This window comes from Grampus griseus (assembly GCF_964374135.1).
Source record: "Grampus griseus genome assembly, chromosome: 10".
NCBI classification, from domain to species: Eukaryota; Metazoa; Chordata; class Mammalia; order Artiodactyla; family Delphinidae; genus Grampus; species Grampus griseus.
In genome coordinates, this window is record NC_139004.1 from 1 (window position 1) to 263111 (window position 263111).

Below are 263111 nucleotides of genomic sequence, written 5' to 3' on the forward strand. Positions count from 1 at the left end.
CACGTACGCTCACCCTAAACCGTTGTCGTACCCTCACCCGGACCCTAAACCGTCCCCGTCCCCTAACCCTAACCCTAGCCTGAACCCTATCCCTTACCCAAAGCCTTACCCTCACCCGTCCCCTAATCCTAACCCGTACGCTAACACTAACCCGTGCCCTCACACGTACGCTCACCCTAAACCGTTGTCGTACCCTCACCCGAAACCTAAAACGTCCCCGTCCCCTAACCCTAGCCCGAACCCTAACCCTAACCCTTACCCGAAGCCTTACCCTCACCCATCCCCTAATCCTAACCCGTACGCTAACACTAACCCGTGCCCTCACACGTACGCTCACCCTAAACCGTTGTCGTACCCTCACCCGGACCCTAAACAGTCCCCGTCCCCTAACCCTAACCCTAGCCCGAACACTAACCCTAACACTTACCCGAAGCCTTACCCTCACCCGTCCCCTAATCCTAACCCGTACGCTAACACTAACCCGTGCCCTCACACGGACGCTCACCCTAAACCGTTGTCGTACCCTCACCTGGACCCTAAACCGTCCCCGTCCCCTAACCCTAGCCCTAGCCCGAACCCTAACCCTAACACTTCCCCGAAGCCTGACCCTCACCCGTCCCCTAATCCTAACCCGTACGCTGACACTAAGCTGTGCCCTCACACGTACGCTCCCCCTAAAGATTTGTCGTACCCTCACCTGGACTCTAAACCGTCCCCGTCCCCTAACCCTAACCCTAGTCCGAACCCGAACCCTAACCCTTCCCGGAAGCCTGACCCTCACCCGTCCCCTAATCCTAACCCGTACGCTGACAGTAACCCGCGCCCTCACACGTACGCTCCTCCTAAAGCGCTGTCGTACCCTCACCTGGATCCTAAAGCATCCCCGTCCCCTAACCCTAGCCCGAACCCTAACCCTAACCCTTCCCCGAAGCCTGACCCTCACCCGTCCCCTAATCCTAACCCGTACGCTGACACTAACCCGCGCCCTCACACGAACGATCCCCCTAAAGCGTTGTCGTACCCTCACCTGGACCCTAAACCATCCCCGTCCCCTAACCCTAACCCTAGCCCGAACCCGAACCCTAACCCTTCCCCGAAGCCTGACCCTCACCCGTCCCCTAATCCTAACCCGTACGCTGACACTAACCCGCGCCCTCACACGTACGCTCCCGCTAAAGCGTTGTCGTACCCTCACCTGGTCCCTAAACCGTCCCCGTCCCCTAACACTAACCCTAGCCCGAACCCGAACCCTAACCCTTCCCCGAAGCCTGACCCTCACCCGTCCCCTAATCCTAACCCTTTCGCTGACACTAACCCACGCCCTAACACGTACGCTCCCCCTAAAGCGTTGTCGTACCCTCACCTGGACCCTAAACCGTCCCCGTCCCCTAACCCTAACCCTAGCCCCAACCGTAACCCTAACCCTTCCCCGAAGCCTGACACTCACCCGTCCCCTAATCCTAGCCCGTACGCTGACACTAACCCGCGCCCTCACACGTACGCTCCCCCTAGAGCGTTGTCGTACCCTCACCTGGACCCTAAACCGTCCCCGTCCCCTATTCCTAACAATAGCCCGAATCCTAACCAAGCCCTTCCCCGAAGCCTGACCCTCACCCGTCCCCTAATCCTAACCCGTACGCTGACACTAACCCGCGCCCTCACACGTACGCTCCCCCTAAAGCGCTGTCGTACCCTCACCTGGACCCTAAACCGTCCCCGTCCCCTAACCCTAACCCTAGCCCGAACCCGAACCCTAACCCTTCCCCGAAGCCTGACCCTCACCCGTCCCCTAATCCTAACCCGTACGCTGACACTAAACCGCGCCCTCACACGTACGCTCCCCCTAGAGCGTTGTGGTACCCTTACCTGGACCCTAAACCGTCTCCGTCCCCTAACCCTAACCCTAGCCCGAACCCGAACCCTAACCCTTCCCCGAAGCCGGACCCTCACCCGTCCCCTAATCCTAACCCGTACGCTGACACTAACTCGCGCCCTCACACGTAAGCTCCCCCTAAAGCGTTGTAGTACCCTCACCTGGACCCTAAACCGTCCCCGTCCCCTAACCCTAACCCTAGCCCGAACCCGAACCCTAACACTTCCCCGAAGCCTGACCCTCCCCCGTCCCCTAATCCTAACCCGTACGCTGACACTAACCCGCGCCCTCACACGTACGCTCCCCCTAAAGCGTTGTAGTACCCTCACCTGGACCCTAAACTGGCCCCGTCCCCTAACCCTAGCCCTAGCCCGATCCCTAACCCTAACACTTCCCCGAAGCCTGACCCTCACCCGTCCCATAATCCTAACCCGTACGCTGACACTAAGCCGCGCCCTCACACGTACGCTCCCCCTAAAGAGTTGTCGTACCCTCACCTGGACTCTAAACCGTCCCCGTCCCCTAACCCTAACCCTAGTCCGAACCCGAACCCTAACCCTTCCCCGAAGACTGACCCTCACCCGTCCCCTAATCCTAACCCGTACGCTGACACTAACCCGCGCCCTCACACGTACGCTCCCCCTAAAGCGTTGTCGTACCCTCACCTGGACCCTAAACCGTCCCCGTCCCCTAACCCTAACCCTAGCCCGAACCCGAACCCTAACCCTTCCCCGAAGCCTGACCCTCACCCGTCCCCTAATCCTAAGCCGTACGCTGACACTAACCCGCGCCCTCACACGTACGCTCCCCCTAAAGCGTTGTCGTACCCTCACCCGTAACCTAAACTGTCCCCGTCCCCTAACCCTAACCCTAGCCCAATCCCTAACCCTAACCCTTACCCGAAGCCTTACTCTCACCCGTCCCGTAATCCTAAGCCGTACGCTAACACTAACCCATGCCCTCACACGTACGTTCACCCTAAACCGTTGTCGTACCCTCACCCGGACCCTAAACCGTCCCCGTCCCGTAAACCCAACCCTAGCCCGAACCCTAAACCTAACCCTTACCTGACGCCTTACCCTCACCCGTCCCCTAATCCTAACCCCTATGCTAACACTAACCCGTGCCCTCACACGTACGCTCACCCTAAACGGTTGTCGTACCCTCACCCGGACCCTAAACGGTCCCCGTCCCCTAACCCTAACCCTAGCCCGAACCCTAACCCTAACCCTTACCCGAAGCCTTACCCTCACCCGTCCCCTAATCCTAACCCGTACGCTAACACTAAACCGTGACCTCACACGTACGCTCACCCTAAACAGTTGTCGTACCCTCACCCGGACCCTAAACCGTCCCCGTCCCCTAACCCTAACCTTAGCCCGAACCCTAACCCTTACCCTTACCCGAAGCCTTACCCTCACCCGTCCCCTAATCCTAAGGCGTACGATAACACTAACCCGTGCCCTCACACGTACGCTCACCCTAAACCGTTGTCGTACCCTCACCCGGACCCTAAACCGTCCCCGTCCCCTAACCCTAACCCTAGCCTGAACCCTATCCCTTACCCAAAGCCTTACCCTCACCCGTCCCCTAATCCTAACACGTACGCTAACACTAACCCGTGCCCTCACACGTACGCTCACCCTAAACCGTTGTCGTACCCTCACCCGGACCCTAAACCGTCCCCGTCCCCTAACCCTAACCCTAGCCCGAACCCTAACCCTAACACTTACCCGAAGCCTTACCCTCACCCGTCCCCTAATCCTAACCCGTACGCTAACACTAACCCGTGCCCTCACACGTATGCTCACCCTAAAACGTTGTAGTACCCTCACCCGGACCCTAAACCGTCCCCGTCCCCTAACTCTAAACCTAGCCCGAACCCTAACCCTTACCCTTCCCCGAAGCCTTACCCTCACCCGTCCCCTTATCCTAAGCCGTACGCTAACACTAACCCGTGCCCTCACACGTACGCTCACCCTAAACTGTTGTCGTACCCTCACCCGGACCCTAAACCATCCCCGTCCCCTAACCCTAACCCTAGCCCGAACCCTAACCCTTGCCTGAAGCCTTACCCTCACTCATCCCCTAATCCTAACCCGTACGCTAACACTAACCCGTGCCCTCACACGTACGCTCACCCTAAACCGTTGTCGTACCCTCACCCGGACCCTAAACCGTCCCCGTCCCCTAACCGTAACCCTAGCCTGAACCCTAACCCTTACCCGAAGCCTGACCCTCCCCCGTCCCCTAATCCTAACCCGTACGCTGACACTAACCCGCGCCCTCACACGTACGCTCCCCCTATAGCGTTGTCGTACCCTCACCTGGACCCTAAACCGTCCCCGTCCCCTAACCCTAACCCTAGCCCGAACACTAACCCTAACACTTCCCCGAAGCCTGACCCTCACCCGTCACCTAATCCTAACCCGTACGCTGACACTAACACGCGCCCTCACACGTACGCTCCCCCTAAAGCGTTGTCGTACCCTCACCTGGACCCTAAACCGTCCCCGTCCCCTAACCCTAGCCCTAGCCCGAACCCTAACCCTAACACTTCCCCGAAGCCTGACCCTCACCCGTCCCCTAATCCTAAGCCGTACGCTGACACTAAGCCGCGCCCTCACACGTACGCTCCCCCTAAAGATTTGTCGTACCCTCACCTGGACTCTAAACCGTCCCCGTCCCCTAACCCTAACCCTAGTCCGAACCCGAACCCTAACCCTTCCCCGAAGCCTGACCCTCACCCGTCCCCTAATCCTAACCCGTTCGCTGACACTAACCCACGCCCTAACACGTACGCTCCCCCTAAAGCGTTGTCGTACCCTCACCTGGACCCTAAACGGTCCCCGTCCCCTAACCCTAACCCTAGCCCCAACCGTAACCCTAACCCTTCCCCGAAGCCTGACCCTCACCCGTCCCCTAATCCTAACCCGTACGCTGACACTAACCCGCGCCCTCACACTTACACTCCTCCTAAAGCGTTGTCGTACCCTCAGCTGAACCCTAAACCGTTCCCGTCCCCTAACCCTAACCCTAGCCCGAACCCGAACCCTAACCCTTCCCAGAAGCCTGACCCTCACCCGTCCCCTAATCCTAACCCGTACGCTGACACTAACCCGCGCCCTCACACGTACGCTCCCCCTAAAGCGTTGTCGTACCCTCACCTGGACCCTAAACCGTCCCCGTCCCCTAACCCTAGCCCGAACCCGAACCCTAGCCCTTCCCCGAAGCCTGACACTCACCCGTCCCATAATCCTAACACGTACGCTGACACTAACCCGCGCCCTCACACGTACGCTCCCCCTAAAGCGTTGTCGTACCCTCACCTGGACCCTAAACCGTCCCCGTCCCCTAACCCTAACCCTAGCCCGAACCCGAACCCTAACCCTTCCCCGAAGCCTGACCCTCACCCGTCCCCTAATACTAACCCGTACGCTGAGACTAACCCGCGCCCTCACACGTACGCTCCCCCTTAAGCGTTGTCGTACCCTCACCTGGACCCTAAACCGTCCCCGTCCCCTAACCCTAACCCTAGCCCGAACCAGAACCTTAACCCTTCCCGGAAGCCTGACCCTCACCCGTCCCCTAATCCTAAGCCGTACGCTGACACTAACCCGCGCCCTCACACGTACGCTCCCCCTAAAGCGTTGTCGTACCCTCACCTGGACCCTAAACCGTCCCCGTCCCCTAACCCTAACCCTAGCCCGAACCCGAAGCCTAACCCTTCCCCGAAGCCTGACCCTCACCCGTCCCCTAATCCTAACCCGTACGCTGACACTAACACGTGCCCTCACACGTACGCTCCCCCTAATGCGTTGTCGTACCCTCAGCTGAACCCTAAACCGTCCCCGTCCCCTAACCCTAACCCTAGCCCGAACCCGAACCCTAACCCTTCCCAGAAGCCTGACCCTCACCCGTCCCCTAATCCTAACCCGTACGCTAACACTAACCCGCGCCCTCACACGTACGCTCCCCCTAAAGCGTTGTCCTACCCTCACCTGGACCCTAAACCATCCCCGTCCCCTAACCCTAGCCCGAACCCTAACCCTAACCCTTCCCCGAAGCCTGACCCTCACCCGTCCCCTAATCCTAACCCGTACGCTGACACTAACCCGCGCCCTCACACGAACGATCCCCCTAAAGCGTTGTCGTACACTCACCTGGACCCTAAACCATCCCCGTCCCCTAACCCTAACCCTAGCCCGAACCCGAACCCTAACCCTTCCCCGAAGCCTGACCCTCACCCGTCCCCTAATCCTAACCCGTACGCTGACACTAACCCGCGCCCTCACACGTACGCTCCCGCTAAAGCGTTGTCGTACCCTCACCTGGACCCTAAACCGTCCCCGTCCCCTAACACTAACCCTAGCCCGAACCCGTACCCTAACCCTTCCCCGAAGCCTGACCCTCACCCGTCCCCGAATCCTAACCCGTTCGCTGACACTAACCCACGCCCTAACACGTACGCTCCCCCTAAAGCGTTGTCGTACCCTCACCTGGACCCTAAACCGTCCCCGTCCCCTAACCCTAACCCTAGCCCCAACCGTAACCCTAACACTTCCCCGAAGCCTGACCCTCACCCGTCCCCTAATCCTAGCCCGTACGCTGACACTAACCCGCGCCCTCACACGTACGCTCCCCCTAAAGCGTTGTCGTACCCTCACCTGGACCCTAAACGGTCCCCGCCCCCTAACCCTAACCCTAGCCCGAACCCGAACCCTAACCCTTCCCCGAAGCCTGACCCTCACCCGTCCCCTAATCCTAACCCGTACGCTGACACTAACCCGCGCCCTCACACGTACGCTCCCCCTAAAGCGTTGTCGTACCCTCACCTGGACCCTAAACCGTCCCCGTCCCCTAACCCTAACCCTAGCCCGAACCCTAACCCTAACCCTTCCCCGAAGCCTGACCCTCACCCGTCCCCTAATCCTAAGCCGTACGCTGACACTAACCCGCGCCCTCACACGTACGCTCCCCCTAAAGCGTTGTCGTACCCTCACCTGGACCCTAAACCGTCCCCGTCCCCTAACCCTAACCCTAGCCCGAACCCGAACCCTAACACTTCCCCGAAGCCTGACCCTCCCCCGTCCCCTAATCCTAACCCGTACGCTGACACTAACCCGCGCCCTCACACGTACGCTCCCCCTAGAGCGTTGTCGTACCCTCACCTGGACCCTAAACCGTCCCCGTCCCCTAATCCTAACCCTAGCCCGAATCCTAACCCAGCCCTTCCCCGAAGCCTGACCCTCACCCGTCCCCTAATCCTAACCCGTACGCTGACACTAACCCGCGCCCTCACACGTACGCTCCCCCTAAAGCGCTGTCGTACCCTCACCTGGACCCTAAACCATCCCCGTCCCCTAACCCTAGCCCGAACCCGAACCCTAACCCTTCCCCGAAGCCTGACCCTCACCCGTCCCCTAATCCTAACCCGTACGCTGACACTAACTCGCGCCCTCACACGTAAGCTCCCCCTAAAGCGTTGTAGTACCCTCACCTGGACCCTAAACCGTCCCCGTCCCCTAACCTTAACCCTAGCCCGAACCCGAACCTTAACCCATCCCCGAAGCCTGACCCTCATCCGTCCCCTAATCCTAACCCGTTCGCTGACACTAACCCGCGCCCTCACACGTACGCTCCCGCTAAAGCGTTGTCGTACCCTCAACTGGACCCTAAACCGTCCCCGTCCCCTAACTCTAACCCTAGCCCGAACCCTAACCCTAACCCTTCCCCGAAGCCTGACCCTCACACGTCCCCTAATCCTAAGCCGTACGCTGACACTAACCCGCGCCCTCACACGTTCGCTCCCCCTAAAGCGTTGTCGTACCCTCACCTGGACCCTAAACCGTCCCCGTCCCCTAACCCTAACCCTAGCCCGAACCCGAACCCTAACCCTTCCCCGAAGCCTGACCCTCACCCGTCCCCTAATCCTAACCCGTACGCTGACACTAAACCGCGCCCTCACACGTACGCTCCCCCTAGAGCGTTGTCGTACCCTCACCTGGACCCTAAACCGTCTCCGTCGCCTAACCCTAACCCTAGCCCGAACCCGAACCCTAACACTTCCCCGAAGCCTGACCCTCACCCGTCCCCTAATCCTAACCCGTACGCTGACACTAACTCGCGACCTCACACGTAAGCTCCCCCTAAAGCGTTGTAGTACCCTCACCTGGACCCTAAACCGTCCCCGTCCCCTAACCCTAACCCTAGCCCGAACCCGAACCCTAACACTTCCCCGAAGCCTGACCCTCCCCCGTCCCCTAATCCTAACCCGTACGCTGACACTAACCCGCGCCCTCACACGTACCCTCCCCCTAAAGCGTTGTCGTACCCTCACCTGGACCCTAAACCGTCCCCGTCCCCTAACCCTAACCCTAGCCCGAACCCTAACCCTAACCCTTCCCTGAAGCCTGACCCTCACCCGTCCCCTAATCCTAACCCGTACGCTGACACTAACCCGCGCCCTCACACGTACGCTCCCCCTAAAGCGTTGTAGTACCCTCACCTGGACCCTAAACTGGCCCCGTCCCCTAACCCTAGCCCTAGCCCGAACCCTAACCCTAACACTTCCCCGAAGCCTGACCCTCACCCGTCCCATAATCCTAACCCGTACGCTGACACTAAGCCGCGCCCTCACACGTACGCTCCCCCTAAAGAGTTGTCGTACCCTCACCTGGACTCTAAACCGTCCCCGTCCCCTAACCCTAACCCTAGTCCGAACACGAACCCTAACCCTTCCCCGAAGACTGACCCTCACCCGTCCCCTAATCCTAACCCGTACGCTGACACTAACCCGCGCCCTCACACGTACGCTCCCCCTAGAGCGTTGTCGTACCCTCACCTGGACCCTAAACCGTCCCCGTCCCCTAACCCTAACCCTAGCCCGAATCCTAACCCTAACCCTTCCCCGAAGCCTGACCCTCACCCGTCCCCTAATCCTAAACCGTACGCTGACACTAACCCGCGCCCTCACACGTACGCTCCCCCTAAAGCGTTGTCGTACCCTCACCTGGACCCTAAACCGTCCCCGTCCCCTAACCCTAACCCTAGCCCGAACCCGAACCCTAACACTTCCCCGAAGCCTGACCCTCACCCGTCCCCTAATCCTAAGCCGTACGCTGACACTAACCCGCGCCCTCACACGTACGCTCCCCCTAAAGCGTTGTCGTACCCTCACCCGTACCCTAAACGGTCCCCGTCCCCTAACCCTAACCCTAGCCCAATCCCTAACCCTAACCCTTACCCGAAGCCTTACTCTCACCCGTCCCGTAATCCTAAGCCGTACGCTAACACTAACCCATGCCCTCACACGTACGTTCACCCTAAACCGTTGTCGTACCCTCACCCGGACCCTAAACCGTCCCCGTCCCGTAAACCCAACCCTAGCCCGAACCCTAAACCTAACCCTTACCCGAAGCCTTACCCTCACCCGTACCCTAATCCTAACCCGTACGCTAACACTAACCCGTGCCCTCACACGTACGCTCACCCTAAACCGTTGTCGTACCCTCACCCGGACGCTAAACCGTCCCCGTCCCCTAACCCTAACCCTATCCCGAACCCTAACCTTAACCTTTACCCGAAGCCTTACCCTCACACGTCCCCTAATCCTAAGCCGTACGCTAACACTAAACCGTGACCTCACACGTACGCTCACCCTAAACAGTTGTCGTACCCTCACCCGGACCCTAAACTGTCCCCGTCCCCGTCCCCTAACCCTAGCCCGAACCCTAACCCTAACCCTTACCTGAAGCTTTACCCTCCCCCGTCCCCTAATCCTAACCCGTACGCTAACACTAACCCGTGCCCTCACACGTACGCTCAACCTAAACCGTTGTCATACCCTTACCCGGACGCTAAACCGTCCCCGTCCCCTAACCCTAACCCTAGCCCGAATCCTAACCCTTACCCTTACCCGAAGGCTTACCCTCACCCGTCCCCTAATCCTAAGGCGTACGATAACACTAACCCGTGCCCTCACACGTACGCTCACCCTAAACCGTTGTCGTACCCTCAACCGGACCCTAAACCGTCCCCGTCCACTAACCATAACCCGAGCCCGAACCCTAACCCTAACCCTTACCCGAAGCCTTACCCTCACCCGTCCCCTAATCCTAACCCGTACGCTAACACTAACCCGTGCCCTCACACGTACGCTCACCCTAAACCGTTGTCGTACCCTCACCCGGACCCTAAACCGTCCCCGTCCCGTAAACCCAACCCTAGCCCGAACCCTAAACCTAACCCTTACCCGAAGCCTTAACCTCACCCATCCCCTAATCCTAACCCGTACGCTAACACTAACCGTGCCCTCACACGTACGCTCACCCTAAACCGTTGTCGTACCCTCACCCGGACCCTAAACCGTCCCCGTCCCCTACCCTAACCCTAGCCCGAACCCTAACCCTAACCCTTACCCGTAGCCTTACCCTCACCCGTCCCCTAATCCTAACCTGTACGCTAACACTAACCCGTGCCCTCACACATACGCTCACCCTAAACCATTGTCATACACTCACCCGGACCCTAAACCGTCCCCGTCCCCTAACCCTAACCTTAGCCCGAACCCTAACCCTTACCCTTACCCGAAGCCTTACCCTCACCCGTCCCCTAATCCTAAGGCGTACGATAACACTAACCCGTGCCCTCACACGTACGCTCACCCTAAACCGTTGTCGTACCCTCACCCGGACCCTAAACTCTTCCCGTCCCCTAACCCTAACCCTAGCCCGAACCCTAAGCCTAACCCTTACCCGAAGCCTTACTCTCACCCGTCCCCTAATCCTAACCCGTACGCTAACACTAACCCGTGCCCTCACACGTACGTTCACCCTAAACCGTGGTCGTACCCTCACCCGGACCCTAAACCGTCCCCGTCCCGTAAACCCAACCCTAGCCCGAACCCTAAACCTAACCCTTACCCGAAGCCTTACCCTCACCCGTCCCCTAATCCTAACCCGTACGCTAACACTAACCCGTGCCCTCACACGTACGCTCACCCTAAACCGTTGTCGTACCCTCACCCAGACGCTAAACCGTCCCCGTCCCCTTACCCTAACCCTACCCCGATCCCTAACCCTAACCCTTACCCGAAGCCTTGCCCTCACCCGTCCCCTAATCCTAACCCGTACGCTAACACTAACCAGTGCCCTCTCACGTATGCTCACCCTAAACCGTTGTCGTACTCTCACCCGGACCCTAAACCGTCCCCGTCCCCTAACCGTAAACCTAGCCCGAACCCTAACCCTTACCATTCCCCGAAGCCTTACCCTCACCCGTCCCCTAATCCTAACCCGTACGCTAACACTAACCCGTGCCCTCACACGTACGCTCACCCTAAACCGTTGTCGTACCCTCACCCGGACCCTAAACGGTCCCCGTCCCCTAACCCTAACCCTAGCCCGAACCCTAACCCTAACCCTTACCCGAAGCCTTACCCTCACACGTCCCCTAATCCTAACCCGTACGCTAACACTAACCCGTGCCCTCACACGTACGCTCACCCTAAACCGTTGTCGTACCCTCACCAGGAAGCTAAACCGTCCCCGTCCCCTAACCCTAACCCTAGCCCGAACGCTAACCATAACACTTACCCGAAACCTTACCCTCACCCGTCCCCTAATCCTAACCCGTACGCTAACACTAACCCGTTCCCTCACACGTATGCTCACCCTACACCGTTGTCGTACCCTCACCCGGACCCTAAACCGTCCCCGTCCCCTAACCCTAAACCTAGCCCGAACCCTAACCCTTCCCCTTCCCCGAAGCCTTACCCTCACCCGTCCCCTTATCCTAAGCCGTACGCTAACACTAACCCGTGCCCTCACACGTACGCTCACCCTAAACCGTTGTCGTACCCTCACCCGGACCCTAAACCGTCCCCGTCCCCTAACCCTAACCCTAGCCTGAACCCTATCCCTTACCCAAAGCCTTACCCTCAGCCGTCCCCTAATCCTAACACGTACGCTAACACTAACCCGTGCCCTCACACGTACGCTCACCCTAAACCGTTGTCGTACCCTCACCCGAAACCTAAACCGCCCCGTCCCCTAACCCTAGCCCGAACCCTAACCCTAACCCTTACCCGAAGCCTTACCCTCACCCATCCCCTAATCCTAACCCGTACGCTAACACTAACCCGTGCCCTCACACGTACGCTCACCCTAAACCGTTGTCGTACCCTCACCCAGAAGCTAAACCGTCCCCGTCCCCTAACCCTAACCCTAGCCCGAACCCTAAACCTTACCCTTACCCGAAGCCTTACCCTCACCCGTCCCCTAATCCTAAGCCGTACGATAACACTAACCCGTGCCCTCACACGTAAGCTCACCCTAAACCGTGTCGTACCCTCACCCGGACCCTAAACCGTGTCCGTCCCCTAACCCTAACCCTAGCCCGATACCTAACCCTTACCCTTACCCGAAGCCTTACCCTCACCCTTCCCCTAATCCTAAGCAGTACGATAACACTAACCCGTGCCCTCACACGTAAGCTCACCCTAAACCGTGTCGTACCCTCACCCGGACCCTAAACCGTGCCCGTCCCCTAACCCTAACCCTAGCCCGATCCCTAACCCTAACCCTTACCCGAAGCCTTACCCTCACCCGTCCCCTAATCCTAAGCCGTACGCTAACACTAACCCGTGCCCTCACACGTACGCTCACCCTAAACCGTTGTCGTACCCTCACCCGGACCCTAAACCGTCCCCGTCCCCTAACCCTAACCCGAACCCTAACCCTAACCCTTACCCGAAGCCTTACCCTCACCAGTCCCCTAATCCTAACCCGTACGCTAACACTAACCCGTGCCCTCACACGTACGCTCACCCTAAACCGTTGTCGTACCCTCACCAGGAAGCTAAACCGTCCCCGTCCCGTAAACCCAACCCTAGCCCGAACCCTAAACCTAACCCTTACCTGACGCCTTACCCTCACCCGTCCCCTAATCCTAACCCCTATGCTAACACTAACCCGTGCCCTCACACGTACGCTCACCCTAAACTGTTGTCGTACCCTCACCCGGACCCTAAACGGTCCCCGTCCCCTAACCCTAACCCTAGCCCGAACCCTAACCCTAACCCTTACCCGAAGCCTTACCCTCACCCGTCCCCTAATCCTAAGGCGTACGATAACACTAACCCGTGCCCTCACACGTACGCTCACCCTAAACCGTTGTCGTACCCTCACCCGGACCCTAAACCGTCCCCGTCCCCTAACCCTAACCCTAGCCTGAACCCTATCCCTTACCCAAAGCCTTACCCTCACCCGTCCCCTAATCCTAACACGTACGCTAACACTAACCCGTGCCCTCACACGTACGCTCACCCTAAACCGTTGTCGTACCCTCACCCGGACGCTAAACCGTCCCCGTCCCCTAACCCTAACCCTATCCCGAACCCTAACCTTAACCTTTACCCGAAGCCTTACCCTCACCCGTCCCCTAATCCTAAGCCGTACGCTAACACTAAACCGTGACCTCACACGTACGCTCACCCTAAACAGTTGTCGTACCCTCACCCGGACCCTAAACCGTCCCCGTCCCCTACCCTAACCCTAGCCCGAACCCTAACCCTAACCCTTACCCGTAGCCTTACCCTCACCCGTCCCCTAATCCTAACCTGTACGCTAACACTAACCCGTGCCCTCACACATACGCTCACCCTAAACCATTGTCATACCCTCACCCGGACCCTAAACCGTCCCCGTCCCCTAACCCTAACCTTAGCCCGAACCCTAACCCTTACCCTTACCCAAAGCCTTACCCTCACCCGTCCCCTAATCCTAAGGCGTACGATAACACTAACCCGTGCCCTCACACGTACGCTCACCCTAAACCGTTCTCGTACCCTCACCCGGACCCTAAACTCTTCCCGTCCCCTAACCCTAACCCTAGCCCGAACCCTAAGCCTAACCCTTACCCGAAGCCTTACTCTCACCCGTCCCCTAATCCTAACCCGTACGCTAACACTAACCCGTGCCCTCACACGTACGTTCACCCTAAACCGTGGTCGTACCCTCACCCGGACCCTAAACCGTCCCCGTCCCGTAAACCCAACCCTAGCCCGAACCCTAAACCTAACCCTTACCCGAAGCCTTACCCTCACCCGTCCCCTAATCCTAACCCGTACGCTAACACTAACCCGTGCCCTCACACGTACGCTAACCCTAAACCGTTGTCGTACCCTCACCCAGATGCTAAACCGTCCCCGTCCCCTTACCCTAACCCTACCCCGATCCCTAACCCTAACCCTTACCCGAAGCCTTGCCCTCACCCGTCCCCTAATCCTAACCCGTACGCTAACACTAACCAGTGCCCTCACATGTATGCTCACCCTAAACCGTTGTCGTACTCTCACCCGGACCCTAAACCGTCCCCGTCCCCTAACCGTAAACCTAGCCCGAACCCTAACCCTTCCCCTTCCCCGAAGCCTTACCCTCACCCGTCCCCTTATCCTAAGCCGTACGCTAACACTAACCCGTGCCCTCACACGTACGCTCACCCTAAACCGTTGTCGTACCCTCACCCGGACCCTAAACCGTCCCCGTCCCCTAACCCTAACCCTAGCCTGAACCCTATCCCTTACCCAAAGCCTTACCCTCACCCGTCCCCTAATCCTAACACGTACGCTAACACTAACCCGTGCCCTCACACGTACGCTCACCCTAAACCGTTGTCGTACCCTCACCCGAAACCTAAACCGTCCCCGTCCCCTAACCCTAGCCCGAACCCTAACCCTAAACCTTACCCGAAGCCTTACCCTCACCCATCCCCTAATCCTAACCCGTACGCTAACACTAACCCATGCCTTCACACGTACGCTCACCCTAAACCGTTGTCGTACCCTCACCCGGACCTAAACCGTCCCCGTCCCCTAACCCTAACCCTAGCCCGAACCCTAACCCTAACACTTACCCGAAGCCTTACCCTCACCCGTCCCCTAATCCTAACCCGTACGCTAACAGTAACCCGTGCCCTCACACGTATGCTCACCCTAAAACGTTGTAGTACCCTCACCCGGACCCTAAACCGTCCCCGTCCCCTAACTCTAAACCTAGCCCGAACACTAACCCTTACCCTTCCCCGAAGCCTTACCCTCACCCGTCCCCTTATCCTAAGCCGTACGCTAACACTAACCCGTGCCCTCACACGTACGCTCACCCTAAACTGTTGTCGTACCCTCACCCGGACCCTAAACCATCCCCGTCCCCTAACCCTAACCCTAGCCCGAACCCTAAACCTTGCCTGAAGCCTTACCCTCACTCATCCCCTAATCCTAACCCGTACGCTAACACTAACCCGTGCCCTCACACGTACGCTCACCCTAAACCGTTGTCGTACCCTCACCCGGACCCTAAACCGTCCCCGTCCCCTAACCGTAACCCTAGCCTGAACCCTAACCCTTACCCGAAGCCTTACCCTCACCCGTCCCCTAATCCTAACCCGTACGCTAACACTAACCCGTGCCCTCAAACGTACGCTCACCGTAAACCGTTGTACCCTCACCCGGACCCTAAACCGTCCCCATCCCCTAACCCTAACCCTAGCCCGAACCCTAACCCTAACCCTTACCCGAAGCCTTACCCTCACCCGTCCCCTAATCCTAACCCGTACGCTAACACTAACCCGTGCCCTCACACGTACGCTCACCCTAAACCGTTGTCGTACCCTCACCCGGAAGCTAAACCGTCCCCGTCCCCTAACCCTAACCCTAGCCCGAACCCTAACCCTTACCCTTACCCGAAGCCTTACCCTCACCCGTCCCCTAATCCTAAGCCGTACGATAACACTAACCCGTGCCCTCACACGTAAGCTCACCCTAAACCGTGTTGTACCCTCACCCGGACCCTAAACCGTGCCCGTCCCCTAAACCTAACCCTAGCCCGATACCTAACCCTTACCCTTACCCGAAGCCTTACCCTCACCCGTCCCCTAATCCTAAGCCGTACGATAACACTAACCCGTGCCCTCACACGTAAGCTCACCCGAAACCGTGTCGTACCCTCACCCGGACCCTAAACCGTGCCCGTCCCCTAACCCTAACCCTAGCCCGATCCCTAACCCTAACCCTTACCCGAAGCCTTACCCTCACCCGTTCCCTAATCCTAAGCCGTACGCTAACACTAACCCGTGCCCTCACACGTACGCTCACCCTAAACCGTTGTCGTGCCCTCACCCGGACCCTAAACCGTCCCCGTCCCCTAACCCTAACCCGAACCCTAACCCTAACCCTTACCCGAAGCCTTACCCTCACCCGTCCCCTAATCCTAAACCGTACGCTAACACTAACCCGTGCCCTCACACGTACGCTCACCCTAAACCGTTGTCGTACCCTCACCAGGAAGCTAAACCGTCCCCGTCCCCTAACCCTAACCCTAGCCCGAACCCTAACCCTTACCCTTACCCGAAGCCTTACCCTCACCCGTCCCCTAATCCTAAGCCGTACGATAACACTAACCCGTGCCCTCACACGTACGCTCACCCTAAACCGTGTCGTACCCTCACCCGGACCCTAAACCGTGCCCGTTCCCTAACCCTAAACCTAGCCCGATCCCTAACCCTAACACTTACCCGAAGCCTTACCCTCACCCGTCCCCTAATCGTAAGCCGTACGCTAACACTAACCCGTGCCCTCACACGTACGCTCACCCTAAACCGTTGTCGTACCCTCACCCGGACGCTAAACCGTCCCCGTCCCCTAACCCTAACCCTATCCCGAACCCTAACCTTAACCTTTACCCGAAGCCTTACCCTCACCCGTCCCCTAATCCTAAGCCGTACGCTAACACTAAACCGTGACCTCACACGTACGCTCACCCTAAACAGTTGTCGTACCCTCACCCGGACCCTAAACCGTCCCCGTCCCCTACCCTAACCCTAGCCCGAACCCTAACCCTAACCCTTACCCGTAGCCTTACCCTCACCCGTCCCCTAATCCTAACCTGTACGCTAACACTAACCCGTGCCCTCACACATACGCTCACCCTAAACCATTGTCATACCCTCACCCGGACCCTAAACCGTCCCCGTCCCCTAACCCTAACCTTAGCCCGAACCCTAACCCTTACCCTTACCCAAAGCCTTACCCTCACCCGTCCCCTAATCCTAAGGCGTACGATAACACTAACCCGTGCCCTCACACGTACGCTCACCCTAAACCGTTCTCGTACCCTCACCCGGACCCTAAACTCTTCCCGTCCCCTAACCCTAACCCTAGCCCGAACCCTAAGCCTAACCCTTACCCGAAGCCTTACTCTCACCCGTCCCCTAATCCTAACCCGTACGCTAACACTAACCCGTGCCCTCACACGTACGTTCACCCTAAACCGTGGTCGTACCCTCACCCGGACCCTAAACCGTCCCCGTCCCGTAAACCCAACCCTAGCCCGAACCCTAAACCTAACCCTTACCCGAAGCCTTACCCTCACCCGTCCCCTAATCCTAACCCGTACGCTAACACTAACCCGTGCCCTCACACGTACGCTAACCCTAAACCGTTGTCGTACCCTCACCCAGATGCTAAACCGTCCCCGTCCCCTTACCCTAACCCTACCCCGATCCCTAACCCTAACCCTTACCCGAAGCCTTGCCCTCACCCGTCCCCTAATCCTAACCCGTACGCTAACACTAACCAGTGCCCTCACATGTATGCTCACCCTAAACCGTTGTCGTACTCTCACCCGGACCCTAAACCGTCCCCGTCCCCTAACCGTAAACCTAGCCCGAACCCTAACCCTTCCCCTTCCCCGAAGCCTTACCCTCACCCGTCCCCTTATCCTAAGCCGTACGCTAACACTAACCCGTGCCCTCACACGTACGCTCACCCTAAACCGTTGTCGTACCCTCACCCGGACCCTAAACCGTCCCCGTCCCCTAACCCTAACCCTAGCCTGAACCCTATCCCTTACCCAAAGCCTTACCCTCACCCGTCCCCTAATCCTAACACGTACGCTAACACTAACCCGTGCCCTCACACGTACGCTCACCCTAAACCGTTGTCGTACCCTCACCCGAAACCTAAACCGTCCCCGTCCCCTAACCCTAGCCCGAACCCTAACCCTAAACCTTACCCGAAGCCTTACCCTCACCCATCCCCTAATCCTAACCCGTACGCTAACACTAACCCATGCCTTCACACGTACGCTCACCCTAAACCGTTGTCGTACCCTCACCCGGACCTAAACCGTCCCCGTCCCCTAACCCTAACCCTAGCCCGAACCCTAACCCTAACACTTACCCGAAGCCTTACCCTCACCCGTCCCCTAATCCTAACCCGTACGCTAACAGTAACCCGTGCCCTCACACGTATGCTCACCCTAAAACGTTGTAGTACCCTCACCCGGACCCTAAACCGTCCCCGTCCCCTAACTCTAAACCTAGCCCGAACACTAACCCTTACCCTTCCCCGAAGCCTTACCCTCACCCGTCCCCTTATCCTAAGCCGTACGCTAACACTAACCCGTGCCCTCACACGTACGCTCACCCTAAACTGTTGTCGTACCCTCACCCGGACCCTAAACCATCCCCGTCCCCTAACCCTAACCCTAGCCCGAACCCTAAACCTTGCCTGAAGCCTTACCCTCACTCATCCCCTAATCCTAACCCGTACGCTAACACTAACCCGTGCCCTCACACGTACGCTCACCCTAAACCGTTGTCGTACCCTCACCCGGACCCTAAACCGTCCCCGTCCCCTAACCGTAACCCTAGCCTGAACCCTAACCCTTACCCGAAGCCTTACCCTCACCCGTCCCCTAATCCTAACCCGTACGCTAACACTAACCCGTGCCCTCAAACGTACGCTCACCGTAAACCGTTGTACCCTCACCCGGACCCTAAACCGTCCCCATCCCCTAACCCTAACCCTAGCCCGAAACCTAACCCTAACCCTTACCCGAAGCCTTACCCTCACCCGTCCCCTAATCCTAACCCGTACGCTAACACTAACCCGTGCCCTCACACGTACGCTCACCCTAAACCGTTGTCGTACCCTCACCCGGAAGCTAAACCGTCCCCGTCCCCTAACCCTAACCCTAGCCCGAACCCTAACCCTTACCCTTACCCGAAGCCTTACCCTCACCCGTCCCCTAATCCTAAGCCGTACGATAACACTAACCCGTGCCCTCACACGTAAGCTCACCCTAAACCGTGTTGTACCCTCACCCGGACCCTAAACCGTGCCCGTCCCCTAAACCTAACCCTAGCCCGATACCTAACCCTTACCCTTACCCGAAGCCTTACCCTCACCCGTCCCCTAATCCTAAGCCGTACGATAACACTAACCCGTGCCCTCACACGTAAGCTCACCCTAAACCGTGTCGTACCCTCACCCGGACCCTAAACCGTGCCCGTCCCCTAACCCTAACCCTAGCCCGATCCCTAACCCTAACCCTTACCCGAAGCCTTACCCTCACCCGTTCCCTAATCCTAAGCCGTACGCTAACACTAACCCGTGCCCTCACACATACGCTCACCCTAAACCGTTGTCGTGCCCTCACCCGGACCCTAAACCGTCCCCGTCCCCTAACCCTAACCCGAACCCTAACCCTAACCCTTACCCGAAGCCTTACCCTCACCCGTCCCCTAATCCTAAACCGTACGCTAACACTAACCCGTGCCCTCACACGTACGCTCACCCTAAACCGTTGTCGTACCCTCACCAGGAAGCTAAACCGTCCCCGTCCCCTAACCCTAACCCTAGCCCGAACCCTAACCCTTACCCTTACCCGAAGCCTTACCCTCACCCGTCCCCTAATCCTAAGCCGTACGATAACACTAACCCGTGCCCTCACACGTACGCTCACCCTAAACCGTGTCGTACCCTCACCCGGACCCTAAACCGTGCCCGTTCCCTAACCCTAACCCTAGCCCGATCCCTAACCCTAACACTTACCCGAAGCCTTACCCTCACCCGTCCCCTAATCCTAACCCGTACGCTAACACTAACCCGTGCCCTCACACGTACGCTCACCCTAAACCGTTGTCATACCCTCACCCGGAAGCTAAACCGTCCCCGTCCCCTAACCCTAACCCTAGCCCGAACCCTAACCCTTACCCTTACCCGAAGCCTTACCCTCACCCGTCCCCTAATCCTAAGCCGTACGATAACACTAACCCGTGCCCTCACACGTTAGCTCACCCTAAACCGTGTCGTACCCTCACCCGGACCCTAAACCGTGCCCGTCCCCTAACCCTAACCCTAGCCCGATACCTAACCCTTACCCTTACCCGAAGCCTTACCCTCACCCGTCCCCTAATCCTAAGCCGTACGATAACACTAACCCGTGCCCTCACATGTAAGCTCACCCTAAACCGTGTCGTACCCTCACCCGGACCCTAATCCGTGCCCGTCCCCTAACCCTAACCCTAGCCCGATCCCTAACCCTAACCCTTACCCGAAGCCTTACCCTCACCCGTTCCCTAATCCTAAGCCGTACGCTAACACTAACCCGTGCCCTCACACGTACGCTCACCCTAAACCGTTGTCGTACCCTCACCCGGACCCTAAACCGTCCCCGTCCCCTAACCCTAACCCGAACCCTAACCCTAACCCTTACCCGAAGCCTTACCCTCACCCGTCCCCTAATCCTAACCCGTACGCTAACACTAACCCGTGCTCTCACACGTACGCTCACCCTAAACCGTTGTCGTACCCTCACCAGGAAGCTAAACCGTCCCCGTCCCCTAACCCTAACCCTAGCCCGAACCCTAACCCTTACCGTTACCCGAAGCCTTACCCTCACCCGTCCCCTAATCCTAAGCCGTACGATAACACTAACCCGTGCCCTCACACGTACGCTCACCCTAAACCGTGTCGTACCCTCACCCGGACCCTAAACCGTGCCCGTTCCCTAACCCTAAACCTAGCCCGATCCCTAACCCTAACACTTACCCGAAGCCTTACCCTCACCCGTCCCCTAATCGTAAGCCGTACGCTAACACTAACCCGTGCCCTCACACGTACGCTCACCCTAAACCGTTGTCGTACCCTCACCCGGACCCTAAACAGTCCCCGTCCCCTAACCCTAACCCTAGCCCGAACCATAACCCTAAACCTTACCCGAAGCCTTACCGTCACCCGTCCCCTAATCCTAACCCGTACGCTAACACTAACCCGTGCCCTCACACGTACGCTCACCCTAAACCGTTGTCGTACCCTGACCCAGACCCTAAACCGTCCCCGTCCCCTAACCCTAACCCTAGCCCGAACGCTAACCATAACACTTACCCGAAACCTTACCCTCACCCGTCCCCTAATCCTAACCCTTACGCCAACACTAACCCGTTCCCTCACACGTATGCTCACCCTACACCGTTGTCATACCCTCACCCGGACCCTAAACCGTCCCCGTCCCCTAACCCTAAACCTAGCCCGAACCCTAACCCTTCCCCTTCCCCGAAGCCTTACCCTCACCCGTCCCCTTATCCTAAGCCGTACGCTAACACTAACCCGTGCCCTCACACGTACGCTCACCCTAAACCGTTGTCGTACCCTCACCCGGACCCTAAACCGTCCCCGTCCCCTAACCCTAACCCTAGCCTGAACCCTATCCCTTACCCAAAGCCTTACCCTCACCCGTCCCCTAATCCTAACCCGTACGCTAACACTAACCCGTGCCCTCACACGTACACTCACCCTAAACCGTTGTCGTACCCTCACCCGAAACCTAAACCGTCCCCGTCCCCTAACCCTAGCCCGAACCCTAACCCTAACCCTTACCCGAAGCCTTACCCTCACCCATCCCCTAATCCTAACCCGTACGCTAACACTAACCCGTGCCCTCACACGTACGCTCACCCTAAACCGTTGTCGTACCCTCACCCGGACCCTAAACCGTCCCCGTCCCCTAACCCTAACCCTAGCCCGAACACTAACCCTAACACTTACCCGAAGCCTTACCCTCACCCGTCCCCTAATCCTAACCCGTACGCTAACACTAACCCGTGCCCTCACACGTATGCTCACCCTAAAACGTTGTAGTACCCTCACCCGGACCCTAAACCGTCCCCGTCCCCTAACTCTAAACCTAGCCCGAACCCTAACCCTTACCCTTCCCCGTAGCCTTACCCTCACCCGTCCCCTTATCCTAAGCCGTACGCTAACACTAACCCGTGCCCTCACACGTACGCTCACCCTAAACTGTTGTCGTACCCTCACCCGGACCCTAAACCATCCCCGTCCCCTAACCCTAACCCTAGCCCGAACCCTAACCCTTACCTGAAGCCTTACCCTCACCCGTCCCCTAATCCTAACCCGTACGCTAACACTAACCCGTGCCCTCACACGTACGCTCACCCTAAACCATTGTCGTACCCTCACGCGGACCCTAAACCGTCCCCGTCCCCTAATCGTAACCCTAGCCTGAACCCTAACCCTTACCCGAAGCCTTACCCTCACCCGTCCCCTAATCCTAACCCGTACGCTAACACTAACCCGTGCCCTCACACGTACGCTCACCCTAAACCGTTGTCGTACCCTCACCCGGAAGCTAAACCGTCCCCGTCCCCTAACCCTAACCCTAGCCCGAACCCTAACCCTTACCCTTACCTGAAGCCTTACCCTCACCCGTCCCCTAATCCTAAGCCGTACGATAACACTAACCCGTGCCCTCACACGAAAGCTCACCCTAAACCGTGTCGTACCCTCACCCGGACCCTAAACTGTGCCCGTCCCCTAACCCTAACCCTAGCCCGATACCTAACCCTTACCCTTACCCGAAGCCTTACCCTCACCCGTCCCCTAATCCTAAGCCGTACGATAACACTAACCCGTGCCCTCACACGTAAGCTCACCCTAAACCGTGTCGTACCCTCACCCGGACCCTAAACCGTGCCCGTCCCCTAACCCTAACCCTAGCCCGAACCCTAACCCTAACCCTTACCCGAAGCCTTACCCTCACCCGTCCCCTAATCCTAAGCCGTACGCTAACTCTAACCCGTGCCCTCACACGTATGCTCACCCTAAACCGTTGTCGTACCCTCACCCGGACCCTAAAGCGTCCCCGTCCCCTAACCGCAACCCTAGCCCGAACCCTAACCCTAACCCTTACCCGAAGCCTTACCCTCACCCGTCCCCTACTCCTAAGCCGCACGTTAACACTAACCCGTGCCCTCACACGTATGCTCACCCTAAACCGTTGTCGTACCCTCACCCGGAGCCTAAACCGTCCCCGTCCCCTAACCCTAACCCTAGCCCGAACCCTAACCCTAACCCGAAGCCTTACCCTCACCCGTCCCCTACTCCTAAGCCGTACGCTAACACTAATCCGTGCCCTCACACGTACGCTCACCCTAAATCGTTGTCGTACCCTCACCCGGACCCTAAACTGTCCCCGTCCCCTAACCCTAACCCGAACCCTAACCGTAACCCTTACCCGAAGCCTTACCCTCACCCGTCCCCTAATCCTAACCCGTACGCTAACACTAACCCGTGCCCTCACACGTACGCTCACCCTAAACCGTTGTCGTACCCTCAACCGGACCCTAAACCGTCCCCGTCCCCTAACCCTAACCCTAACCCTCTAACCCTAACCCTAATCCTAACCCTAACCCTAACCCTCTAACCCTAACCCTTACCCTAACCGTACCCTAACCCTAACCCTAACCCTAAACCATCCCCATCCCCTAAACCTAAACCTAACCCTAACACTTACCCGAAGCCTTACCCTAACCCGTCCCCTAATCCTAACCCGTTTGCTAAACTAACCCGTGCCCTCACACCTACGCTCACCCTAAACCGTTGTCGTACCCTAGCCTGTACCCTAAACCATCCCCGTCCCCTAATCCTAACCCTAACCCTAAACCTAACCCTAACCCTTACCCGAAGCCTTACCCTAACCCGTCCCCTAATCCTAACCCATATGCTAACACTAACCCATGCCCTCACAGGTACGCTCACCCTGATCCGTTTTCGTACCCTAACCTGTACCGTAAACCGTCCCCGTCCCCTAATCCTAACCCTAACCCTTACCCGAAGCCTTACCCTAACCCGTCCCCTAATCCTAACCCATACGCTAACACTAACCCATGCCCTCACAGGTACGCTCACCCTGAACCGTTTTCGTACCCTAACCTGTACCGTAAACCGTCCCCGTCCCCTAACCCTAAACCTAACCCTTACCCGAAGACTTACCGTAACCCGTCCCCTAATCCTATGTGGGAGGATCCCACATGCCACAGAGCGGCTGCACCCGTGAGCCGTTGCCGCTGAGCCTGCACATCCGGAGCCTGTACTCCGCAGCGGGAGAGGCCACAACAGTGAGAGGCCTGTGTCCCGCAAAAAAAAAAAAAAAAAAAAAAAAAAAAAAAAAAAAAAAAAATTAAATACAAAGAAAGCATGTTAAAAGCAGCAAGGGAAAAACAGCAAATAACACACAAGGGAATCCCCATAAGGTTAACAGCTGATCTTTCAGCAGAAACTCTGCAAGCCAGAAGGGACAGGCAGGACATGTTTAAAGTGATGAAGGAGAAAAACCTACAACCAAAATTACTCTACCCAGCAAGGATCTCATTCAGATTTGATGGAGAAATTAAAACCTTTACAGACCAGCAAAAGCTGAGAGAGTTCAGCACCACAAAACCAGCTTTACAAGAAATGCTAAAGGATCTTTTCTAGGCAAGAAACACAAGAGAAGGAAAAGACCTATAATAACAAACCCAAAACAATTAAGAAAATGGGAAGAGGAACATACATATCGATAATTACCTTAAATGTAAATGGATTAAATGCTCCCACCAAAAGACACAGACTGGCTGAATGGATACAAAAACAAGACCCATATATATGCTGTCTACAAGAGACCCACTTCAGACCTAGAGACACATACAGACTGAAAGTGAGGGGATGGAAAAAGATATTCCATACAAATGGAAACCAAAAGAAAGCTGGAGTAGCAATTCTCATACCAGACAAAATAGACTTTAAAATAAAGACTATTAGAATAGACAAACAAGGACACTACAAACAAGGACACAAGGATAATGGTCAAGGCATTGATCCAAGAAGATATTATAACAACTATAAATATTTATGCACCCAACATAGGAGCACCTCAGTACATACGGCAAATACTAACAGCCATAAAAGGGGAAATCGACAGTAACACGTTCATAGTAGGGGACTTTAACACCCCACTTTCACCAATGGACAGATCATCCAAAATGAAAATAAATAAGGAAACACAAGCTTTAAATGATACATTAAACAAGATGGACTTAATTGATATTTATAGGACATTCCATCCATAAACAACAGAATACATATTTTTCTCAAGTGCTCATGGAACATTCTCCAGGATAGATCATATCTTGGGTCACAAGTCAAGCCTTGGTAAATTTAAGAAAATTGAAATTGTACCAAGTATCTTTTCCGACCACAATGCTCTGAGACTAGACATCAGTTACAGGAAAAGATCTGTAAAAAGTACAAACACATGGAGGCTAAATAATACACTACTTAGTAACACAGTGATCACTGAAGAAATCAAAGAGGAAATTAAAAATACCTAGAAACAAATGACAATGGAGACACAATGACCCCAAACCTATGGGATGCAGCAAAAGCAGTTCTAACAGGGAAGTTTATAGCAATACAGTCCTACCTTAAGAAACAGGAAACACCTCAAATAAACAAACTAACCTTGCACCCAGAGCAATTAGAGAAAGAAGAACAAACAACCCCCAAAGTTAGCAAAAGGAAAGAAATCATAAAGATCAGATCAGAAATAAATTAAAAAGAAATGAAGGAAATGATAGCAAAGATCAATAAAACTAAAAGCTGGTTCTTTGAGAAGATAAACAAAATTGATAAACCATTAGCCAGACTCATCAAGATAAAAAGGGAGAAGACTCAAATCAATAGAATTAGAAATGAAAAAGGAGAAGTAACAACTGACACTGCAGAAATACAAAAGATCATGAGAGATTACTACAAGCAACTCTATACCAATAATATGGACAATCTGGAAGAAATGGACAAATTCTTAGAAATGCACAACCTGCCAAGACTGAATCAGGAAGAAATAGAAAATATGAACAGACCAATCACAAGCACTGAAATTGAAACTGTGATTAAAAATCTTCCAACAGACAAAAGCCCAGGACCAGATGGCTTCACAGGTGAATTCTATCAAACATTTAGAGAAGAGCTGACACCTATCCTTCTCAAACTCTTCCAAAATATAGCAGAGGGAGGAACACTCCCAAACACATTCTACAAGGCCACCATCACCGTGATACCAAAACCAGTCAAGGATGTCACAAAGAAAGAAAACTACAGGCCAATATCACTGATGAACATAGATGCAAAAATCCTCAACAAAATCCTAGCAAACAGAATCCAACAGCACATTAAAAGGATCATACACCATGATCAAGTGGGGTTTATTCCAGGAATGCAAGGATTCTTCAATATACGCAAATCAATCAATGTAATACACCATATTAACAAATTGAAGGAGAAAAACCATATGGTCATCTCAATAGATGCAGACAAAGCTTTCGACAAAATTCAACACCCATTTATGATAAAACCCCTCCAAAAAGTAGGCATAGAAGGAACTTTCCTCAACATAATAAAGGCCATATATGGCAAACCCACAGCCAACATCGTCCTCAATGGTGAAAAACTGAAAGCATTTCCACTAAGATCAGGAACAAGACAAGGTTGCCCACTCTCACCACTCTTATTCAACATAGTTTTGGAAGTTTTAGGCACAGCAATGAGAGAAGAAAAGGAAATAAAAGGAATCCAAATCGGAAAAGAAGAAGTAAAGCTGTCACTGTTTGCAGATGACATGATACTATACATAGAGAATCCTAAAGATGCTACCAGAAAACTACTAGAGCTAATCAATGAATTTGGTAAAGTAGCAGGAGACAATATTAATGCACAGAAATCTCTGGCATTCCTATACACTAATGATGAAAAATCTGAAAGTGAAATCAAGAAAACACTCCCATTTACCACTGCAACAAAAAGAATAAAATATCTAGGAATAGACCTACCTAAGGAGACAAAAGACCTGTATGCAGAAAATTATAAGACACTGATGAAAGAAATTAAGGATGATACAAAGAGATGGAGAGATATACCATGTTCTTGGATTGGAAGAATCAACATTGTGAAAATGACTCTACTACCCAAATCAATCTACAGATTCAATGCAATCCCTATCAAACTACCACTGGCATTTTTCACAGAACTAGAACAAAAAATTTCACAATTTGTATGGAAACACAAACGACCCCGAATAACAAAAGCAATCTTGAGAATGAAAAACGGAGCTGGAGGAATCAGGCTCCCTGACTTCAGACTATACTACAAAGCTACAGTAATCGAGACAGTATGGTACTGGCACAAAAACAGAAATATAGATCAATGGAACAAGATAGAAAGCCCAGAGATAAACCCACACACATATGGTCACCTTATCTTTGATAAAGGGGGCAGGAATGTACAGTGGAGAAAGGACAGCCTCTTCAATAAGTGGTACTGAGAAAATTGGACAGGTACATTTAAAAGTATAAGTTTAGATCACTCCCTAACACCATACACAAAAATAAGCTCAAAATGGATTAAAGACCTACATGTAAGGCCAGAAACGATCAAACTCTTAGAGGAAAACATAGGCAGAACACTCTATGACATAAATCACAGCAAGATCCTTTTTGACCCACCTCATAGAGAAATGGAATTAAAAACAAAAATAAACAAATGGGACCTAATGAAACTTCAAAGCTTTTGCACAGCAAAGGAAACCATAAACAAGACAAAAAGACAACCCTCAGAATGGGAGAAAATATCTGCAAATGAAGCAACTGACAAAGGATTAATCTCCAAAATTTACAAGCAGCTCATGCAGCTCAATAACAAAAAACCAAACAACCCAATCCAAAAATGGGCAGAAGACCTAAATAGACATTTCTCCAAAGAAGATATACAGAGTGCCAACAAACACATGAAAGAATGCTCAACATCATTAATCATTAGAGAAATGCAAATCAAAACTACAATGAGATATCATCTCACACCAGTCAGAATGGCCATCATCAAGAAATCTAGAAATAATAAATGCTGGAGAGGGTGTGGAGAAAAGGGAACACTCTTGCACTGCTGGTGGGAATGTGAATTGGTACAGCCACTATGGAGAACAGTATGGAGGTTCCTTAAAAAACTACAAATAGAACTACCATATGACCCAGCAATCCCACTACTGGGTATATACCCTGAGAAAACCATAATTCAAAAAGACTCATGTACCAAAATGTTCATTGCAGCTCTATTTACAATAGCCAGGAGATGGAAACAACCTAAGTGTCCATTATCAGATGTATGGGTAAAGAAGATGTGGCACATATATACAATGGAATATTACTCAGCCATAAAAAGAAACGAAACTGAGCTATTTGTAATGAGGTGGATGGACCTAGAGTCTGTCATACAGAGTGAAGTAAGTCAGAAAGAGAAAGACAAATACCGTATGCTAACACATATATATGGAATTTAAGAAAAAAAAAGAAATGTCATGAAGAACCTAGGGGTAAGACAGGAATAAAGACACAGACCTACTAGAGAATGGACTTGAGGATATGGGGAGGGGGAAGGGTAAGCTGTGACAAAGCGAGAGAGAGGCATGGACATATATACACTACCAAACGTAAGGTAGATAGCTAGTGGGAAGCAGCCGCATAGCACAGGGAGATCAGCTCGGTGGTTTGTGACCGCCTGGAGGGGTGGGATAGGGAGGGTGGGAGAGAGGGAGACGCAAGAGGGAAGAGATATGTGAACATATGTATATGTATAACTGATTCACTTTGTTATAAAGCAGAAACTAACACACCATTGTAAAGCAATTATACTCCAATAAAGATGTAAAAAAAAAAAAAAGAAAGCAAGGACTGGAACAGATATCTGTACCCCATATTCATAGCAACATTATTCACAATAGCCAAAAGGTGGAGGCAACACAACACATCCTTCAACAGATGAATGGATAAGTACAGTGTAGTATATAAACAATGGAATATGATTCAACCTTTAAAACTAAGGTAATTCTCACACATGCTACAATGTGGATGAACCTTGAAGTCATTATGCTAAGTGAAACCAGCCAGACACAAAAGGACAAACGTTCTATGATTCCACTAGTATGAGGTATGCAGATAAGTCAAATTCAAAGACAAAGTAGAATAAGGTTGCCAGGGGTTGAGGGGAGTTAGTGTTTAATGGCTACAGATTCACATGGGGAAAATACAGTTCTGGAGATGGATGGTGAGGATATTTTTACAACAATGTGAATGTACTTAAGGCCACAGAACTATATACTTACAAATGGTTGAAATGGGGCTTTCCTCGTGCCACAGTGGTTAAGAATCTGCCTGCCAATTGCAGGACACACGGGTTCAAGCACTGGTCCTGGAACATCCTGCATGCCGCAGAGCAACTAAGCTCGTGAGCCACAGCTACTGAGCCCTCGTGCCACAACTACTGAAACCCGTGCGCCTAGAGCCCGTGCTCCGTAACAACAGAAGCCACCGCAATGAGGAGCCTGCACACGGCAATGAAGAGTAGCCCCCGCTGGCCGCAACTAGAGAAAGCCTGCGTGCAGCAGCAAAGACCCGACACAGCCAAAAAATAGAAAATAAAATAAAATAATTTTTTAAAAAGGTTTTAAAAAATGGTTTAAATGGCAAATGTTATGTGTTTTTAATCACAATGGAAAAAATGAATGAAATAATGTTCAATGTTACAATGCGGATAAACACTGAAAACATCCCAAGTGAAAGAAGCCATACAGAAAACCACCCAGATCATGCTCATCTTGTACACTTTCAATCCAGCAAGGTTTTTAACGTGAAGAAAAGCCCCAGTGATGGTTCCAAGAAGAGAAAACTGGATTCGAATAGAAAATTACATTTCCACAAAGCTGGGGCAGCTGGTGAAAGTTGAAGCGGGTCTGTGGATAGGATTATAATGTGGAAACCTTAATTATTCCTCACTTTGGGGTTATGTGCTGGTTCCCTGGGAGAGTGGCCCTCCCACTCTCACAGGGTAAAAACAAACTGGAGTATTTTTTGAAGGTGGAAAACTTTATACTGCTATTTAAAGTTTTTTATACACTTGAAATTTACTAGAAAATAAAGTACTTATCAAAACAACAACATCATACCACGCCAGAAATACAGACATCAAACGCTGTTATAGAGGCCGAGCCCTACCCAGATCCAGTTCACCCACAGTGGGGACTCTAATCACCCTTGTAGGAGTCCACATACTACAAGAGGCACCATGGGAAGACTGTATTCGGAGCCACTATGTCTTGGGTGCTGTGGATGACCTGGATGTAGATGAAACAGTGGGATTTCTGAATTCTAGTTTTCCACATTCAACCACCAAAAAACTGTTACAACTAACAAATGAATTCAGTAAAGCTGCAGGATACAAAAAAAAAATCAATGCACAAAAATCATTTGTGATTCCATACACTGATAATGAACCATCATAAAAAGAATTTTAAAAAAAATCCCGGGCTTCCCTGGTGGCGCAGTGGTTGAGAGTCCGCCTGCTGATGCAGGGGACGCGGGTTCGTGCCCCGGTCCGGGAAAATCCCACATACCGCGGAGCGGCTGGGCCCGTGAGCCATGGCCGCTGAGCCTGCGCGTCTGGAGCCTGTGCTCCGCAACGGGAGAGGCCACAACAGTGAGAGGCCCGCATACCGCAAAAAAAAAAAAGAATACTGTGAAAATATGCATTCTAAGGTGGGACTTCCCTGGCCGTCCAGGGGTTGGGACTCTGCGCTCCCACTGCAGGGGGCGGAGGTTCGATCCCTGGTTGGGGAACTAAGATCCCGCATCCTGCATGCTACATGGTGTGGCCCCCAATTTTTTTTAATTTAAAAAGAATATACATTCTAGCCAAATTAATGTACACATTCAATGCAGTCGTTACCAAAAGTCCAATGACATGTTCCATAGAAACAGAACAAACAATCTTAAGATGTGTGTGGAACCACAAAGGACCCAGAAGAGCCAAAGCGACCCTGAGGAAGGAGAACGGGCTGGAGGCATCTCCCTCCCTGATTTCACACTACATTACGAAGCTACAGTCCCCCAAAAGTGTGGAATTGGCACAAAAACGGGCACACAGACCAGAGGAACAGAGCAGAGAACCCAGGAATCAACCTACAGGCATGTGGTCAGTTAATTCACAAGAAAGGAGCCAAGAACATACACCAGGGAAAGGACAGTCCCGTCAATAAACGGTGCTGGGAAAACCAGACGCCACACGCCAAAGACCAACACTGCACTCTGTCTACACCACACACAGAAGGGGCCAAAAACCCAGTTTTCCACATCAAGCCCTTCCTCTCCTGGGTCCTCTGAAGACAGACACCCTCAGCGGTCAGCCACGCACAGGAACCTTCTGCCCATTTTTCCTCACCTTCTCCCTCAGCGGCATCACCTCCCAGCAGGTCCTGAGGAGACCAGGCTCCTGTCAGCATGAACTGGACCCCCCAGTGTCCCAAGCTGAAGCCCCAGTGGGTCCTGAGGAGACTTGGCTTCTGTTAGTGTGGACTCGACCCCAGCTTGTCCCGAAGCCCGGCCATCAGTGTGGACTCAGCCCCACGTGTTCCAGAAGCCAAAGTCTCAGCAGGTCCTGAGGAGACAGGGCTCCTCTCCGCATAAACATGAACAGCATGATCCGAACAGACATTCCTCCAAAAATGATATACAGATAGTAAAAGTCATACAGAAACAAGCTCTGCATCATATACCATTAGGGAACTACAAATTAAAATCATGAGCTATCACAGCACACCTATTAGGACTGCTAAGCTCCAAAACTATGACAATACCAATTGCTAGAGGGTGAGGAGCAAAAGGAACTCTCCCTCATAGCTGGGGGGATGCATGTGCAGCCACTTTGTAAGACAATTTGGCAGATTTTCCAAAGCTAAACAAGTCTCACGTTGGGATCCAACAATCATACTTCTATATTTAGGCAACTACTTTGAAAATCTATGTCCAAATGCAAACAAGGATGCAATTATGCACAGCAGCACTTCCATAATGGCTAAAAACTTGAAGAAATCAGGATATCCTTCAAAAGATGAATGCATAAGCAAAATGGGGTACATCCATGTCAAGGCGAGTAGAATATGCCACCCCAAAATATGTCTCTCTGGCATAAGGATTATTGGTCTGCTTTAAAAAACAAAACAAAACAAAACAAAACGGCTTCCCTGGTGGCTCAGTTGTTAAGCGTCCGCCTGCTGATTCAGGGGACACAGGTTCGAGCCCTGGTCCGGGAAGGTCCCACATGCCTCAGAGCAACTAAGCCTGTGAGCCACAACTACTGAGCCTGCGCTCTAGAGCCCACGAGACACAACTACTGAGCCCGTGTGCCACAACTACTGAAGCCCGCACGCCTAGAGCTTGTGCTCCGCGACAAGAAAAGCCACCACAATGAGAAGCCCGCGCACCGCAATGAAGAGTAGCCCCTGCTCGCCATAACCAGAGAAAAGCCTGCACGCAGCAGCGAAGACCCAATGCAGCCAAAAATAAAATAAATTTTAAAACAAATCTCAGAAAACTGAGATTGCCGTTTTATGAAGGACATTTACAACAGAGAAATCTCCATTTATAAGGGTATGTCCCTCTTTGCACCAAAAATAGAAGGATAATTAAATCTTAAGTATCTCTTTTCAATGGGGAAGTCCTGACTTAAATGTGCAAACAGTCATACCCTTGTTTACTGTGCTTTGCATGATAACCTGCCATAACTGGCCTCCCCCCGCTTCCCCAGCATCTTTTTTCTGTTTTTAGCTGAAGACGGTATTTAAGGGGATGGTTTTGGTCATTTCAGGGAGTGACTCAGTTTTCCGTGGTATCCCCCCTGTATTCAGAAGGTATACATGTTATTAAACTTCTGCTTTTCTCCTGGTAATCTGTCTTTTATTACAGGGGCAGGGGGCGTCTCAACCAAAAACCTAGAAAAGTAGGGGGAAAATTGTTTTTCCTCCCATACACGTGCAGTGGAATACTACTCAGCAGAAAGGAATGCACCACCAACCTATGGAAAGACATGGATAAATCTTCAGTATATACTGCTAAGTGAAAGAATCCGGTCTGCGGAGGCTGCACACAGTATGACCCCATTGATGACATCCCGGGAAAGGCAAAGCTACGTAGATGATAAGCAGATCATGGGGTGGGGGTTTGAAGTAGTCCATGTGATACTCTAGGGTGGATACCTGTCACTATGCATTTGTCTAAGCCCACAGATGTGCATAGCCCAGGGGGCCAATCATAATCTATTCAAATTTAGTTATTTAGGATGTAGGCGTGTTGCAGGATGGAATACATAATGTGACAGAGTCTAAATGTATTAGAAATATATGGAAACAACTCACTGTAGGGGATGGGATAAAAGCTGCTGACCTAAGTCACCTTTGGAAATGAATGGAATCTGCAGACTAAAGGCAAAATGGACCGTATATAAACAGTGGGCTTTATTCTACGAAGTTCTTTCCAGGGTGTAGTAGCCAACAATTCTGAAACCTCTGCACATGTAACCTGGAAAGGAGCAATGCACAGATAAATGGCAGATGGTGGGAGCCAGGGAGCCAGCCACAGCCTTGCTGTGGGAGTGGGAGGTTACAGATAAGCAAGGGGAGAGCCTCTGCCCTCGTAATCCTGGATCTGGGCTTCCTGGGAGGATGTGGACTGACCGGGGGAAACACACAGACCTTCATGCTGGGAAGACCCTGCAGACACAGGAATTTCACACCCCATCTTTCCACCCATACCTTCTGGAAACATTCAGCCCTCCATTATCAGTCAATTGCAGCGTTTAAGACATTCTCACCCCCAGGCAGATAAAGGAGCATGAGGGTCTTGCTTACCCCTAAGCTGTCCCAGAATCCAGGCCCTGGGGGTGGAGCCAGGTTGGGGGTTCCTGGGCCTCTGACCAGCAGGTGAGAGGAGGGAGGAACACTGGTTCTGAGGACAGAGGTTCCCCCAAGTCTGTGAGCCCAGGAGCCCCAATGGGATTCATTCCCAGTGCGGACTTGGGTGGGGCCTGCAGTGGTTCTCTGTTCTCCCTGGGCCCTTTGATGAAGCCATGGCAGCACTGGGCCCAGACGTCTCCTGTTGGTGTCTCAAACTCTGACACAGCGGTTTTACAAAGGAACAGGAGAATGGAGCTGAGCCCCTGACGGCCACTCCTTTCTGTCTGAGTTGCTTCCACCAGGACCGCAGTCACCTGCACATAGTCTGCTGTGACCTACCTGCCCCCACTGGCCTTTTCTCTCCCTCCCTGCGATGATTCCCGTGACATTTCCAGCCTGGATCCCTCTCCCAGGCCAGACGTCTCTGTCCAGCCACTGCATCCCCATCTCACCTTGGGGGCTAACAGGCCCCTCAGAGGACTGGGCCCACAGCTCCCCACACCCAGGAGCAGCCCCACCTTCCCAGGTTGTCGAGCCCAGGCACCGGGTGTAACCGAGCAGGACCCTACGGGGCCTTCCCAGGACAGACCCCTCCCCGACATCCTCTGCTGTAGGTCCTCTCTGAAGTACCTGGATAACAGTGTCTGACGCACGCTTCCTCCACTGCCAAGTGGAAGAAATTAACTACTTGATGATCATGAACAGGTAGCCCCGGAGCTTCTGGCGCCTAAGAATTTATAATGTTTACCGCCTGTTACCTCACCATCAACCAGAGAATTGTGCACCAGCTGATCACATACCCTGCGACTCCCCTCCTTCACCCGGCCTTTAAAATTGCTTTGCTGAAATCCTTCAGGGTGTTTGGGGTTTTAGAGCACAAGCCACCTGGCCTCCTTGTATTGGCACTTGTACAATTAAGGCTCGACCTTCCTTCACCGCACCCGGTGTTAGTAGACTGGCTTTACTGCACTCGGGCAAGCGAACCCAAGTTTTGTTCAGTAACACTGGCGTCTCCCAGGCTCCCACCCTCCTTGTGCCCCAGTGACTGTCATCTGCTCCTCCAGTCTTGTTGCAGCAAAAGTAGAAATGAAGTTTTCCTTCCCCTGAGAACAAGGAAAACAAAGGGAACAGTGAACAGACTAGAGTAGAAACATAACCTGGCCTGAAAGAGTTCATCACTCCTTGTTTCACTTTGTCACTCATTTGTAGTAACTAGATTTGTACTTTACAAGACTAACCTCACTCCATGACACTATGTAATTTACCTTCGGCATCCATCACCCCTGACTCTGTGTGAGTTACATCCCCTGCCTCTCACTCCCTAACCTTATCATGTTCAGCACTTACATTCTACACGCCCCTCCTAACAAATCACCCCCTATAGCTTTTGCATTTCAGAAACGAGGTCACCGCCGATAAACCAGAGGCAAACGGACGCAATTACCAGACTGCTGGACCCCAATTACCAGGCGGCCTGATGCCAGCTATGACTGTTTTGAAATAATGCAAAGGAAAGGAGGAATGCAAGACGTTCACTACTTTTATCCTTATCCTATACCCCGACTGCGAGAGCCCCACATATAAAATCTTCCCTGATTCTCAAGGAGCGGGCGGGTGCCCAGTTCTTGAGTCGCTAGCCGGCTGTGTCTTCCCTGCTGCCTGACAGAAAAATAAAGCCATCTCTCTCTTCCTCCAAAACCCGTCTCTGTATTTCTGTTCGGCCTTGGTGCACAGGGAAGCCGAGATTTCGACAACAGTCTGTGGCCAGTTCCCACACTAATTCCCCTCTATGCCCACAGCCCTGGCCCAAGCCCGATCTTGTGCCTGGTTCCCCCATCAGGCCTGACAAAGCTCCCTGCCCGCACGGTGCGTCTCACATCCCACCCCAACCTGGTCTTTCTGAAGCATAAACGAGACTGACTCTCTCCCGCCTGTAATCCCCCAAATGTTTCCCCACTTTCGCTAGGGTATCTGGCGGGAGAGACATCTGCCAAGGCCCTGAGAGTCCCCGGCATCCCCACTAGGCTGCTGGCTCCTGAGTTCCCTGACAATGAGCACCTCAGCAGGCCGGGTGACACGGCAGGAAACCCCAGAACTGCTCACCTCAGGACTGGGCCGGCACTGCCACAGCCTGATCAGAGACAGCAGAGAAGGGTTCCCCGGCTGGGACGCAAACTGCACGAGTGGCCTCTCCTTGAGCCATTACATCAGCTCGTGTGACTTGAGGGAAGGAAGGACTGAGGCACACCTGGTTCCTAAGGAGGATGGTATAGGCTCAGTCACATCCCCCCAAATTCACATGCTGAATTCCTAACCCCCAGGACCCCAGGATGTGGCTGTATTTGGAGATGGGATTTTTAAAGAGGTGATCAAGGTAAAAATGAGGTCTGTAGGGTGGATCCTAATCCAATAAGATTGATGTCCTACAAGAAGAGATTAGGACACAGATAGGCACAGGGGGAGACCGTGTGAGGACCTGGGGAGAAGACGGCTGTCTAAGCACCAAGGAGAGAGGCCTCAGGAGAAGCCAGCGTGCACACGCCTTGATCTCAGCATCCAGGACTGGGAGACAGGTCTGTTATTCAAGCTGCCCTGTCTGTGCTATTTGTTACGGCGGTCCTGAGTAGACTCACACGCAGGGTTAACTCAGGGCTCAGACTGGACAAAGCCCACTCTCCATCCCCCTGTACGTGGGTTACAGGAAGCCCAGGAACTGAGGAGGGGGTCCCTGAGGGGAGGCACAAGATAGAAGATGCTAGGCATTAACATGGCTGCATTCATGTTAAACGTGCCTGAAGTCCAATCCCACGAGATGGTTTTGTCCTGTATGTACATCGGCACCTTCAGTCTGAACTGCAGATCTTTGGCTTCACCAGCTCCACTGAGAGCATTAGCTTCCCTGCTGTGGACCGTCTCCTATAGGATTTCCAGAACCACAAAGCATCGAAGCTGCACAGGACCCAGTGTCTGTGCGCTACCGCCCAGGTGACCGTCACAACAGGGCCGTGCAGCTGCCCATCAGAACCCATTTCCCTTTTTCCTGTTCACAGCTACCCTGCACCTCCCAGCCTTCCCACCCCTTCCAGCGGGGGCGTAGTGTCTCGTGTTACCAAGGGAAATGGGTGGAGGTGGTGAGGGCCTTGGCCAGCCTGCATCCTAGGACGGAGGGCATGATGCCCCCCTGGTCACCGCACCCTGCTGGTTGGAGCCCTCACCTGGAAGCAGGGAGGAGAAGCAAGGGGGACAGAGCCTGGGCCCTGACACCCACCTGCCCTGGACTCTCACAAGAAGGGGACAGACACATCTTGAGCTCCAGCCCAGTTTTGGGAGACACTTTGTTCCAGCAACAAACTTTGCCTTAAAAGCCAAGGTGCTTTACAGACCCCTCCCCAGCTGTCACAGAAAGTCAGGCTTCATCTCATCACACTTTTCTCAAACCCCAGCTCACGGTGAGACCACCTCTCAGGTGATGGTGCTTCAGAGCAGCCCCTTTAAAAGATCCCTGGAGTTCAGCTCTCCCAGCCCTGCCTTCAGTTTAAGGGAGAAATTTCCTTGACAAACCTGCTCAGTTTCCTTGACAACCAAGCTTCGCAATCTCCCAAGCTCTTCTCCTTCACACATTCCTATTCCAGGCTGGATGAGCCTAAAGAGACAATGCTGTCATCACGTGCCAGAGAGTGACTCCTCCAAGCCCGTAGTTATTGGTCACATGATGCTACTGATGATGAAATCCCAGGAGAGCCAGCTTTGCAATATAACCATTTCTGGACTCGGCACTGGGTCCCTTTCCACGGACAGAGTGGAGTGGCTGTTTCCATGGACCTCATGGTAGAAGAGCTCACCTAATGCAGCCAGGACTTCATCCCTTCCAGGTGATTCCAGAGTGATTCCTTCCAGAGTGATTCCTTCCAGAGTGATTCCTCACTCTGCCCAGACCCCACCCACATGGCTGCTGTCTGTGCCAGTCTATATGGGACCTTGGTAATCTCCTAAAATGAGGGTTATTTTATACACAGGCAATGGGTTGAATGCGGGCCCCAAAAGATGTGCCCCCCCGCCCAGAACACGTGAACAGGACCATATCTGGGAAAAGGGTCTTTCTATATGTAGTTAAGGATCTCGAGGTGAGGTCATCTTGGGTTAGGGTGGCCCTCAATCCAATTGAGAGAGTCCTTATGAGAGACAAAACAGGAGAGACTCAGACACAGAGGAGAAGCCACGTGAAGACAGAGGCAGAGACGGGAGGGATGCAGCCACAAGCCTGGGGACGCCTGGAGACCCCAGAAGCTGGAAAAGGCAGGAAGAACCCTATCCTGGAGCCTCTGGAGGGACTTCGGTCCTACAACACCTTGATCTCAGATGTCTGGTCTCCAGGACTGGGGGAGGATGAATTCCTGTTGTCTTAAGCCACCCAACCCAGCTTGTGGTCATTTGTTACAGAAGACACAGAACAGTCACACCGACCCTGCTCTGTAGGATCCTGGATTGCGGGTCTCATTAAAGGCCAACAGAGGCTGGATTGCAGAACCCTTAGAGTCAGCATTGGGCCCAAGAAATCCTAAAGCAGTGGCTGGACACCAGAACGTTGAGGGGTCAGTTGGAAGCCCATCCCTAAGGGTGCCGGCTGCAAACGGCCTCCCCAGGTGTTTACGCCTGTACCTGTTGGGATAAGTATTTCCAAGCTGACTCAGGAGCTTTGATGACACGGTTCATGTTGCTAATTAAGAACCCACTAGTTACACAGATGGGCCCTTGCTCCAGTGGTAAACAATTCTGAAGTTGGTCAGAGGTGGGGTCTTTCTCACGGGCAGCCAGCAGCCCCCCGCAAGGAGTGTCCTCATTGGAAAGCTGGGGGACCGTGGGGAGGCATCTCTGAATAAACAAACGTGAGCTGAGCCCCAGGCCAACTGCTGCTGAACTTTTCCAACCCTTCCCAGGTAAAACACCTGAATGTGTGCAAGGACCTTACAGGTTGCAGGAAAGGGCTCGGAGCCACATCCCAGTCACAGCACACAGGCACCTGCAGTTGGTGCCTGCAGGCCAGGCGGGATGGTCATGGCCCCGGGCGCTCTTCTGGAAGCTTTCCACTTCCCTACATGAGCTACCCCTCCTGTCCCGCCCCCCACTGCTTTTATCCTTCCTCACCTCTGCCTGAGAAGAACTTCCAGCGGCAGGTATGGGCAACAGATCCTCTTCCTTAGTATGTGGAAGCCTGGCAACTCCTGCAGAAGGTCCAGCAGAGCCCCACTCAGATGAGGCCACCCACAAGGCCACGGCCCCTCACGCTCTCCCACCATCCCAGCTCTGCGGCTGCTGGTGGGGCAGAGAATATGGCGTCAGGCACAGCTGCAGGGGCTCTTGCTGCCTGGAGGGGCTATTAATATAGCCCTCAACCCAGGCACACCTGGGGAGGGCTGGCCGGCCGGTTCAGGCTGCCCACGTCAGCCAATCCTCACCCCTCAGGGGCTCACAGTTGCAGAAATGGGCCTTGCTGCACCGGCCAGGTCCAAGGACAGGTGTGGGATCCTGAGGGTCAGGGTGGACATTGGGTTGCAGCTCTGGCTTGTTTCCTAATTATTTTATCTGGCCCATGAGTGAGAGGCAACTTCAAGGAGACCCCTCTCCTCATGAGAGGAACCCAGGAGTCAGGGAGAGGAGGGGTGGTGGGTGGAGACAGAGGCACAGTTCCCCAGCTGCAGTGGAAGCCTCTGGAAGACTCGGTGGAGAGGGTCTGCACAGAGTGACGCCCAGGGTCACAGACCTGTCGGAGCTGCTGTTTGTTAGTTCAGGTCCTGCTCTGAGGTGCTCAGGGTCAGCTCTGACCAACAGGCGGGCTGGGGGTGCTCTGCAATGAGGGCTATGTGCAGGGTTGCTGGGTGCCGAGCCCTGCTGGGTGCCTGCCCAGGTGAGCTCTGTATCCTGGGAGGAACCTGCCCATGAGAGCCCTGTGGGCTGCTGGGTGTTTGTCCAAGTGAACCCTTTATCCTGGGAGGAGCCTGATCACAAGAGCCCCTTGCGCTGGGAGGGGCATGTGAATGGGCGTCCTTTCTGTGCAGCCAGCACAGAGTAACTTAGCAACGCCCCTGTGGGCAGCCCTGGGATGAGGTGAGAACCACGAGACGCTGCGGGGCCCCCTGAACCCCAAGCTGGGCTCATCAGAGAGATGAGGTCAGTAGGCGGGTGCTGACCTCTGTGCTGTGTGAGGGAGGCCCCATGGATACTTCTTGTTTCTTCCACCTGACACCAAAGAGGCCTCCCCAGGACAGAGTGGACAGCTTGCCTGGGGCAGGTGGGAGCTCCTGATGACCCTGCAGGGGACATGGGAGGGAAGGACCAGGAGGGGAATGGACGCCCAGGCAGAGCCATGGGGCTCGGAGCCCGAGGGGGCCTTTCTGGGTCTGAGCTGGGAGTGGACGGGCAGGAGGTGAATCTGAGCCAGGGAAGCTGCCCTGGTGACGTGAGGCTGAAACCGCTTCAGAGTGACGAGCCTCCCAGGTGACCCCCAAAACGAGATTGAGATGAATCCCATTAAAGGAAGGTTTTGTAACATGAATCTCGCTGAAGGGAGGGTTTGCAAAGTAAATCCCGCTAAGAGGAGGCTCTGTGAGCTGGTCCCGGGAGGGGGGTGAAGGGAACAAGTGTGGAACCTGCTGGAGCAGGCAGTCCCCCTGGGCGGGCAGCGGGTGCAGACCCCGTTCCGTGGTCCCACAGCTGTGCTTCCGGCTGGATTACTTGGCTTCTCGGAGCCTCAGCTTCCTAGTCTGCTCGTGGGGTGATGGCAGCACGGATGGACTAGTAATTTGCTCAGAACAGGGTAGAAAGAGGTCTTGTGGAAATCTCGCAGAACACCATCTGCAGGTGAATCACGGATCTGTCTTTAGGGTCAGGAGAGCAAATCCAAGCATATTTCCAGCAGAACCTGGGATGGTCTCGGTCTGGTGGATCCTCCTGTTTTCTGAATCATGGAGAGGGAAGACTCTAGTGGACACTGACAGGTCCATCCCACACCTGAAAGCGTCTAGACCTCAAGACCCAGAAGCCCCCAGGCCCTGTGTCTGGGCCTCTGAGAGGCGGGAGGGACAGGCCGGCCTCCTCACCTGCCCCCTTCCTGCCAGAATACGTGGGGCCCAGGCCAACATCAGGGAGAAACAGGGATGGCAGGGGCGCATCCCATGCGGGAAGACGACACGTGGCAGCTTGTATATGTGACGTCCACACCAGTGGCGTGGGTTGGTGGGACGTGGACACTGTGAGGTACAGGTGGTGGGTCTGAGCGAGCAGGGGGTCCCCGTGGAGGGGGTGCATTGAGCTTTGCCTATGCCAGTCCTTGGACTCCACTGGCCTTCCCTCTCCTGGTCACCAGGCAGGAGGAGCTGAGCAGGGTTGGTGTAGTGACCATTCTCACCCTGTCGGTGCTTCAAGCTCTAGGTCGGGGAGCCTGTGGAGTGGGAGTCCAGCAGTACCCACCAGAGAGGCCTGGAGAGGATGGGCAGGAAGCACTGGTGTGGTTATCACCTGTGTGGAAGCTTAGGAGCCAGTGTCCGGCGGGAGCTCTTGCCCTGCACGTGGGTTTCATGTCCACAGCTCAGATCAGCTTCCAGTGGCTCAGTTTGTTTGCTAGACACAAAGCAAAGTCCTAATATCTAGTATGTCCACTGCCCATGAAAAAGTACGTCTGATCTGGTGCCAGGTGCTGCCTCTGGGCCCCTTCTGACTGGACGCCTGGCAGCCAGTGTCACCGTGTCATGATGCTGTGTCAGGTGGTATTGGGCATTGGGGGGTCCAGGCCCATGAAGGGCCACACTGTCCACGGAGCCGGTGTTGTGGCTGTAGGTGTGCCCTCCAGTCACTCGTGGGCAGAGACCACCGTCCCCGTATGGACGAGGAGACTGAGACAGGTGCTTGGGCTGACACCTGCGCTGGGGCCTGTGGCTGGCATGGAGAATGGTCAGCAGGGGGCGTGAGGTCAAGGAAGGCTCTCTGTGTGTTTACACGGAAGATGTGAACGTCAGTGCAGATGCAGAGCTGCCTGCAGACACTGCTACGAAAACCCCTGAATTCTTTCTTGAGAACATCAGGGGGTGGGCCTTCAGGCTACAGAGCCAACAGTGCCTTCTGCTTGCTCTTGTGGAGGAGTGGCAGCATAGGCAGGGGACCAGCCCACAAAAACCCAAAACAGCTCCCGGAACAGCTCCCGGAATGGCAAGGAGAAGAGGTTCTTCCATCTACTAGACGTGGAGGGAAGGGTTGGGGTCGGCAGGGCCACCCTCACCTTCGGGGACTTGCTGGGAGGCTCACAGGGCTCAGCACACACTAGTGTGCTCACAGCTGAGATGTGTCACGGTGCACAGTAGGGATGAACTGGGGCATCCGTGTGCCGGCTTCCTCCCGCCTGCTTCTTCCCACGAGGTTCACAAGAGTGCCTCTTCCCCCAGCCACAAAGGGTAAAACCGTGACATTTCCCCCCAGGGAAGCTCATTAGAGACTTGGCCCACAGCTGGGGCTGGTCACATGGTGGTGTCTGCCCTCACCCTCCAAAATGCCAGTGCCCAGGAGGGGAGCTGGTGTTCAGCATGAACCACATGGTTTGTGCAAACAGCGTAGACGCAGAGGGCTGCCCCTAATCAGAGCGAGGGTTTGGATCAGGGCAGGGAGCTGCTCACCAGAGGGCAGGGAGTTGCTCACCAGCTGTATTAGCTTCCTATTACATAACAAATAACCACAAACAAAGGCTGAGGACAGCAGAAACCTGGAGACCCAGTCCTGGAGACCAGACGTCTGAGATCAAGATGTCCCAGAGCTGAGCTCCCACCAGAAGCTCCAGGGGAGGGTCCTTCCTGCCTCTTCTGGCTTCTGGGGGCTCCAGGTGTCCCTGGGCTTGTGGACGCATCTCTCCAGTCCCTCCCTCCGTCTTCACGAGGCTTCTCCTCTGTGTCTCCTCTCCTATCTCTTAAGGACAAGGTCACTGGATTTAGGGCCACCCTCATCCAGGATGACCTCATCTCGAGATCCTTAATTATATCTGCAAAACTCATATTTCCAAATACGGTCCCATTCCCAGGTTCCAGGGGTCAGGACATGGACATAACTTTTGGGGGGCCCCCGTTCAACCAACTACTGCAGCCCAGTTCCCAGACACCAGCTAAGGGCCATCCTTGCTGACTGACCTTCCTCAGGACAGCAGTCAGGCTAGAGACATTGTCTTTCTGCATGGAGGTGTCTTTTGTTTCAACTCAGTGGGTGTTGGGAGGGGATGCTGCTGGCTGACTTCCCTGTCTTTCCTAGGACCATGACGAGGTGTTCTCCCTGGGGGTGTGGGGGCATCATCAGGGCTCCCTGTACAGCCTCTACACTGACTGCCTGAAAGGCCAGGTCATCATCAGGCCGGGTGAGAAAGTCTCTGATGATGGAGAACACAGCTGCCCTTGCCTGGTGAGCCAGGGCCTGATGTCCACCTTGTGGTCAGTCATGCCTCCCTACATCCTAGGACAGGGTCACACATGTGTATACAGCAGGATGCACAGCAGTGCATGCAGCAGGCCTGATGCCTACTTCTGCCCTGAAGGTAAGGGATTAGTGATGGTGGAACCTCCCTGCACGACATGGGGCTGACCCCGGGAAGGATGTTGAGGTGAAGCATTTTGGGAGCATCTGGAAGGAGCCTTCACCTGTCAGCACAGGTGGATTAAGGACACCACCTGAGGATGAGCAGGTGGGGGAGCCCAGGGAGGGTCCTGGGTCAGCCCTGAGGCCAGACAAGGGGTGTGGAGCTGGGGGTGATGTTGGTGAAGAGGAGGGGCCCAGTTCCGCCACCTCAGGTCCAGCCTGACCCTGGCCCAGAAGAGAAGGGAAGCCAAGTCCCCACTGCTGAAAACACCAGTGTAATTGTAAGATATTCACCCTCATCTTCACTGCGGGGAGAAACCCACAAACTTAATTGAAAAGAGTGTTGGTGTTGAGGTGGGAAAGTGTGGGCACTTGGAGCCTAGAAAGGAGGGTTTCCTGTGGTGAACAAGGCCACAGGGAGACGGGCACAGACAGGGATGGACGTGGTTAGGGGCTGGGCATGGGATGGGGGGCAGGGATGGACAGGTGCGTGGACAGCCAGTGTCCAGCACTGGAGCATGAGGTCCCATTCTGAGGTCTTGGGAAGTCCATGCATCTTCCTGGGGGCCTCTTGGGGGTGACAAATGCTGACGGTCAACACTAACATCATGGAAATATTTCTTTCATATAATTATATGCAGAAAATTTTACAGAAAGATACATACGGTATGAACATATTTGTTTTAAAAACCTCAACTACCAGAAATAGATTTGTATAAATACCTATATGTACATTGATGTGAATGCAAAGAATGGACTGAAAACATGGGCCTGGTTACATCTGAGCAGGGAAGTTGGTTTAGATGTGGTCAAAAGAGATCTTCACATCAATCAAGTTTTTTTTTTATTGTTTAAATGTTTTATCCCAGCATTGTTCATTATTTCTGCAACTGTAGAAATCAATAGAGTTTTTAAAAAAAATCTAAAACAGCAAGAAAATTGTGAAGCACGAAGTCTATGGGTTGTCCATGACAGAAACCCATGCAGCCAGGGCCCCTAGGCATGTCTATTCTAAACCGCACGTGAGGGGACTTCCCCGATGGCACATTGGTTAAGAATCCGCCTGCCGATGCAGGGGCCATGGGCTCGAGCCCTGGTCCGGGAAGATTCCACGTGCCGCGGAGCAGCTAAGCCCGTGCACCACAACTACTGAGCCTGCGCTCTAGAGCCCGCGAGCCAGAACTACTGAGCCCACATGCTGCAACTACGAAGCCCACGCACCTAGAGCCCGTGCTCCACAACAAGAGAAGCAACCTCAATGAGAAGCCCGTGCACCGCAACGAAGAGTAGCCCCCGCTCGCCACAACTAGAGAAAGCCCGCGCAGCAACAAAGACCTGAGGCAGCGAAAACACACAAAAATGTGTTATTAAACTGCATGTGACCCACGGGATCACAGCTGTGGATGCTGGAAAGGGCCTTAGAGATATGACCGGCTTCCTCAGCTCAGTAAAGGCATCTTTTAGAATAAATCACAAGATAGGGGTCTGTGGTAGGGAATAGGGAGTGTAGATTACAGAAACAAGGGTTCTCCAGAACCAGTGGAAATTCCGGTTCATTCATTTTTTTTTTCCAGTTCATTCTTAATTTTACTTTCATCTCAAAATGGCCTTGCCGCATTAAATATTTTAATAAAATCTAATGCAATATTGGGAAACCCTTCCAAATGCTCTTTATTCCCAAGTGATGGTTGGGCCTCTTCTCTTCCATCTCATAATACACCCTCTTTCCCCATACTCCTGAATTGTTCTCCCCCCTGGTCACCAAGAACCTTGCAGCCGTTCTAGCGACTACTTAGTCAGACTTCTAATTTCTACAGACTTCAGACTTTTAGGGACAATAAGAGCTTACTCCAAACTTCTTCTTTCCATAATTTAAAAAACAAAAAAGCAAACAAATGAAACACAACCTTCTCTGGACCCTAGTTTTTATTCTCCCTCCAGCCCCTTCCATCCTTTTACTTTACCGTGCTGTCTTTACCTTTCTTTTTAGACCAAGACCCTGAGGGGGAAATTCCTTACATCTCCATCACCCAATCACTTTTTTTTCTGGGCAGACTGCTGAACTTGGGGGATTTACTGCACCCAGGTTATACTCAGCCACAAATGACAATGGAACCCACCCAGGATGGCACAGGTCCAAGGCACTGGGCCATAGGCAATGGTTTCAGTCCCTGTTAGGGTAGCTCTCTAATCAGATGTGCTATTGACTAGGCAGAATCTGTTGATGAAGACAAGGTTTCACACATTGGTTGAGTGGGCCAAGTCCCAGCCAGCAGTTCAGTGTCCAGCACCTTGATTCCACGCTCCAGCTTTTATGCATTCACTGTACCACCCTCAGCCTGTTGTTTTGGATCCTTGCCCTGCCGTTTTTCTTTGAGCCCTTCAGCTGTCTCATATGCTTCTTCCTCCAATTCGCCCTCATGGCCCAGAGGGATCAGAGTGGAACTAGGGCTGTGGCACGCCATTCTCTCTTTCATTCCTGCAGATCCTGCTGGCACATTGGTTTGCATTGGTCAGTTCTCTCCAACAGCAAAGCCAATGACATTTGCATTAAAACATTTAAATATTCTGATTTACTTGCTGTTGGTCATACATTCCTTACTTCTCCTTCATCTCTGGTCTTTCCGTCCTATTACCCCTTTTTTCTAACAGTTTCTTAAATGACAATGTTCCTCATTTCTGTCCTATTTCTCTCCTTGTTTTTCTCCTCTTTTCTCCCTTCCTTTTCCCTGTCTTTTTCTTCCCTTTCCTTCTGTTTTCAGTCTTTGCACCTCCTCTTCATGGCCTCGTCCTCCCTTGAGGATGTACTCTTGAACTCATCTCCAGACCTCTCTCCCAGTCATTGCCTCCTGGACATCCCCACATCTGTGTCCCACAGGCGCGTTGGCTTCGTCCAAGACAGACTGTATAATTCTCCCTCTAAATTTACTTATCCTTCCTGCCTCCCCAAAAAGTATTCATCCCAGCTCTATACTTTTGCATCATCCTTGTTTCTTCCTCTATTCTTACTCAATCTGATCATGCCAATCCCATCTGCTCACAGGCTAAAATCTTAACTCTTGGCATATCACACAAGGAATCCATGATCTGAAACTGCCAGCCTCTGTCCAGCCTCATCTCTGACTGTCTGCATTGCCTGCACACGTGCACCTACACACTGGAAAGTCTTTACGGCTCTGCGTTTGGTGCCTTTGCTCAAGCTGCCCTCTTTGAAGGAATCCTCTCCTCCCATTTGCCCACATGTCTTTCAAGATTCAGCTGAAGTCTCTGTGACACCCCCATTAAACTATTCTTCTTTTCACAGGTAGAATGTACAGCTTCCTTTTTATATTTCCTCTGTGCTCTGGGCACGCTTTTTTTTTACTGCAACAAAAAAGACGTTTATATGTCTTAATTGTTAAATGATAAGGCCCTTGGAGACAAATTCAGCACAGTATTAGTCACACAGCAGGCACTCGATGAATGTTTATTGCATGAATAAGTGAATGAATGAATGACAATAACTAACTAACTAAACTAGGGAATACTCCTGCTACAAAGGCAAAAATCAGTTTTTGTTTCTCAGTGGCCATCCAAAAACCCATAGTATCACTGCCTGGATGTGGGAGTGGACACTTGGGGGATATAAGAGAAAAGTCACGATTTTCATTGTATTGTCCCATCTTCAAGCGGGAAAATTTCTGAAAGAGTACCAAGTTGTTCAGTACTATGAATGTATTGGAAGTCCAGAAATGAGAAAGATGAGCATGTATGTCCATGGTCCCTTAGGATTTCATGTAGGCGCACAGAAAGGATGGGGGCGATCTAGACTAGAATGAGCAATATCTCTTTTAAAAAGAGGTGAGCAAGCAAAACAGCAAAACAACTGCTAACGTTCCTCAGTGTCTAAAAACTTCAACGATCTTCACAAATACTAGCAATATTTCTATGCAATTTTCAAATGCTGTTTCAGTTTTCAATTTCAAACATAATTTCACTGTAGCTCCACATACAACAGGCGCTAAATACAAGAAGGGCTCATTTATGCGGTGTTAGAAGCAGAATGAGGAGGACACAGATCTTCTTAGATCTAACAGTGAGGTCAGGAGAGCAACTCATTTCAGGGGATCAGGAGATCTAGGCACTCAGAACATAGGAGTTGGCAGAGGCCTTACTCATCATCTAGCCTACCTAACCCCCTATCCAATATCCTCTGTGATGTCATTCAGGCTCTGCCAGGACATGAACAATAATGGGGAGCAGATTATCTTCCACGGGAATAGATGGGGAAGCATTCCAGGTGAGGGAAAGAAAGGTATATCCAGAGAAATGCCAGGGTGGTAGCTACGGGCCTGTAGAAGGTAGCTTCTGTGAGAAGATGTGCTCACATCTGGACATGTTGAGTGTGAGAGGATATCAGTAAATTCATAGGCAGCTGGCCTGTGGATGGGCACCGTGCTACATCTGAGTATAAGTGACAGATTAGACCCCTGTAGGGAGAGATCCATATAGAAGCAGGAATTGGAGCCATGGGGCAAATGTTCTACAGAAGTTTATTTTTAAATCAACTTTTCAGTAAGAAAAAATCCAAAAGGTGCGCCAAAAGAAAGTACTTGGGTACTTGGACTAGTGTACTTGAAACAGTCTCCTGTTTTAAAGGTGAATGGGTCTGTAATTTATTTTTACTGTGTAGGTCAATATAAAAAATCTGCTTTGCAAGGGCATAAGGCCTCTTAGCATAAATAAAATACAAGAAAATATGAAATATATAATGTGATCGACTGGCTTAGAATGCAATCAAATTCATACACAGTACTGAGACACCTGGCTGAACTGTGTTTCAATTTCCACATTTCTTTCATTTCCTTTATGAAAGCTACACTAAGAAAAAAAAGCTCCCCTGAGTATTCTTATGATACCTTTGGTGAGTGAAACAGTAATCTCAGCAAAGTTCAGTCTTGGTATCAGAAAGGAAAATTTCAGGGTTTTGTTTTTTGTGTTTTTTTGGCGAGGGAAGACTAACTGTCATTCAACATCAAAGACACAATATTTACTAGACTTATTTTTATTGAGAAAATTGTCATTTATGGTTTAAGATATTATGCTATGATCTGCTGAAGTATCGTGTGGTTCTAGCATATTATGAATGAAATTCCAGACAAAGGTGGAATATTTACTAGGAAAAAGGTCAACATTTAACAGTCCCTGAGAATGTACATTGAATGTTGTACATCTATATAGACCTAAATTAAAAATGCAAAGGTGACGTAATAAATAATATGGGCTTTTCTACTAACAATTGATCAATTTTAAAGGATATTAAAGTTTATATATATGCTAGTCTGTTGAGGAAAATTGAGATTCAACATTGTCTTATAAAGATAATCTACTATGGTTACTTTATTTATTTATTTATTTTTAACATCTTTATTGGGGTATAATTGCTTTACAATGGTGTGCTAGTTTCTGCTTTATAACAAAGTGAATCAGTTATACATATACATATGTTCCCATTATCTCTTCCCTCTTGCGTCTCCCTCCCTCCCACCCTCCCTATCCGACCCCCCTAGGCGGTCACAGAGCACCGAGCCGATACCCCTGTGCCATGCGGCTGCTTCCCACTAGCTATCTACCTTACGTTTGTTAGTGTGTACATGTCCATGCCTCTCTCTCACCCCGTCACAGCTCGCCCTTCCGCCTCCCCGTATCCTCAAGTCCGTTCTCCAGTAGGTCTGCGTCTTTATTCCTGTCTTACCCCAGGTTCTTCGTGATACGGTTACTTTCTTATATTTATAAAATACTTTCGTTGGGAAGAAAGCCCTTAGTTACATTGATAGCCCCATGAGGGTCTATACAGTCCTTCAGCACTTAGGTCATCACATCAGATCAGCAAGGTGACAATGAACAGGCTAGTCACTGCAAAGTTAGGGGATTAGACCAAACCTCGGGGGCAAACAGATGGCAACCTGAAGTGGGCATCCTAGTTTTCTACAACAAAACCCTCTAACAAATACATTTCCTGTGATAAATATCCATGGTCTCAAGGTGGAACAATGAACAAAAACCCCAACCCCTTCAACATTATCTAAAAGATTTTGCCCTATCTAAACAAACCGATAAACGCATTTTGTAATGACAACGTACAAAATAAGTATAGATTTAACTTAAAATTTATTGTAAAGGATATGTAAATATTTGCTAGACTTATCTTTCTAAGCACAGGCTAATGGTTAGTTAAGTACTTGACAATCTCAAAGCAACTGCTCCCTCTAAGGTCCCTGTTATTGAAGTTTGAGGCATCAAACCTCGTCCTAATTTTTAACCAAGGCTGAATTCAAGATATCAGAACCTTATAATTTTCTAAATCCTCTTAATGATGTAGAGAGGTTTATTTGGACATGAACATTCCATCAGACAGTGCTTCAACTATTTAGCCTAATATCAGGTAACATTCTCCAACAATAGCAATATTAATAAGAGGGCGAGAGGACACTTTTGGAGGTAACATGTATGTAATGGCACAGACTGATGACAGCCACGGATGTATACTTATACCAAACTCATCAAGTTGTTTACATTAAATATGTACAGCTTTTTGTACGTCAATCATACCTCAATAAAGTGTTTTCTTAAAAAAAGAACTGTTAGAAGAGGAGTAGGCTGCTTGGAAGGTAATGAGGTTTGCTTCAGTGGAAGTGACAGATGGCCTTCCTCAAAGGCAGAGAAGAGGATGTCTATATCCCATCCAATTAAAACTTTAGAAAGTGCAGGCCATAGACGCTGGCGAGGGACCTTGGCCTTACTTCCAGATGCTGGTGACTCAGAAATCCTACCACTGCTCCCCTTCACCCCTGCAGGCCTTTTGTAATTGGGTACCATTGAAACTGCATTTAGGGAAAATTACAGTGTGTATCTCTTAGCCACTTAATTCATAGAATGGGCACAAGGCAGTAGCAATGTTGATCAAGACACGGATGTAGCACTGATTCCAGCCTGTCCTCCCAACTTAGGCCTTACCTACTCCTTCCTGGTGGCACAGGTATGCATAGAGAATCTATTGGTGACGGAGGAACCATCTCTCCTCACCAACCACCAGGTTTCCTTCTCAAAGTCAACTTCCTGCTTCCAGGAGAGGCTGCCTGAAGCTCACCTCCTCTGCACTCTCACCTGAAGAATCAGTTAAAGAGGATGGGGGGCTTCCCTGGTGGCGCAGTGGTTGAGAATCTGCCTGCCAATGCAGGGGACACGGGTCCGAGCCCTGGTCTGGAAAGATCCCACGTGCCGCGGAGCAACTAGGCTCGTGAGCCACAACTACTGAGCCTGCGCATCTGGAGCTTGTGCTCTGCAACAAGAGAGGCCGCGATAGTGAGAGGCCCGCGCACCGTGATGAAGAGTGGCCCCCGCTCGCCGCAACTAGAGAAAGCCACGCACAGAAACGAAGACCCAACACAGCAAAAATAAATAAATAAATAAATAAATAAGCTTTCATTTGAAAAAATTAAAAAAAAAAAAAAGAGGAGTGGGCAGCCAGGGACCCAGACTCCGGAGAGAGGGGGAGAGCAGCGCTCTCTGTTTTCTTCTTGTTCCTCCCCAGGTGGCCCACAGCTGGAGGGCCGGCTGGGCAAACAGGTTCTGGACAACCTTCGGTGTAGCTCGGAGCCTCCTTATTGGCAATTACAAAGCAGTGGAGAGAAAGGTGTTTCCAAGAACTGAAGCTAAGAGGAACTGGGCAAGGGTAACTGGGAAAGATTAAGCAGAGGAGGCTGCTTCATGTGCCCTCTGCGACCTCTTTCCCCCACGGTGGTTCTGCAGAGGCAGCAGCTGCTATAATTGAGTCTACGCCATCAAGCAAGGTGAATTAGGGAGAGTACCGGTAGGGAAAGTACCTCCAAATCTCCCACACACGTTCTGCCACCTACCCATCAATGCGAACCTCTTCTAGTATCTTTTCTCTTTTTAGAGCTGGTCTTCCTGCAGTGACCTCAGCCTCATTCCAGTCATACTATTATTGTCGCCATTTACAGATGAGAAACGTTTCTGCGTTCCATAACGTTAGGGTATGCATTTAGAATATGGTCTGTCCTTTGAGAAACTTACCGTTTCCTTAAGAATTTTGTGCCAGATGTCTTCCTTTATTCTTCCAGACCCATTCTCCACCCTGACTGGTGCAGTGGAAGACAGACCAGAGTGGCCACACAATGGCCCCGCCCTCTGATTTCCTGTTGGGGTCAGCCTGCGGGGATCCTGGGGGAGACCAGAAGTGAAGAGGGAAAGAGCTTCCCTTCAGGCCCAGCCGTGTTTGTGCAGCCGTCATTGCCCACCTCTCTTCCTGGGTTCTGGGCTCTCAGTATACTTAGAAGTGGTAAGTGCTTCCCTGTCACAAGGGCAGGAGTAAACTCCACTTTTCTTTCTGGTTTCCCTATTCCCTGTCCACACTTTTAAATAGGCTCCTTTATTAAACCCTCCTTATATATTGTAATTTAAAAATATCCTAATCACTTGTTTTCTGCTAGAACCCTAAAAAAAAACCAGTCTTACTCACATAAAGCAGACAACTATTTAAGAGAAAAAAAAATGTTGGTAAGAACTGTAGATTTCAGAGATGGAAAAACTGATGTGGAACCTTGCTGTAAGACCTCAACCGACCCCAAAGGCCACCATGCACGGACATGTCATTCACGATCCAGGGGAAGCACCTAAAGCCTCCCTAAAGCCTCCTAACTAGGACTTAAGCCCAATATTAAGGAGTCTCTTCTCTAGCTGTGTCACTGCCTCTACCCTTGATGTTTTCTTTTCGAATGAAACCCTTCTACATAGATGCAAGATAGCAGTTGAAGTTAGTGCTACAGTGTGATGCAGTGAACCAGATATTTTCTTCTCTGAGTAGAGGGTACCTGAAGTCTCTAGGAGTTCTTGTGTACCTGGGATGAAGATGCCAAATGGTATGGCAGGATGGGAGGCAGAGAAAGGCAAGTGCAGGTCTAGAAGGCAAACATGGGTGTGGAGTCTTCTCCAACCACTCCAATGTGTTCTCCTTACTGGGCTTAGTGCTTGACCTTGCTTTTCAAAAAGACAAGCTAAGGACAAAAGTGGAAACAAACTAAACGTCTAACCATTATGACCCAGCAGCACAGTGAGGTGTGCAGGGTCTTGTGAAAACTGTGTAGAACCATGGGAACTGTTTATGATACAGTGTTAAATGGATCAAGCAGAACCCTAACATATGCCATGGTTACAACTCTGAAAAGTGTATATGAACAGAGATTCTAGAAAGATAAAACCGAACAAAGAAAATAGGATTATGGGTACTATTTTTTGTCTTTTATGTCTTTGTTGGAAGAGGTAGTCCTCTGTGGGCCTCTTGCCCCCTTAAACACCTTTCTGGGAATGCCAGGGTACAAGGCCCTGACTGTCCCTTTAGCCATTTCTCAGCGTTGTTTGTATAGCTGGTAACCTTGAGAGATGTAACAATGTTCCCCAGACAAAGAGCAGGCTTGCTTACTACTTGCTATAAAAGCAGTGGATTCCCTAAACTGTGTTCCTCAGCTGTGATGCAAACCACTGTGCGTGTAGCATCTAGTCCAGCCCATTGTATCACCTGCATGGGAACCGAGGGCAAAGGGAACTGACTCAAGCTGCTTGCTGTGCTGTGAGTGATACAGTCCTTTGTCTCTGGCCCAGAAGTCTCAAGTCTTCTGCCAACATCCATGAAACAGTAGTAACGGGTTGATTTACACAGCTTATAAGGAGGGTAACATCCAATCTCAGACCAATAGTCTTTAATATTATCACAAAATCAATTTGTAATTATTTCTTTAATATTTCTCTTTCCCACCAAACTATGGATTTTAGGAGATAAGATTTGCGTCTGTCCTTTTCACAACTGTTTTCCCAATGCTGAAAGTTTGTAAAAGCTTCAACAAACATTTGTTGGCCGATGGTTTGAAGTAGCAGAGGTGTCTAAGAAGCAAGTTCTGAAAATGAATTCAAACCCAAATATGGGGTTTGAAGGTTGGAATGACATTTTGCAATCATATATCCCTATTGTTCAGCAACAATTAAAGCACCATGATTTACTGAGTAGCAGACGCCAGGCCCTCTTCTGGGTGAGTTTCCAAAGCTATCACATTTAAATGCTCACACCCTCCATTTTCCAGACACCACCTTGTGTATCGTCAACCCTAAAGGAAAGCCGACAGGAACAGCGAGCGAAGGCTGACCTTCCTGAGGAGCTACTGTGCACCACACACTCTTCTTGGCTCATTAGGTGTGCAAACTTGTGTACCATCGCATCTATTCTGTGAGCACATACCTTTATTGTCCCAGTTTTACAGTTGGAGAAATCGTGGGACAGAGTGGTAACTGACCCGCCCACAGTCAACCTGCTGCTGAATGGTCAAGCTGCAGGCCGAGCGCACAGTCACTGGGCTCATTTTCTCAGAGACAAGAGAGTGAAGCGAGTGGGTGTGAGTTCCTTTGTGGAGGTCAGCCAGCTGATAAGCCACAAGCAATGTTGGAGCTGAACCCAAATCCGAGACCCAGTATCATAACCAACCCCAAAGAGCTTCCTTGACCTCTTCCTATGGTCTGAGGGCCCTTACAGTCCAGCCGCTGCAGCCTTCTGGTGACTCTTGCCAACTCTGCCTGCCTGGTGGCTGCTAACGGATTTGCCTCCCTCTGGCCCATGGCCTCAGACAAACTTTAGACAGAATCCCTGGACGTGTCCACAGGGTCGGTTGTTGCAGCATGAAAGAGGTCAGAGTTCTCACACTGGTATTCCCGAATCTGAGGGCAAGATTTGGAGATGGGGGCTCTGAGCCCCTGCAGCTGTGTGATTCTGAGTCAGTCACACTCTCCTCAGAGCGTCCTCATCATCGACAGGCCTGGGTCAGGTGGACTCTGAAGTCCTTCACTCTGCTTCTCACACATCATCTGTTGCACCATTTCCTCACAGCGCACATTTGTGACTCCCTTTGGAGGGCCTGTGCTTTTTCCGTCCCCATCAGACCCACTAAGTGATGCTTCCTTACCCTCAGTTCCTTTCTGCTGCCCTTGACTACGCTAGGCCCCCCTGGCTTTCTCAGTAAGTTGCATATCAAAATTGTCCTACCCTATATTTTCTTCCCACAGGGCAGGAAAGTTTTGATATCTGTCCTTATACTTGCAAGGATACTTGCATTTGACCATATAAGTTGGAATTTTGGCTCTCCAGTTAATATTTCATTTCTTCCAGGAAATCTAATGCCTCGACTCTCTTAAACTATCTTTGTTGTAAAAGGCTTATATTCCCAAATATATTCATTCTTCCAGATCAGAAATAAGTCCGCTGATATACATGATATTGACCTTGGAAGTACCAATGCTTTATCTGTGTGTGGTGTTCAGGAGACTGAACGAATTCGCTAGCATGTCATCATTTATTAAGTGAATGAACATTGATTTATTGAACACTTACTTCCTATGTGCCAGGCACTGTGCCTAGGTGCCAAGAAGACGCAATGAACAAGGAAGGAAGGATATACTCAAGTGGTTTATTGTCTAGAGGGAAAGACAGACATGTACAAATTATTATATATTCCATGCCACAACACATCAACACACATGAGCAAGTGATAAACCATGTGGGGAGACCCAGGAAAGCTTTACAAAGGAGGTGACACCTGTTCTGAAAGCTTCATCTGAATTTCAGCCCACAGACCATGTTCAGTGACTACTTTTCCCCACAGCTCTGGGCAGGACTTGACACAAAGATAGGTCAGTTAATGTGGGTGAAGCCGTAACAAGTTTCTCCATTACTTTTGAGTGGCCAAGGGTCCTCTAGAGGGAGCCAGATGACTGTGGGAAAGGAACAAGCTTTGCGACATCTCTTATTTTTTTTTTTTAAGATTTTTATATCACTTTTTCTGATTGAAGTATAATTGACTTAAAATATTTTATTAGCTTCAGGTATGCAACGTAGTGATTGATATTTTTATGCATTATGAAATTATCACCACTACAAGCCTATTTATCATCTGTTATCATACAAAGTTATTACAATATTATTGATTATATTCTCTATGCTGTACATTATATCCTTATGAGTTGTTTTTATTATAACTGGAAGTTTGTACCTATTAATCCCCTGTACCCATTTAGCACAGCTCCCCAGCAACCACTAGTTTGTTGTCTGTTCTCTGAGTCTGTTTCTGTTTTGTTTATTTAGTTTTTTTAGATTCCACATATAAGAAAAATCATACAATATTTGTCTTTCTCTGTCTGACTTATTTCACTTAGCGTATTACTGTCTAAGTCTTCCATCTATGTGTGTCCCCAATGGCAAGATTTCATTCTTTGTTATGGCTAAGTAATATTCCATGTTATATATACAAATATATATATATATATATTTATATATATAATACCTATATGCATCTCACGTCTTCTTTATCCACTCATCTATTAATGGACACTTGGGTGGCTTCCATATCTTGGCTGTTGTAAATAGTGCTGCCGAGAACATCAGGACCCATAACCTTTTTGAATTAGAGTTCGGGGTTTTTTTTCAGGTAAATACCCAGATGTGGAATTGCTGGATCATATGGTAGTTCTGTCTTTAATTTTGAGGAAACTCCGTATGTTTTTCCATAGTGGCTGCACCAATTTACAATCCCACCAATAGGGCCTGAGGGTTCCCTTTTCTCCACATCCTGGCCAACACTTGTTATTTGTTATCTTTTTGATAACAGCCTTTCTGACAGGTGCGAGATGCTATCTCATTGTACTTCTGACTTGCATTTCCCTGATGATTAGTGACGTTGAGCATCTTTTCATGTGCCCATTTGCCATCTGTATGTCCTCTTTGGAAAAATGTCTGTTCAGATTCTCTGCACACTTTTTAGTTGGATTTTTTTTTTTTTTTGATGCTGAGTTGTATCAGTTCTTTGTATATTTTGGATATTAACCCCTCATTTGATGTATCATTTGTAAATATCTTTTCCCATTCGGTAGGTTGTAAGGCACCCTCTTTGATGTTTGTCCAACTCCTCGTTTGCAAAACATTTTTGTTTTAATCAGAGTTGTCCCCAACTCCAAATCATTCTGTATGTATTGTCAGTTATCCTATAAATCTGGATGTTTCTTCCTGAGCAACTTTGTAGCTTCCCTTCTTAATGTAAGAAATGAAACTGGATTTCCCGGTGGCACAGTGGGGAAGACTCGGCGCTCCCAATGCAGGGGGCCCGGGTTCGATCCCTGGTCAGGGAACTACATCCCACATGCATGATGCAACTAAGAGTTTGCATGCCACAACTAAGGAGCACAGCAGCCCGCCTGCTGCAGCTAAGACCCAACGCAACCAAATAAATAAGTAAATAAATAAATATTTTTTTAAAAAGAAATGAAACTGGAGTCTGCTAATAGTACTTGAGTGTAGGTAACAATTCTAGATCTTTCCATAAAATTTAACACAAGGGTCCTCATGGGGAGGTTCCTTTCTTTCTCGTTTGAATGTTGATTCTCGCATTGGCTTGGCCATATCTCTGAAGGTGGTTTTTTGTTTTTATGTTTCTTTTGAAGAAAAAACAAGTCTTTGAGGCTTGTCTGTGAATTCTTGTTACTTCAGAACATAGCTCTTTTTTTCTGCTTTTTTTAAAGGAAAAAAGGCAGAAATTTATTCTCTCACAGCTCTAGAGGCCAGAAGTGTGAGATCAAGGCATCAGCAGGGCTGGCTCATTGGGAGCGCTCCTTGTGGCTGGCTGACAGTCGTCGGTATACCTGGTCCTTGCCTTCACCTTCACATGGATCCGCCTTGTGTGCCTGTCTGTCTCCAAATCTCCCTTTTTTAGGAGGACTGCAGTCATGTTGAACAAGGTCCAACCCTAGTGACTTCATTTTAACTGGGTAACCTCTGTAAAGATTCTGTCTCCAAATAAGTTTATATTTTGAGGTTCTGGACATTAAGACTTTAACACATGAATTTGAGGGGAACACAGTTCAACCCACAACAGTGCCCAAGCTAGAAATCTCAGACTTGGCTTTCAGTGTTCCCTCCCTTGCTCCCTAACCCCAATCTTTAGCCAAGTTTTGCTGTTTCTCTCCATGTCCACCCCTAGTCTGCACCTTCATATTCAGGTGACCTCTGCCCTCTGACTCATCTCCTCCAGCCAGTTCTCCCTTGCAAACCGCTGTGGTCCTAAAATCAACTGGTACCAGGTTTGTCACATTTTTTTGGTTTCTCAGGGACAGTGACTCTCTAGTATTAATTCATTTAATCCCCACACTAACAGCCCTTAAATGTGGATACTATTACTACTATTATCCACATTTAAGGGGTGTTAGTGTGTGGATTAAATGAATTAATACATGTATTATGCTTAGGTGCCAGGGACATAGTAAATATTCTACAAATGTCACCTACTATTATTGGGACTAAATCACAATTACTGCAGGACATGATTCCTAAGTCAAATTATTGCCTGAGGTAGCTCTGGGGGTGAAAGGATTACACAATTTTGTCTGTACTTTCTACCTTCTGAATTTTTAAGAAGTGGAGCGCCGTGGGGACATTCCCACTGACGAATGACTCCTTCACACAAGAGGGGCATGATTTCCCTAGAACGTTGTGCCTAGTCTTCCAGATCGGCTACCTCTCAGAGGGACACCTTGCACGTTTCAAAAAGTAACTTCCTTAACGCACATCTGCTTGGTTTTCCTTCCTCTCTCTCCTCTTTGTTTCCTTTTTTCATATTTAAACTTTTGAGCATATTAACAAGACCGAAAAATTTTCCCCAGTCCCTCTTTTAACTGCAACATGATTCAGCACACTTCTGATCATTCTTTTATTCTGGATATGTGGTTTTTCTTGACCTTTTTTAAGGACCTAGTTCTATGTACTTGTCCTATGTGACTTACCGTGATGCCAGAAATAGACTGTGATTAATTACACTGTTGCTTTTTTTTTTTTTCTGAAACCACAGTCACATTAATGGGTATTTGTCATTTGACATCTATGAGGTACATTTTGTGGTTATTAATCTGAAGCCAGGATTCAAGGGAAGTACAATTCTCTTAAGAAGTTTATTTGGATGTTGAAAGAGTGCGTTTAGGACCACAAAGCAGTTCAGAGATAAAACTGGGATTTGATTGCTAAAGAATTAATGCATTGAATTTCATGCAAGAACAAAATATCAGCAACGAGAAGGTGGCCCAGTTACTCTGTTGTGGTGGAATTAAGACGCGTATGTTACCAGAAATCACACTCTCCTTCCGTACTCTCTGGGGTAGATGCTTAGCTGAGGATTTCTGGGATGGCCCAGTTACTCTGTTGTGGTGGAATTAAGACGCGTATGTATCAGAAATCACACTCTCCTTCTGTACTCTCTGGGGTAGATGCTTAGCTGAGGCTTTCTGGGATGCAGTATCATGTGATGAGAAGAGTTGTGATGGGTAATGGCAGGTGACTGCTTTGTAGCACTGTTTTCTTCTAGAAGGGAGGTAGGGATCTTAATGGGAGAAAGAAACAAAAAGGACTAAAAGGTAATAGCTCCTAGAAAATATGAAGGTGGAACCAAGAACTAGAGGAATTAACGTTGTTAAGGGTTATAGTAGCTTGTGATGTCATTACATAATAAAATATAAGAAAAGTCATGATGTCTGTAAATACCTAATATCTGAAATAATTTAGCAAAACTAAAATAAATAGATGAGAACAATAAAGATGGAGGACTCCCACTATCTGATTCCAAGAATTCCTATAAAGCTACAGTAATTAAGATAGTGTGGTGTTGATCTAAAGATAGATAAGTAGATCAATGGATTAGAATAGAGAGTCCATCCAGAAATAGAACTATACAAATATAGTCAGTTGACAATTGACAAAGGTGCATAAACAGTTGATGGAGAAAGAAGAGTCTTTTCAGCACACAGTGTTGGGATAATTTACATCCATATACAAAAAGATGAGCCTCGACCCATATCTCATACCCAATGCCAAAGCTAACCCAGAATGGATCATAGACCTAGGAATAAAACATAAACTATAAAACTTCATGAAGAAGATATACCAACTTTCAACATTTTGGTATATGTCTTTGTAGTATTCTATTCATATAAAATCATATCAGACTGTATATACTATGTTTGTAACCAGTTTTTTGTCACTTAACATTATATAATTAACATTCTTCCATTTTACTAGAAGGCTCCTCTTGCCTCTTCATTGAAGGCCATCCTCTGGTTCTAGGACAGAGGAAAGCTATGAAGCAGGCAATTCGTTAAGAACTTGGGCTCCTACAGTGGAATCCAGAAACACACTTGGTGGCCCAGCTCATCCATCCTGTAGGGTGGCCTCAGAATGAAGAACACAAACCTTTTCCAGTGACAAAACTCAGAACTGTGCTGGAAAATCATGTACCACACAAAGAATCCTGAAATTAAAATACCTGAAAAGAGAGGTGTTCTCCATAAGTTACCTGCTGTAGCTGTGGGGGCACGCAGATGACTTGCTCAATGTCAGTAACTGACACTGAGAGTATTTGGCCTTTTTCCTCTGGGTCAACTGCTTGTGTTTTCCAGACCACAACACTCTGCAGTGTCTGTGTCTATGCCTGTTAAGATCTTAAAAAAATCCCAAGCCACATAAATTGTAATAAACCAAGACATTTTGAATTCTACCCTTTAAGTTTGTGATCACATGTAAAAATCATGTCCTGGGTGTGGGTTGGTTGATAGTGATGAATTCATTGTAGGAAATGGTCATATGACTTCCTTCTGGAGGAGAGGCCTCTGGGGGAGGGAGTGCTTTGGCCCAAGTCCAGGGGACACAGGTATATTTAGCCTCTTACAACCATGAGCTGCTGGGGTTGAGTCAGACCAGTTCTACTCCTCTGTGAGGTCCTCAGGCATCACTTGGTGTATAGAGTAGATTCTATTCTCTGTCTCAGTTTCTCCATGTGAATGTAAGACCCACTCCATAGGAGCAGAGGCTGGACCACATCTGTTTTTTTCACCTCTGTATTCCAAGCATCAAACAAAGTGCTGGCATCTGATGGGTAAGAAATTAAAACTGTGTAGGATGGATGGATAGATGGATGGGCAGATGGATGGATGAGTGGATGGATGAGTGGTTGGATGGGTGGATGGATGGGTAGATGGGTGGGTGGATGGGTGGATGGATAGATGGATGGATGGATAGATAGATGGATGGATGGAAGAATGGATGGATGGATGGAAGAATGGATGGATGGATGGATGAGTGGATGGATGAGTGGCTGGATGGGTGGCTGGCTGGATGGATGGGCAGATGGATGGATGAGTGTCTGGATGGGTGGATGGATGGATAGGATGACACGGTACTGATTTGTTGATCCTGTAGTTCAGTTTGAGTGCTTTATTGAAGTCATGTACCCGGGTGTCACACACCCCAAACATCAGCCTTCAGTTTAGGCAGTTTCCTCTCAGTCATGAGAGGAACAAGGTAATGAACACTCCTTTGATTTCTCTCTACTCCTTGTAAAACCCCTCAGGTTGCTCACTAAGTACATCAACAACAACGGAGATTTGGCACAATCCTTGCAGCCCCTCCCCTCCTGGCCAGGGACTTCCAGCATGGCAGGATTTGTCTTCCAAGCCACCTGCATTTGCTCATTAGGGCCACACATGTGTGTCCCTTCTGTCAGGTGTCCAGCACAGGCCAACCACATTCAGCCCTTTGGTAATGTGATTCAGCCCATCTGTGACGATGCTGTCACCCACTCACCTCAGGTGCCCAAGCAGGCACACTCCTCCCTTGTAGACTGTGGGTCTGTGCCATTCTGTAGCTGCCAGTTTGCTTCCTTTCTCACATAGAGAAAAATTGATAAAGGGTCCTAGGCGAAAGCAAAGAAAGTAAGCTTTGGGGTCATTTTACGACAGGCATAGTAACTTGAAGTCAGGCTCCTACTGGGCTTTTTAAAAGTTGAAACCCATACAGGACTCCCATTACAATCTTGGCATATCCCTTAGGGCTGCCCTTCAAGGAACCCACATTATCAGGAACTATCGGGCAACAATCTAGAGATACTTGCTTTTTGTTCACCTCGGTAGAAGTTTATTAAGGGCTGAATGTGGCAGGTACCATGAATTCTTGCTTAAAGAGAATTTACAACTTGGTTAGGATAAAAGGTGATATGATTCGAGAAGAAGGCAAAATACACTCAGAAGGTGAACTCTACACCCTCCTAGTCCAAGAGGGGAGGAGTATCTTTCTCTGCCTTCAGGTAGAGAGTCATAAAGCAACACCTAAAGTTAATCTATTAAAAAAGAGAAAGTTTAAAAATTTTTTAAATGGAGTGACATCACACAGACAACTTATATCCATTCAAATATAAGTTGGAAACTGTTAATAAAATGAATCGGAACCACCTCCTAAAAAAATAAATAAATAAAACCTTCAGGGATTTAGGTTTCAGTTTCAACTATCTGAAATTTAGTTGCAAATTTAGGGGTAAATAACAAAAGCTCTCTAAACAGAAAAACAGATGCAACAGGGTTTATGCACCCTACGTAAGCGAGCTCCACCTTCGTCCGGTTGAAAGAAGCATAACACTCCTGCTTACTAGACAAAAACTAGTTAACAGAAGATATTTCAAGCAGAAATAATGCTGCCAGAGATGGAGTCTCTGCATTTAAAAAAGAGACAGCTGAAAGTGAAGAATTATATAAACTATTTTGTAATGTCAGGCACAGGAACTCAAAAGGCAGAATAGTCTTAAGACATTTTACTATTCAAGCAACCAGGCTTACAATTTCATGGCTCCTCAAACAAAGTACAACACACTTCAAATGTTACCTGATTTTCTAATGTGATATTCTATATATAACAGTAAGCTAGATGTTGGGAACACTGAGTAATTTCTTTTAGATATGATGGTATAAATAAAAATTCTATTTTCAGATCAGCCCCTAAGAGTAAATGACCTCCATAATACAACTGCAATATTTATAAATTGCAGTAAACATAACAGAAAACAATTCTAGAGCCACTGTTTTGTTTTGCTTTTTTTTAAACACGTGAAAGCCATATGGTAATACTAAAATAAGCCCATAGTTTGCAACTCTCCCCAAACCACTGGTCTGGTCCAGAGCCCAGGCCCATTTGGTGGAGATTGAATCGCCCTTAGGACCAGTGCTTTTGCTTGATTTCCCACACAGACCACTGGAATCCAAAACAGGTAGAAATATGGATTGGGAATGTTTCATATGAAAGGATGCAGTGAGGGTTAGTACTTGCCTCAGTAAGGCCAGAAGAGAGCTGATTTGTCACCAGAACAGGTTAAGGACATTCTCCTCAATTTGCTGCATCTATTCTTTACGAAACCACTGAGGGCAGGGTCAGACCCCCTTGTATCCCCAGCACCTACTGAATGGCACATGGTAGACAGTAAATGTATTCTGAGCACATGAAACAATGAATGGAGGTAGATATCCTTTCCCAAAGAAAAGCAGCCACTGAAAGAGGAAGAGTCACCCTAGCCTAGGGATGGGGATCTAGGTCCCCACTGCCTACTCCCAGAATGTCCAAACTCAGGGGCTGGAGGCCAGAAAGCCAGGCACAGAGTGGCATCTGGAGCCACTGGGAACCCCAGCACCCCATGTAGCAGGAATTTCTAGGGAAGCAACAGCTAATAAGGAAGGGAGAGGAGAAGTATCCAGAATACTCAGTGTCAACTGGTGGTGGCATGAGAAAGAGAAAAGGTACCAGCAGCCAGAGGTGAACTCATTTAGGTAAGAGACCTGCTAAAATGAATGTTCCTACTAGAAAATCTCTCAAGCCATAGGAAAAACAATTAAACTGTGTTTAGTTCCCTCTGAGAAACAAAAGAATATTCAATGCACTTTAGAAAGAATGCCAAAAAATGCATTAAAATTTAAAAGAATTCATTATTTTTCATGAATTGAAAGAATGTTCCATTATTTGCAAAATGCACTGATGTGCTAGATAAATGAGAATTATTTCTCCCAGGCTGAAAGCTATTTTAACAGCTGATTAGAGTTCTGTTTTTTAAAAAAAGTGTGACTCAATAGGATAAATCTTCCAGTCCAGTCTAATGTTAGAATATGTCTATACATGGCTTTTGAATGTCTCGAGTTTCAGATTCATAAACAATGAAAATGATCTTCAGCTACACCCACCACAGGAAAACAGCTGTAATAACCAAAGGTAAAGGACTGTGTAATACATGGAACCAAAATGAATACAGCTGAAAGTAAGTTCTGCTTTTTAGATTTAGTTCATTGTTAAATAGCTTGTCAGACTAGCAGGAGAAAGTAGATAATTCAATAGCAAGGAAGACTGAAGTAGTATGTTTCAAAATGATCCATTAGTCATCCAGATAGATCATGCTATTCCCAATCCTTTGTTGGAATCCCATCTGAGCGTCATGGTTCTAGGAACTATAGGAATTCCAGTCACTGATTATTCCTCAACAGATCAAACACAGCAGAAAAATGGCAGACTGCAACAACAACAAAAAAAAAAATCAACAAAGGCTAAAATCCTTAACAGAAGAAGCTCCTAAAAGTCAATATGAAAAACAAAAACAACTCAATTTTTTTAAATGACAAAGGATATGAGTAGCCAATTCACATAAGAATTATAAATGGCTAATAAGTATTTTAAAAGATTTTCAAGCCCCTGAAGATCAGGAATACACATATCTGACAAGATAGCATTTCCGGGCTTCCCTGGTGGCGCAGTGGTTGAGAGCCTGCCTACCGATGCAGGGGACACGGGTTCGTGCCCCGGTCCGGGAGGGTCCCACATGCCACGGAGCGGCTGTGCCCGTGAGCCATGGCCACTGAGCCTGCGCGTCCAGAGCCTGTGCTCCGCAACGGGAGAGGACACAACAGTGAGAGGCCCGCGTACCGCAAAAAAAAAAAAAAAAAAAAGATAGCATTTCCAGTTATTAGGTGAGCAAAAATTAAAAAGATTGCTAATATCCACTTTTGTGGAGAACGTAGGGCATTGTTTTCTAAGCATGATCTGAGGACCGTCTGCATGAGAATCATTTGATGGGTTTATTAAAAGGCAAATCACCGAAACCTGGAAACAACCCAGATTTCCTTCGAGTGCTGAGCTGACAAACTGTGTCAGGGGACACTACTAGGGAACACTACTCAGCAATGAAAAGGAACGAGCTATCGATAGGCAACAACTTGGGTGAGTCTCAATGGCATTACTCCAAATGAAAGAAGACAGTCTCAAAAGGTTACATACTGTGTGATTCCAGACTCAAAAGGAAAAAAATTGATAGTGGCAGAGAAAAGACTAGTGCTCAGCAGGGGTTTGCAGTGGGGAGGCTGTGAGTACAGCTCCATAGCATGAGGGAGCTTGCTGGGGTGTTGGAACGCTTCTGTAACCCAGTTGTGCTGGTCACACAAATCTACTACCTGTGTACAATTCATAGAACTGTACATGCCACCTCCCCAAGACTCAAACTTAACTGTGTGGAAATTGAAAAAAAACTGACAAAAATATGTATGGAGCCCACCTCAGACCTAACGATCCAATCCCTGGGCAGGTGGGGTTGGGCCTGTGAGCTTTTCCTAACAAGCTCCCGGTGACTCTCACGGACAGCAAGTTTTGAGAGTCACCAGCCCTCATAGTTATTCATACGAGTGTGAATGTGTGCCACGTTCTAGAGGACAACTAGGGATATCTGTCACAATGTGGACTATGCACATGCCTTCACTCAGCAATCCATGCTTTAGGAATTTACTGCGTGGATACACTCACAAGAGTCTGCAAAAGCATGTACAGACATAGTTACTGCGGCTACACACTAGCGAAAATTGAGAACAACTTAGTCTTCCACCAACAGGAAATAGCAAGATAAATCATGCTACAGCCATATAGTGCATTAGTAAGCATGCAGTGGAGAAAGAGAATGCGCCTTTATTTCACGTACGTATTTACATTCTAATACATCTGGGAGGAATCCTCCAGACGTCAGTGAACACGCTGCAGCCCCAGGGAGGGGCTTTACCTGCACTCACCCTACCCACTGAAAAATGAGAATGAGTTGCCGCATATGAAGCTGGATGTGCAGTTCCTTCTGAAGAATCGGAAGGCCTGGCAGCTGGTGTGGCTCACACACTCTGCCCTTTCCCTCAGCACCGTTCTCCGTGTGTGTTATCAGGTACAGGAGACCTTGAGGTATGACGTACCTAATGAACCAAATTTTGTGTTTGCTTTTTTGTATGTGTCCCTGGGTGAATTGAAATTGATATGAAAGGTCTAACAGAAAGATACAAATTAAATCAAATTTAATGTTTTTATTATTATTCTGGGGCACCTTCTCTCTGATGAGGCTTTACACACGTGTCTAATTCTCACAACAGCCTTAGGGTGGATTTTGTTATTCCCCTATACAAATGAGGAAACCATGGGACAGGGAGGTTAAGTCACTTGCCCAAGGCTCCCTGCCCACCCATGTCTTTGTCCCCTTGGGCTCCGCCTACCTTTCCAAGTAGGTTCTGAATCGACAAACCAACCCATAAAAATAAAATTCAGCCAATATATAAGCATATTTCCATAATTTCACGTTCATTAAACAAATATTGATTGAATGTACACTCTGCAACAGAAACTATCAGTTCAAACATTATTTCAATTTGAAGTATTCGAGGTGAACAGCGTCCATTCTGTTTTCTGCGCCTCCCTGGCTACATCCCCGAGTGAGCTCTGGAAGAGTTCTTCTCCATGTCCATAGCCCTCATCCTTCTGATTGGACCACGATTCTGATGGTTAGTTCCCTTGCTTACCAGTTGTGGAGCCTTTTGGATATCACTCCTTCTTACGTGAATGTTTGCTTTGTAACTCTTCCCTGATATGCATCACATCTCCCTTCCTCCTTCATCTCTACTGCTAAGCTGTGTCTTGTTTTCAAAGCATATGTGACTCTTGAAGTTCCTTCTGTCTGAATTGACCTTCTTTACTACTCCCTTGATCTCTCTAACAGCCTCAAGCTTCTGGTCACAGCCTCTGAAAGCCTTCCCTGCCCAGCCACCTGGCACTCTTGGTGGTCACCTCTGCCATGGACTCCTCTGCAACTGCTGTGAGTTTCCTGAGGGTGGCCTTACCTCTGTGTATCTTCCACAGGGGGCACAATACCTGTCACCCACTGTGTGCCTAGCACATGCTGCTTGACCCAGCTGGAGACTGACCAGATGAACAGCACTTACAACGGACTGGCCATTGGGGAACACCTCTGATTTAGTTGTTGTCAGAGCCCAGACCCCGTGATGCCGTCTCTCACCAGGCAGTCGCAGGAGTGGCCAAACTTGAACCCGATGGGAGGAAGCGCAGTCCCGGAGAGGCTTTCACAGCTCCACCACCTCCTGGCTTCAACGGCCTGACTGTTAACACAGTTTGGGGCTTGCCCCAGAAGTTGTTTCAGACAGACCGGGTACTAGCCCCACCCCCACCCGAAAGCCCTAACACCCCGTCCAGTCACCACTCCAGGAAGAAGGGGCTAATAAACATTCAAGTCTAGAGTCAGAAGTTCAATGTTGATGTTGTGAGATTGTTGTTTTCATCCACAAAACATCTCTGTGTTCTGCAAAGCCCATGAAAACAAGCACCCGGAGGAAGCAGTGGTGTGGCCCTCACTGCCCACCTCTCCTCCTGCCACCTGCCCAGCATTGGTCATGTATCCCTCGTTGCCCTGAAGGAATTTTCTGAAATAGAACACCCTCTCATTGCCTCAAATTCAATGTGTCTAAACACAAAACTCGGTCTTCCCACTCGAAACGCACTCACTACTGCCTCCAGTCTCCAGTCTTCCTGGCTTGGACCTCTGGCATAATCTCTCACTCGTTGCCCCCTGAGCCTTCCTCTCTCCTGTGCGATTAGCCACTAGGTCATTGTACTGATGAGAGGCTACCTTCTCTGCAGCTCTTTTACATTTGTGTTTCTCTCTCATTTCCTCAGCCACCAGCAAGTCCAGACTCCCCTTTTCCTCCTATGTTTTCTGACCAGCAATGTCTACGGGCAAGGCAGGGCTCAGATGCCACCTCCAGGATTTTCCATTATTCTCTGAGCCTCTGGATTCACTATATTTCACTTCATGAGATGTCTCTAACCTGAGCTCCATCCTTCCCGCAGCTCCAGGACCTGGCATCTGGGTGCTCATGTGGAAGGGTTATCTGCTTCTAGAAAGGGAGGGAGGGAGGGATTATTCCACTAGAATACTCACTGATGTCCTTGTTTCATGTTTTGACCCCAGCTGAACCCAAGAGTTCTCAACTTTGTGGGGGTCTGATGTAAGCTATGGAATCCCTCCTCCAAAAGATGAATAAACCCACAAAATGATGGGTTTATTTAGGGACTCATAGGCCTCCTGAAGCCTATCCATAATCTCCAGGTTAGAAAGCCCTGCTTCATCCTTGCGCCCAACTGAGAATGTTACCGTCAAATTAATCTTCCCAAAGTATGTCAAGAATCTATATCAGAAAAGTGCTATCAAGCAGAGCAGAACCTCTGTGGCTTGGCCCTCGTGGCGCTTTACTAACTGGCTATGCTTCTGCCCATCCGTATGTATTTCCTACTCCCCAGGGTATAATCGGGCTGTTGATACCAGAGAGAAGTGTGTCATGCTCAGAAGTGACCAGCACTCTACAGCAGCTTTCTGAGCTGAACAGCCACCAGCAGTGCCACATACTGTCTTCTGGGACGGTGAGGCCACATTTGCTGTGCGGTCTGGCCAGAAGCCTATGGGCATATCTACACAAGGTCTCACCTCCACCCATCAACTTTCTTCCTCCCTCCAGCTCGTATGCTGTTCCCTTTACTCAACATGTGGTTCTTGGCTGGGACAGTTGTGCCCCAGGGCACACGTAGCAGTGCCTGGAGGCATTTTTGGTTGTCACAACTGCGGAATGGGAGCTGCTGGCATCTAAAGGGTAGAGGGCAGGGGTGCTGCTTCATACCCTACAGCGCACAGGACGACCCCACAGCACAGAACCTTCAGGCCCCAAACGTCGACAGATCTGAGGCTGAGAAGTCCTGGTCTCCAAGGATCTCTCCACCAACAGTCAATCCTGAAACTTCCTCAAGTCCCACCGCCTCACTGAAATTTCCCAGGTCCCTCAAGTCTACCAGGATCTTTCCTTCCTTAGACCCTAGCCTGCTTAGCATCTCCCCAACCTGCACAAATTAGCACTTGACACTTATATAAGTGTTGCCGAATCTTGCATTTGTTTCATCCCATATCCTCAATTAGGTTACAGGATCATTAAGGACAGTGATGTTTATTTTTCTATAGGTATGAGCATAAGGTAAATATGGAATAAATACTTGTTCACCCAAGTAGTTCCCTGAGCACAGAATGAAAAATAAACTTAAATTCTAAGCTTAATTAAGCCAGTGCTTAAATTTACTGGCTCCTCTGAAGGATGCCAGGGTATGGAAGCAAAGGAATCGTGTTTAAATATAAAAGGGAAGTTCTAGAATTTCCACAGAATTTAAACTCTTCTTATGCTGAGGAATATACCTGGAAATGGAAGTCAAGTATCAGCTAGAGTCACAACTGTCCTTTGAAATTTAAATAAAATTTGACTCAACCCTTCAACAATGGGGAAAATCAGCATTTTTCCTGCCCAGGAACTCTTTGGGAAGTTCTGTGTGCAGAAGTCCCTTCTTCTGCTGAGACGCCCTCACTCTTCACCCCCGTGGCTGCCTGGGCGCTCAGCTCCTGTTCCCATCTCCTGAAATCTCCCACAGAGGACATTTATGTGTGCAGAAGCCTTTAGGGATGGTTAGAGGGACAGGGTGGAAAATGAAATCGTAGAAAGCACTATTTTTTTTCAGACAGCCCTATTTTTGGAAGTCCCTCAGTAAACCCAGTCCAGGAGTTTCCCACAGACCCCCCTTTTGCTCCAAACTTCAGTCTCTTGCTGTGTTGCTCTGTGCCTTCTCTGCCTTCTTCCCTTTTCCGAAGACCCTCTGAACCACTTCTGCAAAGCAGCCAACAGTTCCTGCACCCCAAGCCGGCTAGGCTGGCCTTACCCTAAGCAAAGACAGTTATCTTCCTAAAAAACCCGCCCGCCTTCTGTTCCTTCCTCTGCACAGACGTAACCTTGAGTCCAGTGAACAGAAGCATCTGCAGAGAACGCAGAGCTCCGCAGGGAAGGGCAGGTGCGTGGGCTGCCCTGTGGAGCGGGGACATTGCTGGTATAGCTCTCACCACTTCGCTGTGTGTCACAGTGGTTTTCTTGCTATCCAGATCTTGGAGGGCTGGGGACACCTTTAAAGCCCCGTGTGCCAGCCGGTCACCAGGCTGGCTGGGCCCCTCAGAACCAGCCAGCACGCCTCTGGCCGCACCCTTCCACCAGGTAAACGCAGATAGAGGCCTCGCTCACAATAAAGAAACACAGGTAAACACGCCATTTGGGCTGGACTTGCTTTTGCTGATGCACAAAAAGTGCTATAAGGTCCTTGACTCTTATTTTGTAAGTGATACAAGCTCATTATAACCTCACTGGGAGACATGATCTCTGTGAATATTTTAGTGCATTTCCTGCTCTGAGAAGCGTCCTTAGGGAATAAGACAAACGACTGGGTCAGTTTTACCCAAGGAAAAGGCCCGTCTTATTTTACAGGGGCAGAAACCCCTTCTGACCTGCTCCTGGGAAGTGTCACATAGCACCCTTAAGTTAATATGGATATCCCCTGCGGAAACTCAGAGGCTTTCTTAGTTCTCTTGCCCCTTAGAATTACTTGAATTGTTCGATAAATATTTATTGAGTGCAAACTGTTGTTACCAGACACACGTCTAGGTGACGGGGATGCACTGGAGCAGACAGATCTCTACTCATGTGGCTCTTCCTCGTGGGAGGAGACAGAGGAGGTGGGCACTCCCCTCATTTCTCTGGGCCTCAGTCTCCTTCCTGAGCAAATAAGGGAGGTTGGACCAGAAATTAAACATCTTCAGAACTTGGGAAACTCATTTGACAATGCCTGTGTGTTTTAAGAGAGAAAATTTCTTCAAGGTTTCTTTTTTTTATCTTTTAAAATTATAATGAGCTCTGCATTTTATTTCCTGACGTGTCCAGGTGTTTTAAAACATGAAAACAATGCTTAAAATGATTTATCATGGAGTAAAAATTGTACTCTGGGAAAACATACCTTGATTATCCAATGACTGACACACCTACTCAGAAAGACACTCCACCTTGAGAAGCAGGACTCTTCCTACTCTGGTGGAACATGGGAGCACTTTCTACTGACATTTTCTGGACAGCCAGTGCAGAAAGCAAGACATCCAGAAGCATGGTGCTTGAGGTGGGCAGAAGAAACCACTGAGTGGGAACACATTTTCAGAAAAGGGAAGCTGAAGGCAAACTTCCCAGTTGTGCCACTGATGGGGCCTGAGGTCTGAGCCCTGTTGCTTCAGTTCTTGACAGATGAAATGACTTAATGCATGTTTTGAAGCTCCCAGACGCTTTCTATGACCTGACGTAATCCTCACAGTTACTCCGTGAGATGGAGAGCTTGGTCCCTTTTTTACAGATCTGAAAACACAATCAAAGAGGAAGGGCAACTTGCTTAAGGTCATGCAAGTAGGGGACTCAGACAATGCCCCCAATACCAAATTGGTCACTTCTTCCCTGTACTATATACACCCCGTCTCTGGACCTAAAATCCCTGTAAATTACTTAAAAGTGCAGACATGCTCCACTGGTCACAAAGTGGCTTTGTGCTTTGCTCACTATCAGGTACCAATGACATTAAGCAAGGTGCCTAATGGAAGCCCAAAGGCTGGCTGGGAATGAGCTGACTGGCTGACCACATCTTCCTTGCGCTAGTTTGCCCCCAGGTGAGGAGCCTGAACCCAGGTTCCACAGCGGTGGTGAAGGGCCTCCCTGCCTGTGTCTCCTAGGCACCCACATCTACCAGCAGGCTCTGGTAGCAGCCTGGCTAGTCTCAGTTGACCTGGCCCATTCACTGAGCCCTTTTCAGAGTAGCCATTATGTGTGAACTCTGCTGGGAGTCCTCTAGGAAGAAGAAAGACTTCTTAGAAGAACTTCTTTAGAAGCTGAGTTCTAAAGAAACCTCCAGTGTTCTTCATCAGGCGAGGACTGTTCTCTGCCTAAGAGATCAAGCGGCGGCTGCTGGGGCGGGGGAGGAGGGGAGGCGCATCGAGGGTCTCCAGCAGGGAGCTTTGGCGGGGTCTTCTCAGCGCTCTCTTCTTCCTGCCCTCCCCTAGGTGAAAGCAGCTTCGGTCTCCTACCCTGTAAAGTGAGAACAACAATAACCGACTTCAATGGTGTTTTCCTTCGAATTTTGAGAATTGAGCCTGACTGTCTTTAGCATTATTCTCCTCTACTCATGTGCCTAGTTTGAAATCTGAATCAACAGTTCTCAGAATAATTCAGGTTTGGGTGTGCGTGGAAGGGGGAGGGGTGGGGCCTGGTCAATGGTTTAGAACTTTGCGGAAAGGTTGGAGATGTCACACTGACTGTCAGCAGAGGTGTGTGAGAAGCTCAACCACAGAGCTGTCCTGGGAGGGCAGGGCTGGGTGAGGTGAGGCTCATCAGAGGTGGTGATGAGGAGAGACTTCAGGAACACAGGAAAAGAAGGAGAGCAGGAGGGAATTTCTTTTTGGCCTACAAGGGAACTTGTCTCTGAGGAAGGGGAAAGCACAAAATTGACCACTGAGTAAGCAGTTACATCGCATACCAATTTTCACATACTGGTGAGATCAGTAAAAAGAGAAAGGGAAGGAGACCACATATATCATGAAACTAAGCCATAAATAATGAAAGTACCAGTTACTCCCTAGGAGTATCTGTTTCTAACTGACTTTTTGTTAGATGGGGCAGGTATAAGCAAAAATAGCAAGACCAAAGCAGCAGTTATTTTCTGTGGATAATAAGTGAACATGAAAGGATATTTCCTACACTGATGTATGTGATGGGCCACGTGCCAGCTGAGGTCTCCCTATCCCTGAGAGATGTTTCATGGCTCCATCCCTTTATCCCACATTCTGTGGGAAGCCCACTGTCCCCTTTGGGACACAGGGACTCTCCTGGGCACTACTGGGTCCCCTTTCTGCACTCCCTGAGCTCACAATCTCCCTTGGCTCTCGGTTCCCACAACTGTCCTTGTCCCTCTCCTCTGCACAGATCCAACGTGGAACTTATTCCTTTTGTGTGAATCCCACACCCCCAAACCAAAGCCCATGATATTAGGTGTGTTGCAAAATGTTGCAGGTTCAGTGTGAGAGGGACTGTCAGTAGATGTGCACAGACACCAGGCTGCTGCTGTCTTCACCTTTCCCGCCAGCCTGTTTCCGGGACCCTTGCCCTCAGGCTAGCCTCCTCGCGGACATTCCTCTCCCCACTTCTCCACTCTCTTGCCTCTCAAACTGGCTCCCCATTCAGCCCCTCCCTCAGCCTGAATTCAGCCCTTCCCTTTGCTCAGCCTCAACTTAGGCCTTCCCTTTGCTCATGAAGAACTCAGTGACCCTGCGAAAATGAATGCTTTTATCCTTCAGTAACATGGAAGGATGTGCGGACCCTTTGAAGATTTCAGGTTTTCGTTTTCTTTCTCCTCCACCAGTGTCTCTAAATGCAGGGGAAAAGTATAGAGGTTTTCCCATGGGTGATATCCTTTGTGTCCCGTCTTCCTAGAATGCAGCGCATAGAAAACAAGCATGAGTTTTGAACAGCCAACATTTTTCCTGTTTCTTCAGTAAGTGAAAATGAGTACTACTGAATAATGCACTGTCATATTACTTGTCCCTAAAGTGACACTTGCTGCGCCATACTCACCTAAATGTGCTGTAGAGGCCTTTCCTCATTCTGCCTTCTCAACCCCAGACCCTATTTCCACAGTGCCTCTCCCCGCCCTCCACCGCAGGCAGCGGTCTCCTCCTCTCTCTTCCACATCACCAGAATCCCATCCTGCCAACTCCAAGATGAACACCTGACCTCCCGTGCTGGACCTGCTGTTTATTTTCTTAGTACTCTTTGTAATTATTTCACACAACTTTGTCTTCTCTCCTTAATTTTAAATGGACTACTTAAGGCTTCAAGAATTTCAAGCCTTGAGGTCATCTAAATACATACACCAGCAGTGATGTGTCCTTGGTTATATAGTCCCATCAGTCTAAGTGTCTGTCTCCTGCACAATGATAATGAAAATAGTACCTTCTTCAGAAGTGATGCTGTGAGGATGAAATGAGATTATGCTTCAAAGGGCTACGCACAGTGTTGCCACATGAGAATGTCAGCTTTTATTATGCTGCGGATAACGATCAAGACGGAAGGCGTGAGCAAGACGAAGAAGATGAAGATAATGTGACCAAGTCAGTGAAATAACTGATTGGTCAAGCAAGGGAGACACACCAGCCCAGGAAGTTACCCGAATTATTGTGGACCAGAAAGAAGCCAGGTTGCTAGCTTGACTCCGTAGCTCTTCAGCCTGTGATGGCATGTTTTGCAGACAATATGGTTCTTGGGAGATTGTTCTAGCTACCACAAACAGCACAGTGTGTCCCCTCTGCAAAGACCACTCTTGGCCAGTAGTAAGAATAGAAAGTGATGACAACGATCAGTCCGCTGGCCAGCTGGGATGGAAGGGGAATTCTTCCACAGATCATTGTAATTCCCCAAACTGAAAACTTGACCAAGTAGCCAGAAGGTTCACAAGGGGCCTCTGCTTGTCAACCCATGGCAGTCTGGTGGGTTTCAGGCAGGGTATCAGTATGAGCTTTCTGCAGCGCAGGCTGGCATGTTGCTTCTGTCCTGACTCAAGGACCTACTCATGACAGTCTGACTCACCAGCACCTCTTCCTGCAGCTTCTCTATACAAGACTCTCTCCCCCAAGGGCTAACGAATGATAAAACTCAGAACCAACAGTTATTAAACATGTACTAGGTGTCAAGAGCTGTGTTATTCTAGCAGCATAACAGCCTTATGAGGTGCCTACACCCCCTTTTTACGGAGGAGAAGACTGGGCTGTGATGTCTGGGTGAGTCTCCCCAGATTACAGTTTGTAGCGAAATGCAGACCTGAGCTCCTTGGCTCCAAAGTCCACATTCTTAACTGTTGGACAAAGAGACTGAGCACATCTCAGCCCATGTAATTTAGGGTTATGGTCAGTATCATAGTTAACAGGTTAAGTAAGTGCATATCTGGTATGATTTGAAAGGCAGTAAATGGCTATTTAAAACAAACAAGCAAAAGCAACAACTAAAATATCATCTGTATTTCCTGAAATTCTTATATTGCTCACCTCTTTAGATCAACACCCTAAGACTCTATCTACTAGGGAAAGAAATGTGATCTATTAAACAGACGCTATGTGTCAGGTAACTGCCAGGGATCCTGGGCGATTCTTGGGCACATTAAAGTTTGAGAACCTCGCCCTAGAGCATGTCTCCATTCTCTCCGCTTCACCCGTCTCCCCTTGTAGATGACTCAGAACTCTCTGTTCCTGAGCTCAACACCGCTCTTCTGGTAATCTGACAGTATCTGCACCCAGCTGTCCCTTTGGCACTCAGTGGCCTCAAAGTCAGACTTTTTTTTTTTAATAAATGTATTCATTCTATTTATTTCATTTTTGGCTGTGTTGGGTCTTCATTGCAAGTGGGCTTTCTCTAGTTGCGGCGAGCGGTGGCTATTCTTGGTTGCAGTGCACGGGCTTCTCATTGGGTGGCTTCTCTTGTTGTGGAGCACGGGCTCTAGGCACGTGAGCTTCAGTAGTTGTGGCTCGTGGGCTCTAGAGCGTGGGCTCAGTAGTTGTGGCTCACAGGCTTAGTTGCTCCGCGGCATGTGGGACCTTCCCGGACCAGGGCTCAAACCCGTGTCCCCTGCATTAGCAGGCGGATTCTTAACCACTGCGCCACCAGGGAAGGCCCAGACTTTTTAAAAAATCCTCTCTGACTTCTCCATTCTAGTCAGCGTTGACACCATTTCTTTACTACCCAGGCTGGAAAACTCAGTCTCCCTGGATTCTCCCTTTAACTTGAGAGAACCAACTGAGTCCTATAGATTCTGCCTTGTACGCTCCTTGGAACCTCCTTCCTCTGCTTCCCTCTCCTGTGGCTTTGTCCCTGTTCAGGAGCTGTTTGTTCTCCACCCCACCCACCACCACCAGGACTGGAGGAATGGCCTATGCTGAGAGCCGCTGCCCCAACTCCTGTCTCTCCCCACCACCGCCCCTGTGCACACCACCACAACTCGGACCACATCATTGCTGTCAAGGCTTCCCACCAGCAGATGCTGTCACTGAAGGTCATCCACAGGGCGGCTCTAACCTGCCTCGGTGCCGCTTCTCCAGCTCCCAGGCAAGCCCTGGCTCTTGCTGCCCGACCACAGCCCCTAAAGTTCTCTCCTTTGGAGTGCTCTTGCCGTCTCTCCACATAAACGCTCCGGAGTTTTTATTAAGACCCTTTCAAAGGCACACTTTCTCCAGGGCTTTTGCTGGTGGCTTCTGCCGCTCCGTCCTAGGAAAGAACTTGAGGACAGGACATGTGAGCCTCGATCCCGACCCAGTGCTTAGCAGCTGGGTGGTCACAGAGAAACCAGCCCTGCAGAATGGGATTGAAATGGATAGGTAGGTAAGATGTGGAATAATGGGAACCAGCCTATCTTAAGCACCAGAAAGACAGTGTTTGAATCTAAGCCCAGCCCATGTTTAGCCACGTGGCCATAGTCGAATTGCCTGGACTTTGATTCTTTATAATTTGATTTTCTCACCAGCAAAAATGAGAATAAGTATCTCTTTTAGAGAAGTTCTGTGAAGATGAGAATTAACAAATGCAAAGTGCTGCATACGTGACCCTCGACAACGGTGTTTTTATTGTTAGTATGCCTCCTGTCCAACAAGCGTTGCACACAGTTACTGTGATTATTGCTCTCAGCCCTTTGCAGCTCCCTGGAAGCCTTATCTTTCCTTGCCATGTTTTCTACTTATTTTAAGATTGCCTTTCCCTTGACTAAACTTGGAACTTCCTAGAAGAGAGACTGCTTCTTACTTATTTTTGTATCTGTCATAGAAGCTAGCAACATGCCTGGCACACAGAAGTAGCACAGGTATGTGGGATTTGGTTAAATCTGAGGAGAAAGGAGCCCCAGGTAGGCATGGAGGGTGGGAGGGGGTGTCCTTTGAGGCACAGCAGTGGGGACCTCAGGGACAGCTGGGGGCAGCCTGAAAACAGCAACAGCAGAGAGACCCAGGGCAGCCGGGGTCATGGGTTTTCAGAATCTGGCAACTTCACAGTCTGCCTCCTGGGGACGATAAGAGGCGTGTGCTGCTGTGCAGTGTGATGTTCATGAAGGAACAGAACCTTCAGTCACCCAAGCTTGGGTTCAAATTTGGGTTCTGCACTTAACTAGCTCCCTCAGGCTCCGTTCACTCCTCCATAAGGCCAAATAAGAATAAGATGATGAGCTCCAGAGGGTTTTAAGAAGACGGATTCTCGGCCAAGTGCCTTGAATAACAATTTTCATCTTTCAATGTGATGACTGAGAAATGTGAAGGAAAATGGCCAAAGGGCAGGATTAGCTTAATCGCTAATCCTGTAGAAACTCCACCACATTACACCATCTCTTTGGTTGTAGGAAACCCCCCTCTTGGTCCCTGCCCTCCCATGGGCGAGTAACACAAATGCCAACTACTGGAAGTGATGCTCTACATCATGTGTCATAACCACCTGCGTCCAGGGTGGGCACATTGGGGTGGAGGCACACCGGGTGAGGGAGTACAGGCACATGGGCTGTCATCCACGCTACTTAGAGCCCAAAAGGAGCTGAGAAGGCCAACAGTGGTCAGGTTATTGCCAACATCATGCTGAAGGAAGCTTCAAATCCTGGCTTGTCTGACTTCAAAACCAGGCTCTCTTCTTGAGGCCACGACATCTCAGAAATGAAGAAGACATAGTCCCAGTTCTCAGGAAGTTCACAGTCTAAGCCCAGATTTGGAGAAGAAATGAACTGATTGATTGATATGATCAGAAGGAAGAAACATCACACGCCCTTAACAACCAAAAATTAAAACTAAAAAAGCCCCAAACTCTTTACTGACCAACTTCCTCCTACACTCCCCTGCACTTTTATCTTCCCTTCTAAGCAGAGGACCAGGGCAAAGACCAGACAACAACCTCTCCTCTTGTCTGTTTTCTGACATCTGTACTTTTGGAGGGAGGTGCTGCTTCCTGAATTAACGTTCCAGAATCAGAGCAACTTGAGCCGTGAGATTTCTAAATCCCATCCCATGAAGCACCAAGTGTGTGTGGCGCTGTTTGGCGCAGAAATCTGACCCCTAAAGGAAAATGCCCTTTAGCAGCAGCATTCATGCTGAAGGGAGGCTGGGGCGCCTCACTGCCCTGAGGGACCGAAAAGGGGCAGGAAAGCTGGTCGAAGATTCCCCTGGGGGAGAGTGTTGACCTGAGAGAAGGTGACGACTTTTTTGAAGGCCCTTAAGCTCCTCGAGGGGTTACGTTCTGAGGGTTTACCTTGGAAGAGAAGAACAGGCTGGAAGAAATAGGGGAAATATATGCTTACGTGGAGGCATATAACAGACTATAGACCCAGAAGCAGCCTTGGAGATTTAGTCAGTCCAACCCTCTCATCTTACACACAACTTGACTAAGACCCAGAGAGGTGAAGGAGCATGCCTAAGGCCACACAGCCAGCTAATGGCAGGAACCAAAGTTTCTTAGCAGCAATTCAACACTCTTCCACCACGTCAAGCTGCAGAACAATACCTTACAGCCTTGGTGGGAAGTGGGGAGGCCAAAGCAGCTGTGCAAACCCCCAACCCTCCTCACAGGCTCTGAGTCCATCCTTTCCCAGCCTGGAGTAATAAACTGACGTGTCAACATCTTTGAGGAGACAATCCATATGCTGTTTGTTTTCCATGTCTTCCCAGCCCCACTTCCGTCCTGTCAAGCACCACACCTTGCAGGGAAAGTGAAGCAGGTGCTGAGGGCATGGGCCACTTGCTGGGCTCAGTATGGTGAGCTAACTGAGCAAATGTAAAATAAAAGAATAAATCAATGAATCGTCTATATTTTCTTTTTTACAACCTAAATCAATATCTTCCCTAATTAATAAAAAATGAGTGAGTTTTAAAAATATAGATACAAGAAAAAAGTATTTCACATCTGCTCACTCTTATATATAACTTTTTTCACATATTCAGACTGTATACATCCGAATATCCTTAAATATTATTTTATACATTTGTTCACATAAGCCCTGTACTTTAGTTATATTTATTCCTAAGTATTTTTCCCTGTTTAAAAAAATTTCAAACCCACAGAAAAGACAAAGGAACACCTAATCTACCTTTCACCCTAGATCTGTCAATTGTTAACCGTTTGTCATATTTGTATTCCCTATCTCTTTCTCTGACAAACCGTCTGAAAGTATGTTGCACAAATCAGATCACTTTACCCCTAAAAGCTTTTGCACGTACTATCTAAGAACAAGGACATTCTCCTACATAACCACAATAGCATTGTCGCAGCCAAGAAATGTAACATATAAAGACATATACGTTTTTTCGTGTGGTTTAATTTGGAGCAGCACGTGTTGAAGAAATCTGGAAAAATTTGATGCTACTTCTACCAGATTGACTTGAAGCAGCAAAGTCTCAATTTTGCATTAATGCCAGTCTGGGTTCTGCCATAACCTCCGCCACCTTGCCCACCCCCTGCAGATGTTGACCTTTTCACACCTTAGGCACAGGGACTCTAAAGAAATAGGTTCAGGGGAGGCTGCATCCTTTCTCATGCAGGGGCTGGCTTTTAGGCTTCTCAGCCAGAGTCATGAAATATCAGTATTAGACTAGCTTTAGAGGTGTCTGGGAATCTTGCTGATTTGAAAACATATATAGCTTATTTCCATTTCATGGAAGCCTCTTGTTTTCAGTCAGACGGAGCAGAGCATCGTGCAGATGTATTTTTCACTTTAATGTGATGCACTTACTTACTCTGCCTTCTGAGGTGACGTTTCTAATCGAGGGTGCTAGCAAGGCGCCCAAGTTCCTGTAAATGCTCCCACAGGCTCCAAGTAGCTGGCTGTGTGAAACTACAGCTGAGTGGCAAGGGAAGGCACAGTGACACAAAGAGAAGAGAAGTAACGAGTATTCCAAGAAGCACACCCAAAGGGTTAAATTTGAAAAGAGCCGCAGGAAACGTGAAACAAGGGCTGGTCTTCATGGAGAGACTAGAAACTTCTAAAAAAATTTAACAAAGTTGCCAAAGACACAAAGAAGCAACTTGCAACCTCTAGCAGGGCCCTTAGAACACTTCTAACTCTGAGCTTCCTTAAAATGGATAGCTATGGTGACTTTAAAATAAATAATATCCTGCCTTTGAGGGCGGAGATGCTCAATTAAGGGATTAAGGAACATTTGAGAGTGTACTGCTAGGTCGGCCACTAGCTTTTTGCTGCAACGAAGTCCTCAATTTCAGTTATTTAAACATGTAGAGTGGCATCTGGGGAGAGAATACACTTTCTGATAAGAAAGGAAACTTATTTTTTTTGAAACTGGTTAAAGATTGTCGAGTTTGTAATTCCCAGAGCTGAAAGAGCTATATTACTAAAGGAAGTGAAGACTCTGTGGTCCCATATTTGTAAGATGACTAACAATAACAAGAAAAAAATGAATGAATTCACATGCATATTAACAGATATGAAACTTCTACTTTGGCTTCTTTCCTAAAGATTGTTTTTATTTGTCCCAATATTTTCCTCAAAAGAAAAAAAATGTAAGTGGGTTGTGAAGATAGATAGTTGGCATCTGTTAGGGTGGAAACTATCGTAGCGTATTTTGTAATGGTCAGAACAGAAACATCAAACGACGCAAACAAGCTAAAAGCTTTGCATCAATGCCCATACTGCAGGTTCACTTTTTAAGCAGATAAGCAAAGTTTTAAGAACTTTGAAACATACTAGATCTGTTGAGGATGGCAATCTAAACCGTTGTGCTTTTCTAAAGAATAAAATGTACATTGGCCTCAGGAGGTGAACGTGTGCTTCTGAGATTCTCTTTCTGTAATGTGAAGAGTCAGTGTTCGTTTTCTTTTATCTGATGGTGGAAAATGTCATAATGATACATCCAGTTATATATTCTGCTGCCTCTTTTTCTTTCTTCTATTTGTCTGAGATCACACGTTTGACTTTCCATGTCCCTGCGTGGTCCAGGGAGTGGAAATTCCGAGAGGTCTTACGTGGGGAGTCCCCTTCCCTCCCGCCCCTCACACCCGAAGGCAGAGCAATGGAGGTATCTGAAGTCTGACAAGCTTGGCTCTAAAAAGGGACACTTTTTTTTTTTTTTTTTTTTTGCGGTACGCGAGCCTCCCACCGCTGTGGCCTCTCCCGCTGCGGAGCACAGGTTCCGGACGTGCAGCAGCCATGGCTCACGGGCCCAGCCGCTCCGCGGCATGTGGGACCCTCCCGGACCGGGGCACGAACCCGTGTCCCCTGCATCGGTAGGCGGACTCTCAACCACTGCGCCACCAGGGAAGCGCTAAAAAGGGACACTTTTTATCCCATGCATTTTCTTATAAATGTGAGAGTATCATTTATTTTGGGTGAAAGCCTGCACAAAAGTGGTTTAGTAAAAAGCACATTAGAATTAAGCTGCTTCCGCTTTCATGCTTATAGTTTCATTCCTAATTTATAGCTGTCAGAATTGAAGCTCCTGGGTTTTGCAACAATGACAGTAACAAAATCCTCTCCCACTTCTCTGTGTATTTGCTGATGAATTTGGGGAAGAGGGGTTTGGGTTTGACTGGTCCTCCCAGCCTGTGCTTTGCGCAGCCTCTCCACAGCCAAACACAACATCCAGTTACCAGAACAAACTTATGTCCCTACTTCAGACATAGACTCCCTTTGTTATTGTTCATTACAGCAGGTGACGATTCTCTTGGAAGTAATTTTAGAGGAAGTCTTCCAGCCCATATGGCCCTAGTTCAGCTTATGTGGCAATTCACTCGTGTAATCTTACATGGTTTTGTCAGTGTGGCCTGTCTCCACAGTAATGTTTTAGCTTCCTGGATCTCATTTCGTCTGTCTCTCCACTTGCAGTGTGGGAGAATGATGGCTTAACCACAGTCCAGGGTCCAGAAGGCTTGTGAAGCCCTCGTGCGCAGTCTAGCTGGGAGCGGCATGGCTGGGGAGGGGTGCTGAGCGCCAGACTCAAGGCTGCATGTCTCGTTTTCAGGAAGCAGATCTGCTTTCTTCCGCGTGCAACCAGCCTGATCACGTGGGGCGGGGCGACCACGTGTCAGGCCCAGAAGCGTGCGCTCATTGAAGCCCGACAACAACCCTGGGAGGTAGATCAGATGACCATCCCTTTCCAGAAGAGGAAGACCAGGCCCGCGAGGGCTCACAGTGATGGCGTAGCGTTGGAAACCTCTTTGCAGTACAGCATGGCAGGGGGTGGGGAAGTGGGCGCCCTCAGGAAGCCCTGCCAGTGCCATGGTTGAAAAGCTACCACCTGCCTTGGGCATCAGGCAAACAAAATACCTCATCCCTGCTTTGCGAGTTTTTATCTGAGTGGCTTCATCAAAGTTGCTTAACCCTGACCCTCATCTCTTTCATATGTAAAACAGGGGTCAGAAAATTTACCCCACATTTACCATGTGAAAGCAATTAACTGAGGGCCAGTTCTGCCATAGGTGCTCAGCACATGTCAGCTGTGTTCTGCTCACGCCTGCACCCTTCCACCCTCAATGCCCCAGTGACTTCACTCACCGTGCTGCCGCCTGCCTCACTGCCCGTCCTGCCAGCCCAGCCGGAGCTACACCAGCTGCCCTCCTGCTGGCAGAGCATGTCAGGGGTGAAAAAGAGTGTTTTCTAAGGGATGTGATGTGCAAATTTCCCAGGCACTGATTTCTCTTTTAGCTCTATTTACCCCAGTTGGAATTTAATAGCTCCTGAGTGGCGCTTATTCCCAGGGACTAGGTTGTCCTGAATAAGAACTGCGGGAGGCCTGGACAGGAAAGCATGATGTTTCGGAGCTCCACCTGTGACACCCTCTGGAAACATCTAAAGGGCTTGAGAGCGTGGCAGAAGAGCCATTCCTCCAAGAATTACTTGCAAACATTCTTCCAACTATGTGCTGGACAGTCTTTAAAATGAAAACTAATTCTTGCTTTACATATGCCCGTTTTGTGCCAGGCACTACATGAGGCTCTTCACCTACCTTACTGCTAATTTCTACACCAGCTCTATGAAGTAGGTATTACTATATCCATTATAGAGATGAAGAAACTAAGCAGAAGTAGAAATAGATTTAGAAAGTGACAGAAGCAAGCTTCAAGTCTGGGGCGCTCTGGATGCATGTAACCTTACCCTTCCCGCTCCATCTTTGGTTCTCACCTGCATTGGCTGCACCCCTGTTCCACCTCTCTGGCTTGGGCAGAAAACCAAACCCCCTAATCCCAACTCTGTAAATTCACCCCAATGATCTGAGCATTTATGCCTCACTACAAGGGATCACTCCTCCTTCTCTTCAAAGAGTAACTACCGCCTGGCCAGGCCGGAGTACCACTCTCTGCCCCCACCATCCTGGGCTCCAAGTCACCTTTGCCTTCTCTGCTCCACCTCTGTCCCTTGACCCTCCAGCCCCAGGTCTCTCGACTCCATTAGTGCACTGGCCCCCAAACCCCCTGTCCGGGCGGATGCAGCCTCAGGCCGGGAAGTAACTTCATGAAGGATGTGACTCACCTTGCAGAGCCCCCGAGACAGCATGTAACCTCCTTTAAGGGCACTGCTCTGACCCTGCATCTCCACTGGCCTCAGGCGAGAGGCAGCATTTCGTGCGCTTAGGGCTCAGGCTCTGCCCTCACAGGGGCCTGGGCGCGTAGCCAAGCCCCACGTGGCTGGGAAACCTGGGCTTTAATCAGCCATTACACTCTTTGTGAAATGGGAATAAAGTCTCCCAGCAGAGTCCTTAGGAGGATCAGATTAAAAAAAGAGAGAACCCTTATTTGACGTCCCTCCCATTACTGAAAGGCGAATAGGTGGCAGTTGTCGTCCATTTGTCTGCGTTCTTCTGGAGCGGCGCAGGCGGCCACGATGCCACGTCCGTCCGCGGCGGCCGTGGGGACAACAATTAGCTGTCTCTGGGGACACAGCTGGGACGATTGGGTTCTCCCGGTTTCTCTCAGATGTCTTCACTCCAGACCCCCAGCTCCCTTTCGACCAAAGGTAAGCATTTTTCTGAAGGAGCGGTCAGTCTGCAGACTTCGAGTGAAGAGAAGTCCTTTCGGACCCTGGGCTGGAGACCCCGGCACGGCACCCAACCCTCTGCAGCAGGGACCGGGTCTGCAGCACCTCCCACCTAGGAGTCACTCTGCTCACATGCGCAGTGACTTCTACCCCGGCTGGGCCAAACATCACAGGTGAAAGGCAAGGCCTCTCACAAGACTGCTCTCACTTCTGATGCCAACCACGAGCTCCAGGGTCCCCAGGCCACCTGCACCTCTGACCAACAAGCTATAAATTCAGAGGTTCCCACAAGCCCTCAGGCTTGATCATTCACTGGATGATTCACAGAAGTCAGGAAAATGGTACATGCATGATTATAGTTTCATTATAAAGGATACAAATCAGGACCAGACAAAGAACCTGGGGTCCTGAGTGCAAAGCTTCTGTGCCCTCCTCTCCCCGTGTCCTCAGGAAGTGTCACCCTCCAGGCACATCAATGTGTTCACCAAGCAGGAAGCTCCACTGAGCCTTGGGGTCACGAGTTTATTGGGGTTTCATTCCACAGGCATGATCGATAGAATCACTGGCCATGAGGTTGAGTCAATCTCCAGCCTCCTTCCCTCCCCAGAGGTTGGGCCGACCTCACGTGGCTCAAAGCCTTGATCTTCTAATGACATCATTCGTCTTCCCAGTATGGCCAGCCCCCATTCTGAAGTACCTAGGGCCCACCAGGAGTCACTTCATCAGCATAGACTATCAGGGCTTACCATGAACAGCAAAGTTACTCCAGTCACTGGGGAAATTCCAGCGATTTTGGGGGTCCCACCCAGGAACTTGGACAAAGGCCAGTTGGATTCTTTATTAGGCAGGGGTATGTGTATCTACTTGCATGAGCCTTCACACACATGCACATGTATGTGTCCTCTGTCATCCAGAGGATAAAACCGTATCTCCTTAACATGCCCCACAAAGTCCTTCATTATCTGGCCCCACTCCTCCTTCCCAGCTCTCCCTCCGGCTGCACAGAGCTCCTCACTCTTCCCGGGACACCAGCCCTTCCACTAATTCCCAGGTGCACGTCTCATCCTCGCTGCCTGACGTGAGGCTCCTTCATGGCCAGAGAAGGAGCCTCATGTCCATGGCCCTCCCCAGAGAAGCCCTCCCCAGGGAAGCTCTCCCCAGCTCCTTCCAGCAAGGCTGATTGTTCAGTCTTTGGTGTAGCCAAAGCTCTCTGATCATATTTCTGTAATCATAATTAACATGATTACTTTTCTATTTAATTTAATAGTTTTCCCCACTTGATTTTTAAGCCTGTGTATACATTAAATGGTGTTTTTGGCTACAAGTAATAGAAAAATCTGGCTTACATCACAAGGACTTTTCTAGTTTACTTAATAAGTCTAGAGATAGCTGAATCCAAAGTGTTTCAGCCACTCAGTGATGCTGTTGAGAACCGGGTTCTCTCTGTCCTTCTACTCTGCCTCCCCTGGAGAGCTGGGCTATCTGCCGAGTGTTCATCACCTAATGCGGAGAGATGGCAGCTGCCACAGTTGCAGGCATCATGTCTTCACAGTTGTCCTAAGCAGGAAGGGAGGGGAGGAACAAGGGACTTGCTCCTCCTGCACTTCTCTCCCTCAGGAAGTAAAATAGTTTTAAGTAGCCCCCAGCACACTTCCTCTTATATCTCATTGGTCAACACTGGGTCACAAGCTCTCTCCTAGACCAGACCCTGGCAAGGGGAATACATTGCTACAGTTTATTTGAGCTGTCATGTGTTCCCTAAGCACAAATGAGGTTGTTTTAGGAAGGAAGATGGTGGGAATGGCTGGGGAGGGGTGGTCCTTTGACTTGGAGTAGTTGTAGAATGTGTCCTTAGACAAGAGAAAGGCAGTCAAGGGTATGAGGAAAGGAAGGAAGGAAGCAAGGAAGGAAAAGGGAAACAAGCAAGCAGGCAACGGTAGGAAGGGGGAGAAAGGAAACAAGACAGAAATATTTAACCAAAACAAAACGAAAAAAGGCAAGGTTCTAGCTTGTAGAAATTTTTAAAACTCAATTTATATTACAACTAAACCATATTATCATCACTTACTATGGCTTAATAGTTTTCAAACTTTTTGAAGCAAACTAACTTCTATGTCAAATAAATAAAATCTTGGGTTTTTTATTTTTAAAATTTTTATCATTATTATTTTTTTTAATTCTATGGGTCAATATAAGATAAAGGTAACCTATTTTCCATCTGGAAGTGACTTGCACCACACACTTTTTGGCTTATTCCTGGTTTGCTCTTGGGAAAAAATGCTCCTTCCCTTTTTAGAGTGAAGATAAGCACTTTCTTTGGAGATTGACAGGGAGACAAAGCAGAATTAAATAATAAACTTCTGCAAATTTCAAATTTAGTTTTTCTCAAAGGACCAATTTCTCCCAGTCCCTCAACTTGTGGTGTCCTTGTTGAAGCCCTCCCTAGACTCTCAGGCAGTGCTGGTGGAACCTCAGCAGCCGTGCTCTGGATGAGCCCTCCTTCCATGATGCCTGCACTGGCAGAAGGGCAAGACAGAAGATGCACATTGGAAGTTGTGCCCCAGAAGCAAAGGACAAAGGTGCATGATTTCATCCCTCGTCACAAGGTCTAGAAGGAGAGAGGGGCTCAGCCAGGCGGTGGGTGCTGATGTGTGGACCGACTCTCACCTTCCTGCTGCCAGATGGGTCCAGATCAGTTTTAATGGTTTTGAAAAGAAACTCACCTGGTGTATGTGGTTTGGATTCATTCTTCAGGTGTACGTGCTCCCCAAGGTCAAATTGAAACCCTCGAACCAGTGCCTCTTAAGAGGCTGACCCTTGTAAGTTATGCAATGTGTGCTCAGACTCCCATCACCTGAGACAGGTGGATTCTCAGAGCCCAACAGGACCCACCTCCCAGCCAGCGACCCCCTGGAGTCCTGAGCTGACAAGAGAGACTTGTGTCCAGCACTGACTCAGAATGAAGGCATCTTGGACCCCAAAATAAACTCCCTTTACTCTAGACCCTGCCCCCTTAATCACATTTCCAGTACACAAAGATGATGTAAATCCTTCAAATTTATACCCAGATGAAATCATTATATCTAAATATATATATATATATATATATATATATATATATATATATATATATACACAGTATGTATGTCCACACATATGTTTTTAAGTGTGTGTGTGTATATATACGATTCCGAGTCTTGCTTTTTCACTTAATGATATGACTTGCAGAATTTTCCATATGATCATATTTAGACCTACCTCATCCTGTTTAATAGCTGCAAAATATTCCATGGTATGTATATGCTACAATTTATCTAGTCTTCTATTTAGGAAATAGGAGGTTTCCTCTCCTTCCCTCTTTTTTGTTTTTTTAGCCTTACAAATAATACTGCAATAAGCAGCCTTAGACATAGATATCGATAGATAGATAGATGATAGATAGAGATGATACCTATTTACTTAAAAACACATGTCCATGGGGTATATAGATTTGCCTGGAAAAGAATATATGACTTTTAAATTTTGACAGGAGGGCTTCCCTGGTGGCGCAGTGGTTGAGAGTCTGCCTGCCGATGCAGGGGACGCGGTTCGTGCCCCAGTCCGGGAAGATCCCACGTGCCACAGAGCGGCTGGGCCCGTGAGCCATGGCCGCTGAGCCTGCGCGTCCGGAGCCTGTGCTCCGCAACGGGAGAGGCCACGACAGTGAGAGGCCCGCGTACCGCAGGAAAAAAAAAAAAAAATTTTTGACAGGAATTGCCCACCAAAATTATTGCACAAATTTACCTTCCCACCAGCACTGCAGGAGACTTCCAGGTAAACCTCACCAGAACAGGACTTTATCAAATGTTATTTGGTGCCGTAGTTAAATAGACGGCCGTGCGCATTGCACTGTTACCTTGATTTGCATGCCTTTAATTATGAGCGTAACTGAGAAATCTCTTTGGTGGCTATTTACATCTTTACTGTCACGCACTGGATGTTGATATATTATTTTTCCATAGAATTATTCACTTTTCTTTTTTTTTTACTAATATAACAGAGCTCTTTGTACAGTAAGGAAAGAAGCCTGTGGTCCATCATGTTGCAAAATTTCCCCAGTATATTGTTTATCTTTTGGCTTTGTGTATTTTTTATGTAAAAGTTTAAAACAATTTTTGCAAGATTAATCAATATTTTTCTTTATTACTTCTGGCCTTCCTTTATCAAGATGATTTTTGAGATCAACCATCTTTTCTTAGAACTTACAGTTATAACTAATTTTAACGTATCACACAGCTTTTAAAAGATGACTGTTAATTCATAATCTCAGTGATTCCTGGGTGATGTTCCTGTGAAAGCTTTGGCACTTGTAAATGCACTTTTGTCCTACGTGACCTTTTCTCAAGGAAGACAAACTCATTAGCTGCTTGTCCTTCCCATCGTATTGGTGTGTGAGAAGATGAGTTTTGAGGACGCTGAATGCTGGTTAAACAATTATATGAACATTCATGGTAACAGCTGCCAGGTTTCCTGATTTTTTAACTGTGAAAGATTCCTGGGCTGTTAGAGCCCTAATTTAATCTACAATTTACCTTATTCAACGGTAGTGCCATTTATTTTTGTTTAATTAGAGTGATATTTCTTTTGATGAAATACTTTGAAAGAGTGGCCTTCGGGACACGCTGAGCACGTTCAGTACTTGTGTCTATGGTGGGGTTGGCTGGGAGGAGGAAGGAGGGGGATGGGGCTTGGGTAAGCCAGCAGTATTTTCCATTCAGATTCTTCTCTGATGCCCCGGGGCCGTGCTTCCCTTCCTTTTGGAGTATAACTTGTGGTTCTGGTGCCTTTAGGGAATGGGTCAAGTCATGCTAAAGGTTGCTGTGGTGGGAATGCATATCGCATATCAAATGGGAAATTGTTCTTCAATCACTCACACCAATGCTGCGTTATTTTTTTCATTTACTTTTCAGTAATTTCAATACTTATGTAATGAACATGTATTAATTTTACTTTTTAAAAGAACAATGGATGTGGGAAAAAATTAAATAACAATAATGTAGAAATTTAACTCTTGTTGGGTGAACAGAGAAGATTCCTGAGTTCATTCACTTTGAAACAAATGTGGGAGGGTGAGAATACACGAGCTGATAAGGGGCCCTAAAGATCAGCTGGCGATCAGATGTCCACGTGACAACAGAGGCAGAGACTGGAGTGATGCAGCTAGAAGCCGAGGGATGGCAAGGATGGCCAGCCACCACCAGGAGATGGGAGAGAAGGAGACACGGCCTTGCCAACACCTTGAGTTTGGACTTCTGGCTTCCAGAGTGTGAGACAATAAATTTCTGTTCCTTTAATCGACCCAGTTTGTGGTAATTTGCTATGGTAGCCCTGGAAGCTAATACAGATACTGAGGCTCATTAAGTAGAAAGTATGACCAAATCCACTCAGCCAGGATTCACACTGAGGTGTCCCTGATTCCAAAAAAGTGATGTTTTTTCTGTGCTCCACACTGCCCTTCTAAGGCCAAGTGAGTGGTGGAGGTGACCTCACGGTGCACCCCTCAACCCCACTGCGCTGGCAAAGACAGAGTGGAAAGAGGCGGGAGGATAAACCTCTCCCAGGGGTGTTACTTCTGCTCTGAGCTCGGCAATCATGCAAGCAGGTTTTCTCAAAGCAATAGCTACCACATAGAATAATCACAACTCCACAGTTCAGCTAAGGAATAGTTACCTTAGGGATACAAATCAAGTTAGAAAAGGCTTAATAATAATAGTAATAGTGGCAGGAGAATAGCTCAGGTGAAGGGCTTTGCAAACATCAGAGCATAAGTGACTTTCTTAAAGACACACAACAGAGAAGTGGGGTTCTGAGTTTTAACCCTATGAACTGACTCTACACCAAGTGCTGCCCTAGTAGAAAGTTGTCGTAAAGGACGAGCATGCAAGAGAGCTTTGAGGGTGTAATTAGGTCACTTCCGCTAGGGCTTCCAGACAAAAGTCTCACTAACAGCTCCTGGGGAAGATGCATTTGTCCTTTCAGACTCTTGGCCCAGGAATCTTTTTTTTTAATTTTTACTTTTTATTGGAGCATATTTGATTAACAGTGTTGTTAGTTTCAGGTGTGCAGCAAAGTGATTCAGTTATACATATATGTGTATCTATTCCTTTTCAAATTCTTTTCCCATTTCAGCTATTACAGAATACCAAGCAGAGTTCCCTGTGCTGTCGTTGTTGGTTATCTATTTTAAATATAGCAGCGTGTACATGTCAATCCCAAACTCCCCATCTGTCCCTCCCCCGACCCTTCCCCCCAGAAGAAACTGGATGTGGCAAATTGGAGGCTTGCCTGGGGGCCCCTAGCCTTCAGGGAGGAGGGAGGGTGGGACTGAGAGACACAAGGGAGGAAGGAGGCTCCTCTCCTCTCCCTCCCGGCCTCTCCACATGCATATTAAAAGTAGTCCATAAAATCTCTTCCTTTCAAAATATCTGGGTTTGTCGTTTTGTACCAATTACCCCAATCTTTTCTTTTCTCCTCCTCTTCCCTGTTCCTCTAAAGCTTAAAGTCACATAAACAGATGGCACTGGATGAAAGTAGTGCTGGGCGTGGGAGGGAGACGCCGTGGGCAGAGGGACCAGTGCCGACAGAGGGTGCTTGTGCGTGGAGGAGCTGCATCCTCACGGATTGTCCTGATGTAGCTTTTCAGTGTGTCAGGAGTTGTTCCCAAATCCCGTGTCAGAAATTCATCACATCTTATTAAAAGGACTATCTTATTCGTATACTCTCTTTTCTTTTCCCACAGTGAACACAGAGGAGCCTAAAGAGAATTTAAACTCAGGTTTAAATCAAAACTCGTATCAGTGAACATAAATATTTTCCCATTCAAAAAAGAAAAGGGAAAAAAAGGTTTTGGAAACTTCCTTGGTGACTTCATTTTCCTTCACTTGTTGTGCTCTCTCTTCTCTCTCTCAAGGCCTCTTTCCATTTTTTCAGACATCACAAAGCAGAAAAGAAACTTATCTGACATAGACTCATCCAGGACGAGGAGCCCACCACACACCGAAGGCTGTCAGGGTGAATGTGGTTAATCATTTCACAGAGAGAAACCTCTTTCTGGGGAGAGCAGAGAGAGAAGAGGTTGAATTTTTTGCTCACTTGGAATTGACAAAGTAAAATTGCAGAACTGGGGTCTGTAAGACCAAGAGGGACAGAGAAATAATGAAACAACAGCTGCTAGAACATCTCACCAGCCTGTGTCTTTCACAGCCCCGCTGCCCTCTCTTCATGCTCCTGGAAAGCCAGGTCTCTGGGGCATTTTATCTGGGATGCTGATAGGGGAAAAGTAGGGTTCTAGGAAGAACTATTAAAACAATCAGGAGTTTTGGATTTCTGACCTCAAACCTGTGTGGACAATAAATAGAACTTTCTATATCCAAAAACAATTTCTTCTTCCGTGTCCATTTTGCCTGTTGGGAGAAACTTGTTTTCAGGCAAGTCAGGCCCTCACCCCCTCCCACCCCCAGGATTGTCTTCAAATACAAAAGCAAAGCTCTCTTTCTACAGCCCTGTCCACCTCTGGAACACTCCGGTGTGCAGGCAGTCCCTCTACTGATGGCTGCTGGTGCCACACTGGGCACCCAGAGACCTAGAGAGCTTCCTTGGGCCATCTTCCCAGGTGCACCATTTCTATTTTTGCTTTCTTGGTAACTCCCTTTCATCCTCTCGACCCCCAGTAACACTGTTCCACAAGTCACCTAGGACTTCGGAGGAAAGTATTCTGTGACACAAAATGCAGTGAAAACTCTACACTAATGTTGTTTTTTGATCCTGTAAAGAGAAGGAAAACCCCTAAGTTGCTGCCAGCCTATCTGATTTTTTGTCTTCTTTCGTGTTACTTCAGGACTCCAAAACATCAACTAAAAATCAGAGTCTTGTCACAGAACAAAAGTAAAATGCCACTTTCCCCATGATGTGGATAAGCAAACACGTACACACCAGTTCTCAGGGCTGGGCATGCTGCGGCACCGGGCAAGTCTCATCCACTAATGGTAGAAATATAGACGGTGTACAGCCTCGCGGTGAGTAACCTGGCAGCAGGCGCCTAAACACCTTACGCATTTGGAACACGGACCAACTCTACTCGGAAAAATGTTAACTACATGTTAAAAGTGACTCATATACCCAAAAATGTGTGTGCACCATATTTATTAAAGTACTGCTTAAATAGTGAATAACTTGAAAACATTTAAAACTCCAAACATGGACTCACTATATATTTCAGGGGGTTTTCATGCAATGGAGAAAGTATACGGCCATTAAAACTTGTTGTAGCTGAATATTTAACCACATTAAAACCGTCACTGATGCATTAGAAAGCTCAGATTACGAAATAAGATTTATAGTATGTTTTTATAGAAACTTACATTTATATTATGTAACATGAATAGAACAAAGACCAAAAACCCCTAAAAGCTGAAATGTTATCATTAGTGTTCCTAGATTATGGGCAATTCAAATTTTTTTCTTTTTCTAAAATGCTCACGATGTATTTTCTATACCTGTATAGTTTATAATTAGAACTTTTTAAAAGAAATTCACTGGATGAACGAGACAATACTTTTTAATATTTTGTTCTTTCCATCAAAATGTTCTCTCCAGCATAAAGCCCAATAGAAGGCAGCACAGTGCTCAGTCCCTCATACTTCATACAAGCTTGAAGAAGAAACTTCACAGAAATGAAAACTACTGTGTTTCACACACCTGTTCTAAACTGGAGGCTAAAGATAACAGCTCCTGCTGAATTCAAAGCAAATTTACGAAAAACAAAAACAGTCTCCTCAAAAAACAAACAAAAAACCCCACCACCTACCACCTACTCTTTCAGTGAACACTAAATTCACTTTCTAGTTGATTGTCCAATTCCTCCCTATTATTTTTCCTGTAAAATGAGCCACTAAATTCATGATCACTCAAACCAGACAGCTCTTACTGATCATTAGCAACACTGAAGTCCAAGAATGTAGAAATTGCACAAACCTGAGACCAAATCTGCAAAGGACAACCGAGAGGATGATCTAACAAAAGGAATTGCATATATAAAGGAGTGGTATTTATAGTACCTATATATATATACTTTTTTCTTTAATATTCTTTATGATAATATATATATATACATAAAAGAAAAAAATTATAGTTGGAAAGTCTCTTAGTAAATAAAAGGGAGCTCTTACTATATATCACTACATTACTATTAATTAATTTTAACTTTTGAAAGAATGTACTTCCTGGAACTAAAAAACCACTGATGGTGAAAATGGAAACAACTGTTGAAATAATACATTTATTTGACTTGACTGTGTGCAGCCTCTTTGCTCTCTTCCCCTGCCACACTCCAGAACACCAGTATCTCCCAGAGAGGAGCTTCTACACAAGTCTGGTGCCCCAGTTCTTATGTCTGGTGCCCAACTTTTTGCAGCTGCCACGCAGAAGACACCCCTGATCACCTGGCTCTAGAGGCCAGGGGGGCTTAAGTTCCTGGGTTCCATTGAGACTGTCACAATTGGAGGGCCAGTATTTGGCAGACTACTGCTCCCAGGGCACTGCAAACACAGCAGGCTGAAACACACCTCAGTCTTTCTGAGAAGGAGGCCTATTTGCCTGTCCAGAAGCTTCAGCTTGAGGGGCAGGCTTCTGGCGTGCAGCACTTACAGGGGCCAAAAAGATGCTCCCAAGAAATGGAGGCTGGTGGAGGCAATCTTCATGCTTGGCCTCTGCCTTGCCCCAGCTCACCAGTATCTCACAGAAAGGAGTTTATACCCTTCTCCGGCACCTTGATTTTTGTGGTTACTGCCAGGGGACACCTCTACATCTCCTGGCTTTGATGACTAGCATGGCTTATGCTTACAGGTCCCTCAAGACTGTAACCAGCAGCAAAAGAATACTTAAATAACTACCACCCCCAGGGCACAGCAAGAGGCAACAGACCAAGGAGCTCAGTCTTTCTGGAAAGAGGCCTATTAGCTAATCATCATAGCTGCAGCTTGAGGGGCTTCTGATTAAGCACACATCTAAGGGCGGACTGTAAACCTTTCCTGATACCTCTGAGGGTGGGCACTGTGTTCATGCTATCCCTCTGTTGCATGTCAGAGAGCCAGCATTTCTTGAAGGGGAGCTCTTACACATGTCTGGTACCCCAGGTTTTATGTCTGGTACCCTGGCTTTTGCAGCTGCCATTCAGGAGACACTCCTTTGCCTGACTCTGGTGTCTGGGGGGCTTGCATTCTTGGCTCCCACAGGACTGTAACACCTAGAGGGAATGTTCTCAGAAGGCTACACCACCAGGGTTCTTATACATGTACAGGGCACTGCACAGAGGGCAAAATGAAACACACTCCCAAACTTTTTGTGAAAGAGGCCTACTTGCTTGTCTTGGAGTGTCAGCCTTAGAGGCAACCTTCAGGTTTGGTACATCTAGAGGTCTATGGATGTGCTCGCAGGGAACATAGTCTGGAGGATGCCATCTTTGTGCTCTCCCTCTGCCTCACTACAGCTCACCAGTATCACCCAGAAGTGAGTTTTTATGCTCATCTGGAGCCCCAGTTTTTGCAAACTGCTGCCCAGGGAACAACTCCAGATCAACTGGCTTTGGGGGCCAGCAAGGCTTACACATGTGGTCCCACAGGACTGTATATATTTGCATTATTTAAAAGCTGTTACCTGAGGGTCTGGCTTCCAATCAGCCTGAATCTAAGTGCTGACTGAGATCCTCCCCTTTGGGACACTGAGTGGTCTTGGCACACCTTCAACTACTAGGAGTTATTAAAAATAAAATAGGTTGCTTCAACAACCACAAAGGTTCGAGAGACATCCAAGGCCATGATTGAATGATAAGGTTCTCCTACACAAGGCCAACCCTTCAAGATTGGGAGAAGTGGCTGTTTTATCTAATGTGTAGAAACTAACACAGAGAGTCAAGCAAAATGAAGAAACAGAGGAATATATCCCAAATGAAAGAACAAGATAAAACCTTAGAAATACAGCTTAATGAAACAGACATAAACGATTTACTTGATAAAGAGTTCAAAGTAATGGTCATAAAAATGCTCACCAAACTTGGGAGAAGAATGGATGAACACAGTGAGAACTTCAACAAAGAGATAGAAAATATAAGAAAGTTCCAAATAGAAGTCACAGAACTGAAGAATACAATAACTACACGAAAAAAGACACCAGATGGATTCAACAACAGACTAGATGAAGCAGAAGAAAGGATCAGTGAACTCAAAGACAGGACAAAGGAACTCACCCAATCAAAGCAGCAAAAATAAAAAAGAATGGAAAAAATAAAAAAAGTGAAGAAAGCTTAAGAGACTTAAGGGACAACATCAAGCAGACTAACATTTGCATTGCAGAAGTACCAGAATGAGAAGAGGGAGAAAGGGGTAGAAAACTTCTTTAAAGAAATAATGGCTGAAAACTTTCCTAACATGGGGAAAGAAACAGAAATCCAGATCCAAGAAGCCCAGAGATTTCCGAAAAAGATGAACCCGAAGAGACCCACACCATTACACATTATAATTAAAATGTTGAGAACTGAGGCTCAAAGAAGTGAAGTTGTCCCTATCACAAGGTTAAGTAACCAGATAATATCAGAGCCAGGGCCAGAATCTAGGTCTTCTCATTTCTAGTAGAGAAGTCTTCACCTCCACCACATTCTCCTAGATCACATCTCAGAATAGTGACACAACTTCCACTCCCTAGAAATGTTTGCCCTCTACATTGTGTAGGCACTTGAGGTTCTTGACTAACTACTGCTGCCCAGAAAAGGAAGTGGAGTGACTCAGTGAGCAAGCCCGTTGCAGCTCAGGGTGTTGGAGTGCTGAGGAGACTCCGTGGGGATAACTTCTCTCTGTACCTTGAGTTATCACTATCATCATTTCAGCATCCAGTTCAGTGACTACACTCATTTCTTTGGACAATATTATGAACAATGGCTTATAACTGTTTATTATTTTAAAATCCATCTATTGATCTATCCTCGTTGATTTTACAATCCCATTTTTCCTATTTCTCTGTGCCCTTTGACCGGGAGTTTAAAAATAATATTAGAGACAGACAAGTTATTCTTATACTTGAACCAATTCCAAGAACAGTGTTTTCCAGAGCAGTGAATCAGGAGGGGTTGCTTTGGCCTGAGTAGAGGTAGAGGAGCATTATTACGGCCTCGGACTGGGTCTAGTGCAAGCATCTCCTCTGATTAAGCACAGGCATCCTCTGAGATGCAATTAAAGGCACTATTGCCTTGGTGGCTCCTTTACATATAAAAATTTTTTTAAATTATTTTACGGCTGTATTGATACAATGACAAAATCCAGGTTGGAGTCATCATTATATCCTCACTATTATTATATTTATTGTTTCTTCTGATTTTAAAAGAAATTAAAATTAATTATTTTTGAGGGTAGCATGGGCCCTGGGCCCCATGTCTCCCGTGCCTGTTGGAAGAGTGGGCCCTGATCAGACTTAGATGGGCTGAGGCAAATCCTGCTCCTGTTGCATACTCTTCGTGGTATCATGAGTTCCCCAAACCCCTGTTTCTTTTTCTCTAAAATGGGGATGATCATCAATCTTCTACCCAGGGCTGCTGTGAGGATAGAAGGAAATAATACATATAAAAGGAATATCCACCCCCATCTCTCCATCTCCTCCCTTTCCTGGGAGACTGATCTGCAGCATGTGTCCTGGATTTCTCCCTTCTGTAATAACAGACAAACCACTGGTCAGTGGCATAGCCATTAGCAGAATCTAGTTTTCTAGATATCAGCTCATTTTTCTCCCTCTGCTCTTGTCAACACGTTCAGAACATTGCTAAAACTTTCCCATGATGATGATTTCCAAATGATTTCATATCTCCCCATTTGTGCACAAACACAAGCTAACCTCATGTATAGAATAATTCACCTTGAGCATCTTTTTAAAAATTAGCTAAAAAACAGAGTTACTTCAACCACAGGAGACAGAGGAGGAATAACGTCCAATTAATGGTGAAAATATCATTCATTGATTCAAATTATTTGCTTTATCCTTTTACGTGTCAGGCACCAGAACAGTCTTATAAGCCAACACATTGGTATCTTCAGAACCAAAATTCACTGTGAAAATAGACAAAGCATTTTTTTACAGTTACTTTTGGTACCTCAAAATCTTTGAGACAAATGCTCTAAAGCGTCATGTGATAGGCAATCGTATGGCTTTTCCAATAAAGGAAGTGTGACAGTTTTTACTCATGTAGGATAATAGGCATTACAAAACTGGCAGTAATGACTCCAGAGTTTCTAGTATAATTACCAAACTCTGGTGCAGTGGTTCTAAACCATTAGTTCTTAAGGCACAGACTTCCAAATCAGAAAAATTTTGGTAGTATTTGTGAAGGGTATAAAAGATAAAGAATGAATTTAAAAAATGAGCACAGAATTATTTATAGTGGAGAAAAGTAAGGAAGTAAAAACACCCAACAGAAGGGATTAGTTAACAATCATGGCCTATCCATATGATGGCCTATCCTATCCATATGATGGAACGTTATAATATGGATTAAATTTTGGGGAATGGGATAGTGCTCATATCATGCAGAGAAAAAGCTGAATAAAAAACAATAGTGATAGTATGATGCTCTCTAAATGGCACACACACAAAAAATGGTGAAAATAACCAAGATTGATGCATTCTGTAGTATCCTGAGGCCTGCCTTCCTCAGCTATTCATTTGTCATGAACAGTTGTGAAAGATTCTGAAGTGGGGGAAAAAGTGGGGGAATATATGGTGCAAATGATTCTTTTTCATATAAATGCGATTTAATTGTGTCCCTATTGCAAAGCAATTGATCATTGCCCTATGGAAGAACAATTTTAAGACTATTTGTAAATTCATTTTATAGTTCCTTATTCCCTCCCTATATGGTTCTCAGAATTCTCCCTTGAACTGGTTGTAACATCTTACTGCTTCCCTTATTTAATTAATGAGTACAATAAAACCTTTGATACATGTTCATTTTATATTTGTATTAGAGTCTGATTTTACCTTTTTGTAAAATTTTTCTTTGACATATTTCATCACCAATGATGAGATAACTCTTCCCTCCTTTATACAACCTCATCACCATCTGACATGAACCAAAGCCTAAAACCAGGTCTTTAAATCATTGGCCCATGATGGGTCTAGATTATCTGACAGAAGGAAAAGATATCAAGTAAAACAGATGTTATAAGATGAACAACTTCACTATGAAAAGTCTGGAAACCCAATCTCTGGTTACTGGTTTGAGATCATCAGATATGCATACTCTCCTTTGATACATTTTAAATGTATGTGTTGTGCTAGGCTGAACTACAAGAAATTTCTATCTTACAGGTTAAAATTGTCAAATATCAGCATATTCAAACCATTCAATCTAATCTAATATATATATATATAATATATGTATATATACACATACATACAGCATAGATTTATACAGAGTAAAACCCTAAATGATAATGGAATTTTCTGGGCTAATTTAGGAATAAGCAGAGAACTGCACTTCTTTGTGTTTCTCTGTTTCTTTAAGCTCTTATTTGTGAAACTTTCTGTGAAATGTCAAGAGGAGAAGCAGTGCAGTATTGTAAGAAACTTATTAATCCAGGAATGAAAAGACTTTTAGTCTAACTCTTGCTCTAAACTGTACTCATTCCATTAGCAAACATCACCTTAGAAAACTCTTCTTTGTTGATGAAGGATCTTGCACTTTATCTGGAGTACCATTTTGACAATCTGTTTTTCCTGACGATCTGGAATGAACAGGAAGTAAAGTAGAGTTGGAGCTTGAAATTCTCTGTTTTACTTTTGGCTGGTAAGCGTCAAGTTTTGAAGAAAAGCAATTCTTGATATGAAATTGTTTTTCTGATTGACTTCTTTCTACCAAAGGGGAGAGCAGCAAACACAAAGCCTGACTGAGATTCCTTTAGCAGAGCTTCAGTGATTCTGAGTTTGACTCTCCTATATTTTCATTCTACAGAGCACATCCCTCCCACACAAACTCACACTCTCCCATATCCATCATGGTGAGTGTGCCACTCATGAAGATAATGGCTCAGGCATGCAGGAGTAGGACAATGCCCTGCCCATGACACCACATGTGCTCTTGGTGCCAGTTACGGCAAAGACTTGCGTTGAGTCATCTTCAAGTTCTCACCTTCTCCTCGGCAGTGCATGTGACCTTCAAGCACAGGTCTTAGAAAAATGACCAGGATGATGGAGAGACAAAAGAGAAAGGGTACACACTTTTTTATATAATAGCTTTATTGAGATATTATTCATATACCATAAAACTCAACCTTTTTAAGTATCAGATTCAGTGATTTTAATGCATTCAAAGCATTGTATAATCATAGCCACTAATTTAGAACATTTTTATCATCCCTCCCCCCAAAATCTCTCTTACTCATTAGTAGTCAACTCCCTATTTTCCTCTCCCCCAGCCCCTGGCAACCAGTAACCTACTTTCCACGTCTACGGGTTTGCCCATTCTACACATTTTATATAAAAGACTCATACCATACGTGGCCTTTTTTGTCTGTCCTCTTTCACTTACCATGTTTTCAAGGTTCATCCACGTTGTAGTATGTATGAGCACTTCATTCTTTTTATGGCTGAATGATATTTCATTGTATGAATCTATACCACATTTTGTTTACCAACTGATGGATATTTGAAACTTTTCTACTCTTTGGCTAGTATAAAAATGGTGCTACTGTGAACATTTATATACAAGTTTTTGTGTAGATGTATGTTTTCATTTCTCTTTTTTTTAATTGAAGTATAGTTGATTTACAACGTTGTGCCACCCTCTGCTGCACAGCAAAGTGACTCAGTTATACACATATAGACATTCTTTTTTTATATTCTTTTCCATTACGGTTTGTTACAGGATAATGAGTATAGTTCCCTGTGCTATACATTAGGACCTTGTTGTTTACCCATCATTTCTCTTGAGTATATATCTAGGAGTGGAATTTCTAGGTCGTATGAGAACTCTGTATTTAATATTGTGAAGAACTGCCAACTGTTCTCCAAAGTGGCTGCATCACTTTATATTCCTATAAATAAAACAAGAGTGTTCCAATTTCTCCACATCTTTGCCAACACTTGTTATTATTTGTCTCCTTGATTATAGTCATCCTAATGGGTGCAAAGTAGTATCTCATTGTGGCTCTGATTTTCGTTTCCCTAATGGCTAATGATTTTGAGCATCTTTTCATGTGCTTATTGGTCATTTATACATTTTGTTTGAAGAAATGTCTCTTCAGATCCTTTGCCTTTTTTTTTTTTTTTTTTCCTGCGGTACGCAGGCCTGTCACTGTTGTGGCCTCTCCCGTTGCAGAGCACAGGCTCCGGACATGCAGGCTCAGTGGCCATGGCTCACGGGCCCAGCCGCTCCATGGCATGTGGGATCCTCCCGGACTGGGGCACGAACCTCTGTCCCCTGCATCGGCAGGTGGACTCTCAACCACTGCGCCACCAGGGAAGCCCCTTTTGCCCCTTTTTTAAAAAAACAGGTTATTTTTCTCCTTATTATTAAGTTGTAAAAGTTCTATATTTATTATGAACACAAGTCCCACGTAAGACGTACGGTTTTGCAGATATTGTTTGCGTTTTATGAGTGGTCTGTTCACTTTCTTGATGGTGCCTTTTGCAGAACAAAAGTTTTAAAATTTGATCAAGTACAATTCATCTACTTTTTCTTTTGTCACTTGTGACTTGGTTTTGTATCTAGGAAGGCTTTGCCCTATTCAAGGGTATAAAGATGTACTCTTATAATTTCTCCCGAGTGTTATAGTTTTAGCTCTTACATTAAGGTTTATGACCCACAAAGAGTTAATATTTGTATATAAGGAAGGAGACCAACTTCATTCTTTGGTATGTGGATGACCAGTTCTCTCAACACTACTTGTTGAAAAGATTTCCCCATTAAATTGTCTTGGCGCCCTTGCCAAAAATCAATTGACCACAAATGTGAGGGTTTATTTATGGACTCTAAATTCTTTTCCATTGACCTATATATTTATCCTTATGCCAGTACCACACTGTCTTGCTTTCTGTTGTTTTGTAGGCTTTGAAATCGGAAGGACGACCCTCTTCTAACTTTGTTCTTACTTTACAAGATTGTTCTGGCTATTCTGTATCCCTTGATTTCCATATGCGTTTTCTGCCAAAAAAAAAAAAAAAAAAGCCAGCTGGGATTTTGATAGGATTTTGATTTGCATTGAATCTGTAGATCAATTTGGGGAGTATTTTCATCTTAACAATAAATATTAGGTATTCCAATCTATGAACATGGAATGTCTTTCCATTAATTTAGGTCTTCTTTAATTTTTTTGATGATGTTCTGTAGCTTTCACTATACAGGTCTTACATTTCCCGTGTTAAATTTATCCCTAAGCATTTTAATCTTTTTGAGACTATTGTAAATTGAACCATTTTCCTAATTTCATTTTCAGATTGTTCATTGCTAGTGTATAAACTCAATTATCTTCTGTACATTGATCTTGTACCCTGCAATCTGGATGAATTCGTTTATTAGTTCTACTATTTTATTTTGTGGCTTGCTTCAGATTTCTGTATATAAGATCGCGTCATCTGCGAATGAAGAGGGTTTTAATTCTCTCTTTACAGTCTGGATGTCTTCTTCTCATTCTTGTATAATTGCCCTGACTCAATCCTCCACTACAATGTTGAATAGAAGTGAAGAGAGTGGACATTCTTGTCCTGTTTCTGATTTTCGGGGAAAACTTTCAGTCTTTTACTATATAGTGTGATGTTAACTGTGAATTTTTTATAGAAACTCTTTATCACATTGAGAAAATTCCATTATATTCTTAGGTTTTTGGATGCTTTTATTATGAAAGGGTGTTGAATTTTGTAAAATTCTTTTTCTCCATCTATTGAGATGACCGTGTAGCTTTGTTAATTATTCATTATGGTGTATCACGTTGATTGCTTTTACAATGTCAAACCAACCTTAGATTCGTTGGCTAAATCTTATTTGAATTAATCCTCTTTATATGTTTCTGGACTCAGTTTGTTAGTATTTTGTTGAGGACTTTGTGTCTATATTTTTAAGGGATTATTGGTCTATAGTTTTTTTTTAAATTTTTATTGGAGTATAGTTGCTTTATGATATTGTGTCAGTTTATACTGTATAGCAACGTGAATCAGCTATATGTATACATATATCCCCTCTTTTTTGGATTTCCTTCTCATTTAGGTCACCACAGAGCACTGAGTAGAGGTCCCTGTGCTAAACAGTAGGTTTTCGTTAGTTATCTTACACATAGTAATGTATATCTGTCAATCCCAATCCCCCAGTTCATCCCATCCTCCCTCCCCCCTTGGTATCCATACTTTTGTTCTCTATGTCTGTGTCTCCATTTCTGCTTTGTAAATAAGATCGCCTATACCAATTTTTTCAGATTCCACATATAGACATTAATATATGATATCTGTTTTTCTCTTTCTGACTTCCTTAACTGTGTAACAGTCTCTAGGTCCATCCATGTCTCTATAAATGACCCAATTTCATTCCTTTTTATGGCTGAGTAACATTCCATTGTATATATGTACCACGTCTTCTTTATCCATTCCTCTGTTGATGGACATTTAGGTTGCTTCCATGTTCTGGCTATTTTAAATAGTGGTCTGTAGTTTTGTTTTCTTTTCTTGTGGTGTTTTCATCAGGTTTGGGTACCAGTGTAATGCTAGCTTCATGGAATAACTTGGAAAGTGTTCCTTCATGTTCTGTATTTTGAAAAAGTTTGTGATGAATTGAAGTTAGTTATGCTTTAAACATTTGGTAGAATTCATCAGTGAAGCCATGAGAGTCTGAGCTTTTATTTGTAGGAAGCTTTTTGAAGACTAATTCAATCTCTTTACTTGTTACATGTCTATTCAGATTTTCTGTCAGTTTTGGTAATTTGTTTCTGGTACACACATGTTAAAAGAAAAAACTTAATTTGAAACTTCTTTCCCTCCCTCTCATCTACCTTGTTAATTCATCTCCCTGACAGTCACTGTAGAAAAAAATGAGAAAGAAAAAAATACTATCTGTTTACATATTGCAGATTCCTTTAGATTTTGCTGCCCATGGTTTCTCTTCATATACATGGTCTCCTTCTAGCTACTGCTCCTTGTCTTGAAAACTACTCAACTACAGAGAAACATAAAAAGTCGGGGGGAGGGTGATGAGGTGGGGGAGAGACTGCCCCAGTAAGATTTAAGTCCATTTTGCTTGGCCACGTGGATGAAAAGTTAGGCACACCGAATTTCACTAATGCCCCCATGTGGGCATCATAAAGCTCTTACAGTGAGTAACTGTTAACACAGGTGTGATGATTCATAACTTCAGCAGAAATGAGAACATGAAATCCTATATTTCCTTCCTCCTTAGGATTGTTCAGAGGGAGAGAATACTGTTTCTTCTAGGAAAGGAAATTGCAAGTTTCTTTCCTTGCTTTCTGAATCAAATCTTAACATTTATTGATGGAGAACCACTTCCACAAAGAATGAGGTAAAAAAGATTACAATTCTCATATTAATTCCAAGGTGATTTAACAAAGAGGCATCAATACTGTTGTTATTAGAAGGAGATGAATTATTTTCCCCTCAATGTACTTTAAAAAACAAAAACTAAACACCACACCACCAACAAATACCCCTTCAACTTGTATTCAGACTGCAGTGAGAAAAATTACTTTAGCGAAGTTAGCATTTTCCTAGTATTGCCCCATCTTGGATTCGAGCTTTTAAATGATCATGGGCAGTGCCTTTTCTTCTGAGAGGTTTAACAGCCTTTTCTGCTGGCCATTCCCTCCAACTCTACCTGCACGGTAATATTTTATTTTATTTTATTTACCAAGAAGTAAATGTTACAGTCTTGGGGACTAGACTGCACAGAAATTATCTAGCAGTTGTGTCCACTGAAGGGTTTCACTGCACCTGAATTTGCCCTAAACACTCCCCACCACCGCACGGCTATTAGGTCACGAAAGGAAGACCAGCAGCTTCTCCATGACCTGGACCCTGGCTTATGGTTTTACAGTTAACTGTGTGCAACCCTGGAATAATCATTTACACTCAACTGTATAGTTTCTCTTACATTTTCTTAAAGCTGCTGTTCTTTACCTTTATAAAAATAATGCTGATTCAAATTGATTGCCAGTCTTTTCATTTACTTATAAACTTGTTATTTTGAAATAATTTCAGACTTGCAGAAAAGTTGCAGAACTAGCAGAAAGGACCCCCGTATTTCCTTCACCAGGTGTCCCCAGGTGGTAGTATTTTACCAGATTTCTTTTGCCTATGTTAATGTTTTTAAAACAGCAGTGATCTCAAGGGGGGATTATGGAATGTGTGTTCCCATTTCATCAGGGCCAGGCAATCAACTATCAATAAAATGTAAAACATTAACGAGGCAGCTTTGTTGCTATCAAAACTCATCTCCAACTTTCTTACTCAGTTTTTTTCTTGTTTTCCTTCTTAGTTTGTTTGCTTCTGGAGCCCTGTTTCAGAAAGTCTTAGAACATACTTTCTTGTCCATTTAATAAACATTGCAGGACCTGAAAAAGTCTGTCCTCAATTATTTCAAAACTGAAACTAAAGCAAGTTTTAGCATGTCAATCTGATATTGTAAGCTACACACAGGAAGCCCACGTTTGTCATAGAGTGTCTTAGTTCTGAATGGTAAGCGAGGCATTTTTTTTTTTTTTTTTTTTTGCGGTACGCGGGCCTCTCACTGTTGTGGCCTCTCCCGTTGCGGAGCACAGGCTCCGGACGCGCAGGCTCAGCGGCCATGGCTCACGGGCCCAGCCGCTCCGCGGCATGTGGGATCCTCCTGGACCGGGGCACGAACCCGCGTCCCCTGCATCGGCAGGCGGACTCTCAACCACTGCGCCACCAGGGAAGCCCTAGCAAGGCATTATTGCTTCTTATAAAGTAGTCTATAAAGTAAGGCTCACACTCATTTATCAGCATGTATAGCTGAACTCAGATATTAAACAAATTAAAGAGACCTTTATTTTCTACCTGACAGTGACAAAGTAAGTGTCACAACAGGTAGAATAATAACAAAACAAAAATATTTAATATGTCATAAGATGTTTATTTTCTAGTTTGAGAGAAACAAGGACATTATTTTGACGCTATAATTACTCTTTTCCACTTTTTTCTTGTCCATGGATCTTATCTGCACAGACTTAGATTATTCATAATCCTTGGTTCATGACACACCCACCATTGGTCCATATCTGGCTCTTTTATTAATTTACTTACTTATTTATTTTTAATAATATAAAAACACCCATGAACGCACTACCCATCATCACCAACACGCAAGCCAGTACTTTGGCAATAATTTGGTCCTAGTGCTCTGGCCCTCTCCCATTTTGTATCTGTGCTTCTCCCCACCCAGAATTTAGGACTGTAGCCACCATCCTAAATTCTTTGTTTATCATTCCCTTGCCTTTCTTTTTAATGTGAATTTTTTTCTTTGCTTCTCTTGATTAGCAGATCAACTTATTTTGTTTATTTTTAAGTCCTTCCCAGGTTTCACTCAGATATGCCTTTCACATAATTGTATTTGAGAGAATGTTTCTGTTCATCAGTGTTGGGGTAATCAATTCTTCATTTATTCTTATGACTGGCAAGGGCGGGGAAAAACCCCATCTCACTGGACAATAAAAACAAGAAGTTGTTCCGTGAGTTGTCTTAGTTACCTCATGCTGAGTCTTCTCATGACACGCCAGCTTTGGGGGGCTTCTCCTCCACTCATTGAATAGTACCTGTGGCTAGCCAAGTTCTGTGATGACTGACACTGTGAGTTTCCTTTTCAAGAGTTTTTCTATATGATGGCTGACTTATGAACCCACACTGAGGAAGTTTTAAGCAAGGGAGGCTGACTTTAGGGGCGTTTGGCTGTATTATCCATTGAGGTCAATGGAAGTTGGTTCCACAGGAAGGGAAAATTACAGAGTAGTACGAAGAGTACTGGCTTCAGAGCTTGGAGACATGAATTGTAGTTTCGGTTCTGCTGCAAACTAGCTGTGTGACCTTGGGCGAGTGGTTTTGACCTCTCTGGGCCCCAGCTTCCTCTTCTGTAGAATAAATACTTAAACCAAATAATTTCTAAGGGTCCTTTCAGAGGAGGAACCTGCAGAAAGAGTGGTTAAGTAGGCTGCTGAGGGTTCCAAGGCTCTTCCTTCACGCATTTAGTTGTAGAGTCAACATTCAATCCCTTGAGCTCCTACAATGTGCCAGGGATACAGGGATGAATAAAACACTTATGGCTCCTGGCCCAGGAACTCAGAGTCCTGCCACACTGGGAAGTATTGTAAAATGTATTTTTCAGTCTGACTTACTAAACGAAGATCTGCTTATGGACAGGACACCACGTTAAGACTCTTGAATGTAAGCAACAGAAGCACACTGGGCACTAACTTAAGCAAAAGGGGAGGTTTATTTTAAGAACACAGGGGTATGGAGTGTTTCATGAAATCATAAGCAGAAATACAACTGGGATTCAGTAAAAGACCAGAGACATTAGCTTGTTTGTAAGGGGCACCCAGGAAACCATCTCTCTCCATCTTTATCTCCAATTCTCCTGTCAGCTTTCTTCATTCTTCATTTTTTCAGTAGCTGTCACTTGGCAGAAAATAGCTTTGACAATTACACTGTTTTATATGGAGGGAGACATACTCTTTTCCTCTTGGTCTCAATTCCGAATTCCTAGGAAACAACTGGGATTGGCCCATTTCGCGTCAGCCACTCCACCCTCCCAATCCAATCTACTGTGGCCAAGTTGAGGTGGAGGTTAGGGAGGTTATGTCACACCAATATGGCCTCTAGCTTTTCCACTACAAGGATGGGGTGTGGGAGACATGCCTGGGAAAGGCACTCTGGCCTCCAACTCTGACAGAGGCCCATGATCAATACTGGCTCACTCATGTCTCCATTCTAGGCTCCAGCCCAGAACGGGCACTCAGTATATGCTTTTTTGGGGGGGAAAGGGTATAGTTGCTTTAAAATGTTGTGTTAGGTTCTGTTGTACAACGAAGTGAATCAGCTGTATGTATACATATATCCCCTCTCTCTTGGACCTCCCTCCTACCACCCCCCATCCCATCCATCTAGGTCACCACAGAGCATCAATAAATGCACAAATGAATACTATCAACTAAAAGTGAAATTTTAAGGAAAGACTCAGCAAGAGAACCCCATTTTGGGCTTTAAAATGACAGTAAAAGAATACTAGCCCAAAAGAACAAGTCATACATTTCTGAAATAGATGTTCCTAGAAGGCAGTGAAACTTGACACTAGACACAGTGCATATAGAATCATGTACTAATCCATGCGATGGAAAGAAAGGTCGATTATGACCCTTAGGATGAATGTGTATTTTCTTATAAGGCGTCAAACAAAAAGGAAGTGGTAATAGAATGATATCTTTTTTGGGATTTCAGTGACTTCGAGGTCTTTCTCAAAGCTCCTCACATTCCTTTAAAAATAGACACCAGAAAAGAATGGCCAAGGTAGACAGGGAAGCCCCTTTGCAGTTCACCTTCTAGTGGTCATGACCTTAAAGTCTAACGAAAGCTTCGAATGAAGACCTGTGGCACTTTAGAGCTGAAATGAGGCTAACACGACATCTCATTCTTTGCCCTGAATCTATAGAAGAGACTCAACTATTCACTGCCAGCTAGAGGCGGTGACCCAGCTTGGTGTTCTGGAGAGCCACAGTCTTTAGCTGTCACTAACGTTATGTGTGTACAATACTTAACATCTGTCCTGCCACTCAGACTGAAGAGGCGAACCAAGAGCAAAGGCATAGACTAGGACCGCTAACAATTGAGCTATTACTGACGCAGTAAAGCGAAGTCTGGCCCTCACCTGGATGCGCTCAGAGCTAAGCATTGTGTTTGCGCCCAGTTACTTGCTATGTATCACCTAATTTAGTGCTATTATGATGGTGTTTTGACCTGATTTGTGCCTGAGTATTCGCATCCTCCCGGGCCTGTCTAGCAAATGCTGTCAAAGCCGGGCCCGAGCCCTGCTGGCCCCTGTGTAGGTGCCCAAAGGAGGGTTACAGGTCAGCATTTATACAGTCAGCCAGCTGGGCAGCGTATGAACACGCTGTGGTAGGCGAGCTGTAATACTGTATGTTACGTTATATTTATTTTTTATAGATAGAAAGATATAGATATGTATGTATAGATATATATATTTACATAACATATTTATATAAATGTATATATTAAATATATAGATATACAGCTTGCGACAAGGGTATCTTTTCCCTAGATTTTATCTATTTTGTATCTCATGGGACTTTTTTAAGGGAAGGAATATTCGGCAATTTTATTATTAAAAATGTAAAGCTGATCACGTTAAGTTAATTTAAAGTTTTAACTTAGATCTAAAGTTCCTTGGGGAAAAAAGCTCATGAAAAATGTTTCAGCATCAGAATTCCACTTGTATCATTTAAGAACAATATACCCATTTACAAAGCCGACATGTTTCCTCTAAAGCACTGCAGGTGCTCTAGGAAAACATGCTTCCTGGAGAAGTGATTTCCTTTGAAAATGCATTTCATTTGACTGTGACTGTTATTGGTTGGCTAATGACGAGAAGCCTCCCATTGGTGAGGTAATTCTAAATCTGATGCTGTCACCATAGGGGAAAGAATTTCCCCTATGAGAAATTTCTAATTTCTTGCTAAGAGGAAGGAAGTCAGTGCCTGGGACAGATAATCACTTCCCTGAAAGAATAACATCTCTTGATAAGTTGAACTTTTTAAGCTTAAAAATTAATTTTTTAATGCTTAAAAATTGAAACTATTGCTATAATTGATAAAGTGGATACAAATTAAAGATTACATGTGTAAGGTAAGCATGGAAAATAATTTTTATGGAAATAGAATTTCTCGGATATTCCTCAGGTCAGAAGAAGGTGTGGACCAGGTCTTTTGAAAGCAACCCAGAAAATGTTCTATATCTCATACTGGTGGAGGTTAAAGGAATATCTACATATAAAAGGGCAACAATATTATGTGCTTTACTGTATGTAATTTATACCTCATTTAAAAAGGCCAGGCAAACTAGCAAGGCAGCTAGAGAGCAGTGCAGAGAGCTTCTCTCCACACTTGCTATCAGCTCTAACCATGCCCTTCTCTGCTCCTGGCTCTGAACCAGCCAGATACTCTACTCAGCTTTGACAAGTTGCCTGAGGGCGACGGAGAAGTGGTCTGCACTGCTCCGGCTTCCATTTTGTTGTTGGGGAGGAATGATCGTTACCCACTCCTGATTCGACTCCTCCCCCACCTGCTGGAATTTGGAAGGGGAGCCAGATGGTGTGCAGCCCCTTCTGCCTCTTTCCTCAGCATGAGATGCTCATGGGAAGCCCACGTTTGCCATGGCTCCTCCATGCTGCAAGTCCTGCAGAGACAGACCTGCCACGAGGGGAGGACTCTGACATTACCTGTGACTGGGTTGGGAAGCCCATGCTTGCCTGTAAATATAAGTTATTTCTTCATTAATATATCAACTCATCTACCTTATTTCTTAATTGGTTCAAACCTCAGGTGGGAATGAAATGCGACGATCGTTAGGTTCCCACAAAGACCCTAACAATTGCCTTCCAGGCAAGAATAGATAAAAAGCTCCCTGCTTCTCTGAAACTAAAACTGGCATACCTGATTTAAGCCTTGCTAAAGCCTTGTAGAATTATTATATAAGAGTATCAGCTGACTTTTATTTGTTAACTTTTAAATATCTTTCATTTTGAGGAAAATTAAATCTATTATTTTTGATGTTTGAGAATGAATTAATGACACACAGACACAGAAGCCAGATGTGGATCAACATATTGGCTTTGCTACTGGTGAGGTTAGATTAAAAATCTTGGCTTGCACCCAAGGCCCAAATGGTCTTCAAGTTACCACCCACCCACAGGCAAAACAGCTGTAAGCCTCCCCCAGCAAGGGCAGCACCTGGCTCCTTGGGCTCGCCCCAGGAGGGGACGAGGACAGGTGCATCCTGTGGCCAGGCTGTTTTAAAAAATGTTGAGAGAGAGAGACAGAGCACCAAGGGGAGGGAGGAGGGGGAGAAGAGAACTGTATGTTGACCCTGATCCGTAGTGGGTAGCATCAGTAGTTAGCCTTGCTGAAGAGTTAGAGAAGGGAAAAAGAAGAGAGGGAAAAGGTTCTTTCCAATACTTCTGAAAAGTTGGGTTGAGGCGGGAGCAGGTGGGGTCAGGGAGATGTCCCCCTGTGATGGATGACTCCAGTAGGTCCCCGAGAATGTTACTGTGAGCCAAAACTGAAACTAGGCTTTGCCTAACAGGCCTTTGCTTGTAATGCACCAAAACTTGAGAGCCCAGCAAAAGTTTTAAATATCATTTAAAAAAGACTGTGCATGCATTTAAATCCCACCTCCCCAACAAATACTCTGCCACCAGCACTATAGCCTCACTGAAAGAGGTCATGAGCCCAGATCAAGTCTCAGGCCAGCCTGGGAACCAGCAAAGATCACGGGACTAGAGACTCAATGTCCCTCTGTGGGCATAGGGAGTGTCCCTCTCTTCCTCTCCCCTTCCCTTTGCCTGCTGCATACCCTGATGCTTCTTTTGATTTGAGGAATTTTCCCTGCTGCTTGTCTCTAACATCCAAATTCGTAGTTAGGAAGCTGAAGGTAGAAGAGTTCCATTCCAATAAGTGTTGGAATTCTCTCAGCAGTGACCTATTGAGTACTTACTATGTGCTATTCTAGGTGCCAGATACACTACCAAACAAAATGGTTTATATTCTAGTGGAAGGAAGCAGCAGTGAACAAGTGATTAATTTTTGGAGATAATTTTGCTTGTGTGTGTTTGCCTTTTACATGCTTTCACATAAACCAGTACATTAATAAGACATATTTCAGTTACTTCAAAGACAGTCATTGAGACAGTTCTTTGAGGAGTGATTATTGTAAGAAGGCATGATGACAAATCACAGACACCAACACAGATACACAAAATTGATTTATTGACCATTCAGGCTGTGCAACAAACACTTTCATTTGAAAGCTTACTATATTGCAGGAAGTATATTAAAACCAAAACCTGATTCCTTTTTAATTGTGGACAATAAACCTTGAACTCACATCTCCGCTTTGTTTTAAACAGATATCCAAAAAGCAATAGTAAAAGCTTTTGGCCTTTTCTTTTTTCTTTCAAATAAAGACAAGTTTGAGAGGCAGATTTTCAAACTTATTCTTTAACCAAGTCACTTTATTGGTCTGTGCCCAGTGACAATTGTTTCTTGGAGCCCACATCCTCGGGCTGCCTATGCCTTTGCCCTTACTGGCTCTTTATAAACAACCATTTATTTATTTTGCAATCCAAAGAAAAGACACTTTTGTCAGATTGCAGCCTGTTGTCTGTATGTAGACTTATAGACTCAGCATGGGAGGAGCCTGAGACACCATGAAGTCCAATCTTGCCTGCAACATAGCTGAGAGATGGTCATCTATTTGGTGGCTACAGGGCCCCAGTGAGCACATGCACTTCTGAGAAGGAACAACTATTCAATTGTTGTCCAGATGTGATTGTTAGAAAGTTCCCTCATATATTGTGATACACCACATTAACAAATTGAAGAATAAAACCATATGATCATCTCAATAAATGCAGAAAAAGCATTTGACAAAATTCAACATCCATTTTTGATAAAAACTCTCCAGAAAGTGGGTATAGAGGGAACATACCTCAACATAATAAAGACCATGGATGACAAGCCCTTCACTAACATCATACTCAATGGTGAAAAGCTGAAAGCATTTCCTCTAAGATCACGAATAAGAAAAGTATGCCCAGTCTCACCACTTTTGTTCAACATAGTATTGGAAGTCCTAGACACAGCCATCAGACAAGAAAAACAAATAAAAGGCATCCAAATTGGAAAGGAAGAAGTAAAACTGTCACTGTTTGCAGATGACATGACACTACACATATAAAATCCTAAAGATACCATCAAACAGCTACTAAGGCTCATCAATGAATTCAATAAAGTTGCAGGATACAAAACTAATAAACAGAAATCTGTTGTATTTCTGTACACTAACAATGAACTATCAGAGAAATTAAGGAAACCATCCCATTTGTCATCACATCAAAAAGAATAAAATACCTAGGAATAAACCTATGTAAGGAAGTAAAAGACCTATACTCAGAAAACTATAGGACACTGATGAAAGAAATTGAAGACAACACAAACAGGTGGAAAGATATACCATGTTCATGGATTAGAAGAATTAATATTGTTAAAATGACCATACTATCCAAGGCAATCTACAGATTCAATGCAATACCCATGACATTTTTCACAAAACTAGAACAACTAATTTAAAAATTTGTATGGAAACACAAAAGACCCCAAATAGCCAAACCAATTTTAAGAAAAAAGAACAGAGATGGAGGAATTACACTCCTTGACTTCAGACTATACTACAAAGCTACAGTAATCAAAACAGTATGGTACTGGCACAAAAAAGACACATAGATCAATGGAACAGAATAGAGAGCCCAGAAATAAACCCACCCACTTATGGTCAATTAACCTATGACAAAGGAGGCAAGAATACACAATGGAGAAAAGACAGTCTCTTCAATACGTGGTACTGGGACAACTTGATAGCTACCTGTAAAAGAGTGAAATTAGAACATTATCTAACACCACATACAAAAATAAACTCAAAATGGAATAAAGACCTAAATGTTAGACTGGAAACCATAAAACTCTTAGAAGAAAACATAAGCAGAACAGTCTTTGACATAAATCATAGCAATATTTTCTTAGATCAGTCTCCCAAGGCAAAAGAAATAAAAGCAAAAATAAACAAATGGGACCTAATCAAATTTGAAAGCTTTTGCACAGCAAAGGAAACCATTGACAAAATGAAAAGACAACTTACTGAATGGGAGAAAAATTTGCAAATGGTATGGATAAGAGGTTAATATTCAAAATATATTAACAGCACATACAACTCAGCATCAAAAACGCAAACAACCCAGTCAGAAAGTGGGCAGAATACCTGAATAGACATTTTTCCAAAGAAGACATACAAATGCCAACAGGCACATGAAAAGATGCTCAACATCACTATGCATCAGTGAAATGCAAATCAAACCACAGTGAGATATCACCTCCCACCTGTCAGAATAACTATTATCAAAAAAGCAAGAAACGAGTGTTGCTAAAGATGTGGAGAAAAGGGTACCCTTGTGCACTGTTAGTGGGAATGTAAATTTGTCCAGCCACTATGCAAAACAGTATAGAGGTTCTTCAAAGAACTAAAAATAGAACGCCCATATAACCCATTAATTCAACTTCTGGGTATATATCCAAATAAATCAAAATAGCTTATTCAAAAAGATACATGTACCCCTATGTTCATTGCAACACTATTTACAATAGTCAAGATATGGAAGCAACCTGTGTCCATTGATAGATAAATGGATGAAGATGTGATGCGCGCGCACACACACACACACACACACACACACACACACACACAATGGAATATTACTCAGCCATAAAAAGGAATGAAATCTTGCCATTTGAGGCAACATGGATAGACCTGGAGGATACTATGCTAAGTGAAATAAGTCAGACAGGGAAAGGCAAACATCATGTGATTTCACTTATATGTGGAACCTAAAAAACAAAACAGGGGCTTCCCTGGTGCTGCAGTGGTTAAGAATCTGCCTGCCAATGGAGGGTTAAGGTTAGGGTTCAAGCCCTGGTCTGGGAAGATCCCACATACCACAGAGCAACTAAGCCCGTGCGCCACAACTACTGAGCCTGCACTCTACAGCCCGTGAGCCACAACTACTGAGCCCGTGTGCCTAGAGCCCATGCTCTGCAACAAGAGAAGCCACTGCAATAAGCAGCCCACACACCACAACAAAGAGCAGCCCCCACTCGCCACAACTAGAGAAAGCCTGCAGGCAGCAACAAAGACCCAACACAGCCAAAAATAAATAAAATAAATAAATTTTAAAAAATAAAAAAATAAACAAAACAAAACAGACTTATAGATACAGAGAACAAGCAGATGGTTGCCATAGGGGAGGGATATGTGGGGGACGATGAAAAAGATGAAAGGGATAAAGAGGTACAAACCTCCAGCTACAAAAAAAAAATAAGGCTTTCCATAAACTTTGTATAAAATAGATACATAATAAGGACCTCCTGTATAGCACTACAGGAGGGAACTCTACTCAATACTCTGTAATGACCTATATGGGAAAAGAATCTTAAAAAGAGTGGATATATGTGTATGTATAACTGATTCACCTTTCTATACAGTAGAAACAAACACAATATTGTAAATCAACTATACTCCAATAAAAAATTTAAAAAAATTTTTCCCAAAGGAAAAATAAAAAGTTACAGAGATGTAACATACAACATAGGATATAATATTGTAAAAACTTTGGTGACATGTGGTAATTAGATTATTGTAGTGATCATTTCATAATGTATAAAAATATTGAATCACTATGTTGCTATGTTGTACACCTGAAACTACTATAATGTTGTATGTTAATTGTAATTCAATAAATAAATCCAACAAATATAAAAATAAAGAATTAGATTTAATGATTAATTACAAGAACTTACAGAGTTTGGCAAAGCTGTTATACTCATGGTTACAATTTACTACAGCAAAGGATACAGATTAAAATCAAAAAGAAAAAGGCACATAGGGCAGAATGCAGGAGACCAGGCACAAGCTTCAAGGTGTCCCCTCCCACTGGAGTCTTTTTGATAACATTTAATTCTTCCAACAATGATGTGTGACAACATGCAGAAAGTGTTGCCAACCAGGTAAGCTCACCCAAGGCTTTATGTCAAGGGTTTTTATCCAGCGTCAGTCATGTAGACATGGCTGACTCTGTGGCTGAATTTGCTCTCCATTAAGGCCCAACCATAAATCAGGGTATCAGCATAAACTCTCTGGTGTGGCCTCAGGTACTCTTAACTGACAGGGCTTAGAGGCTATCTCCTGGGAGCCCAGCAGGAGCCTGACCTTCCTTTGGAAACTACAAGTCTGTATGACCCAGACCTGTTGAGTTAACCATTTACTGCACAGAAGGTAATCTTCTATTTCAAAACTTTTGCTTTGATCCATTTTAGTTAATTAAAACAAATCGTAAATTCAAAAGAAACAAAATGGTATACAATGAAAAGTATTCCTCTCACCTCTACTCAGCTTCCCTCCGAAAAACAACCTGTGTTCTCAAATTCTTGTATGTAATTCCAGTTATAATTTAGTTGCCTATGCATATATAAGCAAATATATGTTGTATGTTTGAAACCTCTACTACAAATAGCAGCTGAGAATTGTGAGTGGAAAAATGACACATTAACCACCAGGTGTTTTCTTTTTTTTTCTTTTGAGGCCACTGTTTCTTCTTCTCCTCCTTTCTTATTGTGGAAAATTTATACAACATGAAATTTATCATTTAAAATATTTTTAGGTGTACAATTCAGCGGTATTGATTACATTCACAATGTTCTGCCACCATTATCACTGTTTCCAAAACTTTTTCAATCACCCCCAAACAGAAACCTTGTACCCAGGAAGCTATAACTCCTCATTGCTTCCCCACCGCCACCCAGCCCTTGATAACCTCTTATTTCTATCTCTGTGTATTTGCCTATTCTAGATATTGCAAATAAGAGTAATCATGTGATATTTTTGTCCTTTAGTGTCTGGCTTATTGCATTTAGCATATTGTTTTCAAGGTTCATCTGTGTTGTAGCGTGAAGCAGAACTTCATTCCTTTATATGCCCAAATAATATTCTATTGAATGTATATACCACATTTTATGTATCCATTCATCTATTTGTGGATAATTGAATGGTTTCTACCTTTTGACTATTGTAAATAATGCTGCAGTAAACATTGGCACAAAGTATCTGTTTGAGTTCCTATTTTCAATTCTTTTGGGTATATACCTAGGACTGGAATTCCTGAGTAATGTGGTAATTCTACGTTTAACCTTTTGAGGAGCCACCAAACTGTTTTCCACAACGGCTGAACCATTTTAAATTACCATCAGCAATTTCTAATTCTAATTCTAATTTCTCCACATTCTTGCCAACACTTATAATTTTCTATTGTTTTAGTTATAGTCATCCTGGTAGGTGTAAAGTGGTATCATTTTGATTTTGATTTGCATTTCTCTAATCATTCAATGATGTTGAGAATCTTTTCATGTGCTTATTGGCTGGTTGTATATCTTCTTTGGAGAAATGTCTATTCAAGCCCTTTACCCATTTTATCTATTCTTCAATTTGTCTTTGTGTTGTTGAGTTGTAGGAGTTCTCTATATATTCTGGATATCAATCCCTTATCAAATATATGATTTGCAAATATTTTTCTCGCATTCTGTAGGGTGTCTTCCACTTTCTTGATAATCTCCTTTGATGTATAAATTTTAAAATTTTGATAGTCAATTTATCTATTTTTTTCTTTTGTTGACTGAGCTTTTGGTGTCTTATCTGAGTATTCATTAACAAATTCAAGGTTATGAACATTTATTCCTATGTTTTCTTCTAAGAGTTATATTATTTTAGCCCTATTATATTATATTATTATAATTATATAATATTATTATATATTATATTGTTATATAATTATATATAATATATACATATATAATAATTATATAATATTATTATTTTAATTATATAATATTATATTTAGGTCATGACCCATTTTGAGTTAATTTTTATATATGGTGTAAGGTAGGGGTCCAACTTCATTCTTTTGCATATGGAAATTCAATTGTCCTTGCACCATTTGTTGATGAGATGATTTCTTCCCCTATTGAATGGAGTTGGTACCCATGTCAAAAATCAAGTAGCCATAGATGTATGGGTTTATTTCCAGCCCCTTGATTCTATTCCATTTGTCTATATATCTATTCCTCTGCCAGTATCACATTGTTTTGACCAGTGTAGCTTTGCAGTCAATTCTGAAATCAGGAAGTGTGAGTTTTCCAACTTTGTTTTACTTTTTCAAGATTATTTGTCTATTTGGGGCCCCTTGTAATTCCCTATGATTCTGAGGATCAACTTTTCCATTTCTGCAGAAAAGGTTATTGGTATTTTGAAAAGGACTTCATTGAATCTGTAGATTGTTATGAGTAGTATTAACATATTAACAACATTAAATCTTCCAGCCCATAAGTATGGGATGCCTTTCCACTTATTTTTGTCTTCTTTAATTTCTTTAAGCAATATTTTATAGTTTTCAGTGTAAAATCTTTCCTGGTTAAATTTATTCCTAGGTATTTATTATTTTAGATGCTAATGTAAATAAAATTGACTTTTAAATGTCCTTTTTGATTGTTCACTGTTGGCGTACAGAAACACAACTGAATTTTTGTGTGTTGACCTTGCAACCTACAACTTCACTGCATTTGTTTTCTTGTGGATTCTTTAGGAGTCTGTATATATAGAATCATGTCCTCTGCAAATGCAGATAGTTTTCCTTCTTCCTTTCCAATCTGGATGCCTTTTGTTTCTTTTTATTGTCTAATTGCTCTAGCTAGAACATTCAGTACAATTTTGAATAGCAGGAGTGGAAATGGGCATGCTTGTCTTGTTTCTGATCTTAGGGGAAAGGTTTTAGTCTTTCACAATTGAGTAATATATTAACTGTGGGTTTTTAATAAATGACTTTTATCATGTTTAGGAAGTTTTCTTCTATTCCTAGTTTCTTAGTGATTTTTCAACCATGAAAGGGTGTTGAATTTTGTCAAATGCCTTTTCTGCATCAATCTAGATGATCATATGTTCCCCCTTCCTTCTTTTAATGTGATCAATCTATTACGTTGATTGCTTTTCTTATTTTGAAACACCTTTGCATTCCTGGCATAAATCCCACTTGGTCATGGTGTATTGTCCTTTTAATATGCCATTGCATTCCATTTGCTAATATTCTGTTGAGGATTTTTCCATCTATGTTCATAAAAGATATTGGTTTATAATTTTTCTTTCTTGTAATGTCTTCTGACTTTGACGTCAGGGTGATTCTGGTCTCATGGAATGAGTTAGGAAGTATTCTCTCCTTTTCTATATTTTGGGAAGAGTTGATAAAGGATTGATTGTTAGTTCTTCTTTAAGTGTTTTGTAGAATTCACAAGTGAAGCCATCTGGTCCTGGACATTTCATTGTTTGGAGATTTGGAGATTGCTGATTAAATCTATTTACTTATTACAGATCTGTTGAGATTTTCTATTTCTTCTTCAGTCAATTTGTCCATTTTATCTGGGTTATCTAATTTGTTGGTTACAATTGTTCAAAGTATCCCCTTATAATCTTGTTATTTCTATAAAATACATGTCCCCATTTTTATTTTTTTTAATTTTTTTACATCTTAATTGGAGTATAATTGCTTTACAATGGTGTGTTAGTTTCTGCTTTATAACAAAGTGAATCAGTTATACATATACATATGTTCCCATATCTCTTCCCTCTTGTGTCTCCCTCCCTCCCACCCTCCCTATCCCACGCCTCCAAGTGGTCACAAAGCACCGAGCTGATCTCCCTGTGCTATACGGCTGCTTCCCACTACCTGTCTACCTTACGTTTGGTAGTGTATATATGTCCATGACTCTCTCTCGCTTTGTCACAGCTTACCCTTCCCCCTCCCCATATCCTCAAGTCCATTCTCTAGTAGGTCTGTGTCTTTATTCCTGTCTTACCCCTAGGTTCCTCATGACATTTTTTTTTCTTAAATTCCATATATATGTGTTAGCATACAGTATTTGTCTTTCTCTTTCTGACTTACTTCACTCTGTATGACAGACTCTAGGTCCATCCACCTCATTACAAATAGCTCAATTTCGTTTCTTTTTATGGCTGAGTAATATTCCATTGTATATATGTGCCACATCTTCTTTATCCATTCATCCGATTATGGACAGTTAGGTTGCTTCCATCTCTGGGCTATTGTAAATAGAGCTGCAATGAACATTTTGGTACATGAGTCTTTTTGAATTATGGTTTTCTCAGGGTATATGCCCAGTAGTGGGATTGCTGGGTCATATGGTAGTTCTATTTGTAGTTTTTTAAGGAACCTCCATACTGTTCTCCACAGTGGCTGTATCAATTTACATTCCCACCAGCAGTGCAAGAGGGTTCCCTTTTCTCCACACCCTCTCCAGCATTTATTATTTCTAGATTTCTTGATGATGGCCATTCTGACTGGTGTGAGATGATATCTCATTGTAGTTTTGATTTGCATTTCTCTAATGATTAATGATGTTGAGCATTCTTTCATGTGTTTGTTGGCACTCTGTATATCTTCTTTGGAGAAATGTCTATTTAGGTCTTCTGCCCATTTTTGGATTGGGTTGTTTGTTTTTTTGTTATTGAGCTGCATGAGCTGCTTGTAAATTTTGGAGATTAATCCTTTGTCAGTTGCTTCATTTGCAAATATTTTCTCCCACTCTGAGGGTTGTCTTTTGGTCTTGTTTATGGTTTCCTTTGCTGTGCAAAAGCTTTGAAGTTTCATTAGGTCCCATTTGTTTATTTTTGTTTTTATTTCCACTTCTCTAGGAGGTGGGTCAAAAGGATCTTGCTGTGATTTATGTCATAGAGTGTTCTGCCTATGTTTTCCTCTAAGAGTTTGATCGTTTCTGGCCTTACATTTAGGTCTTTAATCCATTTTGAGCTTATTTTTGTGTATGGTGTTAGGGAGTGATCTAATCTCATACTTTTAAATGTACCTGTCCAGTTCTCCCAGCACCACTTATTGAAGAGGCTGTCCTTTCTCCACTGTACATTCCTGCCTCCTTTATCAAAGATAAGGTGACCATATGTGCATGGGTTTATCTCTGGGCTTTCTATCCTGCTCCATTGATCTTTCTGTTTTTGTGCCAGTACCATGCTGTCTTGATTACTGTAGCTTTGTAGTATAGTCTGAAGTCAGGGAGCCTGATTCCTCTGGCTCCGTTTTTCGTTCTCAAGATTGCTTTGGCTATTCGGGGTCTTTTATGTTTCCGTACAAATTGTGAAAGTTTTTGTTCTAGTTCTGTGAAAAATGTCAGTGGTAGTTTGATAGGGATTGCATTGAATCTGTAGATTGCTTTGGGTAGTAGAGTCATTTTCACAATGTTGATTCTTCCAATCCAAGAACATGGTATATCTCTCCATCTCTTTGTATCATCTTTAATTTCTTTCATCCGTGTCTTATAATTTTCTGCATACAGGTCTGTTGTCTCCTTAGGTAGGTTTATTCCTAGATATTTTATTCTTTTTATTGCAATGGTAAATGGGAGTGTTTTCTTGATTTCACTTTCAGATTTTTCATCATTAGTGTATAGGAATGGCAGAGATTTCTGTGCATTAATTTTGCATCCTGCTACTTAACCAAATTCATTGATTAGCCATAGTAGTTTTCTGGTAGCATCTTTAGGATTCTCTATGTATAGTATCATGTCATCTGCAAACAGTGACAGCTTTACTTCTTGTTTTCCGATTTGAATTCCTTTTATTTCCTTTTCTTCTCTGATTGCTGTGGCTAAAACTTCCAAAACTATGTTGAATAAGAGTGGTGAGAGTGGGCAACCTTGTCTTGTTCCTGATCTTAGTGGAAATGCTTTGAGTTTTTCACCATTGAGGATGATGTTGGCTGTGGGTTTGTCATATATGGCCTTTATTATGTTGAGGAAAGTTCCCTCTATGCCTACTTTCTGCAGGGTTTATATCATAAATAGGTGTTGAATTTTGTCAAAAGCTTTCTCTGCATCTATTGAGATGATCATATGGTTTTTCTCCTTCCCCACTTTTATTTTTTATTTTACTTCTTTGTGTTGTCTCTTTTTTCTTTGTCAGTATAGCTAAAAGCTTGTCAATTTTGTTATTTTTTCAAAAAAACAATTTTTGGTCTTGTTGACTTTCTATTTTTCTATTCTTTATTTCATTTATCTCCACTCTAATATTTATTATTTTCTTCCTTCTTTTAGTTTTGCAGAAGGATGTGTAGTTTTCCCTCTCTCTCTCTCTTTTTCATAGATCCTCCAGGTGTAAAGTTAGGTTATTGATTTAGAATCTTTTTTCTGTTTTAATGTAGATATTTACAGCTATAAGTTTCCCCTTGAGCATTGCTTTTGCTGCATCCCATGAGTTTTCATTTTTCTTCATCTCTAAGTATTTTCTAATTTCCCTTGTGGTTTCTTCTTTGAGCCATTTGTTGTTTAAGAGCATGTTGTTTAATTTCCACATATTTGTGACCAATTTTCCTTCTGCTTTTTGTTTCTAACTTATTCCACTGAGATTGGAGAAGATACTTTGTATTATTTCAATCTTTTAAAATTTACTGAGACAGTTTGTGCCCTAATATATGTTCTATCCTTGGGAATGTTCCATGTGTACTTAAAAAGAATGTGTATTCTGATGTTGTTGGGTGGGGTGTTCTGCATATCTCTGTTAGATGTAGGTTTATAGTGTTATTTGAGTCCTCTATTTCTTATTGATATTCTTTCTCTATGTCCTACCCATTATTGAAAATGATATATTGAAATCTTCAACTATTATTATAGAAATATTTTTCCCTTCAATTCTGTCACTGTTTGCTTCATATATTTTGACTCTGCTGTTTTATGCACATATATTTATAATTATTAGATATTTTTCGTGAATCTACCCCTATACTCGTGCCAACACAGTGCTATCAAACTTTCATCTCTGCCAATATGCTTGGTTTATTTGAACTTTTCTTATTATGAGTGCAATTGAGCATCTTTTTATGTGCTAAAAGTCATTTGTTTTTTCTTTTCTATAAACCCTCTGCTCATATTCTTAGCTCATTTTTCTGCTACTTAAATATTACTGACATACATATATATATACATATACATATATATGTGTATATATAAAATCACAATATATTGCAGTAATTAGTCCTTTGTTTCAATGTGATTTGTTAATATCCATTTACTCAGTGTATCATTTGTTCTTTGACTCTGCTTATGATGGCTTTTGCTATGCAGAAATGTTTGACTTTCGTGTATCTAAATTTATTAATATTTTCTGAGTTTAGTATAATAGTTAGTCAGGGATACTTCACTCAACGGTAGTGTAAAAAATTTTTTTTTCTTTAGCTTTTAGTTTCTTTAGTTGTTTTGTTTTGTTTTGTTTTGTACCTTCTGGTTTCATTTTTTTTCAAACTTATTATTAAATAAGTTCCTTTGGGAATGTATGCTGGTGCAAAGTGTAAGGTATGGATTCATACTTATTTATTTTTCCAGATGGCTTTCCAATTATCCCAGACTATGTATTGACAACAAGTTTTTATGTGACTTAGCTTTAACAATCTGCTGTTCTCCCTGATCAGGCAGATTTCTACTCACCACAGCATTACTTAAGAAAAGCCCACCTAAGAATGTAACTCTGTCCTATATTTTGCTACCAAATCTGTCCATGGTAGAAAAGGCATCTATGGATCCCTAAGGTAGATAATTTGTCACCAAGTCAATATTCCTGTTTGTTCTACTCTGACCTGTTCCGGTTTAGTAAATGGGCTTTCTGTAGTCAAGACTCCATCTGTACCCCATATCAGGACCATATCTTTATTTTGTACAGATTTGAGTGGGCCACTGCCTTGAAAACTTGTTTAGTACCCTTATTTCCTTCATGACTGAGAAATGGAGGCCTATTATAACTTGTAGTGAGAATACTCTAAGGCCAACCATTTATCAGATGATCTGTACCTCTGAATGTTGTTTCCTCAGACTTTCTATTGTGAAGCTCCATGGAGAAAGTATTTGCAAATCACACATCTGCTAAAAACAAACAAACAAACAAACACCTTGTTTCGTTCCTTTTTATGGCTAATATTCCACTGTATATATGTACCATATCTTCTTTATCCATTCATCTGTTGATGGACATTTAGGTTGCTTCCATGTCCTGGCTATTGTAAATAGTGCCGTGATAAACATTGGGGTGCACGGTCTTTTAGAATTATGGTTTTCTCAGGGTATATGCCCAGTGGTGGGATTGCTGGGTCATATGCTAGTTCTATTTTCCATTTTTTAAGGAACCTCCATACTGTTCTCCACAGTGGCTGTATCAATTTGCATTCCCACCAACAGTGCAAGTGGGTTCCCTTTGTTACAAAGTGAAGTAAGTCAGAAAGAGAAAAACAAATATTAATGCATATATGTGGAATCTAGAAAAATGGCACAGATGAACCTATTTGCAGGGCAGGAATAGAGACGCAGATTTAGAGAACAGACGTGTGGACAAGGGGTGTAGGAAGGGGAGGTGGGATAAATTGGGAGAGTGGGATTGACATATATACACTACCATGTGTAAAACAGACGGCTAGTGGGAACCTGCTGTATGGAGCAGGAACTCAGCTTGGTGCTCTGTGGTGATGTAGGTGGGCGGGATGGGGGGTGGCAGGTCCAAGAGGGAGGGGATATAGGTGTACATACAGCTGATTCACTTCGTTGTACAGCAGAAACTAACACAACATTGTAAAGCAACTATACCCCAATTAAGAAAAAAAAAAAAACACCTTGTATCTGGAATACATAAATAATTCTCAAAGCCCAATAATAAGACAATAAACTACCCTATCAAAATGTTCAATTTGTATAGACATTTTAACAAAGCAGATAAACATATAGAAAATAAGCACAGGAAAACATGTTCAGTATCATATGTCATTAAGGAATGAGATACCACTTCACATCTATTAGAATGTCTAAAATTACAGAGAGTGACCAAAGTAGGTGTTGGTAAAAATGTGGAACAACTGGACCTCTCATACACTTTTGGTGGGAATGTAAGTCAAACATATTCAAACGTACACCTACCATACAATATAGCCATGTTTATACAAAGATTATACATAAATATTTATGACAGCTTTATGTGTAATAGCCATAACCTGAAAACAATCTAAATGTCCACCAACAGGTGAATGGATAAACAACTTTGGTATATCCATACAGTTGAATAGTACTCAATAATAGAAAGGAAATCAATAATGACACATGCAACAATATGGATGAATCTCAAAATAACTGTGCAAAGTGAAGGCAGACAGACCAAAAAAGTGTACAAACTCATGATTCTATAAAATTCTAGAAGGTACTAACTAATCTTTAGTGACAGAAAGCAGGTCAGTGGTTGCCTGGGGATGGAAGGTATACAGAGAGGGGAATGAGAGAGAAATTACTAAAAGGTTCATGAAGAAACTTTTGGGGATGATGGATAAATTTATTTACTCACTTGATTGTGGCAATGGTTTCAGAGGCAAAACAACAAATTATACAGTTCAAACGTGTACAATTTATTGTATATCAATTACGCCTATGTCAATAAAGTTGTAAAAGATAGGTATATAAGCTGAGAATTGCTATTTGAGTCTGTATGCAATAAGCAAGTCACAGGAAGGTTTTGAGAGAAAGGTGATGCCCATAGTGCTATATGTAAAATTATAACTGAATTGATGAAACTGATATTTATGGAAACATTTTTTCAAATTATTACTCCCTAGAATGAGCTATGTGGTACTAGGTTAGAGTTAGAGACATCAGAATGAGCTCATGTTTAGGTTAACACAGACATAGATGGACAGATAAAGAAATTATAGATATTTGTGTATACATGGGTTAGTGTATGTATGTGTATATATATATATATATACACATATATATACCATATATGTCCTAACTCTGTCTACTAAGAGGGCATAGAAGCAGTGGGACCATAGTAGCAATGAGCATACTCAGATCTTCATTTCTAACAACACCATTCTCTGATAAAAGGAACAAGGGCTCTTTGGAGAAAAGGCTAAGTCTGTGGCAGGGAAAATACAAGGTGAGACTGGAGCATCTAGTAGTGCCAGCAGTAAAGGAAGTACTCAAGAAACAAAATGATTCAATCATGTCAAAGGGACACAAGAGCCAAGTTGAAAGAGCTCCGAATGGCAAAATTTGGAAAACTCTGAGCAACAAAATAAATAACATAGTATTGAACTATAAACATCCATGAGTCCATACTGATATAAGTAAGTGGTTGAATGAGTGAATAAATGAAGAAAGAAAGAAAGAAAGGGATCTTATATATAAAAGAATGACAAATAATTTATGTAGATACTTTGCCTTCCAAGAGGTATTGCTTAATCCTTCCTCCCTGCCCCAGACTCCTCTTGAGTATGGGCTCTGCTTGATGACTTGCTTCCAAGGAGAATAAGGACAAGGTAGGGGTAACTTTACAGTAAGGATACCTGGAAAACACTACTTCAGCCAGGTGGTCAAGGTTACCATCACTGGTAAGTCTCATTGATAACATGTAACCCTAATATGATCAGAATGGTACTTCACCTCTGTGGTCTTCCTTCCAAAAACCCATAACCATAGTCTAACCATGAGCAAACATCAGACAAACCCAAACTGAGGAACATTTCTACAAATATCTCACTAATACTCCTCAAAACTTTCAAGGTTATCAAAAACAAAAAAAGGGCTTCCCTGGTGGCGCAGTGGTTGAGAGTCCACCTGCCGATGCAGGGGACGCGGGTTCGTGCCCCGGTCCAGGAGGATCCCACATGCCGCGGAGCGGCTGGGCCCGTGAGCCATGGCCACTGAGCCTGCGCGTCCGGAGCCTGTGCTCCACAATGGGAGAGGCCACAACAGTGAGAGGCCTGCGTACCGAAAAAAAAAAAAAAAAAGCAGTGACTATAACAGAAAAGAAGCCATCTCACAGATATAGAGAACAAACTAGTGGTTACCAGAGGGGAGAGGGAAGAGGGGAGGGGCAATATAGGGTTAGGGGATTAAGAGGTACAAACTATTGGCATAAAATAAGCTACAAGGATATATTGTACAACACAGGGAATATAGTTATACATGGAGTATAACCTTTAAAAATTGTGAAACACTATGTTGTACACCTGTAACATATAATATTGTACATCAATTATACGTCAATAAAAATTAAATAGATAGAGAGATAAAAGACAATGGGGAAAGACAGAGCAAGTTTCTGCCCTTTCTTTGCAACTTTTCTATAAATCTAAACCTATTCTAAAATAAAATGTTTATTTTAAAAAGTATTATCCACCTTATTCTGATCTTTAGGCAGACTATTACAAACCAAACCAAACCAAACAAACAAAAACAAAGTAAAAACTATGGCCAAGATCAACTTTGTTCATCTCAAAGTGATATCTCATGAGAAAAGAAGAGAAAGTCCTCCTATTCCAAATCTAACACTTGGCTCTGGGTGTTACTGACTAAATTCCCAACGTTTTATAGCTGAAATCTGAGGTCTTAGTATTCCCAACCTGATAAATGAAGTTCCATAAAGGAAATCATTAGTGGGCTAACAGGGGTCTAGTGAACTTGTTGAAGGTCCGCAGAGAAGCAGATTATGTTGATGGCTTCTTCCAGTTGGGGAGAGAAGCCTTAGAAGAAAGGTGCTGGAAGGCTTTATCCAAGGACAGAGGGTGAGGGGATGATCTCCACTATCAGAAATAAAGGCTGAGAACACAAGTCTTTGAAGTTCCCTGTTGTCGTATTTTAAGTCTCCCTGAAATATCATGAATTTCCTGTATCCTCCAGCTGGGTTAGATCCCCTACTCGGCTTTCAAAACACATTAAATATCCCATTTTGGCACCTGTGATTATTTAGTTAGTATTTCTTTCCCTAGCCAGATGGTAAACTCCATGAAGGTCATGTCTCTGCCTGTATCCTTCCCCACTCCCCTCAACCCACTCTGACCTTGTGCCTTGAACTCAATAAATATTTTGTATTAGTTTCTGTCCTAATATTACCACAAACTTAATAACTTAAAACAACACAAATTAATTAGCTTACAGTTCTGTAGGTCAGAAATCTGACATGGTTCTCACTAGAAAAAAATCAATGTATTAGAAAGTCTACATTCCTTTCTGGAGGTTGTAGAGGAAATCCGTTTCCTCCTAATTTGGCTTGCTGGCAGAATCCAGTTGCTTGCAGTTGTAGGATGCAGGCTCACGTTTTCTTGCTGACTGTAATCTGAGAGCTATTCCTGGCTTCTAGAGGCCATGGGGTTCCTGGGCTCTTGTCCCCCCTCCTCCATCTTTAAAGAAATGGCACTTTTCACACTGCATCTTTCCAACTCACTCTTCTTTTGTCATCGTCCACTTTTAAGGGTTGAGCCAGGATAATCTCCCCATCTCAGGGTTCTTAACCTTAATCATATCTGCAAAGCCCGTTCTGCCATTTGAGGTAAGATATTCACAGACACCAGGGATTAGCCTGTGGACATGTCTGGGGGGAGAGCATTTTTCTGCCTACCACCACGTTTGTTGAATGAGTCAAATTATAGAGTGAAAAGTTTTGTTTTAATACACTACAGGAACTTCGTAAGTTTTGTAATTTCTTTACATTCATTATTTGTTGTTACCTCATTTCATTTTTTCTGTAGTGATTAGTTTTGTTATGATTGGCAGTGACACTGTAAAAAACAAAAGAAGAAAGTGTTCCACTTTAGAAAATCAAATCATAAAAGCACTTACTAAGCACTAAGATGTCCCAGGGACTCTGCTAAGTGCTTCAGATGCATTACATCCTTTGATTCTCACAAACCGTAGAAACTTAATACAGGTATTATGTCCTCATTTTGCAGATGAGGAAGCCAAGTTTAAAATATTTAATAAACCTCCCAAGTTTATACAGCTCATCACTAGTGGAGGAACTGGAATTCAAAACCAGTTCTGACGAAGTCCAGAGCAGAAGTAGCTACCCAAGGAGCAACTCTGCCTAGCAAGGAAGAGGGTAATACAGGAAACCCTAGCATTAGCCCTTAGCTGAGTTTCAGAGTTAAAAAATCCCAAGAGTTGGAAAGGATGGTGTCTAACTACCAACAGAAAGAAAAGAAAAATGAATTATTTGTGGCCTGAGCAAAGGAAAAAATAAGAACAAGTAGGACAAGGCTGAAACTAGGGGTGGATGAGAGGAGCTGATCTGAGTGCGGGAAGGGATCCAGGAACTGACTTCTGTCACTCTACTGAAATTGTATATGTATAAAATTTATTTGTGTCATCTTTAAATCTTCTCAGCATTTCCCCCAACAGCGTTATTGAGATACAATTTATTGCCATAATATTCACCCTTTTAAAGTGTAAAATTCAATGGATTTTAGTATATATATTCAGACAATTGTGCAACCATCATCACAATCTAATTTCAGAATATTTCTAATTACCTAAAAGAAACTCAGTACCCACCAGCCGTCAGTCCTCATTCCCGCTCCTCAACCTGAGGCAACCACTAAGTTATTTTTGGTCTGTATAGATTTGCCTATTCTGGACATTTCATGTGAATTGAATCATGCAATATTTATCCTTTTGTTTCTGGTTTCTTTCACTGTGCACAATGTCTTCAAGATTCATCCATGTTACAGCATATATCAGAATTTCATTTCATTTTAAAGCTAAATATCATTCGAGTGCATAATATACCACATTTTGTTTACCCATTCATCTGTTGGTGGACATTTGTGTTGTTTCCACCTTTTGGCTATTGGGAATAATGCTGCTATGAACATGGATGTACAAATATCTGTTCAAGTCCCTGATTTCAATCCCCTCGTGTACATACTCAGAAGTGGAATCCTGGATCATATGGTGATTCTGTGTTTAAATGTAATTACACAGAATGTAAAAGCGTCTGCACTATTTTACATTTTCACCGAAAGTGTTAAAGAGTTCCAGTTTCTCCACATTCCCACTAACACTTGTTGTTTTCTGTATTTTGGGGTTTTAAAATAATAGTCATCCTAGTGCTGTGACATGGTATCTCGTGATTTTGATGTGTATTTCCTTAATGATTAGTAATGTTGAACTTTATTGGCCATTTGTATATCTTCTTTGGAGAAATGTCTGTTCAAGACGTTTGCCCATTTTTGAATTGTGTTGTTTGTTTTTTATGGTTGTTGAGTTTTAGGCATTCTTTATATATTCTGGATAGTAATGCATTATCAGATATATGGTTTGCAAATATTTTCTCTCATTCTGTGGGTTGCCTTTTTACTGTATTGATAGTGTTTTATGCAAAGAGTTTTAAATTCTGATGGAATCCGATCTGTGTATTTTTTCTTTTGTTGCCTGTGATTTTGGTGTCATATCCAAGATATTCCAAATCTAATGTCATGAAATTTTGAGTTAATTTTGTATATGGTGTTGGGTAAGGGTCTAAATTCATTCTTTTGTATATGGATACCCAGTTTTCCCAGCACCATTTGTTGAAAATAACATCTTTTCCCTTGAATGGTTTGAGTATACTTGTCAAAAAACATTTGACCATATATTTGTGGGCTTATTTCTGAGCTCTCTGTCTCATCTATTGGTCTATGCATATGTCTTCATGCCAGTACCACACTGCTTTGACTTCTGTAAATTTGTATTGTGGTAAGTTTTTTTTTTTTTTTTTTTTTTTTTTTTTTGCGGTATGCGGGCCTCTCACTGCTGTGGCCTCTCCCGTTGCGGAGCACAGGCTCCAGACGCGCAGGCTCAGCGGCCATGGCTCACGGGGCCCAGTCGCTCCATGGCATGTGGGATCTTCCCAGACTGGGGCACGAACCCGTGTCCCCGGCATCAGCAGGCGGACCCTCAACCACTGCGCCACCTGTACAGGGAAGCCCTGTAGTAAGTTTTTAAATCAGGAAGTGTGAGTACTCCAAATTTGGTCTTTTCTTCTGGACTGTTGGGGCAATATAAAGTCCCTTTCAGATTCCATATGAATTTTAGTATGAATTTTTTATTTCTGCAAAAAATAATTGTTGATATTTTGGTAGGGATTGTATTGACTCTATAGACCCCTTTGGGGAGTAGTGACATCTTAAAAATATGACAATTGAACATGGGATGTAACTGTATTTATCTCTAATTTCTTTCAACAATGTTTTATAGTTTTCAGTACAAGTTTTTCACCTCCTTGGTTAACTCCTAAGTAGTTTATTATTTTCAATACTATTGTAAATGAAGTTTTTTTTCTTAATTTCCTTTTTGGGTTGTTTATTGTAAGTGTATAGAAAAGCAAATGGGTTTTGTGTGTTGATTTTGTATTCTGCAACTTGGCTGAAATTGCATATTAGTTCTAACAGTTTTTGCTTCTCTCTGTCTCTGTCTCTCTCTTTTGCTCTGTGTGTGTGTGTGTGTGTCTGTATGAAGTTTTGGGGGTTTTCTACATATAAAATTGTGCCATCTGTGAATAGATATGATTTTACTTTTTCCTTTCTAGTTTGAATATTTTTATTCATTTTCTTGCCTAATTGCTATGGTTATGTTATGGACTGAATGCTCCCCTGCCCCCACTGTCAAATTCATATGTTGAAGCCCTAATCCTCAAACTGCTGATATTTGGAAATGGATCCTTTGGGAGGTAACCTGGTCATGAGAGAGGAGTCCTCATGAATGAGATTCATACCCTTATTTTTTTAAAAAAAGAAAACACAAGAGAGATGATCTCTCTCTTTCAGCAAAGTGAGGGTACAGCAAGGGGGAGGCGATCAGCAAACCAAAAGTAGAGTTCTCACCAGGACCCATATTGCCTTTGATCTTAGCTTTCCCAGACTCCAGGACTGTGAGAAATAAATGTCTGTTGTTTAAGCCACCTGATTTGTGGCATTTTGTTACAGCAGCCCAAACTGACTAAAACAAGCTAGAACTTTCAATACTCTGTTGAATAGAAATGGCAAAAATTAACATTCTGGTCTTGTTTCTGATTTTAGAGGAAAAGCTCTCAGTCTTTCACCACTGAGTGTGATGTTAGCTGTGGGTTTTTCATATATAGCCTTTATTATGTTGAGTAGTTTTCTTCTATTTCTAGTTTGTTGAGTGTTTTTATCCATGAAAGGGCATTGGATTTTGTCAAATGCTTTTCCTGCATTAATTTAGATGATCATGTAATTTTTCCCTCTGCATTCTGTTAATAGGTGTATTTCACGATTGATTTTCGTATGTTGAAGCATCTTCACATTGCAGGAATAAATCCCACTTGGCCATGGTGTATAATCCTTTCAATATGCTCATGAATTCAGTTTGGGTATATTTTCTTGAAGGCTTTTGGATCAATAATTCATAAGGGACATTCATCTGTAGTTTTCTTTTCTTGTAGCGTTCTGTGGCTTTGGTATCAGGGCATTGCTAGCCTCTTAGAATAAGTTTAGAAGTATTCCCTTCTCTTGAATTTTTTGAGTTTGAGAAGGATTGCTGTTATTTCTTCTTTAAGTGTGTGGTAGAATGTACCAGTGATGCCATCTGCTCCTGGGCTCTTCTTTGTAGGGAGGTTTTTGATTACTGATTCAATCTCCTCACTAGTTACAGATCTATTCAGATTTTCTATTTCTTCATGATTCAGTCTTGGTGGGTTTTGTGTCTCTAGGATTTTGTCCATTTCATTTAGGTTATCCAATCTGTTGGTATATAGTTGTTTATGTGCCCTCTTATAATCTTTTGTATATCTGTAGATTTCGTAGTAATTTCCCCACTTTCATTTCTGACTTTAGTAATCTGAGTCTTTCTTTTTGCCTCAGTCCAGCTAGCTAAAGGTATGTCAATTTTGTTGATTTCTTTGAAGAACCAACTTCTGGCTTCATTGAATTTCTCCATTGTTTTTCTACCCTCTATTTTATTTATCTCTGTTCTAATCTTTATTATTTCCTTCCTTCTGCTAGCTTTGAGGTTAGTTTGTTCTTCTTTTTCTAGTTCCTTAAAGGATAAATTTAGATTGTTGATTTGATATCTTTCTTCTTTTTTAAAGTAAGCATTTACAGTTATAAATTTTCCTCTTTACAGTGCTTTCACTGCATCTTATCAATTTTGGTATGTTGTATTTTCATTTTTAATTCAATTCTAAGTATTTTCTAATTTCTTTTGTGATTTCTTCTTTGAACAAGAAAGAAGAAATCTTTCCTTGTTAAAGACTATACTTTTACATGATTACATATTTGTAAATTTTTTTAACATCTTTATTGGAGTATAATTGCTTTACAAGAGTGTGTTAGTTTCTGCTGTATAACAAAGTGAATCAGCTATACGTATACATATATCCCCATATCTCTTCCCTCTTGTGTCTCCCTCCCACCCTCCCTATCCCACCCCTCTAGGTGGACACAAAGCATCGAGCTGATCTCCCTGTGCTATGCGGTTGCTTCCCACTAGCTATCTATTTTACATTTTATAGTGTATATATGTCCATGCCACTCTCTCACTTCATCCCAGCTTACCCTTCCCCCTCCCCATGTCCTCAAGTCCATTCTCTACATCTGCACCTTTATTCCTGTCCTGCCCCTAGGTTCTTCAGAACCACTTTTTTTTTTAGATTCCATATATATGTGTTAGCATACAGTATTTGTTTTTCTCTTTCTGACTTACTTCACTCTGTATGACAGTCCCTAGGTCCATCACCTCACTACAAATAACAATTTTGTTTCTTTTTATGGCTGAGTAATATTCCATTGTATATATGTGCCACATCTTCTTTACCCATTCATCTGTTGATAGACAGAATTTTTTTTGTTTCCTTTCAGTTATTAATTTCTAACTTCAACTTGTGTTTAGAAAAGGTATTTTGTGTGATATCAATTTTTAAAAATCTATTGAGACTAGTTTTGTGGCCTAATGTATGGTCTATCCTACAGAATGCCATGTGCACTTGAGAAGAATGTGTATGCTGTTGTTGCTGGATGAAGTGTTCTGTGTATGTTTGTTAGATCTAGCTGGTTTGTTGTGTTGTTCAAGTCTTCTGTTTTCTTACTTACTTCTGTCTGGTTGTTCTATCCATTATTTTTTTTAAATAAATTTATTTATTTATTTATTGGTTGCATTGGGTCTTTGTTGCTACATGCAGGCTTCCTCTAGTTGCAGCGAGCAGGGGCTACTCTTCATTGCAGTGCACAGGCTTCTCATTGTGGTGGCTTCTCTTGTTGCAGAGCACAGACTCTAAAGGATGCGGGCTTCAGTAGTTGTTGCACACAGGCTCAGTACTTGTGGCTCACAGGTTCTAGAGAGCAGGCTCAGTAGTTGTGGTGCACAGGCTTAGTTGCTTCGTGGCATGTGGGATCTTCCTGGACCAGGGCTTGAACCTGTGTCCCCTGAATTTGGCAGGCAGATTCTTATCCACTGCACCACCAGGGAAGTCCCTGTTCTATTCATTATTGAAGGTGGGGTAATGAAATCTCCAACTATTATTGTAGAACTGTCTATATCTCCCTTAAATTCTGTCAGTTTTTGCTTCATATATATTTTGAGGGCCTGTTATTAGCTGTGTAAATATTTATAATGGTTATATAATCTTGCTGTACTGAAACTTATTAATATATAATGAGTTTTTTTATCTCTTACAGGCTTTTTAAAGTCTATTTTGTATGATATTAGTATAACCTCCCCAACTCTCTTGGTTATTATTTACATAGAATACCTTTTTCCATCTTTTCACCCTAAATCCTTTTGTGTCTTTGAATCTAAAGTGAATTCCTTGTAGGCAGCATATAGTTGGATTATTTTTAAAAATTCATTCTGCAAATCTCTGTCTTTTCATTTGAGAGTTTAATCCATTTACATTTAAACTACTGAGAAGGAGGGGCGTGCTTCTGTCATTTTGCTATTTGTTTTCTGTAGGGTTTATTGCTTCTTTGTCCTTCATTTCCTGCATTACTGTATTATTTTGTGTTTAATTGAAACATTTTCCTTCTCTTCTCATTTCCTTCTATGTACGTACTATAGCTATTTTCTTTGTGGTTACCATGGGGGTTATATTTAATATCTTAAAGTTATAACATTCTAATTTGAGGTTTACCAGTTTGAGTTTAATACCATACAAAATCTCTGCTCCTATACAGCTCTGTCCCCACCCTCTGTCAGTTACTGATGTCACAAATTACAAACTTGCACACTGTGTTTCCTAAAACAATGACTAGTAATTGTTTTTCTATGCATTTGTCTTTTAAAACTTGTAGAAAATAAAGAAGAGTTACAAACCAAAAATACAATAATACTAGTTTTTATAATGTCTATGTATTTACTTTTACTGGAAACATTTATTTCTTCAAATGGCTCTGAGTTCCTGTCTAGTATCCTTTTATTTCAACCTGAAGAATTTCCTTTAGCATTTCTTGCAAGAAGGTCAGATGCTAATGATTCCCCTCAGCTTTTGCTTATCTGAAAATTTCTTAATTTCTCCTTTATTTTTGAAGAAGAGTTTTGCTAAATGTAGAATTCTCAGTTGACAGTTTTCTTCTCTCAGCACTTTAATTATCTCAACCCAATGCCTTCTGGTCTCCAAGGCTTCTGGGTGTCATGTGTATGATGAATAACTTCTCTCTTCTACTTTCAAGATACTCTTTGTCTTTGTTTTTCAACAGTTTGAGTGTAACTTACCTCAGTGTGAATGTCTTTGAATTTATCCTGCTTGGAGTCCATTGAGCTTCTTGGATTTGAAGATTCATACCTTGCTTCAAATTTGGGAAGTTTTTAGTCGTTATTTCTTCAAATATCTCTCTGCACCTTTCTCTCTCTCCTCTTCTGGGACAATGCATATGTTCCTTTTCTTGATGATGTTCCACAGATCCCTTAGGCTCTATTCCTATTTCTTCAATCTTTTTCCTTTCTGTTCCTTAGACTTGATCATTTCGATTGTCCTTTCTTCAAGTCTATTGATTCTTTCTTCTGCCTGCTCAAATATGCTTTTGAATCCCTTTAGTGAGTTTTTCATTTCAGTTATACTTTTCAATTTCAGGATTTGTTTTTGTTCCTTTTATGCTTTCTGTGTCTTTATTGATATTTCTATTCTGTCCATACATTGTTTTCCTGATTTTGTCCATGTCTTCCTTTAGCTCTTTGAGCATCTTTAAGAAAGTTGCTTTAAAGACTTTGTCAAGTCTGGCATTTGGTCTTCCTCAGGAATCACTTCTATCCATATATTTTGTCTCTCTGCATGGGTCATACTTTCCTGTTACTTTGTATGCCTTATAATTTGTTGTTGTTATTGAAACCTGGACATTTGAATCTTATAATACGGTGACTCTGGAAATTAGACTCTCTCCATTCCCCAAGGTCTGCTGTTTTGTTTTGTTTTTTTCCCTATGAAGAAAGGCAGACAAACTTTTGAAATATTGGGAGCATCATATGCCATGCATTCTGACCTTTACATGTAACATTTTATTGCTGAAAACTATTTGTGAATGGAATGAGACCTTTCCCTTATGTTAAAAAATGTATAGTGTAATAAATCTTTGACATTTGCTAGATTATTTTGAGATCTTTTCCATTTCCCCAAGTTTGCAAATATCTTTCTGTCATAGCAGTTGAATTTCTTCTGAGGCCATCTCACAAAGAACAAAGCTTTTATCTATGTATGGTCATGAATAGAGTACAACACACCCTAAACGAAATTTGGATACTGATCAGTGGGTAAGCACACATATCAACTAAGTGACTTGGTACTACACATTATAAAGCAAAAATGATTCAAATTTGCCTCAGCAAAATTATACATGACCATATGTTAAAGACCTTTGACATCTCTCATGTTTAATCTTTAAATGCCGTGGTACAGATTTAGACCATAAGTAGCATTTATATTTTTCCTTTGTTCATTTTAGTTTTCTCTCTCTCTCCCTGCCTTCCTCCATCCTTCCCTCCATCCCTCTTTCTCTCTCTCATGGCAGAAAAAAGAAAATCTGAGCTGCTTATTTAGGACAGGTCTTGTCATTGTGCTTAATTTAAAAAGTCACCACAGCCTTAATAAAAATGATAGAATCCTTATATTCTGTACATAAAAACGACCACCAAGTACTTACCATGGGCAAGACACTGAGTTGTTTACATGTTTCTTTACCCTGCCCATGCAGTATAATCACCCAGGGAACTTTTTAAAACACAGATACCCAGGTCTAGGCTCAGACCTGCTGAACCAAAGGCAGGTAACCAGTGGATTCCTGGGCTCCTAGCTACACTAGCCACTTTCATACATGTCACTTAGTTCTCATAACTGTGCTAGGTGGTATCTTGTCACACACTATGCCTGAGATGACTGACTCACTTTAGCAACTTGCCCAGGGTTACATGGCTGTTGAGTGTAGCAAGATTTAAACTGAACTCTGTTTGATGCCATAGCCCATGTTCTTTCCACTGTGTGATAAGTTAACAAATGCTACAAAAATTTAATCTCTGTAGGTGTTTTTTTTTCTCTTTCCAGCGTTTCCCCTTGATATCCTTGGCTGTACTGTGTGTTTTATTTAAATGGAAAAATATATTAAGAATTTCCCTTTTGTAAGAACCTCTTTTATTTTTGTGGTTCCTATAATACCAGCTCCTCCTCCATTTCTCTAATTCTTTTTTGTTTGTTTTATTGAGATATAATTAACACATAACATTGTATTAGTTTTAGGTGTGCAACATAATAATCTGATATATGTATATATTGTGAAATGACATCACAATAAGCTTAGCTAACACATATCACCTCACATAGTTACAAATGTTTTCTTCTGTGATAAGAACTAATAAGATCGACTATCTTAGCAACTTTGAAATATACAGTATAGTATTATTAACTATAGTCACCATGCTGTTCATTATTATATCTGCAGAACTTATTTATCTCATAACTGAAAGTTTGTATCTTTTGACAACCCTCACCCACTTCTCCCACACCCACCCATTGCTTCTGGCAAATACCAATCTATTCTCATTTTCTCTGAGGTTTTTTTTTTTCCCCATATATAAGTGAGATCATACCGTATTTGTCTTTCTCTGCGTGACTTATTTCACTTAGCGTAATGCCCTCAAGTTCCATTCATGTTGTCACAAATGGCAGGATTTTTAATGGCTAAATAATATTCCATTATAGATATAGATCTATAAAATCACATTTTCTTTATTCATTGATCCATTAATGGACACTCAGATTGGTTCCCAGCCTAGGCTATTTTGAAAATGCTGCACTGAATATTGGGTGCAGCCATCTTTTTGAGATAGTGATATAGTGATTTCATTTCCTTCAGACATATACCAAGTAGTGGAATTGCTGGGTCATATGGTAGTCTTATTTTTAACTCTTTGAGGAACCTCCACACCATTTTCCACTGTGGTGTATCAGTTTACATTCCCACCGATGGTGAACAGGGATTCTTTTTCTTCACATCCTTGCCTGCATTTGTTATCTCTTATCTTTTTGATGACAGTCATACTAATATGTGTGAGATGATAAATCATTGTGGTTTTGATTTGCATTTATCTGATGATTAGTGATGTTAAGCATTTTTTCATGTACTTATTGGCCATCTGTATGTCTTCTTTGGAAAAATGTCTAGTTCTTTTGCCCACTTTGTAGTTCAGATTGTTTGTTTTTATGCTGTTGAGGTGTATGAGTTTTATATATTTGGATATTAACCCCTTATCAGATATATGATTTGCAAATATTTTATCCCATTCTGTATGTTACCTTTTTATTTAGGTGATGTTTTCCTTTGCTGTGCAGAAGCTTTTTAGTTTGATACAGTCGCATTTGTTTATTTTTGCTTTCATTGCCTTTGTTTTTGGTATCAAAACCAAAAATCTTTGTCAAGGTCTATGTCAAAGAGTTTACCCTCAATGTTTTCTCCTAGGAGTTGTATGGTTTCAGTTCTTATGTTCAAGTCTTTAATCCATTTTGAGCTGGTTTTTTGTGTGTATGGTATAAGATAAGGGTCCAGTTTCATTCTTTGGCATGTGGCTGTCCAGTTCTCCAAACACCACTTATTGAAGAGACCATCTTTTCCCCATTGTATATTCTTGACTCTTTCATCATAAATGAATTGACTATATGTGCGTGGGTTTCTTTTTTGGCTCTATATTCTGCTCCCTCGATCTATGTTTCTGTTTTTATGCCAAGTCTATACTATATTACAAAGCCATAGCTTTGTAATATAGTTTGAAATCAGGAAGTGTGATGCCTCCAGCTTTGTTCTTCTTTCTCAAGATGGCTTTGGCTATTTGGGGTCTTCTGTGGTTCTCTACAACTTCTAGAATTGTTTATTCTATTTCTTTAGGAAAAAAATGCCATTGAAATTTTGATAGGGATGACAATAAATCTGCAGATTGCTTTGAGTAGCACATGGACATTTTAACAATATTAATTCTTCCAACTTATGAGCACAGAATACCTTTCCATTTATTTGTGTCATCTTCAATTTCTTTTCTCCATGTCTTATAGTTTTCAGAATATAGGTCTTTCACCTTCCTGGTTAAATTTATTCCTACGTACTTAATTTTTTTTGATACAATTGTAAATGGCATTCTTCACTTCTCTTTCTGATAGTTCATTGCTAGTGTATAGAAATACAACTGACTTTTGTATATTGATTTTGTATCTTGCAACTTTACTTGTTTATTAGTTCTAACAGTGTTGGTAGAGTCTTTCAGGATTTTCTATGTATAATATTATGTCATCTGCAGATAGAGAGTTTTCCTTCTTTCTTTTTGATTTGGATGTCATTTATTTCTTTTTCTTCCTAGTTGCTCTGGCTAGGAATTCCAGTACTATGTTAAATAAAAGTGGCAAGAGGAGGCATCCTTGTCTTGTTCCTGAGCTTAGAGAAAAAGCTTTCAGCTTTTCATCATTGAGTATGATGTCAATAGAATCCTCCATATAGGTAAATAGTTTTGAGAGGGATAAACAGGCAACAGTAAAGGTTACCACTTCTGAAGTATTAGTGTAAAATCTCATTCATATGCTTCATATTTTTGGTAGAATCATCACTAGACATTTCTTGCATTAGCCCATTAACTTTAGTTCTCACCAAATAATATTTCAATGTTATTTGGAAAAACTTCTGCCACTACACTGTGTTGGCCATCATTATCACATAATAAAATCATGACCCAGTCATCTAGTCAGAATTTCAATTTTTAAGTTTCATCCATATTTACTTTTTTAGCGTTCACAGACATCACTTTGCTAAAGCTTCATCTAATAATTACCATTGCTCTAGAATAGTCTTCAATACACAGGGTTAGATGTCCAGGGTTAGGCCTTGTCTGCACTAAATGTCCCTGACTTCAGGGTCATAATTGATAAACCCAGGGGTGGGCATCTCACCTAACCTGGGCCAATCAAATTTTTTTCTCCCAGGGATTTAAAGTCTAGAAGTAAAAATGCAGATTTATATTAGGAGTTGTTGGAGGAGAGTCACATTATTGTATTATCTAGGGAAAAGCTTCACAAATCCCTCCTGCTCAGATCCTTGGAGACATGCTGGGAATTTCTCTTCTGACTATTGGTTGCTTTATTTTTCATTTGATTCTGTGAGATAACTCATTGTTCACTGCCTACTCAAGAACCCTCCCCTATTCTTCTTTGCTTAAAATCCCCAGATATTTCCCAAGATGGTCTCTCATGAGATGACTTATAATTGCTCTAAGACTTTCCAGACAATATAGTTCATCTTTGCCAGGTACTCTATTTTTTATACTTTCTTGCAACAAGTGTGGCCACATGACCCTGTTCTGATCAAAGATACACAAGAAAGTTTGAAGGAGAGATTCTGTAATAGCTCTCCCTCTGTTTTCTAACCTTGAAAGCAGACATAGTGCCTGGGACTGCAGCAACATCAGCAAGTCAAAACACTAAAGATGGTAGAGTAGAAAGATGAAAGAGGCCAGACCCTGATGGGCACCCAAACCTAATCTCACTGCCTCCAGACCCCATTCTATCACAGAAAAATAATTCCTATTGCTTTAACTCACTAGCAGTCAGGTTTTCTATTTGCAGCTTCAAAATTCTTAACTAATCTCTATGTACGGCAGGCAGAATACATCAAAGATGTCCATATCCTAATCCCCTGTGAATACACTGCCGCCCTACATGGCAAAATGCACTTTGCAGATGTGATTAAGGTTAGGAACCTTGAGACAGAGATATTATCCTGGCCCAGTCTAAACATCTGAATCCTTAAAAGTGAAGACAATGAAAAAGAGTGGTTCAGAGAAACGCAATGTGCAAAGGATTCAGGCTGCTAATGCTTTGAAGATGGAGAAAGCAATCTAGTGACCTCCAGAAGCTGGAAATGGCCCTCAACTTACAGCCAGCAAGAAAACATGGACATAGGTTTTACAACTGCAGGGACTGAATTCTGCCAGCAGACCAATGAGGAGGAACCAGATTCTCCTCTACAACCTCCAGAAAGGAAGGCAGCCTGCCAACACCTGGATTTTAGCCCAGTGAAACCCATGTCAGACCTCTAACCTGCAAAACTGTAAGCTAATAAATTTGTTTCATTTTAAGCCACCAAGTTTGTGGTAAATTGTTAAAGCAGCAAGAGAAAATTAATTAACATAATATTACCTCAGGAAATTCAATTTCTCTCCCCTAGAACTAGAAGAATTTTTGTAATTCAAGAATTCAGTTTTATAAAATTAAAACCGTATCTTCTCTGCATTAAAAGGAAACTATGCTTTCCCGAGACTCTCAGACATGTGCCTGGCTGTGCCCAGTATTATCATTTATTTGTTTTGGTTTAGTTTTTTTTGTTAGTCTATACTCTAAGAAGACATGGAAATTTCTATATTTCTCTCTGTTATTCTTCAGAATTATATCTGGAGTTGTGGTTCCTCTTTGTTGCTTCCTCCACCAACTTAGACAAACTCAGCCAAGCAGAGACAAATATTTAGATGTTCTTCTTTTAGCAGAATTAGAATCACAGTAGATGTCTAGAAATATAAGTGTGTGAAATAAAAAACAATAAGTTCTAATCTGTGATTCTATTAATCAGCTCAACGTATGGAAAAATTTTTAATATTATTAAAAATTAAAAACAATTCTATTATTTAAAAAATGGTTGTTAGAAATCCATGTGGGGTTGCTCTGTAATTATCTCTAATGAAATACAGTGTTGTAAGTAAGTGTGCACAGTACAGAAAGAATTCACATTGGAGTAGCAGTTAAGTGCTGGTGCCCTGAAGACACACACTTTCCACTTACTCAGCACATGATTATGGGGAGTTACCCTATTTTAACTTTAGTTTTTGGTCAGTTAAAACGGGAATCATAGAACCGTAAGCATTAATAATCCATACTAATGCTAAAAAATTATTTGTTGTGTATGTAAAATTCAAATTTAATTTTTTTTTTCTGATAACCCTACCCATACTTGAGCTGCCAAAGATATGCAGAATAATTTGACTCCATGGGAAGAGGGGAAGCCCAATCCTGGAGTCCCAGGCACACAGGACCCATCTGAGACTGCAGCTAGACCAGGACAACAAAGCATTCTCCCATTTCCCATCACAAAGATAGTGAGCGCCAAGGAACAAGCAACGGCCGTCTACCACTGGGAGGTGACATATTTACACAGAATTTTTTTTATTGTTTTTGTGAAATTCAGATTTAGCTCTAGCTTTACATGCTAAACCTGGTAACCCTAGTGTTGCAGTTCCCAGCCCTCTCCCAGTGGCAGGAGCCCTCCAAGGTACTGGTATGGGATCCTGGGCCAGGACTGTTTTATGTCCCTCCCCCAGAGATAGATCGTTTTTATTTTTAATCTTTCCTGAGACACAACACATGCTCCTTTGTGCATGTCCCTCTCCCAGGGACGTAGAGCTTTAGTCGCAAAGGGGAGACAGGCCTGGATGGGACTCGGATTTCCCTGCGCTGGCAGCACTCCCCTCGTCCACGTCTGCACCCCACAGGGGCTGCCTCCCACCTCCTACCCCCGGCCCCAGTCACACCGATAGGGATCTGATGAAAGTCTGTGGGGAAGAGGCTGTGAGTGGGCACAGACTCTCCTCATGTCACCTGGGGGCCTTTCACACTAGCTCGTACTTGGCCTCTAGCAATCTGTTACCAAAATTTTAGCTCTTACCTACTTGTATGGTGCCCGGTATCTTTTCCTGCTATCTTCTACCATGGGTGGGCAAGTGCTTGTATCCTCTCTATCCTTGAAAGGGCCTACGTTTCCTTGGACTTGGGGCTATTTAGTTTACCTGTGACCTCAGGTCTCTGATGGGTTCAAGAAAAGTTATAATTATATAGTTTATCTAGTCTTTACTTGTTAGAGTAGGAGCAACATTCCTTGTCTTCTGTATGTTTAGAATTCCTTGCCTTTCTATTTATGTCTTAAGTGAAATTTCAGTTAGGATATAACAAAGTACATAGTTTTTTTATTGCAATAAAGAAAATGCATGGTGCCTTATCTTTCTCATTATCCAAATATATATTAGGGGCATTTGTTTGGCCAACAGCATAACCAAACAGATGCTTTTGCAAGGGACTTTTAGGAGGACTGAGAGCCATTTCTCAAGGAGGCTGTCTCTCTTTTATACTACTTGGCACCTGAGGAATACCTGCTGACCATAATTAGGGTTGTCAGAACTACCAAGCCACTGAAGTTGAGGTGGATGATAAAATAAATTATTTCGAATTAAGATCTCATAAAACCATCTTTGGAGTCTCTTATTTAGAATACACAGGCACCTTTATTATCTTTACAAGTTTCGGCATTGCATAGTTTACTTCCTCATTATTTGTTGCCTATTAGAGCTAATTTGAAATGATACACTAGAAAGAGGCCTCCTGCGTGACATGTATAATTTGCTCTACCAGTGGGGTTTAAGAGTTGTTGCCTTTATCTGGCCCTTATTCCTATTATTATTTTCTATTGCTGACAACATAACTGGAATGTGATTTATGAGTAGCTTAGTCATCACGCTAGTGTTCAGTTGGAAAACTTGAGGCATACCATGTCCATATTTAATTCCATCCTCTTTGGGTCACTCTTTTGTTTCATTTTTGTAACTCCATCAGTTATTCCTGGAAGACTCTATTTTATTCATCTTTCACTATTACCTTCCTATCTCCCAATACCTATTTTAGTACTTTATGTAAAATTGGAACAATAATTGCTTATTTAAAAAATTACTGAAATAACACTCTTATAACTATGACCTAATCATGGTGGTATTTGCTTATCTCTCAGAACAAAGGTAGGAAAAATAGTCACTTTTTAGAGCAATCAAGATATTGTGATTTATGCTGTGAGATACAACACAATTTAAGTCATCATTGGGTTTTCTATATTTTCTGGAGTAATTTAGCTCTGTATTTTCTACCTGGATAACCCAGAGGTATCTGAAACTCGGCATGTCCAGACAATAATCATCGCTCTCCCACTAACCCTGTTCCTCCTCCTGTGCTCCCACCCTTGTGAATGGCGCTACCATCTATACAGTTACCAAAGCTAGAAACCTGGGGTAACCCTTTGCTCTTCCCCCTTTCCAATCTCCTGTATCCAATTAATCTTCAAGTCCTACGAATTCTCCCTCTTCCCTTTTCCCCAACCAGCCCTTCTCTCCATCCCCTCTGCCAATCTTTATTTAGGGCTCTCATTATTTTTCACCAGGCAATGGCCTTCTAAGTGATCTCCCCATCTTCAGTCTCACCTACTAAAATATGACATACTCCCAAAAGCCCTCAAGATGCTCATTCTAAAATCCAAATCCTGCAAAGGGTCCCCAACATCTCTGAGAGGGAGCCTAAACTTCCTGGCATGGCATATGAAGATGTCTTTAAACTGGCTCTGCCCCCCTTCCACTGATGTCTTGCCTCTCTCCACTTTGCATTCCATGTTGCCACCTTGGTAAACCACCTCAGGTCCCCAAAGGTGCCACAGTCTCTCTTGCCAACATGCCCCTGTGTCTGTAACATCCTCTTTCGGAATTGTCCTTTATTCAGGTTTCATCATCTGGCTGATGGCTATCAGGGATGCAACCTGGACTGGTGGCTTCTGAGCTAGGCAGGCTTGAGTATGGAAACTGGCTTAGCCATTTGCTCAACCTCTTTGAGCCTAATTCTCTTATCTGTAAAAAGGGGAAAATAATACCAACCTTCCTGGACTGCCAGGACGAACCAGAAATAATAAATAGAAAGGGTATGGTGGTAAAAACAACACCACACACAACTCATATTACGGTACAAGTAAGCTTCTAAGTACTTTATTCATATTAACTCATTTATTATTCCACACCCAGTTCAAGAGCCACCTCCTCCATGGAGCCCTTCTTTTCAAAACTTGATGAGATGTCTTTGCTGATCATTTTCTATTTGTCCCCCCGAATCCATTCTTACCCTTCTCTGTCCTGCAAGTGCCCTGGGAGAGTGTACATATGGAGCAAATCACTTGGGCTCCTTTGCCGGCCTCCAGGTAGGTTTATTTTTTAAGTGAGATAGAGAGCAGTTGGACAGAGAGGCTAGGGCATCTCTTCCCCATGGCTTCCCTACAAAGTCACGGTTCTGGCAGTGGCTGCTTCCTTCTCTGTATTAGTTTTCTAGAACTGCTGCCATAGCAAAGTACCACAGACTGGACAGACAACATCTCTTATTTCTTTTAACAGCAGAACATTATTGTCTCACAGTTCTGGAAGCTGTAAGTCCAAGACCAAGGTGTCAGCAGGGTTGGTTCCTCCTGAGGCCTCTCTCCTTGGTGTGTAGGCAGCGGTCTTCTCCCTGTGTCCTCATAAGATCTATCCCTCTGTGTGTGTCTGTGTCCTAATCGCCTCTTCCTTCTTAAGATAGGATGCTTATTTTTATAGAAAAGAAGAGCCAGCTAAGGCAGTTCTGAGTGCCCTCCTCTGAGTTCCAAAAAGCAAGTTTTACAAACTCAGCATATACCATATTCCATGGAAATCATTTATGTGTAAGTCCCTATTTCCAATGAACTTATAAATAAATGTGAGTTGAGTGTGGGGCAGCTTTGTTTTTATTTCTGTATCCTCAGCTTCTGGCACAATGCCTAGAACCTAGTAGGTTTTCAATAAATGTTGGTCGAATGAATAAAAATGTCACCTTAATGCTTGGAAATGGGGTTGCAGAAGGATGTCTAAGGCCGTGTTACCTGGGGAGCAGTAACTAGGCTGAGGGACAGTAGGCAGTGAGGGGGAGTTACGAGGAGAAAGAAGATGCTCAATTAAAGCATTTATGTACCCAAACCCTCCGCTTTGTGAAAATCTAACTGCTTTTAGGAAACTGTCCATTTTTCTTGAAATAAGTACTCTTTCAAGCATTGTGATCTCGTCAATTTAATACTATAAGGAAAATCTATTAGGCTCTCATGGTTACTCTGAGAGAGTTTCTAGGGAAAATATTCAAATTGAACCTAACACAACTATTGATTTGTTTTGGGGAAGATCAATATGCATTTTTCTTCAGGGAGAAATACTGACATTGACTTTTCTTTAGCCAGTACTTCCCTTCTGGAAAGTAGCAGCTGCTATAACTGTTAAGGAGAGACCAGTTCCTGCCACATAGAAGCAGCTGAAGACAGCCTGGCTCTGTCCAGCAATGGGAGACAACTGCTCCTTTTCAACATTTCACACCTGGAACTATTTGTAAATAAAGAGGAAGCTGCTTAAGTAAAAATTAAGTATTTTTTCTTATTTAAAGCTAATGTGTATTCCCCCAAAATACATCATAGATCTAGGGTAACCAGCTGTCCTGGATTGCCAAGGATTAAAGGGCTTCCTGGGACACAGGACTCCCAGTTCTAAAATGAGGGAAATCCTGGGCAAACTGGGACAAGATAGTAACACTCATGACAGATGCTTTATACTGAGTGAAGGGACCAAATTGTCCCCTCTTTTTTTTTTTTTTTTTTCTTTTTTTGCAGTACGCGGGCCTCTCACTGCTGTGGCCTCTCCCGTTGCGGAGCACAGGCTCCGGACGCGCAGGCTCAGTGGCCATGGCTCACGGGCCCAGCCGCTCCGCGGTGCGTGGGATCTTCCCGGACCGGGGCACAAACCCACGTCCCCTGCATCAGCAGGCGGACTCTCAACCACTGCGCCACCAGGGAAGCCCTGTCCCCTCTTTTTTATGTGATAACTAAACATTTTAGAAATAAGAAATTTCATAAAATTAAAAAGAACAGAAAGTGACGGATACAAACTAAAACCATATATTTTTTTAGGAAATAGGTAAAGAAGGCTAAGGGGTTATTATCTTGACTCAGTGAAACTTTACACTTAACAACCAGAAGGGAGCACGGTCTGTTTCAAGGTAGTTCTGCCTCTACCACATAGCAGACATTTTACCTCTGCAGCCCTGTCATAGCCAGATATGTAACTCTGGAGATCAGAATCAACACTTACACCGACTCTGAAGTCCTAGAGTTACTGTTACTCAAGGAAAAAAACCACACACATACCTTTATACCAAAAAGAAACTTCATACATGGCTTGAATAAAATAACCACAAAGCAGAGAGCTTCCTGCCCCGTTTGCTTGGTTGTTACGACTGCAACGAACATAGTGAGATTTTAAAAGCAAAGTTCCCCTTAAATTGTACATTTTTTTGTTATATTCAATATCTTGCAATAACCTATAATGAAAAATAATCTGAAAATGTGTAATATATATAACTGAATCACTTAGCTATACACATGAAACCAACACAACATTGTAAATGACTATACTTCAAAAAATTATACACATTTTTAGAAGCACTGCACTGAGGAAAGACGTCCACATACCACACTGTCTTATATATCAATTATCTCTCTCTCTAAGCAACCACTGCACTTGCCCTCGGGCTGCCTTACAAAACCTCGACAAGCAGGAGAGGAGACTGCTATTTAAAAGTCACAAAGTTTTCTATGTTTAGAGACAGATCTCACATCACCTTGAAGACAAACTGTGCCTTTGATAGGGTAAGCACCATCGTGGACCCTTTAATTACAAGAGACGTAAAGTAAGGACTCCCTTGTATTTTGAAGCAGAATGGGGAGAATCTGATGCCATTATAAAGCCAAATATAAATGTTTTTAGATTGAGACATTGCTCTAGTCTGTACAGTATGCAAGTTGTGTGTTGGTGAATCAGGGCGAGCATTGCCTCAGACCTTCCTGCCCTCTTTCAGGGGTTACTGGATGTATGAGAGGTGAAAGAGAAACACACCCTAACTTCCTGTGAACTGAATACACCTCGTGCTACCGTGGCTTGATCCTCCTTGCAGCAGTTGCTCCTGTGCTAGTGGCTGTCTATGCAGATCTGGAGTTGAAGCCCTGCATAGAAAGGACACACAGGTATGACAGAGATGGTAAAAAGTGCAGGCCAACAAGCACTGGAAAGGTGCCAGTCTTTGAACAGCAATACGCAGCTCTGAGTGAAATTGTCTTGTCTGGGTGGAGGCAGGTGGTCTCCTGCAGACCAAGAGATGGTCAGTGAGAAAACACAAACGCCCCGTCGTGTATAAGAAAGAAAATGATCCTGATCTATTGTTTAGCCTGAGTAGCACTTTATGTATAATGGTCTTTCTGTAATTCACAGGGTTTTAATGATGAATGACAAATCAAAATAATGATAAATATTAACAAATTGCCCAACAGAGTGTTGAACAATGACACCACTACGTCATATGAAATGGACTTCCCCTCTCACGACAAGTGAAATTTCTCTTGGGACATTCCATCCTCTGAGGAAACCCCCTTCTCCATCCAGCCCCCTACCCAGACACTTTTTAATGTCTTCAGATCTAGTTCAATTTCTGTTTCACATAAAAGGGGGAAAAAAAACAAACAAAACTAACCAACATGAAGCTCTTCAGTAGGAAAGAACTCTACAGTAACATTCCGCAGGTGCGGATCAGTCTCTCTAAGGGGAGCTGCCCCTGCCCAGCTGTTTCTCAGAGCTGGGGCTTCTCTTGCCATGTTCTCTCGTGTCTTCAGTTCAGGGCTGCCCCCAACCACCAAAGGCATTTGAAGAAGCAGAAGTACGCCTCCCAGAGGGCAGCTGGGCATGCAGGTGTGGTAAATGCAGACGGATCCTCTGGCCAGGGACACTCAGGGGCTATCCCACTCTCCACTAGATTGCAGGCCATGCAGTCACTTTGAATAGGGTTTTAGGAAGATCTGGAGACCGTGAAAACAGTCTGAATCACTTAGCTACACACATGAAACCAGCTAACATCACCTATTAGTGTACATTTGAGTGGTTATCAAGTGAGAGAAAGAGACGCACAGAGAAAGAAATCTCGTCCCTAAAAGATCTCACCCCTATGCGCCCACTGCACAAACAACACTGGCAGGGGCTGCATTTGCTCTCCAAGGGCTGCAGACATTTCTGACCATCATCAGGGAAGTACTTGGTGTGTCTCCTTGCACCCAGATGAGCTAGAATACAAAGTGAGGCCCAGGTTGTATCTTATGCCAGCCTTGTCACACACAGATGGAAAGGGCAATTATTCTACTGAACCTAAAATACATTCGTTGTTCAGATTTTGTCAGCTATTTTGGGCTGGGATCATCGACCATGAAAGGCTTCTGTTTTTTTCACCATGAAGGGTTTTAAAGGATCTGTTTGTTGTCTCAGGTAGACCTTCCTTAGTAGAGAGAGGGGGGTGCAGAGGTGGAGTCAAACCATTCCAGACAAGAAAAGGAACCATAGCCAACCTGCAAGATGATGTTCATAAGCCAGGACTGCTTTCCTCAAAGCTCAAAGAACAGCATGACGTCAAGGGCAGAATTACAGAACTGGGCTCTGCCAACCACAGCTATGGCTGCAAATCAAGAGGAAGGGCACAGCAACACATGCAAGCACTGTGTTCAATCTCCCTCCCTCTCTCTCTCTCTCTCTCTCCCCCCCCCGCCCCCCTCTCTCTCTCTCTCTCTCTCTCTCTCTCTCTCTCTGTCTTTCTGTCTCTCTCTCACCAGTATATACTGCATCAGTTTTAAAAACAAGGCACAGTAGGACTTTGGTCACTCCTAGATCACAGCCATCCCACATGGAAATTGCATTGCTCTAGAAAGGCAGGCTAAGTAGATACAGCATTGACAGAGTATCTGGCATATAAAGGGATGAATTATTTGTGAACCTTACATCTGGATAAATGCAACAATCTCCCAGTTGTGTTTTCTCTCCTTAATCAACAAACATCTGAAGGTTTCCCCACATAGTAGGGGCTATTTCAGGTGCTGGATACTAAGATTGATGACAACTTGTCCCTGCCCTCATGAAGCTTACAATTCTGGAAACTAGGTATACTGACAACACACAGGCATACGTGCTACAACCTGTAGGCTGACAGCAGTGTCACCTTCCTCCAGTCTTTAGGGACCCGGGCTCTGTCTTATTCCCCCTTTGCCTGATACTCTGCCTTACAATCTGCCTCACAGCTCCATTCCTCCACAACTGGGCAGGCCTTGCCCCTGCCAACCCAGCTGGGAGCTCTACATGTCAACGTAGTTGACTGATGCCCAACTACATGCCTGCTGGCGTCTCTCCACTTACCTCCTCCCAGACTCTCCACCACGTCTCTCTACCCTGCTTACCTACCTGGGTATTCGTTCCTCCTGCTGTTTTCCCCTGACGCCACACTCTCCAGTTGTCAGTGCTCTGAGATCCGCGGTCCCCAAACCTCTTAAGTGGAAGAAGGAAACCAAGTTCATGTTCAGGAGACTGCTTGGAGGCTGGAAATCAGTGGCCTTTCAAACGCTGAGGTCACTGAAGGGGCCATCCTTGTGCTCACACTGCTTGGCAAGGCCCCAAGCACTCAACTGGATACCCATTCTCCTTCTGGACAGTTCTGGAGAAGCAGAGAAAAATGTTTTGTGCTTTTGCTTCAGTAGTTATAGACTCTTTTTTTTTTTTTTTTTTTTTTTACTTATTTCCACAATTCATTAGGTTCTAGCTTTTTCTTTTAACTTTCAGTCATGTTTTGGCTAGATTAGCTCTTCACCTTAACCTCTTGTTCTTAAGTTGTTCTAATTTGACCGTGTGGCCTGAGGATTCTGCAGAGGGCTAACATCACCTATTAGTGTACATTTAAGTGGTTACCAAGTGAGAGAAAGAGAGAGGGCAAGAGGCACACAGAGAAAGAAATCTCGTCCCTAAAAGATCTCACCCCTATGCGCCCACTGCACAAACAACACTGGCAGGGGCTGCATTTGCTCTCCAAGGGCTGCAGACGTTTCTGACCATCATGACAGAGGGGTGCCACTGGCATCCAGTAGCAGAGGCCAGGGATACTGCTAAACATCGTACAATGCACAGGACAGCCCCACAAGAAAAAAAAAAAAAGATCTAGCCCCAAATGTCAGCAGTGCTGAGGCCGAGACACTCCAGATTGCAGTATGTTCAAAAGGCCAAGGAAGATTGCTTCACTACTTCCCACTTGGGCCAAGGTGGATCTCAATTCTCCGAATTATCAGCAACACCCGTAATGACCTGGCTGTGGCTCTAATGGCTGAACTTCTGCTTGTGGGCTTTTACACACTCCCACCTTAAAGTTCAAAGTTATTGCTCACTCAATACACCACTAACTGGTTATCCTTAACCACATGCGTATGGTCCCTGCTGGCCACGTGCCTGGTAACCATTCCGCGCTGTGCACACATGAAAGCTTTGTTTCTTTGGGAGTTGCTGCCAAAATGTGTGCTGTTGGCTGTGCTGAGACACAGGAAAACAGCAGGAAGAAAAGTAGAAGGAAAAATCTTACACGGAGTGAGATTCCACTAGGCTTATGATGCCTTAACAATTTTACGAATAAGAATGCAAGTGAATGGATTCTACTCTAAACGCGACTCTAAAGAGATTCTAAATAGATTCTACTCCAGCTTCCTCTAGGAGTCTTCTTCCCTCCCTTCTTTCCATTATCAGCAGCTATGAAGAATAAAAGAGGAAGACAGGAAGGAGCTTGGAAATGAGTATGTCACCTGTTCAGCATGAGAGCTGAACCTGAAAATCTCTGAGGTGGTGCTATGAAAATTAAAAGAGAAAACCAGGACATGTCAAAATGGATCAGACTTTCTCTTTTCCTTTTCTTTAGTCACAGAATTGCAACACATGACAATGATAATTTTGGGGTTATGATGCAGAGAGTTGGGGTTAGCTTCAAGGATAAGGTGGACGGGAGTGCAGGGAGATAGAGTCCCTTGTGGAAAACTTTCCCGACACACCCATGCACGCACAGACACACGTGCACACACACGCACAAAGACACAGACACACACACAAATACAGACACACAAACGCACACACCATAGCTGGTCCTGAGCTTAGGAGAGCTTGTTAAGCAGATGGTCTGAGCTAGAAAAATAAGTTTTTAAGAAATGAATAAGAGAAAGAAAATGTTCCAAATGGATGGCAGAAGAAAAACTGGGTGTGGCTCTGTCATTTATGGGCAGATACTAACTCAAGAATTGTTCATGTTTTCGAAAGTTCATCTGAACTGGAAGCAACGACAGCACAAGCAGAGGAGGGAAATAAAAGTCGTTCACTGATTGCTGGCTAGGACCTTTGAAAATTCACAGTCCAGTGCTCTATTTTAAGGAGGAAAAAAATGGTTCAGAAAAGCTGATCATCTTGCCCAATAGCACTCTGAGATTTAGGGACACAGGCTGGTCTTGGGATTCCCCAGGCAGCCCACTAACCATGCTGTGCTGTCTATAAGCAGGAAAGCAGTACAAGTAATGATGGTGAGGGGCAGAGGAGGTGGGCTGTCCAGGTGACTGGGAGGGGGAGGGAAAAGAGGAAGTGAAGGTGGTGGGGAAGGAACACCCCAGAAGCAAGGGATAGGAAGGGTCCTATCCTACCCACGGGGGACAATTTGGGTGCACACCAAGGGGGGCTTCCTACACGTGGGGCTCTGGTACCTGTTGTGGCCCAGAAGACATCAACAAGGAGGGAAATGACTAAGATGGAGTCTGCAAGTTCTTTTCAAAATGTCAGCCTTCCTTAGAGCCTCACTACTGTTTCCTCAGTCTTCTGGAATTTGTGAACTTATTCCACAAATATTTACTGAACACCTATTTTGTGCCAGGCCCTGTCCCTGGCCATGTGGCTGCAGCAGTGAATAAGACAGACAAGGTCCTTTTCCTCTGCAGGATGCTTTCCAGTGAGATAGATAGCAAATAAATAGGAGAATGTCCACTCATCTTAATTGCTATGAAGAAAACAATACAGGGTAATATGATGGTGACTGGAGAATCTCCTTTAGATCGGGTGGTCTGGAAAAGCCTCTTTGAGGAGGTGACATCTGGGCTGGGAGCTTGAAAGGAAGAGCCAGCTAGGGACTGAGACGGCTGGGTGGAGAGCACAGCCCACACAAAGGCTCAAGGCCATGGTCAAGAGATCAAGCGCCAAGGGTGGCACGTTCAAGGGACACACAGAAAGTCTGTGTGGCTGCGACTCGGGAAAGGAGGAGCAGATGAAATGAGGTCATCGGAGGTGAGCCCGGCCGTATCAGAATGAGGCATCCGTTCATTTAACAAATAATTATCAAGCACCCACGATGTGCAGGGCATTGCTGAGGGTATAAAAATGAAACGGCTAAACGCCTAGTTCAAGGATTCTGTCCGCCGGGAAGAAGTCAGTTTAGTAAGGGTGACAGAATACTTACACAATTCTGCTACAGGTTAGAAAGTGTTCCACTCCAGGCAGAACCACAACGCAGACATTACCGTGCTGCTTAGCAAGGAAAGGGGCTTTCCGGAAGCAATTGTATCAACATACCCATGCAACTACTAGAGCCAGTTTACAATCTGAAGGGGGCACACTGGCCGTCCAAAGTCACGGTATGACGTCTGACATCCGGACATCTGCTCCGCCAGGGTCGGGAGGTTAGGTCATCCCAGAGATGAGTCACCGAGCCCACCTTCTCCACCGGGTGAGCCTTCTCGCTCTTCGTGGGTGCGGCAGGGCCGTAGGAATCCCCCCGCCCGGACTAAATCGGTAGCACTCAGAAAACCCAGGCAGGGGAGCCTGCAAGACCAAGGCTTCGATTAGCACCTGATTCACCCAGGCAGTCAAGGCAGGGCGGCGACTGCCGGTAACAGGCCCCCAGTGGCCCCGGGGAAAGGCCTGCCGGAGTTTTGGTGACCCTGACCCCCGGGGAGCGACCCGTGACACGCCTCACTGGGTAGGGGCTGCGCCTGCGTGACCACCGGCCCCGCCCCGTCTCGGAACGCGCAGGGCGACGGCGGTCGGGGCGGGGGTGCGCGTGCGCCCTGGGCCCGGGCCCCCGAGTAGCCAGAATCCTGGAGGCCCCCGCTTCCAGGAGTCATGTCCCTGCACCCCGGTCCCCGGGAGACATAATCCCAGGGCCCCGGCCGGGCCCCTAGGAACCGCGTCCACAAGTCCCGGGGGCCGGCGTGGCAGGCGCCGGGCTCACTCCGGGAGGGGGCGGGCGCCGCGAGCCCCTTCCCGCAGGGGCGCCTGTGCCGCTGTCCGGCGGCCGGGGAGCCCGGGGGCCGCGGGGGACAGGAGCGCAGCGGACAGAGAGGCCTGGGCGCCGCCGGTCCGTGTTGCTGTTTACGCTGCGGGCGCGCAGTGCCCCCTGCCCGCCCTCCCGCTGCTCCCCCGCCCGCTCCAACATGCCCTCAGTGCGCCTGCCGCCGCGCCCCGGGCGCTAGACCGCGCGGCCGCCATGGGGAATGGGATGAACAAGGTAACGTGTCCCTCGTTCCTGCCCTCTGCCTCCACTCCTCAGCCTGCCTGCGCGGGGCTTTGCCGGCGAGGGGAGCCGTCCGCGCCCCGTCCGCGCCCCCGGGCCCCCGAGAGGCGGGGGCCGCCGCGTGCCTGCGTCTGCGAGGCCCCCGGGCCCCGCCGCTTCCGGCTTGTGGCTGAGAGCTAGCCGTGCCCTTTAGTGGCGCCGGCGCTTGTTCTGCCCCGACTTGGGCTGAGCTCGCAAGGATTGTGGTTTCTGCCTTTTCTCCCCTCCCCTTCACCCCCAGACTCGGCCCTTGAAGCCTCACCACCCACATCATTACTAAAGTGGAGTAGATAAGTGTCTTCTCTTCCGTAATTTCCTCTTCCCAGATTTTTTTTTTCCGTGTACGCAGATAACTTTTTCTTGTGGACAGAAAAGTTGACAGAGGCCTAAATCCTGAGGTGCTTTTAATTCCCTGGGGGGCGGGGGGGGCGGGTGGTGAGAGCACAGATTCAGAGCTGATTTATCCGGATCGCGTGGTTTCTGCGCAGGGCGACCTGTGCCTTCTAGAATAGAAAACCCGGCTTGCTCTGCTCTCCGGCGCCCCAGACCCTTCTTCCGAGGCCGTGGGATGGTCTGTGCCTTTCCTGCCGGTGGAGGGGACCAGATTCCAGCTCTTACAGTTGAGAGTTGCTTGGGGTGTATTCATGTCAAACGCAAGGTTAAGGAGCTTTTGATCTGGTACTTCTGGTTTAAAGAAAAGACTTACAAAACTTTTTTTTTTTAAAGCCCTCATCTTCTCGGGTCTTTGAAATGGTCCTGGATCAGAGATTAGTCTCTGGTCTGTTTCTCTTCCCCGGTGTATTCCACTCACCAGCGTCTCCGCGCACTTTCAGCTTCCCTGCTGGGTGGGTATAAAGCTGATTTGTCAGCCCTGGGGTTCTTTCAGCTGGAGTGTTAGCAGTCCAGGCAGGTAGGAAAGGTACCCACTTAACTCTTCACCTGCCACGTCAAGTTCACTGTCATGGAGACTCAGTTTATATAAAAGGGGATTGTGTGGTTTAGGCCTGCGTACCGGAGGTTTTTTGGTAACCAGAATGGTATTCCTTGTGAGGGCTTTTTTGGTGGGAAGGGTGGGTGGAAAGAGACTCTCTTCCTTGGCTAAGTACTCGCAGTATGTATGTCCCCATTAGCACTGGAATCCGTCAGCACCACACGCTTCTGCTTTTTTAATGCAAACAGAACAATAAAGGGGCTTCTGCGAGTTTGTGGGCTCTGTTTGCCTTCCCATTAGTTGTGGTCACACCTCAGCTTTACTTTGTTTTTTTCCTACAGTTATTTCCCCTTGAGGTGTTCACTCTCCACCTCTTTCAGCATTAATTTGTAATATTTTTCTATTATAACTCAAAGAACGTGTTTAGGCATACAAATCATTGCCTAAGTGTTCAAAATTAATTGCAGGCTTTTCAGCAAAAGCAGTCATATTCATAGCATGATTTTTACCTTTCAAAGAAAGCACTACATTTCTTGATGATGTTATTCTCATGACCATCTTATATTGTACATAGAGCCACTATCTCCAATGTAGAGACGGGGAAACATCCATACAGACAGATTTAGAGACACCATTAAATCAACGAATTGTTATTGTGTACTTACCATTAGCCAGGTGCTGTACTGGTTGAGGGGGCTAGGAGAGGTGCAATGGTAAAAAACACAGACAGAGGTCTTTCACAGAACCTTCAGTATAGACCAGCAGTTGACCGATAGAAATATAATGTGAGCTATATATGTAACTTAAATTTTTCTAGTAGCCACATTAAAAAAGTAAAAAGAAACTAATTTTAATAATATATTTAACTGAAATATGTTGAGAATATTGTTGTTTCAACATTTAACCATGATAAAGTTACTCTTAGAATGGTTTGTATATAGTTTTTTGGGCTAAGTCTTCAAAGTCTGGTGTGTATTTGATACTTAAATCACATCTCATTTGGGATTAGCCACATTTTAAGTACTCAAAGCCACTGTGGCTAATGGCTACTGTATTACACAACACGGGTTGTGTGAGTGTGTGAGTGTGTGTGTGTGTGTGTGTGTGTGAGAAAGAGAGAGAAAACAAACACAAGGTGGGGAGGAGTGAGGGCTCCAGAGGATGACAGGCAATTTCCTGAGAGTCGGGTAACTAGATGTGATGAGCACAACCTAGAAGCAGCATTCAGTCCAGGCCAAGGATCATGCTGGAGAACAGATGTTTAAGCTGAGATCTGAAGAATTGCTCTAGGTTGCAGGGTTATTTAGTGGCGAAGTAGATTGCTGGAAGCGAGAAATTAAAAGCCTTAATTAGAATTTGCTCATGTGTTAGTGTGTGACTTGGAACTAGGCTTCATTTTTTCTGTTAAAAATTTTAAAAAAGAATGGTTGATTTGCAGACCTAGTGGAATTAGTATAAGGTGCTAGCCGTAGAAATGCTTTTCTAAGAACATTTATAGATAAAAACGCAGTGCCTTTGGAACTGAAAACTTTATTTGCCGTGTGTGTGTGCCCTGAGATGCCTGGGACAAGATTTATTTCCAGTCTCACAAAAGTCGGTCATCCTTGGCAAAAGGAAACTTATGAACTAAACAATGCAGCAGTTTTTGAATACAGCAGTTTTTATTTCTATTCTTTGTCCTCGTGGAGGATCTCCTCATCAATACGCCCCCAGTCTCCTGTGTGGCAGAATATCGTGCCCATCTCAGTTAGGTGTACACAGCGTGCTACTTGGAGAGTGTTAGGGGAAGAAACATCTGTGTTCTGGCCAATTAAAGATGATGAGGAGGGCTTCCCTGGTGGCGCAGTGGTTGAGAGTCCGCCTGCCGATGCAGGGGACATGGGTTCGTGCCCTGGTCCTGGAGGATCCCACAGGCCGCGGAGCAGCTGGGCCCGTGAGCCATGGCCGCTGAGCCTGCGCGTCCGGAGCCTGTGCTCCACAACGGGAGAGGCCACAGCAGTGAGAGGCCCGCGTACCACAAAAAAAAATAAATAAAAGATGGTGAGGAAACAGAGAATACAGCAGTTGTAATCTTTTTTTTTTTTTTTTGAGCCTCATACAATGTGCCTGCAGTTTATAAAATCTAAGCCTCACTATAGCCCTAGGAGTCAGTCTGTCTTATCTTACTCTCTGTGCTGATTAGGAAATGGAGACTCAGAAAGTAGCATGTCTAAGGTCCTAATGCTAGGAAGTGGCCGAACTGGGTTTTGAACCCAGTTCCCACTGATGTTGACGATAGTGGAAGTCTTTCTTTGAACTAGAATACCAGTTCATTCCAAGTGACTTCCGAAGACACTGAGAAAAGCTCCCCGGAGTCCCAAATTAGTTGCAAAATAGGAAAAGCCTTCTCCTCTCGCCCTTCATGTTTGATATTGATATAAGGAGGAGAGGGTTAAGTCAGGCAACTACAACTATTTTTTCATTGTTTTTTGTGCAGTTTCCAAATAGATCCTCTAAAGTGACCAAAATTATAGTCACTGATGAACTTACGGTGTGCCAAGGCCTGTTTTGAGACTTCACCACATGGAGTAACTCATTGAATCCCCACCACAACTCCACGAAGCAGGTGCTGCCATTTTCATCCCTGCTTTACAGATGACCTGGCCAGAGTCACCCACTGGGTGGGTGGCAGAGCCTGGACTCAAAGCCAGGTGGCCTAGCTCTTGGCGTCAGCAGGTTGCCCCGCCTTGCTGCTGAAGGCCAGTCTAGCAAGTGTCTCTAGTAGGATTAGGTCAAACTAAACAGGCTGCTGCAAGCAAATGTGTTTCTGTGGAGCCTTTGAAAATTCCTAGTTGAGTCGAAGTTTTCTCAAAGGTCTGACCCCCAAATCTTTTGGGGGAGGTCCTATAAAGAAAAGTCCTCATTCTCATCTTATTAGTCTTAAGTACTATAATAGCCCATTAAAAACAATCTAATCTCTCTGGCCAAGCATTCTATTAGAGAAATGTGCATGTTTTTATCTTGAGCAACCTGAACTGATGATCTAAAAGTGGGCTGAAGCATTACCATTCTAGGGCAGGTTGTGAGGACCCAGCGTTGGTTCAGTTCATCCAGCACACAGCTGCCCAGTCTGGCGGCCTTTTCGTTCCTCACTGCCCTGTTTCCCCTGAAAGCATCCTACCTGGTGGAAACAGATGCTGCCCAGTATTCCATGGGCAACTTGCTCATGGCAGCGGGAGGCAAACACTTAGCTTGTTGCATCACTTTTCTTTGAGAAGACCACTGTTGTGAAGGAGGGGGCAGAGCTGTCAGAAAGCCTGATCTGTGGTGTCTCCCACTCTGCTCCTGCATGGGTGTGTTCTTGAACAAGCCACTCTGTTTCTGAGCATCAATGTCTTTATTGCCCTTGATCCATAGGGATGGTGGTTTGCTTAACTAGTCTCCTTATTTGGCTCTAAAATGAGTATAATGTTACTTCCCCCAATTACTACCCAGATTCTTGGGAGAAGCAAATGAGAATGTATTAGAAGACATTTTTGCAAACTGTGAAGTACAAATATGCACTGCTATTAGTGTTCTTGGATTTTTCCCATCAACGGTGACAGCGAAGACATCTGCTTTAGATATGGTTGACCCCTGTTTTAGGATGACTTCTCTTCTTAGGAAGACAAGGGAGTACAGTTGAGAAAGGAGTATAGTCCAAGGGCAAAGAGCAAGGAGAATATGTCCCCCTAGGCATAGCCCGTTCCTCAACCTCTGCACTGTTGACACTTGGGGCTGGATCGTTCTTTGATGTGGACCCCAGTGGGGGCTTCATGGCGTTGTGGTGAACAACATACCAGCCTCCACCCGCTAGATGCCAGTAGCACTCTCCCCTCATGGTGACAACCAGAAATTTCTCTGGGCACTGCCAGATGTCCTCTGGAGGGTAAAACTACAGTTGAGAGCCACTGGCCTGGGGTTCTCCATTCACAATCTCCCGAGCCCTGTGTGATATGGAACTGAATCGTTATCAGAAGGTGGAATAAGGCTGAAAAGGTTGGGAAGCATGGTTTTAGTTTGGGAAGGGGCTGGAAGGTCAGACGTCCTCGTGCTGTTAGATGCTGCTGTTTCCACAACGGAGCAGCCGATGTGGCTACCTTCATAGCTCATTCGTCTGTCCATTCACCAGTTCATCAAATTAGGTTATGGAATTCCTGCTATTGTCAAGGCACCATGCTAGATCCTGTAGTGGGAAATAGCGTGAAAGATGAGACCCTGCCACCCAAACCGGTCGCAGGCAGCCTACAGAGGAGTCCTGCAGGAGGGAGCACGCCGCAGGCGGCGTGGCTGTGGGCCTGGCGGATGCAGGGTTCCATGCTGGTGGTTTCTGTCTTCTGCACACCACCCCTTGTATGTTTTTTCTTCTCAACATTACAGTTTTATTTCATTTTAAAGAAATAGATGCTTAAGGCACTGTTCTAAGTGCACGCAAGAGTATTCTCAGATTCTTCCTTTCATAAATGCAAACTGTTAAGTTCATGGCCAAATGGCATTAAGAAAGTCTGTGACATTTAGACCTTCAGGGAATCCACCAAAGTCTTCCCCGTCGCCCCTGGCTTTGAAGCCCACAGAGTCCTTTCTAACCTAGGAAGAATTAAGATGCCCCGCCCTGTGGCCGTGTACTGCTACCTGATCAGGCATTTGATCTTACATCTGTTTGGGGGGTGCCCTCGGATTCCATGGCATCCTGAAGTACTAAGAAAAATGTTTAAAAAATAAACTTAAAATATTTCCTGTCTTAGAAGCAATGTTGTTTTGTGCCCAAGTGCTTTTTTGTGGCGAAGGATTTGATTTTGTCCATGTGTCTGTGGTCAGTGTTAGGACAGTGTGGCTGTGAAGGAGGCTGACCAAGAGGAGCTGTCAGCCATGGGCAGGCCGGGTTTCTGCGGGATAACCTTCGTTATCTCTCCCAGACAGTGTTCTAGTAGAAAACAAGGATCATTTTTGACCAGCAGAATGTCAGAGAGTGTTTCCCTTTGTGGTGTGTTTCATCACCTTTTATTCAGTGATTATCGCTTCATGTGCCCATCTCTGGGCCTGGCTTTTGGGACACAGCAGGGAACAAGACAGACACAACCCCTGCTTTAAGGTCAATCAAAAAAGTAAGGAAACAAATGAAAAAAATTTAGGTACTGATCAACGTGATAAAGAAAATAAAACAGGGTAATGTGACAGAGGGTGCCAGGGAGTTTGATGGTCAGGGAAGATCTCCCTGGGAGCTGTTACCTCATGTGAGACCTGAGTGACAAGCAGCCACCCAGGTGGATGATGGGGCATGAACATCCTCAGCACAGGGAAAGAACAGTGGTTTCCAAGGCCCAAGGATGGTTGGGACCAATTCTCTGCTTTTCTTTTAGAGCCGTAGAACATTCCCACGTTGCATTTACAGACGTTTTCCTTGATCTATCCTTACTTCTCACTGTGTGGTGATAACTTCACTCCCCCTGTGTTCTTGCTTCTGGCTTGGGTTCAGACTTTCCATGAATTCACTGGTCAGCCGCTTTGTCCCAGATGCACACTCTGCCCTTCCCTGGCCTCCCCCATGGGCCAAGAGGAGCCATGAGCCTGCTGGGAAAATATTTCATTTCATTTTCTCTTTCTCTGCACTTAGGGCTTTACCAGCAACAGTAATACCAGGGGAGTCAACCAGTCAGATTTTTTGAGTTTTAAGTTTGAACTGAGGCTGACTGGTATAGAAATTTAAATATTTACGGGCTTTTTTTTCTCCTTGAAAACAAAAATGTAATTTCTCTGCCTGGCAATGGCCAGTTCTCCAGCCTTCCTGGATCTTGTTTTGTAATTTTATATGGAAGGAACTACAGAAACTGGGATTGAGCAATTTGCTTTCTATTTCCAGCCCCTGAATCTGTAGCTTATTCTCCTAGTCTGGAAAATGGAGTTAAAAGTTTACTGGCGCAACTCTGTCCTCTCCTTATAATTAAACTATTTAAGTGCATGTAAAGTGTGCATCTTACATGATTTTTGGTAAGTTGCCTCCTTGATTTTGCTAAGTTCAGACCTCTGTCCTTGCCAGCGCTCTGCCCCGGGGTCTCTTCTGGCAGCCGCTCTCCTTTAACACCAGCCCCAGAGCCACTGGCCCTGAACAGAAAACTTCCCAGAGCAGAAAGGGGTAAAGCTTGATCTCTCAGGCCTCACTCATCGTGGTTTTCCATCTTTCTCTTCCTTGCTTGGCCCCCTCCCACCTGACTCACGTTGTCTACTTGTTCATTCGTTTGTTGAAGAAACATTTACTTAAGTATCTACCAGTCAATGGAGAACCACTCAAGTTTAGAGAAAACATATTCACAAATACGATGCAGGCAGCAGTTAGAGGTCATAAACTAGATGTCTATGGGCCATGCTTAGCCTACAGATGTTTTATTTATCACAGTATTTAAGGTTTTAAAAAAATACAGTTGACAGTATTTGAAAATTGGGCTGTTTCCCATAAAACCCAGATGTTGGAACTGGGGATCCTGGCCTGCATCTCTGCATCATCACCTTGGCCAGGCATGGGGCGGAGGCTAAAGACAGAGAAACCTCCATCCTTGAAGGTCTTTCTCGCTGAGGTGTCGAATTCTGATAGCTACTTGGAGCCCTAAGGAGATTTTAGTGTGTTGAAGGAGGCTTGAGGAATCCTTTGGAGGGACCAGTCCAGAGGTAGGGAGGACTCTAAGAGCTGTTGCAGTAGGTCAGGCAGGAGCTGAGCAAAGGCACTGCACCAGGGCCCAGAGGCGCAGACTAACTGGGGATCTGTGGAGGAGTGGAAGCTAGTGCTGACTGAGGCAGGCGTGGTGTCCAGAGGAGGGAGGCGTCTCCTGTTGGCTCCTGGAGTGCCAGCGGGGCTGCCCTTGTAGGTGGGTGGGGCTTTGCTAGTCTGTGACTTGCTTGAAGGTCTGTGCAGTTCATTTGCATTTGTGCGTTTTTCTGGGTTGAACGGCCAACATCAGGGTCCCTGGTTGTAAGCAACAGAATCCAAATGTGACTCCTTTAGGTAGAATAGGTCAGAAGGCTGGGAAGTCTGGAGAACCAGATTTAGGCTACCTGCCAGGAGCAGATCCTAGAACTGGTCTGGTGAGAGCATTTCTGCGGCTGCCCCAAGATGCTACTGCTGCTGCCAGTGGGTCCTGCGTGTTCCACCTGCCCTACTGCAAGAGAGGATGCTCTGAGTTGTCTCTGGCTTCGTCTGGAGGAGCCGTGGAGACGTGTTGCACTTATGTCCCATGTCCCTGCTGTAGCAGGAAGGCAAATGGGAGTGGGGATCTTATGTAGGAAGAGCTGGGCTCTGCTTCCCACTAAGACTCCAGAGTGGGGATGGGGATTCTCCAAACACAGGAAAGGGCTTCAGAGGCTAGGAAACCAATAAAATAACTGTCAATTACAGGGTTTATAATTTTCAAACATACCCATGGGATGAGGGACCCCAAAGAGTGAGCATCTCTTCCCTGTTTAGAGAGAGTATTGGGAGCAGAGCAGGTGATGTTCCAAGGTGGAACCAGGAGGGGATATTGGGAAAATAGGGGTTATCTGGCCTGACTGCAGATTGAAGAGAAGTGGGGAATCCTTTAGAGGTAGGAAGCCACGTTGAAATTCTCAGCTCATTTTCAGTTTTGGCCTTCATTTTCTTGGGAAAGGGTTTGCCAACAAACATTTTGACCTAGAAAATGACCCAATGAGAATATGGCTTTCAGAAATTAATTTGATGAGACAGAGAAGTTCAGTGGCTACTGCTGTAGCCTGTGAGGTTCTGCACTGGGACCCTTGGCCTCACAACCAAGGGACAAGGGCTGTGATGGGACTTGGTAACTCATTGAGAGCTACCAAGGGGAGGGGTAGCTGGGAGGGGGCTCCACGTTTTTCATTCTGGGTGACGGGGAGAAGGTGACACCGTGAGGGGACAGGCGGGATCAATAGTGGGGGTGGGAGGATAATGGGGTGCAGGGTCTGGAAGACGCCCTGGAGGTGAGTTCCAAAGGATGGATTCAAGGAACATACAATCAGTTCGAGAGCAGTAGAGCCCAGAGATGAGCTAACCTCATGCCCCTGTTTTATTTTATTTGAAAATAATATGAAATATATTCACTTATGTTTAGTAGAGAAGGTAGTAGAAGTACAAAGAAGAAAAGCAAAAATGGGCCATAATCTTTTCCCCAAATAACCCCACTTGACTTTCTGGAAAAACTAAATTGAAGTAATGCATGTGCACGATACGTGAAAGTGCCAACGGAAATCTAGAAGTGGTCTTTCCAGACCTCCCAGCCCCCAGTGTCCCCTGCCAGAGGTGAGCACGATAAGGAAAGCATTCCTTTATATTTATCATGATCTTTCCCAGATACAGTAGATAAAAATACTTCTCTCTAACAGCCACACACACCTAGCATCTCAGTGGCACTTAACTTAGAGCCTGAACACTGGCAGCGGCTGCCCCTCCTCTGCCCCTTCCATCTCGCCTCCTTCACGCTTGCTCCCAGGAGAGACGGGCCTTCCTTCTCAGGGCTGGCTGTCTCCACCGCCCCCTGCCTGTCCTGCCTCTCTCCCAGCCCGCTTCTTTTGGACATCAGGGCCCCTGAGTGTCATCGCCTCCTGAAGGTCCTCGGGGACCCCAGAGTGGTCAAGGCGCCTCTTCCCTCCCTAGGCAAGCAACTCAGCAAGGGAATTGGGACACCAGCAGGGCCATGTCTCTCGGTCACACTGTATCCCGAGTGCCCAGAGGGTACCCGTGTGTGACAGGAACTCAGGAAACCATTCAGCCACTCTGATGCATTCTGCAACTTTGGGGAAGCAAACGTGCTCCATGATTGTGTTCTGGTCCATTGTAACTGTCAGCTGTATGAATTGGGAGACTGCTGTGGTCAGTGTTAGGAAAGAAAAATAATTTTGACACATTGGAAATGGCAAGGATGATTCTATTCAAGACCATTACAAGTGGGAGATGGAGCTCCACTCCCACTGCAACCGGGGCAGGTGAGGGAGTGGGTGGAAATCACTGATGGAGCTTGATCAGAGCCAAGGGTGGAGGAAGAGGGGCTTGACTGATACCAAGAGCGGGTGGGCGCTTGACACCTGGCTCTGCAGGGTTCTTGGCTAAATCTGGCCAAGGACCAGCCAGGTGGAGAAGACTCGAAGTTCGGTCAGGGAGGAAGTCTGTGTCCCCATCAGTCAAAGGAGCTGGGTGATGATTTTGCCCTTGAGTATCTAATGAAGATAGGAGAGACCCTAGAGAAGCGCAGATGACACGTGAAAAAGCTCTGTGCAGGCAAGAGCTGCCAGAGAGCATCAGTTCGAGGCGTCTCCCAGGTGCACTTGCATTGTTCTTACGTTGTTTTAAAACAGGAATGGTGAACTGTTTACTCCACCCTTCCTCCCAGGAGAATCCCAAAGACTGATTATGTTTCAAGAAAGACCTGTCAAGTGTTTTAGTTCCTTGGCAGTTTTCCATTTCCTGGTTCCAGGGCTAACCCTGCCCGCCTCAGTGCCGTGACTCTCTCAGTCCCCTGGGGCACTCTCCAAGCCAGTTTTGCCTCCCCGGGTATTGAGTCAGCCAGAGTGACCACATGTCTCCATGACGACGATGTCACTTCTGGATTTTGCCTTTTGTCCTAGATTATTAATAGTACCTCTTTTCACTCTCACAAGTGTCCTATTTTGGTCGATTAGTTCTTTGGTCCCCCATGACAGACGCTGACCCTGGACCCAGTACTGCTGTGTCCCAGTAGATCCCCACAGTGACTTTTTCGCAGGCAGCTGGTTGTCAGGAAGATGCTTGAAGGAATCCAAGCACGTGAAGGACGTTACTACCTGCTGCTTTCAGCTTTCTTAGTGGAAGTGGAAAAAAACAACAGAGAGTGTGAAGCAGATGGGGCTGAGAGGTGTGTGTGGCAGTGGTGCTGATGAGGGTGTCGCCAGGGCACCAGGGGTTGCACTGAAGTGTCCCCAAGGCCAGTGTGCTGTATGCACTTGGAAATCATATACGTGGTGTAGCTTCCAAAGCAGTGTCCATATTTGGATTTCAGAGGTTCCATACAGAGTATTGGCAGGACAGGAATTGGCTTCGTGTTTTGCAAAGTGGGGGTGCTTTAAGGTGAGAATTACAGTCACCCGTTTCCGTCTCAGGTCTACTGAATCATTCTGTGTGGAGCCTGGGGCTGGGGGCTTCCCAGAAACCTGAAGTTTTAATAGATTCCGCTGGTTCTGGTGGATAGGCGGGCTTGAGAACCACTGCCTTAGAAGTAGACGTTTTGCAGCAAATGTGTGTTCTTATTAACGTGCCCGTTTAGACAGTTCTTTCATTCATTTAGCAACTCTTTATTGAATGGTAATCACGGGCCAAGCCCTGGGCTGGGAGCTGGGTGTGCAGCCCAGCAGAGGGGACAGGCCTCCACCTAGTAACGTCCATGACAGCATCACTGCAAGGGGAAGACGGTGGGTGCTGAAGCAGGGCTCAGGACAGGCCTCCCCAGGGCATGGGTCGGAGCTGGGGCCTGAAGGATAGGGAGAGCGGGAGTAGAGCTGCTGCCTGGCTGCGGAACAGCATGTGCGAAGCCTCAGACTGCAGAGGGTGGGTTTGCTGGAGCTGAGAGAGGAGTGGGAGAGGGGGAAGCGGGGGGCGGGCAGGCAGGACGGGTGGAGGGGATGCTGGCAGCGCTTGGTGTGGGGCTGGACTCAGAAAGCCGGCGAGCACTGGCGAGCCCTGGAGACAAGGATGCTTGTCGTCCATGCTGTCCACCTGGGAAGGTGCTGGGAGGTGGGTGTGGTGGGCACAGGCCTGGGCTGCGCTCCCACCTCCTGGAGGGCCCCGCCTCGTGCCAGATGCCGTCAACCGCGGGCCTGTAACACTCGCGTCTGGTCTGTGTCTCCCCCTAGATCCTGCCTGGCCTGTATATCGGCAGCTTCAAAGGTGAGTTCTCCTTTTTTATTATTGTGGTAAAATATGTAAACTGTTAAATAGGCCATTTTAACCTCTTTTGAAGCGTGCAGGTCAGTGGCATTAAGTCCATTCACACCGTCGTGCAGCCGTCACCACCATCCGTCCACAGAACTCCCATTTTCCCAACTGAATCTGTCTCCATTGGACACTAACTCCCCATCCCCCACCCCAGCCCCTGGAAACCACACCCCTCCTTTCTGTCTATGAATCTGATGGCTCTGGGGAGCTCGTGTGAGTGGAGTCATGCCGTATTAGTCCTTTTGTGACTGACTTATTTCACTGGGCATAACACGGTTGATTCACTTCTGTAGCCTGCGTCAGAATTTCCTTCCTGTTTAGGCTGAACAACGTTCCAGTGTGTGGATGGACCACACTGTGTTTGTCCATCACCTGTGGACGGACACTTGGACGCCCCTGCTAGTGGTGAGTTCACTGTTTTAAAGCTTACCTTTAGGCTCTCACGCATGATGGAGTCCAGGTGTAGACGTCAGATCATCCAGAGTCTGCTCTGGACGTGACCACCACTGTGCTCTGGTCCTTGTACCCCGACACCTTGGCCAATGGCTGGCAGAGTGGCGTGGAGCCCTGCAGATTCCACCTTGACCTCTGACTTTTTTAACTCTGCACGCTTGCTGGAGCTCTGTTATCAAAAGAGGATGGCTAAAAGGCACATTTAGCAGCCATGTAACTTGTTTGTCATCTTTATCACTCTTATTTTCTAGTTATTAATAAATTTTCAGAAACCCATTTTTTAAATCACCTGGGGAAAACAAGTGGCAGTTTCATCTCTAGCAGATTATTCTTATCCTGTGTTGACTTTTCTGCTCACACACGTCTCTGCAGCTTGTTGAATGTTTGTTGATATGCTGTCTGCTACTGACCTTTTATTTTTAGCTCGTTTGTCTCAAAATGCTCTGTAGATGCAAAGGTGAGTAGCAACCCACGGAGCAAAGTGCGTGCGGAGGGGAGGGGCTGGTCCCCACCTTGTGAGGCGTTTGAGTGTGTGTGATGGGGAGCCCGGTCTCCCTCACGCTGGAGATGGACTGTGCGTCATCCATGGACTTGGCCCAGGACGTGTGCAGAAACAAGCCTCCTGTTTTGGTGGCGAGGGCCCTCCTCACCACGCCTCGCTCCCCAGACAAACAAGAACACACTCCTGTCTGTTTTCTGGTTGCTTAAATCTGTAAGCTCAGGTTCACATCGATTGTTAAAACAGTCTCAATGACTTCTCTGCATGATGTTCATTTCTTTTTCCCCCTGGGCTCCGAGGGCAGCTAACCGGCCTCAAAGAGAATTCAGCACAGTGAGCTGACAGCTGCTAATTGCTGCTAGAACATGTTAAAAATAGTCCTGGAGTTCCTAAATTAGTAAGCTCTGTAGTTCTGAAAAAGCAGCAGTGCTTTGTGGCAGGTAGGGGAGTGGTGCTAGAATGCATGAACATCTTTATGGTTATTTAGTGAATTATTATTAACGCTTTCATGGGGAGAGGGGAATGTCTTTGTTTTTGAAAACAACAGAATTTAAGATAAATTCTTGGAAGTAGAATTGCTGGGTGAATATTTTTACAAATCAGAAATTGTAATAAATACCAACCAAATTCAATACTCCTGCCAACAGTTTCCATCACGCTCACAGATGGTGCCAGGCTGCTGCTTGCCAGACCTCGGTTTGAGCAGCAAAGGACTAAGTTCTCCAAAGATTTCGTGCTCGGGGAGAGCTTGTGCACGTGCATGTGGGCTAGCTGATGACCCCACGGCCGACCTTCCAGCTGCATTCACACCGTTACCACGGTGCCCATGGCTCTAGACAGCCATCCACCAATAACATGTAGTCCTGAAGAATAAATGTCATCATTCCAATAGTGTTGGCTGAGCACTCATGCACGTAAATGGGTGGACAGAGCCTGTGCTTATGGGAAAGAGTAATCCGAAGGTGGCGTATGCATGCGGACGGATGGCGCTGCAAGAGAGTAGAAAGGAGCGCAGAGCAGAAGGGGCACGAGCGTCCCCAGGAGTCACTTCTGTTTTCTCTGGGGCCCAACAGTCAGTTTTCTCATCTGTGGTATCAAGGGTGGTTGTATTCGAAAACAATTTTATCCCCACACCACCTTTTTTGTTGTTGTTTATCTTAACCTGTGTTACAAAAGCATATTTATGGGGTGATGAAAATACTCTAAAGTTAGATTGTGGTGATGGTTGAACAATTCTGAATATACTAAAACCCATTGCATTGTACGCTTTAAAAGGGTGAATTTTATGGTATGTGAATTATCTCCGTAACACTGTTTTTTAAAAAAGGAAAACACGTATATTTAAGCAGTCTTTAAAATTCAAGTCCTGGGTGGAGTCAGAATCGGGAAGAGCCTGGCCTGGAGTGCCTTGCGGGGAGACCCCGCCCAGCTGCTCCGAACGCCTCGCTGCCCCGCCTTGTCTGGGCGCCAGCAGCTCCAGCTTGACCTTGTTTCACCGCTTGTCTAAAATGCACGTACTGGTGGGGACTGGAAAACCACACGTCGGTGAACACGTGGGGTCTGCCTGCCTGTGGGACCCTAAATAATTTGAGTTCCCGCCGAATTCAAAACTCACTGAAGCCCCGGCTTGGCGTAGCTGGCGGAGGGTCTGCCGGGCCGCGTCCTCTGTGATGGACGTGGAGGCGCTTGGGGTTGCTGCGGCAGTTAAGAGAGTTTTAAAGTAAAACCGACGTTTCAAAATTACTTTTAAAGATCATTCTCTTGACTCTAAAAATGTTACATGCTGATTGCAAAATGTTTAGAATGGTGTTTCTTAGTTTCTGCTTAATCACCAAGGCTTATTAGAAATGCAGATTCCCAGCCCTGCCATAGACCTTGAACTAAGTTGGAGCCCAGGAGTCTGCCTTTCTAAAAACAACCCAGGTAATTCATAGGCATGTTAAACTTCTACAACCACCTGTGTTGAATACACACAAAAAAACTGTAAAGAAAAAAAAATTAAAACACTTGTAATTCCACCTCTTCAAGATTATCACCGTTTGGGCTAATTTCTTAGAGCAGTTTTCCCCCACTGTGTGTGTTTGTCTTTATGTGTTTTAACAAATTGAGTTTATATTGTATTTGTAGTTTGGTACCTGCGCCCCCTCTCCCCCGCTAATACCGTATCCTGAGCATTTTCCCATGTCATTAATATTCTCCGGAAACATCATGATTAAACATTTGATCTTCAGTCCATTTTACCCTCTACCATTTTCAGAGGCTTGCCCCAGGCCAGAACAGGGGCAGAGGGGAAGCGGGCCCGCTTGGCTCTTGCTGGGCCCTGTTTTGTAGATTAGCAGAGGTTCCAACTTTCTTCTACAGGTATGATCACTGGAAGGGAATGTAATTTTGGTGTCTCCTTAGTGTCATATGCAGATAATTTAATAGCCAACTTATAACTTATGGACTATTTTGTTTGGAATTTCCAGAAAATGTTCCATTTTTAGTTTTGCCATAAAGTGAATGTAGATGTTATAAACCACAGTCTTATCTGCATCTGGAGCCATTCCCTGGTGTTTGACATTAGGGTTGATAAGTCTGGCAGATTCCTATATCTTATATAGTAAGTTGCTTTTTTGTATTTAATTTTAACTTAGATTACTAATCATTAAGAGGTAGTTAAAAAATATTTGAAACATCTTTCCTATTACATGTTTCACGTAAAATACTAACCTAAGGGTCTACAACTTAACAAGTGTCAACTACAAAGTGACTCCCTCTAAACAGTAACACTCATGATTATAAAGTTTATTAATCTAAATATATTTCAAGTTTTATATGACTACTTTTTAACAGAAGATGTGCCAATCAGAAATAAACTTAGTTATCTGCAGAATACCTAAAAGCAATAATCCTAGATTGCCTAAGTCTAGATTATTCTGGTCTAGTCAGTTATGAATTTTTAAGAGAGAAACATGCAAGTCATTTTGTGTTCTTTTGCCGGCTAAACTTAAGGAGTACTTCACTTGCAGAAAACATTAAAATGTCCTCCTCTTTCTTCTGTGACAGATGCCAGAGATGCAGAGCAGTTGAGCAAGAACCAGGTGACACACATTCTGTCTGTGCACGACAGCGCCAGGCCAGCACTGGAGGTGAGAGAACTGAGGTGCACGCGTGTCTGCACTGTGCTCCTGGGTCCAGGGGGCACTGACGAAGCAGCCATGTTCTCTGCAGCACTGCTGTGCCCCTGTGTCACCGGCCGTGTTAATCTTGCACTCAGGCCACGTCTGTGCCTGGTCCGTGGCGTGGCGGGAGGACGCCTTCTCTTCCTGATCGTCCTTCTGTTACGCTGCTAGCTACTTGGCTCTCTTGGCTGAATGCCAGAGGACAAGCTGATGCTGCGTTTCCCTTTGGACCTTAAGGACATTTAAAACCTGTTTTAGTTCCTTTCAAAATTATCTCCCGTTTTAGAATCCAGAAGAATTCGGGCTGCTCATTTCCTGATTTTTTCGCTCAATTATTTGCTAGGAAATAAAGGCAATGGAGGGTAAATTGACCCTGGAGATTTTCCGGGGCTTCTCTGCGCAGACTGTCAGTGCAGAAGCTGTTGTTGTGTTTTAGGTTTTAGAGTAAACAGGGTGTGTCTGCCTTCACACTAATTCCAAAAGCATCTTCAATTTTACCCTAATGGACGGTTTGAGCTGTTGGCTGGGAGCAAAATATATTTCTGTTTATTAGCCTTGACAGAGCCCAAACTACCTCTTTGTAGAAAATAATGCGAGTGTGGTTGTGATGTGTTTTTCTATTTTAGGGTTGGGTATTGGAGAGGGAGGTGTGGCTTGTTCTGAAAGAAATAATCCTAGTTCAATCAGTTTACACTTAAATTCATATTATGCGAGAGTAGGTAATATATTTTTATTTCAAATTTATCTATTTTACTTGTCCATTACAGCTGCCAGATTTCAGTCAGTTTCAAATAAATGAGGATATAGAGTAATAAGTGATTCTACTGACATCACCATACAGAGGACGGTGGGATGTGAACAAACCTCTGTTCCTTTCTCCAGATTTTTGAGCTTGCACTTCCCTTTGTTGTTTTAGCTCATGGGTTTTGTTAAGGTGCTATAACTTGTGCTGCAGCGTGATTTTATTGGAAACAACAGCAACAAAACATCATTTTTCTGGAGCCTAACATTTCCCTAGAAAATAGCTACTCCATTTTTCATATATCAACAGTAGTTTATATTAAACATATAGCCAAGCTATGGCCTAGATGATAAGTTAAACGTAAACTGGTCATGGTTTACTTCCTCTTAAATCACAAGATGAGGCTTGAGGTTTCCTTTATTTTAATAAATTGCATAGATGTCCTCCCCACCCTCGCCCTCTAGGCTGCCTCGCACCCTTGTGCCCTGGTCGGCACAACACGTTGTCAGGTAGGAACACGGCCCCAGAATCCGTCCACACTGTGCCTTCCGTCAGATACCAGATCTTCAGGCTCACAGAACGTCCTCCTTGCGGGAGTTCTGTGAGCCTTGCTGCCCTGCCCGACACTGGAGGTGCTTCTCTGATGGACGAGATCAGGTTTGCTTATCCTCTGAACCCTGGGGTGATGTGGTCAGTGGAGGGAAACAGGTCCGAGCCTCCAGGTACCAGATCTACTGCCTTTTCCCCACGGGACTGCTCTTATTTGGCAACATCCTGTTTCAGCCTTTGGGTGCTTTTATTACCTCTCTTGATAGTGAGTACTTTCCTGTGATTTCATTTTATTAAGGGTTAGACCTTCGTTTTATAGCCTGACATACTTTAACGTTGCCCCTCTTACTTTATTCATTTTTAACTTCACAAGTAATTCATGAATATATTCTTAGTTTAAAAATTAAAACGATAAATTCTCTGATTGCACAGGTGGGGAAAACTGAGGCGTCAAAAGTTATCTGATCGGGCGTGCTTGCCTTGAGTGGTTGGGGTCGAGGACGCTCTCCAGGGCCCCAGAAGCTCCGGACCTTTGTGTAGCCCTCTGCCTGATGCATGAAGGCAGTTGTCTCTCTTAAGTTTCAAACTCAGGTCCAGAAGCCATAATTTCACCCAGCCTGAGATGAGTCAGGGAAGTTACTTGTTTGCAGTCGGTAGGGAATTAATGGATAGATTTTATGTTTCAGCAGCTCCATGTTTTGCTGGCCCTGATCCTTGGATGGAAGTAGGGCAGGAATGAGGTGAGAGGGCAGGTGGTTTCAGGGCCCTGATAAAGGGTGGAGGGATAAGAGATAGGAGAGAAGGGAGCTGGCACCTCGTGCCCTTTCTGAGATCTTCAAAGCCATGCATGTTTATAGAACAGGCCCTAACCTTCTCTGGGCAGCCCTGGGCTGGGCTGGGCTGGGCTGGGCTGGAAGTGGGGAGGTAGTTACTATCCAAAATAGAAAGGTTTCAGTCCTGTCACATCCATGCGGGGGTTCTGTGAGCCTTGCTGCCCTGCACGGCACCGTAGGTGCTTCTCTGGTGGATGAGATCAGGTTTGCTTATCCTCTGAACGCTGTGGCAAGGTGGTCAGTGGAGGGAAAGCGGTCCAGGGCTCCAATTACTATCTTCTCTCCCAGGCCAGAGATTTTCCCAGAATGTTTCACTGCCTTGGTCCTCTTCTAGCATGACTGATGCTTCTGACTTTGCTAGCAGTACTAGTAGATATTGGCACATCAGCTTTGGAAAGGTTGTACCATTAGTACCCCCACTGGCAGTATATCAAAATACCTATTTCCCCAAACCATCACCAGCACAGAGTTTTGCTCTTCTTTACTTTTAATTAGCAGTATTTTTGTTTTGTTTTATTTTCTGTGAATGCCTTCCTCACACCGTCGAGTCCCCTGTCCAGACAATTCTTCCATTTGAAGGCAGGGAGCGGATGGTTTACTCTTGAGCTCCTGCCGCAGGCAGGGCCCTGGGACGGGTGCTAGAGATAAAGTGATGCCAGTGTCTGCCATGGTGAAGCCCTCAGTGAAAAAACAAAATACACACGGTAACTCTTTTATACATGTTACTAATAATTACCATCAGGCTCAGGGCAGGAACCGCTCAGAGAACAAGGGTCCTCCTTTACCACGTCAGTCTGGAGGCATTTGCGGTGCTGGGCTTTTGGCTGGGCCTTTGGAGACAACTGGGGATTTAGAAAATTTGGTTGGTACCGGTCTGGCTGGTAGAGTACCAGGATATGCCTTCTGGTGGGGCCCTGAGTCCACGGAATCACATCGGTCCTGCTCACCCCCATGGATCCTGGGGACCCAGCCTGGAGGATAGCAGTGTCCTGGTTCCTTTGTAGCATAACCAGACCTGGCGGCCTGCCCCCGTCACCTGCTAGCAGATGGCGGAGCCAGGGCAGAAATCATTGCCATGCAGATGAATTTCAAGTAGGAATTAAGCCGAAGTCTGTAATCATGGCATCTAGGGGGGGAAGTCCCTGCCTCCGATTCCACACTGAGGACCGGGTGGGGCAGTGGCCTGCGTTTGCTGAAAGTGTTTCTTTATTTGTGGGCTGTGTTTTCAGTGCCTACTGGTTGCTCCAGATTTGAGGGATGGTGAAAACTCCTGTCACAAAGACAGTGCTTTTTCAGTCAGAAACCCCGTGTTGTTTGTAGGTGCTGAGGAAGTAATATTGAGCAATGAAAGGTTTCTCCCTTCCTCTGAAAAAAGAACCAGAAGTCTATCTTTCTGATGTAAAAATTTCAGAGTTTGTTTCATCTTTCATGTTGGGTATTTAACCAGAGCACCTGCAGGAAACAACTATTTTTCACTATTAACAAAAATGCTTTAAAAAGTATTCTCATTCCTTCTCTGGGCTAATAACAGAAACAATTTAATGTTTAAGTGATTTACATTTTAGGATTAAATAGAAAACAAATCATTTATATACATATATTCAAATCAGGGCGTTGCATGCATGATGCCACAAGGATTTTCTGAGCTTGAGTTCGGCTTGCGTATTCTTCCCATTTTAAGTTGTGACTTTCGTATTTTGAACCGTTTAAGCGTTTGTTTCTGTTTTCAAGAACAGGATGTTTTCATAGGCCAGCATTTACTCCTGGTGATTCTGTTTTATATTTCCTTTAACACAAAAGACATCTTCTTGAGTTATCCAGACTCAGGATTTAATTTTGTTAGTTTTCTGTGTAGTTGACCACTTCTCCTGGTTCTGCCACTTACTGTTATTTATGTGTCTGTACATATAGGTGTGGATCTCCAAGAGATGCCCAGTCTGCTTGGACAGTGGTGCTGAGAGCCTGAGGGGCTCCTGTAGGGACCTCGTTCCCCTGCTGCATTTCTGTCTGGTGACCCAGCCCGTTTCTCACCCTCAAAATTTTTGTTGGCTTCCTAAATGTAAAACAAGCCCAGTCCAAGGTGTGAAATGGCATTTGAAGTTTGAGAAACTGTGCTTCTGTGTCCACTTCTTTCTTCCACCCTTCTTTTGCCCACCCAAGTCCTACCCTCCCTCAGACCTTGGCCCAGCTCCTTTTCTGAGAAGGACACTCCCAGTGACCTCCAACCTCAGGAATTCTTCTCTTTTTCCTATAATACTTATAGTTTGCACTCTTTGTCGGGCCCTGAATTGTGAGTGCTCTGTGACAGACCCTGCAGGCCGTCAAATGGCCGTCTGACCTCCGTCTGATGGCCTAGCTCCTCAGCTGGCCTCAGGCCACTGCGGGCAGTGGATTTCTGCCGCGTTGGACTTCCTGGTCTCCCCAGCACTCGGCCTGGATCTGGTTCTGCAGATGCTGACACACTCAGAGCCGAGTGCATTTAAGCTCCACTCCCAAGTGAGAAGCCATGTCTTCGGTCGTTTGTGGCTGACTTCAGGGTGTGAAAGAAGAGCAGTGTCAAGAATGGTATATTGACCACCGGTGATCTGTGAGGCCAGAGGTCTGTTAATGCAGCGTCGCCTCACTGCCCTCCCCCCACTGTCAGGAAGCCTGGGCAGGCGCAGATGTTCTGCCATACACAGCTGGAGTGGCCTCCAGTTCAGAATTCCCTCTTGCTAAGTTCCTGCAACCACGTGACTCTTCTGTGACTCTCTGGCTGACCTCTCAGCGGTGCTTCATCTGCCTTTGGTCTGCGTTGGAAGCCTGGTCCTACAAGGAAAGCACAGTCTAAGACACGGACAGTGGACGACCAATTAAAAGAAGACTGGCCGCAGCCAGGGCAGCTCGAGGTTGGGAAGGTTGGCTGAGACATCCTCTCGGATCTCGGGAGCTTGTGGCCGGATCATGAAAGGCTGGGAGGACTTTCCAGGCACCGGGGCCGTGTTCTGACTCATCAGGGAGACCTTGGTTACCTTGTCCTCCTCTGGAGGCTTCGTAGGCAGACCCAGCTCTGCCTTTCTGCCTACCTGGTGACCATTTCAGCTCAGCTCTTAGGACTCTGAGGCCCCTCCTGTCCATGACCTTCAAGTCACAGGGGCTATTGGCCACATTTCCCCTGGCACGAGGAAGAGAATTGCTGAAAGCCACATGCCTTGTCCTGTACACACAGGTGTAGGCAGGGAGGTTCACTGCAGGTCTGTTTGTAATGCAAAAAATTGGAGCCAACCCACATAGCCGGCAGAAGGGTACCTGTCAGCGGTGATACACCTGTGTGAAAGAGACACTGCAGCAGTTCAAACAGAAGAGGAAGGCTTACATGTGTGCACTGGAAAAGGTTGATTGCTAAGCAAAAGAAGCAAGTTGTAGAATAATATACACAATATGATCCCCTTTGTGTAAAATTGCATATCAATAATGTATCCCTGTATGTACATAAATAAGTGTGTAAGTGTACAGATAGGAGCTTGCAAGGACCGTATCAGACTCCTGGGAATGGTAAAGAGCAGTAGGATAGGAGAAGAGGGTGGAGAGGGTGAGTTTCACTTTTTTCTCTATTTATTTTCCACAGTGGGAGTATCCTCATAGTATCATTTTGAAGGAAGAGAGGTAGGGAAGGAAGGTAAGCAGGTGGCCACACTTGGTGTCTGGAGTGGTGACAGGTAGATTGCACTTGGGTGTCCAGGCTTGGCTGGAATGGGTTCTGTGTTTGGTACCAATGTTTCCCATGGATTCACATGTGAACGTGTGGCCTCAGACACACTGCATGCTTGTCATCCTCCTGGGTCAGTGGATGCAAAGCATCTCGTTTAGTCATCTTAATCTTCAAAGGGAAAAGAAAGCCCATGACACACCTCTCAACTGTGCACATTTTATTTTCAATATCAGTTATGTTGTACTTCTACTTGAACGTTTCAGTTAAATGAGTTTATATCCTTTTTTAGGATTCACAGATCCCCTAGTGATACAGCTTGAAGCACTGGGCAGGGTTTCCTGGTCAGATTGGTCGGTGTGGATGAGTTCTGTTACTCTACTGGCATTACAGAAACCACCACACTATCATAATTGCTGATGAGGTCCAGGGCCTTTGAAAGCAAATCGTTGTTCGACCTGGGATCGTTCTCAGGCTGACAGTTGTTTCCATCTCTCCGGTGAAGTCTCTGAGTATCGGCGGCACCTCCTGGGCCAAAAGTTTGCAGCTTTCATGTGTTGAGGCAAATTTCTTTGAAGCCAACCCCAGACTTAAATAGAAATGACTCAAATAGAAATGATTATGGTAGGTATCGAAAACTGTCTAGTAATCGCTCTTTCTCGAATCCAGCCGTGTCTGAGTTCCCCGTGTGTGGGCCGTCAAGCGCGAAGAAGGCGGCTCCCCTGGCTGCTGGCCTTCTGTGACAAATGGAATTCTGAAGCCAGAATTCCAGCGCAGATGAGCCAGAGGGGCTGAAACTGCCGAGGCCTGCGTTGGTTCCAGGCAGGAAAGCAGTGCTTCTTGTCTGTGAGTGAAAGAGGTGTGTTAACTTCCCTTTGCCCAGCTCCCTGGAGCTCCTGGTGTGGGCGCGCTCTCTAGTTCTCACACTTACTGACCAGCCTCCACCACGTAACTGAAGACTTTTGCAAAACACTCTTCTTCCTAGACTTTTCCTCTCAGTCAGGTTCCAGTTTCTTGAGCATCTCCTGCTGAGCTTCCATCTCCTCTCTCTTCTGCAGACGCCCCTGTGCGATCACGTCCTGTGCATGGGCGCCAAGCGCTGCTTCTGGAGGGGACTCTCCTAGCTCAGACCCCTCCCAGAGTCCTCAACAGGGAGTATGCTAGTGGCAGGATCTGCCAGGATTTCCAAACCGAGGTCTCAGGAGAAGCATGTGACACGTGGCCTCTCCCCTCTGCTCCAGCTGGAATGGCAGTATGCACTGACACACTGCGGCAGGATTGCCCGTAAGTGCTGGATGGTAGTTGGTCTGTTTATACAACGTCCTCATGCCCACGGACTGGGGGTTGGGGAAGACTTTGTGAAGAGGAGTGTTGAGGCAGCCTTGCAGGACTGGTATGTCCGCTTCAGTGGGGAGGTGTGTCTCACGTAGGACCAGCCCTTCCGGGCTGGTCAGGAAGGGGGAAATAAGGACACGTGTGGATGTCGTCTGGTTGCAGAGTGGAGAGGGTGGTCAGCGTGGGGGGTGAGGGGGGTGCCACGTTCAGTTCTCCTTTTGGCTAAATTGGGAGTTACTCCTTCAGATTCAGCAAATGTTAATTGAGCACCTACCTTGTAGCAGGGATTGGGGATAAAATGCAAAGAGGAGTACGCTGTGGCCCCACACTAAGAAGAGACAGGCAAGAAATCCTTAAACGGTGCGGAGCTGCGAGTGCACGTCAGAGCTGAGGGGCCCGGGGCACCGTCCCCGCTGGGTCAGCCAGGCCTCGCCACAGAGCGGGCAGTGTGGACTGACCCTCCAGGATAGGGGGGTCTGCTGGGGAGCGGGGGATGGATGCTGGGTGAGGGCGTGTGTGCAGGGCGCCGGGTGTGCAGAGCACAGGGCTCAGCGGGGCAGGAGCGCCAGGAGCCAGGCTGGAGGGGCAGAGGCGCCGGGAAGATTAGGAAAGGTTTATTCGTCAAGCCGAGGAGTCTGAGCTTCGTCTTGTGAGAAGCAGAGGCTCAGCAAAGACTTAGGAACAAAGTCAGGTGACTCCTTCACATTCCCTTTCCAAGATTCTGACCAGGGGTTGGGATGGAGGGAGGGAGACAGATACCAAGGAAACTGCTGGGAAGCTCTCACGGTAATCCTGGTCAGAAACCGTGAGGCCTGAACTGGGACGCCAGGAAGCAGAGGAGTCACCTGCACAAAGAGACACAGCAAGGTTAGAAATCAAAGGATGGGAAACGGGTCTCCAGCAAACATGAACCAAAAGAAAGGTGGCATAGTAATAGTCTTATCAGACAAAATAGAATTCTTGTGGGCACCTTATAAAACCCTAAGCAGATTTGCCATTTTCAGGTGCTCCTGTAATTCATTGCCAGGTAGGCACTGCCAGTGGGCCCTGTGCCTGCCACACCTGCAAGGGAAGTGGCCCAACCTGACTCCAGGAGCTGGGGGTGAAGCAACAGTACCAGCTGGTGCCGTCGCCTTGCTGCAGCCGAGGCCCTGCCTTCCCCTCTCTGTGCTCTGACTCCTGGGATGTTGCGGGAGTTTGTGTGTGTGCCGGGGCAGAGACTGGCAGAGGCCCCGGGTCTGGAGTGAGAAATTGTTTCTCTCCTCTCAGCTATCACCACGAGAGGAGCACAGGTGTGGTTCCAACATCGGTGACTGAGCAGGGCGTCTGCAGCCGCTCTGCTCTCTCTGCTAAGGGAAAACCACTGAATCCGCGGTGAGGGCGGAGGCTGGCTGACGGAGAGGACACGGGTGCGTCTGCATTCGGGGTGGGATGCCCCTCCTCTTGAGGGCCAACTGTGGACAGGCTTGGTGGCTTCCCAGACTTTGTCCCAACTAAAGGAGCGTCATCCACAGAACTACTGCCAGAGCCAGAGAAAGGAGAGGCCACCCCGCGTTGTCCCAGTGGCTGCAGAGGGACGCCGCCGTGACTTGTGCGATCACCTGAGGCGTCTCAGACAACAGAGTGGAGCCTGGGCTTCGGCTTGAGCGTTCCAGGCCTGGAAACTCTTCCTAACCAGAGTAGTTCAGAGGTCGTTGCCGACTGTACTGGCCTTCAGAGTCCTCAGGGCCTAGCGATGGTGGAGCTGGTCCGACCTGAACTTACCTGTGTAACCAGACCAGCCCCACGGAATCCAAGTGGAAGACACTCCCAGATCCCCAGATCAACCCAAAGGGACTGAATTCAAACGACCTTGTAGAACACCCCGACTCACGGCGAAGAACGATCTTCCCAAGTGTTTGCCTTTCTCCCACGCCCCCTCCCGTGTTCCTGTAACCTGACACTTCCCCACTTTTCCGCTGGAACCCTCTCCTGCTGCCACCCCTGCACTTGCAGTGGCGTCAAGACCAGTGGTTTCAACCAGTTGTCTTGACGTCCTGCCCACCCCCATGAAGGACCTCTGGCCTCCCCACACAGTTCTCCCCTCTGTGCCCACTGCGAGAGGATGCAGCTGTCAAAATAAAAATGGCCCGTCGGCTTGCTTTCAGCGGCAGCGTCTGGGAGGGAGGGCGGGCTTGGTGAAGCGTTGCCCTTCAAGGAAGGCCTGGGGCACTGAGCAGAGCGGAGTCAGTCTTAGAGCAGAGCAGGGAAGGCGCCCCTCCCCTGTAGTGCTGGAGGTTGGACCCCCACACTGGTATGTCGGCGACCCGCGCGCCGGGGAGATCCAGTGCAACCTGACCGTCCACACGTACCTGCCTTGGAGAGCACGCCCTTCCTCACGCCCAGGAGAAGCAGGAGTCATGGACTCACGCGCTGGCCTTTACCGCATCCTACCTGTGCGTGTCCGTACCCTGACCCCACCCACGCAGGACTGGCTATCTCGCAGGGCAGTGCCCTGCTCTGGGTCAGTGTTTGCTTCATTCTCGAAACACCATTTCTGGGGTCTGACCCCACCTGGAGGATGTGACGTTAGGCCCGAGGGACCTTGAATGCTGCTTAGAAAAAGCTCCTCAAGTGCCGAGGATTGTGCCCCAGTGGAATCTGCGGCGTTGGCCACTCGCCTGTAGGGAGGTCTCGTCCCATTGGGAGGGAGGGAGTCTGGACTCATTTGCTTGGCAACCCGCAAGAGGGACCACAGACAACATTCCAAACGCTGAGCTCCTTGCGGAGGAGGGGCTGGGCACCCTCCTGCACAGAGGCGAGGCCAGCCGGCAGTGCTCCCACGCATGAGCCCGGCCCTCCAAACCCCCGGGCGACACCTCTGCAGCCTGGTCTGTGCTGGTGACAACACACGCCTTGTTTCTTTGTTAGCACCTCCAGCCGCTCAGTGCTTCACAGGTGGAATCAAATCTCCTTTTTTAGAAAAGTCCTGTGTTGGAGAGAAATTCCTCTGTGCCTCTCTCCAGAGTGAGGAAGAGAGCCAGGCACAAGTGATGGTTTAGAATCAGGCAATCCCAAGGCCTGAGCCCCCGAGGCCTGATCCTCATATCCCGTGTGTGGAAGAGGAATGCGACGTGTGATTTACCTAATGAGCTCCAGGTTGTCACGGTGACCTCGGAGGCGTCACTGTCCGACCAGGGCTCAGCACACCTTCTGTCAAGGGCCAGATGATGAATATGTTTGGCTCTAGGACCCTGAGGTTTCCAGGCAGCACTCTGCCGCCCCCTCCCACCCGTGTCCTGAGAGAAGCTGCAGGCCACACGCAGATGAAGAGGCGGGCTGTGTCCGGACACACACGGGCCTGTTTGTCACCTCTGGACTTGGTGGCCAGGTGGCAGGGAGTGTAGCTGGGGTGCACCTCAGGGACTGAGCCAGCGGTTTCCAGGGGCCTGTGTTGGGAATGAAACTTGGGGCCACTGAGTCCCCAGTTTAATGCACTCCTGGAAATTTCTGAGCATCTGGCCAGCCTCCCCCTTAGTAATAGTTTTTCATTGTTAGTGAGATGGGCCCAGCATCCTGCTGAGATTTAGAGCTCATAGGACCCTGCAAATGGAGACATCGCCCTTTAACACGGCTTGGCCTGCCTGCCTGCCCTGGGCGGTGCTTCCTGCCAACTCTAGGGACCTCTGGCCCCCCTGGACACGGGACTCTCAGGGCACATTGGAATTTAATATTCTAAAGGTGGATCTCCCTTCCTTCACTTAGTGACCATGTATTGATGATCTCTGGAGAGAGAGGTGCCTAGGGTGCTGCAAGAAAGATGAGTGAGATGGGACCCAGGCATTGAAGGAAACTGGGGTCTAAGGGAGATACCCTCAAGTCAATTACCGTCCTCTGTGCTGGGGCCCCGGCACCCTTGGGGTCTAAAGGAGAGACTGACCCTCAAATCAGTTACTGTCCTTTGTGCTGGGGCCCCGGCACCCTGTGCGGCCCATTGGGTGCTGGGTGGCAGTTAGAGAAATCGCTGGAGTCAGCCTGGGACGGGGGTGCTTTCTGAGGAAGTGCCCCCCAGGACTCCTGAGGGAGAGAAGGACCCACAGGAGCCTGGGGAGGGGGAAGCAGGAAAGTGCAGGATGCCTGGGGGTCTCAGGCAGCAGGTGCCTGGGCTTGGTGAGCTGGAGGAAGGGGGGTCGTAACAGAGCCACAGAGCTTGGGACGGGGTCGTTTTACTTTGCAGACGGGGTGTTTCACCAGCCGAGACACACGATCAGATAAAAATCCACCTTTGTGTCTTTTACAGGCAAACTTGGTCCACTGCTGATCACTCCTGAGGAGTGTTTCATTCACGGTGACTTTCAACGTGGTCGTGTAGCATTAACACCCGTTAGGTTACACCGTAGAATTGCTCGATTTGGAGAGATTTTGCCGAAACTGCCCTGTTTTCACGAGTCACATCGGGCGCACCAGCAGGTCCTCAGACAGAACCCAGGTCGCGGAAGAGGGTTAGGTGGTTAGGCTGGCGTGACCTCCCCATCGCCCGCCCTCGCAGCCTGAGGGACTCCAGCGGACTGTGCCCGTGTTAGCAAAAGGAGTTAGAGCAAAAATAAGCCTTTGGGTTCTCCACCTGTTGACCTGACGAGTCAAATGTATGTCGTTTTTTGACTAACCTGAAAGAAGCCAGCAGGTGCTGGAGGGTTCTCATTTGCATTTTTTCTCACAAAATCAAACTGAGGGCTAAATCTTGTCTCTCCACTCTGACCTTCCCACCCCTCCCCTCCCCACCAAGCACCACAGAGTTCTTGGAAGTTGTTATTTGTGGTGGTGTTTCCTAAATTTAGCTGATGCAGGAAGAATCAGTGGCAAGTGGGGACGTTAAGAAAATGCATCTTCGGTTTAGAACCTGGATTTAAGACCTGTATCATGTGGCACAGCTAAGGGGCCGCAGTTAGCTTCTGGGGTGATTTTCTACAGTAGTTTCTTTGAGATTTTTGCTGCGGTATAAACAACCAAACAAGAGAGATGGCGGAGCCTCACCCTCGGGACCTTCCCTGTCTGGTGTTTTGTGCTGATTTCCAGCTCTTAGTCCGCAGACGCACATCGGGTTTTCCAGATGTAACCTCTTTATGGATATAACTTTGTACTGTACTTTTTCCTTTTAAAATGTTATTGGCTGGGTGAAAATTCTTACATCAAGGAGAAATACTAATCAAAGTGTATGTGCCAGGAGCTGGGCTTGGCTTCCACGTACATGAGCGATTTGGGCATCTTCCTGGGCTTTCTCTGCACTGAGCCTCTGCCAGGAGGGGCCCTGGAAACAGACAGTGAGGCTGTCAAACCTGGTATGTTTGTCCAAAAGCAATTCCAAGTCAGCAGTTGCCATCTGTTGGGTATGTGACCTTTAAGAGTGTGGCCAGACTAACTTTTTCAGAGTTTACCTACCTTTAGGTTTATATAAAAGTGCAGAAGTTGTCAAATTCATAGTGACAGAAAGTAGAAGGCTCGCAGGGGCTGGGGAGGGAGCTAGTGTTTAATGGGGACCGAGTTTCCAGTTGGGAGGATGACAAGGTTCTGAAGATGGGCGGCAGGGATGTGAATGTGAATGCATTAATGCCTGTGAGCTGTGTACTTGTTAAAATGGTTAAAATGGTGAATTCTATGGTATGTGTGTTTTACCACACCAGAAAAGTGGAGAGAGCGATTGTCTCAAGTGAGAAAGACTTTTTAAAAAGTAGTATATAAGCTGTGGTCCTGCTTCTGATCAGGTGTGAGACAGTTCGAATTGAATTCTTTTTTTATTTAACACTGTATTTCCAGTCCTATTTATTTATTTATTTTTTATTTTTGGCTGCGTTGGGTCTTCATTGCTTTGCGCAGGCTTTCTGTAGTTGTGGTGAGCAGGGGCTACTCTTCGTTGCCGTGCACGGGCTTCTCATTGCAGTGGCTTCTCTTGTTGCGGAGAACAGGCTCTAGGTGCACGGGCTTCAGTGGTTGCAGCACATGGGCTCGGTAGTTGCAGCGCGTGGGCTCAGTAGTTGTGGCGCACAGGCTCTAGGGTGCGGGGGCTCAGCAGTTGTGGTGCACGGCCTTAGTTGCTCTGCGGCATGTGGGATCTTCCCAGAACAGGGCTCGAACCCATGTCCCCTGCATTGGCAGGTGGATTCTTAACCACTGCGCCACCAGGGAAGTCGCCACATTTAATTCTCTTTAATTTTATGTTTCTTTTCTGGACTCAGAGTTTTTTGGGAATGTGGTGAAACTAGCTTTTCATGGGGTCTTCAGCTTACTTTCTCAAGCCGTGCAGTACAGCCCCCAAACATGCTGGTCAAAGGAAAAACGCAGTCTCTTCAGGGGTCCTCCCATGCACACCCAAGTTGCTGCTGGCACTGAACGGGATAAATGAGAAACCAAGATTTCTGATTATGTCGTTTCTGCCTGGATTTCCCGACTCTGGCCCCTTAAGTGAGCCCCTGCTTCTCCTACTGATGTTTCCTCTTAGGTTGTAAATAGGCAGGAAAGAGTTATTTTCTGTAACTGGTCTCATTAGCGTCCTGGGAGAGAGAAGACAGCTCTGAAGGTCTTGGCCTTTCCTTTGAAAAGTAGAATGTCAACTAGGTTCTTCAGAAGACTCTTACTTACGATGTTTCAGAAAGAAAAGAACAGTGAATTTTAGAAATTGTACTTGAAACAAGCGAGAGTTTGATTCCTTCACTAGTCCTGAAATCAGAACCTTGGCCCTGCTTTTCAAGTACTTGCCTACGTATCGTTTTAAGTGTAATCTTTAGTTTCAGACCCAAAGAAAGGCAAAAACCTTACTCTTGGTGGTTACTATGCTTGTTGAAACAGAAAACTGAAAATTATTAGAACTTTTGAGAATACGGACTTAGAAAGCTTTAACCTTTTGTTCAAGAAGAGCCTCTGGAATTTCTCAACTTTCTTTTCAGTCGAGTGATGACTGCCGCTTCTTTGAAAACCTAACAAAAACAAAAACTTCATCCAAAAAGCGCCCCTTGGCAAATCCCACCTAACTCTTACTTCTTTTCTGTATTTTCCTAATTTTTTTCCCACGCTGTGTCCCATTAGTGTGACATTATGTCACACTCATCGATGTGTCACTTGGTGTTGTGAAGATTTAGTGTATGCGTTTTTTGCCTTTTTTCCTCCCTCTGGTTCCCATTTCATCAGTATTGGTGCCATTCTCAGGACGTGTGAGGCCATTCAGAAGGTCATGTAGTCCAAAGAAATTGGCTGCTCTTTCTTTGTCCCTCGTGGAAACCATGGCCGTCTTAACTGAGCTTCTTTTTGTACTTCAGTGGGCACTCCTGGGCCAGCTCTCTAAGGTGAGAGTCTGTAACTCGACATTTATTAGCTCCATAAAAGTTTAATGTCAATTAGCTTTCCAACAATCACTTCTTTGAAGATCATGGAAATACTGAATTTTTACTTATTTAGTAAGAATTTTGTTTCAAAGAAGGTAACTGATTTTAGGGGTTTTAAAAAATACCAGCGGCAAATACGAAGGCGGAGATACCCCAGCAAGCGCTGTAGTAAAAGGGAGACCATGGCTGCTGTTTTTATTGCTTATGAAGTTTTCAGATTGCTCTAGAATTTTGTCCTATAATAAGACGTTCTTTATTTTTTTGCTAAACTTTCGGTAACTTAGCTAAACATCTGTCTCTCTGAACTCCAGCACTACAGAAAGGTCCTTTGTTTAGGTCCAGGTAGATGAAAAATTGTGTTCCACATCATATTAAAACATTTGCTGAGCCCAGTTCTTTAATAATTTTAAGTCTGTCCGGCTTTCTCATTAGCGTTGCGGTCCTTCACGCTGCCAGCACTCTTGCTGCTTTCTGAATTAGTAATTAACTGAATTGTACACATGTGCAGGCATCTGAAGCCTTCTTTCAGGCACCTTATGTTCTGCAGTCTGTGGCCTCCAAGAAAGATACTTTTTGTGCTTTGTTAATGACTAAGCCAGGATAAGTAGACGTTCTTGGGTGGTGAGCAACTGAACCTTTTCGACAGTTTTGACTCCTTTCTTCACTGTATTTGCATAGTTTGTTCCCTTCTTATTGTAGATCACGGTGAGCTGCTTCTTAGCTGTGTCCCGCTGGAGCGTGTGTGTGCGCGTGCCCCCAGCATGGCGTGCCTCTTGTTTCTGTGGTCACCAGAATAAGGCCTGGGCACGTCACAATATTTTTCTCCCCTTGTACTATTCTTACGATGTGATCTTCATGTTAACTGATTTTCACCTCGTTCTTATCATCCAGCAGACGTTTAGTAAGTGCCTGTGGTGTGCCAGGCATCATTCCAGGGAAGGTTCTTACTGCCGTTATTGTGTCTTTGAGAGAACATGATCTTATATTGTATATTTTCAGCGTCCTTCCTTTGCAGTAGGGGATCCCCAAACTTGTGGCCAGGAGACCCTTTGTTCCTCCTTAAATGCGTCACAGATGGGAAGCCATCATTGCCACGTGCCCGTCCCAGCTAGTGAGGCTGAGGGGACCGACATGGCCGAAAGGTGCTTCCTCACCCTCGGCAGGCACGGAGTGGGGACACCCCTTGCCACCTTCTCCCGGCTTGCTCCTGCTGTGTGGGGCTGGCCTCTTTCCCTTCGTACGTCAGGCACCACAGAGGGGAACGAGACCCCGTCCAGAGACCCCTGAAGCAGCAGAGCACCCCCCCCGACACCATGCTGGCGTTGATGGCGGACGCTCTCTATAAGCTGAGAGCCACTTACCCTCCCCTCCTCTCTTCCTTCTCTCCTTTTTTTCTCTCCTCCCGACATATGGGCTGGGCCGGCTCTGGATTCTGCAGGATTAAGGGGCTGTCGGTCGGAAAGCGGCAGGTGCTTTCCTCCCACATTAGAGGGACCCGCCTCAGCATCGCTGACTAGCAGCTTGCTCAGACTGACAGTCGCGGGAGAAGGGAAAGTGGAACCCTGAGAACCCTTCCCGTCCCTCTGGAAGGGTTGGTCTGAAGGAACTTGGGGGAAGTGTGTGGGAGGGAAGCATTTCACAAGCTTCTGGGCCTGATCCAGCCGACTCTCACTTCAGAGTAAAAGGAAAAAAGTAAATGAGTCATTTCAATGGCGGATCACAAGATGATCAGTGTGTGTCTACACCAGCAAGCCTGTTGGCCTCCATAAGGGGAGGCGTGAAATGACTCTTTTTAACAGTGTCGTTTCCTTTTCCATTTTCTTTCCCTTCATATCAGGGCTGTCAAACCTCTCTGGGTTTGGAGCTGCTTAGAACTTCAGGCAGCCGCTTCACTGTTTCCAGCAGAGCACGATGCCCAGAGTCCAGGGGACGGGGACGGAAGGAGACAGTGAGGTGACGAAGCGAAGCTTGAGTGAGGGACAGCCTGCTGCTTCACGTTCTTCTCCCAGCAGCTAACCCGTGGCGTGTTAGCACGTTTGGCCACGTGTGGAGTGTTCCGCTGTGGTTAAGTAGCAGTAAAACTCGTCTTCTTGGAGATCCACGGGAGCCTTTGTTAGAAGATGTCGTGACTGACTCAAAACTGAAAAATATATATACATATACGTGTATGTGTGTGTGAAATAAGCAGGAGAAACGATTTTTCTGACCTCTCATAATGGTGGGGGACAGGAAGGGGAATTGTGTCACTCAGATCTCAGTTGCAGACAACAGATTCCACTCTGAGGCACGTCAGCAGAAAGGGGCTTGTTAAGAGAGAGCCGAGGGCTATGATCTCCTCCGAAGAGCTGGAGAGACAGGCTGCCAACTGCAGCTCGAGGAACAATCCCCAGTGCACAGCATACAACTGCCCACTGTGACCTGCTGCCACGTCCGCCCAGCACTTCCCGCCTCAGCCGCCACCTGCACCTGTTGAGCAGGTGCTCTTTACCCATCTGACACTTCCCGTGTCCTGTTTCCAAATCTGCCTCAAGTAGGTGTGTCAGATGATGCAACCAGGTCCCGAGTCTGCACCCTAACAGCAAAGGAGGTTGAGAAACATAGTTTCTATAGCTTCTGTGTTGGAAAGTGGGATCCACAACGTGGAGGAGGACCACATGTTCCTCACAAGACTGCACTAGCAAGTACAACACAGAAATTCCGAATGATACGAGTTGAGTGTAACATTTTAATGATCAGCTGCAAAAAAATTGCAAATAATTCTAGAAATAATAATTTTATGCCTTCAACTGCTAAGGGACATGTGGTTGTCTGTACCATGATTCCACATATTTCTCCTTCTTTGACTCTCTTAGGTTGGTTACTTTTCTAGTTTCTGAAAATGTGTTCCCCGTTAATTATCTATGACCTGGTGGCTAGATTCTGTTAGATTAGGCCATCAAGAGGGGAAGGTTTAAAAGTGGTTTATTTAAGTCTTCATGAAGCCATTTTCCTTCGCAAAGTTTGCTGAGATTTCTAGACTTTGTTTTTTTACTTGACGTTGAAGACCTTTCGAAATACACTTTAAATCCCTCCAAAGAAGAGGCAACCAGGCTTTTAATAAAACTCAAAGTTGGCATGATTTTTTATAGTATGAATTTACATAAACATTTTTATAGATTTTTGTAGTGAACAATGTGAATTTCATCTTTTTTCAAATTGGGTCATTCTTTTAAAAAGTATTAGTTCGGCGTGTAAACTTTTACTCTCCTGAAAAGCAAGCAAAATAAATCAAATCGTTTCGAGTGTGTGAAGCTCCTACCATTGCATCAGTGAAACTGTAACTCTCCTCGTCCTAAGACTGTCGTATAACATGTCGTCATGATAAGGTTTTTACTATCAGTGCTTCCTTTTTGGCCATTCAGGATCTTAAGTGAAATAGCTTTAAAGAGTAGAGTATTTGAACAAGCATCAGAGATGACAGTTTTGAAACTTGTAGACACTTCCTGGGAAGGACTCAGTCATCTCGCTTCTTTGATAAACCCTGTCTAACCTACAAACGAGAGCATGAATATTTGTGTGCATGGTCATAGAAAATGACCAGGAACTTAGCTAAGAGTTTTCCTCCAGTTCCTTGGCAATAGAAGATGAGTGAAAAACTTCTCCTTTTTACTTTTTATTTTTTGACCTGAGTAAATAGTTCCTTTAAATACTTTTCTCCACAGAGTATCATCTTTTTATCTTATTTTATTTTTTATCATTCCACAGGGGGTTAAATACCTGTGCATTCCAGCAGCGGATTCACCATCTCAAAACCTGTAAGTTTTTTTCTGTATTATTTGGACATATTAAAGATAAAGGACTTAAAGCCATCAGAGCAGAGGGACCTCGATGCACAGCTGCCGCCCGGCCGCGATGGGGGAGGGCCAGGAGGTCAGCGCTGCTGGTTTGCCGGTCCTTCCCCTGTGCAGCTCTGACAGTGGGGTGTGTATGAAGAGCCTAATTTTGTACAGGGTGCCTCAAACCAAACCTTTAGCGTGTTCACCCTTTCCCTGGAAGCTGTTACACTTTGTCCAACAGAAACATAATACGAGCCACAGACACAAGCCACACACATGATTTTAGATATTCTAGGGGCCACATTAAAAAGTAGAAAAGAGACAGGTGACAATAATTTTAATAATACGTTTTATTTAACCCAATATACTCAAAATACTATCAACTCAACATGTGCTCAGCATTTTAAAAATGAGATATTTTATATCCTTTCATTCATACAAAGTCTTCAAAACCTGGTGCGCTTTTTATACTTATATCACATTCCATTCGGACCAGCTCCGTCTCAAGTGCCTAGCAGCCTCACGTGGCCAGTGGCCACCTGAGGGACAGCATCCTTGGAAAGCTGGTCTGAGTTGAGAGACCACGTTTTTCTGGTTAGGAGAGTCCTGCCCTCTCTTCCCCACAGCTGAATACATCTCCGGTGCCGCTTTAGCTCTGTGTGTCCCTCCAAAGAGAGATTCATAGTCGCTCTCCTTTCCAGATTCCCCACAGTCATACGAGACCTGTGGGACAGGGGTTGCAGACCAACGAGGTTACAGCTGTGACACCACACTCCTCGGTGTCTGGAGGTGATGTGGACTAGATGAAAGTTCTCCTGAGCCTGGATTTGAACCAGGCAGGCTGAGAGCCACAGGAGTCGAGGACGTGGCTGTTCAGTACGTCCAGCAACCCAGCCTCTGCCTCAGACTCACCTTTGCTGCCTGTTCTAGGGCAGACACAACAACCCTTCCAGAATGACATGTTGCTGCATTTCATCAGGGAAGAGGCTGTGGTGTTGGAGAATTTGGGAGTCCATGGGCTTGTCAGGATTGAGAACCTTCATGGTTCTCAAGCTTTATCGCCTGCAAGGCCTACATATCAGAAGTACAGACCATACAACTTTACCACTCTGAAGGTTGTCCAATACTGAGTGTTAGCCAACCTTGGTTTTTCACTGCTGGAGAGCAGAGAAATCACAGGTTATGCAATAATTTTGTGAGGTCTACCTGTTTGGAAAAACGGGAGGCTATAGTCAGATGGACTGATGGGGGAAAGAGTAAAGGTGAGGGCAGGGGCAGGAGGTGTAGAGTCAGACCAGGAAGGGGCAGGGGAGGCTGGATGCAGGGCCAAAACCTCCTACCCAAAGCCTGTGTTTCCACAACAGCTCTCCGTGTTTCACAGAAAAGGTCAGTCTTTAAGATCGAGGATGGTGAGGAAAGATTTTATAGGGTCACCAGGGAAACTGTAGTAGCCTAGATCTGGAAGGAGAAGAAGTATCAGAGAGCCTCCTTGGTTACTAGTCGTGTCGAGAAACAGAAGTGGTTGGAGGGCATGGTGTATACGGAAGGAAGCGAGCCACTGCCTGTCTCTCGAGGCCACGGCAGTCTTCTGCCCATGTTTTGGTGGCTGTTTTTAGAATGGTTGCTCTGCTCTTATCTCAAACCGAAATTCTAACATACTGTTGAACTTGTCGTACCTGATTGGCATCCTGACCCTCCGGAAGAATCTGACTGCAGCAGCCCGTGGGTGTTCGTGGTCAGGGCAGATGGCCACTCTGCTCGAACCGCCCCAGGATGCTTCAGCTTCGGTGGAGGCAGGCACTGTGCTCCACGTCTGGGGCAAGGACCCTAGCTCACCAGGTGAAGACAGCGCTCAGCGGTCCTGCCCTGTGCAGACAAGTGAGCGGTAGACCCAGACTGCTTAGAGATCTCAGGTTCAAAAGCAGCTCCCTCTGCCACGGGCCAGTCATTCCAACGCCCCTGAACTTCAGTTCTCTCATCTGCAAACGCCTGCCTCCAGGATCTGTGGAGATGAGACCATGTGTGTGGAAGTGTTTGCTGTGACCTCTGAGCACTTTTGAAAATAAGTGTGTTTTTACTCCAAGTGCGTTGGTGCGTCCTGAGAGTTACAGGTGCTCAGGAGGTCCACTGCGGATGCTGGGAAGGTGTGATCCAGGGAAGGACGGGGACAGAGGGTGCAGCAGCCGCTCCCCCGACTTCCGACGTCTCCTGGGTCTGTTCAGATCTTCTGGCAAAACCAGACCGAGCCCAGTCAGCCTGGGGCCAGAGGACTAGCTCATAAGATTGAACTTGTTCTCTGCTGTCCCAAGTGTGTACAGATGTCTTGTTACGATGTGTGGTTTGCCTTCTCACCCTTTCCTGGAATCGGGCCAAGAGTGTGGTCCAGCAGGTGGGTGCTGCGGCGTCTGTGCTCGGGGCTGGTGACAGGTCGAGCTGGGCAGTGGCCGTTGCTGCCGTCGTGAGTGAAGCCCTGCAGCAGCCTGACCTCGGGTTCAGTTGGAAAAGGGGGTCCAGACCATAACTCAGGGAAAGACGGTTGTGCTCATAGGCACACGCGTGATTCTTTAGGGAAACTTTTGTTTTTGGTCCATTAGTAACAGCAAAGCTTATACACAGGTAGGGATTTAGGTGCATAAATGTGCCCGATTCTATAAGTGTTTCTTGCTTTAGTGAAGTTACATAGGGGTCGTGAAGTTAAGCTTGGAATTCGAGGGTACTTCGTATGTTAAGAGACAGCCTATGAAATAGTTTGAGTTTCTCTACCTGTTACAGATACTTCATTGGAAAGCACAGCCTGCCTTTTAACCGCGAGCATGCATTCATTGTACGGTGAGACGGTTAGCGCTGGCAGGCAGAGCTCTTGACTTCTCTGTATCACCCACGTCGCTTTGGGTAGCTTGTATTTATTACTCACCAAGTAGTAGGCGCGTGTGCAGGCTGACCGTGAACCTCCAGCTTCTGTATCATCAACCGACGTAGATGGTCAGGAGGCAAATCCTCTTACTGCTCTGGAAGCCCAGTTAGAACCAGAGGCCCTTCAGTCTCGCAGCTTTTACTTCCTGGTGCCTGAGAGTTCCTATATTTAAGGACAAAAATAAATTCTAGAAAACTGTATTGCTTATTTTTTTAACTTAAAGATTTTAAAAAGTATTTCCAACTTTGGATATAATTTAAGGTTTGATAGCCTAACTCTTTCCCCACAAATCCCTATACCAGCAGGAATTCTTCTTGCTAATTATGCTTAGTAAGAGGGTTGTGACCTTTGGAGACTACCTGCGTTCGGTCACCGCAGACGCGCCAGAAAGGTCAGTTTTCTGTCTCGGCCGTACTCCTCACAAGTTCCCCTCTGATCTTCCAGGAATTTGAAATGCAGAACCCTGACCGGAGACAGCAGTAACACATCAGAATTTTAGCTTGGTCCCCACTACCACCCTGCCTCACAAAGTCAGGACACATGAAAGTTCAGGTTCTCACAGTGGTGACAACCCCACAGAACCCAGGCTGGTGCGTTCTGCGTGCTTTGCAGAATTGGAGGCATCGTCGGGTTTACATCAAATGCACACCCCTTCTGCCAGTGGCAGACGTGCAGTGGTTGAGTGAGCTGAGGCTTTGGAAATGTTTGCTTTTGCTTTCTGTCTGTGCTTCCCTGGGCAAGTCACTTGAACCTCACTTGTCTCCCCTGTGAAATACCTGTCTCACACGATTTCTGTAGCATTAGGTGAGGTAGTGCAAGTGTGTAAAAAGACACTAAGTGTCTCCAAAGAATCAGATTCCATATTCTGCCTCTTCAAGAAAGGAGTGTTAACGTGTCTTGAGAGTGAATGGTTGGAGGTATCGCAGCTTATTGTATTCATTCCTAGTTTAGTATTTATCAGGTTGGTGTTTGGATTTAGACACCATAAGGGAAGGGTTATCTTTTCTGTCTTCTCTGTGGAGCTGCAGCATCGCATCTTCGCAGCAGAAACTTGGTGACAACAGTGGCTTGAGGGTCGAGCAGGGTCTCAGGTTCCTGGGGTTTTCGTGGAGAGAAGAGGCACCAGAAATGCAGAGAGCTTACGTTAAACCCTCCTTGCTTTATTCCACCTCCCGTCTTTTTGTGTGTGTTTTCTTTAGTTTAGTCTTCTGTACTTCCAGCTCTCTTTTTCTCTCATTTACATTTTTCTTTACTTTTATTATTAAAAAGCAGTTTTGCAAGATCAGAGCTAAGTGGGCCCTGATGTGCTCTGTCCTGCTTCCAGACAAAGATGCACAAACACGACTCCTGAGGACTCTGCAGTCGCAGAAATGAGAAATATGTGGAAAACGTGTATTGCGTTTTTCATGAGACTCTTCACTTATTCAACTTAAAAACCTATTTTTTAGTCTTAGACTATGTCGTCCTTGCTTTTTTGGGGTGGAACTGTTCTTTGTAAAATGATGTTGTAGTAGATGGTAGAGAGGGGCTGTTTTTTTGCTTGTTTTTAAAATGACCTTATTTGGCAAAATGAAAAGTACAGTACACATATTCCCCGCAATTTTTCTTTAAACGTTGACGGTGCAGGAAATGTAAACGTTGCGGCAGCCTTGACATAAATGTGCTGAAGGCTGTGTGCAGTCTGCCCCGGGTGGGGACGTTTCCTTCCCGCTCACCTCGGGTGCAGTGAGAGCTGCCCGGTCAGCGCAGGGCCTGGCGGGCCGCACTGACTCTGCCCAGGAGGAAGCAGCTCTCTGACCTGAGCGCACCCTCCAGAGCCTGCACCCAGAGAGGACACTCCACCCATAGGCTTTTTTTTAAAACATTCTTTTCTGAGGGAAAAAACCCCAAGGGTGCTGGCCTTTCCTGGTCTTTTTCTCCTTTGCTTTCCTGTATACATACCGCACACACGTGCACACACACGTGCACACACACGTTCATACTCTCATGAGGGGCAGGAGAGGTGGCCTGGATCTTGTGGCTGTGCTGTCAGCGCAGCCTGGTCTGGCACTGCTGGCTTTGGGGTGAGCCCAGCTGCCCCCCGAGGTGCTGGGCCAGACCTCCCACAAGCAGAGTCCCTCCTCGCAGGACAGGACCGCCTCAGACCTCCCAACAGTGGGGACCACAGCCTCCAGGTCTTGCCGTCTTGGAGTGAGAAGAGATTGTCCAGACGCAAAGAGTGAGCGTCGTGTGGTGCGGCTTGGCTAGGTTCATCCAGCATCCTTTCCCGAAGGTCAGGGACACCCAGCTGGTCCTGCTTTGGGCGTCTGGATGGAGAGGGCGGGCTGGGACGCACTGCCCAGTGGGGAGGGCCAGCACAGACTGGGGAGGAGGAAGAAGGGGACAGTGGCACAGCTGCCGGGCTGTGTACCAGCCCCACGGAAGGGCGTCTCTCGCCCGGCCCCCGTGCTCTCGGCGATTGTCGGCAGCTCCACGCTGGCAGCCACGCGCACGTGTCGGCACGCGTCCTTTTGGACGCGCCCAGGTGGCTGTCCTCCGGCAGAGCTTGACCGCGTGTCTTTGTGTGGAAGTAAAGGTACAGCACGAAGAGCAGGAACAGGGAACCGGCGTTCAGGGGAAGCCTGTGGCGGATGTGCTTCCCTCTGGCCTTCTGCTTTGATCCAGCGTTGAGCAACGTGCGGCCCGGAGCCCCGGGTATTTCCCACTGTGGAGGAGGGGGTGTGATGGCCGGGCCAGGGCTTATGTCACGAGCTTCCCTGGAAATAACCTACCCCTAGAGCACTGAGCGCACCTGCCTTCTGGCTTTCCTTGGAAGAGGCACTTCCAGGAGTGTCTGTCCGGCTTGGTCTCGTGTCCGGTCTTGCCCATGAGTCAGGTTTCGAGGTGGGGCTCCGAGCGGGCCCTCCGTGGGCATCATTAAGCTCCTGGGCCGGAGCCCTTGTCCCAACACAGCGATGGGCAGGAGCCATCGGTGGGTTTTTCCTGGACTTGACGCCTGATGCAGACAGAGCCGAAAGAGGAGAGGCTGGGGGGAGACGCTCCTCACAGCTCCCTTGTCGGGGGCCCCTCGCACGCGCGCTCTGGGCTCCGGCCACTTTAGACGTCTCCCTGCTGAGCACAGCCCGCCTCAGTCTCTCGTGCTGAGGTGAGGCAAACCTGGCCCTTGAGCCCAGCACCACACCTTATTTAGGGCCTGGGTTTCGTCCTGCGTGTCATTTTGGACATGCAGGCGTGAAAGGCGGACAGAAGAGGTTCCCACCCTGGGGTTTCAGTAAAGGGGCTCACTTGTCGTCTCTGTAAGGTGTCGGTGGCCTCCCCAGGGCCGACAGGTCCCGGGGACAAGCCACCCGCCTGGCGTAGCCTCCACAGTGTGTTCCGAGGCCGTCCGTGCTCCCCACGCGCTCAGGCCGTCGTCTCTCGTTTCCTGCTTCGCTCTTCCTTTGCTTGGAGGGTGTTCTTCCCACCTGTCTCATCTCAGACACAGCTCTCCTGGGCCAGAAAGAGCCCCACAGAGCACAGGCTAGAGCACGGGCTGCAGGCGTGGAGAGGCCTCTTGGGAACCCTTGGATACTGCAGTGTGGCCAGCCTAGGGTACGGAGGCCACTAGCCTGCAGTTGAGATGAGCCTGGGTCCTGGGCGAACTGCCTAGCCCTGGACCTGCAGTCAAACCTGCCCACCCTCTGGCGTGTCTGCGTGGGATACCACGAGGCAGAGGGTGGACGGGCCGCCTGTAGCCACTCCTCGGCCACATGAGTGGCTCAGTGTCTTTAAAACCGTTGCACTTGTTAATATCAGGTAGCCAGTGCTTGGCTGTAAATAGCAGAATATCTGATTGACAGTGTTTTAAGTTATAAAGACATTGATTTACTTCACTCCCTGCCCAAGAAGCCTGGGGTGGGTGCTCCAGGTCTGGGCAGCAGCTCCTGGAGCCCCCTTCCACCCCGGAGGCCTGCCACCTGTGGTCGCAGAGCGGCTGACGCAACTCTGGGCATGAGCCACTTCCCAGTCCCCTGGCAGGAAGCCTGGGGCAGAGATGCCCTTCCTTTTATCAGGAGGGGCCCCCAGCCCACAGCCTCCCCTTTACTTCTCTGTGGCCGGAACTGGAGGGAAGACGGGCCTCCGAGGGACTGGGAACTGCTGCCCCGACAGCCTCAGGGTGACAGAAGAGACCCCCTCAGCCCCAGCACTTCCCAATCATCAGAAGAGTTCACCGCCAGCTCCGCCTGCTGAGAGACAGGATGGGCGGCGCTCCCCGCCCTGGACCGTCACTCCTGCCTGTGCACGGGCAGCCTCGCCTCCAGGGCCACACCCTCCGCCCCTCCCTGCTCTGCTGCCTGGCCTTCCTGGCTTCTGCCTCACAGCCCTGCTCCGAGGAGGTCTCCTCGGATTTCAGGATCACAGCAGGAATCTTTCCTTGCCTGTTTTACAACAGGTCGGTTGGGGGAGTAGCGTCGCGGCACCCTGCTTACTTTGTACGTTTACACCTGGAGCGTTTGCCCCTGGGAAAGTCAGCAGAAGCACCCCTTGCCCTGCTCTATAGTCAGGTTTCAGGTGAGAGTCTAGAGTCTGCGGGTGGGAGCCTGGCCCCTCCACACATGGCGGCATCAGGCCTGCCACTAGAGTTTCCTCTGTGCCAGCTGCCCTAATCTAGCCGGGCACCGGCACTTAGGTTGCTGAGTTTCCTCTGCAGTCGATAGCTGGCTGAGTTGGTTTGTCCCACCACCTGAATTTCCCCATTCTTACTGGATTCATTCACCCTGACATGAGACAGCAGACCTAGTTTGTGTGGCTGAGAACCACATTTTATTCAGCTCTGAATCTCTTGCATCTTAGCAGAGTCCCTGCTAAATAATCAGTACTCAGTAGGTGTTGTGACTTTAGTCCATGGGCATCTTTAGGTGTTTTGCTGCATTATAAGCCATTCAAAGGCAGGAGACATCGAAAAGCACGTCCTCTGTAGTTCCCCTCAGAGTACGTGTACTTAACCCACCTACCCATCTAGAACATGCTGGTGCACACAGCTGGGCAGGAACCAGGGACAGGGGAAGGGGGTCCTATAAAAGCCGAGGGTCAGGAGAAAAGATCATGGTTTCATCTTCATGCAGGACCTCAGAGTTTGCAAAGCACATTGTTATATGTTTCTTCGTCCCAGCCTGTGACACATAGCTCCCACTTTCTAAGTGAGGTTAAGGGAAGCCAGGTGATATTCCCGAAGTCCCATATCCAGTGAGGCCGAGCGGGACTGGAGCAGCAGTTCCCCTTCCCCGGCCTGGAGGACGGGCAGACAGGACCTATCCACAGACGGTCAGAAGTGAACTGGCTTTAGGGCTCAGGGAGCCCACACTGGGTGGGCACCTCCCTCGCCTGGGTGGCTGGTAAGCAGGTCACGGTACTGCTGAGTGTTGAGGGACCCAAACCGACCATGGGGCTGGGCAGGACCCACCCCCCAACAAGTCAGTGGCAACTGTGTGTTTCAGGGATCCCTTGCAGAGAACTTCTGACAATTCCAGCGGATGGGCTGCCCTCCCGGACCTCAGCGGTGTGGGTCGGATTCAAAGCCGAGGCCGTTCTAGCCCTGGTCGGTGGCTGGGGTCTGAAGCTGTGAACTCAAGACCTTTACAATAAACCTCAGTGGAGTTTTCTTTTCATCATGTGTTGAGTAAAGTACAGAGATGTCACGTCTCTCCTTTTTCCTCACCCCAGGACAAGACATTTCAAAGAAAGTATTCAATTCATCCACGAGTGCCGCCTGCGAGGTGAGGGCTGCCTTGTTCACTGGTACGTGTGCCCCTGCCGGATGACCCCTGGCCTGTTCTGCTTACCTCCCCCAAACGCCCAGTGCACACCCCACCTGACCCCACCTGCTTGTTAGTCGTCCTTTGCTTTTGTGCAAAGAGAAACGTACATTTTTTCTTTCCTTTTCACTTAGGATTTTCATTTTCTCAGTTAGGTTTCTGCAGGGACTGTTGAGGTCACGACACAGAAACTCCTTTTCCAGCCTTCCTCCGAGATCCCGACAGAGTATGGGCTCTGCCCGGTGCCCATTCAAAGCACTGCTTCTTGCTGGAGAGTTTAGATTGCACGTGTGGGTGTCACACCAAAATGACCATTTCTTCTCAGTTTATAGATTGGAGCTTTTACGTGTTTGGGGCTTACACTTTGCTTTAAAAAGAACTGAATAGACTCCTAGAATTGAGCAGTTCCTATGCAGCTCTCCACCTGCATTCAGCTGCCGTCTGCGTGGTACACACACACATACACCTGTGCACACATCGTGCAGAGAAAGCTTCTCTGAGACACAGAACTCAAGCACGGTGCCCCGCACCTGGCACGTCGCAAGCACTCAGGGAATGTGGGCCCTCGTTTCATCGCTGCCCATTTTCATTTTACTTTTAAAAAGAGCAGGACATGTGATAAACACAAAGTGCAGGTTTTGTGACATTTGCTTCAAAACGCTTTGCGGCGCAGAGCCGTTTCAAGGGGCTCTGGAGTCCTGTGCCTGGTGAGAGCATCTGCCCGGGTGCAGCCCAAGAGTATGTATGTTTTTTAACGCTCTCTCAGTTTTTCTGATACGCAGGAAGAACCGCTACTTGAGAGTGGTTTTTTACTGTTATTATTATTTATATTTGAATATGTGCAGGCCTGATGTTCTAGGAATTTGTATCTCATACAGTTGTGTCAATCTGAAGATAGGCTTTTCTAAAAATGAGAAATTTGCTAAACTTCCCCATCTTAAACCGTTGCTGAGCACTCCAAGTCTGACGCAGCACAACCTCTCTGTGACTGCCGCAATTTGCATGTGCATTTAAAATCGGCCCCTTACTCAGCCTGTGAGAGAAAATTGACCGTTATGGCCTGCAGAGCGTGCCCACGCTGGCACTCTGCTTATGTATGTGAAGAGGATCACAAAATATTTGGTAAGGGCTTCTGTGTTTAATGAGTTTTTTAAGTTATAGACTTGGCCCTTATATCCCTAAGAAAACCGGACTCTAAAAACGTGAAGCTGTCTGAACGGCTGCAGATTATAACTGGGTTTGTTGCTCAGATCCTGGACCCCTCCAGTCCCTGGATGTCCTTTAGTTACTTTATCTGTCCAGGGAAACGGGGACTATCTGAAGAGGAGCTCAGGAGCAATAGGGAATCAGACAGTGAAGTGTCCGGAGACACAGCCAGTAGAAAACCAATAAAAAAATGAGGCTACACAGGTAAAGGATGCCTGAGATTCTAGTGTCACAAAGGAGAGAGAGCTGGTATGTTCTGCGTAGTTTCCTAGTAACGTGCTGGCTTGCTGTGCACTCGCACTCCAGGGCAGGCAGGCTTCCGCAGTGAGCCTTCAGAGTCCCCGACCCTCCCTTGCCTGTGTGGTTCTTGGCCCTGCAGCCTGGCCGGCGTCTCCAGGAGTGTGACTCTGGTGGTCGCATACATCATGACGGTCACCGACTTCGGCTGGGAAGATGCCCTGCGCACTGTGCGTGCGGGGAGGTCCTGTGCAAACCCCAACCTGGGCTTCCAGAGGCAGCTGCAGGAGTTTGAGGAACACCAGGTCTGTCAGGTGAGCGTGCTCAGGGGCTGGGAACACACCTCCGTCTTTCCGTGCCCGCCTAGACTTGTGGAGGCTGGAAAGGCCCCCAGAGGTCGGCTGGTCCGAGGACACCCCTTCAGCCCCTCTGCAGTATCACTGGCCACTCGTCCACCAGCCGCTGCGGTCATTTCCTTTTCCCACTGTCCTCGGGCCCCATGTTAGTTTCTGTTTCTCTGCCTTGGGGTCAAGTACCGTTTCCTTGGTCAGGCTTGCTTTCACGTTCTCAGGCCAGAACCTGGAAGAAGCAGTCATTTCTCTTGCTAGACACTGGCTGGCCAGCCTCAGAGCTGACTGCCCGATGCCCCTTGGCCCCCTGTTCATAGGGGCAAACCTACACCATCAGGTAACAGGTGGGAGTGTAGGGGATGAGCTGTGTGACGTCCTGGTTTGTTTCACTTCTCCAGTTCCGCCAGTGGCTGAAGGAGGAGTACGGAGAGAGCCCTTTGCGGGATGCAGAAGAAGCCAGAGGCATTCTGGGTAAATACAAAGAGCAGGGGCGCGCGGAGCCCCCGCCTGGCGCCAGGCGCTGGGGTGGCCTCCCGGCCTCACCTCCTCTGGCCTACGGCAGCTGCACCACGGAGACCTAGCTGAGCCCTTGGCGCCCCTGCCCGCGGACAGGAAGGGGTGTCCCGGTGGATCCAGGCCCCCCCCGAGACCCCAGCAGCCCCACTCCCAGCTTCTGCGCCGCAGGCTGGGGAGTGTGCACGCGCGCGCTCGTGTGTGTGTGTGTGTGTGTGTGTGTGTGTGTGTGTGTGTGTGAGCGTGAGTGCTGGATGTGCGCGCTGCGGGAGCTGCCGTGAAAGCCACACTGCCGGCGTCGGCCTCACTGCCTTTCCCCGTGCGAGGTCTGCTGGAAGGCACTTGGAGGTGGCCGTGGAGGGCCCCCTGCTGCAGCCGGCCCTGCCCAGGCCAGCCCTGCCTTTCCGCGCCCTACTCGGTGGTGCCTGCCTGAACCGCCTGCCCTTGGGTCGTGTGGGGAGCACCCTAGACGCCCGCCCTCGGCCCCCGTCCAGCTTCCCCTCCTCCCAGCCCCCCGCTGCTCTCACCCTGGGGGCCTCGTCACAAGGCTTGCATGCACCTTTGGGATTTGGGAAGAAAGAGCGTCGTTAGGCACTGTCACGGTTTGCGCTTAAAAATACATTTAAAATGCCTGAGCACTTATTAAGCACCTTTGTGTCTGCTGTGGTTTTGGGATTTGATCTCAGCTACCTCATGAAATGGTTTTTGAAAAAGTGTTTTTCATTATTCCAATCAACTCTGCCTCATGGGTGAAAGCGTTTGGTCACGATGGCTTTTGAAGCCAACGGGAAAAGGATCGTATCATTGGGCCACTCGAAGCTTCTGATGCGGGCTTTGGGGGTGCCTTGTGGTGGGTAAAGCCGAAGTCAGGCCAAGCCGGGGGCCAGGCTCCACGCTCGTGCGGGCCGCAGATGTGCAGCAGGAAAGGAAAGCGCAGCCGCGGAGCTCCTCACCTACAGCCACAGCAGTTTGCTCTAAAGTAATGTTCTCCTTAAACCAAAAAGAAATGTAAATATGTTAACAGAAGTATTTAGGAGTCAGCTTGAAGGCTTAAATGCGGGTACAATGTGAACGCCTAGATCTGTTCCTGTAACCTGGAATGTTGTCCTAATATCGGTCGCCAGTAACGTTCTTTCTCCACAGCCACCCCAGGGATTCTGAAGTACTGGGCCTCTCTCAGAAGACCGTAATGTACCTGAAATATTGCAAAGCCAGAGTTTAGGTGCTGCCCAGAAGAAAAGCAGTCAGAGTTCATTTTTCAGTGTCCAGAAGTAATTTGTGAACGCACCTGTTTTCATTTTAAACAATACGTATGCAGTTGTGTCATCATATGTTGGGAACTACGCGTCCTCTTTGACAAGGGAAGGATTTTTGCCTAATTCCCCTGCTGTGGCTCCTTCTTCGCCCGTAGCCCTGCTGCCCCCAGGCCATCTCAGGGCCCTGCTGCCCCACCCGGTGACCGTGTGGTGATCGCGGTTGCCACTCCTGAGGGCCCTGCTGGGCACACCTGCCCCTGGGGACTGTCTCCTGGCCTGTTTCGTCCTGGGGTCTCGCCTCCACCACACGTGCATGCATCTGAGGTGAAGGGCAGCTGCACACGCTGCGCCTGCCCTTAGCTGGGGTGTGGATCCCACTTGCTCCCACGGGCGCCACGAGGCACGTTCGGAGGCTGCCCCTGGCAGTGATGCTGCTTTATTTTAAGGCCACTGCCATCCTCCAGAAGGAGAGTAGTGACGGCAGGAGACGTGAACTACGTTCCCTGGGAGAGAAAGCGAGTCCCCTGCTTGAGCAGAGGGGAGTCCGGGGGGTGCGCAGGGCCATCTCCCAACTCCAGTCTCAGCTTCAACGTGAAGGGCAGTAGCTGGTGTGAAGAGCAGTTTAAGTTGATTTCCCAGCGTTCTCTCGTCTAACTCACTCGGGGGGGGAAGAAGGAAGTGTAACGTTTTACTTAAAGGAGAGGTCTGGCGGGACCACGGGAGCTGAGGCGCACGGGCTCAGTGGCTGAAGGAGGCTTGACCTGTGTGCTGCGTCTGCAGCGCCTGGACGCTCCTGGCAAGGGCTCGGGGCAGGACACTTTGTGCCAAAACGGCCCCTGATGGGTGTGGGGTGACGGGCACCACAATGCTTGTTCTGACTTAACAGGCCTACCTGGGTGAAGAACAGGTGATCCAGGTGGAGGTGCCAGGCCTCGAGGCCCCGAGGTGTCTCCACTGCCCACCTGTGAGGGCGCGCCGGGGGGCGCGAGGAAACAGCACGAGGGACGACGGCCCCAACCCTGTGGGCTCCCCTACCCCTCGTGGCACCCACGACAATCACCCAGTAATCGGTGCTCTGCGGGTCACGGACTATCACCTTGAAGCCGTATAAACCCACAGAGAAGGTATTATTTCATTCACTTGAGGCTCAGAGAGGCCAAGAAACACACCGAAAACTAAAAACGTTAGTGCTGCTTTGCCTGAACCCAGGTTTTGATCTCAAATCAGTGTGCGATGCGAGAGGGAGGGGCAGAGTGCCCTGGGCTTTGCACTTCGAGGTTTGTGAGGCTGTAATGCCAGGGCCCCTGGGAGAGCCAGCACCACTGCTGTGCGCACGGCTGTCCGAGCCAAAGCCAGCACCGCTGCCATGAGCACGGCTGTCCGAGCCAAAGCCAGCACCGCTGCCGTGTGCACGGCTGTCCGAGCCAAAGCCAGCACCGCTGCCGTGTGCACGGCTGTCCGAGCCAAAGCCTCTGCCCGCTCCCCCCAGTCTCTCTGGGGGTTTTGTTTGGGGCCATGGTGGGTGGTGGCCAAAAGCACACGGACGTTTCCGTTAGATGGTATTGACCGTGCTTAGATGTTAGAGGCAGAGGCCCCTTCTCCGAGACCAGAGCAGGTGTTCGGGTCACATGGACGTGGGGACGGTGAACCCCCCCGTCCCAAGGGCCTTGCCTTGTTAGAGGAGGGGGTCGTAGCCCTGGCAGTTTCTTTAGGCTGTCTTTTCTGTGATGTTCTTTGAACACAGGTCTGTCCAGCCTGGGTCTCAGGATCGTGGCCCATGGTGGAAGAGACCTGCACTGCCTCTCTTCATTCAGTCATTTGCCAGTTTGCTTGAGAAATGCTTATTCATCCCAGCTGACACTCTGGGACTCAGGCAGGGTGCACAGACCCACCCCTGATTCTCAGAAAGACTAGCTTGGTGGGGTTGGCAGTTAGGAAAACTGGCGGTTACAGAGCCGGCCATAAGCACTGGTATAGGTGCCCCTGATGCTGTGTGTGGGGAAGGCACAGAGAGGCCATTCCAGTTTGGGTGAGAGAGGTCGTGTCCCAGGACGGCATCTCGGAGGAGGTGGTACCTAATCGGGGCCTGAAGCATGAGTGCTGGAGTTGGCTGGCACAGTGGGTGCGGGGGAGTCCAGGCAGGGGCCTGGCATGCGCGCAGGAGAGGCCACAGTCTCTCTGGGTGACCAGAGCAGGCACAGGGGTGGGCGCCGATGAGAGGTGCAGACAAAGCTGCAGAAACAGGCAAAGGCCCAGGCTTTCGCTCTCTGCTTGGCACAGTAACTGGTTTCCTTCTCACACCAGCCCTGGAGCTGACCAAGCTCAGAGGGCGGGTGCCCTGCAGCTTCCCGCAGTCTGGTCCCCAGGCGTGGAGCCTTGCAAGCGCGTGGACGCCGTTTTGCAGGCACGGAGTGGGGCTTGCCGAACGTGCTGGGCAAGCAGGCACCGTGATGGTGCGGGGGAAGGGGGCCCACGCTGGGGGCCTGTCAGGAGGCAGCAATCACGGCCATCCAGGCGACAGTCGTGGCGCCCAGAGCGGGCCTTTGGTGCGGAGGCGAAGGGGCTTGAGGGAGCCTGGGGAGGGGGAGGCCATTGCTCCCAGGACCAGAGCCCGTGAGGGGCTTGCTTCCCTGGCGATGGCTCTTCCCACACCGAGGTGGGGTGTGGACTCTGGCACGTTGAGGGCAGACTGAAGGGGCCGCTGGCCAGAGGCGTCCACGGGGCTCACGCCCTGCTGGCACCCAGCTTCGCGCACCGGGGGCTCAAGTCTGTCCACAGACCCGGAACAGACTCCCAGGCACCATACTTGCGACAATTCATGTCCAATCCAAATGTCCAATTTATTAATTTATTGTGAAAGATAAAACATTAGCTTTATGAAGACTAATTTTATCCCCTAACTAGGCTGTCTTTCATTGTCAGATTTTTGGAAGCCAACGTGCTGTACACCTTAACTTACACAATGTTATATGTCAGTTATATCTCAATAAAGCGGGAAAAGAAAAGGAGTAAAGCACCTTGTAAGTTAGTCCTGAGGTATCTCCCTACGCTCCTGGAAGCGGGGCTGAGACCTGGGGGCGGGGTGTCCTGACAGGCGTGTCCAGAGAGGCGTGCTGTTGCCATCGCGCCCTGGAGCACTTCTGCAGCCTGCAGCCTCCTATGTCCCCGTCCACGTTCTCAGCAGCCACCCTGGTCTGCGCTCCCTCTGCCTGAGCTGGTTCTCTGACTTAACTCACGTCTCTCAGAGCAACTTTGTGAACCTTGGGCTTCCCCCTGGAGATAGGTTCCCCCGGGGGCTTTTTTATGTATGGGGTGCTGATTCTCTCCAGCTTCCGTCTCAGCAGGGGACCCCACTTCCAACTTCTGGGGCTGCTTCCTGTTGCTGGTGCATGAGACAGCCTGCAGATTCCAGGGACCGCTGTGCATGCGTGTGTGTGCACACAGCTGTGTTCTGTTGTTTTTAAATTTTATTTTAGAGGACTCCTTGGCCTTCAGGGGAGCCACGTGGGCAACGTCAAGGGGCATTGGGACCTTAGGCAGCAGAACCTGGGCGCCCAGGGAAAGTCAGAGCTGGTCACGACAGGCTGCCCTGCACACCAGCATCTAGTCTTGAAAATAGGGAACATGCTAAGACTCAGTACCCTGTGATCTCACATTAGGTGACCCCTCCCATCCTGACCCTGCGTTATTAATAATTTTATCGAGAATGTGCTTTCAACACGCTTGTATTTATAGATGTACTTAAGAAGAAATCACCAAGACTTCGGAGGGAAGTTCCTCTTCCCTTTCCTTTTTATTGCCCAGAGAAAGGGAGGGAAAAAGAAACCAAAAAAAAAACGGCCTTTGACTTGTTCCCGGAGGCTTGAGAACGTTCACCGTCCCTTCTGAGGGTTTACTGGGGTCTCACTGGGCCCCCAGCTAGGACACCCAGGCTGTCAGGTGCTTGAATCTGGTGACAGCAGCTGCATTTCACCGGGACACTTTGCTCTCTTGCTTCCCCCCAGCTGCAACAGTGGGACGTGATTATCGCAGCCAGTATCAGAATTCGCGTTCTCTTCTGCAGCCTGGGCTCCGCCACCTCGCCGCGAGGCCGCGGGGCCGCTCTGGGCTCACTGTCGGGGAAGCGTTGCCATCCGCGGCTGCAGGGTGTGTGAAGGGCTCTGGCGGCCTTGACTGAGCACAGGCCGCCGGTGTTCTGATCCCGGCGGTGTGCTGCGTCTGTGGGGAAGGGATCGGACCTGAGAACATCCTTTATACCAAGGCCTGTGTAGGAAAACTAGATGGGGCAGGGGGGCTGGTTCTGGGGGAGGACAATCCCTTCTAGTATCGATAGTTCGGGACAGTTTTTGGAAACAACGCTGACCACGCCAAGTGCGTTTTGTGAGCTCGACCCAGGGAGACACATCAGCTTATGGGGGTCGGGGCCTGGCCCCCCGGACACTCTCACGATGAGCACGTGTGTGATGGGACCTTGACGTGTGTGTCCCTCCGGCCACAGAGAGGGACAGAGTCCACTTGCCCCCAGACGTGGCCAGACCAGCACAGACTGGAACCGTGCTTTCTGGCGAGCGGCCCTGCCTGTCAGTCGGCTCTGGGTTTCCCCAAGGCACTGATGGGAGCCTTTTTGGGAAATAATAATCGAAAGGCCTCCATGTGCCCCAGAGAAATGTCACCTGCTTTGCAAAGGGTGTGCCCTTCACGGCAAGAGGCCACGGGCGCCCAGCTTCCTCAGAGGGCATCCAGAGAGGCCCGTCCCGGCTCTGCCGGACGTTCCATTCCCCTTGGTGTGTGTGAAGCACGCGGATGCCAACAGGAACAGCAGGACGGTGTGAGATCAGGTGTGTCTCAGGTGTGCTGCGCGGTGGGCCATTCCCGCGGCACGAGAGCCCCTCCTGAGTCATCCGCTGCTGGGAGCTCGGAGCTGCGGGTACCGATGCGCAGCTCGGGGCAGAGGTGGTGCTGGGCCGGGAGAGGGCAGCCGAGGCCTGGGCCCGTGGCCAGGTGGCCTGGTAGAAGTCCACTGCGACCCCAGTTCCCTGGAACACCTTGGGAGCCCCCGAGGAGGCAGCCCACTCCGTGGGGACTTCTTCTCAGACCCGCCTGAAAGAAACTCCCTGGGAGGGGTGAGCGGGCTTGGCCGGCACCCTGTTGGGTGGCGCAGAGGTGTAGCCAGAGCCCACCTTGCAGCCCCCGGGGTGGCCCCTTATGGTCTAGGCAGGCCCCTTTGGCCCCCCTCCCCCCATCTGGAGGACAGGACAGGCAGCCTCTGGACGGCCAGCAGTCACTGGGCACTTAGTGTGTGATGTTCCCGAAAGTGCATCCTCTCGACAATCTTGTCACATAGGTTTTACTTTTATCCCCAGTTTTGAGATGAAGAAACTCTAGAAATTCTAGAGAACTTGACTGTTGTCCAGTCTCGGGCCAGGAAGTGGCAGAGTGAGGCCTGGAGTCCGAGCAGCCTGACCCACTGCGCTAAGGTCGCCGCTTCCTTGTAAACGCCAGCACCGCTGGGGCAATGCCAGGGGGTGCGGGCATCCACGCTGGAGTTCTCTCCTGAGGTCGGGGCCTCGTGGGGAGACAGGAGGAACACAGGTGAGGCACGAGGGAAGCCTTTCTTCTTTCCACCACATCCCCTTGCGTGGGCGCTGTGTCCACCATACGTGCCTCCACCGGGCCTTCCTGATACTCCCAGGGTGGCGGGCAGAGTCCTGGGGTGTCGTGGCGCCCCAGGAGGCCCTTTTCAGGAACACGGAATTGGACCAGAGTGGGGTTGGTGCTGGGAGCCCAGCACCCGAAGCAGATGGTGTTCTGTCCTTGAGGTGCAGCGTTACACAAGTTGAGGGGCTCCGGGGTGGGGGGGTTGTGCAGGAAGCCCAGGGATTTGCTGTTATTCAGCTCAGATAACTCAGTGGAGACTCATCAAGGACAGAGGCAGGGGAAGCAACAGTGTGTTGAAGGAACGGGGGGCCTCCTTCTGACTTTGGGGCTGAGGGCAGGGCTGGGGGCAGGGAGGCAGGGCAGGTCTTCAAGAAGGACGGGAAAGCTGGGGGCAGAAGAAGTTTCCCATCCTGTGTCCTGTCCTGACTCCCCAGACCCAATGGGATGCTGGCTGGCAGGGTATTCTGCTCGCTGTGGGCCAGACTCCTTCCTACAGGCAGCCCTGGCCCTCAGCATGGGTGGGACGGAGAGTCCGTGATAGGAAGAGGAAGTACCACCGGCTTCCAGGAAGTATCAGTGTCAGCAGCTGATGCTAAAAGTGGGTCTGAGAGAGGAGCCTGGGTTCTCCTCCACGCTTTGTCCCAGAAGCATGCTGTCGGGGGCTTGGCCTGTGACTCACCGCTTTCATCTTTAAAACGCATCCTAGAAGCATCGATTCCTGCCAGTGTGCCCAGTGTGCCCCCCGATCTGTACTTTCCGTGGCCCATCTGGAGGAATGACACCCTCCAAGGGAAGGCCAGCAGGGTCGGGTGGCCTCTGACATCTGCTATGAACTGTGCCCCCCTGCGAAGGGCGGGGGAGGATGGACTGCGTGCCTCAGTCAGGCCTCAGTGCCCAGCTCACGCAGGCGCCCAGCAGCTCACGCAGGCGCCCAGCAGCTCGCGCAGGCCGCCATGGGGGAGGGGAGGAGCCAGGCTTGGCGGCCCTGCCTTCAAAGGCTTTTTAACTGAGTTGGGGAGAGGGGGCAGTCACTCCGGAATGTCCTGTGAGCAAATGCTGAGCTAGAAGCATAAATGCAGGCCAGGAGGCCCCTGCAGTGGAGGGTGCGCTGGCTGGGGCTGGAAAGGGAGGGGAGTCAAGGGCCTGCTGGGCGGAGGGCGAAGGAGGGGGGCGGCACGGCCAGGTGCACTTGGAAGCAGATGTGCAGGGCATCTGGGGGCCTGGCTATGACTGGCAGGCAGGATGGACTGGAGGCGGGGCAAGAGCTGTGAGGGAGGGCAGGCGTCAGCCCGATGGAAGTAGTGGCGGGCAGTGCTGGTTGGGGTTCCCCAGAGGCAGAGAGGGTCAGGCGCCAAAGGTGACTGGCGGGTAGCACCTGTAACGGGCGGGGGAGGAGGCTGGCGGGGCCGGGGGCTATCAGGCCGGGGGCGGTACGGCGGCCCCAGAGAGTGGCCCGAGCCTGGCGGCGCTCACCGTCCGCACAGGCTGGGGCGGCCCGGCCGCTCTCCGGGGTCCTCAGGTGCTGCAGTGCGACCCTGCAGAGGTACTTCTGCACAAGGGTTTCCCCGGCAGGGCCGCCGAAATGCTTCAGCCGCGCTCCAGACTCCAGAGCTGGAGCTTCCAGGCAGCATGGTCACCAGGCGCCCCTGGCGACCTGAAGTCCCCTCCCCGCCCCCAGGTGCGGCACCAGGACTTGGGGGATCCCTTCTGCCCCTCCTCACAGCCATCCCTCCAGGGGGGCAGCAGGGCCTCAGCGCTCCCAGGGCAGGAGATGTGGAGATGCACTGGCCACAGAGCATTCACTACAAATAACTTTTGGTAATAAACAACTGAACGTTGATCTGTCTACCCAGAGCCAGCAATCCTAAACCATTCCAGTGCGAAAATACTCCTCCCCCACAATTTCTTTGGTTGATCCAAGTCTAAATAACGGCTGTGTCTGCTGTCGAGTCTTAATAATATTACATCACCTTTAGATGTGGGTGTTTTTATTACGTCATCTTTAATTAACGATGTTTTCTACACGATGTGAATGTAGAGAACCCCAGTTAACAGGCAGCACTGGCACAGAGGGAATCAGCTAGGCTTAGCTTTGCCTTTTTCTTTTTCACTAAATTCAGAAAGACTTGGAATCCGAGCCCCATGGGGGCAGTTTGGTCTCCAGCCTGCAGAGTAGATTTGAAATAACCAAGGGCAGCCCCTGTGTAGCCACCTGAACATTTACTTGCCTTTACAATTTTGGGGCTGGAGAGATATTTGAAAGCTACCAGAATTGGTCCCAAAGACGCATAGACATGCTATTTATGGAATTTGATGTGAAATGGGTTTTCTATAAATCTCTCCCAATCTTATGCTTTTAAAACTTTTCCTAACTATTTGTATCGATATATCTGTTGCTTAACATGAAAGAAATTTTTCAAAATTAAAATAAAGCAAAAGCGGTCTGTGATCAATGATGAGTGAAGATAGATTGACAAATCTGACATAAAGAGAAGTTCGGTTCTCCTTATGTTTATTTGTTAACTTCTGCAACAAATTTGCAAAAGTTAAGGCTTTAAAACAAATTGTAATTATTCATTAATGTGACAGACCAACATATAGGTACATATGTATTTCCCCAATTTTCAAACTATGCTTTATTGCAATTGAAAAGTATTAGTCCATGACTTTTTTCTTCTTTTTACTGTGATATTTATTTTATTTTTGTTCTCATTTATTTACTGGAGCGATAAGTATAAAATTCAACAAGAACATTTTTAACAGCATGTGTTTATGTTCTGTCCCGTATTCTTTTTTGTTTAATTCCGTGACCATTACTGGCTGTCACACAGAGAACCCTGGTGTCATGTATGCTGTGTGGACCTGTGCTCACAAGCTCCCTAGCAAACACTGAGGCCCTGAAGCCCACCGGTTTTACTGCAGCCTATGTGCGTGGGTCTCCCGACCCCATTCCGCTTTGGTTTTTTCACACTTCCTAATACCCGAGACTTCACTAATCTGTTTCTATTTCACTCTCTGTAGAGGCACAAGTGAAAAGATAATGAAAATTCTCTGATTTTTCAAATGTTCATTTTTTCTGGTCCTTTTTTCAAAGATAATTGAAGATGATTATTGTTATTTGGGGGGACCCTCGGTGAGAAAGCTGCTCTATGTTTCCTGTGCAGTGTTCTCCTGTGGGTGTCCCTTCCATTAAGAGGCTCACATATGAGAATCCACACTTCACAAGACGTGGGCAGAGGCTGAAGCACCCCCCTCTCCCATCAATGTGTCTTTAAGTTGCCGTCTCTCCTAGTGCATTTCAGAGACTCAGATATATAATAATTCTACAAACATACAACTTATTAAGACTGTCTCCTCTATTGCAAAAATCACGATGTTCCTCTATTTGGTGAGGGACCTAATTTAAGTGTTTGTGAGATTTTGATGAATCCCAGTCATAAAGCATGCCCTTCTCCTGTGCCAAAAATCACCAAGTGCATTTCTTTCTTTTTTTTCTACTGAAGTTTAGTTGATTTACAATATTGTGTTAGCTTCAAGTGTACAGCAAAATGACTCAGTTTTACGTACTTTTTTCACATTCTTTTCCATTGTAAGTTATTACAAGATACTGAGTAGAGCTCCCTGTGCTGCACAGTAAATCCTTGTCGCTCACCAAATGCATTTCTAAGGTGGGAGTGCCAGCCTCGGCAGCGGGCCCTCAGCTCCCTGGGGGCGGGGCCTGGGGGCGGGGCCTGGCTCGCGGCAGGTGCCTGAGTCTCCTGGTCGTAGCTCCCTGAGTCTTGCTCCCATCAGGCTGTCCTGCCCCGAGCAGGGCGCCTCAGAGGCCCCAGCTCTGCCCTGCTCGCTCCCCAGACCCCAGGCTCCGGTCTGTGCTTCCCTCCTGGCCCCTCACGACTGCGCTGTGGGAGCCCCCCTTCTTCACTTTCTGGCTCGCGAGAGGGCAGGCTGAGCCGACCGACGGAGGACAGGAGCCCCTCTGCTCACCGGGTCCTGCCTACCCACCCACCCAGTTTTCAGAAACGCGCTCAGGACCTCGTTTGCCCTCATACAGTTAGCACCTTGGAAACTAGGAATCTGAGCCCACTGTGGACCAGGCAGGACCCGGTTCAGCCCACCTGGAGTTTTGTAACCTCCCCTGTGTGCTGACATCATTTGTTTCTGAGCCTTTCTTTAAAAAATAAATACATAAAAGTCAAATGTTCTGGGAAATGAATCTTAGCCTCTTAAACATTCTTTTTATCAAGGCCTCACCACTAGGACCCTAATCTTATTTTATTTTGCTTCTTAAGCTAAAAACAAAATTCCGCTGACATGTTTATTTCCTTTTTCTGTATTTAAGTCAATCAGTCAAAACTATTGGTGGCCCCGCTGTGCTCACAGCCCTGGGCCAGGTCCCCGCCCAGCCGAGCCCATGTGTCCCCCGCAGCGTGCAGCGGGCTCTGGTGCGGAGGAGAGGCCTGCTCCGGGGCCTCCTCTGCAGCTCCCTTCTGCAGACCCGACCAGAGCCCAGCCACACGTTTCTGGCTTCAGCTACCTTCCTGTGGCTTGGATTTTTAAACCCTTACATACTTCTTACAGTACCGTGGACCTTATTCTTGTTACCTTTCACTCCAATCCATGCACTTGCTATCTGATAGCCTTGTTCTGTTTCCTGGATTTCTTCATTCACTGCCTTTCTCACAATTTACATTCATTTCTCAGAAGAGTTTTGATGCTGATTGTTTGCTGTGAAACTAGCTCTGGACAAAGTTCACGGTACCAGTTGAAACGGTGGCTTAAAGCCACTTTTCTTCTCTCTAGAGAAGCACAACTTCTGGTCCTAGAATCACACACCTCTTTGGAAAAGACACGAGCTGACGTCGGGCGACCGGGCTGCTGCACCGTAAGCCAGCCTGCTGGCGGCAAGGCTCCCGTGCAGCCTCTCGATCGGATCTGAAGTGCTTTTGCTGCATTGCAGTGTCCAGACATGTCTGTGCTACTTTACCACTTCTTTTCTTCAGGTTTCTCTGGGAAAAGTCCAGACTCTCTAGGTTTTCTGTTCAATAGCTTCTTCCTCAGATTATGAAAATTTGTTTTCCCTCACAAAATGAAAGAAGTCTACAGTGCCATTCAGAAAATTACTTTTATTTTGTAAATCCTATAACGCTTCATAAAGTGTTTCCATATAGAGAGCACCTTCACGTACATTAATTCATTTTCCCAGCAAAGCTGTGGAATCACCAGCACCCACGGTCAGCTGCTCAGTAGCAGGACAGGACCTAGAACTCAGGTCTGACTCATATCCATTGCTCTTTGCTCTATACCACGTTGCAACCAATGAGCAACGAGCTCTCCATGTGAGCAAAACAAAGATAACCTGCCAAAATGATTTAGAAACAAAGGTTGAGGCAACGTTATCATGTGACATAGTTGGGTCCCAGTGGATTGATTTATGAATTAATAAAGTGGAATTGAATCGCAGAAGAGGCCACAGTTACCTGGTCCACGAGAGACCAGGTCATGTCTCCACATGATACATTTACACAGGGAAGTGTCTTTCCTCAAGGACTGTGGATCTGAAATCATCTTGAGGCTTGTAGACTTGAATTGGTTGTGTCTGAGATCCACTAAACAGGTCTAGACATGCCAGCGAGTGGCATCTCGGTTAGAAGGGGCAGCAGGTAGAGATGGTGTCTGTCTAGGAGGGACCTGCTGGAAGAACCAAGACAAAGGTGCAGAAAATAAGCCAGAGGCAGGGCGGAAGCTGCCCGGGAGAAGCAATGGGGCAGGTGGCCCAAGAACTGAGCAGACAGGAGGGAGGGACATTGGGCCAGGTTGGGATGGACTGTCCGGGAGCAGTGCCCTGCGGTCCTGGGGACCTGCCAGGCGGAGTGAGAGATGCTGCTGTCTACACTGCGCAGGTCGGCACCAAGTCACACGGTCTCACAAACACAACTCTGGACCAATGACAGCTGTTCCGTCTAACACCAAATCATCAGACATATCTTAACATACTTCTAAGACCAAAGAATCAGTCTCCTCTTGTCGAGAATTGTTTTGCCCCCAAACAAAACAAAAACAAACAAAACAAGACAAAACAAAAGCTCTCAAGTCCATGGAAAAGAATTAACTTTTTCAAAAGAAAACTTTGTGTAGGAAAGGAAACAATGGGGCAGTTGAAAAGTCGTTATAACAACCATTATAAAAAGGCAATGAGTAAATATTTTAACAGACGATGGTTAAGTATAGTGGTGAATACATCTCTGACTTCCTTAGCTAGAATAAACCCAGTTGGGTTGTTGAATCAGTAACCCCGCCCCCCCTCTTTGGTTTCTGTAAGTTTAAAACTCAAAGCTAAGAAAGCAGAGAACCATCATGCCCTCTGGAAGTAAAAGACAACTTCGTGTTTTGGAAAATAGCCTAACCTGCGCCGCTTAGGTAGTGAGGGCTTCTACCCCAGCCATATGCCTCTCGCTCCGATCCTGGCACTTGACAGCTGCCAAGATCTGGAAAGAAAACTTGCAAAATTACTTCTGAAGCTTATATTTATGTATTTTTCAGAAAGAGGTAAGCAACAAACCGTGACTGGATCTTCTCTAGCGATGTCACCTTTTTCTTATTCCCATGTCTTAGGAGATGCCTATTTTTAACGTGTCTGTTGCCTGGACCCTGTTCAGCGAAACGCCGCTGTAAAATTGTGCACATCGGGCTTCCCTGGTGGCGCAGTGGTTGAGAGTCCGCCTGCCGATGCAGGGGACACGGGTTCGTGCCCCGGTCTGGGAAGATCCCACATGTCGCGGAGCGGCTGCCCCGTGAGCCATGGCCATTGAGCCTGCGCGTCCGGAGCCTGCGCTCCGCAACGGGAGAGGCCACAACAGTGAGAGGCCCGCATACCGCAAAAAAAAAAAAAAAAAAAATTGTGCACATTTCACAGAATACGCGTGAGACAGACAATTTTCTAGGAAACCAGTGGGATGTAATTGGGTAGATCATCATCCTTCCTGCTCAGCCCACTTCGGAAGTTGGGCCTAATCAGAATTATTTATCGTTCAGTTATTTTTCCTGAAATGTTGGCAGGCGTCACCCACCTTCCTAGCTGCCATTTCCGTCAGGGCCAGTGTGAGCTCTCCCGTCCTCAGTTTACCGGGTCTTAAAATACAGAGTTTCTCAGAATTTCAGTGTTTTGTCTCGGGTCAGATGTAGAGTCATTAAAAGAGAAAAGTATCTTTTTGTGTGCGTGGCCTTTGGAGAAAATATAAATCGTTGAAATTATCTCTTCCAAGGCCGCACAGCTTCCAGCTAAAGGAGATAGGGGTGAATTTACTATCAACACCTTCCTTTACCCAAAACTTCGCCACAATGAGGTCTTGGGATAACTTACCCAACAGCCGCAATTTCTAACCCATTTCTCGATTTTCTTGGGTACATCAGAGCTGAAGATTCTAAAAATTTCAATACACACACTTAGGGCTGTATGTGTATTGGGTCAAGTAGGTATGTATAACTTGACCAGGGAAAGCTCTCCTGCCTGAGACAGGTTACCAACCCCTGGAAACGACTAGCCCTCCAGGGAAGAGAGGATATTTCCGTTCCCTAAGAAGGCATGTGCTGTCCCATTTACAATAAAAGAGACCCCAGAATTTCTTTGAATAGCAACAACAGCTGTTATTTAAGGCACACCAAAGGAGATAGACTTGGTTTTTTTTTTTACTGTGACAGAGGTTTGAGTCGGCCATGGGGGATTCTGGGGGCTTTCAAACCTTTTTCCCCTTTGCATTTTATGTCACGCTAGGCATGCTTCACCATGAACTATTTCACATGCTAACAGAAGACAGAGATGGTCTTGTAGGGCAGACCCCTGCTGATTGCCCGTCTTCTTCCTGGCCAGGTTGGACATGGGTGACCATGCATACACAATGTTTTCCATAGAAAGACACACACCAGCACTGACTACACAGCCCGTTGGATGGCATCAGGTGCTAACAGACGATGCAGCTGTTTGGCAAAAACACCTCAGGCTTGTTCTAACGGTCGCTCGGGCCAGGAGAAGGCGGGGCTCTGACCTCTGTTTGGGGAGACTGCTGTCCGGAGTCAAAGCAAGTCGCTGGGATCAGGGTGACCCCTGTTTTGATTCTTCCTTGGGCGATACGTTTACCCTCCTCCTATTGTTTTTTCATGTTTTTTTAAAAACAGCTTCATTGAGGTCAAATTTACATGCTATATGAAAATAGTACACATCTACAGTGTGCTATTCAGTGAGGTTAAGAACACCGACCCAGTTGTGCAGCTGTCACCATAACCAGATGCAGAGCAGTGTCATCACCCCTCCTCCCCACACTGACACCCGCCCACAGATGCACTCTCTTTCTCTGTAGAGTTGCCTCGCAGGCTGTTTCATATAAATGGGACCATACAGTGTGTGGTCTTTGGGTCTGGCGTCCTTCCTGGTATAAAGTTTTTGAGAGTCATCCACGGTGTACCTTGTGTTGGTGTTTCTTTCCTTTTGATTGAACAGCCTGGTTTTTTTTTAATTGGAGTTGAGGGTCTCCATGGGGCCTGCCTGTGTGACGTCCGGAGGCACCGTGACTGTCACACGTGGGTGGGGGCTGCTCCTGGCATCTGGTGGACGAAGGCCAGTGATGCTGCTAAACGCCCGCACGCGAATAATGACCTTTCCCAGAACGTCAGCGGTGCAGAGACTGAGAATCCCCGGTGGGCTCCACAAAATTCCCTCTTATCCTCAGGGTACATGTCTAAAGCCAAGTGCTGCCTGACGGGAGCCTTCCCTTTGATTGCACTGCATATCATTGAATTGGGATTCCGTTTGTCTAATTTATATGTATGTTTAAAATACAAACTCATTTGTGAAATGTAATTTTTTTACCATTTGGGAAAATTTTGGAATCTCCTAAAATATTATTCATTGGGTTGCACTGTCCACCAGAGAGAAAGGTGAGGAAAGAGAGTGTACAATTCTTGTTTCCTGGCTGAGATCTCAGCGTTGCTTGGTTTTGGAAACTTAGCGACAGAAAAGTAGCAAATGGTGTGGCTTGTACAGCTTTAAGTTCCAGGAACTGCAGGAATCGTTGGGAGGCTTATAATAGAGGAATTTAATAAAGGACATTAAGTTTGTTTAGCAACAAATTGCACTATAATTTTTGTGGCTTAGGGTCCAACGTTACGTACTCTGGTTATATTTTTCCACTTCAGCTCCAGAATTTTGACTCTACTATGTTATTCTTAACATTAATGAATAAAGTTTACAGGGGGCAGGGATTAAAAGAAACAGATCCAAAAATCAAAAACTAAACTAAAGAAGTTCTTATCACCCAGCATAAAACCCCTCTTGGGAAAAAGAAGAAATCAGTCAGAATTTAAATACTTTGTTTTATCTGAGACCAGGGACCTCGGACTGCTCGATTTTTCCTCTGGGGTTGTTGAGGTGCCAGGAGGCGGGATTCTGTCTTGGTTCTTTTGAGTTTTGTGTGATGATGAATAAGAAACACAGTTCTCTGGAGCTTAATAATGTAAGAGGAGACCCAAGTGCTGTGAGTCGGTAAACCATCCTGGGCAGGGTTACCTTTGGGAATTTAACAAATAAACAGTGCATTTCAACTGCCCTGGGTAACTTCTCACTCCGACCACTCTGGGGTCCCAGTGGGCAGCTCTGCCTCAGCCCTGGGGGAGGGGGTGCTGGGCAGGAGTGCTGGTTGGCAGGGGCCAGTAGAGCCGGGTCTCCTGCAGGCTCCCCTGCATCTGACCTCCTGCACCGCCTCTGTGTCTCATCAGCACCGCCTGCGAGAAATACACAGCGGCAGTAAAATGAGGGCAGAATGCAAATGTACATGCACACGCGTGCACACATATAACATACATGTATACAGATGGGCACCTGCATATGCAGTATACGCCTGTACAGTCCTACGTGCACACACAACACATATACACATACACACAACACGTGTGCACGGCACATATGCACACGCACATTCCTCAGAATGACCGTAAGCACTTTGTACACATTTGTTCATCGCTGCCAGATAGTTGTTTTGTGTCTGTGTTACAGTTGAGGATGCTTAGGCTCAGAGAGGTTGAGCAATTTGATCAGGGCCACACAGCTGATAAGCAGTAGAGTTTAGAAATTAGAACGGAGTTTTCTGTAAACCCAAATTCCAAAGGAAGAAGCAGTACAAAAGGAGATCTGGCCTTTAAAAAGCTGTAACCCAGGGACTTCCCTGGCGATCCAGTGATTACGAGTCCACCTTCCAATGCAGGGGATGTGGGTTCAATCCCAGGTCAGGGAACTAAGATCCCACATGCATGGGGCAACTAAGCCCACAGGCTCTGGAGCCTGCCCAACACAACCAGAGAGAAGCCCGCACGCTGCAATGAAATACCCTGCGTGCCGCAACTAAGACCTGAGGCAGCCAAATAAATAAATAAATATTAAAAAAAAAAAAAAAAGCTGTAGCCCCAACATAAAAATACCAGTGGTTGTGGCAGTGGGAGGAGATGAGTAGACAGTGCAAATACTGTGTATGATGTTATGATGTGGGTACATATCATTGTACACTTGTCCAACCCTGCAGAGCGCACAGCACTGCGAGTGACCCTGATACGAACCATGGGTGGTGCTGATGTCGTAATGGGTGACTGGGTGTCCATATAGGTTCAGCGATTGTAACACCTGCATCATCTGGTGGGGATGCTGATAGCAGGGGAGGCTCTGTGTGTGTGTGTCTCTGTGTGTATGTGTCTGTGTGTGTGTCTGTGTCTCTGTGTGTGTCTCTGTGTGTGTCTGTGTCTGTGTGTGTGTGTCTGTGTGTGTCTGTGTGTGTGTCTGTGTCTGTGTGTGTATGTGTGTCTGTGTGTGTGTGTCTCTGTGTGTGTCTCTGTGTGTGTCTGTGTGTGTGTCTGTGTGTGTGTGTGTGTGTGTCTCTGTGGGGGGGGAGGGGGGGTACATGGGAGATCTCTGTACCTTTCAATTTTGTTGTGAACCTAAAACTGCTCTAAATAAAGAAAATCTGTAAAAAAAAAAAAAAGCTATAACTCCACACTTGCGCTCCAGCTCAGTTGTTTCAACACCCTTTACAGAAGACTCAACTTGGTTGAACAAATGCCTGAATCTAAAACTCTGGAATATGATCAACCTTGGTCTGTCTGTGTCTCTCTTAAACGTAGCTTTTTTTCTGAAGATAAAAATGACATATGCTAATTACTGAAGTAGTATACATGTATATGAAATATTTTTTAAAAGTAAAAATTATCTCCACCTCTTCACCTAGAGATAAGCAATGTGAACACATCCACATAGCTCTCCTGCAGTCTCTCTAGGCAGATTAGATAGATAGATGACAGAGAAAGCGGGTAGAGTTTTATATAAGTGATACTAGAGTATAGACAGGTAATTAAAAGAAGGAGATCAAGGTGAAGGTCTTCCCACTCTCACTGAAAAACAAACTATCGTAGACATAAGCGTTTTGATGTTCGCTGGCGGAGGGGAAGTGTTCTGAGAATTTCCTTTGTGTTCATCTTGGCTCCATGATTGATTAACGGACGAAGCTCCCAGAACCTCAGAGAGAAGCAGGTGTTTGTCCTTTTTACCATCTCCCCTGTAAGAATGTGTCTGTTCTTCCATTATGGTGATACTCTGACCCCTGGGAAATGCTCACTGCCAGCACAAACCACAAATCTCTGAGTGCAGGAAATTCTCAGTTCAGCAGGAAACCGTTCCCCTTCGGAACTTGAGCCCCAAACCTGCGTTCCCGGGACCAAGCTGCTCTGTCCTGACCGCGGCCTCCTCCCCAGTACCTGCCTCCGCTTTTCAAGCCTCCCTTCTGTGACCTCCTTCTCCGTCTCAGGTCTTCTTTGAGGCCTTTGCTTCTGTAAATGAGAGGATTTCGATCGCTGCTGTTTTAGCTGACGACACTTCCATGTGCTGAGCCCCCGGTTTCCGGATTCACACACCATCTCCTCCGACAAAGAGCACGCGGCTCTCTAAGATTTTTAGCCCTCACGCTACTGCCCTTAGGAAGCAGGGGTACCTTTCATTGGTCCTGCCAGGAGAGACCCGTCTCCTGCTGGCTGCCTCACGGAGAGCAGGGGGTGGTACCAGCTCCCTCCTCCAGCCCCGTTTGCCGAGGGCTTTACTGCCCCACGTCATGTCACTCGGCGTCAGGTAGATCTGACCCTTCCGTTGGCAGACTGCTGGTCACATAGTTGGAAGTGGTGTCTCCAGGACCCAGACGAGCATGGCCTTGACCCCGCTGTGCGCTGGGTCCGAGGCAGAAATGCCCCCATGAGCTCTTGCCCTGCCCCAGGCCAGGGACGAGGCCCACAGGAGTGTGGAGAACTTGGGTCCTGACCACACAGGTGACCTGCAGGCAGGACCTCACAGGCAGCTTCAGGCGAGTTCTTGCCCTGCCCTTGCCCTTGGGGAGCTGTCGGGTAAGCCCCCCAGAGGCGTTGAAGAGAAAGTTCTGGATTAGGAACCGTGAATGGAGCAGGGCTGTCAGCCACCTGGGTTCCCAAGCTTTGCTGGCTTTTCTAAAAAAGAAATCCAAAATATACAAAGTACAATATAACGAACAGCCAGGTTTCCACTATAAGTATTGGTACTTAATAGTTTGTCATGTTTACTTTTCTGTAAAACGCTACAAATATAATTTCTAGAACCTTTATAAAAACAAGCAAAAAATAGCATATACTATTCACAGATGTACATATAAAGGCTAGAAATAGGTGGGGAGATAATGGGCCCAAATTGCTGTCGTGGTGCCTCTGGGGAGAGCCTGAGGCAGGACCGGGGCGGAAACTGCAAAGCCAGGAACATCCGTACAGAGCGGGTGACCTCCCCTGCCCCCCCAGGACAGAGAGATTCACTTGAAATCACAAGGTCTTCCGGAAGGTCCGCCTGGCCTTCGGTACAGGCCTTCAGCTCCCTGGGAGAGGCTGTGAGGCAACGGGCTGTGGAGGGCATGACGTGGCAGAGACTGGTGGCATGAACACGCCTCTCCCAAGAGCCTCCTGGGCGCTTCCCTCCCAGGATGCTTTGCTGTCCCTTGGGGTGCCACGCACCCTAAGGCATCCTTGCTTCTGCACAGCTGACCACTCAGGCTGGCCTGCTCCCTCTCGTGGGGGCCTGTCTCGGGGGGAAGACGCCGAGCTCCCTCTCCCCCAGGACTCGGCCCCTCCCCCCTGAGCCCTCCCTGCTTCCCCCAGGCACGTCCCTTGCTGCACCCACAGAACCTCGTCCTACAGAAGCCATTTCACATATCACTTATCACACTGTACTGTGCAGTGTGTGTGCACACGTGTGCATGTGTGTGTGTGGAGAGAGAGCTCCGTTAAGCCAGGGTAGTGTCTTAGCTCAGCACAAGCTTCTTACATGCCGTCTGGCATAGGTTATTGAACGAGTCATTCATTCAGTGAGTGTGGCGTTTGGGTGATTCTACACTTGAGCCAGTGTACTCAAGACTTTTACATGATCACTGGGATAGATCATTAGCTGATACTTTAGGGTAAAGCGTATGTCTGGTGTGAGGTTTGATGTTAATGACAGAAGGCGGAAATCCACCTATTAGCTTAACTGGACTGAGGTACAAACTACCACAGGCAGCTTCAACAAGCGTGTATTTCTCACAGTTCCAGAGGCTGTGACACCAGGATCAAGGTGTCGGCAGATCTGGTGCCTGGTGAGGCCCCCTTCCTGGTTCACGGACGGCTGTGTTCCTGCTGTGTCCTCCCGTGGCAGAAGGGGCGAGGGAGCCCTCTGGGGTCCCTTCTGAAGGGACACTGATCCCATTCATGAGGCTCCATCCTCAGGACCTGATCACCTCCCACCTCCTCACACCATCACCTTGGGGTTAGGGTTTCACACGTGAATTTCGTGGGGACACATTCAGTCTATAGCACCAACATTTCATATAGCCATTCTGAGAATCGCAAATGTTGGGGACTGAGTTCCTGTTAGATCCGTACTGCATGTCTTTAACCTGGAAACAGCTAACAAAGAGCTTGTTCTCAGAGTGAAGGAGGCTCTGGGTTGCTGTTTGCTTGCTCTTTATTACCGCCATCTTTCATTCACAGTTTCTTGCTAATAGTTCTTTTGGGGGCTGTCTGGTCAACACCAGAAGATGCTACCTGCAAATCCACCTAAGGGGCCCCGCAGTGCCCGGTGGCGGTCACCACTAGGGCCCTCCCTGTGGAGGGGCCACTGTCACTCTCTAGGCTAAGCGTGAGGTCGGCTCTTTTTTTTTTTTTTTTTTGCTGTACTCGGGCCTCTCACTGCTGCGGCCTCTCCCGTTGCGGAGCACAGGCTCCGGACGCGCAGGCTCAGCAGCCATGGCTCACGGGCCCAGCCACTCCGCGGCATGTGGGATCTCCCTGGACCAGGGCACGAACCCGCATCCCCTGCATCGGCAGGCGGACTCCCAACCACTGCACCACCAGGGAAGCCCTCGGCTCATTTTTTAAACTTTATATTAAAACAAATAGAAACAGAAGTTCTGATATATCCTTTTGGAGATGCTTTTGTGCTCTGCTGACTAAGGAGGCACTCACTTGGACCTGCGGTACCTCAGCCCCTAGAGTAGCGCGGGGCACGTGGCAGGTACACGACACAGGCTAGTTGAAGGAGAGAAGGAACTAGGACCAAAGTCACCTTCATGAATCAAAGACTGACGTGGTGGCAGGTGATACACGGTCAGGTGGAGCTAAGCCTCCGTGCCTGTCTTCTCGGGACTGGAGCTCGCTCTGGCCTGGGGGCCCTCAGGAGGCTCGCCAGACTTCCACGCATGCGCCCCATGGAGTCTGAGTGGGCAAACGATGCCTCGGGAAGTGCGGGGAGTAACAGCGGGGCCTGGGATGCGAACTCGGGGGTGTCCGTCTTTAGGCTCTGCCTTTTGTGCTGTCACCTCCCACAGTGAGTCGGGAGCCAGGCTGACACTGAACAGCTTGTGCGTCCCTGTGAGTTGACCCAGCTCCCGACGCTGCGAACCCGGGAGTCCGCCGGGCCCCGGGGCATCACGGGCAAACCAAGAGAGGGGTTTGGTCTCACTCGTGTCACTCAGACCTTCACTCAGACCTTATTTTCTAAAAGTTCGATGTCAGAGTGTCTCACAGCAATAAAGGTACCTGTCCAAGTGCCTCACTGTAGATGAGTTCAACAGCCACGCTCAGCGGCAGCGCCCCCCTTGCTCCTGGGGCCGCCCCCACAGCCCCCGGGGCGCCGCTCTCCTGTGGGCTCCTGCGTCCGGCACGTGTGGGCAAAGGAGCTTTTCGGGTCCGCGTGCGTGTGCGCGTTAGAGGCCGAGCTCCCTGAGGTCCTGTGACACACGTGTCCCTCTTTCCTGGCTGCTGGAACGGCACTCAGTTCTGTGGAGGTGACTTACACTCTCCTGGATTCTGTTTCCTTAGGAGCTACTTTTAGAAAAATGAGGACAGACGCTTGGTTCCTAGTTTCCGGCGCCCCAGGCTGGCGGAAGCTGGAGCTGTTCCAAGCCCGACGCCTGCGGCCCACTTGCCAGCGGCCGCTCCTGAGCGATGCGAGTCCGGGGTCGGTGGGGTGGCACCTCTGCTCGCTGCCCGGACGAGAAGGCCTGGCTCCGGGCCGAGGCTCCCCCGGAAGGTGGTGTTTGGCTGCAACTGTGACTGTGAACCGGAGACTCAGAAACCGGGGCGAGGTTCCAGCGAGGCCGCCCTGCAGTCTGTTCCGAACAAGGCGACCTTGCCGTGGGGTCCGGTTGTGAGCCTGAGACGTGTGGGGCTAGAAAACTGGGACGGGTTTGAAAAACAGAGGGAGGTGCCCGAGGCGCAGACAGCCCCGAAGGAGCCCCTATGGTCAAAACCGGCCTGTGAGCAGCCAAGTGGACAGTGGCGCCTAAGACATCAGTTACAAGAGTTGGATCCTAATCCACAGAACAAAGTAAGTATCCGTGAGTCCACGGTGATGTAAATAAGCAAATAAGTAGGTACACAAACGGCAGACGCGCAGCTCTTCCCTACAGAACTCAAGTTAACAAACGTGGAAGAAAGGAGGAGGGTACCAAATCACCGACAGGCAAACATGACAGTAAAAGTCGCTTCAGGAAGGATCCACTGACGGATACAAAAATCACTGGGCTAAGCTCTGACAACAAACAAGGATTGATGATCAACTAGAAAGAGAAAAAGAATCACTTTACAGTCTTTCCCATGGAGAACGTCTGCAGGCATCGTAACCAGGCGCGGAAAGTAACATCTCCAGGAAGAAGATGCAGCCCTGGTGTGACGCTCCGAGGAGGACCAAGTACCGTCTCCATGGGATTCCTGCCAAAATGCATCAACCCCACCAACCAATACTGGGAGAACATCAGACACACCCTCACTCCGAGGCTTTCTGCAAAGCTCACTGACTGGAACCATCAAGGGTCAAGGGTGTGAAAGACAAGAAAAGATTGAGAAACCGTAAAAAAAAAATCCAGTGCTCTGTCTGCTCTCCTAAAAAAACAAAGAGATGGGAAAAAAAAAAGAGATGAGGGTTGAGATGGAGAGCTGCCCGTAAGCCCTAGCCGGAGCTGGGCGTCGCCTGGAAGGCTTGAGAGTCCAGTGAAATGTGGCCCTGCGGTCTCTGCAGGGATGAAATGAAGTATGAGAGAAAGGCACCTGAATGTGGCCAACGTAGATGGACAGGTAGGATAGTGCAAACTCAAATTTCTTATTTTAAAAAAATTAGCTTCATTTGAAAAATTACCTGAATCTTGACTTCATGTTGGCTGCCAGAGAGCTTACTTCGTACAGAGCGCTAGTCTAAGTCCTGTGAAAAATAAAAGAAATAGAAAATGTGATACTTACCTTTAGAACTGGGGGGGGGGGGGGAAATAAGATACTACAAGAGAAATACACAAATCAAAGATTAAAATATGCCTCCAAGCACTAACCACACACTTCCCTCAACTTCAGTGTTAGCTACCAGTCTGATCTTTGCCTCTAAATTGCAATAGTTTGAGGACAGTTGTCAGTCTATCCATGGCTCCTCTCACAGCCTAGGGAGTGCCTTGCGTGCTGTAAAAGGCACTCAGAAATGTTTGCTGTGTGAATAAAATGTCTTACAAGTTTAAAAATGCTTATAACGAATGGATAAAGAAATGTCGTGTATACAGACATGGGATATTGTTTGGTCTTAAAACAAGGACATCCTGCCATTTGCGACAACACGGACAGAACTCGCTGGAGGACATTGTACTCAGTGAGGTAGGCAGACGCAGGGCAGATCCTTTGTGGCCTCACCTGTAACGTGGAATCTCAAATAGTCACACAGAAGAGGGGAGAAGAGTGGCTGCCAGGGGCTGGAGGAGGAGGGGAGAGGTAAGTAAGTGATGGTCGAACGGCACAGTTGCACATGTGCAGGACAGACACGTTCTGGAAGTCTGTGTACAGCCTGGCGCCTGCTGCTGAGAGCACTGACCTTATGTTAAGTGTTCTTACCCCAGAATAACAGCAACGATAGTAGTAGCAACAGTAGTAATAAAAGGGGATGTGGGAGGAGCCTGTGGGAGGTGATGGGCATGTTTCTGGCCTTGACGGTGGTGATGGTTTCACAGATTCTACTTATCCCCAAGCTCAAGTTACATACATTAAGTATGTACAGCTTTTTGCATGTCAAACATGCCTCAATAAAGCAGGTTAAAATTTAAATACGTAATTAATTAATTTTAAAAGCCATGCCCATAGGTATTACACATACTCTGATGTAGAACTTCTGCTAAGCAAAGGGACAGCCCATTAAAGGTGAGTGGGACAGATGGGACCAGCCCAGGAAGAGGAAGTCGAAGCTGTGGTTGAATGCTTGAATTCAGGCTGCGAGGAGAATGTTCTGGGATGGAGAGAGACCTACCTTTTTCTGCTGAAGACACAGCACTGAATCACGAGGAGCTGGTAGAGGTGAGAGGCAGCAGTGGGGTTTGCTTTTCTGGTTGAAGAGAGCAGAATAGGCCACTGGGCCCAAGGTGATGAGGGTAGCTGGTGTCAGGAAGATAAACATCTCTGAAGTATTTGGTCAGATAATCAGGGTTGGTTCCAGAGCGCTGGGAGGCCTGGAGATGCTGAAAAGCAGGAGATGAATTCGGTTCGACACCAACAGAATATGAGAGAGATGATTACAGAGCAGGAGGCTCCTGAAGACCAGACCCGAGCACGTCGCTGAGAAGGGGCTGGTGGGCCTCCGCAGAGGAGCTGAGAGCTCAGAAAAGGGGTGAGGCCATTGGATTTTTGCCAGAAGTGTGTCATTGGTGGTTTGTTAATAAAAGTAGTTCCTCCAAGGTAAGGACCAGAGAACCAGAGGTATTCAGCTGAAAATTTATTGAGGGCAGGAAGCATACTCTAATATATCTTTGTATTTTCCCAAAGCACCTCTCTTGCCCAGAGACCATCTTTGAACTTTGACAGTGGAGTTCTGCGTTTCCCTGCCAAGAGCTTCAAACCAAGCCAGACTTCAAGCAATCTAGAAAAAGACACCAGCGTGAAAATAGGAGTAACTTGAACCAAAGACGTTTGAGGAAGGAATTGTACAGCAAGAAAGAAGAGAATGCAAGCCTGGCACAGACTGAGGGCTGCAGAAACGTGCAGGTCAAGAGGTGGTATCATAGCGTTTGACATAAACCAACGTGGGCAATCAGCCTTAGTGTGTGTGGATTTTCTGTCCTTAGAACATGTTTTTATGGTTTTGGTTATACCATATTTTATCCCTAAAAAACTGTAAACTTCAGAAAGAACATGGAGGAAAGGACAGTTCATACGAGCAACGCGAGAGCTCCCGCCACGGGGTCCCTAACTCTGGCGTGTTCTCTGTTAAGGCCACACTGTGCGTGTGATGTTCACCCCACTCTTCTCCTTTAACTTCATATCATAAGCATTTTCCAAAAATTAACAAAAATTTTCAGAACTGTAATTTCCCAACTGTGTGGATGTACTAACGTGTATTTAATTGTTCCCAATAATTAGATATTTAACTTAATTCCAAGTGTTACAGTAACAAATGCTGAGGTGAGCATTTTGAACAAGGATGTCCAGCCACACTTGTCTCACGTGGTCTCGTCTAAATGGGTGTGAACTTGCTATCCCTTTGCAATGATCACTCACTCATGTATTCGTTCACGGAGCATCTAATGTGTGCGGACACAGCCCTGCCCTCACGGGCCACGCTTTGGAGAGCGGAGGTGACAGGCGTGGACGGTGAAAGGCAGCGGAGGCCGCCCTGCATGGAACCTGAAGGACTGTCCGATCCAGGGCTGCTCCTGAGCCGCAGTTTTCAGTGTTGGTCACTTTGGGCTCAGCTCAGAGGAGGCGGGTGGCCGAGGGGCCTCTGTGCCCAGCTCGTCTGATCCCAGGGGTTCATCCCTAAGTGTAATCACAACACCTGCCCCCTTCCCCGCCAGCTCTCCGTGGGCTACAAGGAGGCAGAGAAGGGAGCCCCGCATGGCAGCCGCAGACCAGACACCAGGTTGGGCCTCTGCGCTTGCCCCGAACCCTGACCCAAAGGGAAGCCTGGTGGAGACTTCTGACCTCCCCGCCGTCGTGGGAACGGTCATGGCCGTGGGAACCAGCCCCTGAGTGCACACGGCCCTGCTGCCCACTTCCAGGCGGGCTGAGCAGCTTCCTGGCTGAGTGTGCTTGGGGGAACCCTCCACAGAGTTGCTGTGCCCACAGGGCGCCCCCCGCCGTGTTTGCCCCTCTTCTCTCCGATCCTTTTCCCTCCTCCCCTTGCCGCGTCTGCGCTGAGCGGCCGGTGCGGCGTCTCCTTCCAGGGCCGGGGAGTCTTCAAGGAAGTCATCTTGGGCGGCTCCCACCAGGGACACCCCAAAGCCGTGCCAGTGAAGCGTCCTGGGAGGGAAGTGTGGCACCAAGGTCAGGGGAAGCCGAGTGCCTCCTGACCTCCCCCTGCCCCCAGCCTGAGCGTCCTGGGCGGGCAGAGAAGCTCACCGGCCAGCAACCGCAGGACCTCCCTTACCGCCAGGGCCCTCTCCGCCCACCGCCAGCCTGTGCCCCGCGGGCCACCCTCCGCAGCGGATTCCACTCCTCTCTACAGGCCCACCCGCCCAAACGTCCCTCTGACGGCCCGCGTCCGGCTCCCGGGTCAGACTTGCCACCCTCTGTCCTACACGTGGTCACCCTCTGTGCTGGTCCTCGGCGCACCCTGGCCCACCTGGCACCCATGCCGCCCTCGCTGGGACCTCCTGGTCCCCCAGGCCCACCAGCGCCGCACCTCCTGGCCCACCTCACCCCGCCGCAAAGCAGTCTTCCGGAAGCTCGAGCTGGGCTGTGTCACTTTCTGCTCTAAAACTGTCAGTGTGCCCCCCATGGCCCCCCTTTCTCCCAGCTGTGTTCAGAGTGAGTGGTGCTGGGACCCTGGAGCCAAACTCCCACCCTCTGATGGAAAGGCAGGCTCCGGGGCCCAGCGGCTGCGTCTGAACCCCTGCACTCACAGTGACGCTGAAGGGCCAGTGGCCCGTCCATGCAGTGCAGGTCCCTCGGCCGTTCGTGAGGCTCCCGTGGTCCTCCTGGGGAGCACCGAGCCCCCTCCCTGGCCTTTTACCCTGAGTCCTCCTCCCTCCGGAGCACCTTCCCCCATGGCTTCCCAGCCTCTAACGTCCTTCGCCTCTTCTGTGACATTGAAGCCTTCAAGGTTCAGGTCAAACACCATCTTCACGACGCTCTGAGTTCCCTCGTGGCCGCCCCCTTTCTGTCTGTCTGATCAGATTTTCTTCTGGGGGGGGAGGGCGGGACATATGCACAGCGGGAGGGGGCAGGGGAGGGCACAGCTGGGGGGACTCCAGGCAGGCCATCCTCCTGGCTTCCTAGGTGCCTGGTGCCAGGCCTCCCAGAATCTCAGAGGAAAACCTTTGCTGAGATTCAGGGTGTAATTCCAGCCGGAAACGGGTGCGAGGGAAATCAGGGTCCTTGCTTCCACTTTCGGGACTCTGCTTTCCAAAGCCCCACCTTCCTGGAACAGGGGGGCCTGCAGCAGAATCTTACTGAGGGAGCGTCTGCGCCAGGCTGGAGAGGGGTCTCGGGACGTCACAGGAGTGTTCATTACCACGTGGGGAGGCCAGCCCCTGACCCCATCTGGGACCCACAGGGCGGGCACGGGGGCCAGATCACGGGCAGGGCACCTGCTCATACTGAGACCTGGCCGCAAAGTGGGGGTCGCAGCCTGAGGCACAGCTGGGGCCCTGAGGTTCTGCTGCTGCAGGTTGAGACACCTGGACGACAGAACGGAAAGCTGGGGACGCACTGATGGACAGACGCCAGCGGGCTGGAGTCTCCTCACAGAGCACTGAAGCGCCCACATTACTGAGGCCTGCGCGTGATTTTCAGTGTTTCAGGAATAAGCTTTTTCCCTGAGCGTTATTCAGTAACGCTAACGCAGAAAAACAGCACCCACTAAATATATGCTCGCCACCTGGGTGCTTTAACCTGAGAATCAAAATAAACAGGAACTTTGCTGATGGAACCTGAACTTGATTTTCAAAAGGAAGAAATTTCGAAGGAATTGGGAAGTTTCGATGAACTTTTAAAAAGGAATATTGATTTTTAATTTATAAAGATGGAGGCAGAGAAGAATGGATTAGGACTTTTGTTATAGATGCTACAAAAAGACGTCAAGAAATAGCAAAAATTCACCCCCCAAAAAGATGGCATGTTAATTTATAAAATAAAAAGTTTATATAAGTCACAAATTACCAAAATGCAAAATTTTAAGGCTCCCAAAAGTTCTATGTAGGTCACCCAGGATGAGCACCCCCGAGTACCTGTAAGAATCCATTTACAACCTGTGACCATCAGGGATGCTAGCGACACTTAGTTCAAGATAAAAGCAAAGTGCATCTACCAAAGAAACGGAATCAGGGTATTCACAGTGCCGCTCCACTGAGGCCTTATCTCCCAAGTTGGTTCTTTTCTACATTTGACAGACGATACCAAATAAAAACAGAGAACTGAATTCAGTAAGCAGAAAGGAACACTCAAGTTCATGGGTTTATTCAAAATGCACTGCCTACTGGCTTTGAATGATGATTCTGCAAAGAGTTGAAAGAAAAAGCACAACGTTTAGAAGAGAAAGGGAATTTCTGAAGGGAGTTTCAAACCAGAAATGTCAGTGTAAACGAGGCGAAGGACACAGGCTCGTTCAGTAACCACTGAGAGCCTCCGGGGTGCTGGGGGCCCGGGAGGGGCTGCAGGGGTCAGACAGTTTCCAGCGCGCTGCGAGGCCACACATAAAGGGCCAGAGGGGCAGAAGGGGAGGACGGTCCCACAAGTTCAGCAGGGAGGACAGCTCGCCGCCTGCCAGAGACCTCAGCCATGTCCCGGCAGAGCCATCCCAGCCGCTCACGTCAGGGCTGTTACTGGTGCGGTCCGAGCCTCATGCAAATCAACCTACCACGACGTACGCCTTTCAACAAAGCCAAACGTCTGTCACTGTCCAGATTGTCCCCGTCACTCCCCAGGGGCCATGAGTACCTTGGCCACATGGACCTTTCAGAACTCTGAAGATTGGAGGCAGATCGGCCAGTCGGGTCACCAGGGCCTGACTCTGCGTGGGCACCTCCAGCCACCCCTCCTTACACTCCTGTGGCCTGTGGGCAAGTGCAAGCGGGGCAGGAACCCCGCTGATAGAGGAAGCACCTCGGCTCCATGTGAAGGAGGTGGCCGAGGGCAGGTGGCTTTGCTCCTCAGTTAGGGCCAGCTGAGCGAGGGAGGGGCACGTGGAGGTGTGGAGGTGCTGGTCCCGGGGGGCCTGGCAGGAAGGCCGGGTGAAAGGTCCGAGGCCAGGGGGCTGCGGGCATCCGCAAGGTGGGTGGCCTCAGTGACCAGCTTGTTCTGCTGACATCTGTGCCTCTAATTACCCCTCGATCACAAGTGTTCACCTCTCACATGGAATGATAGCACTCGCCTCACTTCCCCACTGACCAGGGAAACTACCCTTGACCACGTCACAGAGCCTGTCTGACGTGTCAGGCCGTTGCTGGGCGTGGGGAGGGGGGAGCGCCAGGGCACGTCCCTGAGCTCAGAAAGGGCAGACCACGTCTGGGGGCCGGGCTGGGCTTTCTAACCAGATGGGGCAGGCCCCGCTTCGCCCTCAGCGTCCCAGGGAAAGTGTCAGGTGCCATGCGCCCTCCTGGAGGAGACCCCACTTTCGCAGCGCCAGGCTTTGTTTCATTCAGAGCTCGGAAGCAGGAATTCCACGCCACATTTCCCAGGGTGTCCGCTTCCACAGCTGCGGGTGGCTTGGCAGGAGCATGTAGCTGAGCCCCTGAATCAGATCGCGTCTGACTTGGCCTGGTCGCCCTCTCGCACGTCTCCAACAGGGCTAGTCATCTGCATTCACGAATGAAGGCCCGACAACATTAGAAAGAAAAGGCGTTCAGAGGTTTTAAGCTAACCACGTGTGGAGAGTAGCTGAAAGAGAATCTTCTGAGGTGCTTAACATCCAGGTTAAAGTAAAGTTAGCGGCTCTTGCTAAAATCAGTTAATGTGTATGAAGCACCTAACGGCTGTGTGTCAGAGGCTGTCTAACATGCAAAGCACAGAGCAAAGGAGGAACCAATGATTTCCAGCCGAACATACCATCTGTGAATCTCCCCAGGCAGCAGAGGGACAATGCTCCTCCCTGGCCAGCCTCTCCCCTTCCCGGTGGATCGTGGCCCTGCTCGTGCCAACCGCCCCTCAGCTCCCACACCAGGCCTCGATTCCCCTGCCGGAAGCCGGGATCAGTGTGGGCTTTTCTGCTTTCACCTCAGGGACAGGTGCCACGCCCTCCACCAGACCGAGGGGGACTGGCCTGGTGCATCCCGTCAGCGGATTGCACAGATAAGGATGGAGGTCCAGAGGAGACGTGCACTGCGCCCCGCGGCAGAGCCCGACCCGCCTGACTGCCCTGGACTCTCTGAGCTGGCAGGAGTGCCCCCTCCTACGAAGGCTACTGCTCCCCTTATTTGGAAACGATGCAGAGGCCCCTCTTCTGCCAGACAACACGTGCCCACTCAGGCTCGGCCCCATTGCTCCTCCTGGCTGGCCGCTGGGGTCAGGCTGCCAGACAGCCTGGCGGGGGTGTGCGGGGCTGGACCAGCGGCACGCGGGGTGGTGCTCCTGGACCTGGGATGGTCCCCTGGCCGCTGCGGGGGACCTTCAGGGAAGACAGACAGGACTGAACACCCAGCACGGAGATGCCGGACACACGCAGGAAGGAGGAGAGAGCGACGGCCGCACCAAGGAGGGCAGGAAAGCCTCGGGCAGGGAGGGTGGTGGGAGAAGGGGCGGGACCTGCATACTCCACAGTCTCTGCAGCCACGCACGTGGCTCAGGGAGCCTGGAGAGGTGGAGGGGGGTGGTGGTTAGGAGCAGCAGTGCCGTCACTCGCAGAGACCCGTCAGGGAGGGGTGCCCCCGCGTCCCGTCTGGTCCCCCTCCAACCTGCTCCTCACACCCCATCTTTTGTGTGTGTGTGTGTGTGTGTGCGTGTGTGTGTGTGTGTGGTACACGGGCCTCTCACTGTTGTGGCCTCTCCCATTGCGGAGCACAGGCTCCGGACGCGCAGGCTCAGTGGCCATGGCTCACGGGCCCAGCCGCTCCGCGGCACGTGGGATCTTCCCGGACCGGGGCACGAACCCGCGTCCCCTGCATCGGCAGGCGGACTCTCAACCACTGCGCCACCAGTGAAGACCCTCACCCGCTATCTTTGATCCTGGAAACTCCAGTCACGTTAGCTCGAGCTCATCGCACATGCACCCGCGCCCCCTGCGCGCTGCCGCCCTCCTCTGACCACCCTCCACGCACCCTGGTCCGAGAGGCCGTCGCTCTCCCTGGGTTCCCGCTGGGCTCCTGCCTCAGCCAGGCCACACCAGGCCCTCCTTCCTTCCACCAGGGGTGCAGGAGTCACGGGGAGAGGAAAGCTCAGAGAACAGCACTGGCTCTTTCTGACCCCGTCTCTTTGACCTGTGGCCAGGAAGGTTCTGTACGCACGCGGCTTTGTTGGCCTGAGTTCTCAGAGCGGTGACGAGCAGGACAAATGACTCGCGTGAGCAAGACGCAGCCCTGCGTGGTTCCAAGCCCCTGAGGTTGGGGGACTGGGTACTGGGGCATAACCGGCTGTCACAAGCTGCCACCGACAGGACCCTCAGGTCTCAGAAGTGACACCTCTTATGCGACAAGTGACAGTGTGCCTCACAGCGTCCAGCTGGAAGGAGGGTTGAGCTGGACAACAACCCAGCCTGTGAACTGCTGCAAATGGGAGGAACTGGCTTTTCACCTATTGCTTCAGTTTTCAGAAAATTGCCCAAAGTCTTTGCAAACCATTTGCCCTTTTGTTGGCTTGGTGAAGGGAGTTGGCAGAATCGTAAGGTCCCTTGTTAAAGCCACGTCACTGCTTACGTAGAGTCACAGAAAGGACGCGTCATAGGAGACTTCTCAGAACACTGGCAAGAAGAGGAGACAAAAGGGAACCGCTGCTTACACAGTGTATTTGACTCTGTGACTTTTTACTACACAACTGATTAAAATCACAAGTCCAGTTTCCTATATGCCTGGCAGTGGGCTGTCCTCTTGCCAATGGGCTACAGGGTCCCAGAGCCAATGCTCGAGGCTGTTCTGCAGAGCTCATTCATTGAAGAGATGCAGGGCACTTAGCAAATTAAATTAGGAAAGTGTATACAGTTCTGCATGAAAAAAGATCCAGGTTTAGGTGCCCTGTTGGTATTGCCAAGGAGTTCATCACATTACCAAGTTCAACTCAATTCCTATAAACTGGGTGTGCTGTGACAGCATTTAACATACAACTTCTTTTCCAGAGCATTCCACCCTAACTGCTGTCCTGTATAAGTAGCTCATAAGGTTAGATTTTCCCAGAGGATTAAATATTTGAAAGCAGGACCTGTTTCCTCAGAGTGAATATAGCTTCATGGAGAAGAATGAAGTGGAGACCAGACAGGTCAGTGGCTTTAAAACAAAAAAAGGCGGTTTTTCTTACTCTGAACTTACCGTAACCAGAAAGGCCACTGGTTCTAAGAGCCGAAAGAAGAAAACAGTTGTTTAGGGTTGGAAGAAGTTTCAGTGGTTGCTGCTTCCAGCCTCAGCGGAGGCTGGAGAAGAGGTGGGGAGACTGCGCCTCGCCTGCTCACGGGAGGGGCCAGGCTGCCGTGCAAGTGCCACCAGGCTGACGGGCCTGCGCTCAGAGGCTGCTTTTGGAAGATATCGCGACAGGCAGCCAAGGGCCTGTAGACCCCGGCAGAGGACGGAATGGGTCTTAGGGTAAGCCATGTGGAACTCAGCAGCCCCCTCTGAATCTCTTTTCTTATCTGTACCTGGGCCTGAGCACTGCCTGCCCTGCCCCCTGGGGCAGCTTTGGTTGGAGATCAAGCGAGATAAAGTCTATGAAACTTCCCTAAATGCTGAAGCACGATGTAAGTGATAATAGTCTTGCCTTGTTGAACACGGGATGTGCCAGGCATGGGCTCAGCACTGTCTCGTTATCACAGCATGCTGGGAGGCGAGAAAGCTGTCACCTCCGCTGCACGCGGGAAGGTGAGACTTCCCTTAAATAGTCCATCAAGACCTCAGGAGCTTGAACCAGCTGTCCCACACCCGAGCATTTAATTATTAATAAGATCATGCAGTAAGATTACCATATTACACACTACAGCATTATGTCACGATATGATGCTGCTCTACCACACTGGTACTGTGACACACGAGCACCACATCACTGTAGTATCAGAGTATATTGTATGGTATACACTATAGCGTATTACTATATTACCATATATTACTGTGCTATTACATAGTATATATTAATATTTATATGAAGACATAATAATACAGTAATAATATAATAGCACTGCCATATAGGATGCCACGGTCAAAGGCAATAATTAGCATTGCATACACATACAGCCAGAGAGCATTAGAGGAGCTCTTTATCTTATACTAACTGCAGCATTTTTAGTATTTTCCTGTTTTTTTTACAAGTAACTAAAAATCACTGCCCTTTAAATGTTTTCAATGATATCATTGCACTGTTTTTAATACATTTAGTTCCCTCCTTCTGAAAGAATAATTAGTGAGAGAATAGGTTTATCCACAACAAGGGTTTCAATAATTTATTTTTTGTGTCTAGTATGGGTTTTTCTAAACTACTTTTCTTGCATACGAATGTATAATTTTAAAAGATTGATTTGTAAAATATTGCATTTACGTAAATTAAGCTTCTCTTACGGTTTCTTTACAACAAATATGAAAGGAAAATTGAGCCTTGGCGTTCAGACTGGGCTGCATCCACAGCAGCACTTCCACGTCTGGACAATTCACGGAAGTAAGTCACCTCCTCACAGAATACGATGATCGGCCCTGTTTTGGAGAGACATTCAATGACCTGCGTCCTTACTTGTTTTCACTTTTTTACAAGCTGTGACCTTTGAAGATAATGTCTAGTCTTTCACTGAGGGGCACTTTGATTTCCTCAAGTGTTGGGGGCGGAGGGCCAACTTCAAAACTTCTGTCATTTCTCTTTCAACTGTGACTACGATGGAAAAGTCTTCTGTGAGCAGCCGGCGGGCCCTGCCTGTCACCACCCACCACTTCCCAGGGCCAGTGAGGACACCAAGAGTTTCAGTGATTAACATACACTATTCTTTGTATCCGCCTCATGATACAAGAGAAAATACCACTTCTGGTAGATCAATATGACAAATGAGTAAACCAGAAGATGGCGTTGAAGGTTTGCAATCACATTTTAAAACAAGGTAAACGTGGTTTTCAACGTCTGAAAGCGGATGAGTGAGGAGAATGTTGAAACAGCTAAGTCTGGGCAGAGGACACGTGTGCGAAAGTGCAAAAAGCTCAAGGGTGCCATTTTTGTTCTTAGCAATCTCCCGTCTGCTGCTGGTGAGCACTGGTTAAAGCGTAAAGATGTGCCCTTTGTTCACTGAGGTACCCCAGGTGCCAAGGACGGTTCGTAACAAGCAGAGGTGCTCGAAAAATATTTGTTGAATGAATGAATCCCTGAAAGAAGAAGAAAAACCGCTGTGACCATAATTTTCTTTGAAAAAAAAAAAAACCTGTTGTTTATTACATAGATTCTGATAATGGAAAACTTACTTAAGTGAATAAAAACATGGCATCCTGTTAATTTCTGAGAAAGTCATTGGTTTGAGGAAGAGCATCCCCACTCTGCACCTCATGCCTGTTTTGCTCTAACCTGAACTTAGTTTGTTCTTTGGGTAGGAGACAACGGCCCAATATATAAGATTAAAAGAACAACTGAGAAATCAGTGATATCAGAAGCCTCTCAAAAGTTGCGTGTTGACCTGGGATGGTGGTGGTCTAAAATCATATAGAAACCAGTGATCTGACGGTTTACCTGAAATTGTTAACTACACAAACGTGCTGAAGCACCCAAGATGCTCTGGGGGAGTTTAGTGGGCAGGTGCTCAGGGAGTTTATTTCGATATTAAGGAGATCCTGGAAAATGAAGTAAAATCACTCCGCTTAAATATTGTTCCTATTCTGGACATTTAAAACCCCACTTGTAAATTGTTTCTTACCAGGTTGAGCTTAAAACTACGTCACTGTGAAGCCCAGAGCAGTTAGGCACTTGGATGCTCGGGGACCCTTCCCGTTCTCTCCTGTGGCCATAATCAAAACGTCGGAGGCTGTGCAGTCTGAGTCACTGCAATTCACCCGTTTAAGAGACGCACGCGTATGTGAGCGTTTCAAACATGCGGGCAGTGGGTGAGCCGCAGTTCATAGCTCAAGGATCTGGGACATTTCCTTTTTTCTTTTCAATGAGTGTGACGTTCTCTAAACACCGCGGAGGGGCGGGGCTCTCGGTGACAGCGGCCGAGCCAAGGGTGGCCCCCAGCTACCCGCAGGTCTTCGATGTGGACAGTCCTCCGTCTTTGGTTACGCCAAGCCCCCTTCGCGCCGGACTGCCGCTCCTGCACAGGCCCTGCTACCCGCTCTTACAGCGCCGCTGTAGCGACTTTCGTTAGTTACCGGCGGGCCTCCCGCAGTCCCTGCGCGCAGGCCAAGTCCCCATTCGCGCCTTGCCCTTGGCAGGAAACCGCCCAACTGAGGTTCCCGTGCGCCCGACTCGAGGTGCGTCCCCAGCGCGGCCCCGCGCGCCCAGCTTTGCGCCCGCAGCCCCCCAGTCCCGCCAGGAGGCGCCCCCGGCTCGCCCCGCCCCGCCCCAGGCCCCGCCCCAAGCGGGGCTTTTAAGCTTTATAAAGTTCCTCTTTCGCACTTCGGAGGCTTAGTTTCACTGCTTGAACTTGGGACTCACCGCCGCCCTCAGCTCCGCGTCGGGGACAAGGTAAGACTTGGGTCGGGAAGGAGCACGGCTGCGAGGCGGGCACCACAGCGAACCTGCCGCGAGGCCAGAGGTCTCGGGGTCCATCTCGAGGGCAGCGCAGGGGCCCCAGCGTCGTCGCCAGCGGGGAGCACGCCCCTCGAGGTCGCCCCGACGCCCGTTCCATCCGCTCTTGGCCGGGCGCTCCCGCGGCCCCGGCGCGCACGGGTCGGCCCAGCCCGGGCCCGGGGAGGCCACGCTGTGGACCGGGTCGGATAACGAGCTCGTCGGGGCCCAGGCGTGGCCGAGGTGGGGCCGTCGAAGGAACCCACAGCGGGCGGCAGGCTTAACCGCGGGGGGACGGTCCCCCCGCCCCGGGGCTGCTTCCCCTACTCCTCCTTGAGGGGCTCAAACTCACCTCGGCCTCAGGCTCTGGCTTCCCGGCTGGTGGTGGAAGAGAGGCGCTCCGAATTTCGGCCGCTCCGGGCCCCGCGCTCCGCGACCCCTCGCCCTACCCGGCACCTTCCCCGCCTCCGCTCTCCCCGGCCGGCCTCCGGCTCCAGCTGACGCTCGGCGCGCGGGGATCCCCCGCTACGAGGCTGCGCGGCTCGCTAAGGCTGGCTCGCTCTCTGCCTCTTGGGGCTCGCGGGGCCCACCGGATGGTCGCCAGCTGCCGGGGCTCAGGGGCAAAAGAGTGTGCTGGGGCAGAGAGTGCGGGTCCCGGCGAAGGCCGCGGGGGGAGCTGCGGGCGCCGCGCGCCTGGAACGCCGGCCCGAAGGGGAGCCCGCGTGCGAGACACGCCGGGCCACCAAGGGAGTGGGAACTTGGGAGAGGGCACCAGTGGAAACTGACAGTGGCGCGGGAAATGGACTGGCCTCGGCTCGGGCCCGGGCAGGGGAGCAGCAACTACGAGTGCGCAGAGTGTCACGCGCGGTGGCGGTGGGATTGGGAGGGGGTCGGTGGGTGCGCGAAGGCCAGAGCCGCAAGTCTGGGCAGCGCGCGGGCTGCGGGGCGTGACAAGAATGGAGAGTCCGGAAGGTGGGGTGGGAGGACGGCCTCCGGGGAGGCGGCAGGACGGCACGCGCCCAGAGCACCAGCCGGGCCGGCTGAAAGGTGCCTTCTCTTGGGACCTTAGCCGCCCCCGACTCGGTAGCGCGCGCCTTGCCGCCTCGGAGACTCCGGGGCCTCGTGGTCATTACCGGAGGGCGGCCCTCCTCTCCCCCGCAGCGCAGAGCGGGCGCAGGAGCGGATCTTGGGCGCGCGAGGGGACTGTGCCGGCGCGCTGGACATGAACCTGGAGGGCAGCAGCCGAGGCGGCGAGTTCGGCATGAGCTCCGTGAGCTGCGGCAACGGGAAGCTCCGCCAGTGGCTGATCGACCAGATCGACAGCGGCAAGTACCCGGGGCTAGTGTGGGAGAACGAGGAGAAGAGCATCTTCCGCATCCCCTGGAAGCACGCGGGCAAGCAGGACTACAACCGCGAGGAGGACGCCGCGCTCTTCAAGGTGCCTGGGGCGCGGCTTGGGGGGGTGGGGGGGCAGCGGCCCGCGCGTCCCGACCTGACCCGGGCTCCGCGGGCCCAGTGCGCAGCCGGCAGACCGGCGGTTCTCAGCGGGGAGGGACGCGCGGGCGCCCCGGAGCGCCGGCTGGCCAGCGCCCCAAGCCCTGGGAGAAGGAGAGGGTTCAGCTTCTCTAGTAACTCGCAGAGGGAGGACCGGGTCCCAAGTCAGAGCGTGTGGGGCGCGCAGACCCCGAGGGTCAGACGCCGGAGGCTCGCCCACCAGGGAGAGGGGCGGTCCCGGGCCGCACCGCTGTTTCCGCCGGAGCCTCTTTGTGAACCTCTGGATCCCTCTTCGCCTCCCTTGATCCACACGCGTCTGTGTTTCAGGCTCCCCTTCTGTGAACGCCGGTGGGTGTGCTGGGCTGTGCCCCTCACTGTCTGGTCTCTGCTCCTCTGCGTCTGTTCTCTCCCGTCTCTCCCTGAATATTTTTTCGTCTTCTCACTCTCTGTCTCCGGCCTTCACTCTCCTACCTCTCTCTCCTCTCTGGTCCTTCCATCTGTGTGTCTCCCAATGTCTCACTGTCTCTGTCTGACTCCCTCTTTCCAAGTCTCTCTGGAAAGTTCTGTGCTGGTCTCTCTCCCGTCCCCATCGCCTTTGTGTTTCTCTCCCTTCCGCTTTCTCCCCTCTGTCCCTCTCAGGGTCTGTCTGGGGGTTTCTCTCTTGTCCTCTGTGTGTGCGTCGCTGTCCTGACTGTTTCCCCCTTGGGCAGTTTACCCAGCGACCTGCGCATTAGGGCCCAGCCCTACCACCAGTGGGCAGAGCAGGCGAAGGGGACTTCCTCAGGGAACTGGCGTGCAGAATACCTCAGATCCTCTGACGTCCAGAGGTGCTGTATGGGTGGGCCCTCACCCCACAGCTCTGTCCCTGCTTCCCAGCCAACTCACGCCAGACCCTGTGGGTGGAGCCCTTCCAGGGGTCCTCCAATCTCACCCGCCTTTTACAAACACCTGCTGTCTTTCTGTCCCACGTTTTGGGCAACAGTGTGAACCTGAAGCCCCTGACACAATTCTTTCCTTTACAAATGCAATTCCCAGATTCTCTTTGGAAAGACCTGGATTTTAACTTTTTCCCCTCTTCCTTCCCACCAGGCTTGGGCGCTATTTAAAGGAAAGTTTCGGGAAGGCATCGACAAGCCGGACCCTCCTACTTGGAAGACACGTCTGCGATGCGCTCTGAACAAGAGCAACGACTTCGAGGAACTGGTGGAGCGCAGCCAGCTGGACATCTCTGAGCCCTACAAGGTGTACAGGATCGTGCCTGAGGGCGCCAAGAAAGGTGGGCTTCCTGGGTCGGGCCGCCGGGCACTTCAACGCCTCACTTTCGCTGTGAGGGTCCCTTTCTCTGCCTGCTGCTTCTTATAGCCTGCCTGCCTCAGCCGCCCAGTCACGCCCAGCAGGCGACTTGCCCAAGTTCTCGGGTCATAAATTGAAATTCTCGTGGTTTTAGTGCAGAATAAGTTCTCAGACTCCAGGTCTCTACCTGTGTGCGTGCATGTGTGTGTGCTTTGCAGTAGTTCCACTACGATACGGGCCAGATTTCCAAGCCAAAAATGGAAAACTGTTTGAAGCTTTACTCATCCATCAGTCTCTCGTGATTAGCCATTTTGTAGAAGGGAAGCGTTCAAGCTCCGAATATTGTTACCACTCATAGTAATTTTAGAGTGTGTCATGGTCAACTGGGTGCTTATTCAAATTCACATTCCCACTTGCCAAGATCCTGACCTGTGTGTCAGAGTAGAGCCCGGGAATCTGCAATTTAAACAAACCGCTAGGTGACCTCACTAGCCACGCATCTCGCTGGGGAGCCCTCGAGGCCACAAGGCCCGCCACGCACTGTTTCTCTACTATGTATCTGTTTCTCTACTATGCTCCATACATACATTGGACCTTGTGGGAACCAGTTTAATGGCCTGGATAAACAATTGCCCAAGGAAACTGTAGAAAAACGCCTTACTTGTCAGTACTGTGTTCTGCATTCTAGGAATTAAACTCTCAGGTATTTTTCTAAGCCCTTCCAGTTCCCGTTTTCAACACTGTGCGTCTCCCTTTGGCCCAAACTCTCAGGAGCGAAGCAGCTGACCCTGGAGGAGCCACAGGTGCCCATGAGCCGCCCGTACAGCATGCCGGCTCCTTACTGCTCACTCCCAGCCCAGGTACGGGGGGGCAGGGCTTCCAGGAGGGGAGGCCCCGGCAGAAACCTGCAAGCAAAGCAGCAGAACTCCGTTTCTGCTGTTTGTCAGTCTGCCAAACCAAATCCCGGGTCACTGGATGAACGGCTCGGTTTCCACCTGGTGCTGCTGGTCGGAAGTTAGGGAGGGGAGGTGGGTGTGTCTGCCTGTCGGTTAGACTCTGAAATCTGGGAACCGACTTAGAGTCCAAGATTTTGGGAGCAGGGCTTTATCATGTGAAACCACAGGGCAGCTGATCCCTGCAGACGCTTCTGATGTGAATCACAGCTCTGTTTTATTCACTTTGCTGGTAAAGGAAGGCACATTTCCCTGCGGTACTTTGGTGCCAGGTTTACCCATATGACGAAGCCTCACATAGGTCATCACTTTACAACACTGTCTCCATTGTGCCTTTTGCTTCTTCATGGCGGGTTTCCACCAAGCCTCTTTGGAAGATAAGGGAGCTCCCGAGGAGTCTGGGGGCTCCCCAAGGCCATCCTCGGGCTGGTCACTCTCCCCCCAGCTCCCCTCTGGCCCCTCCAGCAGGCTCACACCTACATGATTCCGCCCCACGACCGAGGCTGGAGAGAGTTCGTCCCTGATCAGCCCCACCCGGAGACTCCGTACCAGTGTCCTGTGACCTTCGGGCCTCGCAGCCACCACTGGCAAGGCCCAGCCTGTGAAAACGGTAAGGAGGGAGCTGGGGCAGTTCCTGTGGCCAGAGGGCCTGGCCCCGCCTGGTCTGTCCTCTGTGCCGTCCCACGGCTCTCACCTCCTCCGAGCCGCTAGGAAAGGCCCCGCATGCGGTGAAGGAGGAAAAAGGCCCCCAGAGGAGGACACCAAGGTTCACTGACGCCTGGTCTGCTGTGTGCCAGGACCCAGGCTCGGGCTGCCTCGTGGAACCTTCTTTAAGCATTGCAGGGATCTCGCCAGGCCCCTGAAAACTGCCCTGTTTTGTATAGGGATTCGCTCCCAGAATGCAAGCAACGTGCCCGAAGCTACTCGGTGAGAGTGAGGGCTGGGTTCAACTCCAGGTCTCCCAGCTCCGGAGCCAGGCCACGCAGGACGGGGTGTCAGGTTTCAGACTGGTTGGCTATATGTTTTAAATTAGCTACTTAGTAAGTTAACATGTTTCTTCCTTCCTGAATAATCTTAAAGTTTATGTTTTAACCTTGGGCAAAAAGTAGTCGGTTTTGTCAGTCTTCCCAGAGAAGACTAGACTGTCCCTTAACGCTGACTGTCTCTGCCTACACTTCTGTGAAGTCAGCGTCCTGCATCTGAGCCCAGGCACCCCTCCACAGGGACACCAGGAGATTATCACGCTGGTGGATTTCTCTCAGGCAGTGGTGTGCCCACGGCAGTTGTCACTGGGATTAGAGGTGATAGGAAGAAGGGGATGAATAAATACTATGAAGAAAACAGAAAAGGTCTCCACAAAAGGGTGCCCGGTTGGTGTTGGTGCTGGACTAGATTAGATGTGGTCCCCCCGGAGGCCTTCCCCAGACACGAGGATGAGATCTCTCAGCGAAAGCACTGATTTGCTAAGTGCAAAGAAGATCTCACACAGAACGTTCGTGCAGCAAAGCACAAGCTTGCAGGACTTCTGAGCTGTTATTGAAATAGAAATCCTGAGATCAGTCAACACACAGATGGTTCTAGGAGTATTTTTCCAGCCAGGTCCGGGTCACTCTTGGCGTGTGGGATTGAAGATGTATGCCATTATTTAGGATTTGTATTGAGTGGCATGTTTACAAAAAAGCTGAGAATTTGGTTTTATTAGCTTCTCAAGAGTGAGTTGCAGTGAAGGTTTGTTTTCCGTACTGTAGTGAGGGAATCAGCTGACATTGGACGGGTTTCTGGAATTCAGACCCGGGTCCGGGGCATGAGCTCTGCTGAACTAGTGACCCTGGTGAAGAGGCAACGCCTAGAGCTCTGAGAGGGTAGACTGGTGGACATATCTTGAAGCATAAGTGACATTAGATGACACCCCAGCACAACGAGGTTCTACCACATACTCTTTCTCTGCTGACATTTAACACGGCAGCTGTGCCGGCAGGAACGTGGCTCAGCCCCTCCTGGTTCCAGAAGCAGCGGCGAAGGGAATGCGGACAAAGCCACGGGCAGGGTTTTGATCCGGCTGTTGGGCGTCAGATCTCACGTAGAGAGACCTGGGCTCACAGCTCTGCCGCGAACTTGCTGTGTGAACGGGTGAATCACGCCTCAGTTACCCTGCGTATCAGTGACGGAGGAATGTTGGTCAAACGGCACAAACTTCAGTTAGGAGATGAATACGTTCTGTGGCTTCAGCCTGGCGAGCACAGTTAGCAATGCTCTGCTGTATTGAAAGTTGCTAGGAAAGTAGGTCTGAAATGTTCTCAGCGCGCACGCACGCGCGCGCGCGCACACACACACACACATACACACACACACACACACACAGGTAATGAGGTGAGGCTCGGAGGTGTTAACTAACAAAGAAAGGAAGGAAGGAAAGAAGGGAGGGGGGGAGGGAGGAAGAAAATGACAGAGGGCGACTCCAATTTCCCTCCAGCTGTGAAAAGGCTCCTCCCTCCTTCAGCCTTGGTTTTCCCTACTGGACCTCGGCCTCCTTGCCTCTCGAGGGCCCAGGCCCTCCCCCACCGGGCTGGTGCACCCCCGGGGACCGGCGGGCCCCCCTCAGGGAGCCGCCTCCGCTCCCTCTGCCTCCGAGGGGCTCTGTCTAGGCCGCATCTGATTTTTATTTGCAAATGCAGGTTGCCAGGTGACAGGAACCTTTTATGCTTGTGCCCCGCCCGAGTCCCAGGCCCCCGGGATCCCCATAGAGCCAAGCATAAGGTCTGCCGAAGCCTTGGCCCTCTCAGGTGAGTGGGGCTCCCTGGAGGCGGCGTCTGTGAGGGTCCCCTCACCTTTGGGTGGATTCGTGGGGTTGGTGAGCTCAGCTGGGGCCTGGAGCGGGTGGACGCCTCTGACTCCCAGCTGGGAGAACGAGGTTAGCACAGTTAGCACCGAGAGGCCGGCTTCGGACCCTGATCCACTTCAGCAGGCTGGTCTGAACTGAGTCATTCTAAGCTCTGCACTGGCGTCTGACTGTCCAGGAATGTGCGGACCCTCCAGTTCCGTTTACCGAGGGTCTCCCTACAGCCAGCACCCCCATGACGCAGTGCAGCTTCTTGCAACAGCGCAGGGGCTGCTCGTTTTTGGAAAGCTCATCCTCCCCGCAGGCTTAGCCACAAACAAACAGTGGCCCCGTCGGTTTCCCGGGACGCGAGCTCTGGGTTCTCCGTCCTCGGCACGCTTGGTGCCTCGGTGAGGAGCATCTTGCATCGTGTGTCTTGCAAACAAATACAGATCAGATCTGGCTTTTAGAGTCTCTCTCTAAAGGAATCCCCATACCTCAGCGGTCTCTCCTGTTTTAAGGAAGATACCTGAGGTTTACTGAGCACGTGTAGTGTACGTATATTTACTTTTTAGATAATGTTTTGATTGTTTTAAAATGAGATTTGCATATATTGAAAATGGAAAGCTTAAGCTTCAGAATTCTCACCTTGCCCCCTGGCCTCTTTGAAAATGAGCGACAGAAAACAAGCTGAATTCTCAAGGTTTCAGGAGAGGAGAGCTGGGGCCCTTCCTTGCACCCAGGGGAGCTGGCCCACCGGCCTTGCACCCAGGGGAGCTGGCCCACCGGCCTTGCACCCAGGGGAGCTGGCCCACCGGCCTTGCACCCAGGGGAGCTGGCCCACCGGCCTTGCACCCAGGGGAGCTGCCCACCCTTAGGCTCCTTTTGGTTCTGAGACTCTGAGGGAAGCCTGCTGCCTTTCTTCTTAGTTGCTCCTGGACAGTGGAGGGAGGAGAGGTTTCTGAACAGAAAGGCCTGTTTGTTTTTAGGAACTTTCAAACCCTTTTCTTGAGCACATAAGACTTGTGTGGGTGCCTGAAGAGTAGGAAATAAACAGCTATTTATATCCCCATGACCTCGTGATTTCTGATGACGTTCAGTGAAATGAAACCTCGAGTGGCCGACACCCACTCCTCGGGGTTCACAGCGGCAGGAGTCACAGAGGAGGCTTGAGGCAGTGATGTGGGTTGTTTGAGTCTCAAAACCTGCCCTTGAGGGATGAGAGGCTTTTGTGGGTTTCTCTGGGTGTGCGCAGTACAGACTAGTTAGCAGCCTGGCCCGTTGATCAGAGGACTGCCACCCGCTCAGGTTTGAACCCCGCAGTTACTGTGGGAGCTGTTGCCTCTCGGGAAGCCCTTTGGCACTCCAGGTCAGTGGCCCTTGGCAAACCTGGCCTGGTCCTTTCAGCCCATGGGTCGCATTTTAAAGAAGGTTCTAAAATCAGCAAAGTTTCAAAAATGAGTTCATCTCGTTTAGTGTTTGAGAAGCACAGTTCTAGAGCCAGCCTCAGACTCAAACACAAAGCGAAGTGGGTCTCAGCGGACTTTACGCTTGGGACGTTTCCCTCACGAGGTAATTTTATTATACAAGTGGTACATATACAGTGGAAAAATAATTTAGAAATCAGAAAAGCAAAAAATGGAAAATAGAAACGTCATAGTCCCACCACCCAGAGATCACCACTGTCAAGGCTTATGCTTCCCAGAACTTCAATGCGTACTTGGATGTGTATAATTTTTTTAGTGTAACCGGTATCATATTGATATTTTAGGGTAGTTTTGGATATGTGGACATATTTGCTTTTTTTTCCTGAAACACCATTGTACTCTTTTTGCTGGTAGAAATTATTTAAACTTAGGGTTTACTTCTTCCAAACTCCAAACCGATCGCTGTGCTTAAAATGAACTTCTGTTCAGCGGCACACGACTCGCTGTATTAGACCTAAGTGTTGCCATCACCACCCCTATGCTCTGCCCCCCCAAAAAATCCATGTCCCATACATTTGGAAAATGCTGAGCTAGAGGACATTACCCAGACTCGTACAGAGCTTCTCCACCACGGGGTGAGTCTCCGGGAGGGACGTAAGGCCTTGCAACGTCCGTCCCCCAGGCCCCTTCTTACGAGCGTCCCACCAAGGACACTTTGCTCTGGGCAGTCATTTGGCATCCTGGGGGGCACCAGCACCTTGACTCCTTAGCACTGACCCCGACGGGCCTGTGTTTGCAGACTGCCGGCTCCACATCTGCCTGTACTACCGGGAAGTCCTGGTGAAAGAGCTGACCACATCCAGCCCCGAAGGCTGCCGGCTCTCCCACGCCCACACCTATGACGCCAGCAGCCTGGACCAGGTCCTCTTTCCCTACCCGGAGGACAACGGCCAGAGGAAGAACATCGAGAAGCTGCTGAGCCACCTGGAAAGGGGCGTGGTGCTCTGGATGGCCCCCGACGGGCTTTACGCCAGGAGGCTGTGTCAGAGCAGGGTCTACTGGGACGGGCCCCTGGCGCTGTGCAGCGACCGGCCCAACAAGCTGGAGAGGGACCAGGCCTGCAAGCTCTTTGACACGCAGCAGTTCTTATCAGGTGAGCGGGCGCGTGTGTGCCGGAATGGGCCCTACCTGTGAGGCTTGGGGAGGACGGAGCTGGAGACGGCACGCCTGCCACAGGGGGCGAAGGCCGCAGGCCACTCCCAGCAGGTCTTCCTTCTGTGAGGCCCTGAGCCCGCGGGGCCCGATGCCAGAGTAGGTCTCCTGTTGGTCCGCCTGCCACCCCATCAGAAGGGCTGTGGAGGGGGATCGTCGGGGGCTGTGGTTCAGGCTGAGGTCTTGAAACGCCGGGATTCATCCAATACTCACCAACTAACAAGCTTCATACTTCACCGGCCAGTGTGTTCTCAGCAAGCACACCTGTTGGTGTTCCAGCTCTTTTAAGGGTCCTAGAAAAATCATAGGGTTATAAGTACACTGTGAGCGTCCGTGGTTCTGAGACGTATCAACCCCGAGCAGATGCTTTCCAGCAGCTGGGACCACGGCGAGCGTGTTGAACTGATTTTGCAGAGGGGAAATTATGAGACGGCTTTGAGTTGTTTCTAGGTTTCAAATCACATTTTCCAGAACCAGTGGGTTTTGTTTTCCCAGTTTTGATTTCATGACAATTCAGTCAGCCCTGGGCCGGCTTTTGTGAGGCCTTCGGCCACCTTCTGGTGGAAGGTGGTCCGGAGTTTCCACTTAGCTGTCCCCATTCACAGTGCTGCTTCTGGACGGAGAAGCGGTTGCCCTGCTGGCTACTGCCCGTCCTTCCTCAACCTCATTCTTAACTCTTCTCATACAGGCGCGTCCTCAGAAACACCCTGTGTCTTTGGGCTGTCACGGGCCCCTCCTTTCCCTGAAGCTGCTTCGTGATTCAGTTCACGTGAAGCACAGAGCGCCTGTGAGCTCCACCACCAGACACTCGCTCAGCCTTTGGGGCTCAAGTGGCCCACATTTGCTCAGGCTCCTCCAAATTCTCTTGCTGCCCCAAACAAACATGTCCCTGGATGACTCACCCTCCCCCAGAGGCAAAACGGGAGGAAGAGGGAGAGCCGAGGCTCTGGTCTCCAGGCAGGCCCCCCCCCCCCCGACCCAAGCCGCGAGCTGCCTCCGAGCGGACTGTTCTGTCCATCCTGGGGCCCAGCGTGTGGACCGAGAGGGGCTCCGAGGAGGGGCCGAGGGCCGCACCTCTGGGGTCTGAAAGAGCCCTGCCTTTGGATCTCCTCCGAGGCCGTGGGTCTTGGAAGCAGAAGACATGCTGGGCCGGGGGCTTCATCCAGGGAAGAGGCCCGCTTCTCTGGCAGGCGGGACGCCGGCAGTCGGCCTCCGGGGGCGGTGTGCTCGCTCATGCTTGCGACCAGGAGCTGCTCTGGCTTGGCGGCTTCCTCTGTGCCCAGGGCAACCTCTTATCTTGAAGTGTTTACTGAGGCTCAAGGAGGAAACTGTGAACTAAAGAGCTGCAGCTGTGCAGACCAGCCCCACAGTCGCGGATTCCCGCGAACATTCTCGAGCTACCAGGCAACTCGGCCGACTTTTTCAGAGAACTGTGCCAACGCGACAGGCGTGGGTGTCACCTCCCACCTCGCACTGTGGAAGCTTTGCACACGTTCTGCCGAAGTCGGTTAGGTTTGATTTGAATTCTGGAAGAGAAAAAAGCAGGAAGTCAAATGGTCCAGTGAGTGAGCTAGAAACTTTTCTTCGGTTGAAGAGAACAGTGGAAATCTTTGAGAACCACCCATTCAGGCCCCGCAGGCTGCTGGGGACAGCCCCGCCGTGCAGCGGCTCACGTCTGATAAGGCGGCAGCCGCAGCTCTGCAGACGGGCTAGCGCCTGCGTGAGCGCACTTCTTCTGGGGACCTGAGGACAAGCAGGAGACCCTAGAGGACAAGCAGGACAGCCGGAGGCCTGAGGGTGGGCAGGGACAGCGTCCCGTCAGGGTGAACGCAGGCGCCTTCGGGACACGCATCCACAAAGGTGGGCCCGGCGCTTCATCCAGCGCCGCCCTCCCTTCTCAAACCCACGGCTGCCCCTGATGGGCTCAGCCTCCCAGATTCTGCGGTGCCCGAGTCACGTGGACCGCGGGTTTGAGGGCTCGGCAGCTCTGAGATGAGGTTTCTAAGTCATCCTGGCTCAAGTCAGAAAAGTCTGATTTTAAAGCACATTTTCTCCGTGTGTGAGGGACTCTTTTGGCTCCATTTCCTTTTCCTCCTTCACCCATTCCTGCTGCCCTCGCCTCCTCTGGGTCCAAGGCTGCAGAGCAAGGTGCGTGGCCCTCTTGAAGTGAAGGCGGGGCCGTGGGAGAGACCCGCGTGAATGGGCGTGCGCACTCCTGCGTCTGCTCCCACTGTCCCCCCTGCTCTGGCCTCCAGGTCAGCGTGGGCTCCCTCCCCAGCCTGCGTCCAGCGCTCGGCTGGCTTTCTGAGTGGTTTCTCTTGTGCTCTCTGCAGAGCTCCAAGCCTTTGCTCACCATGGCCGGCCTCTGCCAAGGTTCCAGGTGACGCTGTGCTTCGGGGAAGAGTTTCCAGATCCCCAGAGGCAACGGAAGCTCATCACTGCTCACGTGAGTGTCCAGTCACCTTCGGGTGTTTGAGTTTCCCTGACCCTCGTCAGGGACAGGGCCCCATTTAGAGGAGTTCAGATGAGAAGTAAGTGTCCAGGGACCTGGGCAGAGGGGATGGAGGGAGGGAAGGTGTCCAGTGAGTGGTGCAGGGGTGCAGCCCAAGGACCATGTGCCTCCAGCCCTGGACATGTGCTCGTCACCGCTGGGGGTGACCTCCAGCCCTGGGCGGCACCCGTCCCATCTTTTTTATTTTTCAAGGAAATTGTCATATTCCCATTTTACAGGGTTTTGAAAGGATGATGCTAAAAGTTGCCCTTTAAAATTCTTCACGTTTAATATTGCTTCTAAAATGCCAACCAGCTGATCTTCACTTGAAGGGAAAGTTTTTCCCAAGTGGGAAGCTGTCCACTGACTTGAGTATTTTGTAGGCCCCCTCCTAATGTCCCCCCAAATCCTCTTTTATCTCTGCATTTTTAGAAACTATTTAATTTTTGGAAACCAAGGGCCACGTGCTATTCGGAGGCGTGAAATCTCTCAAGGACGTCAAGTCGCTCAGGCCACGGTCATGTTCTCCAGCAGAGCTTAAGATGCACTCACCTGTGCAAAGTAAACATCTTTCACAGAAAAGGAAAGCAAAAGGGTTAGATAGATAACATGTAGCATTAGTTTGCCACAGAAAACAGAGTTTTGAATACTTAAGATTTTTGAATTTGAAGACTCTGTATTGCTACATACCTGCAAGGGTTATTAATGGGCCCAGGTAACGGGCAGCAACAGGTAAAAAGTTACATCAAATAATAACAGAATTCAAGTCAGATTTTATTTTATTTTTTTTAAACACCTTTATTGGAGTATAATTGCTTTACAATGGTGTGTTAGTTTCTGCTGTATAACAAAGTGAATCAGCTATACATATACATATATCTCCATATCCCCTCCCTCTTGCGTCTCCCTCCCACCCTCCCTATCCCACCCCTCCAGGCGGTCACAAAGCACCGAGCTGATCTCCCTGTGCTATGCGGCTGCTTCCCACTAGCATTTGGTCGTGTATATATGTCCATGCCACTCTCTCACTTCGTCCCACTTACCCTTCCCCCTCCCCGTGTCCTCAAGTCCATTCTCTAGTAGGTCTGCATCTTTATTCCCATCCTGCCCCTAGGTGCATCAGCACCATTTTTATTTTAGATTCCATATATATGTGTTAGCGTATGGTATTTGTCTCTCTCTTTCTGACTTACTTCCCTCTGTATGACAGACTCTAGGTCCATCCACCTCACTACAAATAGCTCAATTTCGTTTCTTTTTATGGCTGAGTAATATTCCATTGTGTACATGTGCCACATCTTCCTTATCCATTCATCTGGTGATGGACATTTAGGTTGCTTCCATGTCCTGGCTATTGTAAATAGAGCTGCAATGAACATTGTGGTACATCTAATAATGTTCCTTATTGAAATCTGAAATAAAACACTAATCTTAAACACACATCCCCTGCTTCTTGATTATAAAATCAAAAAACAACCAACCAATAAACAGAAATATAGTCCCCACAAACTTTAGAGTTTTCTCATGGATTCTCTCCAGCGATCGATAGATTTATTGATATAATAACTGATTCTTGTTAACAACTGTCAAAGGACTAAATAGTCTCGGTCCTGGTGAGTAACATCTCTGAAAGCCGTGGTGAGCCCCTGCGTCTGAGTCTCAGGGCTTGGACACACCGGCCTGGCTTGGTGAGGACGTAGCCCCAGCTGGGACCATGAGCCCGAGGTGATGGAGGACGGATGCGTGTGCACCCAGGAGTCCTGCTCCTTTTATTATGGATTTAATTTACTTCAGTTACCTCAGATGAGTTACGCTTAAGTCATTTTATGTCAAATAACATAAAGGCTCACGTGACTAGCACAATCGATTGGCTGAAAGCATTCGGATCTCTTAGATGGTGCAAGTTCAGGAAAAGCTGAATGTTGGATACTTTCTGGTGAATGTGGTCCACACTAATAGCCAAACTAGAGGAATCTTGGGTCAGTTAACGTCTCTTTTTCCACAGTAGCAGTCTTGCTGTTGTTTGGTTTTGCTTCTTTCTTTCTTTTTTCTTTGGTTTAGAAATATACAGATTACCAGGTCATCCATGAATTGTAAATCACTGAGCCCCTCATCCCTGTCAAACTGCAGATGTGGAAAAATAAATCCATTGGCCTAAATTACCCGATTACCTTAAATTGACCTTTAACTTGGTCGTTTTATCCGATTAGCTTCATTCAGTCCTAGTTTAACGTAAGTTTCAAGCGGCGGCTGGTTTACAGGTACCAGCTTTCCCTTCCCCTTCAAGGGAAACCCAGAATTAAGTATATTCTGTTTATAGGCTGGCGTATGCGAGGACTCACACAAAGTCAGTTCTCCAGAAGGCTCCCAGTGTGACGTGTTTCGATGAGTCATAGCACCTCGCTTTAGACCTGACTGTATCCTTAGGTATGGAGGGTTATTGCAGGACGTTAGATAGAAGAGCTCAGTAACATCTCTTTTCAATCTTTCACTAAAGGTCGAGCCTCTGCTGGCCAGGCAGCTGTATTATTTTGCTCAGCAAAACAGTGGACATTTCCTGAGAGGCTACGACTTACCCGAGCACGTCAGCAGCCCCGAGGATTTCCACAGGCCCATCCGCCACTCCTCCATCCAAGAGTGAGGACGCCAAGACCAGAGACGTTGCTTCATTGTAAATGAAGAGAACAGCTGACTGAGCCCCTACTTTTTCTTTTGAGGAATGTGGGAACTGGGGCTTCAGTCCCACACCTGAGGAAAACATTGAATTGACAGATGAACTTTTTCCAAAAGGAAGAATGGTATTCAGGGTCTTCTGTAGACCCTGACGATAATGTGAAAACTGACTAGAATGTGTTTACATTTACTGAAATGCCATGTCCAGTTTGATGTGGACTCTCTCTTGCATGAAGACTGAGAAACCTGTGTCTCAGTGCTTACCACTAAGGACGGCATGAAGGCGCCCAAGAGCCGTTCTGCTTCTCAGGGAAGGAAAGCCTAAGTTTGAGTCTGCTCTGCCCACAGGAGAAGTGTACCGACACCTGTGGACGGCTGCTCTGTAGGGAATGCTTGCTGATAGAAGGACACAGACTCAGCCCTGGGGGTCCCTCCCCAGGATGGCCCCCGCCCACCTCCCATCCACACTCCCTATGGCCCCAGAAGCTAGTAGGCGAGACTCCGCTGTGTTTTCTTGAGCCAAAAGCATTAGGGCCGCCCTGAATAGAGCATTTTTTCTACCAATGACTGTTAAGATAGTTGTCTTTCTGTCTCTTGTTCTATAGAAATTATTGCTAAAATTTTTTTTCTTAAAGACAACAACAAAAAAAGACAGCTCAGCAATCCGAGTACTAAAGGTGTATTTTTGAAACGTGGTCGACATTTTCCCTCTGGTCCTGCTTGTTTGTTAGGCGACCAGTTACCACGGCAACACTAAGAGGAGGAGCCCCTACTTGTCCCGGTGGCGAGTCCTGTAGGGAAGGGAGGACAGGGCTTCACAGATTGAGTAATTGCAGGCTCAGTGAGCTGCTTTTGCTTATTGGTATATTATATGCTTCCTCATGCCAGTGACGGTTTGACAGGGCCTTAAAAATGCTGGGCTTTTTCCAAATACAGCTCTTCATAGAATTACTAAGATCTCCACTTGCGTACTTAAACCTGATCGCTTATTTGTTGTTCCTTCTGGGAAAGTAGAGATATTTAGACTGTGATGTAGCAGCTGTATTTCTGTCATACCGGGAAATAACTGCTGTTACTTTAGGCTCAGCACAGGACTCGATAGTTCTCTTATTCTAGTCTATATTTTTAATTCATTCAACAAACTTGCATTAGACAGATTGGAGCTTTTATCCAGCTTAGTAAGCAATGAAGCCTGAGAATGTCGTTTCTTTCTGTTTTTTCTTTTGAAGAAGTTTTTAGGGATAAAATAATACATATCAACTACAGAAAATACAAACTGTATAAAAGGGCAAAAACCAAGTGAATCTTCCTTTGTTCCAGGCCCAATCCTCCTCCCTAGAGCTGTCCACAAGAAGAGTTTGATTCTTCCAGCACGTTTTGCTTTTCTATAAATATACATAAACTTAAAACACCTCGGGGTCTTCCATGCACTCACTCGCATGCAGTGTCCTGTCAATCCCACGACACAGGTTCACCTCGTTCTTCCCAGAGGTGGGGCTTCAGCAGCCCCCTCGTGGTCATCAGCACAGTTTAAGGTGCATCAGCCACTCGGAATACACACATTGGGACAGTAGATGGTATTCTGTGGTCTGCAGTGACTTATGCATCTTATAGATGCGAGTACTGGGGGTATATTACCCCAAGGGGGAGACAGATGAGCCACTAGCGCCCAGAGCGGTAGGTGTGTCCCGGCTGAGCCGCCCTCCCGGCTCTTCAAGGAGACGCTTACTTTCAGTTGTTGTTATGGGCCCTTTCCTTTTCCTCCCTTTTCAAACATTAAGCTGCTTTGACTCTGGAGTTACATTTTCTGGAAAATGCTGTTGGCCTGGGCCAGGCCCCCTTCCCACCTCCACACTCAGGTGTGTGGGCGTTCTTTCGTTCTGAGGGATCCAGAGCGTGAGGGGTATATGGACTAATTATGAAACGGTCCCGATGAAGGACCCTGACAGCTGTCTCAGGACATTTGAGAAGGGGCCTCCTTCCCTGACAGTGGCCTCAGCAAACCAGAGTTGAGTTTGCTCGCAGAGCTTAGGTGCTGCAGAGCTTAGGCCCTTGTTATCCGAAGGCGCTTTGAGGTTCGCAGGAGGAGAAAGGCCACAGGGACGTTCCTGCCTTATTTCTCGTTCTTGAGACTTAGGAACACCATGGGCAGTAACCGGTGTCTTCCGGAACACGACGGAGAGCTCGTTGAAACCAAGGCTTTGGAAGCCGCTCGGTCACGGTACAGAGCACCCAGAAAGACGGCCCTGTTTGAGACTGCTCCCCTGGGAGAGAGCGCACCATGGTGTGGGAATCACCTACACCGGCCGTGAGCAGAGCGGCATCTGTGAGGCTCAGGTGTGAACAAGATCGTCTTCCTGTGTCACTGCGTGCAAGCCTTGGTGCAGGTCTGCCGTGGGCCGACGTCCACGAGGCTGGTGATGGGGTTGCATCCACAGGGAAGGCTGCACCAGGGAAGGGTTTTTTTTGTTGTTTTTTTTTTTGCATGAGTCATTTTTTCAGTAAAAATCCAGACACAGTTCAAAGCCCCTTCCGTTCCTCTTTGGTCACGTTTCTCCCCTTTCTCCACGGGCGAATGCCTCTGACGGTGGCGCACTTCCCCAAGCTCTGTTATTTTAACACGCGCCCCCTGAACGGCTTGTAGCTGGCTGGCGCAGATCTCAATGCCGCTTTCGGGCCGCCCTGCCACAGGCATCCGTGTGCAGCTTGCCTTTTCCACGGCCCGTCTCAGAGCTGGACCCCCGGCAGTGTGCTCACTGCGGTGGGAGAGCCGTCACGTGAATGCAGTGAAGGTCGGCTCTGCTGGTATTTCTCTTCCCGGCTTTCAGGAGGACACGTGCGTAGAGCACGGCTGAAGCGCAGGAGAGACGGGCCAACCTCCTCCAGGGTCAGCTCGCATCTTGCCTTGGACCCTTGGAGACGGGAGGGGCCTGACAGGTCGCGGGTGCCCCCTGCGTCCCGCTCTGCAGGCGGAGAGGGCCGCGTGGCTCCCTCACCCCGATGCTGCGCTGTGCAGCCCGGGCACCAGGCTGAGCCTTCCTTGGACAAGCGTACATCATCGTGTCACGAATTCTGCTGTAAGTCGCTTTTCAAAGCAGACTGATATTTGTGATAACGTGGCGTTTTAGATACTTGATAAATAAAGGCTTTGTAAAAAAGTGATCTGTGATGGGCCCGTGCGTGTTATTAATCCCTTATCTGGATAGCTTTTTAATACTTCCTCCTTCTGCTGCGCTCGGCAGCCTGTTTCCTTCCTGGTTCCCGTGAGCCTCGCTAAAATCAGATCTCAGAGTGCGCAGCTTGTTCAAAAACACCTGCCCCCCGCGCCCACCCTCCGATGCCCGCTAAGCAGGACAGGAACGACCCTCGCCCCTGGCTGCGTCTCACAAGTTCCCGCAGAGCCGAGGACACTGTGTCAACATTTCCTTCGATTCTGTCGCTGTTGCTCAAGGGCAGGGGCTGTAGCATCTTGAACGTGGAAAATGACATAAAGCCGTGTGTGGGGAGCACGGATGAGGCCGTGCGCCCTCCTCCCCCGGCTCTGGCCGCTGTGACCCGCCCTTCAGCCCGCCAGCTCCTGTTCGCGGTCACAGTGTTAAAATCCTTGCAGCGAAGATGGAGTGGAGCTGTCAGCAGTGACTGCACTTTGCAGCCAGGAGCCCAGAATGTTAGCTAAGAACAGTTTTGGATGTGCTAAGTGGTAACCAAACAGAAATAATGGGAAAATAAACTACAACACTGCTTTTGGGGGCTCTGTCTGCTCAGAAAGTGTGGAAGGATGTGTGTGAGTCAGTGTCATAGCAAGCTTTTTCACATGATCTATCAACTCATTACATCTGAAAGAGGGTTTAAAGGGATTCTGTGCCCTTGAACTTGTTCTCAAGTAATTCCACACCTCTGTCAAGTACCACATTTGTAAGATTTCTTCACACACAGGGCGCGTTTGGCTGCATTGGATTCAGTTTCCTTGACAAGTAAACCCTTTTATGTGGAGTGCATGAGCAAAGCACGCCTCTGCCAGAGAAAATCATCACCTTTCACACCATCTCTCTGGAAAGAAACTCCAGGGGTCATACTAGGTCATTTTCTTCTAGGAGAAGCTATACCTAAATTAACCCTGGCAGCTGGATCAACATCTTCTGACTTAGAGGAGAGTTATGAATTCAAGGCTGTTACAGGCACCTGGAGAACTGGGAACTCTTTCAGCGACCCCTGTCCCCCAGGGGACAGTGTGTGTCCCATGCTGTCCTTGGAGACTTCCTGGAGGGCAGAGGCCTTGATGCCGTCAGCAGGCATCTGCCACAATATATCATAAAGTTCATTTTACCCCAGTCCTTGAGCGAATGGTCAGAAGTTTGGAATCTGCGGCCACTTCATGATCCTTGAAAGCTGTTACTTTGCTTCTTTAAAAATTACCATTCTCAGTTTCCCCCCTTTCCCATCTGGCGGGCATGATGGTGGCTTCGTAGAAAATCATCCCAGCAAATAAAACATCTTTGCCTCTTTTGTCCTCTCTTTCTGGGTCAGGTTTCCACAGCAACCTTCCTCTGGAGGAGAATCAGCAGGTCATCCAACACCTCGGTCCTCATTTCTCACCATCTCCTCGGTCCTGCTGAGCGGCCGCAGGGCCCCAGGCCCCTCCTCTCTCCTGGAAGACCTCTCCTGCTGCCACATGGCCACCCCTTTCCTCCACCAGGTCCCAGCTCTGACGGCGTCCCTTTCTGGAGGCATTTCTTCACCCCCAGGGAGCCTTTCCTGGTTGCACCCGCTGTTTGGCTCAAGGAAGGGTAACGTTGAAATACTGGAGAAACGCTCCTTCCATGTATACCCGCCTTGCTCACTCGCAGGGCAGAAAGAGGACACTGTGGCTCTTGTCCTCCAAAGACACTGGCTCTTGTTGAGAAAGGAGTGGACTCAAGGAGACTGGAGTTTAAGAAAGATCAACCCTTTCAGCCCTTCTGGACTCAGATGCCCAGAGCCGAGGACAGAAGACAGAATGAGAAGAAGTGAGGGTGCAGTTGTCAGTGGCTCCCAGGTGAAGGAGAGCTGTCCTCTGTCTCCTGGAAGGAGGCTCTAGGGAGTGGACCTGAAAATAGCTTGTTGGAGGAGCAGTTCGCGCAGGTTCAGAGGGTGGGGGGCTGGACGGGAGGAGAGCTCCACGCACTCTGTGCGGGCTGAGCGGTGGACACTCGGGTGTGTCTGAGTGGAGATCAAGCTGAGGACCAGTGCCCCACACTTTCTCCCCTGCCCAACCACCTGGCATCACAGACGCAGCACCAAATGTAGTGCCAACTCAAGGAAAGGGGAGCGATCCAAAGTGAATTGAGATTGAAATTCCCTGGGGGAGTAAGAGCTAAAATGAAAATTACACTGTTAAAGAAAACATGAATTATATTGCTTGAAAACATTAGCCAAGGCTTCCATTTGTACCTGCTGCGTCTGTAGTATGACACTGGCCATTCTTTGTTGTAGTCGCCTATTCATTAATTTTCTTCCCTAAATAAACTGCTTGAAGATGGGTGTTGGGCCTCAACATGTACAGTAAATCCCCTACATACGAACCTGCAAGTTGCAAACTTTCAAAGATGTGAACGTGCGTTCACATGCCCAATCACGTGAGTTAGTTCACGTGTCTGGCGTACATTGTCACGTGCCTGCATCCTTGACAAGTGGTTGTACTTTTGTGTACTTTACTATACAGAGTATAGTAGTACAGTATCTTTATTTCAAGCCCAGGATGTCCAGAAGCAAGTGTAAAAGCTGTAGCTGGTACTACTCTACTTTCCAGAGTCCTGTACTGTAAGATTAAAAAGGTTTTCTTTATTTTCGTGTTTGTTTTTTATGTATTATCTGTGTGAAAAATATTATAAACCTATTACAGTACAGTACTACGTAGCCAATTGTGTTAGCTGGGTACCTAGGCTAACTTTGTTGGACTTACAAACAAATTAGACTTACGAACGCACTCTTGGAATGTAACTCGTTCATATATAGGGGACTTACTGTACCTGGTACCTGCAGGGCACCACACACGTGACTCGGAAGGATCTGTCCACTACATCCAGCAGTGTCCAGGGCTTGTGAGCTAAATGAAGGCCACATATAGAATGGGACACCATGTCCCATTTCAACATGTGCAGTGGAGAAACGTTTGTTACGTGGTTAGGTGAAAAGAAAGCAGGTTTTACAGCAATGTGATAAATGTTGAAAATTTTTATGAAATCCATGTGTGAAATTTTTTTGAATAGTCAAAAGTGTAAATTGTAACTCTGAGTGTTGGAGTGATGGAGATTTTTATTTTTCTTGTCCACTTTTCTGTATTTTCCAAAGTTTCTCCTATGATCATATATTTAGTACCAGAAGGGAAAAACAAAAAAGCACAAAGTGTCGTCCTTCTAGGTTGGTATATCCTTTTCAATGTGTGTGGGGGGGGTTTCTTTCTTAAGTCGCTATATGGGGTCCCCAGTGGTCCCGTTTCCAGGGGACACAGAGCACAGGGTGGCCTTCCTGCCGGGAAGCAAGGGACCCCTGGTGCTCAGCTCTCCCCTGGCCCCAGGGGCTGCCAGTCTCCCACCTTCCTTGGGTCCTTGTCTTCCTGCTATTTCCCCTGGAAAGACGATCTCCTCAGAACCATCTGTTCTCCACCATGGACGGTCCATATTATGCTTGAGGCCCTCTCTGGTCCCTCTGAGGTCCTCCCTAAGCCTCCATCACCTCCACGCTCCCTGGGGGACCTGCATTCCTCCTTCCCCCCCGCCACCAACCCTATTTGCTCCTGCAGCCTCACTCTTTGCCTTACTTCGTGTGAATGGCAAAAGGTAGGGTTGCTTGAAAACGGGAAAGAAAAAAGCCTTGATGTATATTTTTAATTGTGGTAAAATGTATGATCTTTAAGCCCACGGCTCAGTGGCATCATGTACGTTCACTTAACGCTGTGCAGCCTTCACCACCATCATCCCCAGAACTCTTTTCATGTCTCCAACTGAAACTCTGTCCCCAATGACACTAACTCCCCCTCCCTCTCCCTCAGCCCCTAGAAACCACCATCTACTTTCTGTCTATGAATCAGACTCTAGGGGCCTCACGTAAGTAAAGTCATTCAGTACTTGTTCTTTGTAGCTGGTTGATTTCATGAACATAATGTCCTCGAGGCCCGCCCGTGTTGTAGCCTGTGTCAGGATTTCCCTCCTTTTTAAGGCTGAATAATGTTCCATTGTGTGGATGGACCACATGTTGACTATTCATTCACCCTTCTACGGATGGACATGTGGGTTTCCTTCACCTTTCAGCTACTGTGGCTAATGCTGCTGTCAATATGGGGGTACAATACCTGTTCGGGACCCTTCTTCCAATTCTTTGGGATGTATGTGGAATTGCCAAGTTGCCTGGTAACTCACTTTTAATTTCTGAGGCTCCTCCACACCGTTTTCCACAGCAGCTGCACACTCCCACCACCAGCGCACGAGCGTTCCAATTTTTCCACATCCTTACCGACACTTGTTATTTTCTGAGGAGCATTTTTTTTTAAACTCTGTTCATTAACAAACACCTCCTGAAGATCCACTGTGTTCCCGGCCCTCTGCTGGCCTGCACAGCCTGCACAGGGCAACACCCAGGCTGTCGAAGGAGGGGCGTGGACTGAACAGGCGCTGTGGGCAGGCGTCTCCACTGGCTGGGCGGCAGTGTGGCTTCCAAGAAGGATGCATTTTCATCCTTCATTTTTAAGCTGCAGAAACTGAGGCTCAGAAATCCTGAAGTCACTGCCCAGTGTTGGACAACTACTAAGAGGCAAAGCCAGGACTCTAACGTAGCTCTAACTTCAAGCTGTAGTCGAGGGGCAGAGAGGCTGAGAGCGCCCATCCGCAGCCATCAAACCCAGGCTTTCTGAGACGTTTGGCCTTTTTCACCACGACAACACCCACAGGTGGGGGCCGATCCCTTTAGATGGGAAAGTGACCAGAAGCAGAGACTTCCCTAAAGGGAGAAGAACCAAGGATGCGGGAGCACGTGCTGAGGTACGGCAACCCTCTTTCGGGTTCTCTTTACTGTTTCCCGGGTGCTAAGTTCCTGTGATCCTTGACAGAATCCTAGCGGACAATATTGTATTTCTCGCCTGTTGTTGGGGAAACTGAGAGCCGTGAAAGTAGGTACCTTGTTACAGTTGTGTGGCCAGCAAGTCCCCGGGAAGGAACCTGACCCCAGGTCGTCCTGCACCGTGGCCCCATCTTCCTGCTGTGAAACGCTCTGTTTTTGAGTTTCTTTTTTTTTTTTTTAATTTTAATTTTTTTTTTTGGCTGCGTTGGGTCTTCGTTGCTGCGCGCGGGCTTTCTCTAGTTGCCGCGAGCGGGGGCTACTCTTCATTATGCTGCGCGGGCTTCTCATTGGCTTCTCTTGTTGCGGAGCTCGGGCTCTAGGCACGCGGGCTTCAGTAGTTGCAGCACGTGGGCTCAGTAGTTGTGGTGCACAGGCTTAGTTGCTCCGCGGCATGTGGGATCTTCCCGGACCAGGGCTCAAACCCGTGTCCCCTGCATTGGCAGGTGGATTCTCAACCACTGGCGCCACCAGGGAAATCCTGTTTTTGAGTTTCTTGAGCATCATTGCGCTATATGCTGAGTTAGTGACGTGGAGATGTTGGTGGTTGTTAGGTTAAGCTTGGTACTTATCATGAGCTCCTTTGAGGGGAGGGAAGGTATCTTATTTCAGTGTTTCCTAAATTTTAGTCACATATATTCTGCCTTCAAAATTTTGTTTATAATTATGTAAATATTATCGAATTAACATTTATGATGACAAATATTATTTATTCAATATGCTATTATCTATGTAAGATGTGCCTTCTCAAAATACATTTAAAAGTCCTGTGATTTTTTTTTTTTTTTTGCGGTACGCGGGCCTCTCGCTGCTGTGGCCTCTCCCGTTGCGGAGCACAGGCTCCGGACGCGCAGGCCCAGCGGCCATGGCTCACGGGCCCAGCCGCTCCGCGGCATGTGGGGTCTTCCCGGACCGGGGCACGAACCCGCGTCCCCCGCATCGGCAGGCGGACTCTCAACCACTGCGCCACCAGCGAAGCCAGTCCTATTATTTTTAAAACAATCTTTAGGTTGACTCACTTTTCAAGCTTAAATGTCTATTTTAGCATCATTGTAAGCAATGAAAACTTGTAAATACACAAAGTGGATGTGCTTGTTATATATCTATTTTCCAATATCCATTTAAAATAAATAATAACGACTGAAATAAAAAGGTCCACCCCTGAACCATCGGAAACGCCCCTCCCGGGGAGACACCAAGTTCCTCAGGCCCGCATCTTCCCACAGCACCCAGCATGGTCTTTGTGTCAGTGTTTATCAAATGCGTGGAGTATTTAATCAATTAGAAAGAATTAATTTCTTGATTGACTGTTGGCTTCATGGGAAATACATTCTATTCCTAACCTGGTCACTTTCACAAGCAGTGACATCTCCTATTAATGAAAATGCTGTAATACACTTGTTTCTTTTTTTAAAGAAGGTTCAAGGGTTCAGTTTGCAGAAATGGGGCATGGCAGGTCCTAAAGACACGCCTCCCCCGGGGACCACGCGCCGTCTGCCCACTGGCCTCTCCAGGGCCCATGGGGCTCTCTAGCACTCAGGCGGGACAGGCTGGGACAGGCAGGCCCCTCTGACCCCCCACCCCCACCCCGCTCCAGGAGCGACCTCACCCCGCGGACTCTCTCTGTGATTCTGGTCTCACATCCCTGCTGCCCGGGGCCTGGATGGCTCCCGGGATGCAGCTCAGCGGCTGCTTTCCATGGCAACAAACAGCTGCGGCAAATTCAAGGTCTTCTGACACTTAGGGTCCCAGTCACCGTGTGGGACATTAAACTCTGAAGGAAAAAGAGAACCGCTTAAGTTTGGATAAAAGTGTCTCCTCCTCTTCTACTTTTGAAGCAAGTGTGAGGGCTGGCGACGGGCAATTAATTCTCTGTCCGTGAGAGGTGCCCGCCCCTCGGGCCACTTTCCTCCTCCCTCATGGGTGACCCGCGGGCGGCCCTGGGGTCCAGCTGGAGCCAGGGCTCCCATCACCATGATGACCAGGATGGGTTACAGAAGAGAAGGTTCTGCGGAGGGCGCTCTCCGACTTGAGGGTCTGGGGGGGGGGAGGGGGGAGAGGCAGGGGTCGGCACACTTCCACTCATCCCACATGCCTTCTTCTGCCCCGACGACTCTGAAGGCAGAAGGGCCCTCAGAAGTCCCACTGGAGATGCCGGCAAAACACCCAGCTATTTAGCACAGCTATTTGGACAACAGCGAGATTTGTGGGACCAGAATATTTGAGTGAGAATAGGGTGGGCCCTAAGCATCCTGGTCAAAGCTTCCTTCTGGGGACGTTGGAGAGGAATACGGCCCCTTGAAGGATGGACCAAAGGGGAGGAGAGAGGGGTTCGGAGGGGGGCGTCGGGGGCAAGGTTGGGGGAGCAAACCCGGTCCTTCCCAGGACGTTGCCCAGTGAGCTCCAAGGAACTTTCGGCCTCTTCCGCTGACAGGGAGTCGGAGAGGGTGGGGTTAAGGCCCTGGCAGGCTCCTCCCCCGGCCCCGCCCCGCCCCAGCAGGCGCCCACCGGGGACCCGCGGGAGCACAGGCTGGGGCGCAGTCGGCGTCAAGGCGCCCGCCGGTCGTTCATCCTTCCCGGGCTCCTGGAGGTTCCCTCACCCCCGCCTGCCGAGGCCGGGGCGCGAGCGAGAACCCCCGGCCAGCCTGTTCCTGGAAGCCCAGCGGAAGCCCCCTGCAGCCCGGGGCGTTGAATGACTGCCTCGCAATTAGAAAGCAGCAGCAGCAACGAAAGCAAAACCTCAGGTCGGGGGAAAAACGGCCCTCTGCTCATCCGACAGCCCAGGCCTCGGGCCCCCCCGGTGCCAGCAGCGTGGGCCCCCTCGGGGCTCTGCGTCCCTGGGGGCCTGGGGCGGAGCCACCCTCCCCCGTGCAAGGGTCTGCCTTTCCCCTGCGGCCTCCCGCCTGGGTCTCCTCCAGGGTCTGGAGCCCTCGGACCAGGGCGCCCGCAGGCTTCCTCAAGCTGCGAGGGCCCCCGTGGGGCTCGGCAGGGAGCGACCGCCCTCGCGCTGCGGGGCTGCGGCGTCAGCGGGGCTGCGTCGGCGCGGGAGGGCCGGCGGGGACCACGGGGCCGCGGAGGGGCGGAGCCTGAGGCCGGAAAGAGGGGCCGGCGGCCGAGCCCGCGGGAGCCGTCCGTACAGCTCGGGCGGCGCGTGCGCTGCACGGAAGGCAGGAAACTCCGCCGCTGCCTTCTCCGGTGCCTCTTTGCATGTCTCCTGGGGTCAGTGCCGCCTCCTCGCCGGGAGGGGAAAATGAGTGCCGCGCGGGGTTTCCTGTGAGTCAGAAGCTGGTGTGCGCGCTGCTCTGGGTGGTGGGCGCGAGAGCACAGGACGGGGAAGGCCGCGGCGGCACCCTCGGGGGAGGACGCGCCGGCATCGCTGGTCCAGCCTCTGCCTCCTGCCCCCGGCGCCGGGTCTGCTGGGTCCAGTGGCCGCTCCACAGAGCCACTGCGGAAAATTAAATTATATAAGCGTGTAATACACCATATTAAAGGAAAGACAGCAGGTCCTCCAAACACTCAGCATTTCCAAATTATTTGGCTGCCGTTTACTGTCGTCTCTGCCCTGGGGGCTATGTGCGTAACCGTGTCCGTGCTGCGGAAGCACTACACGGCCCTGAGCCGCCGCCCGGGTCTCCCGACTGCGCCCCTGTGACCACGGTGGGAGCGTTCGCCCCACGGCACTCGGGGGCCGTGGCACCTCCTCCAGCCGGGCCCGCGGAGAGGCAGGTGCAGGTGGGAAGGACCCGGGGCCTCCCGAGCGGGCCCAGGGGAGGTTTACAGGGGCGAGGGGAGAACCGGAGAATGCGTGCTGCTCCCAGACTTGAGGCTGCCCCCCCTCAACGCCGACGGCCACCTCCTTCTGCGGGGCCTGCTCTTCCACATCCGACGGCGGCCGCCCCACACTGTGGCTCGCTGGCCCTCTCTCTGTGGTCCCCGTTCCTTCTCTTGGCCATGGAAATGCGCCACGGACCTCTCCCCGGTGCGGACTCTCCAGTCCTCCCAGCAGTGTGTTTCCTGGAGCCCCTCCCTGGGCCAGGGCACAGGAGAGGCAGCCCACACCCCCCGCCCCGGGGCAAGGGACACACAGGCGTTGCCTAACGTGCAGTCTGTCACCCTAACCCTCTATGAGGCAGGAGAGGCGGTAGGGACCTGGGCAGGGTAACCCCCAGATCACTTCCCCATTTCTTTCCTAAGCGGGCTTCTGCTCGTCTCTGGTCACTGGCTGCTTCACCAGCCCGGTGCCCCACAAATAAGAGAAGAGCTCGGGAGAGACGGGGTGTAACGCGTGTGCTTCCGGGGAGGGTGGGCTTGGATGGACCCTAAGCATCCCTCCTCCGTGGGGTGGGGTGGGGCAGCTGCAGAGCGCCCGGCGCAGGCTTGCGCGGGCTCACCCTGGAGAGCAAGCACGAAGCCTCTGCCCGTGGCCCGCACGTGGTGAGTGTCCTTCATCGTAGCCGTATTTGCCATCAGAAAAGGGACCTCCAAGGGCGGGGCCACGGCCACGTTTGTGCAGTGCCTCAGTGGGCACACATGCTGAGGAGCTCTGTCCCTTGGCGTTTGTGTGCGTGTTTTGGGGGGGAGGGTTCAGCAGGGACCACCCACTCCTCCAGGCTCATCACTGCCTGCAGCGCAGCAAACCTGCCCCCTAAGAGGAGGTGCCCCTGCAGGGAGGCCTGGTGAGAGGGCTGTCGCCTTCGCAGCCCCTTGTGGTGGGAGGAGTCACCAGGGCGGGCTCTCCAGGACACAGGCCCAGCAGCCCCAAGAGGCTATCCTCCACCTGTGGACTCTCTCGGAAAGGTCCAGGGCCCCAGGTGGGGTCAGCCAGCAGGAGAGATGCACCACGATGGCCTGGTTAGAGGGGAGTCCCTTGGGCCCAACAGAGCAGGTCACACCCTGCTCTTCCCAGACCTAACGGTTTAACTCAGCAGCGGTGGGAAGAGGGCTATACAAGAGGGCAAAAATATACAAGGGAGAGTGGCCCAGATGGCAGGCTCAGCCCATCTCCCAGCTGTTTCCATGGCACCATTGGTTGTGTCCCATGCTTGTCACCCAGGCCAGGAAGGCACGTGGCGATGAGGCGCCCAGGTGAGCGGCGTGGCTTTCTGGGGTGAGGACTGCCTCAGACCCCAGCCCTTGACCCCGAGACAGGCTTCACACCTTCGAGTGGGTCGTGTGCACCGCACGGGTGACCTGCGTTCTGTTCTGTCTGCCATAGCCTGTTCCTGAAACACTGAAGGTCAAGGCTGATTCTCCAGATGCAAACAGGGCCGCATGGAACAAGGGGAGACTATCGCGTTGCTGTTTCTACAGGCCAGGTTTCTGCCAAGTGGCTGAAATAATGTTCCAACTGTCGTGTAGACAGAGGGGCCCTTTTCAGAGGGTGTGCATCTGGGGTCTGTTTTCCACATCTTTATTCCAATGTTATTCTCCTAATTTGGACACCTTAAATTCAGCTGCATACCCATACCGCCGTTATGTCATTATTAGTAATCCCAACTTCTTGTTTAATTTGCATGCAAGATGGGGCTTGCCTGTAAAATGCATTGACAGAGGCAGTGTTCTATTTTTAGTGAAAGAGATGTTATCTCCAAATTACAGGGAAATGATTACATCAAGGTCCTCTGTTGATGAAATAAATAAACCACGAGAAAGAAATAATGTGTATGAGTTGCTGAGAACCGAAGCTTGTTGGCTTTCTTGCATCTGAAGGTCCCTTTGCCCACAAGTGTTGTCCAAGTGAACAGGTCACATGGCAGTGCGCCCTTCGTGGTTCAAGGAACAGCGACTGTGACGATCCTCTACGTCCCAAGAAAGTCCTCGACCACAACCCACCAGGGCAGGTG

At 47.9% G+C, this 263111-nt stretch overlaps 2 protein-coding genes and 2 long non-coding RNA genes across 8 annotated transcripts; 2 read left to right on the forward strand and 2 right to left on the reverse strand.

The window, feature by feature from the left end:
• Nucleotides 1-67530: 67530 nt before the first annotated feature.
• LOC309828537 lies at nt 67531-152603 on the reverse strand. The gene is made up of 3 exons (XR_014297321.1): nt 152218-152603; nt 149041-149290; nt 67531-71658 (listed from the first exon to the last, which is right to left on the reverse strand). It is a non-coding gene; the product is annotated as an uncharacterized lncRNA (long non-coding RNA).
• On the reverse strand, nt 147495-148193 carry LOC309827889. The gene is made up of 3 exons (XR_014297261.1): nt 148158-148193; nt 147760-147878; nt 147495-147617 (listed from the first exon to the last, which is right to left on the reverse strand). It is a non-coding gene; the product is annotated as an uncharacterized lncRNA (long non-coding RNA).
• Nucleotides 152604-152688: 85 nt separating the features above from the next.
• On the forward strand, nt 152689-224333 carry DUSP22 (dual specificity phosphatase 22). Of its 5 annotated transcripts, none has more exons than XM_082664593.1 (8): nt 152689-153151; nt 165012-165045; nt 169094-169176; nt 187456-187505; nt 196144-196218; nt 197821-197992; nt 198427-198499; nt 220852-221207. In XM_082664593.1, the coding sequence occupies exons 1-8, from the start codon at nt 153131-153133 to the stop codon at nt 221181-221183; spliced, it is 840 nt and encodes a 279-aa protein (XP_082520719.1). In that variant the 5' UTR covers nt 152689-153130; the 3' UTR covers nt 221184-221207. The 5 variants fall into 5 exon arrangements, with proteins under 5 accessions (XP_082520719.1, XP_082520722.1, XP_082520721.1 ...); XM_082664596.1 differs by lacking the exon at nt 220852-221207 and adding an exon at nt 223822-224333 and having other exon boundaries at nt 152692-153151; XM_082664595.1 differs by lacking the exon at nt 220852-221207 and adding an exon at nt 199685-199830 and having other exon boundaries at nt 152692-153151.
• Nucleotides 224334-234732: 10399 nt separating this feature from the next.
• On the forward strand, nt 234733-249145 carry IRF4 (interferon regulatory factor 4; the record flags this gene model as incomplete). The annotated part of the gene is made up of 9 exons (XM_082664680.1): nt 234733-234774; nt 235978-236254; nt 237400-237586; nt 238375-238463; nt 239022-239166; nt 241232-241339; nt 243601-243954; nt 246347-246459; nt 249002-249145. Exons 2-9 carry the CDS (start codon nt 236039-236041, stop codon nt 249143-249145), a joined length of 1356 nt encoding a protein of 451 aa, XP_082520806.1. The 5' UTR covers nt 234733-234774; nt 235978-236038.
• Between the last annotated feature and the right edge of the window lie 13966 nt (nt 249146-263111).

Coding starts and splice junctions, on each gene's coding strand:
- DUSP22 (XM_082664593.1), top strand. CDS start 153,131: ATGGGGAATGGGATGAACAAG. Junction 169,177..187,455: donor GCGCCAGGCCAGCACTGGAG/GTGAGAGAACTG, acceptor ATCATTCCACAG/GGGGTTAAATACCTGTGCAT. Junction 196,219..197,820: donor GAGGGCTGCCTTGTTCACTG/GTACGTGTGCCC, acceptor TTGGCCCTGCAG/CCTGGCCGGCGTCTCCAGGA.